The following is a 288,358-nucleotide window of genomic DNA, read 5'->3' as shown; positions in this document are numbered from 1 at the left end:
AATTCAAAGGAGATAGATTATCTGATTTGATAATGTGAACTATATAGCAGTGTAGAAGGGGCCTTAGAAGTCTTCTGTCCTTGGTACTGCTTGGTATTGTGATATGCAATACTAAAACTACACAGCTTTATTCTACACTGACATCTGATGTTCATCTGGTGACCTTCCTCCCTCCTTCCTCTCTTCCTTCGCCTCTTTCCTCCTTCTCTCTCTCTTTCTCTCATTCTTTTTTAAAGCAGATTATAAACACACCAACTTTTATTTCCTGACCTTACTCTGCGTTCAGACTCAAACCAGCAGGCCCTTGGTTTCTTTTTGTACAGCCATCCTCTGCTGCGCAAGAGTTGGGTTGCCACGTGCCAAGGCTTGCTCTCATTACAAGCCTAGGGATCAATACACTAATTAGGAACCAATGCAACCCACCTGTCTGGGATAAACAAGCTCTGGAAGGTGTTCATTGGGGTTTAATTGCAATCGATACATTCCCAATACCCAGAGGTGACGGGTGTGCTTTCGAAGAGATTAACAACATATCAAAACAACGGCCTGAGAGCATGCGGTTCCCCAAAGAGATGCAGAAAAGACACCAAAGCAAACTTGCGAAAAACACCCTGGGCTTTGTACTTTACCAAGGTGTATTCTTTTTTTTCTTTTTGCTTAAATTTAGTTTTAGGCTGCCTCTTAACCAACGGTATTAGTGGAGTGGAGGATGCTGATAAAATGGCAATAAAATAAGGCAATTCTTATGGATGTCTACCTAGGTAAAAATGTATCACTGATTGACTACACTATGTAACAAAGTTTGAAAAAGTTTCTGTTCCTGGTTTGAAAGTGTTATTTCCAATTTGATTGTGCAGTACAGTAGAGTCTCACTTATCCAACATAAACGGGCCGGCAGAATGTTGGATAAGCAAATATGTTGGATAATAAGGAGGGATGAAGGAAAAGCCCATTAAACATCAAATTAGGTTATGATTTTATAAATTAAGCACCAAAACATCATGTTATACAACAAATTTCCACAGAAAAAGTAGTTCAATATGCAGTAATGCTATGTAGTAATTACTGTATTTACGAATTTAGCACCAAAATATCATGATATATTGAAAACATTGACAACAAAAATGCATTGGATAATCCAGAATGTTGTATAAGTGAGACTCTCCTGTAGTAGTAAACCCTATTAAAATGATCCACTTTCAGCAGGAGAATGCATAGAATCGCTAGTATTTCTAGGTCCTCCAGCATGGTCAGCTTCTGGAGGATCTGGAAATAATGAAACCACTGGTCTTCAGCTGCTGTAAGAAAATTGCACAGACAGACTACAAACAGAGACAGTTTTTGCAGTTTTTAATAAACTTTTTCCATATATTTATGATAAAAACAATTAGGAAATGACATTTTTAACCCAGGAACAGAAATCATATAACATACTGTTATTAAATACTATGATGAATAAGGTCATAAGATTAAGCCAATAATTTCCAAATTGGGAGTTCATATCTAAATCCCTGGTGGCAAAGTGTGTTAAAGCACTGAGCTGCTGACCTTGCAGACCGAAAGGTCCCAGGTTCACATCCCAGGAGCGGAGTGAGCACCCGCTGTTAGCTCTAGCTTCTGCCAACCTAGCAGTTCGAAAACATGCCAATGTGAGTAGATCAATAAGTACCGCTCCGGCGGGAAGGTAAGTGAGCTCCATGCAGTCATGCCGGCCACATGACCTTGGAGGTGTCTACGGACAATGCCAGCTCTTCTGCTTAGAAATGGAGATGAGCACCAACCCCCAGAGTCAGACATGACTGGACTTAACGTCAGGGGAAACCTTTACCTTTATCTATCTAAATCCAACAATGAAAACCTCTTGGGAACCCTGACTATTTTCCATAAAGGAGTCTCATTTGCTACATCTTTGGCCCCTTCTGCACTGTCATATAAAATCCAGATTATCTACTTTGAACTAGGTTATGTGGCAGTGGAGAAGGGGCCTCTAAATGGTTTCCACTGTGGAATTAATGTAGTTTGACATCACATTTAAGTGTCATGGCATACTGCTATGGAATCCATTGAGTTATGCCCTGGCAAAGAAAACTAAAGACATAGAAACAGCAGCAAAAAGGACCACTATATGGTTCAGATTTGTGTATGACACCTTGACCATTTGGAGCCATGGAGAAGAATGGAGAAGTTCCTGGACCACCTCAACAGCATCCACCCAAACATCCCATTCACCATGGAAAAAGAAAATGAAGGAAAACTGCCATTTCTAAATGCCTTAGTCATCTGCAAACCCTATCAACAATTGGGCCACACAGTTTACAGAAAACGTACACTCATGGATAGACACCTACGTAAAAATGCCAACCATCACCCAGGTCAAAAAAAGAAGCAATTAAAGCCCTGGCAGGCCATACAAAAATAATCTGCGAACCCCACCTCCTCCAAAGTGAACTGAACCACCTCAACTAAGCTCTACAAGCCAATGGAGACTCCACTACAGACATCAGAAGAGCTGCAAGGCCAAGAACAAGCCTCGAGAGTCAAGACAAAGATCCTCCCAGAGGAAAGGTGTTCTTACCAGACATCAAGGGAACCACTGACCGCATTGGGAAGCTGATGAAGAAACACAACCTACAAAGTATCTACAGACCCACAAAGAAAATCCAACAAATGCTCCATTCAGCAAAGGACAAGCGGGACCCTCTCACCTCTGTGAAAGTCTACCATATACCATGCAGCTGTGGACAAGTCTACAGAGGGACCACCAAACGCAGTAGCATTGCCCAGACACGAATAAGGAACATGAAAAACACTGCAGACTCAACCAGAGAAGTCAGCCATAGCAGAGTTCTTGAGTAACCAACCTGGACACAGAATATTATTTGAGAACACAGAAATGTTGGACCACTCCAACAACCACCATGTCAGACTACACAGAGAGGCCATTGAAATCCACAAGCATGTGAACAATTTCAACAGAAAGGAGGAAACCATGAACATGAACAAAATCTGGCTCTCAGTATTTAAAAACTCTAAAATCAGGACAGTAAATAAAGAGCAAAATTCAATAAACAGGGGAATTCCAGACAGGAAACATTCAGGGCCAGCTAACGCCTCCAAACAAAGGATTTCCCCCAGGCAGGAAGCAGCCAGGCTTTGAATCTGGGGCCGGGCTGTGGCGCAGGCTGTTGAGCAGCTGCAATAAATCACTCTGACCATGAGGTCATGAGTTCGAGGCCAGCCCGTGGCGGGGTGAGCACCCGTCAATTTAAAAAAAAAAATAGCCCCTGCTCGTTGCTGATCTGGCAACCCGAAAGATAGTTGCATCTATCAAGTAGGAAATAAGGTACCACTTATAAAAAAAAGTGGGGAAGCAAGTTTAACTAATTTACGACCTGGAATGAGGAAGTGCCGTCAGAGTGGATGATGAAGCAGCTGCTCCCCCCGGTGGCCAGAATCGAACATCCCCTCAGGAGAAGGTTAAATTGCCTCTGCGTCTGTCTGTCTTGGTCTCTATTTGATGTGTTTATGGGCATTGAATGTTTGCCCTGTATGTGTATAATGTGAGTCCCCTTCGGGGTGAGAAAGAAGGGCGGAATATAAATACTGTAAATAAATAAATAAATATTCAATGCTAATCAAGCAGGCAAACTGCAACATTCACACTTGCCTCAAACAGACAAGAGATCTTTCTCCCACCCTGGACTTTCCACAGATATATAAACCTCACTTGCCTAGTTTTCAACAGACCTCACAACCTCTGAGGATGCCTGCCATAGATGTGGGTGAAACGTCAGCAGAGAATGCTTCCAAAATATGGCCAGACAGCCCAGAGAACTCACAGCAACCCAGTCCTGTTTATGTTTTAAATGCTAATGTTTATGGAGCAACATGTATTAAAAGATTGAGGACACCTTTAGACAACACATAAAACTAGGGGTCCCCAAACTAAGGCCCGGGGGCCACATGCGGCCCATCGAAGCCATTTATCCGGCCCGCACGCGGTGGCGGCTCCCTCCTCCTCCACATGCCTTTCTCACCTCCTCCCTCGTCTGGTGCGTGCCTTCCAAAACTTTGCTTGTTTATAATAGTATTTTAATTATTATTTAATTAATTATTAATTATTAAGGGGTGCTTTACTAGTGCTTTTGCTGCACAAAGGCAGAAGGGGGTTGGACTAAATGGCCCAAGGAGTCTCTTCCAACCCTCTTTATTATTATTATTATTATTATTATTATTATTATTATTATTATTATTATTATTATTGACAGAAGGACACAGTACAACACAGCAAATGAGACGTATTTTTTTTAAAGATATTTTAAAGATGTTTTTAAATTGTTAGATTTTAGCCTTTCTTGTAAGCCGCCCCGAGCCCTAGGGGAGTGGCGGCATATAAGTTTAAATAATAAATAAATAAATAAATAAATATGCTGGATTTCGTATCACAAAATCACAAGTCGAACACTTCCCAAGCATTTAGGCTTGTGTGATTTATTATTATTATTATTGACACAACAACATAGTCTGACACAGCAAACAAGTTAGATATGCTGGATTTCGTACCACAAAATCACAAGTTGAACACTTCTCAAGCGTTTAGGACTGTGTGATGTATTTTCAGATGGTAAACACTTGGGAAGTTATTATTATTATTATTATTATTATTAACAACATTGAGGCTGGGTGGAAATCTGTCAGGGTTGCTTTGCTTGTGCTTTTGGTGCACAAAGGTAGAAGGGGTTGGACTAAATGGCCCAAGGGGTATCTTCCAATTCTCTTTATTATTTTTATTATGATTATTATTATTATTAACACTAGCTGTGCCCGGCCACGCGTTACTGTGGCAAAGTGGTGGTGGTATTGGTTAAAAATTGTTGTGTAATTTTTATTTGACGTTATTTGCATTTTTTATTAATTTTATTGTAAGTTATATTTTTATTATATTTTATTATTTTCTTGTATTATTTTTAGTTATTTTCTGTTATTATAGTATTTTATTGTATTAATGTTTTAGTGTTTTTTATTATTTTTTATTGGGTTGCTAGGAGACCAAGTTAGAGGAGCTTAGCCTTCTAACTGGCAGCAATTGGATAAAAGCAATTATTCCTCTCTCTCTAATTAGGACTTTATTTTTCTTTTCTTTTTGTTGTATCAACCTAGAGGCATGGATGATGGGTTGTGTTGTCAAATTTCGAGGTTGGGGGGCCTGTAGTTTTGTTGTTTTGTGGGTCGCCATGATGCCATCACTCTTTTATATCTATAATAGAAGATTGAGACTGTATTTGTTCCCTTTTCTTTTTTTTACTTCAAAATAAGATATGTGCAGTGTGCATGGGAATTTGTTCATAGTTTTTTTAAAAAACTATAGTCCAGCTCTCCAACGGTCTGAGGGACCGTGAAGTGGCCCTCTGTTTAAAAAGTTTGGGGACCCCTGCATAAAACTATCAATGTTTGTATATACAGTATTGTACTTTTGCTCTATTGCCCAAACAGCTATCCTAACACTACGATTCTGTGATTCTGTTTCTGCATCAGATTGTGGATCCAGGGGGGCAATGCCTCCCTTCTTTTAATCTCTGCCCATGCCTTCCCCCCCTCCTCTGACAACATGGAAGCCATCTCCTTCCTTTCTTCTTCTTTTTAACCCCTATTTTAACACATCTGCAAAACAGTAGCCCCAAGCTGGGCAAAGGCATTCCTCCGCTGCTGTAGCAATAGCAGCAGCAGCCACTGCTTTTCCAATTCCGGCAAGCTCTCTCTGCCCCCATCTCCCAGAGCGGCCTTGATTAATGATCAGAGCTTGGGAGCAGCAGAAAGGAAAGGGGGAGAAGTAGGAGCAGGAAGAAATATAGTGGGTGAGTGGAGAACACTGGGGCGTGAATGGAAGGAAGGCGTTAACCCCTTGCAAGCTATGCCCAAAACCACAAGACCTCGATCCTCTCGGCTGGTGCATGAATGAAGGAGAAGGCAGACCCTTTGGAGACCCCAGGATGTTCACCACAAGCTTCTCCTTGTTCCAGCATGCCTTTATTTGATCATATTTAGAATCATAGAATAGTAGAGTTGGAAGAGACCTCATGGGCCATCCAGTCCAACCCCCCGCTAAGAAGCAGGAAATCGCATTCAAAGCACCCCCGACAGATGGCCATCCAGCCTCTGCTTAAAAGCTTCCAAAGAAGGAGCCTCCTCCACAGTCCGGGGCAGAGAGTTCCACTGCCGAACAGCCCTCACAGTGAGGAAGTTCTTCCTGATGTTCAGGTGTTTCGAAAAATTTCAAAGAAAGATTAGGCTAAATTAGTTTAAATTGAATAAAAAATAGTTTTAGCACATCATCATACGTAAATACTACACAAATACAGCAATGGCCAAATATTAGTAAAGAGTGGCAAATGGACCCAATACCAAAGGCAAACATAAAGTAGTGTAAACACAATCTAGGCATCTAACTTTATTGACTCCAGTACTGAGAATGCATCTTTATATTCGTCAGTTTCTTCCAATTCCTTTTCATTTTCTAATAGTTGAGCAAGATCGGCCCGTGCAGCTTCTAATCTGCATTGGCAATCTGGAATCATCATTCGAGATACCTGCAAGACTTCAATCTGCTTTTTTATTGAATAGTCATCAGGATCTTCAGTTTTCATTTTTTCAATCTTTTCTTCCTGCTGTTTTGCTTCTTTTTCATACATAACCCTTTCCTTTGCCAAACGTTTCACTACGCCCGTTTTGATTTTGATCTGTCTGACGCGAGGGTCTGCCATGGCGCGGGGTTAAGAGGCAGTAACGGAAGATGTTCAGGTGGAATTTCCTGTACCCTGTTTCTCTGAAAATAAGACATCCCCAGAACATAAGACCTAGTAGAGGTTTTGCTGAATTGCTAAATATAAGGCCTCCCCCGAAAGTAAGACCTAGCAAAGTCTTTGTTTGGAAGTATGCAAGATCAGTAAATTGTTTGTTGTACATGGAAATAAAGGTAGTAACAAGAAATAATAATAATAATATTAATAATATAATAACTTTATTCTTGTATCCCACCTCCATCTCCCAGAAGGGACTCAGGGCAGCTTACACAGGGACAAGCCCAACCACAACTTAAATTTACATACGAACAGAAATTTAAAACAGTATAACAATAAAATATAATATAGAAATTCTTGAAAGGATTCAGAGTTTGGTTATGCTGGTTTGTGATGACAACTACTGTACAGTACAGGGGTCCCCAAACTTTTTAAACAGGGGGCCAGTTCACAATCCTTCGGACCATTGGAGGGCCGGACTATAGTTGGCCACCGAGCAATAATAATAATAATAATAATAATAATAATAACAACAACAACAACAACAACAACAGCAATAATAATAAAAAAGAGGGTTGGAAGAGACCCTTTGGGCCATTGAGTCCAATCCTCTTCTGCCTTTGTGCACCGAAAGCACAAGCAAAGCACCCCTGACAGATGGCCACCCAGCCTTAATGTTAATATATAATAATAATAATAATAATAATAATAATAATAATAATAATAATAATGAGGGTTGGAAGAGACCCCTTGGGCCATTTTGTCCAACCCCCTTCTGCCTCTGCGGACCAAAAGCACAAGCAAAGCACCCCTGACAGATGGCCACCCAGCCTTAATGTTAATAATAATAATAATAATAATAATAATAATAATAATAATAATGGTTGTAAGAGAAGAAGAGAACCCACCCTTGGGTCATTTAGCCTAACCCCCTTCAGCCCTTGTGCCGTGGGGGCCGGATAAATGGCTTCGGTGGGCCACATCCGGCCCCTGGGCCTTAGTTTGGGGACCCCTGGTACAGTCAATAATACATTTTCATTTTTTAAACATTCAACCATAAATGTGAATTCTTCTTTATGGGAAAAATAAGACATTCCCTGAAAATAAGACCTAGCGCATCTTTGGGAGCAAAAATTAATATAAGACACTGTCTTATTTTCGGGGAAACAGGGTAGTTTGAAGCCATTGTTCCGCGTCCTAGTCTGCAGGGCAGCAGAAAACAAGCTCCCTCCCTCCTCCCTATGACTTCCCCTCACATATTTGTACATGGCTATCATGTCTCCTCTCAGCCTTCTCTTCTGCAGGCTAAACATGCCCAGTTCTTTAAGCCGCTCCTCATAGGGCTTGTTCTCCAGACCCTTAATCATTTTAGTCGCCCTCCTCTGGACACATTCCAGCTTGTCAACATCTCCCTTCAACTGTGGTGCCCAGAATTGGACACAGTGTGATGCCAGGTGTGGTCTGACCAAGGCAGAATAGAGGGGGAGCATAACTTCCCTGGATCTAGACGCTATACCCCTATTTATGCAGGCCAAAATCCCATTGGCTTTTTTAGCTGATGCATCACATTGTTGGCTCATGTTTAACTTGTTGTCCACGAGGACTCCAAGGTCTTTTTCGCACACACTGCTGTCCCCCATTCTGTATCTTTGCATTCCATTTTTTCTGCCGAAGTGAAGTATTTTTATCCCATTTGGCTCACTCTTCCATCTTTCTGTACACTGGTTCCCAATTCTAGAAGATTATTGACTGAGGATGCATCTACATCAGACACCGGCTGTTGGGAATGGTGAGAGTTGAAGTCCAAAACACCTGGAAGGCCAAAGTTTGCCCATGCCTGATCTACATTGTAGGATGAATACAGTTTGACACCACTTTAATGGCTGTTTCAAAGGCAACAATGGGTATGCTAATGCCTACTGTTGTGAGAAATAAACATTTCCCACCTCAGTTTCCTTGCCCTCTGTTTCGAAACTCACCAAAACTAAAACTGTTCCAAGTCTGACCCTAGACAAGGCTTTGATCCGTCTCCCTTCTCTTGGCCGGAAATGCCTCTGTACTTGTTTTCTCAAGGCAGGCTCTCATTTATTTAGCAAGACACGAGTTGGGTAAATTAAATTTCCCTCAATAAACAAGGGAGGATGGTTGGGTTACATTGCGGCAGAGACCGCCCGCCAAGGAAGCAAGGATGTAAGGCATATGGAGTATCAGACAGGGGTCAGTTGGAATAACAGGGACGTATACAACAAAATCAATGGACCTTCTTTATTGGAAATAACTGCACCCAGTCTCTGGGCACATATCGCTTTGGAAACAAATTGCAATCATAACCCTATTGAAAAGGAAAAATGATGTCATATCCGCTTGGCAACAGTGACTCTCCATGAACATGTGGAGACCACCTTTTGAAAACCACTAGTCAAGAAAAGCATGGCCTTGTTAGAAGCTAACCCTTTAAAGAATAATGATTGATGTAATGGCACACAGATGACTCAGTTGTTAAACTAAAGAACCATGTCTTTGAACTGCCAAAGACAAAGGCATGCCACTACAAAAATAATTTGGTTAGCAGAGGATAGTTGTTTCTTTGAAGTTGTAATTGTAGTTGCAATTGTAACCCAAAAAGATATACACTCCCTTGAAACCTCTTAGTTTAAAATATGAACTCAGAGATAAAAAAACAAAGTCTTCTTTGAAAATAACATAGCTTGTTTACTCACAAACATCTTGTATTAATTCACCATACAGGCACATTTCTTATTAAAGTTCGGACATAGATAGGATGTAGTTCTCTGTGTGTTGAGTACACAGGGTATCATTTTTAATCAATAGTCCATAGTATTTAGGTATAGTTGTACTCACTGAAATCCGTAAGTCATACTTCTCTACTGAAGTTCAAAAAGCAACAGGCACCCACTTCCACTGAGGTGTAAAGCAGACTGAATACAAAATGGAGTCCTGAGTCTAAACATGCTCAGTACGTCACATGTCTATAACTCCTCCCACACCAATGAGGTACAGTTAAACTGGCAAATCAACATACACATAGAATACAGGTTAGCAAATATATACATTAATAAACGAATATTGAAAGGATTGGGAGGTTGCTATTTCCAACAAGCTTGAGGAGTGTTTTCCGAAGGGATGTAAACACAAAATACAAACACTGCCTAAGAACCCAGCTGTGATGACTACAAAACAAATCCACTGACCCCAAACTGAGAAGGTTTCCTCCTTGATCTTTAAATACATGTTGCTCATAAACATTAGCATTTAAAACATATACAGGATTGAGTTGCTGTGAGTTTTCCAGGCTATTTGGCCATGTTCCGAAAGCATTCTCTCCTGACATTTCACTCACATCTATGGCAGGCATCCTCAGAGGTTGTGAGGTCTGTTGGAAACTAGGCAAGTGGGGTTTATATATCTATGGAATGTCCAGGGTGGGAGAAAGAGCTCTTGCCTGTTTGTGTCAAGTGTGAATGTTGCAGTTGGCCACCTTGATTAGCATTGAATGGCCTTGCAGCTTCAAAGCCTGGCTGCTTCCTGCCTGGGGGAATCCAGGATCAAGTTTTTTTTAAGGTGTTTGCAATCCTAGACCTTCATTCTGGGGCCCCTTCTACACTGCTGACATATAAAATGAAGAATATCTGCTTTGAACTGGATTATATGGCAGTGTAGACTCGTATAATCCGGTTCAAAGCAGATAATGTGGTGTGTTTTGCTTTGATAATCCGGATTATATGGCAATGAAGAAGGGGCCTCAGTGGAGCATTTAGAACCTAAACTCTTATTCTAAATGAGTCTACACTGCCATATAATCCAGTTCAAAACATATCTGGATTTTATATGGCAGTGTAGCTGGGGCCATATAAGGGGCCTGAGACATCCTAGAGTGTATAATAATAATAATAATAATAATAATAATAATAATAATAATAATAATAATAATAATTAATTGTTGTTGAATTGAAATCATTTGATATCACTTTGATTTATTTATTTATTGCATTTTATTTTCATAGCTCATTGCTATGGAGTTGTAGGTTTACAGGTCTTTAGTACTTTCTTTTAGGTATGGTAGACTTTCAAATGGACTCCAACACGGAAAAACTTTTCATATATATGGTAACAGCTGCCAGGATATGCAGAGCCAAAGTATGGAAAATGCAAGAAATTCCCACAATAGAAAAATGGATGTTGAAATTAATTGACATTAAAAATATGGATTTATTAACACAAAAGATATCACAGAACATTTCACCAAGACAATGGACCGATTGGAACAAACTGAGACAATATTTGTCAAGAAGGAATATTGAGCTTATATGATTTACGCTCATGGGAATTCCTAGGGTTCAGGTCATATACGGTTGCTTGCTGAGAAATATTGAATGTTTAAAAGAAAGATATATAATGTAACTAGCTGTGCCCGGCCACGCGTTGCTGTGGCGTTGTCTGGTGGTGTTGGTGAGAACTTGTTGAGGTAGTGGTGGTATTGAATGTCTGTTGTATGGTTGTCTTTATGTTTAGTATGCATTTGGTTGTTTGTGTACTGTGAAAGTGGTGAGGGTAGAGGGGGTCTATGTCCCTGTGTAGTATTGTATAGTATTTATACGTTGTCCATATGTTGTGAATGCTTGGATTGTGTCCTGCTGCATAGTAGAAAGGGTTGGGCTGGATGGCCCTTAGGGGTCTCTCCAAACTCTTGTGCCTGTCCCCTGGGCTGAGTAGGTTGCTAGGAGACCAAGTGGGTGGAACTTAGCCTTGTAACTGGCAGCAATTGGATAAAAACAATTATTCCTCTACCTCTAATTAGGACTTTATTTTTCTTTTCTTTTTGTTGTATCAACCTAGAGCCGTGGATGATGGGTTGTGTTGTCAAATTTCGAGGTTGGGGGGCCTGTAGTTTTGTTGTTTTGTCCGCTGCCCTGATGCCATCACTCTTTTATATAGATAGAAGATGCAGAGGATCTGGAAGTGGAAAGATGTTCATGTTGGGTGTGGTTTTTTTCTTCTTCTTCTACTTTTATCGACTCATTCTTTTCTATCCTTCTAAACATGTTTTCCCACTTTTTATGTATACACTAAAACTATAAATAAAATGTAAAAAGGATTGTGGGATTCGTACTTTGGTAGGTACCTGCACAAAGAATGCTAAAGGCTTTACAAAGTTGCAACTCCCAAGATTCCATTCTGCTGTGAAAGCATAGGAATGGTTGTTTTATTTATTTACTAGCTGTGCCCAGCCACGCGTTGCTGTGGTTAGGACTTCATTTTTCTTTTCTTTTTGTTGTATGAACGTAGAGGCATGGATGAGAGGTTGTGCTGTCAATTTTCGAGGTTGTGGGGCATTTAGTTTAGTTGTTTTGTCCGGTGCCGTGATTCCATTACCCTTTTATATATAGAGATTTATTTATTTACAGCATTTATATTCCGCTCTTCTCACTCCGAAGGGGACTCAGGGTGGATCACATTACACATATAGGCAAACATTCAATGCCTTTTAATATAGAACAAAGACAAGACAAACATAGGCTCCGAGCGGGCCTCGAACTCATGACTTCCTGGTCAGAGTGATTCATTGCAGTGATTCATTGCAGCTGCTCTCCCAAAGGACACAATACTACAAATCCCAGGATGCTATAGCACTGAGCCATAGCAGTTCAAGTGGTAAAACAACCATTCCCATGCTTTCACAGCAGAAGAGAATACTGGGAGTTGCAACTGCACAGCCTTTAGCCTTCTCTGTGTGGTACCTACCAAACTACAACTCCCACAATCCCATAGCGTTGAGCCGTAGCACTTCAAGTGGTGTCAAACAGCATTCATTCTAGGTGCCCCCCCCCCATGCCAGGAAAAGAACGGCAGAAGGAGCGCACACAAAAGACAAAAGAGCAATAAGGACAGACCGGTGGGAAGGAGGGAGGCTTGGCCAAAGTTGTGCTCGGTTTGATCCCGGCAAGAAAGGGGTTAAGGTTGGATTTAATCAACAGTCACTAATTAATCCCCTGGATGACATTAGATTGTGGGCTACATTGCCAGGGCAGGGGGGCCATGAAGACGGGAGGGGGGAGTCTAATTCACTCTAGTGATTTCTCCAGGGACACTTGGGTTGTTGTGGCAGGCAACATTCATAAATCACCATTTAAGCTGGGGGAGGGCAAAGGAGAGCCGTCTCTTGTCGGGAGTGCTTGCTGCTTGGTTGCAAACACTGTCGGCGGCGGGTGCAGAGCCATTGATCCCGGCAGAGACTGAGCCCAACTCCTTGGGTTTTCGAAAAAGGACGGCCAGTGGAGATGCCCCATGCACACTGCCATATAATGCATTTTGAAACTGCAGTGTAGACTCATCATGCGTTACAGTGCAGTTAAACTACACTATATGTGTCACCACTGACCATAGAATTATATGACAGTGTAGATGGGCCTTGGTTCGCTTTTTTGTTTAAATTACTAGCTTGGGTACCCTGTGTTGCCTGGGTTATTTGAAAAAAAGTTTTAATTGTACAAAATGCATAAGGTTGTGGATTAACTACAACTGACATCATGCCAGGTTAACCCAAAAAAATTCCATCTGTACTTAAAGCTCATTATGTTAGGCAGATATGCTCTAGATCAGGGGTTCTCAAACTTTTTAAGTGGAGGGCCAATTCACAGTCCCTCAGACTGTTGGGGGGCCGGACTAGGATGAAATAGTCCAAAATCAGGATTGTTGTTGTTGTATGCCTTCAAGTCATTTCAGACTTAGTTCAACCCTAAGTCTAAAGTTTAGGACAGAGGCCAGGTCAATTACCTTGGGGGACCGCATCCGGCCCATAGGCCTTAGTTTGGGACGATCTCATAAGAACATAGGTAAGCAAAGAGACCCCCAAAGACCATCTAGATGGTCTCATAGGACCATAGGTAAGGAAAGTGATCTCCAAAGACCATCAAGATTATCTCATAAAACCATAGGTAAGGAAAGTGGCCCCCAAAGACCATCTAGATGGACTCATAAGACCATAGGTAAGGAAAGTGGCCCCCAAAGACCATCAAGATTATCTCATAAAACCATAGGTAAGTAAAGGCACTCTCAAAGGCCATCTAGATGGTCTCATATGACCATAGGTAATGAAAGTGACCTCCAAAAGCCATCTAGATGGTCTCATACGGCTGTAGCTAAGCAAAGAGATCTCCAAAGACCAACTAGATGATCTCATAAGGCTATAAGTAAGCAAAGAGACCTCCAAAGACCAGGAAGACTTAGGTCAACCCTAAGTCTAAAGTTTAGGACAGGGGCCAGGTAAATGACCTTGGAGGGCCGCATCTGGCCCCCGGGCCTTAGTTTGGGGACCCCTGCTCTAGATGTATCATGGGTGGGGTTCAGTGTGTTCTCTGGCAGTAGGGTGAACTACAACTCCCACTATGGTGAGTCAGTCCCCTCAAACCCCTCAGTAGGTGTAGTCATGGGGTTTTTGTGTGCCAAGTTTGGTCCAGATCCATTGGTGTTTGAGTGCACAGTGCTCTCTGGATGTAGGTGAATTACAACTCCCCCAGATCAAGGTGAATTTCCTCCAAAGACCTCCAGTATTTTTTGCTGGTCATGGGGACTCTTTGTGCCAAGTCTGGTCCAATTGCATTTTTGGTGGAGTTCAGAGTGCTCATTGATTGCAGGTGAACTATAAATCCCTACAACTCCAAAATGTCCTGGCCAATTCCACTCAAAACCCACCAGTATTCAAATGTGGGCATATTGGGTATGCATGCCAAGTTTGGTCCAGATCCATCATTGTTTGGGTTTATAGTGTGCTTTGGGTGTGGGTGAAATACAATTCCTATAAATCCATCCAAAGTCCTTCAGTATTTTTTGTTGGTCATGGGGTTTCTGTGTGCAAGTTAGTTCCAGGTCCATTGTTGGTGGAATTCAGAGTGCTCTTAGATTGCAGGTGAACTATAGACCCAAGGACCTGCAACTCCTATAAATCAAGGTGAATTCTCCTCAAACCTCTTTAGTATGTTCGATTGCTGTTCAATTCCTTGTTTGCTGGGTACCATAGAAAATATTAGGGAAGGGTTCTGGGAGAGGCAGTCGGGGGGATCATGCACATTCCACGCCAATAGAAAGAGTAAGAAACACTGGCATCTCTGTGGGTGAGGAAAAACAGAAAATCTAGGATAAAATTGTCCCAGTAGGAAAGGCTTTATTTGGGTGGTGGGCAGGATGGTGTTTGTGGAGGACATTGGCAGGGGTTGTACATGTTTACAGTGCTCGCTACAACCTGCAATGACACTGGAGAGAGGGCCATTGGTGTCTCCTGAGTAATGGGAGCCATAGCTATTTGTGGCAGTAGGAGCTTGTCTGTGTAAGTGGACCCCAGACACACACATACATACATACTTTCACTTTTATTATGTATATTATTACATTATTATTATTAGTAGTAGTATTATTATTTTATTATGACACAGCAAACAAGATAGATATGCTGGATTTCATATCACAAAATCACAAGTCGAACACTTCCCAAGTGTCTAGGACTGTGTGATGTATTTTCGGATGATGCGCGCAGATCCCAGTAGGGTGGCCTTTTGCAGTTGGCCAATCGTAATTTTGTCAATGTATATTGTTTCCAAATGCCGGCTGAGATCTTTTGGCACAGCACCCAGTGTACCCATCACCACCGGGACCACCTGCACTGGTTTCTGCCAGAGTCTTTGCAGTTCAGTCTTGAGGTCCTAATAGCGGCTGAGTTTTTCCTGTTGTTTTTCGTCAATACGACTGTCACCTGGGATGGCAACATCAATGATCAAAACCTTTTTCCTTTCCACAACTGTGATGTCTGGTGTGTTGTGTTCCAGAACTTTGTCAGTCTGGATTCTGACTCTGGATTCTGATTCTGAGGAGTAGAACTAAGAGCACCTAACTCATTAGCATTATGGAGAATCAAACCCAAACAAAGTCTATACTGGCTCGGTCGTCGCCCAGGATAAAAAGGACCGCGGTGGATGCTGCTGATTCTGGACATCCATCAACAAGTGGGCTACGGAATCAAAATACAAGTGAACAATCACAGAAGTGGCAGAAATATAAAATGCCAGAAAACTGCACAATTATTATTATTATTATTATTATTATTATTATTATTATTATTATTATTTCTCTCTCTTACGACGAGTCTGAAAGCAGCTAACAATCGAAGCTATACAGCAGTGGTTCTCAACCTGTGGATCCCCAGGTGTTTTGGCCTACAGCTTCCAGAAATCCCAGCCAGTTTACTAGCTGTTAGGATTTCTGAGAGTTGAAGACCAAAACCTCTGGAGACCCACAGGTTGAAAACAACTTCTTTACTTATAACTTGTAGTCCAAAAGTGGATGTTACTCAAACCAGCATTATAGTGGATTTCCACTATTCATTAATGCAATTTGACACCACTTTAACTGCCCCAGCTCAATGCTATAGCATCCTGGGATTTGTAGTTTCTTTGGAAGGGGGGCAACATGAGAGTACTTGTACCTTCTAAGATTGCATCTATACTGCAGAATGAATGTGGTTCAATGCCACTTTAATGGCTGTGGCTCAATGCTACAGAATCACAGGAACTGTAGGTTCACGGGATATTTAGCCTTCTCTGCCAAAGAGTGCTGAACTATCAAACTATATATCCCAGGACTCCCTTTTATGTAACTGTGGTAATTGAATTGATGCCCAACTGTGTTCATTTGACAGGATGAACATCAAGTCAACTTCAGCTCTTGGAGACCCCTCTGGATGATGGCCTCCAAGATCCTTTGCTTGACTTGGATCTTCCTGGATTGAATGAATCCACCTGTAATACAGTTTTACTCCTTTCCTGCTGCTTTCCATTTTACCAAGCATTTATTGCCTTTTTTTCCCCCAACAAGTCCTAAGCTCTCATGAGTACAACGTCTTCCATGTAGTCAGTCTTGGCTTCTTGGGAGAGTTCTTGGATTTGCTGGTGGATCTATTTTATTGGTCTTTTTTGGCATCTCTGCCAGCATCACATCTCAAATTTTCTTCACTGTCCAGTTTTTACAACCATACGTAGAAATTGGAAATAGCGTGGACAAGCTTTGTATACTGTGAATTTTTAATACATCCCATTTTAAGTGTTGTAATTTGTCCCAAACTGAGGAAAAGGTGGGAGAGGAAGAGGAGAAGGAAAGGGAATTTGGAACCTGTTATTGCTCATATAGGAGCCCCCGGTGGTGCAGCGGATTAAACTGCTGAGCTGCTGGATTTGCTGACTGAAAGGTTGGTAGTTTGAATCCGGGGAGCAGAGTGAGCTCCCGCTGTCAGCTCCAGCTTCTGCCAACCTATTCTACTCACATTTGCAAATTTTCGAACTGCTAAGTTGGCAGAAGCAGGAGCTAACAGCGGGTGCTCACTCCGCTTCCCAGATTCGAACCTGCGACCTTTCGGTCCACAAGTTCAGCAGGTCAGCGCTTTAATCCGCTGCACCATCAAGGGGTCCCCATAAATATACTAAATATATAATAAATACATATTCTATCATCATTTTTGTTTAATGTTGGGTTTGTGAATCCTAGTAAGAATACTATTCCACATTAGCACCGCGGCCAGATTGACCTTAGCAAGAGTTTGGAAAGGAAAAGAACCCCCAAAATCGGAAGATTGGCTAAATAAAATATCAGATATCATTCAAATGGACATTCTGACACACACAAAAATAAGAGAAGGGGAAAACAAAACTCACTGGACAAATATTATAAAATTTCTGAGAAAAAGAAGAATGGATTTCATGATAGATCTGTCTTATATATAGAATATGAACCAATGGAAAGGAGGCTAGAGAAAATGACAGAAAATCCAAAGGAAAACGAAAGAAGGGTTCAAAGCACAGATGGAAGTCAAACTGCCCTTTTTTTTCTTTTTTTCTTTCCCCCCCTTCTTCTTCTCTTCCTTTCTTCGCTCTTTTTCTGCCTCCTCTGGCAATATTCTTTATTATTCACATTTTGTTCACCTACTTTCGCTGTATCCATACTTAGAAGAAATAAAAATTATTTACCAAAAATAAATAAATAAGTCAGAGACGTAGGTCAATGAAACTGCAGGTATCGGTCCTGCGGTGATGGAGGGAACATAACATATGTGAGCCATCGGAACACAAAGATGCCCACATCTCAGCCACCCATGCGGACTATTTTGGAGCATTTTGGATTTTCATATAAAGGATGTGTTAATGTGGGATTTGTGTATTGATAGTGTTTAAATGCAATTTGTGTCTTGCCTGTATTGCAACTGATTGCATCATCCAGAGTGTACTATAGTCTGGAAAGAGTTAATTACCAAGAAGCTGTGATGAACTTGATGTGTGGCTGGAACTAGGGAATATCCAGACACAAGTGTGTGTGCATATTTTTTGCATTAGTTCAGTTCTGAGTTCAGTTTGGATCTGTCTGCTTAGGAGTTGAGTTCTGTCTGCCTTGAGCAGGGGTCCCCAAACTAAGGCCCGGGGGACGGATGCAGCCCTCCAGGGTCATTTACCTGGCCCCCGCCCTCAATTTTATAATAATATTTTATATCCGTTTTAATAATATAATATATTGTATATACATATAATATTGATAAAAATATTATAATATTATACAATATAATACTAATAATAATACCATATAATAATATTAATTATATATTACGTATAATATTACAGTATAGTGCGGACCAAAAGGTCCCAGGTTCAAATCCCAGGAGCGGAGTGAGCGCCCACTGTTAGCCCCAGTTCCTGCCAACCTAGCAGTTCGAAAACATGCAAATGTGAGTAGACCAATAGGTACTGCTCTGGCGGGAAGGTAACGACGCTCCATGCAGTCATGCCGGCCACATGACCTTGGAGATGTCTATGGACAACGCCGGCTCTTCGGCTTAGAAATGGAGATGAGCACCAACCCCCAGAGTCGGACACGACTGGACTTAACGTCAGGGGAAACCTTTACCTTTACCTTATAGTGGTATAGTTCAATATAGTAATATATAATACTAATATTGTGCTATGCTAATAATATAATATATTGTTTGTACATACAGCTGCTCTGAGTCCCCTTTGGGCTGAGAAGGGTGGGATATAAATATAGTAAATAAAGTTAATAAATAAATAAATAAATAATTTTAGACTTAGGCTCGCCCAAATGACTTGAAGACACACAACAACAACAATCATAATTAACTTGACTATCTCATTGGCCAGTAGCAGGCCCACACTTTCCATTGAAATCCTGATAGGTTTATGTTGGTTAAAATTGTTTTCATTTTTAAATATTGTATTGATATTTAATTGTTATTGTTGTATTGCACTACAAATATGACATATGCAGCGTGCATACCCTGTTTCCCCGAAAATAAGACATCCCCAGAAAATAAGACCTAGTAGAGGTTTTGCTGAATTGCTAAATATAAGGCCTCCCCCGAAAGTAAGACCTAGTAAAGTTTTTGTTTTGAAGCATGCAGGATCGGTAAATGTACATACCATAGATCATTGTACAGGGAAATAAAGGTAGTAACAAGAAATAATAATAATAATAATAATAATAATAATAATAATAATATAACTTTATTCTTGTATCCCACCTCCATCTCCCAGAAGGGACTCAGGGCAGCTTACACAGGAACAAGCCCAACAACAACTTAAATTTACATACAAACAGCAACTTAAAACAGTAATTTAAAAACAGTATAGCAATAAAATATAATATAGAAATTCTTGAAAGGATTCACAGTTTGGTTACGCTGGTTTGTGATGACAACTACTGTACGGTAGATAATAAATTATCATTTTTAAAAAATTCAACCATAAATGTGAATTCATCTTTGTGGAAAAAATAAGACATCCCCTGAAAATAAGACCTAGCGCATCTTTGGGAGCAAAAATTAATATAAGACACTGTCTTATTTTCGGGGAAACAGGGTAGGAATTTGTTCGTATTTTTTTTTCAAATGATAATTTGGCCCCTGAACAGTCTGAAGGATTGTGAACCGGCCCTCTGCTTCAAAAGTTTGAGGATCCCTGGCCTAGATGGTCCTTGGGGTCTCTTCTAAGTCTAGGATTTTATGAGAAGCAAAACAGAAAGGGAGATGGAGAAGATAAGAAACTGGTGTGTGTGTGTGTGTGGAACATGGAATTGTGTGGAAGAGCTTTTCACCATGTACCAACCCGACCATAATGAGGGGCTTGTGCAAATGACAGAGGATGTCTGGGAAAAAGAGGAGGGGGCAATTAAGCCGTCAGCAGAGACATGGGAAGGGTGGGTGGGTGGGTGGGGGGCGGCCCCCCTGTATTTCATGCCTGGCTTCCTCCAGGCGGTTAATTGAGCTGTCTCATTAAGAAAAGGGGGGGGGGCCTTTGACAGCTCTTGAGTGCTAATTCCTTAATGGGTCCCTCCTCCTTTTGCTGTCACAAGCCCCCCACTCTTTTGAAAGAATTTTTGAAAAATAATAATAATAGAAAATCCCTCCTGGTGTGAATTTGCGTCAGTGCCGACTTTACCAGAGGAAGAATCCTCCTCCCAGCACAGACCCTCCGAGGCTTTGGTTTTCAGAAACTCCAGCATCTCGAGCTCAGTACCCCTAGGCATGCGCTGAGTGCAAGCCCTTGGGGCGGCGGAGGAAGCAGTGTGCACCGTGCTCCATAAAGATCCGAACAGCAAAATGCCTTCAAGAGCATGCCGGATGCAAAGGAGCCACCGTCGCTCGGTGGTAAAAGTACACGCTTTGCAAATACAGGTGTGCTTTGTGTTACTTTGTCAGAACATTTGCACCAGGGGGAAGGAAGGATGCCGGAGACAAAACGGGAAAGTAGTTCAACTTTTGGTTCATGACTAAAAATATGTGTGGAATGAAACAACCAGGATATGCACAAGTAGAAAAATATATTTTAGAGCAGGCATGGGCAAACTTGGGCCATGCGGGTGTTTTGGACTTCAACTCCTACAATTCCTGGCCTCAGGCCCTTTCCTTTTCCCCCTCAGCCGCTTAAGCGGCTGAGGGGGAAAAGGAAGGGGCCTGAGGCCAGGAATTGTGGGAGTTGAAGTCCAAAACACACGGAGAGAGGGCCCAAGTTGGCCTAGGTGTCAAAGGGATGACTTCATGGCTTCTTGGTTGGGCTCAAGGGGGGAAAGGAAGGGACCAGAGGCCAGGAATTGTGGGAGTTGAAGTCCAAAACACACGGAGAGAGGGCCCAAGTTGGCCTAGGTGTCAAAGGGATGACTTCATGGCTTCTTGGTTGGGCTCAAGGGGGGAAAGGAAGGGACCAGAGGCCAGGAATTGTGGGAGTTGAAGTCCAAAACACCCGGAGAGAGGGTCCAAGTTGGCCTAGGTGTCAAAGGGATGACTTCATGGCTTCTTGGTTGGGCTCAAGGGGGGAAAGGAAGGGACCAGAGGCCAGGAATTGTGGGAGTTGAAGTCCAAAACACCCGGAGAGAGGGCCCAAGTTGGCCTAGGTGTCAAAGGGATGACTTCATGGCTTCTTGGTTGGGCTCGAGGGGGGAAAGGAAGGGATCAGAGGCCAGGAATTGTGGGAGTTGTAGTCCAAAACACACGGAGAGAGGGCCCAAGTTGGCCTAGGTGTCAAAGGGATGACTTCATGGCTTCTTGGTTGGGCTCAAGGGGGGAAAGGAAGGGACCAGAGGCCAGGAATTGTGGGAGTTGAAGTCCAAAACACCCGGAGAGAGGGTCCAAGTTGGCCTAGGTGTCAAAGGGATGACTTCATGGCTTCTTGGTTGGGCTCAAGGGGGGAAAGGAAGGGACCAGAGGCCAGGAATTGTGGGAGTTGAAGTCCAAAACACCCGGAGAGAGGGTCCAAGTTGGCCTAGGTGTCAAAGGGATGACTTCATGGCTTCTTGGTTGGGCTCAAGGGGGGAAAGGAAGGGACCAGAGGCCAGGAATTGTGGGAGTTGAAGTCCAAAACACCCAGAGAGAGGGCCCAAGTTGGCCTAGGTGTCAAAGGGATGACTTCATGGCTTCTTGGTTGGGCTCGAGGGGGGAAAGGAAGGGATCAGAGGCCAGGAATTGTGGGAGTTGAAGTCCAAAACACCCGGAGAGAGGGTCCAAGTTGGCCTAGGTGTCAAAGGGATGACTTCATGGCTTCTTGGTTGGGCTCAAGGGGGGAAAGGAAGGGACCAGAGGCCAGGAATTGTGGGAGTTGAAGTCCAAAACACCCGGAGAGAGGGCCCAAGTTGGCCTAGGTGTCAAAGGGATGACTTCATGGCTTCTTGGTTGGGCTCGAGGGGAGAAAGGAAGGGATCAGAGGCCAGGAATTGTGGGAGTTGAAGTCCAAAACACACGGAGAGAGGGCCCAAGTTGGCCTAGGTGTCAAAGGGATGACTTCATGGCTTCTTGGTTGGGCTCGAGGGGGGAAAGGAAGGGATCAGAGGCCAGGAATTGTGGGAGTTGAAGTCCAAAACACCCGGAGAGAGGGCCCAAGTTGGCCTAGGTGTCAAAGGGATGACTTCATGGCTTCTTGGTTGGGCTCGAGGGGGGAAAGGAAGGGATCAGAGGCCAGGAATTGTGGGAGTTGAAGTCCAAAACACACGGAGAGAGGGCCCAAGTTGGCCTAGGTGTCAAAGGGATGACTTCATGGCTTCTTGGTTGGGCTCGAGGGGGGAAAGGAAGGGATCAGAGGCCAGGAATTGTGGGAGTTGAAGTCCAAAACACACGGAGAGAGGGCCCAACTTGGCCTAGGTGTCAAAGGGATGACTTCATGGCTTCTTGGTTGGGCTCGAGGGGGGAAAGGAAGGGATCAGAGGCCAGGAATTGTGGGAGTTGAAGTCCAAAACACCCGGAGAGAGGTCCAAGTTGGCCTAGGTGTCAAAGGGATGACTTCATGGCTTCTTGGTTGGGCTCGAGGGGGGAAAGGAAGGAATCAGAGGCCAGGAATTGTGGGAGTTGAAGTCCAAAACACACGGAGAGAGGGCCCAAGTTGGCCTAGGTGTCAAAGGGATGACTTCATGGCTTCTTGGTTGGGCTCGAGGAGGGAAAGGAAGGGACCAGAGGCCAGGAATTGTGGGAGTTGAAGTCCAAAACACCCAGAGAGAGGGCCCAAGTTGGCCTAGGTGTCAAAGGGATGACTTCATGGCTTCTTGGTTGGGCTCGAGGAGGGAAAGGAAGGGACCAGAGGCCAGGAATTGTGGGAGTTGAAGTCCAAAACACCCGGAGAGAGGGTCCAAGTTGGCCTAGGTGTCAAAGGGATGACTTCATGGCTTCTTGGTTGGGCTCGAGGGGGGAAAGGAAGGGATCAGAGGCCAGGAATTGTGGGAGTTGAAGTCCAAAACACCCGGAGAGAGGGTCCAAGTTGGCCTAGGTGTCAAAGGGATGACTTCATGGCTTCTTGGTTGGGCTCAAGGGGGGAAAGGAAGGGACCAGAGGCCAGGAATTGTGGGAGTTGAAGTCCAAAACACCCGGAGAGAGGGCCCAAGTTGGCCTAGGTGTCAAAGGGATGACTTCATGGCTTCTTGGTTGGGCTCGAGGGGGGAAAGGAAGGGATCAGAGGCCAGGAATTGTGGGAGTTGAAGTCCAAAACACACGGAGAGAGGGCCCAAGTTGGCCTAGGTGTCAAAGGGATGACTTCATGGCTTCTTGGTTGGGCTCGAGGGGGGAAAGGAAGGGATCAGAGGCCAGGAATTGTGGGAGTTGAAGTCCAAAACACCCGGAGAGAGGGCCCAAGTTGGCCTAGGTGTCAAAGGGATGACTTCATGGCTTCTTGGTTGGGCTCGAGGGGGGAAAGGAAGGGATCAGAGGCCAGGAATTGTGGGAGTTGAAGTCCAAAACACACGGAGAGAGGGCCCAAGTTGGCCTAGGTGTCAAAGGGATGACTTCATGGCTTCTTGGTTGGGCTCGAGGGGGGAAAGGAAGGGATCAGAGGCCAGGAATTGTGGGAGTTGAAGTCCAAAACACACGGAGAGAGGGCCCAACTTGGCCTAGGTGTCAAAGGGATGACTTCATGGCTTCTTGGTTGGGCTCGAGGGGGGAAAGGAAGGGATCAGAGGCCAGGAATTGTGGGAGTTGAAGTCCAAAACACCCGGAGAGAGGTCCAAGTTGGCCTAGGTGTCAAAGGGATGACTTCATGGCTTCTTGGTTGGGCTCGAGGGGGGAAAGGAAGGAATCAGAGGCCAGGAATTGTGGGAGTTGAAGTCCAAAACACACGGAGAGAGGGCCCAAGTTGGCCTAGGTGTCAAAGGGATGACTTCATGGCTTCTTGGTTGGGCTCGAGGAGGGAAAGGAAGGGACCAGAGGCCAGGAATTGTGGGAGTTGAAGTCCAAAACACCCAGAGAGAGGGTCCAAGTTGGCCTAGGTGTCAAAGGGATGACTTCATGGCTTCTTGGTTGGGCTCGAGGAGGGAAAGGAAGGGACCAGAGGCCAGGAATTGTGGGAGTTGAAGTCCAAAACACCCGGAGAGAGGGCCCAAGTTGGCCTAGGTGTCAAAGGGATGACTTCATGGCTTCTTGGTTGGGCTCGAGGGGGGAAAGGAAGGGATCAGAGGCCAGGAATTGTGGGAGTTGAAGTCCAAAACACCCAGAGAGAGGGCCCAAGTTGGCCTAGGTGTCAAAGGGATGACTTCATGGCTTCTTGGTTGGGCTCAAGGGGGGAAAGGAAGGGACCAGAGGCCAGGAATTGTGGGAGTTGAAGTCCAAAACACCCGGAAAGAGGGTCCAAGTTGGCCTAGGTGTCAAAGGGATGACTTCATGGCTTCTTGGTTGGGCTCGAGCGGGGAAAGGAAGGGGCCTGAGGCCAGGAATTGTGGAAGTCCAAAACACACGGAGAGCGGGCCCAAGTTGGCCTAGGTGTCAAAGGGATGACTTCATGGCTTCTTGGTTGGGCTCGAGGAGGGAAAGGAAAAGGCCTGAGGCCAGGAATTGTGGGAGTTGAAGTCCAAAACACCCAGATAGAGGGCCCAAGTTGGCCTAGGTGTCAAAGGGATGACTTCATGGCTTCTTGGTTGGGCTCGAGGAGGGGAAGGAAGGGGCCTGAGGCCAGGAATTGTGGGAGTTGAAGTCCAAAACACTCGGAAAGAGGGCCCAAGTTGGCCTAGGTGTCAAAGGGATGACTGCATGGCTTCTTGGTTGGGCTCGAGGGGAGAAAGGAAAGGGCCTGAGGCCAGGAATTGTGGGAGTTGAAGTCCAAAAAAACTGAAGGACCCAAATTTGTCCATGCCTTGTTTACACTGCCATATAATCCAATTCAAAGCGGATAATCTGGATTTTTGTTGGCCCAAAAATACAATATTTCCCAGTTCTGATTAGGATCAATGGGGAACGCCTCTTCAAATCTGCCAACTCTGCGCAAGACCACAGAGATGGGTGTGTTTTCTTTCTTTTTTGGACTATAAGGTCCAAAACCCCAGTCTGCCCATTGGCTGAACTGGCTGGAAGGGTCTTGGAGTTGTAATCTCAGTTTCACCAAGAAGTTTTCAAAACTGCAAGGACCGAGAAGTGCCACTTTCCAAGGGCACAACCCGGCAAGGGCATCGCGTGTTGCCGTCACTTGCGTGGGCCTCGGTGTACCGAAATGGGGACAATGTGCTGAGAACTTTCGATGACTCTTCTGCGTAGGGTGGGGAGCAGGCCGCTCCCCTGGCATGCTTTACCACAGTTTTACAGCTAAATGCAGACCCTGGCTGGTTGCCCAGCAAGGAAAGGAGAGGAGGGAATGTTTTATGGCTTAAGCGCAGGGAGGAGAGCAGGTCTGTTCCTCTGGCGGTGCCAATTCTGTCCTGCATGCACATCAAGCTGACCTTCACAGGCCAACCCCTTTGAGGGCCTAAGTGACATGCATCAAACTGAGGGTCCATGGGCTGAATCTGGACCTCTAACTCCTGTATTGCTCATCATTAGACATCAATACTAGAACTGATGGGAGTTGGCATATAGAAGTTGTTCTCAACCTGGTGTCCCCAGATGCATTGGCCTACAATATGGACTCAGATAGGTCAGTTCAAAGCATATATTGTTGATATTCTGGGTTATATGGCTGTGTGGAAGGGCCTTTAGATGCAAGGCTTGTGGATATGACATCTGACTTTGAAATATCCTTTAACCGTTCCCCAATTTTAGAGCCACAAGTGCTGTTGGATTAGGTAAAGGTAAAGGTTTCCCCTGACGTTAACTCCAGTCATGTCTGACTCTGGGGGTTGGTGCTCATCTCCGTTTCTACCGGTAAGCCGAAGAGCTGGCGTTGTCTGTAGACACCTCCAAGGTCATGTGGCCGGCATGACTGCATGGAGCGCCGTTGGGTTGCACTTCCCATTATCCCCAGTCCGCACAGCGGATAATCAAAAGTGATGGGGGGGGTGTTAGAAGAGGGCCATTTCACACAGCCATATAACTCAGAATATTAAGGCAGAAAATCCCGCAGTGTCTGCTTTGAACTGAACTGTTTGAGTCCACACTGCCATATATGTATGTATTTATTTATTTAAAGTATTTATATTCCACCGCGAAGGGGACTCAGGGCAGATCACAGAACACATACACGGCAAACATTCAATGGTTATTATAACAATGACAAGACAGGCAACAGATAGAGGTATATATAGGCTTTCTCATCTTTCGGCATCTTTGAAGGCTGTGCATGGTTCCGGCCACCAGGGGTGCTGTTGCTCCATCTCCCTGTCAAAGAGCATTCTTTGTTCGTAAACTTCCTCCTTTTGCTTATCGAAATGCCGAGCCTAAATATCTCCCCACTTTAATGCAGTTCCTATTTATCTACTCATATTTGTTTTTGAACTGCTAGGTAGGCAGAAGCTGAGCTAAATGTCAGGAGCTTACGTTGACACGGGCTTTGAAATGTCAACCTTCTGGTTGGCAAGATTTATTCATTTATTTATATGGCAGTGTAGGAGAGGCTTTTCTTTCCACTCAACCTGCAGAGTTAAACTTGGGGCCCTTCCAAACAGGCCCTATATATATATCCCAGGATTTGATCCCAGTTTTTCTGCAGTAAACTGGATTATATGAGTCTCCACTGCCAGGTAATCTAGGATAAACAGAAATCCTGGGATCTGATCCTGGGATATAGGGCCTGTCTGAAGGGCCCTAAGTGTAAACTAAATTTCCAGCAGCTGCAGGACGTTAAGTCTAGTCGTGTCCGGGTCTGGGGGTTGGTGCTTATCTCACTTTTTAAGCTGAAGAGCTGTCATTGTCTGTAGACACCTCCAGGGCCATTTGCCAGCGTGACTGCATTGAGCATCGTTACCTTCCCAACGAAGCAGTACCTATTGATCTACTCACATTTCCATGTTTCCGAACTGCTAGGTTGGCAGAAGCTGGAGCTAACAGCAGGAGCTCACCCCATTCCCCAGATTTGAACCACTGACCATTTGATCAGCAAGTTCAGCAGCTCAGTGGTTTAACCCACTGCGCCTCCGGGGTCTTAAGTGTATACGTTGTAAAAGAATTGAGGACACAACAACAATGTGCGAATTAGAACAGCAGGGAAATTTTTATTAGGGGACTAGCTGTGCCCGGCCACGCGTTGCTGTGGCAAAGCATGGTGGTATAGGAAATAAAGTATTGAGGAATTGGTGATAGTTAAGGTAAAGGGTAAAGGTCCAGTCGTGTCTGACTCTGGGGGTTGGTGCTCATCTCCATTTCTAAGCCGAAGAGCCGGCGTTGTCTGTACACACCTCCAAGGTCATGTGGCATAACTGTATGGAGCGCTGGTACCTTCCCGCCGGAGCAGTACCTATTCATGTACTCTCATTTGCATGTTTTTGAACTTTAGGGTTGACAGAAGCTGGGGCTAACCGTGGGGGCTCTCTCCGCTCCCCCAATTCCAGCCTGCGACCTTTCGGTCCAGAAGTTCAGCAGCTCAGCGCTGATTATAATATAAGATTATAAATGAGTTATATAGCTGTGTAGAAGGGCCTTGAGTCTACACTGCCATATAATCCAGTTCAAATCAGATAATCTGTATTTTATAGGCAGTGTGGAAGAGGCCTAGGTGAGGCCTAACTCTGCCTGTCCCCTGGGCTGAGTGGGTTGCTAGGATACCAAGTGGGCGGAGCTTAGCTTTCTAACTGGCAGGAATGGATAAAAACAATTATTTCTCTCCTTCTAATTAGGACTTTATTTTTCTTTTCTTTTTGTTGTATGAATGCATAACTGAGACCTGGTTGGACGAGGCTGGGGGAGTTAACCTTACCCAGCTTTGTCCACCAGGATATACCATGCAGCACCAACCAAGATCTGGAGGGAGGGGAGGAGGGTTTGCAGTGGTCTACAAGGAGTCCATCACTCTGACCTGGTGCCCCATCCCGCAGTCTACCTTGTTTGAGTGTGCTCATCTGAGGGTAGGGAGCCGGGACAGTTTAGGGATTCTGCTAGTGTACCGACCACCCCGCTGCACTACAGTCTCCCTGCCTGAGCTAGCTGGGGTGGTCTCAGGCCTGGCTTTGGAGTCCCAACGGCTCATTGTGCTGGGGGACTTCAATATCCATGCCGAGGCCACTCCCTCCGGTGCGGCTCAGGACTTCATGGCCGCCATGGCAACCATGGGGCTGTCCCAATTAGTATCTGGCCCTACCTACAGAGCGGGGCACACACTTGACTTGGTTTTCTGCCAGGGATGGAAGGAAGGTGGCGGTGTGGAGGAGCTCACCATCGCTCCGTTGCCATGGACCGACCATCACCTGATCAGGTTTAGACTCATTGCACCCCCCAACCTCCGCAGGGGTGGAGGACCTAAAATGGTCCGCCCCAGGAGGCTTATGGATCCGGATGGATTCCTGACGGCTCTTGGGGAATTCCCCGCCACCTCAGCTGGTGATTCTGTCGATGCTCTGGTCACCCTCTGGAACAAGGAGGCGGCTAGGGCAATAGACACAATTGCTCCAGAACGTCCCCTCTCGAGTACCCGAGCTAAACCATCTCCTTGGTTTACTGAGGAGTTGGCAGCGATGAAGCGAAAGAAGAGGGAACTAGAGGGCCGAGTGGGCCAAACCGAACACGGCTGTGTTCCTATCTTAGGGCATATGCCACGGCAATAGATGCTGCAAAGAACGTTTTCTTTGCAGCTAATATTGCGTTGGCAAAGAACCGTCCGGCGGAGCTGTTCTGAGTTGTCAGAGGTTTGTTATATCCCGTCCTTCAAGACGGGATACCTGACAACTCAGCAGCCCGCTGTGAAGCATTTGCTCGGTTCTTTGTGGACAAAGTCGCTTTGATCCGTTCTGGCTTTGACACCATATTAACGGCAGTCTCCGAAGATGTAACACGAGCACCTGCTTGTCCTATTTTGATGGATTCATTTCAATTGGTTCAGCCTGAGGACGTGGACAAATTGCTTGGAGAGGTGAGGGCTACCACATGCATCCTAGACCCCTGCCCATCCTGGCTGGTGAGAGAAGCCAGAGGGGGATTGGCCGAGTGGGTGAAGGTGGTGGTGAATGCCTCCCTGCGGGAAGGCATATTTCCAGCGAGCCTGAAATTAGCTGTGATCAAACCGCTGTTGAAGAAGCCATCACTAGACCCCACTCAATTGGAGAACTTTCAGCCTATTTCCAATCTCCCCTTTTTGGGCAAGGTCATGGGACGTGTGGTGGCTGCACATTCCAGGCATTCTTGGTAGATACCGATTTTCTGGATCCGGCACAGTCTGGCTTCAGGCCGGGGCATGGTACCTAGACAGCCTTGGTCACCTTAGTCGATGATCTACGCCGGGAACTGGATCGGGGGAGTGTGTCCCTGCTGGTTCTGCTGGACCTCTCAGCGGCCTTCGATACCGTCGATCATGGTATCCTTCTGGGACGCCTCGCTGGGATGGGTCTCGGAGGTACTGTTCTGCAGTGGCTCCGGTCCTTCCTGGAGGGTCATTCCCAGATGGTGTCATTGGGGGACGCACGCTCGGCCCCACAACCATTGACTTGTGGGGTCCCGCAGGGTTCAGTACTGTCCCCCATGTTGTTCAACATCTACATGAAGCCACTGGGAGAGATCATCCGGAGTTTCGGGGTGAGGTGTCATCTGTACGCAGATGATGTCCAGCTCTGTCACTCCTTCCCACCTGTCACTAAGGAGGCTGTCCAGGTCCTGAACCGGTGTCTGGCCGCTGTATCGGACTGGATGAGGGTGAACAGATTGAAACTGAATCCAGACAAGACAGAGGTCCTCCTGGTCAGTCGTAGGGCCGAACAGGGAATAGGGTTACAGCCTGTGCTGGACGGGGTCGCACTCCCCCTGAAGACACAGGTTCACAGTCTGGGGCTGATCCTGGACTCATCATGGAGCCTGGAACCCCAAGTCTCAGCGGTGGCCAGGGGAGCCTTCGCACAACTAAGACTTGTGCGCCAGCTGCGTTCCTTGGGAGGTCTGACTTGGCCACGGTGGTCTACGCTCTGGTTACAGCTCGTTTGGACTACTGCAACGCTCTCTACGTGGGGTTGCCTTTGAAGACGGCCCGGAAGCTCCAACTAGTACAACGGGCGGCAGCCAGATTAATAACTGGGGCAGCTTACAGGGAGCATACCACCCCTTTGTTAAGCCAGCTCCACTGGCTGCCGATATGCTACCGAGCCCAATTCAAAGTGCTGGTCTTGACCTATAAAGCCCTAAACGGTTCTGGCCCAATCTACTTGTCCGAACGTATCTCCTCCTATGAGCCAGGAAGATCCCTAAGGTCATCTGGTGAGGCCCTGCTCTCGGTCCCGCCTGCCTCACAGGCACGGCTGGTGGGGACGAGGGACAGGGCCTTCTTGGTGGTGGCTCCCCGGCTGTGGAACACCCTCCCCAGAGAAATATGGCACGCCCCAACCCTTCTGAGTTTTAGAAAACATGGCTATGTGCCCAGGCTTTCAAAGATTAAATGATAAAAGACGACCCCGGACTGATTTACGGCTACAGCACGAGGATTTTGGAGGAATGGATTTTAATCATATGTTTTATATTTTTATATTGTTTTAATTGTTTTATTGGATTTTCATTGCTGTTTTAATTATGTGCAGGCATTGAATTGTTGCCAATTTGTACGCCGCCCTGAGTCCCTTCGGGTGAGAAGGGCGGGATATAAATGTTGTAAATAAATAAATTAAATAAAATGAACGTAGAGGCATGGATGAGGGGTTGTGCTGCCAAATTTAGTGTTTCTGGGATGTGTAGTTTTGTTGTTTTTTCCTAGGCCGAAATTTCATTACCATTTTATATATATACTAGCTGTGCCCGGCCACGTGTTGCTGTGGCGAAGTATGGTGGTATGGGAAATAAAGTACTGAAGTATTGGTGGTAGTTAAGGTAAAGGATAAAGGTTTTCCCCTGACGGAGCTTAGCCTTCTAACTGGCAGCAATTGGATAAAAACAATTATTCATCTCCCTCTAATTAGGATTTTATATTTCTTTTCTTTTTGTTGTATGAACGTAGAGGCATGGATGAGAGATTGTGCTGCCAAGTTTAGTGTTTCTGGGATGTGTAGTTTTGTTGTTTTGTCCTAGGCCGAAATTTCATTACCCTTTTATATATATAGATAGATAGATTTTTATAGCGGTGGGTGGGGGGGGGGGGTGCAATATCTTCATTTTTGTCTCCCTGTCCTATAGCTAAGACATTTTGCATGTTAACAGAAAACAGACAGAAGGGAAGTTAGGACGGGAGAAGAAGCCGTTGCTTCAAAGCCAGGCTAAATGGAAGGCATGAGCTGGAACTGTGCCTTTCTCCTCTTGGAGATTTATATCCCAAGAGACCATGGCTTTGACCATAGAAAAGATGGCGCTTTGGCTCTGGCAGAACAAACTGGGAGGGGAAGGGAGGACGAAACGTGCACGAAACCCCTTTTAAGGCCAGGCAGCGTCTGGGAGAGGCCCCTTCCCCGGTTCACCCAGCTCCCGCTGTGACAGTTCCCCCACCCCATGATGGATGGGAACTCTCTATGCTCTCTCCAGGTGGAACGTGGGCTGCTCATAGATGATAAGAAGCTACCCATAAATCTTAAATAGAAGGGAACCAGAACTCTGGGAGGAGGATGGGGGAGAGAAAGAGGGAGGCAGGGAGGCAGCCAACACAGGAGACAGAGCCTCCAGTCTCTGGCTTTGCTGCCGACCAGCAACTTTCCACACTCTGGGCCCTGAGGGATGTTTTGGACTGCAGTATCCATCACTTCTGACCCTAGGCTGGCTGGAGATGATAGGAAAGCACTAGAATGCCTTCATGTATAGATAGGTTGAGCATCCTGTCAGAGTATTAGCAGCGCAGCCGTAGTTGGATGGAATCAGTGGAGCGCAGAATGAAGAGACACTCAGAGAGGTTGGTAAAACTATTTACAAAGTTTTACTGAAACAACACAAACAGACGAACAGACGACAGATGAACACAGGACTTGACTCAAGGCCGGGGCCCCCAAAGTTTTTAAACAGGGGGCCAGTTCACGATCCTTCGGACCGTTGGGGGGCCGGACTATAGTTGGCCACCGAGCAATAATAACAACAACAACAACAACAACAACAACAACAACAACAACAAAGAGAGTTGAAAGAGACCCTTTGGGCCATTGAGTCCATTCCCCTTCTGTCTTTGTGCACCGAAAGCACAAGCAAAGCACCCCTGACAGATGGTCACCCAGCCTCAATGTCAATAATAATAATAATAATAATAATAATAATAATAATAATAATAATGAGGGTTGGAAGAGACCCCTTGGGCCATTTCTCCCAACCCCCTTCTGCCTTTGTGCACCAAAAGCACAAGCAAAGCACCCCTGACAGATGGCCACCCAGCCTCAATGTCAATAATAATAATAATAATAATAATAATAATAATAATAATAATAATAATAAAGAGGGTTGGAAGAGACCCCTTGGGCCATTTCTCCCAACCCCCTTCTGCCTTTGTGCACCAAAAGCACAAGCAAAGCACCCCTGACAGATGGCCACCCAGCCTCAATGTCAATAATAATAATAATAATAATAATAATAATAATAATAATAATAATAATAAAGAGGGTTGGAAGAGACCCCTTGGACCATTTAGTCCAACCCCCTTCTGCCTTTGTGCACCAAAAGCACAAGCAAAGCACCCCTGACAGATGGTCACCCAGCCTCAAACAAGAAAACTCATGACCATTCATCATTCACTGCACCCTCGCAGTGATGTTGACCGGCTGTATCTGCCTCGAAGATCAGGGGGCAGAGGACTCTTACAAGTAAAACAAGCAGTCAAAGAAGAAGAACATGCCCTGGCAGAATATGTCAAGCAAAGTGAAGAACCTGCTTTGATTGAAGTCAAAAATCAGAAACTCCTCAAAGCACAGCAGACAAAAAACCAGTACAAGAAAACCGCACTACAAACTAGAGCTGACAGCTGGCACAACAAAACACTGCATGGAAAGTTCCTTGACAAAATTGAAGGAAAAGCTGATAAAGAGAAGACCTGGCTCTGGCTCACGAATGGGACCCTGAAGAAGGAGACAGAAGGCCTGATCCTTGCAGCCCAGGAGCAAGCCATCAGAACAAAGGCAATTAAGGCCAAGATTGAAAAATCAGCTGATGACCCAAAGTGCAGACTGTGCAAGGAAACCGATGAAACCATTGATCATATCCTCAGCTGCTGTAAGAAAATTGCACAGACAGACTACAAACAGAGGCACAACTATGTGGCCCAAATGATTCATTGGAACCTATGCCTCAAGTATCACCTCCCTGCAGTTAAGAACTGGTGGGATCACAAACCTGCAAAGGTTGTGGAAAATGAACACGCAAAGATACTGTGGGACTTCCGAATCCAGACTGACAAAGTTCTGGAACACAACACACCAGACATCACAGTTGTGGAAAAGAACAAGGTTTGGATCATTGATGTTGCCATCCCAGGTGACAGTCGCATTGAAGAAAAACAACAGGAAAAACTCAGCCGCTATCAGGACCTCAAGATTGAACTTCAAAGACTCTGGCAGAAACCAGTGCAGGTGGTCCCGGTGGTGATGGGCACACTGGGTGCCGTGCCAAAAGATCTCAGCCGGCATTTGGAAACAATAGACATAGACATTGACAAAATTACGATCTGCCAACTGCAAAAGGCCACCTTACTGGGATCTGCACGCATCATCCGAAAATACATCACACAGTCCTAGACACTTGGGAAGTGTTCGACTTGTGATTTTGTGAAACGAAATCCAGCATATCTATCTTGTTTGCTGTGTCATACAACGTCGTTGTGTCAATAATAATAATAATAATAATAATAATAATGAGGGTTGGAAGAGACCCCTTGGGCCATTTCGCCCAACCCCCTTCTGCCTTTGTGCACCAAAAGCACAAGCAAAGCACCCCTGACAGATGGTCACCCAGCCTCAATGTCAATAATAATAATAATAATAATAATAAGGGTTGTAAGAGAAGAAGAGACCCCTTGGGTCATTTAGCCCAACCCCTTTCTGCCCTTGTGCTGTGGGGGCCGGATAGATGGCTTCGATGGGCCGCATCCGGCCCCCGGGCCTTAGTTTGGTGACCCTGGTCTAGATAGATAGATATTAATATAGATATAGGCCTTTTAAATATGCACACACACACAGATGTCTAGATAGATGTAAAAAAAGATAAATGGGACTTGCACATATTGCAGGAGAGAAACGTACAGAGGATTTGCAAATTTTTCAGGGGGGAAATGCAAATGTGAAATTAGTATATATAATTATAGAGCTATATCTAGCTCTGCACTGATTATATAGGCATTGAATGTTTGCCTGCTACTGTGTTGGAAGCCGGACTGAGTCCCCATGGGGAGACAGATAGAGCAGGATACAAAGGAAGTTGTTGTTGTTATTGTTGTTGATGATGATAATTATGATTATTATAAAGTTATTGTTGATACCATATTGTTTTTGTTGACCCTACTTATGCACTTACAGAGTTAGCTTACTATTTTTCTTTGAAATACAGTAAATACTCAAAAAACATTTATCCCACTTATGCCTCAGTTAATGTAATTTTATTGGTATCTAATATTTTTATTTTGAAATTTACCAGTAGCTGTTGCATTTCCCACCCTCGGCTTATACTCGAGTCAATAAGTTTTCCCAGTTTTTTGTAAAATTAGGTGCCTCGGCTTATATTCGGGTCGGCTTATACTCGAGTATATACGGTATATACATTAACAAATAAGTAGTGAGGTGCATGGGAGGTTGCTATTTCCAACACAGAGAAGGAGACTACTCACAGGCAGTATCTTCCTCCTCTGAACAGCTCTCGCTATCAGGAAATTCTTACTCATTCCCTGCAATTTGAATGCATTTCTCCATGTCCTTGTCTCCAGGACAGCAGAACACAAACTTGCCCCCTCTACAATATGACATCCTTTCAAATATTTAAGTTTGGTGATGATGTCCCCTCTCATCCTTTCTCTCATTTCTCCTTCCATCCTGGGATCGCCACTGGGAAACACATAGTACAAAATTCATAGGTCTTATGTACCTTGGATTTAAAGTTGCAAGCCATGAATGGAAGGGCTCCATACAAATACAACTAAAGAACACTTGCTTTTCCTTCTTTGGAGGCTTTTAAGCAGAGGCTGGATGGCCATCTGTCGGGGGTGCTTTGAATGAGATTTCCTGCTTCTTAGTGGGGGGTTGGACTGGATGGCCCATGAGGTCTCTTCCAACTCTACTATTCTATGATTCTATGATTCTAAAATATTCATATTTTTGTCACTTTATACAAATCACTTGCTTGCAGGACTTTGCTGCATTTGTTGTGAGGCCCAGGATTGAGATCCGCTGCTGAATCCCACCACCGACGCTGGAGTAAGACCTTCCTTAGCCCAACCTAAAAAAGGTATGAAAGCTTTCAAGACCATCAAATCTCTTTGGGTGTATCACAGAATGTAAAGTCTCTTTGGGTGCATCTAGGAAAAATGAATGCAGTTTAATACCACTTTAACTTTTAACTCCCAGAACAGAATTATGGAAGCCTGGAGCCTTGGCTGTGTCCACTTCCAAAATGATATTGACCATCTAGTTCCCAACCAGGGACCACTCTCCAGCATTAGTACCAAAAGGGTTACGAATCAGTTTTTGGTCAACTTTAGATTGAGTTTGGTTATTTGGGGTGCTGATTCAGAAAACTACATTGGATAGACCACATCAGCTCTAGTTTCTGATACAGAACATATGCCTTTCAGTAGTCGCCATCTGCTCGGCCACAAAAAAACCCAAAAAACCAGATTTAATATTCTAGAGCTGACGTGGTCTATCCAATGCAATTTTCTGAATCAGCACCCCAAATAATCCCAGGAACAGGCCTAAAAATTAAGACACCAAGGCGCCTCCACTTCCAGGCGCCACATGGAATGGATCCCGTGGGTAGGAAGCCTCTTCCCTCCCAACATCCCTGTTGCCTTGACACTATAAGAGGGTTTCGCAAGACCAGTCACTCTCATTGCAATAGTGTAGTAACGGTGAGGATGCGGACCATATTTTAGTTCTTGGGGACCACTGGTGGTCCATGGACCACAAGTTGGGAACCACTGATGTAAGACATGTCCAGAGGACAGTGATCAAGATGGCAAAAGTTCTGGAAACCAAGCTTTATGAGGAATAACTTATGGACTTGGGTACATTCGGTTTCGAGAAGAGAAGAATAAGAGGAGACATGACATCCATCTTTAAACATATGAAGGACTATCAGGTAGAAAATGGGTCTAGTGCAATGATGGGCAACCTTTTGCGCTTGGTGTGTCAAAATTCACCAAAAAACCTAGCATGACTTGGGTGGTGTGTCACTTCGAGAAAAAAACCTCATATTTTGCAATATGTATAGTTTAAATAACAAAAAATATATAATTTGTAATATATAACTGTATTTAATAAATCAAAAACTATTTACTACCATTATTTCCATGTACAACAATCTATAGTACCTCTTGCAGTTTCCACGCAGATTTCTCTCTATTCTAGTTTCAATGTAATCATGAAAAATGGATAATATAATAATAATATAATAGTAATAATATTATAATATACCACAATAATGATAGAATAATAATAGAATGATATAATAATTATCTCTCTCTCTCTCTCTCTCTCTCTCTCTCTCTCTCTCTCTATATATATATATATATATATATATATATATATATATATACTAGCTGTGCCCAGCCACGCGTTGCTGTGGCAAAGTATGGTGGTATGGGAAATCAGATAATCTGTATTTTATAGGTAGTGTGGAAGAGGCCTAAGTGAGGCCTAGCTCTGCCTGTTCCCTGGGCTGAGTTGGTTGCTAGGAGACCAAGTGGGCGGAGCTTAGCCTTTTAACTGGCAGCAATTGGATAAAAACAATTATTCCTCTCCCTCTAATTTGGACTTTATTTTAATTTTATTTTTGTTGTATGAACGTAAAGGCATGGATGAGGGGTTGTGCTGCCAAGTTTAGTGTTTCTGGGATGTGTAGTTTTGTTGTTTTGTCATAGGCCAAAATTTCATTACCCTTTTATATATATATAGATATATATAGATATATAAATGTAATGTGCATAATTCCCATGGAGTAAACAACAAAACCACTGGGCCAAATCACACCAATTTTGGCCACAAAAGACATAGTCATCCAATCAATCTGCATGCGGCAGCGTGTCAACAAAAATGGCTAGTCGTGTCAGTGCTGACACACGTCATAGGTTGGCCATCACTGGTCTAGTGGTTGAGAACTTGTCTTACACTCTACAAGCCTTTGGGGCAGTGCAACAAGGCAATGATAGGAAACTACTCCACTGACCGGAGCCAGAATGGTGTCCTGAGTTTGTCTAAATAGCTGATTTTATAGCAGATATAATATAACTGATTTTAATGTTTGTGCAAATTTTAATTATTTTATGTCCCGGCATGGAGTGCTTGCCGTATATTTGTTGTGTCCCCTGAGTCCCCTTCAGGGTGAGAAGGGGGGAATAGAAATGTTTTACATGAATGAATAAATAAATAATCCACCTTAATCGGGAGCTTTCAAGATGTGTTAGGCTAAAGCTCCCCCAAATCCCACAGTTAGCTGGAAGTTGGAGTCCAACACATCTGGAAACAACTCCAAGTTGAGAGTTCTCTGGGGACTCACAGATTCAAACTAGAAGAAAAGCGATGCCACCTTAATATTTGGAAGAATGACTCTTGTGTAAGGGTTCCTGCCTTGGAAAGTGTTGGACTCTCCATCTTTGGAGGTCTTCAAACAGAGGATGGATGAGCTTCATCCAGGAAGGTCTTAATTGTGTCTTACTGTATGGTAGGGGGTTAAACTAAATATTTCTTATGACCCTCAATCAGAGGCGGTTCAACCGCTAGGCGAACCAGGCACTTGCCTGTGGCACCAGTCTGTTGGGGGCGCAGTTGAGGTGTTCTCTGGGTTCACGCACCCCCCGCCTCCTCTTGGCTTCGGTCTCTGGGCTCACTCGGCATCCAAGGCCTGCACCCGGCCTTCGGGGCCAGGCCCACACCTATGGCAGGCATCCCCAGAGGTTGTGAGATCTGTTGGAAGCTAGGTAAGTGGGGTTTATCTATCTGTGGAAAGTCCAGAGTGGGAGAAAGAGCTCTTGTCTGTTTGAGACTAGAGTGAATGTTGCAATTGGCCAGCTTGATTAGCATTCAAAGCCTGGCTGCTTCCTCCCTGGGGGCATCCTTGGTTGGGAGGTATTAGCTGGCCCTGATTGTTTCCTGTCTGGAATTCCCCTGTTTTCAGAGTGTTGTTCTTTATTTAGGCTTTTTCTTAATCCCTCCTTATTATCCAACATTTTCGTTTATTGGTTTGGGGGGGGCAAAATTCTGTTCACCTACACTTGAAAATCGCTTTGGGCCTGCCCTGCCCTCAATCTAAAATTCTATTATGAACCTTCCATCTTTGGACACTGGACAACACACATTTTGGTGCCTCAAATGTTCATCCTGTTTATGGGCATATTTGACCTGCAGATTCCAAAAATAGTACTAGATTTCTCCAATCAGCTCTAGTTTTTGAGATAAAGAACCTATACCATCTACTCGTCGCCATCTGCTCGCCCATAGAAAATCACAATAACCATACTGGAGAAACTAGAGCTGATGCAGTCTATCCAATGTAATTTTCTGAATCAGTGCCCCAAATAACCCCAGGAACAGGCCTAAAAACCAAGACACCAAAGAACATTTTGTTTTTGATCGGGCTGTGTTTGATACTTGGAATGATCGATAGCAATCCATCAGTTATGAGAAAGAATCAGAAAAGCGAGAGAGAGAGAAGTCTTGTGCTTGCTGGAGCCAACCCCCCACTCTTTTCTCTGACTTTTTTTTTTAAACAAAACAAATCTAGTGAAATTTCTACAGGCCATAAATCTGGCTAAGATTGAACTGCACTCGGCACCCATCAGCCGTAGCCATCCATCTTGCCAATGAAGTTTCATTCCGAAGGAAGAATGAATCGCGCGGTGAGGGTACCTAGTAATTAAATTCTGTTCGCCACCCGTTCCAGCCCAGGCTGGTCAATGGAGAAAACATTTGTCTTTGGGAAAAGCTGCCACCCTTTTCCAAACTCCAAATCAAGACTCCAGGACGCTATTTCCCATCGTATGGATTAAAGCCATTGATTACTGTCTGGGCCCATTTATCATGGGAAATAGCTTTATATTGCAAAGTTTAGAGCTCTAATTTGTCATCCACCCATCCCCGGCGCTAATCATATTTTTATTCAGATTTAATTTGTTTTCTCTTTGCTTGCTCTCTCTCAACAATCGCCCCCTCCGACACCCACTCCGCTCAACATCCCCACCCCCACCCCAGCTAAATTTCGGCTTTTGTGCATGCGAATTTCATAAGAAAATCAGGTATTTATGGCCAGATGAAATAGAGAAACGTTATGTGTAGGTGGGAAGGATTTTGGGAAGATGGGAGGTGTAGGAATCAGCAACAGTACCGAGCACATCTACACTGCCGTATAATGCTGTTTAATTGCATTGTAAGAGCCTACATCACCATATAATGTAGTTCAATTCAATTAGACTGCATTATATGGCAATGTAGATAGGGCCTCACTCGACTTATAGGGTTGCCAACTTTTTCTCCCCCACTGTGTTCTGTCTATAATAATATACTTTATTTATATTGCGCTCTATCTCCCTGAGGGGACTCAGGGCAGATTACAGAACACACATACGGCAAGCATTCAATGCTGTTTTAACAATTAACAAGGACAGACAATATACAAACAGAGGTAAAGGCATTTCCCATCTTATTTCTGGCATCTTGGAGGCTGTGCTCAACTTCGGCCATGGGCGGAGGGGATGCTATTGCTCCATCTTCCATGCTGAGGAGCTTTTCTTGTCCTTAGACGTCCTCCTGATCAATGTCCTTAAGGGTGCCTTTTATTACCTCTCTGCTAAAAGCAGTACCTATTTATCTACTCGCATTTCTGCTTTCAATCTGCTAGGTAGGCAGGTAAGCTGGGGCTGATGGCGGGTGCTCACCCTGACCCTGGCTATAATCTACTTGACCTACAGATCTTTTTACTGGCAATGTTGGTTGCTAAATACCATATTTCTTTGGCTGTAAGACGCCTTCCATTGTAACACCTACAGTGATTTTAGATAGCAAAATATAGATAGCTAGCTACCCTGTTTCCCCGAAAATAAGACAGCGTCTTATATTAATTTTTGCTCCCAAAGATGCGCTCGGTCTTATTTTCAGGAGATGTCTTATTCTTCCATTTTATTGTTCAACAAATTTTTTTTAACATTTATTATATACTGTACAGTAGTTGTTATCATAAACCAGCATAACCAAACTATGAATCCTATCAAGAATTTCTTGTTATTACCATTATTTCTATGTACAACAATCTATGGTACATAAATTTAACGATCCTCCATGCTCTGTTCTGTTTGGCGGGCATGCTTCCAAACAAAAACTTTGCTAGGTCTTACTTTTGAGCGAGGCCTTATATTTAGCAATCCAGCAAAACTTCTACTAGGTCTTATTTTCTGGGGATGTCTTATTTTCAGGAAAACAGGGTCGATAGATGAGAGAGAGAGAGAGAGAGAGAGAGAGAGAAAGTGATATGTCTTTTTCCACCCCTGTTGTTAATACTGAAAATACGGTATTGAGAAGTGTTTATTATGGGGAAAAGTGTGTCTCAGAGCCCTTCTACACAGCCCTATATCCCAGAATCTAATCCCAGATTATCTGATTTAAACTGGATTATATGAGTCTTCATTGCTAGATAATCTGGGATAAGAAGATAATCTGGGATCAGATCCTGGGATATAGGGCAGTGTGGCAGGGACCCCAGGCTGGATTTACACTGCCACATAAAATCCAGAATATCTTCTTTGTACTGGATTATATGGTTATGTTGACTCATATAATCCAGTTCAAAGATCGCTTCTTTGAACTGGATTATATGAGTCTACACTACCATATAATCCAGTTCAAAGAAGATATTCTGGATTTTATGTGGCAGTATAGATGAGGCCTTAGAATCTAAGAAATACAGTATCAATGTAAAAAATACAGGCGCAAGCATAGATGACTTTCTCATCCGTTTGAAAAATATACAGGACACGTACATCTCCTCCCACATGGAGATTTTCCTAAGGAATGTCTAAATTCCTGCCCCCTGAGCCAGAACTCCACAAATTATGGCTGGGATTAATAGCAAAACATGAGTTCCAATAGTAAGCAAGAATTTACTACCAGTATAAGTGATCACAAGGAGTGCTTTCCCCTTTTCGCCCAGCCAATGACCTTTCCGTGTATTTTAAGAGAGGATTAATGTCACATATGCTACCCTTTTTCTGAAAATTAAATATTATCACCACTCCTTCCTTGGAAGGCTCCGCGATCTGTTCCTCATGTTGTAGTGACTCCCAACCATAAAATTATTTTTGTTGCTACTTCATAACTGTAAGTTTGCTACTGTTAGGAATCGTAATGTAAATATCTGATTTGCAGGATGTATTTTCATTCACTGGAGCAAATTTGGCACAAATACCAGATATGACCAAATTTGAATATAGGTGGGGCTGGGTGGGATTAATTTTGTCATTTGGCAGTTGTAGTTGCTGGGATTTATAGTTCACTTACAATCAAAGAGCATTTTGAACTCCACCAATGATGGACTTGAACACAGAACTCCCATGACCAACAGGAAATACTGGAAGGGTTTGGTGCAGGGGTCCCCAAACTAAGGCCCAGGGGTCGGATGCAGCCCTCCAAGGTCATTTACCTGGCCCCCGCCCTCAGTTTTATAATATATTTTTATATCATTTTAAATAATATAATATATTATATATACATATAATATTGATAAAATATTATGTTATACAATATAATATTAATAATACCATATAATAATATTAATTATATGATATATATTACATATAATATTATAGTATAGTAGTATAGTTCAATATAGTAATATATAATGCTAATATTGTGCTATGCTACTAATATAATATATTGTATGTACATACAGCTGCTCTGAGTCCCCTTCGGGGACCCGCCCCTTTCAGGAGCGGCTGAAAGAGCTGGGCATGTTTAGCCTGCAGAAGAGGAGGCTGAGAGGAGCTATGATGAGGGCCGTGTGTCAAGATGTGAGGGGAAGTCATAGGGAGGAGGATGCAAGCTTGTTTTCTGCTGCCTTGAAGACTAGGATGCAAAACAATGGCCTCAAACTCACAGGAGATTCCACCTGAACTTTAGGAAGAACTTCTTCATTGTGAGAGCTGTTCAGCAGTGGAACTCTCAGCCCCAGAGTGTGATGGGGATTCCTTCTTTGGAGGCCTTTAAACAGAGGCTGGGTGGCCATCTGTTGGGGGTGCTTTGAATGCGATTTTCCTGCTTCTTGGAAGAATGGGGTTGGATTGGATGGCCCACGAGGTCTCTTCCAACTCTAGGATTTTATGATTCTAATCTCCTTTTTCCAGAGAATGGGAGCAGACATTCAGTGAGAAGGATCTCTCCTCACCAGATGGACCTGGGATGGAGACAGGAGCAAGAGGAAGTCCTATTTTGAGGATGTGAATACTCTGGAACAGGGGTCCCCAAACTAAGGCCGGGGGGCCACATGTGGCCCATTGAAGCCATCTATCCGGCCCCCGTGACAGTGGCTCCCTCCTCCTCTGCCTTTCCTGCCTCCTCCCTTACCTGTTGTGCGCCTTCTAAAGCTTTGCTTGTTCATAATGGTATTTTAATTATTATTTAATTAATAATTTACTAAGCGGTGCTTTGCCAGTCCTTTTCATGCACAAAGGCAAAAGAGGGTTGGACTAAATGGCACAAGGGGTCTTTTCCAATCCTCTTTATTATTATCATTATTATTATTATTATTATTGTCACAAAGACACAGTATATCAGCAAACGAGATACACACACACACACACACACACACACACACACACACACAAGCTGGATTTCGTATCACAAAATCACAAGTTGAACACTTCCCCGGCATTTAGGACTGTGTGATATATGATGATGATGATGATGATGATGATGATGATGATGATGGTGAACAACATTGAGGCTGGGTGGCCATCTGTCAGGAGTGCTTTGCTTGTGCTTTTGGTGCACAAAGGCAGAAGGGGGTTGGTCTAAATGGCCCAAGGGGTCTCTTCCAACCCTATTTATTGATATTGTTGTTATTATTATTATTAACATTGAGGCTGGGTGGCCATCTGTCAGGGGTGCTTTGCTTGTGCTTTTGGTGCACAAAGGTAAAAAGGAGTTGGACAAGATGGCCCAAGGTGTCTCTTCCAACCCTCTTTATTATTTTTATTATGATTATGATTAACATTGAGGCTGTATTTGTTCCAATTTTGTTTTGTTTTTTACTTCAAAATAAGATATGTGAAGTATGCATAGGAATTTGTTTATAGGTTTTTTTTTTTCAACCATAGTCCGGCCCTCCAACGGTCTGAGGGACCGTGAACTGGCCCCCTATTTAAAAAGTATGGGGACCCCTGCTCTGGAAGGTTCCTATAAGAAGATAAAATTGGAAATAGCATTCAGTATGAGAGAACATAGACTTAATGTTCTATCACCTATTTCTTTAACAGCTGGGTTGCCACAATGCAACCTATCTATTTAGGCATTCTTGTGGGCCAAAATGGAAGACTCTGTTAGATTTATCCAAACGGACCCTCATCCAGCTGTGGCTCTGTGTCATTCAGATGCATCAGAGCATGGATGAGCTCCAAATCTCAAGCACTGAGTGGAAAGCAGTCCAATGTGGACAGATGGCGTCTACACTTAGGTGTGCATCCAAATGTTCATCAGGGAGCGAGAGGTCGTCCATCTAATTGTGCCCTTTCCCATTGCAAGCCCTTCTAGTTCCAAATCGCCCTTTACTTTTTTGGGGAGACCTGGGTGCCCGAATCGCATTGAAGAATCGAAACTGGAATCAAGGCGCTCCGACTATGATCTATGGTCCTTCGGCGGAGCCCTGTCATCGTGGCCAAGTTTATTGTGCTCTGCGAGGAGGAGAGGCAGGTGGTGGAAAGGTCCCAAAAATACAGCCTCTCTCTTGGCTGCATATTTGAGGAGAATGATGCCACTTTCCTGGAAACGGAGACGCCTGCTCTGCCGTAATTCTTAATTATGCCGTTTAATGGAACAAAAGGGGAACTCCGATGTGGCTGAAGGTCACTCCTATGCCGTGGCGGAGAGAAATGTGGCTGGGGTCCCATATTGCTTTTGACCTTCAAGTGCTGGGAAGGCAAGAAGGGAGTGGGAAGGGAAGGAGGCAAGTTGGTCATAACAACGCTATGTAACAAAATTTGAAGAAAAAAAATCTGTTCCTGGTTAGAAAGTGTTGTTTCCTATTTAATTGTGTGGTACTTACTTTGAAAGTGGTTGTTATACTGCAGAAACTTTATTTTTGTGGCTTATTCCACAAACTATGTGGAATTGGTTGAGACTCTATTAGATATTCATTGAAATACTAAAATAATAATAATAATAATAATAATAATAATAATAATAATAATAATAATAATAATAATAATAATAACTGCAAAAGGCCACCCTGCTGGGATCTGCACGCATCATCCGAAAATACATCACACAGTCCTAGACACTTGGGAAGTGTTCGACTTGTGATTTTGTGATATGAAATCCAGCATATCTATCTTGTTTGCTGTGTCATAATAAAATATAATAATAATAATTATTTTATTTTTATACCCCGCCAGAGTGCGGATGAGCTCTCTCTATCAGCTCCAGCTCCATGCGGGGACATGAGAGAAGCCGCCCACAAGGATGGTAAAACATCAAAACATCCAGGCGTCCCCTGGGCAACGTCCTTGCAGACGGCCAATTCTCTCACACCAGAAGCAACTCCGGTTGCTCCTGACACGAAAAAAAAAATCTCCCCAGAGGGACTCGGGGCGGCTCACAGATATAAAACAAGCATACAGTAGTATCAAATTACAAAAAACACAAATAAAATTAAAAGGCATAAAATAAAATCACAGTCATTATAAAACACATGATAAAACACAGCAATAAAATCATACAATGGACTGGGCAAAGTGCACTGAGTGAAAGTTGTCATTCACAAACTGGACATACGCAACCAAGGTGGAAATGGAACTGGAAACTAAGCCCAGAGGAACAACTGATGGAATCACATATGGTTTATTTCTTTTGTGTGGCAGGATGTCCTGCAAGAAACAAAGTTTTTTGCAGCTTAATGAACTTTTTCCATATTTTTATGACAGAAATAGTTAGGAAATGACATTTATAACCCAGGAACAAAAATAGTGTTATATAATGTAATGAACGACGATCTATGAATACATGGTGGACTGGTTTGTGGTGCTTCTTCAGGGATGCGCCAAAGAGCCCATGAGCATCAAATACCCGCATTGGAAAACAAGGCAGACACTTAAATTTAAGCATCCTTTGCAGACAGGATCACAACAAAAATGGGTCCATCCTTTGGTGCAATGGCATGGGGACACAATTCATTCCTATAAAGGCCATCATATGGGTGAAATGCTTGATATCAGGATATGGCAATAATTAATCATACAACATTTTTATCCTTTACAATTTTATCTTGTAAATCGCCTAGAGCATCTTGGATGGAGGGCAATTAATAAGTAATTAAATGATGATGATGATGATGATGATATTGCAAAATCCAAGTATAATGTATTATCATTATGATGGCTTGCTTTTTCCTCTTCTTCTCTTCCTCCTCCTCCTTTCTTCTTTACCACCTTTCCCAGTTTATTATATCATAGCATTTATGCCATAGCTTGCATATGCGTGTTCATGTGTGTCATATATACACATATATACACACACATGTGTATATGTATATGTGTGCATGTGTATATATGACACACATGCGTACACACATGCAAGCTATGGCATAAATACTATAATATAATAAACTGGGAAAGGTGTTCTGTCCTCCAGTGTGTTTTTTCGTGAGGTTCCCAAATTTTTCCCAATGTAGAGATTGATACACTGGAGATTTTCCTATTGCTTCTTTAGTCAAGACATAGAGATTCTGAGACTGATTTTTTTTTCTCTAGAAATCTCAATAGGTCAACATGGTCAAAGGAAGTCAACCACAAAGTCACTCAGGAGAGTCTAGCGATTTCAATCAAATCTAAATAATAATTAAATAATTAATAATTAATAATTAATTGAATAATTAAATCTAAAAAATCAGAATGGCCAGAGTGGAGGGATGGCTGCAATAAGAATGGAGGCTCTGTTCTGATATTCCCATCTTAACATCTTCAGCAAGCTTGTTTTCTGCTGCTCTAGAGACTAGGAGACAAGGACCTGAAGCAATAGATTCAAACTGCAAAAGGGAGTCCACTTAAACTTCCTGAAGGCCAGAGCTGTTCGGCCGTGGAATATGCTGCCTGGGAGTTCAGTGGAGCCTCCTTCTCTGGAGATTTTTTAGCAGAGGCTGGATGACCATCTGTCAGGAGTGCTTTGGTTGTGTTTTCCTGCATAGCAGGGGGTTGGACTGGATGGCCTTTGGAGTCTCCTTCAACTCTGGGATTCTGGGATTAGGAAGACATTGCTGTTGGAGCCCATAGTGAAAGCCATCTTGGAAGCCCAACACAATTGTTATGAATAACTTTTCAATAACTTTAAAGCATAGGTTCTTTTTAATCTCTGTGCTCCCCTTTCTGTCTCAGTGTCAGAAAATATCCTGCTCGCAGCGCCAATTTGTCATGAATACCTTTTAAACAAAGCTTATTTTACTTGCAATTTCAGTGTGAGAGGGTATATCAGAGCAACTTTTACACAAAGAACGACATTGGACATATAGATTCTATGTAACTACATTGAATCCACAAACAACGTACTGTTACATTGGCTAACAAACAAAGGGGAATTACATTTTTACTCAGCATTCACATAACACATACACATTCATTCATCATCATCCATACATCTAAATATTACCATTTCCTTTCTTGGTGAAACACCTGCTTCGGCTAAATTTCCCATGTTTTTCCAGCCTGAAATATGTTGATTCCATCTCAGTTCCTGGACAGATGTTGACTCTTCTTAATTGGTGTCGGTAAACATAAGGAACCTTGTGTTGACTTCCTTCTTAACCTAAGGAACCTTGTTAATATTTCCTTAACTTAAAGAACCATTGTTTTTTTCACCAAAAGTTCATCAGGTCAGCAATGGCAACAGTTCTCATCAGCAACTTTTAATTATAGTTCCTGAGTGTCGTTGTTTTCCAGGTCTCAATATTTTAGAATTGTGTCTTCAGCCCAATTCATACACCTTTCATACATTTCCATTCAAACCATCATATTCAGGTAAAGGTAAAGGTTTCCCCTGACATTAAGTCCAGTCGTGTCTGACTCTGGGGGTTGGTGCTCATCTCCATTTCTAAGCCGAAGAGCTGGCGTTGTCCGTAGACACCTCCAAGGTCATGTAGCCGGCATGACTGCATGGAGCGCTGTTGGGTTGCAGTTCCCGTTAGATCAGGGATGTCAAACTCATTTTCATTGAGGGCCCCATCAGCCTTATGGTTGTGTTCAAAGGACTATTGGATAGAGAATCTTGTTGGGATTTCTAGCAATCATGCATGCATTTAAAGTGGGATGGTTTGTGTAGTTAGCTTGTCTGTCCGTTAGTAACCTGAGCCAAAAGGCTGCATTCCAAAGTTTATGGCACATGTCTGGGGTTTGCATGTGGGCTAAGGGGAGCATCTTTTGGGACATGCCCCGAGTCATGTAGGCTTCCAGAATTTGGGTATATAAAGGGAGAATTTCTTGTTGGAATAAAATGTCATCCTGCACTGCTTAAGTCTCTTTGGTTAGATAGGAAGCCTAGAAAAGAGTTAGGGACACCTTCTCCAGTTCCATGCATACTTTGATTAGGCTTTACTATTGCTTCCTTCCTCATGTCCTGTTTAGGTCAACCCACCCCTTTGATGCTTTAGAAATGTGATCTCTCCTAGGGCTTTGACGTAACTTCCCCAATTTGGCCTTTGGAATGTTTATGGCCCCAGAGAAGAAGCGACCCACGAGGTTGGTCGCCATTCCTTCCAGCTTCCAGCTTTGTTCCAGAGAGGACGCACCTCTGTCCACTCTACTAGCAAGATGTAGCTATCTAGAGCTTTGTTATTTTAATCCGTCTATGTGTATTAGAACAGGATAGATTAGCTAGTTAGGTCTGAACCTTTTCTATCCATCAATGGATTTCTTTTTACCTCAATAAATGCTTTTAAACTTTAAAGCTGACTTTGCATCCCTTTCCCTTCCTGATGACAAAGAAGCCTCCCAAAACTCACACTGCGCGTAAGTCTCACGCTGCTGCAATTTTTACTCTGCTATTTTAATGGGAATTTACCTCATAAAGAGCTTAACAGCTCGTCCATTCCCAACAAACTTTGTTCCCATGCTATGCTTTTGCACACTCTTTTGCCTTCCATGATGCTTGGAGAGATGTAGTTTCCTGATGAAGATAGGCCTGCATGATTCCAGCCTTAATATGCTTTGCTGTATCATGAACTATATTTTTGAACTAAGATGTTTTTACCTGTATGACCTATCTCATACTTGTGAGTAAATACTTTTACTATTTTGTTTTTGGCATCTCTGATGTTTATTATATGTGCATGGCTCTTTAAAAGGGAAAGGGAGGCTGGTTGCTTGGTTTACCTCTGCTCAAAACCCAGTCTTTTGTTTTGCTATTCTGCTACAATGTCAGTGGTTCCCAGACTTATTTGCCCTACTGCCCCCTTTCCAGAAAAAAATATTACTCAGTGCTCCCTGAAAGGGGGGCGTGGCTTAGAGGGGTGGGCGTGGCTCCAGCTCAAGAGGGCGGGGCTGAGCCTCTCCCCTAGTCCAAGATGCAGGGCTGAGAGGGGGAGGGGGAGGTGGGCGGGGCCAGGACTGGGATGGGCAGAGTTACGAGCTCTGAGGTAGGGCTGAGCTTCTATCCCTGTCCTGCGGTGCCTGCCAGGACACAGGGGGCGGGGCTAGAGGAGGGGCGGGGCCTCTTCCCAAGTGCCTGGCGGGGCTGAACCTCTATACCCCGTGTTCTAACAAGTGCCTCAGGGGAGGTATAGAGGCTCAGCCCTGTCTCGTGCTCTTGGGAAGAGGCCGCGCCCCTAGCCTCACCCTTTAGTCCTAAAGCCCTCTCAGGAGAGGTATAGAGGCTCAGCCCTGTCTCGGACTCTTGGAAAAAGGCTCCGCCCCCTTCCCTGGCTCCGCCCTCTGTGTCCCAACAAGCGCCTCAGGAGAGGCATCGATTCTCAGCCCTGTCTTGGTGCTTGGGAAGAAGCCACGCCCCTCCTCTGGCCCCTCCCCCATGACCTAATGCAATGTCTTAATTTTCCAGGAATAAGCATGTCCAATACCTAATAGATCAGGGGTCCCCAAACTAACGCCCGGGGGCCGGATGCATCCCATCAAAGCCCATCCGGCCCTCAAGGCACAAGGGCAGAAGGGGGTTGGGCTAAATGACCCAAGGGGTCTCTTCTTCTCTTACAACCCTTATTATTATTATTATTATTATTATTATTATTATTATTATTATTATTAAGGATGGGTGGCCAGCTCTCAGGGGTGCTTTGCTTGTGCTTTTGGTGCCAGAGGCAGAAGGGGGTTGGACTCAATGGCCCAAAGGGTCTCTTATAAACTTCTTTATTATTATTATTATTATTATTATTATTATTATTATTAAACTTTGAGGCTGGGTGGCCATCTGTCAGGGGTGCTTTGTTTTCGGTGCACAAAGGCAGAAGGGGATTGGACTCAATGGCCCAAGGGGTCTCTTCCAACCCTCTTTATTATTGTTGTTGTTGCTGTTGTTGTTGTTGTTGTTGTTATTATTATTATTATTATTGCTTGGTGGCCAACTATAGTCCGGCCCTCCAACGGTCCGAAGGATTGTGAACTGGCCCCCTGTTTAAAAAGTTTGGAGACCCCTGTAATAGATATTGGATTATATCTAATAAATCTGTGGATACAGAGGGCAGCTATCTTTTTTTTTTTACATAGTGGTCAGTACTCATTTGTTTTTATCCAATTTGGGTACCCAAAACGACAATCCCTTTTGATGATCCGCCATGCAGACTGGGGATTATGGGACTTGAGGTTAGGGAAAAGGTTAAAGGACATTTTGAAAGTCAGACATCGTATCCACAAATCTAAAAGCCTGACAATACAGGACAAACTGCAACTTCCAGATGTTACTGCATCACAACTCCCATCCGCTCGAGTCATGATGCCTAATAATGAGGGATTCAGGCATCATCATTAGGTATCATGACTCGAGCTGATGGGAGTTGTGATGCAGTAACATCTGGAAGTCTGCAGTTTGTCCTGTATTGTCAGGACTTGTAGTCCAGCATCTGGAGGGACACATGAAAGGACATGCAGGGCCAGAATCGGCCTGCGGTCCTTGAGTTTGACACCTGCAACTTAGACGTCCCTCCGAACATGAGCATCCCCACCTGGAGATGCTTTGAGACCCAGATTGGGCCTTTCCCTCCCCAATAAAAGACCATTGTCCTTCTTTGGGGCGCTCCCACCAATGTCCCTGGATTTGTCCCTCTGTCCTGCTGTTGTTATTGCCTCCAACCTCTTTGAGCCCCCTCTCTCTTTGCTCCCTCTCCGGCGCTTTTAATTTTCCAGGCTGTGCTCCACTCCTGGGTCAATCGCAACATTTTTCTTCCCTACTGTCAGCCCAACCGTCGTGCCGAGCCAGAGAGAGGCAAAGCCCAATCAACCGCTCTATGGACTGAAATCGTTGTTTACGGCTGGGGACCATTGATCACCTAAATGGCTTTATGTTAATGAAGGCGGTTTTCACTTCCATTTTTCTTAGCCGCCTTCTGAGAACCTTTGACAGGTGCCGCAAAGCTTGGCCCCCCTTCCTTCCTTCCTTCCTTCCTTCCTTCCTTCCTTCCTTCCTTCCTTCCTTCCTTCTTTCCTTCCTTTAAAGTCACAGCATCCCTCTCTTCTTCTCCTTCTTCTCCTTGTGTCCTTTAATCATAATATTTTTTATTTTTTAAAAAAGAAGATAATAATAATAATAAAAAAACTTTATTTATACCCCGCCACCATCTCCCCAATGGAACAATACAATATAACAGCATATAAAAGAACAACACATCACAACACAGTGAACAATACAATAGATAATAATATACATTACAATGCAAAATCAAGGAAACAATAAAAACAAGGGTGGGCCACATGAACATTAAGTTAAAACTCGGGGTGAGAAAGACATAAGAATAAAACCACAAAGAAAAGGGTCATAAGATAGTGGTGATAGTAGTGGATGATTTTGTAACAATAAAAGATGAAACCAACAAGGGAAAGGCGGGGAGAAAGAAGTGGAGGGAAGCTTCCCCAAAGGGCAGCTCTTAAGGAGCTCTGGAGCAGCAATGGAAATAGGTTACATATTAAGTAGGACTAGAAACTAGCTTGGGACGCGATATGAAACTATGCAATGAAAGGCAAGTTCCTGAGACAAACCCATCATAATACCTATTATTTTCTTTGGAGCATCCCAAAAAGTAGTAGAAAACAGTTCTCCATTTTATTAAAAGTAATTTTTATTCATTTTCAACAGGATTTACGAAAACATAAACAAAAACATAATTGCTAATTGCAATTGTGAGGGGAAGGGGAAATAGAATAAAGAGGGTATGGCAAGAAAAGATATAGATACAAAGAAAGATAAGTTAGTGATGAAAAAGGAAAAGTAAGGCAGGGGGGGGGGGAGATAAAAAATAAAAAATTAAGAAGAAGAAAAAATTGAGAAAGAAAAATAATTTGGAAATAACCAGGCAATGGGAAGTGACTTCCATTCGATTCCACAGGGTTTAGAGTTCCTTGAAATTATAGCACATATTTCCTAAGCCCTCTTCCTTGCTTTCCACACTTCTCTGTTTCCTTGCATGACTAATGTCCTTAAAGCAATCTACTCAAAGGTAATGTGGTGTTTTTCTTGTAGGAACTTTTTGACTGGTGTCCAATCTGTCCTTTGTTTTTTTGTACTGTCTTGTAATAAAAAAAGTCATAGTGTCCATGTCCATGTAATCCCTTAATTTGATGATCCAAGAGACTTCAGACGGAATTTCCTTCGTATGCCATTTTTGAGCTATTGAGGCTCTTGCTGCTGCTGTTATATATAAAAAAATATATCTTCATTTGATGTTTAACAAATAATAATCAGGTTTGAAATCAAAGTTCTTTTTAAATATTTTTTTTGAATACTGGTGGATCAATTTCCAAAAGCCCTTAATCTATTTACATTCCCACCATACATGTAAGAAAGTCCCAATTTTCGTGTTACACTTCCAACATTCTTTCTTTTGATTTTTATAGTACTTAGATAGTTTATGGGGAGTTAAGTACAGTAGAGTCTCACTTATCCAACATAAACGGGCTGGCAGAATGTTGGATAAGCGAATATATTGGATAATAAGGAGGCATTAAGGAAAAGCCTATTAAACATCAAATTAGGTTATGATTTTACAAATGAAGCACCAAAACATCATGTTAGACAACAAATTTGGCAGAAAAAGTAGTTCAATGCGCAGTAATGCTATGTGGTAATTACTGTATTTATGAATTTAGCACCAAAATATCACGATATATTGAAAACATTGACTACAAAAATGCGTTGGATAATCCAGAACGTTGGATAAGCGAGTGTTGGATAAGTGAGACTCTACTGTACCATTGAAAAAACATTTTATACCAATTCTCCCTTAATTTAAGCGAACAAGAATACTTTAGTTTAACCTTCCACAGTTTCTCCCACTCTTCAAACAATATTGAGTGTCCTAACAGTTCTCCATTTTCATACCTTTATATCAGGTGGGTCACAGAACTGGAAAACATCTGAATTTCTCCAATGAAGCTGTGCTTGCATGCTTCCATTTCGCAGGGTATTAATCCTCTGCCATCCCACTTTTTCAGTATCTGTTAAGAAGTCCCAGTTTCTCTGTATTCCTCCCACTTTGCCCCCTTATCCTCAGCTTACTTTAATTGCTGCAGGAGAAAAGTAGGTCCTATCTACACTACCATACAAAATTCACATTATCCGCGTTGGTGCAATGGGTTAAACTCTTTGTTGCACTCCTAGACTGCAGAGACACCTCAAAACCACGCTGGACCCCCCAGGCTATAAGCAAAGCAAGTTGTTTATTGAAGAACATATGTAAGCATAAGCAATAGCAAATCAAAGTTCAAATTCAATGAAACAAGGTATAATATACTTGAGAGTCTTGAAGCAAGGGCCCATGAAAATCAAACACAAGAATAAACTCCAACAAAGTATCAAAATTAGTCCAAGGAACAGGATCAAAACTGGAACAAATAACAACATCTTTCACTGGAACAAGGAACCCAAACAGAAAAACTTTCAGGAACAATGACTGGATAAAAATTCCCCAACAGCAAAAACAAGGACTGGAACAAAACTCAAGATACAAGGCTACATGAACTTGGCATGAAAATCCACAGGAACAAGAAACAGGATTCTGTGAGTCCATGAACAGGAACCACACTCAATGAGTAAAGTTACCACCTCTGAAAATGCAGTATGTTCTCAATTCGCTTCTGATGCAATTTTAAAAATCTGTTTTGAACTGGATTATGTGAGTCTACACTGACAGGTAATCCAGTTCAAAGCAGAAATAATGCAGTTTGTCACCACTTTGGCTGCCGAGACTCCATGCTTTAGATACATGGGAGTTGGAGTTTTACAAAGTCTTTAGTCTTCTCTGTTGCCTCTTCAATTTACAGCTCCCAGGATTATGTAACATTGAGCCAGGGCAGATAAAGTTGTGCCAAACTGCATTAATTCAATAGTATAGAGACGAACCCCATGAAAGCATGCTCTCCCCAGGACCATTCTGAAAATGGATTCAGTCTTTGGTCTGAATGAAGGATCTATGTATCTCTGTGACAGTGCACTGAAAATCCATATGTGATGTGCAAATGTCAAGGAAAACAAGGATTAATCCAAGCAAGAACCAAAAGAAGGACATTAAATGGTACCTGAAGATAAAGTGGAATGTTCATATGTGATGGTCAAGAAGAGAGAACATCTTGGCCCTAATCCCATTGTTATGATTCTCAGGTGAGTAGTTAGGTAAAGGTTTTCCCTTGACGTGGAGGGACGTGTCCAACTCTGGGGGTTGGTACTCATCTCCATTCTAAACCAAAGAGCCGGCGTTATCCATAGACCCCTCCAAGCTCATGTGGCCAACATGACTGCATGGAGTGCTGTTACCTTCCTGGCAGAGTGGTACCTATTGATCCCCTCACATCTGCATGTTTTCGAATTGCTAGGTTGGCAGAAGCTGGGGCTAACAGGGGGTGCTCACTCCGCTCCCTGAATTTAAACCTGCAACCTTTTGGTCCGCAAGTTCAGCAGCTCAACGCTTTAATCCACTGCACCACTACAGGCTCCTCAGGTGAGTAAGAATCATATAATCCTAGAGTTGGTAGAGACCCCAAGGGTCATCCAATCTAACCTCCTTCTGTCAGGCAGAAACACACAATCAAAGCCGTCCCAACAGATAGCCATCCAGCCTCTGCTCCAGAGAAGGAGACCCCATCACACTTGAGTCACGCTTGAAAAGCATTTCCAAAGGATGCATGGGCCTCCTTCCTTCCTGGAAGCACCCAGCAGTGAAAGAAAGGCTCCAAACCCTTAAATCCTGCCAAAGACCCAAAGGAGATTGGCAAGAAACCCCGTGTTCCCCGCCTCTCCCAATTGCGAGTTCAAGGATTCCCGCGAGCAAACAATCTCTAAAGAGCTTAGAGGCAGGATTAAGTTTGGGATGTACCAGCCGTGAGATTAAAGCTCCCAGAGGCTGAAAGAGGCTCAATTTCCCCTAAAGCACCAAGAACACCAAGGCAGAGAGGTGAAAATAAGGAGGAGGGGGAGTCCACCAGGTGCGACAACGCACCTGCGGAAGGTATGGATGGCAGGGAAGGAGGACATATCGACCTAACAGAAGCCAAGGCGTGGTTTGGAATTGATATAAAATGATGATGTTTGTGGTCATCATATTGATTGATATCCTGCCCTTTCCCCAGTTTGGAGCATAAGAAGGCTTACAGCGGATTAAAAGTTAGAAAGTGACTTTTAAAAAGGCTAAAACCCAATTAAAAATACAAACTATTTTAAAAGGCACAACAAAAATAATGAGATGGAAGGGGATGTTGCCATGAGTGTTGACATGGGATCATAGGGCTATAATTGTGCGGAGTAGAAAGGTCATTTTTGGGCTCTCTTGTCAATAATTTCCTTATGTGATTTTATTTTGAAGATGTTCAAAGCAGGATTGGGCCAGGGGACACATTTCACACAATGTGTCCCATCATCAGAAGAGCTGCAAGGCCGAGAACACGCCACAAAAGTAGACAAACCTTCAATGCCTTGTTACAATGAGACACATACACAGACAAAGGCAAAGGCTTCTCCTTTCATTTCCGGCTCTGCAGGCGGTGCTCATCTCTGGCTCTGGGGAGGTGCTCTTCTCCATTTCCAAGCCAAGGAGCTTGCGTTGTCACCTCCTGATCACGTGGACAGCATGACAGTTGGAAAATAGGAATGTTCCTTGATTCATGAACCACCTCAACTGGGTTCTCCAGGCCAATGGAGACTATACCATAGAGATCAGAAGAGCTGCAAGACCAAGAATAAGCCGTGAGAGTCAAGACAAAGACCCACCCAGAGGAAAAGTGTTCTTGCCAGACATCAAGGGAACCACTGACAACATAGGGAAGCTGATGGAGAAACACAACCTACAAACTATCTACAGACCCACTAAGAAAATCCAACAAGTGCTATGTTCAGCAAAGGACAAGAGGGATCCTCTCACCTCTGTGAAAGTCTACCGTATACCATGCAGCTGTGGACAAGTCTACAGAGGGACCACCAAACGCAGCAGCATTGCCCAGACACGAATCAAGGAACATGAAAGGCACTGCAGATTAATCCAACCAGAGAAGTCAGCCATAGCATAGCACCTGATGAACCAACCAGGACACATTGTATTATTGGAGAACACAGAAATGTTGGACCACTCTCACAACCACCATGTCAGACTACACAGAGAAACCATTGATATCCACAAGCATGTGGACAATTTCAACAGAAAGGAGAAACCATGAAAATGAAGAAAATTTTGCTACCAATATTTTTAAAAACTCTAAAATCAGGACAGTAAATAAAGAACAACATTTGAAAAACAAGGAAATTCCAGACAGGAAACAATCAGGGCCAGATAACACCTCCCAACAAAGGATTCCCCCCCAGGCAGAAAACAGCCAGTCTTTGAAGTTGCAGGGCCATTCAATGCAAATCAAGGTGCCCAATTGATGCCTCCAATAGACAAGAGTTCTTTCTCCCACCCTGGACATTATTCCACAGATACATAACCCCCACTTGCCTAGTTTCCAACAGACCTCACAAGCTCTGAGGATGTCTGCCATAGATGTGGGTGAAACGTCAGAAGAACGTGGCCTGGAAAACTCACAGCAACCCATTTCACACAATGTTTGTTTGTTTGTTGTCTTTATTTTGTATGTTGTCTTTATTGCCTGTTCCCGGTAACAGGACTCAAGGCAGCTAACAACATATTAAACAATACAAAGTCAACAAAAGTATCAACAGGAGATTTGAAAAATAATTAAATGCATTATAAGCTAAAATAGTCAACAATGAAGATATCAAAAATTATCCCCCCCACAAAAGGGATGTCGTAAGGACGAATCTCCAAAATAAGATGGGAACATCAGGAACCACCTGCAGCCTGAATATTGAGCTCTCCGGAGTTTCAAAGGCGACATTTACTCGCTCCTCCATAATATGCCAAGGACTGAAGTCAGGACCTTTTGTATCCAGAGTATGTGATACACTAAGTGGTACCTATACAGTGCTGCCAAGTTTTCAAAATAGCAACAAGGGACCGTCAAAATTCACGACATGCAGGGTTGGCAATCTGGAAGTGGCTATTAACAACATTGTGCTCGATGTAAATCCCAAGTGAACATATTGATTTCCCTTAACATATTCTCACATTTAAAAATTACGTGTCTCTGTCATCTTGGAGGGCCCGCACCCCAAAAATACTGGAATTTGTGGCTTCTTGTTCGGAATAAATGAAAAGAAAAGCTCTCCAACCTTCAAATGAAAAAAAATCCCTTATAACAAGGCATGTCTATTGCTTCCATAAGGAATTGTTGTTATTATTATTATTATTATTATTATTATTATTATTATTATTTTATTATGACACAGCAAACAAGATAGATATGCTGGATTTCTTATCACAAAATCACAAGTTGAACACTTCCCAAGTGTCTAGGACTGTGTGATGTATTTTCGGATGATGCGTGCAGATCCCAGCAGGGTGGCCTTTTACAGTTGGCAGATCGTGATTTTGTCAATGTCTATTGTTTCCAAATGCCGGCTGAGATCTTTTGGCACGGCACCCAATGTGCCCATCACCACCGGGACCACCTGTACTGGTTTCTGTCAGAGTCTTTGAAGTTCAATCTTGAGGTCCTGATAGTGGCTGAGTTTTTCCTGTTGTTTTTCGACAATGCGACTGTCACCTGGGATGGCAACATCAATGATCCAAACCTTTTTCTTTTCCACAACTGTGATGTCTGGTGTGTTGTGTTCCAGAACTTTGTCAGTCTGGATTCGGAAGTCCCACAGTATCTTTGCGTGCTCATTTTCCAATACTTTTGCAGGTTTGTGATCCCACCAGTTCTTTGCTGCTGGCAGGTGGTACTTGAGACATAAGTTCCAATGAATCATTTGGGCCACGTAGTTGTGCCTCTGTTTGTAGTCAGTCTGTGCAATTTTCTTACAACAGCTGAGGAGATGATCAATGGTTTCGTCGGTTTCGTTGCACAGTCTGCATTTTGGGTCATCAGCTGATTTTTCGATCTTGGCCTCAATTGCCTTTGTTCTGATGGCTTGCTCCTGGGCTGCAAGGATCAGGCCTTCTGTCTCCTTCTTCAGGGTCCCATTCGTGAGCCAGAGCCAGGTCCTCTCCTTATCAGCTTTTCCTTATCATTATCATTATTATTTACTAGCTTGGGTACCTGGCGCTGGCTGGGTTATTTGAAAAAGTCAATTTTTAATTGTACAAAATGCATAGGTTTGTGAATTAACTACAATTGACATCATGCCAGGTTAACACCGAGAAACTCCATCAGTACTTAAAGTTTGGTCCAGATCAAATGTTTGGGCGGTTTGCTCTAGACTAGATACATAATTGATGGGGTTCAGTGTGCTCGTTGGCTGTAGGATAAACTACAACTCCCACTAGGGCGAGTCAGTCCCCTCAGACCCCTCCAGTAGGTTGAGTTAGTCACGGGGGTTCTGTGTGCCAAATTTGGTCCAGGTCCATCATCAGTGAAGGTCACAGTTTTTCTGATTGTGGGTGAACTACAACTCCCAAAACTCAAGGTCAATCCCTCCCAAACCCAACCAGTAAACAAATTTGGGCATATCAGGTAAGCGTGCCAAGTTTGCTCCAGATCCATCAGCTTTTGGGTTCACAATGTTTTCTGGATGTAGGTGAACTACAACAGCATCTATGGCAGACATCCTCAGAGGTTGTGAAATCTGTTGGAAACCAGGCAAGTAGAGTTTACATATCTGTGGAATGTCGAGGGTGGGAGAAAGAACTCTTGTCTGTTTGAGGCAAGTGTGATTGTTACAATGTAAACAGCCAGACCTTGAAGCTGCAAGGCCATTCAGTGCTAATCAAGGTGATCAATTGCAACATTCACACTTGCCTCAAACAGCCAAGAGTTATTTTTCCCACTCTGGACATTATTCCACAGATATATAAACCCCACTTGCGTAGTTTCCAAAAGACTTCACAACATCTGAGGATGCATGCCATAGATGTGGGTGAAACTTCAGGAGAGAATGCTTCTGGAACATGGCCATACAGCCCGGAAAACTCACAGCAACCCGGTGATTCCGGCCATGAAAGCCTTCGATAACATATTTATGAATCAGTTTTCAGTGTACATCAAACTGTTTCCTCGGATGTTCCTCTTCTTTAGCAAGATGGGTTATTATTTTAAATTAGGATAAAAGGATTAACCTGAAGTTATTATTAATATTAATGGAAATCATTACACTCGTGGACACATGTGCATGCATGGCCACATACGGGGAGAGTCATAGAGTGTGCTGAGAAGTGTATGTGTATGCAATGCATGCACACAGACCTTGGCTTGTCATTATTGCCCCCTTGTCCATCCCCCTACTTTCGGCTCTGGCGCCTCGACTGAAACAAAAGCCCTTTTGAACAAGGGCAAGAGGGGCTGCGGAGGGGAGAGGGGCCCGTTTTGCTCTCTCCGGCTAACAGTGCCTCCCCTGCCCTTTGCAAAGTTGGAGCTCAGCCTACTCCTAAATGATGCTATTTGTACTGTTTGGCTTGGCAGTTAATGGAGCCAGCCGGGGCAGAAGCGAATGCCGGAGGGTCACTCCTGGGCTAGTTTTGCAGCCACCTCCCCTTTCCTTGCGGCCTCCTTGGGCCGGCAGTCACCGGGTCTGACCCTCTGCTTCCTGTATTTAGTCTGCTTTGGCAGAAGGAGGAATGGGGTGGGATAAACATGTCCCCACCTCCCCATCCAAAATTGCATCTGTGTCACTTGGCTCAGTGACTAGGCAATGCCAGCCAAGAACACAATGTATGTTAACACCACAACACTGGGGACGAAAGGCCCCAATGGGTTACAAATAGACCACTGTCATTGGACTATAATGGCCCGGGGAAGGCTAGGAAGTGGATCCGAGAGTCTCATTTCAAAACCATGTTCTTTGTGGATGCATCTACACTGTAGAATTTATGCAGTTTGACCCCTCTTTAACTACTATTTTCCATGATCTTTATGGACCACTATCGAAAGTTGATTGGACTAAATGACCTGGAAAGGGCTAGAAACTGGATCCAAGAGTCTCATTTCCAAGCTAGTATCCATCCTCTTTTATGGATCACTACTGAAGTGTCATTGGGTTGCAATGACCTGGGAGGGGGCAGGAACTGAATCCAAAAGTCTCTGTTTGAAACGGGAATCCACGTTCTTCATGCGTGCAGCTACATCAGGCCTATAACACTCCTGAGCGGCACGAACACTGGGAACCAACATAGAAGCCAATAACAATATAATATCTTTATTAAAGCAAATAAAGTTCCAAATGGAAATAAGCAGTAAAGTAGAAGTAGCAATTGACCTTCCAGGAAAGATCAATTTTAGTCCAATAATATAAAGTCTTATGTCCGGTATTAGAGTTCAAAAATCCAGAATCCGAAACACACTCAAACTCCATCTGAGTTTTGAGTGGGGAAAAGAGCAGGGAGCAAGAAGAGTCCTTTAGAAGAAATGTTCCAAACAGGGTTTCAAGGCAAGGCAAACTGGAAGTTCAGGAGCTGAAACGCAGTCCCAACATGGCAAGAAGGTAAACCAACACCTGGTCTGCTCCAGAGTAAGCGCACCGTCAGGCCGCTTGGAAATCAGGAACAAGAGGTGACGATGCTTCTTAGTCAAAAATTAAGTTGACACCGCACAGAAGATTATCAGCGCACAACTTTTAATGAAGTTCATAGCTCCCCGAAACAGGTGTTAAACTTCCCAAAACTTCCCAAGAGAACTGAGCCTCCAAAACATCATGCCAGGTGCCTGCCTCCCTAATTCTTCCCAAGAGAACTGGGTTTAGCCACAATCGCCTCGCTCTGCTAATCTGGCACTTCTTCTTAAACTTTTCCTTTGAAAGCGGTCTGTTTTCAAGAAAACCCTTCTATCAAACAGTAACCACTCCGGAGAGCCGGGAAGAGCCGGCTCCTTCTCAAGGGCATCCTTAATTGGCTCTGGCACGGAAATGTCAACAGGAGGCATCTGGAAAGGAATTGAATCTTGCTCACTTGGGAAAAAACCCAAGTCCTCTTCAGTTTGTTCAGCAATGGCTGCGGGGTCAGGGGCCAAAGGTACCTGAGACATCACAAGGCATGAGCAAACTAAGGCCTGAGGGGCGGATACGGCCCTCTGGGCACTTACCTCAGGCCCTCCTCATTGTCCCTATACTCTTGGCATAAGGAACAGCAGCCCGACACGAAGTTATGCCAAAAAGACAAGGGAGGAAGGCATGCAGCAACTGAGAGCCCTCTGGAGTGCTCTCAGCCACTGCATGCCTTGCCCTCCTCCCAGGATAAAGATTGTGTGAGCGTCCCCATTCCTATACCAGGAGGATGGCTCGGGGTGGCTGAGAGCCCTCCAGAGCAATCAGCCGCCGCCTGGGGACAGCCTGGGGATCGGGGGAGGAGGATCAGAGCAGTCGCCGCGTGCCCAGCCGTCCTCCAGGCATAAGGATGTGGTGAGAAGTCCCATCCTTCTGCTGGGAGGACAACCTGAGGATGACCCGGGCCCTGCTCTGCCCAATCCTGGCCCTGCCCTCTCCTTAGCCCTCTCCTTCTGGGCCTGCTCCACCTAGCATGTGCCGGCCATCCTCCCTCTCAGCCTGGCCCGGTCTTTTTGGCCAGACTCACAATACGACCCCAAAGCAAAAAACTTTTCCCATGCCTGAGCTACACTGTAGAATTAATGCAGTTTGACTCCACTTGAACTGCCATGGCTCAATGCTATCGAATCCTCAGAGTTGTATTTTGGAGAGGCACCAGCACTCTTTGGCAGAGAAGACTAAAGACGTACAAATACAACTCTTTGGATTCCATAGCATTCATCCAGGAAAATTGAAGTGAAGACCAAAGGTATGAATTCTAGATGTAACCTAGGTCTCACCAGAGCTGTTTGAGCTTGACTCAGGGGACCAGGGTTCACATCCTCGCTCAGCCATGGAAACCCACCGTGGGCGAGTCAAACACTCTCAGCCCCAGAAAACTCCATGATAGGGAAACAACTCTATAATCACATGCCTTGCAAGCATGCCTCCAGAAAGCAGGGATCTAGAAAGTTTCCATTCCCAAATGAGAGGTTTGACCTTCTGCATCTGCAAAGCTATGCCTTCTTTCACATTCTGAGTCCGAAAGGCATTCCTCCTCGGCTTCTTCTGTTCTCCAGGATGCCTTTCTCTTCAAAAGCGTGAAGGCCAGCCTAGACTTTTCATGTGCCTGCAGAGCATATGGGAGCCATCAATCCCCCATGACATCCAAGGTGAAGGGTCAACACTCCATCCATTGCCGGTCTGTCCAGGAAATATGACCTTTCCCAATTACACCTAACTGAGCTGACCTCCCTCCACTAGACGGCAGGGCCATTCCTGCCCCGCTTGACCTGCATGAACGGTTTCCACATCCAACCGGGACCATACAACCCAAAGACAATATCTGCCCCGAAGAAGCCAAAAATGGGGAAAGGTTTGGCCCTCCCACTTTGGAGTACGCAGGAACCATCATATTTTTTTCATGATCAGTCAAACCAAAACTACCAAAGTCATAAGTACAGTTCTCGGGCTAGTTGTTAGGATAATAATAATAATAATAATAATAATAATAATAATAATAATAATAATAATAAGAAGAAGAAGAAGAAGAAGAAGAAGAAGATCGCACAGACAGACTACAAACAGAGGCACAACTATGTGGTACAAATGATTCATTGGAACTTATGCCTCAAGTACCACCTCCCTGCAGTAAAGAACTGGTGGGATCACAAACTTGCAAAAGTATTGGAAAATGAGCACGCAAAGATACTGTGGGACTTCCGAATCCAGACTGACAAAGTTCTGGAACACAACACACCAGACATCACAGTTGTGGAAAAGAAAAAGGTTTGGATCATTGATGTTGCCATCCCAGGTGACAGTCGCATTGACGAAAAACAACAGGAAAAACTCAGCCGCTATCAGGACCTCAAGATTGAACTTCAAAGACTCTGGCAGAAACCAGTGCAGGTGGTCCCGGTGGTGATGGGCACATTGGGTGCCGTGCCAAAAGATCTCAGCCGGCATTTGGAAACAATAGACATTGACAAAATTACGATCTGCCAACTGCAAAAGGCCACCCTACTGGGATCTGCACGCATCATCCGAAAATACATCACACAGTCCTAGACACTTGGGAAGTGTTCGACTTGTGATTTTGTGATACGAAATCCAGCATGTCTATCTTGTTTGCTGTGTCATAATAAAATAACAACAACAATAACAACGTGTTTATATTCCTCCCTTCCTCCCAAGGGGACTGAGATCGCATTACAGAAAACAGTAGAGTCTTACTTATCCAACATTCGCTTATCCAACATTCTGGATAATCCAACGCATTTTTGTAGTCAATGTTTTCAATACATCGTAATATTTTGGTGCTAAATTCGGAAATACAGTAATTACTATGCAGCATTACTGCATATTTAACTACTTTATCTGTCAAATTTGTTGTGTAACATGATGTTTTGGTGCTTAATTTGTAAAATCATAACCTAATTTGACGTTTTATAGGCTTCTCCTTAATGTATCCTTATTATCCAACATATTTGCTTATCCAACGTTCTGCCGGCCCGTTTATGTTGGATAAGTGAGACTCTACTGTATATATAAACAGACACAGGCAAACCTTCAATGCCTTGTTACAATGAGACACATACACAGACAAAGGCAAAGGCTTCTCCTTTCATTTCCGGCTCTGCAGGCGGTGCTCATCTCTGGCTCTGGGGAGGTGCTCTTCTCCATTTCCAAGCCAAGGAGCTTGCGTTGTCACCTCCTGATCACGTGGACAGCATGACAGTTGGAAAATAGGAATGTTCCTTGATTCATGAACCACCTCAACTGGGTTCTCCAGGCCAATGGAGACTCCACCACAGAGATCAGAAGAGCTGCAAGACCAAGAACAAGCCGTGAGAGTCAAGACAAAGACCCACCCAGAGGAAAAGTGTTCTTGCCAGACATCAAGGGAACCACTGACAACATAGGGAAGCTGATGGAGAAACACAACCTACAAACTATCTACAGACCCACTAAGAAAATCCAACAAGTGCTATGTTCAGCAAAGGACAAGAGGGATCCTCTCACCTCTGTGAAAGTCTACCGTATACCATGCAGCTGTGGACAAGTCTACAGAGGGACCACCAAACGCAGCAGCATTGCCCAGACACGAATCAAGGAACATGAAAAACACTGCAGACTCAACCAGAGAAGTCAGCCATAGCAAAGCACTTGATGAACCAACCTGGACACGGTGTATTATTTGAGGACACAGAAATGCTGGACCGCTCTAACAACCACCATGTCAGACTACACAGAGAAGCCAATGAAATCCACAATGAATTCCCCCAAGCAGGAAGCAGGATTTGAAGCTGCTAGGCCATTCAATGCTAATTAAGGTGGCCAGCTGCAACATTCACACTTGCCTACAACAGACAAGAATTCTTCCTCCCACCCTGGACATCATTCCATAGATATATAAGCCTTACTTGGTTAGCTTCCAACAGACCTCACAACCTCTGAGGATGCCTGCCATAGATGTGGGTGAAACGTCAGGAGAGAATGCTTCTGGAACATGGCCTTACAGCCCGGAACACTCACAGCAACCCAGTGATTCTGGCCATGAAAGCCTTCAACAACACAAAGTGGTGTCAAAATGCATTGAGTTTCCCAATGCTCCCAAAGACCAGGATATGAACCAATAGATTAAAACAGAGGTTCTCAACTTGTGGGTCCCCAGGTGTTTTGACCTACAACTCCCAGAAATCCCAGCCAGTTTACCAGCTGTTAGGATTTCCGGAAATTGAAGGCCAAAACAACTGGGTACCTACAGGTTGCAAACCACTGTATTAAGTAAAAAAAGGTAAAGGTTTCCCCTGACATTAAGTCCAGTCGTGACCGACTCTGGGGGTTGGTGCTCATCTCCATTTCTAAGCCGAAGAGCCGGCGTTATCCATAGACACCTCCAAGGTCATGTGGCCGGCATGACTGCATGGAGCGCCCTTACCTTCGTGCCGGAGCGGTACCTATTGATCTACTCACATTGGCATGTTTTCGATTTGAACCTGGCACCTTTTGGTCCGCAAGTTCAGCAGCTCAGCACTTTAACACACTGTGCCACCAGGGGCATTAAAGTGATAAGCAAAGCAATTCCACCTAAACATTTTTTAATATATTTTTTATTGAAAATTTTGTATTTGAGGTTAGAAAGAAAAAAAAAGTTAACAAATAATAGAGTTTTCACATCAAAAGTGGGAGAACACTGATTGTTTATCGAAAAGTAGGAAATAAGATATAAGAAGAAAAGGAAAAAAGAAATAATAATAATAATAATAATAACTAGCTGTGCCCGGCCACGCGTTGCTGTGGCGAAGTCTGGTGGTCTGGGAAATAAAGTATTGAGGAATTGGTGGTAGTTAAGGTAAAGGGTAAACGTTTTCCCCTGACGTTAAGTGCAGTCATGTCTGATTCTGGGGGTTGGTGCTCATCTCCATTTCTAAGCCGAAGAGCCGTCGTTGTCCGTAGACTCCTCCAAGGTCATGTGGGATGACTGCATGGAGCAGCGTTACCTTCCCACCGGAGCAGTACCTATTGATGCACTCACATTTACATGTTTTTGAACTTCTGGGTTGGCAGAAGCTGGGGCTAACAGTGGGGGCTCTGTCAGTTCCCCCATTTCAAACCTGTGGCCTTTCGGTCCAGAAGTTCAGCAGCTCAGCGCTTTAACACACTGTGCCATCAGGGGACATTATTTCCTAAAGGTTGTGAATATACAATATTTCTGATTTTTTTTTGTCTGTTGGAGGCAAGTATGAATGCTGCAATTAGGAAAAATGATTAGGATGTAATGGCCTTGCAGATTTAAAGCCTAGCTGTTTCCTCCCTGAGTGATTTTTTTGTTGGGAGGTGTTAGCTGGCTCTGATTGTTTCCTGTCTGGAATTACCTTGTTTTCAGAGTGGTGTTGTTTGCGATATTTTATGTGCTTCTACTGTCTGTGGCCCTGAGAAAACAGAGGATTGGCCAGACTTTGATGATGGGAATCCTTTGTTGGGAGGTGTTAGCTGGCCCTGATTGTTTTCTGTGTGGAATTCCCCTATTTTCAGAGTGTTGTTCTTTATTTAGTGTTCTGATTTTAGAGATTGTATTGTTCTGTTTTATTATACCACATTAATTTTTATATATTCTGATTTTAGTGTTTTTGAATACTTGGAGCCAGATTGTATTCATTTTCACGGTTGACCGCAACACAATAATAATAATAATAATAATAATAATAATAATAATAATAATAATAGTAAGGATAGTAATGATAGTAATAATAATGACTTTGGTAATACATAGTGCTTCACTGCCTTCTCAGCTTCCTTTCTGGAAGAATCCTTTCTTGGGAGGTGTTAGCTGGCCCTGATTGTTTCCTTTGTGGAATTTCCAATTTCCTTGCTTTATTTACTTTCTTTATTTCTTTATTTCTTTATTACTGTCCTGGTTTTAGAGATTATATTGTTCTGCATTATTCTATCCTAGAAATTATTTCATATCAAAGTAGAATCTCACTTATCCAACATTCGATTATACAATGTTCTGGATTATCCAACACAGTCTGCCTTTTCATAATCAATGTTTTTGTAGTCAGTGTTTCAAATTCATTGTGATATTTTACTGGTAAATTTGTAAATACAGTACAGTAGAGTCTCACTTATCCAACATAAGTGGGCTGGCAAAATGTTGGATAACCGAATATGTTGGATAATAAGGAGGCATTAAGGAAAAGCCTATTAAATATCAAATTAGGTTATGATTTTACAAATGAAACACCAAAACATCATGTTAGACAACAAATTTGGCAGAAAAAGTAGTTCAATACGCAGTAATGCTATGTAGTAATTACTGTATTTATGAATTTAGCAATATATCATGATATATTGAAAACATTGACTACAAAAATGCGTTGGATAATCCAGAACATTGGATAAGCGAGTGTTGGATAAGTGAGACTCTACTGTAATTACTACATAGCATTACTGCGCATGGAACTACCTTTTCTGTCAAATTTGTTGTATAATATGATGTTTTGATGATTAATTTGTATAACGATTACCTAATTTGATGTTTAATTGGCTGTTCCTGAATCCCTTCTTATTATCCAACATATTCACTTATCCTGCCGGCCTGTTTACGTTGGATAAGTGAGACTCTACTGTATATTGATCATCTTATATTATCTGCTTAGAACTGGATTATATGAGGCTCCTTCTTCACAGCTGTATAAAATGCACACTGAAGTGGATTATATGGCAGTGTGAGGTCAAGATAATCCAGTGCAAAGCAGATAATATAAGATTATAAATGGGTTATATAGCTGTGTGGAAGGGCCTTGAGTCTACACTGCCATATAATCCAGTTAAAATCTGATAATCTGTGGAAGAAGCCTAAGTGAGGCCTAAATCTGCCTGTCCCCTAACTGAAACCTGGCTGTCCCTTGGTTGCTAGGCAACGAAGTGGGCAGAGATTAGCCCTCTAAACTGGCAGCAATTGGATAAAAACAATTATTGCTCTCCCTCTAATTAGGACTTTATTTTTCTTTTCTTTTTGTTGTATCAACCTTGAGGCGTGGATGATGGGTTGTGTTGTCAAATTTTGAGGTTGGGGGGCCTGTAGTTTTGTTGTTTTGTCCACTGCCCTGATGCCATCACTCTTTTATATATATAGATAGAATTTGTTGACTTCCGTCTAACTTTTACTGGTTCATCATAATTATATATATATATACATATACATACATATATATATATATATATATATATATATATATATAAAATATATATAACTTGATATATTCGTAAAAATTGGTAAGTCACCACATCCCCTTCATCATCAACAGTCTCGAATTCCACCTAAACATTGAGAATAAATTCCAGACTGTTTGACAATGGAATAGACTGTCTCAGGTGATAGTTTTGAAACCAGAGGTTGGATGGGATCTTTTGGGAATCCTTAGTTGAGTATTTCTGTGTGGTAGTGGGTTGGACTAGATGACCTTTGGAGGTTCCTTCCAACTCTAATATTTTATGATCCTATAACTGTTATTTCCCAGTTGCAGTATACAGTTATTTGAATATAAGGATTTTCTTTCATTTTAATAACCATCATGCAATACCAAAATAGAAACGATGAATGAAATAGAATATAAATTTACATCTTAAAGAGCACTTAGGATCCAAGGAAGAAAGAAAAGTTTTCTCTATGACTTTTTTAGTATTATAATTATTTTATTTTATTTTATTTTAAAAAAAACACCGAGAGGACAGAAGCATGTCATTAAGGACAATAGGGAACTTTAATCAGGTTTGCTCGAAATAAAATATATATAGAACCTCGCTAAAAAGATTTGAATGAAGGGTTTTAGGAGCGCTGGCATCAAAGCCTGGTTGCCTTTTGAAGTTGCTAATCCCTTTTGGAAATCATATTTTGGGCATAAAAGCTCACAATGGAAGGAGCTATGGAGGTCAGGCCCTGGATGTCGGCAAAATCATATCCCTCCGAGATGTCTCTATTATATCTCCCGCCTCGTCTTTCATGGCTTCACAATCCCCCTATTGTTGCCCGAGGTCCCCACCGTTATCATGTTATACGAAGCTGGGGTGAGACGGAGCTTGTGGGGGAGGCGGAGGGGAGAAAGGGACCCTGCAGAGGACAAATCAGGTCTAGCAAGGAGGCTGGAGGAGCGGAAGAGCGGGAGGAAAAGCCCCAGTGCTATCAAATCCTGGGAGCCATAGTTTACCAAAGGGTCCATCTACCTTGTATAATTAATGCCATTTGATCCCACTTGTACCGCCATGGCTCAATACTATCGAATCCCGAGAGCCATAGTTTTCCAAGGTGTGCATCTACATTGTATAGTTAATGCCGTTTGATCCCACTTGTACCGCCATGGCTCAATACTATTGAATCCTGAGAGCCATAGGTGTGCATCTACCTTGTATAATTAATGCAGTTTGATCCCACTTGTACCGCCATGGCTCAATGCTATCGAATCCTGAGAGCCATAGTATTCCAAGGTGTGTATCTACCCTGTTTCCCCTAAACTAAGACATCCCCAGAAAATAAGACCTAGTAGAGGTTATGCTGAATTGCTAAATATAAGGCCTACCCCAAAAGTAAGACCTAGCAAAGCTATTGTTTGGAAGCATGCCCGCCAAACAGAACACCAGAGTATGCAGGATCGGTAAATGTACGTACCATAGAGTGTTGTACATGGAAATAATGGGAGTAACAAGAAATTCTTGATAGGATTCACAGTTTGTCTGGTTATGCTGGTTTGTGATGACAACTACTGTACAGTATATAATAAATGTTCATTTTTTGTTCAAAAATAAATGTGAATTCTTTTTCATGGAAAAATAAGACATCCCCTGAAAATAAGACTTAGAGCATCTTTGGGAGCAAAAATTAATATAAGACACTGTCTTATTTTCGGGGAAACACAGTACATTAATGCAGTTTGATCCCACTTGTACCGCCATGGCTCAATGCTATTGAATCCTGAGAGCCATAGTTTCCTAAGGGATGCATCTGCATTGTATAGTTAATGCAGTTTGACCCCACTTGTACCGCCATGGCTCAATGCTATCGAATCCTGGGAGCCACAATTTTCCAAGGTGTGCATCTACATTGTATAATTAATGCAGTTTGATCCCACTTGTAATGCCATGACTCAGTGCTATTGAATCCTGAGAGCCATAGTTTCCCAAAGGGTACATCTACATCATATAATTAATGCAGTTTGATCCCACTTGTAATGCATGGCTCAATGCTATCAAATTATGGGAGCCATAGTTCCCCAAGGGATGCATCTACATTGAATAATTAATGCTGTTTGATTTCACTTGTACTGTCATGGCTCAAATGCTATAGGATCACGGGAGTCTTAGTTCTACAATTTGACTCCACTTGCACTGTTGTGCCTCAATGCAATGGAAGCATGAGAGTTTTACATAGCTTCACGTGAGGTGCATCCACACTGTAGAATTAATGCAGTTGAATCCTACATTAACTGCCATGGCTCAATGCTATAGAATCCTGGGACCTGTAGTTTTCCATGGGGTGCAATGCAGTTGGACCCCACTTGAACTGCCATGCAATGCAATGGAATCATGGGGTCTTCGTCCGGATCTGTACTGTCCTATAATCCAGATCAATGCAGTTAGGCAGTGTAGATCCAACCTTAGTCAAACTGCATTCATTCTACAGTGTAGAAATGCACCTCTTGTATGACTTATGATTCCCATGATTCTATAGCACTGAGCCATAACAGTTCAACTGGGGGTCAAATTGTAAAACTAAGGCTGGATCTACACTGCCTAACTGCATTGATCTGGATTATAGGACAGTGCAGATCCAGACTAAGACCCCATGATTCCATTGCATTGCATGGCAGTTCAAGTGGGGTCCAACTGCATTCATTCTACAGTGTAGATGCATCCTTACTTGGCTGTTGATATGATGACATAAATGAAGGAATATATTTTAGTAATATAGTTAGAGTGGTAAGTACATCATCTACAGCAGGGGTCCTCAAACTTTTTAAGTGGAGGGCCGATTCACAGTCCCTCAGACTGTTGGGGGGCCGGACTATGATGAAATAATCCAAAATTAGGATTGTTGTTGTTGTGTGCCTTCAAGTCATTTCAGACTTAGGTCAACCCTAATCCTAAAGTTTAGGACAGAGGCCAGGTCAATGACCTTGGGGGGGCCTTAGTTTGGGGACCCCTGATCTAGACGATCTCATAAGACCATAGGTAAGCAAAGAGGCCTCCAAAGACCATCTAGATGGTCTCATAAAACCATAGGTAAGGAAAAGGACCCTCAAAGGCCATGTACATGATCTCATAAGGCCATCAGAAGACCATAGGTAAGGAAAGGGACCCTCAAAGGCCATCTAGATGGTTTCATAAGACTATAGAGAAGGAAAGGGCCCCCCAAAGGCCATCTAGACAATCTCATAAAACCATAGGTAAGGAAAGGGACCCTCAAAGACCATCTAGATGGTCTCATAGGACCATAGGTAAGGAAAGTGATCCCCAAAAGCCATCTAGATGGTCTCCTAAGGCCCTAGCTAAGCAAAGAGACCTTCAAAGACCATCTAGACGATCTCATAAGACCATAGGTAAGCAAAATGACCTCCAAAGACCAGACAGACTTAGGTCAACCCTAAGTCTAAAGTTTAGGACAGGGGCCAGATCAATGACCTTGGAGGGCCGCATCCGGCCCCCGGGCCTTAGTTTGGGGACCCCTGATCTACAGTATGTAGAGCCAACTTAGGGGCACAGGACCCATGCAAAAGCAAAATACACAAATAATAAAATGGCTTTTTAAAATCCTGAGACTTTTCTGGGACCCCATCTACATTGCCATATAATACAGTTTGGCACTGCGTAATATGGACAGTATAAAGTCACATAGTGTCCTCTTCACAAGCTGTTTAACCTCAGAAGACTGAAAGCCAAAACCAAGGTCACAACATCTGTTATAGAACTCCAATATGCCAATGATAACGTAGTTGTGCATATTCAGAAGAAGACCTACAAGTCACTCTAAACATGTTTGCAGAAGCATACAGGAAGCTTGGTCTCTCACTGAACATCGAGAAAACCAAAGTGCTCTTCCAGCAGTCACCAGCCAATCCCTCTGCAATGACAAGAATAGAGTTTAACGGTGTAACATTAGAAAATGTTGACCATTTCCGCTACCTTGGCAGCCACCTCTCCACAAAAGTCAACATTGACACTGAAATGCAACACCGCCTGAGCTCTGCGAGCGCAGCATTTTTCCAAAGGAAGCAGAGAGCGTTTGAAGATCGGGACATCTATAGGAATAGCAAGGTGCTTATTTATAAAGCTATTCTCCTCCCAACCCTGTTATGTGCCTGTGAAATGTGGACTGTGTACAGACGTCACACTCAACTCCTAGAATGATTCCATCAGCGCTGCCTCTGAAAAATCCTGCAAATCTCCTGGGAAGACAGGCGGAGAAATGTCAGCGTGCTGGAAGAAGCAAAGACCACCAGCACTCAAGCGATGCTCCTACGCAATGAACTCCGCTGGACTGGCCACGTTGTGCAAATGCCCGATCACTGTTTCCCAAAGCAGTTACTCTACTCCCAACTCAAGAATGGGAAACAGAATAATGGTGGACAGGAAAAGAGATTTAAAGCCAAACTTAAAGCGAACCTTAAAAACTGAGAACTGGAAAGCCCTGGCCCTTGGGTGCTCTAACTGGAGTTCAGCTGTGACCAGCAATGCTGTGGAATTTGAAGAGGCACGAATGAAGGGCGAAAGGGAGAAACGTGCCAAGAGGAAGGCGTGTCAAGCCAACCCTGACCAGGACCTCCTTCCACCTGGAAACCGATGCCCTCACTGCGGAAGAACATGCGGGTCAAGAATAGGTCTCTTCAGCCACCTATGTATCTACCACCAAGACACTACACTTGGAAAGCCATCATACTCAGACAACGAGGGATCACTTAAAGAAAGAAAAGAATGTGTCCTCTAGTGCGATTCAGTGGTTAACCTCTCTCATGAGTTGAGCGTAGAGACACACTGGAATGCCTTGAGAGATAGTATTCCTCTAGACCCGGGGTCCTCAAACTTTTAAAGCAGAGGGCCGGTCCACAATCCTTCAGACTGTTGAGGGGCCGAATTATCATTTGAAAAAAAAATACGAACAAATTCCTATGCACACTGCACATGTCTTATTTGTAGTGCAAAACAACAATAACAATTAAAGAACAATACAATATTTAAAAAAGAAAACAATTTTAACCAACATAAACCTATCAGGATTTCAATGGAAAGTGTGGGCCTGCTACTGGCCAATGAGATAGTCAAGTTAATTATGATTGTTGTTGTTGTTGTGTGACTTCAAGTCATTTCAGACTTTGGGCGAGCCTAAGTCTAAATTTATTTATTTATTTATTTATTTACTACATTTAATTACTACATTTATATCCCACCCTTCTCAGCCCCAAGGGGACTCAGAGCAGCTGTACGTACAAACGATGTATTATATTATTAGCATAGCACAATATTAGCATTATATATTACTATATTGAACTATACCACTATAAGGTATAAGGTAAAGGTAAAGGTTTCCCCTGACGTTAAGTCCAGTCGTGTCCGACTCTGGGGCTTGGTGCTCATCTCCATTTCTAAGCCGAAGAGCCGGCATTGTCCATAGACATCTCCAAGGCCATGTGGCCGGCATGACTGCATGGAGCACCGTTACCTTCCCGCCGGATCAGTACCTATTGATCTACTCACATTTGCATGTTTTCAAACTGCTAGGTTGGCAGGAGCTGGGGCTAAAAGTGGGCGCTCACTCCGCTCCCGGGATTTGAACCTGGGACCTTTTGGTCCGCACTATACTGTACCACTATACTGTAATATTATATGTAATATATAATATAAAATTAATATTATTATATGGCATTATTATTAGTATTATATTGCATAACATTATAATATTTTTATCAATATTATATGTATATACAATACATTATATTATTAAAACTGATATAAAATATTATGTTATAAAACTGAGGGCGGGGGCCAGGTAAATGACCCTGGAGGGCCGCATCCGGCCCCCGGGCCTTAGTTTGGGGACCCCTGCTCTAGACATTTGCAGGTCCTCCAGTGCAATCCATTGTACGCTGATCCATGGAGTCTCTGGTTAAAAAAAAAGTTGGTTTTTAATATTGTGTTTTTCCCACTTTCATGGGAATCCTGTGCCAAACCCAGTGAATATGGAGATATAATTGTGCTTCTAATTCATTTGAGTGTTCCTTTAAAAACAACAGCTACTCTGAATTGTGTGTGTGTGTGTGTGTGTGTGTGTGAGAGAGAGAGAGAGAGAGAGAGAGAGAGAGAACAATGGAGTGGGACGGCAAAATAGAAATACTGCAAAGAAATATATAAATAGATAAAAGATAATTATGCTTTGGGCACGGCACCCTTTTAGAATTTATTTGACAGAGCCTATTAGTCGCTTGCGTGTTACACCCAACAAATAAATAAACAAATGTGGAGTGATGTGCCATTTTCTCCATGTTTGGCGTTATAAATATAATGTCTCAAAGGGAACTGTCTGTGGCTTTAAAAGAATAGGCTTTGCCAGACAACGGAGAGTATGGTCATGCCTTAGGAAAGGATGGCCGGTTCAAGAAAACCAAGAGTAACATGAATATATACCGTGTTTCCCCGAAAATAAGACAGTGTCTTATATTAATTTTTGCTCCCAAAGATGCTCTAGGTCTTATTTTCAGGGGATGTCTTTCTTATTTTTCCATGAAGAAGAATTCACATTTATTGTTGAACAAAAAAAAGAACATTTATTATATACTGTACGGTAGTTGTCATCACAAACCAGCATAACCAAACAAACTGTGAAACTTACCAAGAATTTCTTGTTATTACCATTATTTCCATGTACAACAATCTATGGTACGGATCCTGCATGCTCTGGTGTTCTGTTCATTGGGCATGCTTCCAAACAAAAACTTTGCTAGGTCTTACTTTCGGGGGAGGCCTTATATTTAGCAATTCAGCAAAACTTCTACTGGGTCTTATTTTCTGGGGATGTCTTATTTTAGGGGAAACAGGGTATCTATATCTATATCTACATCTATATCTATCCATATCAGGATGAGAAATTTGCATTTTGAAGTGGCAACTGCAATGATCACCAAGCTTTAGCCCAAAATATTTTTTCCTAAGATCTACATTAGATATAAAGGTCCCTTAGTTTTGGATCTTGGAAGAAAGTCAGCTGTAGGGTTCTGGGATTTGCAGTCCCAAAAAAGCAACATCATTCCACTGATGTGTTTCAGCATTTTGTTTCTCCGCCCAATCCTTTTGGTTGCCCCTATTAAACAGGCCCTGAAAGCAACAAAAGTCCTATCTGTGGCCCCTTCTACACTGCCATATAACCCAGATTATCAAAGTAGATACAGTAGAGTCTCACTTATCCAAGCTAAATGGGCCGGCAGAACCTTGGATAAGCGGATATGTTGGATAATAAGGAGGGATTAAGGAAAAGCCTATTAAACATCAAATTAGGTTATAATTTTACAAATTAAGCACAAAAACTTCATGTTATACAACAAATTTCACAGAAAAAGTAGTTCAATATGTAGTAATGTTATGTTGTGATTACTGTATTTATGAATTTAGCAGCAAAATATTACAATATGTTGAAAACATTGACTACAAAAATGCATTGGATAATCCAGAACCTTGGATAAGCGAGTCTTGGATAAGTGAGACTCTACTGTAATCCAGATTTTATATGGCAGTGTCGGAGGGGCCTAAGATATGGGATTCAGAGGTTGTCTGCTTCAACTTCATAGAGTAGTGGTTTGAAACTGAACTAAGACTAGACCAGGGTTCAGTCCCCCACTTGGCCATGGAAACTTCTGGGTAAGTCACATACTCTCAGCTTCAGAAAAACCCAAAACAGTGTCACCTTTGGTTTTCCATAAGTCAGAAATGACTTGGAGGCACACAACAATGTGTGTAATAATCGCAGAGACATCATCTAGACCTAGAAGAGGCATGTCCATGGCTCACCAATTGGTGTTATTATCGGACTCTTAAGAGCCAGCATTCAGGGATAGTGGAAGATATAGTTGGTCAGCATTTGGATGGCAAATTTTCCAAAATTTCATGTGGCCATGAAACATTAGAGTGTGGTTCTGATGGCTAATATTATTAAGAAGGAGGAACACATAAACTAGGAGCGGCTGCCGCAGTTTGCTTTTGCTTGAACCTACTGGGTGCAAACTACTTCTTAAATCTGAATGCAATTTTGCTGCAAGTGAAGTATGTACAGTATTGCCTCCGTATCCACAGGATTGTTATTTTCAGTTCCACTTATCCATGTCTGAAAAAATAAGTTCTCTCCAAGTGTTTTCTAGGTCTGTCAGAAGTTGACCGTAGAGTCATGCTGGAGAATCTAAAAATACTTTCAGATTATTTCTGGGCATTTTCTAGGTCTTTCAGTACAATTGTATACGTTTACGCCGGAAGTGTTTATTATCCATGTCTGGAAAAAAGTTCTCTTTAGGGATTTTCTGAAGAGCCATAGGGAGAGGAAGGTAATAAATAAAATTATTATTATTATTATTATTATTATTATTATTATTATTATTATTATTATTATTATTATTATGACACAGCAAACAAGATAGATATGCTGGATTTCATATCACAAAATCACAAGTCGAACACTTCCCAAGTGTCTAGGACTGTGTGATGTATTTTCAGATGATGCGTGCAGATCCCAGCAGGGTGGCCTTTTGCAGTTGGCAGATCGTAATTTTGTCAATGTCTATAGTTTCCAAATGCCGCCTGAGATCTTTTGGCATGGCACCCAGTGTGCCCATCACCACCGGGACCACCTGCACTGGTTTCTGCCAGAGTCTTTGAAGTTCAATCTTGAGGTCCTGATAGCGGCTGAGTTTTTCCTGTTGTTTTTCGTCAATGCGACTGTCACCTGGGATGGCAACATCAATGATCCAAACCTTTTTCTTTTCCACAACTGTGATGTCTGGTGTGTTGTGTTCCAGAACTTTGTCAGTCTGGATTCGGAAGTCCCACAGTATCTTTGCATGTTCATTTTCCAATACTTTTGCAGGTTTGTGATCCCACCAGTTCTTTGCTGCTGGAAGGTTGTACTTGAGGCATAAGTTCCAATGAATCATTTGGGCCTCTGTTTGTAGTCTGTCTGTGCAATTTTCTTACAGCAGCTGAGGAGATGATCAATGGTGTCATTATTTCCAGATCCTCCAGAAGCTGACCATGCTGGAGGACCTAGAAATACTAGCGATTCTATGTATGCTCCTGCTAAAAGTGGGTCATTTTAATAGGGTTTACTACTACAGGAGAGTCTCACTTATCCAACGTTCTGGATTATCCAATGCATTTTTGTAGTCAATGTTTTCAATATATCGTGATATTTTGGTGCTAAATTCGTAAATACAGTAATTACTACATAGCATTACTGCATATTGAACTATTTTTCTGTCAAATTTGTTGTATAACATGATGTTTTGGTGCTTAGTTTGTAAAATCATAACCTAATTTGATGTTTAATAGGCTTTTCCTTAATCCCTCCTTATTATCCAACATATTCACTTATCCAACATTCTGCCAGCCCGTTGGATAAGTGAGACTCTACTGTATTTGTAGTCTTGTGTTTCTACGGTAAGGCCAGAAATAGGGAAAGTAGGAGGAGAGAGAAACAGAACCATTATGAAAGCAGCATTCAAAGTGGAGCAACAGAGGACTAACAGGGGCCATGGCTGCCAAGTTTGGGCAGGCGCAGTGTATGGAAGGACAAGTCCCCCATAATCATTATTCCATATAGGTAAAGTCAACCCAAAGCTAGACCGACCATGATATGCCACAACACAGACGTTCGATTTGCTGACTGCACCCTTTGCAATACACGGATGCACAGATCTTTTAAGGTGATTCTCTTTAGCCTCTTCCTTCCTGCAGCCCGGCTCCTCATCCCTGCCAGTCATCCATCCTCTCCAGGGGCTGCCTGCAGCAATGTAAATAAATAGCAAAGCAGCGTGTAGAGGCAGCCTTTTCATTGCTGTTCTCCAGCTGCCCTCGGGCTATTATATTAGGCTTCTTCCTCCCCTTCCATACATACACATACACACACTCCTCTGCTCTTATCTGTGCAAGGAGGCCAGCTTAGTCCCTCGGTTATGAAGGGTTTCCAATGAACTTGGGTGAAGAAGAGGGAATGTGGCAGAACAGGGTAGAGCTGCTATGGATTCAATGTAAATGCATGGCAGGATCAAAAGTGGTATCAGTGGGTTGCTGTGAGTTTTCCGGGCGGTAAGGCCATGTTCCAGAAGCATTCTCTCCTGACTTTTTGCCCACATCTATGGCAGGTATCCTCAAAGATTGTCAGGTCTGTTGCAAACTAGACACGTGGCGTTTATATATCTGTGGAATCAGAAACCGGCCCTAGGTAATTTTCAAGTGTAGGCGAACAGAATTTTGGCGTCCCCTCCCAAAACAATCACTGAAAAATATAATAATAATAATAATAATTATTATTATTATTATTATTTATTTATTTATACCCCGCCACCATCTCCCCGACAGGGACTCGGGGCGGCTTACATGGGGCCATGCCCAAAACAATACAAAATAACAGAATATAAAAGAACAACACATCATAACACATTGAACAATACAATAAATAATAATATACATTACAACACAGAATCAAGGGAACATTAAAACAAGGGCGGGCCACATGAACACTAAGTTAAAACACGGCGTGAGAAAGAAATGAGAATAAAAGCCACAAAGAACAGGGTCATAAGATAGTGGTGTAGTCTAGAGGATAGATATTGGAGGGGAGCAACAGAGAAGAAGTATATAGTAGTTACTCTCCAAAAGCACAACGGAAGAGCGTTGGATAAGCGAATATCTTGGATAATAAGGAGGGATTAAGGAAAAGCCTATTAAACATCAAATTACATTAAGATTTTACAAATTAAGCACCAAAACATCATGTTTTACAACAAATTTGACAGAAAAAGCAGTTCAATACGCTGCAATGTTATGTTGTAATTACTGTATTTAGGAATTTAGCACCAAAATATCACGATATATTGAAAACATCAACTACAAAAATGGCTTGGATAATACAGAAACTTGGATAAGCGAGGCTTGGATAAGTGAGGCTCTACTGTATATTCTTCTATATACTGCAATTAAGTAACTATAACAATAATAACAAAAATTTTAATTAATTTTTTCTAGAATATACACAATTTAGTGTAGGTAATACACATAGCAAAACAGATACTCTAACTTGCAGTCTTAAATCTGTTCTATTTATGTCCCTCTTTTCATATCTATATATTAATCTTTCTTTTTCTCTTTTCTTTTTTCCTTTTCCTTTTTCTTCTTCATTACTATTATATTATTACAGTATTATAAAAGAAATCTTAATAAAAAGTATTTTAAAAAATCAAACATCCAGGCATCCCTTGGACAACGTCCTTGCAGATGTCCAATTCTTTCACACCAGAAGCAACTTGCAGTTTCTCAAGTCGCTCCTGACACGGAAAAAAACTATATTACTTTGCGAACCTGTATCCTCGAATCAGGGCAGTCTGAGATTCTAGCATCAGAGACTGCACGGAATCATTTTTTGCTCCCAAAGATTGTGGCACCAACTAGACTGTGGTCAGCATTTCCATCTTCCAAAGAGCAGCTTGGACAAACAAGGTGTGTATCAAGCCACTGTATGAAGCAGCACCAGAAATTTCCCCCTTCCTTCCCCGATCAGGATGAATCCAAATGCCTGGACTGCTTCCAGTTCAATGGGAAATGAGGAGGTGACATCTCACTCTGAACCTCTTATGGATTTCAGTGTCAGGTGAATTTTGACTCCATTCAGTAAAGTTTTGTATTGTATTTGGTGATTCCAGGCTGAATTTGTGGGTGACTGGAGACCTCCAGTGGCTAAGTGGAAAATTTCTGCCTAGTACTGAGAATCTCTGATCCTCTTAACCAGGGGTCCCCAAACTTTTTAAACAGGGGGCCAGTTCACAATCCTTCGGACGGTTGGGGGGCCGGCCTATAGTTGGCCACCGAGCAATAATAATAATAATAACAACAGCAATAATAATAATAATAATAATAATAATAATAATAATAATAATAATAATAATAAAGAGGGTTGGAAGAGACCCCTTGGGCCATTGAGTCCAATCCCCTTCTGCTTTTGTGTACCGAAAGCACAAGCAAAGCACCCCTGACAGATGGCCTCCCAGCCTCAATGTTAATAATAATGTTAATAATAATAATAATAATAATAATAATAATAATAATAATAAAGAGGGTTGGAAGAGACCTCTTGGGCCATTGAGTACAACCCCCTTCTGCCTCTGTGCACCAAAAGCACACACAAAGCACCCCTGAGAGATGGCCACCCAGCCATAATAATAATAATAATAATAATAATAATAATAATAATAATAATAAAGGTTGTAAGAGAAGACGAGGCCCATTGGATCATTTAGCCCAACCCCCTTATGCCCTTGTGCCTTGGGGGCCGGATAAATGGCTTCAATGGGCCGCATCTGGCCCCCCAGGCCTTAGTTTGGGGACCCCTGCTCTTAACCTTTAGTGTTCCAAAGTGTTACCCCGTCCTTCAAAACCGCCCCAACTTCCATAACCAACCTTCACAGTCCTTTAGCCCCCTATTTCCCCTGGTTCTTTCCAATCAGTTTGTCCAAGACAAATGGATTGTGGCCTCCTTTGGATGAGCGTCTTGCTCCTTGATGTTGTAAGTCGCAGGAAATTCCAGGGCACCGCAGCACCCTTCCTGAACGGAGACCTCTGGTCCGACCAGTAATAGGAGTTGAATAAATAAGAAACATGCACATGCACTGGTAAGAAATGCATTCCATTAATGAGGAATAATACACAAGCTAGGAGAGATTGCAGTGGCTTCCTTTTACTGGAAAGAGCACACCAGGTTGCTGTGCATTTTCCAGGTTGTATGGCCATGTTCCAGAAGCATTCTCTCCTGATGTTTCGCCCACATCTATGACAGGCTTCATCACAGATTGTGAGGTCTGTTGGAAACTAGGCAAGTGTGGAATGTCCTGGGTGGGAGAAAGAACTCTTACCTGTTTGAGGCAAGTGTGAATGTTGCATTTGGCCACCTTGATTAGCATTAACTAGCCCCGCAGCTTCAAAGCCTAGCTTCTTCCTGCCTGAGGGAATCCTTTGTTCCGACATAACTAGCACTTTGGCCCAGGTTTCTCCTGATTTTATCTAAGATTTTACCTTTTGTCCTGATATGTGATTTCTTATGACTTGTTTTTATTGTTTTTAATCTGTTTTATGGTGTTATTTCATTGTTGTTGACTGGGCTTGGCCCCATGTAAGCCGCCCCTTCGGGGAGATGGGGCGGGGTACAAAAATAAAATTATTTATTATTATTATTATTATTATTATTATTATTATTATTATTATTATTATTATTATTTGTTGGAAGGTGTTAAATGTCCTGATTGTTACTTATCTGGAATTCCTATATTCTGGGTGTTGTTCTTTATTTACTATCCTGATTTTAGAGTTTTTAAATACTGGCAGTCAAATTTTGTTCATTTTCATGGTTTCCTCCTTTCTTTTGAAATTGTCCACATGCTTGTGGATTTCAGTGGTCTGACATGGTGGTTGTTAGAGTGACCCAGCATTTCTGTGTTCTCAAATAATATGCTGTGACCTAGTTGGTTCATCAGGTGCTCTGCTATGGCTGACTTCTCTGGTTGAGTTAGTCTGCAGTGCCTTTCATGTGTTTGGGCAACACTGCATGTCGGGGTCCCAATATTAAAATTTAATCTGGCTACCAGTATTTTAAAAAAAACACTCTAAAATCAGGACAGTAAATAAAGAAGAACACTCAGAAAACAAGGGAATTCCAGACATGAAACAATCAGGGCCAGCTAACACCTCCAAAAAAAAGGATTCCTCCAGGCAGGAAGAAGCCAGGCTTTGAAGCTGCAAGGCTAATTGCCACATTCACACTTGCCTCAAGCAGACAAGAGTTCCTTTTCCCACCCTGGTCATTCCACAGATATATAAACTCCACTTGCCTAGTTTCCAACAGACCTCACAACCTCTGAAGATGCCTGCCATAGATGTGGGTGAAACACCAGGAGAGAATGCTTCTGGAACATGGCTATACAGCCCAGAAAACTCACAGCAACCCAGTGATTCCGGCCATGAAAGCCTTCAACAACACTGCACCCTTTCCAATACTGAGTTAATTGAGTGCAAACTATTTTTGTTGCATTTTGAACTCATTTTGCAGCAGTTGAAACAAACTGAAAACAGAGGGAGAAAGCAGAGGGGGAAAGAGAAGCAGGGATATTTTACAAGCAGTCGAAAATGGGATAGCAAGAGATCAGGACAGTTAGAGGATATGGGATAAAAATATAGTCATCACCACCCACAATGGCAGCGATGACAGTGTTTTCTTCTTTTTTCTCCACCATATTTCAGCCTGACTGACTGGTCGCCGGGAGTCGATTACACCATGTTAAGAGGGAGCTAATTTTCAATTTGTTTGGATTAACTGGGATTCTCTTGAGTTTAGGTTATGCCCCAGAGTCTTGATGCTGCATTACTACGAAACACGGAAGCATGTTCACCATGTCTTAGGCATGGGATTAAGACACACAATGACACCATCAAGTTGCAAATATCCATTTTTTAAAAATGCCTTTGGGTTTTTGCTTGGGACTCTTGCACTCAAAGCCTCATTCTGGTACAATTCGAGCCCGCTTCCAATTAGTCCAGGTCCTTCTCCAAGTAACGGCATCTTCCTCACTTTGAATGCCTTCAAAGCTTGAACAGGTCTCCATCGCCGCTAATTCGGTTTGACACCCGTGGCCAAAAACCTACCTCCAAAAGAGACGATTTCTCCTGCTTTAATTGGGGACACTTCTTTCTTAATTCCCTTTAATTAGACAAATTGGCCGCGGCCTCCAGCAATGGCGGAGAGGCCCTAACAGTGGGAGGCGGGAGGTTAATAGCAGCTAAAAATAGCCTGCCGGTAAGGACCTGGAGTAGGCACACCGAGGAGCCAAAGACACTCTTCCTTGATTCATAGAGAGGTTGAGGTGGAAGGCAAAGGGCTTCTGGTGGCCTGGGGGCAATATAAGAGGGCAACGTCTTCTTGAACTTGACACTCCCTCATTTGGTTTACCATCAAGCAAGTGGATTCTTCTTCTTTCTGGAAAATGCTGTCTGCGCCTGAACTTGGGAATGTGATTTGTTTTGTTTACGATTCCTAAAATCGTAAGCAAAACAAGATTCTGGGAGTTGTAGTCTTTGAAAGTAACTGTGCTGGTACAGCTGTACCAGAAACTTCAACTTTATTTTCTTGCTGCAATTGTTTGCAATCATGGGACAGGCCACCTGTCAATCACCATTAAGTTTGGTTCCGCCCCTTGTTCAGGGCTCTGGGAGGGAAGGAGTCATTTTTTAGTTAGTCTCACTTAGGAAGCTCAGCTATAGGATGTAGACCAGCTCGTCCCGTAAAAAGCTTCATATTTCAAGAACACCAGGGATATTGACCGTCCGGGGATACAGAACAACAGCACAGAAACATCTGCAAGCCTTGGCTGGTAGGTCCACTTGACAACCAGACGCACTTGGAGTCAGCAGTGGGTCCCAGAGCAGCTAGGCCCAGATAACAGATAGCCTGGGAGGGGTTATAAGAGGGTTTTCACAGTTATTCAAAGCCAGTTGCCTGTCCTGTGGGGACAAGACTCCTTGAAGATTTATTATTTGTTCGTCAATAAAGACTTTGTTATTTCTTTAAAGACTTCAAGGCCATCTTTTCAGGGAAATTCCTCAACAACCTTTCTTTAGGCACCCTGGCTTCTCGCTGGGCGTAAAGCGTACATCCTATATAGTAGACAATCAGTAACAGGCCCAGCGCGCGACAGAACAGTAACCTTTCCAAGTACTACCCCTGTTTCCCTGAAAATAAGACATCTCCTGAAAATAAGACCTAGTAGAGATTTTGCTGAATTGCTAAATATAAGGCCTCCCCTGAAAGTAAGACCTAGCAAAGTTTTTGTTTGGAAGCATGCTCACCAAATACAACACTAGAGCATGCAGGATTAGTCAATGTTTGTACCATAGATTGTTGTACATGTAAATAATGGTAGTAACAAGAAATTCTTCATAGGATTCAGTTTCTCTGGTTATGCTGGTTTGTGATGACAACTACTGTACAGGATATATAATAAATTTTTTTGTTCAACAATAAATGTGAATTCTTCTTTATGGAAAAACACAACATCCCCTGAAAATAAGATCTAGTGCATCTTTGGGAACAAAAATTAATACAGTAGAGTCTCATTTATCCAACACTCGCTTATCCAACATTCTGGATTATCCAGTGCATTTTTGTAGTCAATGTTTTCAATACATCATGATAGTTTGGTGCTAAATTCATAAATAGAGTAATTACCACATAGTATTACTGCGTACTGAACTACTTTTTCTGTTAAATTTGTTGTATAACATGATGTTTTGGTGCTTAATTTGTAAAATCATAACCTAATTTGATGTTTAATAGGCTTTTCCTTCATCTCTCCTTATTATCCAACTTATTCGCTTATCCAACGTTCTGCCGGCCCGTTTATGTTGGATAAGTGAGACTCTACTGTATAAGACACTGTCTTATTTTCAGGGAAACACAGTAGTATGTGTGCATCTTAAGGGGCTCTATGAACATTTATCTCGAATGCCAGTCACCCAGACGGGACAATTAAGGATTGGGAAATGATAAAAGACATTTGTGGGCAAAGTAACTGGCTCCTTCGGAGTGGACTGAAACAAAGGATTATGAATTGGAAGAAAAAGGCAGTGACAGAGACAGATCTCGACCAAATTTTAAAATGGAAATTAGAAAAGGAAAAGGGCCTGATGGGTTTTATTTATAAGAAATTAATTGAAAAACAATATAAATTGAAACAAACATTGGCCGAGATATGGAAAGAGGATATGAACATTAACGACTCTGATATCGAATACTGGATCAATTCGATTAAAAAAAAATCAAGCAGATAAGAGAAACCCAAAGGAAAATACTGACTAAATGGTATAGAACCCCAATCCAATCTATATATATATATAAAAGAATGATGGCATCAGGGCAGCGGACAAAACAACAAAACTACAGGGTCCCCAACCTCGAAATTTGACAACACAACCCATCATTCACGGCTCTAGGTTGATACAACAAAAAGAAAAGAAAAACAAAGTGCTAATTACAGGGAGAGGAATAATAGTTTTTATCCAATTGCTGCCAGTTTGAATGCTAAGCTCCGCCCACTTAGTCTCCTAGCAACCTTCTCAGCCCAGGGGATAGGCACAGTTAGGCCTCATTTAGGCCTCTTCCACAGATTATCAGATTTTAACTGGATTATATGGCAGTGTAGACTCAAGGCCCTTCCACATCTATATAACCCATTTAGAATCTTATATTATCTGCTTTGAACTGGATTATCTTGACTCCACACTGCCATATAATCCACTTCAGTGTGCATACTAAAAATAAAAACAACCATACAACAGACATTCAATACCACCATTACCTCAACAATTTCTCACCAACACCACCAGACAACGCCACAGCAACGCGTGGCCGGGCACAGCTAGTCTATATATATAAAAGGGTAATGAAATTTCGGCCTAGGACAAAACAACAAAACTACACATCTCAGAAACACTAAACTTGGCAGCACAACCCCTCCTCCATGCCTCTACGTTCATACAACAAAAAGCTCCAGCTACTCCAGAAAACGGCCAGGCTTTGAGACTGAAAGGCTATTCACTGCTATTCCATCTGGCCAACAAAGGATTTCCATAAGCCACAGCAACGCGTGGCCGGGCAAAGCTAGTTAGCTTATATAACTAAAACAACCACAAAACTGTGTTGGCACGGATGTGGGAAAACTGGCTCTTATATTCATATGTGGTGGGAATGTGATAAAGTACAAACATTTTATAACAAAGTAAAGAAGGAAATTGAAGATTTAACAGGACAGAAATTGATTTTGAAAAATAAAGAATTCTTCATCCAGAAATTAGATAAGGACAAAATTACTAAGGACTGGGGGGAAATTATAAAATGCATGATAGTTGCCGCTCAAGCAACAGTTGCCTTGGGTTGGAAAGAGAAAACAAAGTGGGAAGTTAAAAAATGGTATGAATACCTAGCTGATTTTATGCTTCAGGATTATATCCTTGAAAGGAGAACTAAATATATATCAGGACGAATCAAAAAGAATTGGGATCTGAAATGGGGAAGATTGATAGATAAAGTCAAAGGACAAAGAAAATATAAAGAATTGAATCATTCTCTACTTACGATTGATCAATTAAAATAAGATCTGAATGAAAGAAAGTACTGTTCCCAGAGGGAGGGGGAGGGGGGGAGGGGTGAAAAACTACTCGACATAAATGGGAGATAGAAGTGGAATTAGCAAGTGTAATGTTACCAAGAATATGTGATTGGATGTGTATGTTGATGGATTTTGTTGTTGTTCCACTGGTATTTACAATAAAACATATTTTAAAAAATAAATAAATAAATAATAATAATAATAATAATAATAATAATAATAATAATAATAAAAAGAATGCCGGTCACCAATAAGGTATGTGATAAAGCAGCCTTATCTTTGCCAAAATACCTACGACTTTCATGGCTTTGCGGATAGATTTCCTGCATTTCAGTAATAGTTTCACAGGATTATAAACCCTCTTTCATATGCTTTTGCCCCACTAGAATAAACATCTCTTCTCTCTCAAATATACCAGACTCAGAGTTTTGGAAACGTTTAGCATTAACCATAGTTTGCTAGCTGAAACTGTGAGCCATGGTTTATTGGAAACCAGAAAGTCACACAGAACAGGATCGATGCTGGATGCAAGTCCTGATGATCCAGGCTATTTGAAAGTGAAACAGATTCCCTTGAAAATGATTACCTTTTCTTTACTAAAGGTCTTTAAGCAGAGGCTGGATGGTCACCAACTAGAGATGCTGTTGAAGTAGATTTTCATTCATGGCTGGGAGTCAGATGAGATAACCTCTGAGGTCTCTTCCAGGTCTGTCATTCTAAATCCTACTGGATTCAATGTGTTTGGACCCAACTAATTGCCAAGATGATTGTAGTCACCAAAAGCTCTGAATAAAGGGGACTGGGCTGTGGCGCAGCTGGTTGGTAAGGTAAGGTAAACGTTTTCCCCTGACATTAAGTCTAGTCATGTCCAACTCTGGGGGTTGGTGCTCATCTCCATTTCTAAGCCGAAGAGCCGGCATTGTCCGTAGACACCTCCAAGGTCATGTGGCCACAGGCATGACTGCATGGAGCGTTGTTACCTTCCCGCCAGAGAAGTACCTATTGATCTACTTACAGTTTTTGAACTGCTAGGTTGGCAGAAGCTGGAGCTAACAGCAGGCGCTCACTCCGCTCCCCGGATTTAAACCTCAGCTAGTGGAGCCCCTGGTGGCACAGCATGTTAAAGTGCTGAGTTGCAGAACTTGCGGACTGAAAGGTTGCAGGTTCAAATCTGGGGAGCGGAGTGAGCGCCTGCTGTTAGCTCCAGCTTCTGCCAACCTAGCAGTTCATAAACTGTAGAGTAGATCAATTAGTTAGTAACCAGCTGCAATAAATCACTACTGAGCAAGAGGTCATGAGTTTGAAGCCAGCCCGGGTCAGAGTAAACTCCCGACCATTAATACTCTAGCTTGCTGTTCACCTAAGCAGCCAAAAGACAGTTTTATCTGTCGAGTAGGAATTTAGGTACCGCTTATGCAGGGAGGCTAATTTAACTAATTTACGATGCTATAAAATCTCCAGCAGCGTATGGAAGATGAGGAAGCACTCCATCAAGGACTCAGTGTCACAGTGGATGATGAATCAGCAGCTCCCCCTGTGACTGGAATCGAGCATACCCTCATGAAGCCAGAAGCTGGAATGTTAAATTGCCTCTGTCTGTCTATATGTGGTTGTCTATGTATGTCGTTTGTCTAATCGCAGTGAATGATTGCCATGTATATGTGCAATGTGATCTGCCCTGAGTCCCCTTCGGGGTGAGAAGGGCGGAATATAAATACTGTAAATAAATAAATAATTAAATAAGTGTGTGGCTTAAAAGGGAAGGGTGCAGCAAAACTGTTGTTTTTTTCTGTTCTAACCATAACTAGTTTGGGAAACCCAACAAATGGTAAAAACTGGTTTAGTTGAAATATTGTGAACCATCAGAACCGCGGCATCTCTGGGCCCGACCAGGTTAAGTGGAGTCGTAATCCAAAAAGTAACCTTCTCAAACACTCGACCTGTAGTTGTGAATTCTCCAGGTTCCCCACCAACATCAGCAGGACTCAGTCTTAACCTGGATTAAAGCTTCAGTGTCTTAATCTACCAATTAAATTAATGAAAGCTGGCACTCGTAAGCAAAATATCACTGAAATACCGAACACAGTCCGAGCTGTTCTCTTTTCTTTTATCCCGTGCCACTGGATTTCAGCCATCGAAGCGTGAGAAATTATTCACGCACAGAGAGAGAGAGAGAGAGAGACACCCCAAAATAATACCCATTAGAGTTAATGGCCAATTTGGGACATGTGGCAGAACATTTATGGTTCCACGTAGATCCAGAGTGACATTGCAGCTTGCCTGGAGTTATACTTCTCCTGAAGTGATTTATAGGAAGAGTAAGATGGGTTCCTAGACACCCAAAGTTAATACGAGAAGCAGTTGAACTGAGGCTGTTGGATGGGTCAATGGGGCACCCATTCCTACCCACTTAATCATCTGGATTTGCATCCCTCCTTTTCAAGAGCAGACCAGAACATAGACATTAAGATTATTTTCCAGATAGATTACCTGCTCTTTGAACATCAACTGAACTATAATTAAATACGATTTCTCATTATACTTACACCCTCCATATGGGTGCCTCAGTGGGTTGCCAGGTTTAAAACAGAACATGGCTTCTGTTCTGTCATGCGCTGGGCCTGTAACTATTGTCTTTGTATAGGACGTATACTTTATGCCCAGCAGGAAGCCAGGGCGCTTCAAAGAGGTTCTTGAGGATTTCCCTGAAAAGGATGGCCTTTTGAGTCTTTAATGAAATAACAAAGTCTTTATTGATGAACAAATAATAAATCTTCAAGCAGTCAAATAACACTTCAAAGTTTCCTTAATAAACTGTTGGCTTTTCAATCTTGTCCCCAGGGGACGTGCAATTGGCTTTGGATAACTGTACTTTCTCTTTAAGAAGAAAATCCCCTTATAACCTCTCCCAGGCTGTCTATCATATGGGCCTAGCTGATGTGGGACCTACTACCAATTCCAAATGTGTCTGGGCATCGAGTAGACCTACCAACCAAGGCTTGCAGATGTTTCAGCTGGGGTTCCGTGGATCTGTGATGCTGTTCTCTCTCCAAGGTTTCTTTGGAAACTTTAGGGCTGTTTCCCTCAGGAGCTGTGAGGCTGAGAGGCTGTAAACTCACAGCCAGAGCTTTTGGGACCTTTTCCTCTGGAATTTCTGTTTTCTCTGATGTTCTATATCCCCAGATGTTATTGAGATATGAAGCTTTTCTACAGGACTGTGACGCCTCTAAGCTGCGAGAGCACTGGGAACCAGACACGGAGGCCAATAAACAATCTAATATCTTTATTAAAGAAATAAAAGAATCAAACAAAAATAAGCAGAGTATTTAGTCCAGCAATAGTCCTTTTAGGAAAGGTCAAATATAGTCCAGTAATATGAAGTTATATGTCCAGTATTAGAGTTCAAAGTTTTAAATCCAATAACCGAAACACACTCAAACTTCCAAGCAGTTTGAGTGGGGAAATAAGCAAGGTCTTTCAAAGAGTACCAGGTTCAATGTTCGAGGCTAGGATAACAAGGCAAGGCAAAGTTGGTCGTGGTGGAACTGAATTGCAGTCCAGACTTGGCAGGGAGACGAGACGCAACGCCCGGTCTACTCGAGAGTAGCGCGCCACAGGAACTAGAGACGATGTTGGTTTCCCAACTGACACGTTGACACCGCGATGGCCAGCCTGCGCGCAGAACTTTTATGGGACTTCGAATCTCCCCTCAAACCAGGTGCCTGAACACTTTTTCCCAAGGGAAACGGACTGAACAACAACTTGCCAGATGCAAACCTCCCTGGAAACTCTCAAGGGAATCGGTTTAATTAGCATCCTCTCTCTCCGCTAATCTCGCGCTTTTCCTCCTATTCTCCTTCTCAGAGCGGAATGTTTTCAGAAACAATCTCCTATCAAAAGGAGCACTCTCCAGGGAACCAGGCTCTTTTTCAAGGGCTTTTGTAATTAACTTTGGGCTAAAACTGTCAACAGGGAACATCTGGAAGGGAGCAGAATCTTGCTGATTTGGCACAAACCCCATATCCTCTTCAGTCTGATCCATAATGGGTCATGACTCGAGGGTCCCTGAGACATCACAAGGACAAGCTGGTCTATGTCCTATAGCTTAGCTTCCTTAAGTGAGACTGACTTAAAAATGGCTCCTTCCCTCCCAGAGCCCTGAACAAGGGGCAGAACCAAACTTAATGATGATTGACAGGCGGCCTGTCCTATGACTGCAAACATTACCCTGTTTCCCCTAAAATAAGACATCCCCAGAAAATAAGACCTAGTAGAAGTTTTGCTGTATTGCTAAATATAAGGCCTCCACCGAAAGTAAGACCTAGCAAAGTTTTTGTTTGGAAGCATGCCCACCAAACAGAACACCAGAGCATGAAGGATCAGTAAATGTATGTACCATAAAGTGTTGTACATGGAAATATTGCTAGTAACAAGAAATTCTTGATAGGATTCACAGTTTGTCTGGTTATGCTGGTTTATGATGACAACTACTGTACTGTATATAATAAATGTTCATTTTTTTGTTCAACAATAAATGTGAATTCTTCTTCATGGAAAAATAAGACATCCCTTGAAAATAAGATCTAGAGCATCTTTGGGAGCAAAAATTAATATAAGACACTGTCTTATTTTTGGGGAAACACGGAAGCAGCAAGAAAATAAAGTTGGAGCTTCTGGTACAGCCGTACCAGCACAGCTTCCATATGTTCAATCACATGCTAGCCAAAAGTGAAGTGATGCCATTTTGGCATGTTGATTTATAGTTCCACTATGTGGCTTATTTGCCTGGAGCAAGGAGTAGCTGCTGGGCAGAAAAGGAAAGTAACAGGTCCATTTTGGAGGGCACTACAGAAGCCCCTGGTAATCAACCCAACTGTTCCTTCAGCTCCTTTCTAAAGAAATCCAGCAGCAATGACAATGATTAAGGCTTTGTTGTAATCCCAGATTTGGCAGTTACTATCCTTAAACTTAGACGGGGGAAAGAACACAGCTGAGACTTGATGTTCTTTATTTCTGCCAACTTTCATTCCTTCTCCTTCTTTGGGGGCTTCCTTATTTTAGCTGAAAGAAGAAACTGCTGTGGGGTTGGCTGAGAGGTGCTGCCCTGGCCTGTTATCTTTTGAAGAGCTACCATGGCATCCAGCAATGAAAAAGACCTGGCCCTTGAAAGTTTCCTGAATGAAAAGCTTCTCTCTCAGTCTCTCTCTCTTTTCTCTTTCTATCCCTGGAGTCCGCAGTCTCACCGTCTGCCGGTTAAGATGCAACTCTGCTGCCGAAAGATAAAAGGCGGAACTCTGAGAAAACAGAGCAGGTCTTGAGAGATCTTGTCTCCAGCACCCAGGTTACCATTGGAAACATGAAGCAGAAAAACTGCAAGAAGGATGCAAGCAATATTCAAAGGGGACTTTTGGAACAAATGTAAAATAGCCCTACGTTTTGCATAGATCCCCTGTGCCTTTCCAGGTGAGGTTTGTGCAGGGGCTAAGACAAACTTTGGAACAGAATCCTTCCTGGATTACATATGCCTCATGAACCAGTACTTGCGCACCTTAGAATCCACAGCAGAGGGGGATTATAGAGATCTTGATAAAAAGAATTCCTGGCAATCTCAGGTATATCACGTGGGGGAGCCATTGGAGAAAGGTAGGATATAAGGTAAGGTAAAGGTAAAGGTTTTCCCCTGACATTAAGTCCAGTCAGGTCTGATGCTGAGGGTTGCTGCTCATTTCCATTTCTAAGCCGAAGAGCCGGCGTTGTCAGTAGACACCTTCAAGGTCATGTGGCCGGCATTGTCCATAGACACCTCCAAAGTCATGTGGCCTCTAACAGCCCCATTGATTCTACCCAACAGAAATATCAGACTAGTTGCTGAATTAAAGACAGTAATTGAAACACAACATGGAGCCAAAAAAGTATGACAAAACATGGGTCCGTATAATCCAAAAAAGGCACAAGGGATCTATACCAACAATGGTGAGTAAACACCAGAAGGTAGCGTTATTTTAGGCTGTTTGAAAAAAGAAAGCCCTTTGGAATAAAATTTAACCCTTCGTGTTGCTTTTCTGCTTCTTGTTTCTGATGGCAAGCTGGATGCTGGAAGCACAATCTCTCAAACCCTCTCCGTTTTCTTGGAGCTCCATTTTTATCTCTTGGCAGCATCTTAGCCAACAGACAGTGAGACTGCAGACTCAAGGGATAGAGAGAGAAAAAGCAGAGAGAGGCTTTTCATTCAGCAAACTCTTTCAAGGGCCGGTTCCTTTTCACTGCTAGATGCCATTTATTCATCCACGGCACTTCTTTAAAAGATAACAGGGTTGGTCTGCACTACTCATCCAACCCCATAGTTCTTCTTTGACCTGCCTTTTCAGCTGAAATAAGAAGGGAGTGAAAGTCGGCAAAAGTCTATGCCACGTCTTTTCCCCACTTCTAGGTTTAAGGATAGTGGCTGCCAAATCTGGGATTGTAACCAAACCTTAATCGAGGACATTGCTGCTGGGTTTCTTTGGAAAGGAGCCGAAGGAACAGTTGGATGGATCCCCAGAGGTTTCTGGAGTGCTGTCCAAAACTGACTGGGAATTGTAAGCAAAACAAATCATGTTCCCAAGTTCAGGCACATGTAACCTTTTCCAGGAATCCTGCTAAGTGTTCAGGGAAAAGATCCATTCGCTCGATGGTAAACCAAATGAGGGAGTGTCAAATTCAAGAAAAAATGGTCTCCTGTGGTGCTCCATTGGCTGTTATAATTAGAAGGCCCCTTACCTTCAATTCTTGACAATAAGTTAATAATAATAATTTGTTTGACCAGTCATATGACCAATTCAAAGTGCAACATAAATAAAAACAAGGCAAAAAGGATGGGAGGACAGCAGCTGACCTTCTGTTTGCCGTCAAAATCTTATTTTCCTGATTCTTTTTTCAGGAAATGTGCTCTTTTCTTGATAGCTTTCAGGATAAAAAGGCTTACTTTGATTATGGTGGATCTTTCTTGTCCTTGCAAGAGGACTGTCAGAAGATCATTTCTGTTGCGGGACCTAAAATTAGATAGTAATGGATGTAAATATCTGTGTCAAAGTTCAGCATATGCTGGGCAGTCAATCAAAAAATGTTCGATATCTTCCACTATTTGTTCTCCCCAGACACAAAATCTCTCATTTCTTGGGATGTTACAGTAGCGACCAGTTTGCATCATAATACCAAGTTGTTCAAACCTTGTTCTGGCATATATTCTTCTTAAGGGTAACGGAACTGGAATAGTCAAATAGTGTTCTAAATGAATATTCATTTTGTGGGAGGCTAAAAACTTTGTGACAGAAGACCTACCTATACTTGCTAGGTCCAATTGAGCATAGATATCATGAGTGCATTGCATGAGCACTTGTTTTGCCCTAGGTCCTAGATCATTCAAAAATGGTAAAGGAAGGCCAATTTTAGCCATCTCATTGTTTAAGGCCACTACCCATGATGACTTGTGGGCACGCTGGTCTTGATCCTCTAAACATAGGCGAGGAAGTCTACTGGAATTCATCCGATTTACCTTTGACCATTAATTGAATTGTCTCATTCAAATTTGAGCTTTTACTCGGAGCATTCCTAACTCTGCCCTTACTGCAGACATCAGCGTTGTTCTGGAAAGTCCCAGGAGAATGCGAAGCTGCTTAACTTGGAAGGACAATAAGTTGGGAGCAAACCTATTGAATCTAATAGGAGTAAGAATCACAGAGCTGGAAGAGACCTCAGAGGACATCTCATCTGACTCCCAGCCATTACGGCAATCTACTTCAGCACCATCTCTACTTGGTGACCATCCAGCCTCTGCTTTAAAAACCTTTAGTAAAGAAAAGAGCATCATTTTGCAAGGGAATGTTCCACTGTCAAATAGCTTGGATCATCAGGACTTGCATTCAGCATCAGTCCCCTTAAAAATAGTTGCTTCTTGGATTCCAATGAATCAATGCTCAGTTTCAGCTAGGAAGCCATAGTGGGACAATAGTCTATGGAAGAGGGTTCAAAAACCTGTGATGCTATGCAGGAAATCAATCAGCAAAGCCATGAAGGTTGTAGGCACTTTGTTTAAGGTGAGGGTGATTTATTACTTACCTTATTGATGACTGGCATTCAGGATAAATGTTGGTGGAAGCCCTTTATGATGCACTTGGAAAAGTTACTTTCAAAGACTACAACTCCCAGAAACTTGTGAAATGTGTTTGACTCAGGATTTTGGAAAAAGTAACCAAAGCAGATCACACTCCCAAGCTCAGGTGCAGACACTCCCAAATGAGGGAGTGTTAAGTTCAAGAAAATATTGCCCTCTTATATTGCCCCCAGGCCACCAGAAGCCCTTTGCCTTCCACCTCAACCTCTCTATGAATCAAGGAAGAGTGTCTTTGGCTCCTCGGTGTGCCTACTCCAGATCCTTACCGGCAGGCTATTTTTAGCTGCTATTAACCTCCCGCCTCCCACTGTTAGGGCCTCTCCACCATTGCTGGAGGCCGCGGCCAATTTGTCTAATTAAAGGGAATTAAGAAAGAAGTGTCCCCAATTAAAGCAGGAGAAATCGTCTCTTTCGGAGGTAGGTTTTTGGCCACGGGTGTCAAATCGAATTAGCGGCGATGGAGACCTGTTCAAGCTTTGAAGGCATTCAAAGTGAGGAAGATGCCGTTACTTGGAGAAGGACCTGGACTAATTGAAAGTGGGCTCGAATTGTACCGGAATGAGGCTTTGAGTGCAAGAGTCCCAAGCAAAACCCCAAAGGCATTTTTAAATGGCTATTTGCAACTTGATGGGTGTCATTGTGTGTCTTAATCCTGTACCTAAGACATGGTGAACAGCCTTCTGTGTTTTATAGTGATGCAGCATCAAGACACTGTGGCAGGTATGAGCAAACTTTGGCCCTTCTCCAGTTGTTTTGGACTTCAACTCTCACAATTCCTAAAAGCCTACCGGCTGTTAGGAATTATAGGAGTTGAAGTCCAAAACACCTGGAGAAGAGGCCCAAGTTGGCTCATGTAGTAAGTGGTCTGTGGTTTGCTTTTCTCCGCTCTTGCATGGACTTCACTTTGTAGCCCCATTTTTGAGGCTTGGCTCTACATCTTGTGGTCCAGAGAGTAATCTGTTCAGTGCCTTTCAAGTCGCTCAGTCTTCTGTGTGCCCAGGGGGGAAGTTTCTCAACCAGTTTCAGCCACTGATCTAGGTTCCAGGTTTTAACCTGACACTTTTGGACTCTCGCTTGCTCAGGTGTTCCTGCGAGTATCTCTGTAGATCTTAGAAAGCTATTTCTTTTAAATATATATAAATTTTTATTCAAGGTTTTCTTTTTTACTTATAGGTAGAGAAAAAAGGCAGTGTGATAGGGATAGGGTTTGGGTAGGGTGGGTCGGGGGTAAGTGGGATAAGCCATTCTCGGGGAGGTAAAGTGAAGGAAGGGGAGGGTGAGGTGGGGGACGATTTGTCATCTTCTGGTCTTCTTCCTCATGGTTGATTTATAGCTCTAATTTCTTTTTCTGTCAGGACCCAGGCTGCAGAGCACCAATAACCATGCGCAGAGACCAGAATCTATCTAATATCTTTATTAAAGGAATATATAAAGTCAATAAAAACAAGTGAAGAATATAGTTCAGAAGTAGACCTTTCAGGAAAGGTCAAATATAGTCCAAGAAAACAATGTCCAATATGTGATATTAGAGTCCAAAGTTATAATCCAATAACCGAAACACACACTTTGCCAAGCAAAGTGTGGGGAAATGACAGAGTCCTTTAATCCAATGGAGCTTGTCGACAAGGCTGGAAGCAAACTAGATTCTTGGCAACAAGGCTTGATACGTGGCAACAAGAGGCAAGAAACAAGGACAAGGTCCGTGGCGAGGTCCGTGGAAACAAGGAAAGCTGGATGCAAGAACGAGGTCCGTGAAACAAGGCTTGGAACTTGGTCCTGGAGGCAAGGGACTGGAGTAGCGTAGTCCACACACAATCTCACTCCACAAGGTGACGAATTGACTCCGCAAGGATTTCTTTGCGGGTAAACACCTATATAGGATCTTGTTTTCCCGCCAAGGAACACTTTCCCTGGGAAACAAGAAACGAAACCCATACTGTGTCCAGATGCATGACTCCTTAAAATTTCCCAAGGGAAACAGGCTTAATCAGCTAATTGTCTGGCAGCAATCCTGGCGCTTCTGCGAATCGCCTCCTTAGCGCCTCTATCTCGATTATAATAATCCCGGCGAGAAAATGGGGGAGATTTCTGCTCAAGGCTTGTTTGGCTGACTTCTTGTGGGCAAACATCTTGCAGGTGCAAGGGCTCCAATTCTGGCTGAAACGGTGGGAAACCCAAGTTTTCCTCTTCATCTGCCACAATAGTACTAGGAACGGGACTACATGGCCCATGAGTCATCACACTATCCCCCTCCTCAAGGCCCCTCTCCAAAATGGGCCCTCTTCCCGAGGTGCGGGGCCGCGGCTTGGCAGGTTAGGCCTGATGGAAGCGGCGGACTAAATCGGGGGCATGGACTGTGGAAGCGTCTTCCCAAGAGCGTTCTTCGGGGCCAAAACCCACCCAGTCAATGAGATACTGAAGGCGGCGGCGGTGGAAGCGAGAATCCAAAATGTCCTGAACCTCGAATTCCTCCTCCCCGTCCACCAAAACAGGAGTGGGTGCCGGCCGGTCTGCATCGGGGCGGACACCATCCGCCGGAAGGAGCAGGGAGCGATGAAACACTGGATGGATGCGCATAGAGCGCGGAAGTTGGAGTTTGAAAGTCACGGGGTTAAGTTGCGCCACCACTGGGTAGGGACCAATGAAACGGGCATCTAGCTTCCGGCAGGGACGGTGGGAGGGCAAAAAGCGAGTGGACAGCAGAACCCGATCTCCTACCTTGATTTCGGGGCCCGGCTGGCGATGACAGTCAGCGTGGCGTTTATAGTCCTCCTTGGCTTGGTCCAGTTGCTGGAGCAATAGTTGTTGCACCGCTGTGAGTTCCTGCAGCCAGTCCTCCGCTGCAGGGACTTCTGAGGTTTCAATGACAGGAGGAAAGAAACGTGGATGAAAGCCGTAGTTTGCGAAGAACGGGGTTTCCTTGGTTGAAGCCTGGACGCCGTTGTTGTAGGCAAACTCTGACAGAGGTAATAGGGAAGCCCAATTGTCCTGTTGATAGTTTACATAACAGCGAAGATATTGTTCCAAAGTGGCATTGGTGCGCTCCGTTTGCCCATCTGTTTGGGGATGATGAGCTAAGGATAAACGAGAGTCTATGCCCAATAGTTTTTGTAGTGTCTTCCAGAATCGAGAGGTGAATTGAGATCCACGGTCAGTGACTAAACTCTTGGGCAATCCATGTAGTCGGAAAACATGCTGAAGGAATAAATCTGCAGTCTCTTTGGCCGTGGGAAGGCCATCACAAGGAATGAAGTGGGCCAACTTGGTGAAAAGGTCCACCACCACTAGGATCGTGGTATATCCAAGGGAGGGTGGTAGGTCGGTGATAAAATTCACAGAAATTATCTCCCATGGACGAGATGGAGTAGGAAGGGGATGCAGTAGCCCTGAGGGCTTCTCCCTTCTTGTCTTGGAACGCTGGCATACCGGGCAGGTATTGACGTATTTTTCCACATCCTTGCGGATCTTGGGCCACCAAAAATCTCGTAGGATCAAATGCATGGTTTTAAATAGTCCAAAATGCCCTGCTGGCTTGCAGTCATGACATAGGTGAAGTGCCTTTTCTCTGCCAGGTCCTGGAGGGATGTAGACATGATTTCTGTAGCATAGTAACCCATCCTTAAGTGAGAAAGGGAAACGTAGTCCTTGGCGAATTTGGTCTTGAGCCCAGGCATCCGCCTGTTGACTGGCTCTAATTTCTTGAGCACAAAGGGGTCCTGGAGTAGAGGGAGTTGGTTCAACTGCAGTGGATTTGGTGTTTCCCACTGTGAGCGTGGCAAAGTTCTCGGGCTGCAGCAATTGGGATTCGAAGGTCTCTCTGCGCCCTGCAGCATACTCTGGTTTCCGTGATAGAGCATCTGCTTGCTTGGTCTGAGCTGGGGTTACATAATGGATCTGGAAGTCAAAGCGCTCAAAAAATAAAGCCCAGCGCTGCTGCCTCTGATTTAACTTGCGGGCAGTTCTTAGATGTTCCAAATTATGATGGTCAGTATGGACCTCAATGGGAAATTTGGCCCCTTCTAACCAATGTCTCCAATTTTAAAAGGCTGCCTTTATGGCCAAAAGTTCCTTCTCCCAAATAGTGTAATTTCTCTCTGGGGCTGTTAGTTGACGGGAGTAAAAGGCACAAGGATGAAGATGTTCTCCCACTGGTTGCATGAGTACAGCCCCAATTGCCACATCGGAGGCGTCAGCCTGCACAACAAAAGGGGTTTTAGGATCAGGGTGCTGTAGAATTGGCTGGGACGTGAATAACTTCTTTAGTTGCTGGAACCCTTTCTCTGCTTGCTCCGTCCAGCGGAAAGGCTGTTTTCCACGGATGCAGCTGGTGATTGGGTCAGACCAGCGGGCAAAGTCTGGGATGAACTTACGGTAGTAGTTCGCAAACCCCAAGAAACGTTGCACCTCTTTTTTGTTGGTTGGCGCCCGCCATTCCAATACTGCTGAAACCTTTGCTGGGTCCATGGAGAGCCCTAGTGGCGAGACACGGTATCCCAGGAAATCTACCTCTTGTAGATTAAAAGCACATTTTTCCAACTTGGCATATAGTCCATGATCCCGCAATCGTTGTAACACCATTCTGACGTGTTTCTCATGTTCTGATTGTGATCTAGAAAACACCAAAAAATCGTCCAGGTATATGATCAAGAACCGATCTAGATAATCCTGAAAAATATCATTGACAAAGTGCTGGAACGTTGCGGGAGCTCCACATAAACCGAAATTCATGACTAGGGACTCGAATAATCCGAATTTAGTCTGGAAGGCGGTTTTCCACTCGTCCCCCTCCCTGATGCGAACTAGATTGTAAGCCCCCCGAAGATCCAGCTTGGTGTAAACCTTGGCCCCTCGAAGCCGGTCTAATAGGTCCGAGATCAAAGGCAGGGGATAGCGGTCCCGCTTTGTGATATTGTTCAATGCTCTATAGTCCACAACCAAGCGTAGGTCCCCTGACTTCTTTTTCACAAACATCACTGGGGAAGCGGCTGGGGATTGAGAGGGTCTGATGAACCCCTTGCGAAGGTTTGACTCTATGAACTCCCTGAGAGCTTCTTGCTCTGGTTCAGTCAGGGAGTAGAGATGTCCTCGCGGGATCGGGGCCCCCTCCACCAAGTCAATGGCACAATCGTAGGGTCTATGCGGGGGTAGTTTCTCGGCTTCCTTTTCATTGAATACATCCCAAAAGTCTGAGTATTTCTTGGGCAAGGTGATGATGGGTTCAGCGTCTGTGGCATGGCAGACCTTGGCTACAAGACAATGGTTTTGGCAATATTTAGAAGCAAACTGCAGTTCTCTGTTGGTCCAGGAGATGTTTGGGTCGTGGAGTGTCAGCCATGGAATCCCCAAAATCACAGGGAAGTGAGGGACCTCGGTAACAAAGAAGGAAATCTCTTCCATGTGTTCCCTTATCCACATTCTGGTGGGCTCAGTCCATTGGCTTACTGGACCTGTTTTTAGGGGACGGCCATCTATGGCTTGCACTACCCGGGCGTTCTTGAAATCGTGATATTGTAATCCCAGAGAGTCGGCATACTCTCTGTCGATGAAATTGTTTATTGCTCCTGAGTCTATCATGGCATGGATCATGACGGGTCCTTTTTTTCGCTGACCACAACGTGACCACTAGGAGGAATAGGACCCCGGTTTGCGGCTCTTGAGTGGGGTTTTTGACCGGGTTGGCGAGCCTCTCTACGCCCGGTCGCTGGCTCCCCCCGCCGGCTTTGCGCCAGCCGCCTCGGCCGTCTCCGTCTCCGCGGAGGACGCCGCCGCCAAGCGAGCGGCGGGCTTTCTTTTGGCTGGACATTCTCTGGCAAAGTGGCCCCCGTTCCCGCAGTACCAACAGAGGTTTAGACGTTGGCGGCGGGCCTTCTCGGCAACATCTAATCTGGGACGCACATTGCCCAACTGCATCAGCTCCTCCTCGCTTCCTCTGGGGTATGGGGCTGGTGGTGGGGGCTCCACACTGGACGTGGCTGAATGCTGGCGGGAGCGGGAGGTTTTACTCCTGCTCTTCCACTCTGGCCTCGGAGCCACTGTTTTCTGTTGGCAAGCATGACTTCGGCCCGTAAACATTGGTCAATAAGTCTCTCAAGAGAGTTTGGAGGATCCACCTTGGAAATTTCTTCCTGCATCTCGATGTTGAGACCCTCACGAAACTGTCCTCTGAGGGCTACATCATTCCAACCGGTGTTTTGGGCCAGCACTCGGAATTCGGCTATGTACTGGGACAACGGCCTGTCCCCTTGGAAAAGGCACCGGAGTTTATGGCCGGCCGCCTCTAGATTGTCCTCGATCCCCCAAGTCGCCTTAAGGTGATTCAGAAAGTTTTGCGCGGAACTTAGGTGCATGGAGGCTTCATCAAATAGCGCCGTCGCCCAATTGGCCGCTGGCCCTTCTAGGAGACTGTAAATCCATGCCACCTTGACTTCTTCTCGGGGAAACTCGGCGTGGCGGGCTTCCATGTACGCCTGGCATTGGCGACGGAAAACATGAACCTTGGAAGCTTCTCCAGAAAACTTGGTTGGTAGCGCTAGGGCAGGGAGACGGGCTCCACGTTCCTTCAAGCCCCGTATTTCTCCCTCCTGCGTATGGAGTGTATCACGGATTCTGTCTAATTCATCCTTGGAAATGGTGTAGCTGAGCGGTTGGGCTTCCGCCCCGGTTCCTGTAGACATTCTGGTCTAGGTTAATTGGTGCTTAGGGTGGCCGAGTCAAACTGTCAGGACCCAGGCTGCAGAGCACCAATAACCATGCGCAGAGACCAGAATCTATCTAATATCTTTATTAAAGGAATATATAAAGTCAATAAAAACAAGTGAAGAATATAGTTCAGAAGTAGACCTTTCAGGAAAGGTCAAATATAGTCCAAGAAAACAATGTCCAATATGTGATATTAGAGTCCAAAGTTATAATCCAATAACCAAAACACACACTTTGCCAAGCAAAGTGTGGAGAAATGACAGGGTCCTTTAATCCAATGGAGCTTGTCGACAAGGCTGGAAGGCAAGGGACTGGAGTAGCGTAGTCCACACACAATCTCACTCCACAAGGTGACAAATTGACTCCGCAAGGATTTCTTTGCGGGTAAACACCTATGTAGGATCTTGTTTTCCCGCCAAGGAACACTTTCCCTGGGAAACAAGAAACGAAACCCATACTGTGTCCAGATGCATGACTCCTTAAAATTTCCCAAGGGAAACAGGCTTAATCAGCTAATTGTCTGGCAGCAATCCTGGTGCTTCTGCGAATCGCCTCCTTAGCGCCTCTATCTCGATTATAATAATCCCGGCGAGAAAATGGGGGAGATTTCTGCTCAAGGCTTGTTTGGCTGACTTCTTGTGGGCAAACATCTTGCAGGTGCAAGGGCTCCAATTCTGGCTGAAACGGTGGGAAACCCAAGTTTTCCTCTTCATCTGCCACAATAGTACTAGGAACGGGACTACATGGCCCATGAGTCATCACATTTTCTTTCAAAAATTTGCTTCTTTTCTTTCCTCTTTGTTGGGTCCATTTTCTTTGTAATTGTCTAACTGAGTTATACTATCTTCCTTTTCTCTACATTCATACAGTCTTTAAATAGCTGCCAATCCGTTGAGTTAATTTATCAATGTCCATAATTTTCATAATTTTGATTAATCATTGGTTTTTTGTAGGTATTACTTTTATTCTCCAATTTCATGCATACAGTGTTCCCTCAATACTTCGAGGTTCGCTTTTCGTGGATTTGCTGTTTCACAGTTTTTCAATAAACTGTAAAAGACTATTATAAATCATAAAAAATTACAATTTACAGCCTAAGGAAGGGAGGAAGGAGAAGCTGAAGGAAGAGAAAAGGAGCCCAAGCGGCAACGGGAGGAGGAGGAGATTTATCAACACACAATTGGTTGATAAAGACTTAAAATAGTATAAAACTACTAAAATAATGTATAAATATTAAAATAAATATAGTATCCCTACTTCACGGATTTTCACTTATTGTTGGTGGTCCTGGAACATAACCTCAGCGATAAATGAGGGAACACTGTATATCATTCTTGCCACTATTGTTAAATAATTAAAAAGAATATATTTGTATCCATGTCCATATCCATATCTATTAATCCTAGTAAAAAGTATTCTGGTTTTATTTGAATTTTGAGTATCTTCTGGGATGTTTCTTGAATCTCTTTCCAATAGTTTTTATCTTTTCCACGGGTCCACCACATATGATAGAATGTTCCTTCTTGAGTTCCACATTTCCAGCATTTATTCTGCATATTGTTTAGCAATGTTATTTATTTATTTATTTACAGTATTTATATTCCACCCTTCTCACCCCGAAGGGGACTCAGGGCGGATTACAATGAACACATATATGGCAAACATTCAATGCCAACAAACAACATTCAGTTTTAGACAGACACAGAGGCATTTTTAACATCTTTCCAGCTTCACGGTTCCGGCCACAGGGGGAGCTTTTGCTTCACCGTCCATTGGTGGCTGTTCTTCCTCTTCTTTTCCTCGTGAGCAGTTTTATGGTGTTGTAGATTAGTTAAATTAGCCTCCCGCATAAAGCGTACCTTAAATTTTCCCTACTTGACAGATGCAACTGTCTTTCGGGGCTGCTAGGTCAACAGCAAGCCGGGCCTATTTTTTTATTTTTTTTATGGTCGGAAGCTTAACCCGACCCGGCCTTCGAACTCACGACCTCTCGGTCAGTAGTGATTTATAGCAGCTGGTTACTAGCCAGCTGCGCCACAGCCCGGCACGGCTTCACAGCACGGCTTGAAGTGTTGTGAACCACTTCAAGCCGTGAGGAGAGGCAGGCAATAAATAAGCAATAGATACCAATAATAGATTCATATGATCCCTTTCAAAGCAGACAATGTGGATTATCTGCTTTGATAATCTGGATTAAATGGCAACATAGATGGGGCTTTACACGGTATATTATCCATCTCAATCTGGGTCCTTCCAGATGTGTTGAGCTAAAACTTCCCCAAATCCCACAGTTGGCTGGAAGTTGGGAATCCAACTGTGGAATTTGGGGTAGTTTTAGCTTAACACATCTGGAAAGCCTCAGATTGAGGTGGATAATGTAGCGTGTAAAATAATCCAGATTATCAAAGCAGATAATCCACACTGTCTGCTTTGAAAGGGATTATATGAGTCCATTATTAGTATCTATTATTATTATATTATTATTTGAAACACAAGATGAGTCCACAGCAGACATTCTGCTGGCTGTTGAATTTGACCACACGTCGGACACTTCCCAAGTGTCTAAGACTGTGTGATGTATCAGCGAATAATGCATGCAGATCCCAGTAAGGTGGTCTTCTGCAGCTGGCAGATGGTAATTTTGTTAGTGTCAATTGTGTTTAAGTGCAGGCCAAGGCTTTTAGGCACTGCACCCAGTGTGCCAATCACCACTGGGACCACCTTGACTGGCTTGTGCCAGAGTCTTTACAGTTTGATCTTTTTATATATATATATAAAATAATCTTTATTAGTTTTAACAGAATAATAAAAAGCAAAATCCCAAATTGGGAGAAAAAGAAAAGGAGTGAAAAAGTTAAGAGAAGAAAGGAAGGAAATGTAAAAAAAAAGAGAGAGAATTTTTTTTAAAAAAAGTGAATATAAAAAGAACTTCTCGGCAGTTTCTTTAAAGTAATTTGCCTTTTCTGTCTTCCTTAATTTCTCCTTGAATTCTAACTCCTTTTCTTCTTATTTCCTTCTCCTTTCTGTTGAGGTTACCTTTCTTTCTCTTTATATTTTATTTATTTATTTATTTATTTACAGTATTTATATTCCGCCCTTCTCACCCCGAAGGGGAATCAGGGCGGATTACAATGAACACATATATGGCAAACATTCAATGCCAAGAGACAAACAACATACATTAGACAGACTCAGAGGCATTTTTAACATTTTTCCAGCTTCACGATTCCGGCCACAGGGGGAGCTGTTGCTTCACCGTCCAGTAGTGGCTGTACTTCCTCATTCCTTTCCTCGTGTTTTGCTGGCAGTTTTATGGTGTTGTAAATTAGCCTCCCGCATAAAGCGTCCCTAAATTTCCCTAATTGACAGGTGCAACTGTCTTTCGGGGCTGCATAGGTCAACAGCAAGCCGGGGCTATTAATGGTCGGAGGCTTAACCCGACCCGGGCTTCGAACTCATGACCTCTCGGTCAGTAGTGATTTATAGCAGCTGGTTACTAGCATTTTTCCTTTTCCTTTGTCATCTATTTTTGCTTCCTTCTCTCATCTATCCGTTTTAGGTTTTCCATCGTTCTGTCCCAATTTGTTTCTTTGATTTGTTCTCCTTTATTTTTTGCTAGTAAGAAAGTCAGCCTGTCTATGTTACGTATGTCAAGCACCTTTATCAACCAATCGTCTTCCTCTGCAGTTCGATCTTTAAATCCTCATATCGTGTCAGCTTTTCCAGTTGTTTCTCCTCAATCCTGCTGTCACCTGGGATTGCAACATCAGCAATCCATACACGATCATGAGGTCAGGACTATTGTGCTCCAAAACTCTGTCTGAATTCGGAAGTCCCAGAGTAGCTTGACATGCTCATTCTCTGTAACATTTTCCGGCTTGTGATCCCACCAATTCTTTGTCGCAGGCAGATGGTATTTGTGGCACAAGTTCCAATGAATCATCTGAGCAACGGTGCTATGTCTCTGCTTGTAGTCTGTCTGTGCGATTTTTCTGCAGCAGCTGAGGATGTGATCTATTGTTTCATCTGCTTCCTTGCAGAGTCTACATTTGGGAACTGCCGTCGACTTTTCCATTTTGACTTTGGTGGCATTGGTTCTAATGGCTTGTTCTTGGGCTGCCAGAATCAGGCCCTCCATCTCCTTTTTCAAAGTTCCATTTGTGAGCCACAGCCATGTTTTTTCTTTGTCAATTTGGCTCTTGATTTCTCCTAGGAACTGTCCATGGAGAGCTTTCTTTCACCAATTTTCTCTTCTGCTCTGGATTGTGTTTTTACGGTATTCACTCTTTTATATTATTATTATTAGTAGTAGTATCGATTTCTTATTTTTTGCCTGCTTCTCCTCACAGCTCCAATTGCTGCCAGTTAGAAGGCTAAGCTCCACCCACTTGGTCTCCTAGCAACCGACTCAGCCCATAGGACAGGCAGAGTTAGGCTTCACTTAGGCCTCTTCCACAGATTATCTAATTTGCACTGGATTATATGGCAGTGTAGACTCCACTTCCCTCCAACAGACAAAAAAAACAATCAGAAATATTGTATATCCACAAGCTTTACAAAATAATATCCCCTGAAGGTATACGGGAAGGTAACGGCGCTCCATGCAGTCATGCCAATGGCCACATGACCTTGGAGGAGTCTATGGACAATGCCGACTCTTCGGCTTAGAAATGGAGATGAGCACCAACCCCCAGAGTCAGACACGACTGGACTTCATGTCAGAGGAAAACTTTTACCCTTTACCTTAACTACCACCAATTCCTCAATACTTTATTTCCCATACCACCAGACTTCGCCACAGCAACGCGTGGCCGGGCACAGCTAGTGAAACATAAAATGCAAAGTTTAAAATTCATCATACCCTCCAACTGTCCTGATCTGGCAGGCACAGCCCCAAAATAATACTTTTCCATCCTTTTTATTTTTTTTAAAAAACCGCTTTTAAAATGTCCCAGTTTCCCGCTCCTCCTTCCACTTCCCTCCTTTGGTCCTCAGCTGGATTCAATGACTGCATTCGCCGTTTACAACACCAAGCGCGACAGTCCTTGCTTGGCGGCAGCCCTCCGCTCGGCCTGTCTCCAGGGAAACCGCTCCTCGCTCGCTCATTGGCTCTCGCGTCACGGCAGTCCCGCCCCCTTCCTGAGCATGCGCAGAAAGGGAGCAACGGCTGCGAGAGACGGAGCGGCGCCCGAGGCCTCCTTGGCGGGGTGGGCGCCAGAAGCCATGAGGGAGAGGGAGAGAGAGAGCGGGCGGAGGCGGGCTGCCGGGCTCAGGAGGCGGAGGCTGCGAGGCGGGAAGTGCGCCCTGTGAACGGGGCTGGCAAGGTCGCCAATGATACGCAGGAGGGTGACCATGACGTCACGCGCAGGGGGCGTGGCCTCGCCTCAGCCGGGCGTAGCGTCAGACCGGAAGTGGCTCTACATGAGCTTGGTTCCCAGAGATGGAATCAGCTTTGAGGGTGCTCTCGTTTTAAAAAAAAATCCTCCTTACACACAAACCGCAACAACTTGGTCAGAAATCAAAACAAGAGAGCAACTGTCGAAGGCTTTCAAGGCCGGAATTACTGGGTTGCAGTGTGAGTTTTCCGGGCTGTGTGAAGCATACTCTCGACATTTCACACACGACCATGGCAGGCATCCTCAGAGGTTGTGAGGTCTGTTGGAAACGAAGCACGGGAGGTTTATATATCTCTGGAAGGTCCAGGGTGGGAGAAAGAAGGTTGCAATTGGCCACCTTGATTAGCATTGAATGGCCTTGCAGCTTCAAAGCCTGGCTGCTTCCTGCCTGAGGGAATCCTTTGTTGGGAGTTGTTAGCTAGCCCTGGGTGGAATTCCCCTGTTTTCCTGAATTCCTGTATGGAATTCCCCTGTTTTCAGAGTGTTCTTTATTTACTATCCTGATTTTAGAGTTTTTTTTAATAGTGGGAGACAGATTAAATTTTAATATTGGGATCACCAAATGTAGCGTTGCCCAAACATGAATCAAGGAACATAAAAGGCACTGCAGACTAACTCAACCAGAGAAGTCAGCCATAGCAGAGCACGTGATGAACTAACCTGGATGCAGCATAATATTTAAGAACACGGAAATGCTTGGACCACCATTTCAGACTACACAGAGAAGCCTTTGAAATCCACAAATACTGTCCTGATTTTAAAGTTTTTTAGCCAGAGGTGTCAGCTGTAGCAGAGCACTTGATGAACCAACCTGAAAACAGCATATTATTTGAGAACACAGAAATGCTGGACCACTCTCACAACCACCATGTCAGTCTATACAGAGAAGCCATTGACATCCACAAGCATATGGACAATTTCAACAGAAAGGAGGAAACCATGAAAATTAACAAAATCTGGCTGCCAGTATTAAAAAGCTCAGGACAGTAAATAACGAACACTCTGAAAACGGGAATTCCAGACAGGAAACACCCAGGGGCAGCTAACACATCCCAACAAAGGATTCCCCCAGCCAGGAATCAGCTAGGCCTTGAAGCTGCAAGACCATCAAATGCTAATCAAGGTGATTAATTGCAACATTCACACTAGCCTCCAACAGACAAGAGTTCTTTCTCTCACCCTGGACCTTCCACAGTTTTATAAACCTCCCTTGCCTAGTTTCCAACAGACCTCACAATCTCTGAATATGCCTGCCATAGATGTGGACAAAATGTCAGGAGAGAATTCTTCTGGAACATGGCCATACAGCCCAGAAAACTCACAGCACCCAATCATATTCTATTTGTTGCCCACCTCTCGTCATAGTTAAAGCACATAGATAAAAGAAAGAGTCATAAAAATGTATATATTGATGCAATATACAGGCAATCTCCAAGTTAAGAACAGGGTAAATTCTATAGTTTCACAATAATAATACAGTAGAGTCTCACTTATCCAATGTTCTGGATTATCCAATGCATTTTTGTAGTCAATTTTTTCAATACATCGTGATATTTTGGTGCTAAATTTGTAAATACAGTAATTACTGCATAGCATTACTGCATATTGAATTACTTTTTCTGTCAAATTTGTTGTATAACATGTTTTGGTGCTTAATTTGTAAAACCATAACCTAATTTGATGTTTAATAGGCTTTTCCTTAATCCCTCCTTATTATCCAACATATTCGCTTATCCAACATTCTGCCAGCCAGTTTATGTTGGTTAAGTGAGACTCTACTGTAATAATAATAAAGCTTTAATTGTACCCTGCCACCATCTCCCCAAAGGGACACAGGGTGGCTTACAGCACTCAGTAGTGCAACAATATACAAATTACAGAACAGTATACATTAATGACATTAAAATTGGCCCAATTATACTTAAAACAACGATATGACCCCAATTAATTTAAAAATACTATAAAACCCAGCAAGCTATGGGAATAGCGGCTATATACATTATCAACTCCCTTAACGTGCAGAAGTGAAATCATTAAATCCTCGAATGTAGTAATTAAGGCCACAATCACTAAACCTGGTCAAAGGCTTGTTGAAAAAGCCATGTTTTCAGGTGTGTCCAGAAAACTTGGATAGTGGTGGCTTGCCTAATCTCCCTATTGAGGGCATTCCAAAGCCGGGGAGCCACCACCAAGAAGACCCTCTCGTTCCCACCAACCACGGCTGAGATGGAGGTGGGATAGAGAGGAGGGCCTCCCCAGCCAATCTTAGGGCCTGTTCTACTTCATAGAAGGAGATGTGGTCTTGAAGATAGGTTGTACCTGAACTATATAGGTCTTTATAGGTAACTAGCTGTGCCCGGCCACGCGTTGCTGTGGCAAAGTATGGCGGAAGGGCCTTGAGTCTACATTGCCATATAATCCAGTGCAAATTAGATAATTTGTGGAAGAAGCCTAAGTGAGGCCTAAATCTGCCTGCCCCCTAACTGAACCCTGGCTGTCCCTTGGCTGAGTTGGTTACTAGGAGACCAAGTGGGCAGAGATTAGCCCTCTAAACTGGCAGCAATTGGATAAAAACAATTATTGCTCTCCCACTAATTAGGACTTTATTTTTCTTTTCTTTTTGTTGTATCAACCTAGAGGCGTGGATGATGGGTTGTGTTGTCAAATTTCGAGGTTGGGGGGCCTGTAGTTTTGTTGTTTTGTGCGTCGCCGTGATGCCATCACTCATTTATATATATATAGGCTAGCTTTGCCTGACCACGCGTTGCTGTGGCGAAGTATGGTGGTATGGGAAATAAAGTATTGAGGAATTGGTGGTAGTTAAGGTAAAGGGTCAAGGTTTTCCCCTGATATTAAGTCAGTTATAAATGGGTTATATAGCTGTGTGGAAAGGCCTTGAGTCTACACTGCCATATAATCCAGTTCAAATCAGATAATCTGTATTTTATAGGTAGTGTGGAAGAGGCCTAAGTGAGGCCTAACTCTGCCTGTCCCCCGGGCTGAGTGGGTTGCTAGGAGAACCAGTGGGCGGAGCTTAGCCTTCTAACTGGCAGCAATTGGATAAAAACAATTATTCCTCTCCCTCTAATTAGGACTTTATTTTTCTTTTCTTTTTGTTGTATGAATGTAGAGGCATGGATGAGGGGTTGTGCTGCCAAGTTTAGTGTTTCTGGGATGTGTAGTTTTGTTGTTTTGTCCTAGGGCGAAATTTCATTACCCTTTTATATATATAGATAACCTGCACTTTCAATTGGATCTGGAAACTCAGCAGCCAGTGTAGCTTCTTTGATAGGAGCATGTTATGCTCCCTTTAACCAGTGCCTGTTAGTCATCTGGCTGCCGATCTTTGTAATTTCTGGGCCATCTTCAAAGGCAGCCCCACGTAGAGTGCATTGCAGTAATGCATTCTAGATGTAACTAAGGCGTGGACCCCCATGGCCAAGTCAGTCTTTCCAAGGTTCAGTCGCAGCTGGCGCACAAGTTTTAAATGCCAACACCTGAGCTTCTAGTGTCAGCACTGGGTCCAGGAGGACCCCCAGACTATGGACCTGTGTCCTCAGGAGGAGTGTAACCCCATCGAGCACAGGTTGCCATCCTATATTTTGATTGGCCTCGCAACTGACCAGGAGAACCTCTGTCTTGTCAGGATTGAGCCTTCTTAGATTGAATTTCAATGTATGTCAGAACAGGTACATTTTTAAAGTGTAGCTCCAGCCAAAAAGATACATATTTTAGTTTGGGATCCCAAAAAGGAGCTTTAACCCCTTTGTGGAGTTTCCTTTGCTGTCTGTGCCCCTGTTCGGAAGATTTCAGTTCACTTTCTGTCCCTCAAAATTGTATTTTGAAAAAAAATGGCTTGTTGAGAAAACAATAATTGGAGTGAAAGCTTTGGAGGAGACCCCTTTTCCCCCTGATAATAACTCTTCCAGGAGTGAATTTCCGTTCCGAAGGGCAGATTTCTCTCATGTCCTGTTGTCTCATCCCTGTTCTTAACCAGGAGTTGTTTGTAAGTTGGATGTTTGTAACTGCATGTATTCTTCAAACACTGATTATCTGCTCCGGCTTTCTTTCAGGTATTTCACAACCAGTTGCCTCTCTTGCTTAAGCTTCCTTGTTGGATTAAAATGGTCAAGTCTGCCCACTTCAGCTAAAGGTTCATCTACACATAGAATCATAGAATAATAGAGTTGGAAGAGACCACATGGGCCATCTAGTCCAATATATGTTAACAGCAGCAACAGTTGTGTATGTGCTACTGTGGAAATCAAGGCTATCTTGTCAACCGAATATTAGATTGTTAAAGATGTATGTTTTTGACTCCTGCCTACACTGCAGAATTAATATCATTTGTCAGCCCTTTAACAGTCATGGCTCAGTGCTATGGAGTCCTGGGAGGTGTAGTTTGACAAGATCTTTAGCCTTCTCCCAAATGGTACTGATGCTTCACCAAACCAACTCCTAGGATTCCATAGCATTGAGCCATGGCTGCTAAAGGGGTGCCAAAAGCATTAATTCAACAGTGTAGATGGAGTCAGAAGCATCTTCAACAATCTAATATTTGGTGGACAAGATAGGCATGATTTCTCACTGTAGTGCGAACACAATTGTTACTGCCGTTAACATATATTGTTCTGTAGAATTCTTCTGCATCTCTTTTCATATTGATCCTTTAATAGTCCCGATTCAATCATGCAATGTATTCCCATTCAGAAGGTTTTGGCTTTACTGCATATGGGGAAAAAGGTGTCCACTTTCTTTAGACAGTTCCAACAAATATTAGATCCTTGTTGATATCGTTTTAAACACAGTTTCTCAGGTATGCAATACACAGCCTTTATTGGCATACAACAGCAAAATCACAACACAGGCATATACAACAGGAAGTCACAGATAGAAAGGAAAACGATAAGAGTTACCGTACTAATCTCAAGACTAAAATTTGCAACAGTCTCACAAAAGAATGCATCAAGTGTTGTTTGGAAGATAACAAATTTTATGACACCCCTGCTGTCGAGAACACTTAAAAATGGAATTCATATATTTTATCCATATAATTTCATATTTAGGGCATACAAACAGAATGGTGAAGTGTGTCAACAGAAACTAAGTCACAAGAACAAACTTTTGGAACGTTCTACGTTCTGTCTCCCATCCGAAAGAGCTAACAGCAAGCAAAGCCAAAGCTTTGCTCTGGGTGGGATTAATTGAAATTAAAAGATGTCATGATTTCATGCTCACATGGAATTAATGATGTGGTAGGGGAACAAGTTGTCTTTGCTGCAAGAGTCAGATTATGAAAGTCAAAATCCAATGTTAATACAAAGATAAAAGGACATATAATGCCTTCTAAGGCCCCATCTATACTGCCATATAAAATCCAGATTGTCTTTGAACGGTACAAAAATAAAAATTGCCTTCTAAAAACATTCAAAACCAATTTAGGAACAGGTCTGAAGTCTAATTTGGAAGCATAACAGAGTATCTTTGTACTCCATATGTGAGATTAAAATGCTCTCTGAAACGCAATCCTAAAGCAGTCCTAAAATCCAGTCTGGAAACAACTAAGGTTGAGCAGTTCCAATTCTAATAGTACATTTATACTATAGACTGCTGAGATTCCTTCCCAGCTCCATAGAATCTCGCTATTGTATATCAAACCTCCCTTCTTTTTGAACACATTGAAGTGTGATCAAACATTGGGCAAAAGGGCTACAATGTCAGGCAATAGGTATGTACACATGAAGCTCAGAGAGTGACTTAAATAAGAATCTGCATTCTGTGTTTATTTGTCCATTTGGTAGGTTACCCTCTGAGAAGATCTGTCATGTGGAGATTTCTTCTGGCCAGGCTGCTCCTCTTTCTCCTGCAGCCAATATATACACTCTCGGACTCAGATTGTAAGTGGATGGCTGTAGTCAACAGATTTGATAACCTCGGAGGTGACCGGAGCGTCTTCTTTCGGCAGCATGAAATTCCTTCAGTAGCGGAAATCTTCAAAGAGCTGGTGGATTCAGCCATAGACCCTGATGACAAAAATGCAGTGAGTACTAGCAGCCGTGTTTAGAAGTGGGAGATGAGAAGGGTTATTGCGTTACATAGGTCTTCAACGGAAGCTGTTTTCACACTGCATCACATAAAGCTCTTCAGGGCTCCATTTACACTGACATATAATGCCATTTGAAATGGTCAGTGTAGACTTGTATAATGCATGTTATTATATAGTCAGTGTAGACTTGTATAATGAATGTTATTATATGATCAGTGTAGACTCGTATAATGCAGTTAAATTGCATTATACGAATCTGCGCTGACCATCCAATACAGTTGCAAACTGCATTATATATGACAGTGTAGATTGGGCCCCGGAGTGGGGATGGAAGTGAGATACAGGAGTCATATGAAACCTGTCCCCGCTGGTTTTGCTTTTAATTACTCTGATTTTATCTGCTTGTATTTTAATGTATTGTCCATTATTTTATTTTGTGTATCGTTGGAATGTTTTAAGTTTTTGTCAAATATGTTGTGTTGTTGTTTCGGGCTTGTCCCTGTTGTGAGCCGCCCCGAGTCCCTTCGGGGAGATGGGGCGGGATATAAAAATAAAGTTTATTATTTTTTATTATTATTATAAGAACGTTAAAACTACTGGTTCAGACTGTGTGCTCCAACATTCTGTTTTCAGATGTCCCTATGGAAAGCATACAAGCAAGACATGATCCCAGAGAATTTTTCAATTTGTTTTCACTAGCAAACTCTTTTTGTCTGACACTGGACATAATCCACTCCAGCCCTGACATACTTTTATTTCTGGACACCGGGAAAAGAATATTATCTCAAACCAAGGATTTAAATAGTTTTGTTGTGTTTTTCTCTCCCGTTGCCTCCTTGTGGAAACATCGAGAGGAAAAAGTTATAATCATCTGCTGAACCTTAAATGTAAATTCTGTGAAAGCACTAGGTCGCAGCAACCAGGGCAGACTCATGCCTTAGTTATTACCTGGGAGGAAGAGTATCAGGTGCTGTTGGCCAATGGTTTCATATCCTATAATAGGAAGAGACCACATGAGCCCTGTAGTTCACTCCCCTGCCGCATAGGAAAAGCGCCCCCAACAGATGGCCATCCAGCCTCTGCTAAAAAACCTCCAAGAAAGGAGCTTCCACCACACTTTGAGGCAGAGAGTTCCACTGTTAAACAGCTGTCACCATCAGGAAGTTCTTCTTCGTGTTCAGTGGAATCTCCTTTTCTGTCATTTGAACCCATGGTTCCATTCAGGGCAGCAGAAAACATCCTCTTTCTTATGATATCCTTTCAAGTATTGATACACAACAATCATGTCTCCTCAACCTTCTCAGATCTTAGGTTTCTCAGATATTTTGAACCTCATCTCCCAGAACTCCAGATTATTGGCCAAACTGACTCCTGGAAGTTGGAGTCAAAGGCAGATAATCCTTGAGTCTTCCTTCCTATAAAGACACTGTAGTTGAAAGAGTTGTCATAGATTGACAGGGGATTTCAAAGCATATTGTTTCCATTTAAAGACATTAAAATAATGAAAGGAAACAGTTCACTGAACTGAGAGCACTGCACACAACTGACCAACATCTACCACCCACCCAGCTCTAGCTGTATCCCTAAGGAAACTGTTCCTACTTACAAAGGAAAAATAATCCAACTGCCATTGAAGCTTGTCTCTTAAAAGAGAAAGTTCACACCAAACTATCTGAAATAGGCTTTTGTCTCAAGCAGGCCGGACAAGAAACCAGAGAAAGGGAAGAGGGTGATTCTAGGTAGCATGGGTCCTGCTTACTGATTGATGAGAGAGAATTCTTCAGGTTAGGATATCCTGCATCTCCAGTAGGAAAGGGTTATTTGTGACAAGAACTAATATTGGATTTATTCAGGGTTGCGGTCATTTAGAATTTTAAATGATGGCTCTGCAAGACTTTGTGGTGATGGGTTGCTGTGAGTTTTTCGGGCTTTGTGACAATGTTTCTCAACATTGTGATCTTCAAATGGAATCTGCTGTTGAAATAACCCCCTTTTTTACAGAAATACCTGGGCTTTCCATACTACTTGAAAATTAACCTGACCTGCAAAACACTGGTAAGGGCATGGCTGCAAGGTTGGCAAAGGTGAGGTGAGACGTGAATTCAAATTTAAAAGGTGCTTCCTGAAGCCAGGGCCGGCCAGAGATAATTTTAAATATTAAGCGGGGGGGGGGGGAGCGCCCCCCTGCCGGCGCCGTGGGAGGCGTGTTCATGTGCCGCGGGAGGCACATGGCCACGCCTCCTGCGGTGCCGGCGGACCCCACCTCCTGTGTCCTGGCCCCGCCTCCCACGCTGCTCGCCCTGACCCCGCCTCTCACGCAGCCAGGGTTGGCCCCACCTCCCGCGCTACTCGCCCTCGCCCATCTGGCCTTTTCCAGCTGGCCAGACTGCAGCGGAGGTCCCTCCAGGCCCACGCTGCGTGAGAGGCGGGGCCAGGGCACGCTGGGCGGGAGGCGGGGCACCGCCCTGATGGTGCCCCGCCCCCCACCCAGTGCACCCTTGCCTGGCTGGCCTTTCCCAGCCGGCAGCGGCCATGTGGAGCTCGCTTGTCGCCGAACAGGCCTTCCTGTTCACCGGCGGGGGAAGCCTGACGGCGCCCCCCGGGGACCTGCACCCAAGGTGGCCGCCTCACATGGCCTCCATGGTGGGGCCGGCCCTGCCTGAAGCCCATCCACTGTTCCAACAGTGTGGAGATCTGTAAATCTGCAACACTTTCAAGCCATTGCTTTTAATTATTAATAGGAGTTTGTGGTTTTACTGTTGCTGAACAACTGTACTCATTTGATTAGTTGAGTTTTCAGAACACTTAGTGGGAAGTTTTATTGTGATTTAAAAGGCATTTTAGGGGAAAGAAAATTGAAATATTTTCTAAATTGGGTGGGAGTTTTTTTTTCTTCCTAGAGGGCTATTGAGGGGAGGAGGATCCAAATATGGTGGAAATGCTTTCAACAACCCTCTACTGGCTGTGAAAACAGCCTTGGGGAACTGCATGCTGCCCATGAGTCATGCCTTGGCCACATCCGCTCTAGAGTTACCACTCTGTAAAGGTTGTTTGTACTTCTCTCCCGTTCCAGGACTCTGCAATGGCACTTCGGACAGCTCACTACACTGGATTGAAACCGGTTGTGACTGTCACTTTTGAAGAACCCACCCACGCTGTGCGTCAGAAACAAGAACAATTGCAGATCAAAATGACGGCAGCTCCGTACAGGATAAAAGGTATTTTGATACCATTGGGGGTCACATCATCCTAAGGGCCAATGGGACCAAGGAAGCAGGTGGTATAGCAGGAAGTGCCTAATTACATCTGGTTTTCTGCAGAGTTCAGAAAATAGGTTTTCCAGTATGGAATTTTTAATTCATTATTTTGATTGCTGAAACACCAAAGAGTGCTATTTCTCATCATTTCCATATCCACACAGTAGAATTGTAGCAGCTTGATATCGTTAGAAATGTGGGAGAGAATTTTAGCTGCTGTTAATGGCCATGTAGTAACAATCAGGCTATATCTGATTGAGTTTGACCCAACTCTCCAGGAAGTTTTGCTGTCCAAGTTTGCATCCAAGAACTTCTTGGTTGGCATCATGCTATTTATTGTTTTTCTTCAATTCTAAGACACACTTTTTTCACAGGTGCTTTTAAAATAAATCTAAATCAAGCTTTTTTTTTTCTTTTGGTGGTATTGAAATTAGTGTGCGTCTTAGAATAGAAGAAATATGGTATTTATTTATTCTTCTGTGGCTCAGTGTTGCAAAGATTAGGTAAATCTGCATTCGACTCTCATTAGAACTCAGCCAGACTGTGAATGTGAAAATAAAAATGGCTAATAATCATTATACTTTTTGAGCTCTTTGGATAATAGGAGGGGCATACATTTCAATTCATTTGTAGTTACAGTAGAGTCTCACTTATCCAACATAAACAGGCCGACAGAACGTTAGATAAGCAAAATTGTTGGATAATAAGGAGGGTTTAAGGAAAAGCCTCCTACTGAGGAGTCTGTGTGTGATCATGGTGAATTCCAGGGCTTATGTAATAATAATAATAATAATAATTATTATTATTATTATTATTATTATTATTATTATTATTATTATTATTCTTTATTTGTAGATCACCCTATCTCCCTGAAGGGACATAGAAATGCAGGCAGTTCAAGATGAGATAGAGGTTGTTTTGAATTCCAATGTTCATTCCTTAGCAATAGGGGGAAAGTCCATTTATCTCGGAACTGGCCTTCAGTTGATAGGGAGTTTTCCCATGATATCAGATTAGGTCTCCGCATGGAGTGAAGGATAAATTAATTAGGTGTTTAGAAAGACTCAGTGAAAAATCCTTGAAACCCAGGCGTGTGAGGCATGATCTCATGGCTTCTTGATCGGGCTTGGGCTTAAATTAAGTGATGTTTACTTGGTGTCTCTCAGAGCAGACAACACTGCCAAAAGGTTCAGGTTTGTTGCACCCCAAGGCAGCGCGAGCACTCGAAAACCAGACTGGAGCCAATATATCACACAAGCCGTTTATTGAAGCAGAATATATACATATATCTATATGCATTTAAGGTGGACAGTCAGAGTAAGAAATAGTCCTTAATATATATTCAATAGCAACCCAGAAAGAGTTCAGCAATGTCCAAATTGTAATCCACAAGTGAAGCTCGATAGCTTCCTTTTCAGAAATCAAAGTCTGTCCATGAAACAATAGCAGGAACAAATCGTTGCAAATCCACTTGAAAAGTCCCATATCAGGATCAAGGAAGCTAGGTAAACAAAGCAGAGTCAAACTCGATTCAGGAACAAGGAAGACGTGGTAGCAAGGCAAGGTCTACTTGGTAGTTGTGGCTCGGCTCGGCTCACCTGGAACTGGGAACTCATGTCAGGCAAGGAGCTGGAAACTGGAACCTCTTCTGAGAAAAGGTGTTGCAGCCCAGGCAGTGAGAGCACTGAAAACCAACACAGAGACCAATAATCTTTTAATATCTTTATTAAAGCAAATAATAATCCCAAAATGAAATGGTGGAAAAGTTGAGCAAGCAATAGCCCTTTAAGAAAAGTTATAAGATAGTCCAGAAATGTCAAGGAATATGTCCACTATTAGAGTCCAAAGTCCGGAAACCGAAACACACTCAAAACTGATGATAGCCTTTGAGTGGGGAATAAAGTCAGCAAGCTAGGCAGATGAGCAAGGCAGGATAGTGGGTGAGTGGAGAACACTGGGGCATGAATGGAAGAAAGGTGTTAACCCCTTGCAAGCTATGCCCAAAACCACAAGACCTCGATCCTCTCGGCTGGTGCATGAATGAAGGAGAAGGCAGACCCTTTGGAGACCCCAGGATGTTCACCACAAGCTTCTCCTTGTTCCAGCATGCCTTTATTTGATCATATTTAGAATCATAGAATAGTAGAATTGGAAGAGACCTCATGGGCCATTCAGTCCAACCCCCCGCTAAGAAGCAGGAAATCGCATTCAAAGCACCCCCGACAGATGGCCATCCAGCCTCTGCTTAAAAGCCTCCACCACAGCCCGGGGGAGAGAGTTCCACTGTCGAACAGCTCTCACAGTGAGGAAGTTCTTCCTGATGTTCAGGTGGAATCTCCTTTCCTTTTATCCACTCTTTCAGGAATTCCTTCATCCTTTCTGCCATTATACCTGTAAAAATTTTATAATCTTGGTTCAGTACAGATATGGGTCTGTAGTTTTTCATTTTAAGGGGGTCTTGGCCTTCTTTGTATATCATTGTTATCATTGCTGATCTCCATGTAGCTGGGATTTCTTGGTTCTCTGTAGTTTGAAGCCATTGTTCCGTGTCCTAGTCTGCAGGGCAGCAGAAAACAAGCTTGCTCCCTCCTCCCTATGACTTCCCTTCACGTATTTGTACATGGCTATCATGTCTCCTCTCAGCCTTCTCTTCTGCAGGCTAAACATGCCCAGCTCTTTAAACCGCTCCTCATAGGGCTTGTTCTCCAGACCCTTAATCATTTTAGTCGCCCTCCTCTGGACGCTTTCCAGCTTGTCAACATCTCCCTTCAACTGCGGTGCCCAGAATTGGACACAATATTCCAGGTGTGGTCTGACCAAGGCAGAATAGAGGGAGAGCATGACTTCCCTGGATCTAGACCCGGGGTCCTCAAACTTTTAAAGCAGAGGGGACGGTTCACAATCCTTCAGCCTGTTGAGGGGCCGAATTATCATTTGGGAAAAAAACCCAAACAAATTCCTATGCACACTGCACATATCTTATTTGTAGTGCAAAACAACAACAATAACAATGAAAGAAAAATACAATATTTTAAAATGAAAACAATTTTGACCAAAATAAACCTATCAGGCTTTCAATAGGAAGTGTGGGCCTTCTTCTGGCCAATGAGATAGTCAGGTTAATTAGGATTGTTGTTGTTGTCTGTCTTCAAGTCATTTCAGACTCTGGGTGAGTCTAAGTCTAAAATTATTTATTTATTCATTTACTATGTTTATTTACTACATTTATATCCCACACTTCTCACCCCGAAGGGAACTCAGAGCAGCTGTATGTACATACAATATATTATATTGTCAGCTCACTACAGCCGCTCCTGAATGAACACACGAGACTCTCTGGGATATCACCAGAAACTTTACTGCAGGAAACATAAACATCAGAAAAGCCAAGAATGGGAGGCTCCGGCCAACCATCCTTTATATACCCTCCCCCTCATTTGAAAAGTCTCTTCCCGCTCAGCAAAACCTCGCGCAGATTCCCCGCCAAGTCCAGCAGCCGTTTCTTCTCCGAGTCCTGAGACTCAGGTGTCTTATCAATGTCAGTGACCCTGAAACTCAGAGCCACATCCAGGCTCTAGTAGCAGGGTTCTGACATGGCGTCCTCCTCCCCTTCGTCCTGGAAGGAAAAGATTTAACACAACTATTGTTCTCCGCTGTCCAGAGTTCCTTTATACTTTTTTAACAGGCTGCAATGGAATACCGGGTGTACCTTTCCTAGGTCCTTGGGTAGCCTCAGCTGATAGGTCACTTCGTTTATTCTTTTCGCCACCCTGAACGGCCCTATATAGCGTGGAGCCAATTTCTTAGATGGGAACCCCAATTTCAGGTTTTTTGTGCTCAGCCAAACCAGATCTCCTTCGCCCAATTTGTCCCCCTCTCGGCGCCTACGATCTGCAAAGAGCTTGTACTTCTTTTGCGTTTCCCGCAATGCCTCCACCACGTTCTGCCACCCTTGCTTAATTTTAGCCGGCCATTCCTTGTCGGTCTGGCCCTCTCCTTCCTTCCACTCGGGTAGCCTGGGGAAAGGTGCCACCTCCTGTCCGTATACTATTTCGAATGGGGCACGACCTGTGGCCGAATGTACGGCCCCGTTAAATGCCATCTCAGCAAACGGCAGAAGGTCTGACCAATCGTCCTGTCTATAATTGGTGTACATCCTCAAGAATTGGCACAGTGTTTGTTGGGTACGTTCGACCCCCCCCCCCCCCCCCCGTTGGTCGCGGGATGAAAGGCCGAGCTCAGGTTCCTTTCTGCTCCTAACAGCTGTAAGAATTTCCCCCAAAATTTTGCAGTGAATTGGACTCCCCGGTCGCTAATTATTTTGTCGGGGCACCCATGTAGGTGATATACATGCTTTACATACAAATCCGCAAGCTTTTCAGCCGAGGGGAGTTTTGGCAGGGCCACAAAGTGCGCCTGTTTTGAGAATAGGTCCAATATTGTCCAAATGTGTCTGTGGCCTCTGCTGGGGGGTAGTTCGCCTACAAAATCCATTGCCACGCATTCCCATGGCCTCATGGGCTCCACCACCTTCTGCAATAGCCCCTGGGGCTTCCCAGGTGGTGTTTTGCCCTCTGCACATAATTCACACTGCGTGACGTACCCCCTGGCGTCTTTCCTCATTCTGGGCCACCAGCATTGTTTGGCCAACAGTTTAATAGTCCTGGTAGGGCCTAGATGACCTGCACCCTTGTTATCGTGGCATTTCCTTAACATTTCTTGTCTCAAACATTCAGGAATATACAATTTCTTATTAACAAACACCAAATCCCCACACAGTTCTCCCTGTTCTTTGTTTGTTTGTAACCATTCGTCCATTCCATATGCTCGCTTCAACTCTTCCTCCCATATTTCTCCTCCCCCCGTGGAAATGGCAGTACGTTTGTTTTCTTTGGCCGCTTGTGCTCGAGTCAGTACTGCCAGGCCCCATTGCTTATCTAGGAAAAGGCTCCCCTCAGATTCCTGAATTCCTCCCCCGTGCTGAGGCATCCGAGAGAGAGCGTCAGCGAGTATGTTGTGTTTCCCCTGGAAGAACTTGAGTCTGAAATCAAAACGGCTGAAATATTGGGCCCATCTAATCTGCTTCGCTGATAGTTTGCAAGGGGATCTCAGATATTGTAAATTTTTATGATCAGACCACACCTCAAACGGTATTCCACTCCCTTCCAGAAAGTGTCTCCAGCACTCTAGTGCTTTCAGAATCGCTAAGGCTTCCCTCTCCCAAATCGGCCAGTTTTTTTCTGTATCGCTAAACTTTTTCGACAGATAGCCACATGGCTTCAGGTTCCCCCCCTCGTCTTTCTGCAGCAGGACTGCCCCATATGCCCGGTCTGACGCATCGCAATGTATTACAAAGATCTTAGACATATCAGGGTGCTGTAGGACAGGCTCCTCAGTAAAACGTTTTTTTAGGGCTTCGAAAGCTTCCTGGCATTCTATTGTCCAGGTCAGTTTGGCCCCAGGGGCCTTCACTTTGGCTGTTTCTCCCCTGCCTTTAGTCTTTAACAAATCAGGTAATGGCAAAGTGAGGCGCGCAAAGTCCTTGATAAATGTTCTATAGAAGTTTGCGAACCCCAGGAAGGATTGCAGCTGCTTCCGTGTTCTGGGGGCTTCCCACCCCCTTACGTCTTCCACCTTGGCAGGGTCCATCGCCACTCCCTGGGAGGAAATCCTATACCCCAGAAAGTCTATCTGGTCTTTATTGAACTCGCACTTGGCAAGTTTCGCATACAGTTTCGCTTCCCTCAACTTTTGTAGGACTTCCCTGACTAGTTCTACGTGTTGCTCCTTGGTCCGAGACATTATCAATATATCATCTAAAAAAATAAAAACTCCCTTGTACAATAATGGATGCAACACTTCGTTGATTAATTGAATGAATGCGGCCCCTCCCCCGCATAAACCGAATGGGAGCACACAATAATTGAATAATCCGAAGGCGCAGGAGAAGGCCGTCTTCCACCTGTCCTCTGGGTTGATCTGCAATTTATGGTAAGCCTCAATTAAATCCAATTTAGTGAATATCTGTCCCTCCGATAACTGGGCGATCAAGTCCTTCACTAAGGGTAGAGGGTATTTATTTACAGTACTGATTGCATTCAGGCCTCTGTAGTCAATGCAGAGCCTCAGCGTTTGGTCCTTTTTCCGCCTAAACAACACAGGTGCCCCTAAAGGGGAATTCGAAGGTTCTATGAAACCCCTCGCTAGGTTTTTATCAATGTACTTTCTCAGTTCCTCCTTTTCCCTAGCCGACATCGGGTATATCTTTGCCTTGGGAAGCGCTGCTCCTGGGACTAGCTCTATTTTCACTTCAACCCTCCGCTTCGGTGGGAAATTGTCTGCTTCCTTCTCGTCAAACACGTCCACAAAATCACGATACTCTGGGGGTAATATATCTGCCAGTTCTGCTATTCTGATAGAGTCTTCCTCCCCCCTTTTTCCCAGCTCCCTCTCGACTTCCTGGCTCCCTTCTTCCAAACTCATCCCGAAAATCATGCTCTTATCCTCCCAGTTGATTTGCGGGTTGGCCTGCCCCAGCCACGGCATGCGTAGTATAACATTATAGTTGGCTATTTGTGATATCACAAATGACACCTTTCCTTCCCAACTCCCTATCTTACACTTTACATCTTCGGCACTGTGCCTAGCTAACGATCCTGATGCTGTGGATCCGTCCAACTGCGAAAATGCTATTGGGGATTCTAGGCTCGTTCTTTCGCATCCCAATCCCCCGGCTAATTCAGGGGAAATGATGTTCCTGGAACATCCACAATCCACAAACGCTTTGCATGTTGCTTGTTTGCTGCCATTTTCAAGCTGAATGGGGACCACTATCATAGCTTTGTCCTGACTTACCAACCCCCCCGAATGGTGCCTCATCGGTGGTTCTTCCTCGGCGCGTTTTCCTGCCACGGCTCTTGGTTTGGGCGGGCCTCCGCCTTCCCCTTTTCTCTGCCAGCACTCGGCAGCCCTGTGGCCCAACCGGCCGCACACGAAGCAGCCACTCCTGCTGGCGCTCACGTTCCCTCTCGGCTCCGCTCTCCTCCCGATTGGGGTTGATCCCTCCTTCCGGCTCCCCTCTTTCATCTGCGGCCGTTGCTGTAGCCCTCCTCGGTGCCTCCTCGCCTGGGCCAGCGATGTCTCGACGCGCCCCGCCAGCTGAATCCATCCGTGCAGTGTGTCAGGCTCATCAGGATGCACAGCCCAGGAGAGGATCTCCCGCCTGAGCCCCTCTTTGAAGAGTTCCATCTTTGTCACTGCAGACCATACCGACCTCTGCCCCTGGGAGACGGTCTTCAACTTCTCCCTCACCCGGATCTGCTCCAATGGATCTCGGAAACGGGTCTCCAGGGCCCCCATAAAGCGTCGGACTGACCCCAGACATGGGTCGCGCGGCGCGTGCAGCTGAACGTACCAGCTAGCCGCTCCCCTCTTCAACACTGCACCAATGGCCCGGATCCGGCTGGATTCCGTTCTAAAAGTGTGAGCATTGTCCTCCATATAGCCCCTCACCGTGGTAAGGAAAAAATCCAGTTCAGAGGACTCTCCCCCAAACTCGATCCTTAGTTCCTCTCGTCTCGGTAGGAGTCCCTGTGGTGGCAATCCCCAATCCTCCGCCCGTCGCAAGCCCCCTTGCGGACCAGTGGGCCCCGCTGCTGTTTCTCTTGGCCCTGTGCCACGCCCGGCATTCGCCAGGGGCACTAGGGTCTCAGCTGGGAGCGTAGCCGGGATTCTCGGAGGCTTTTCCCCTTCGTCGTCACTCTCCTCCACCCGCGTCAGGCTTGTTTGGGTCTTGGGTCGGGCGCCGGGCTCCTTTCGCATTCCCCTTCCCTTCGGTTCTGGGAGGTCTGCAAAGCCCTGGCTGCTTCCCACGCTCATGTCCCACATTGAGCCAGCCCGAAGTTCCCTTCCTCTCTCTGGCTCCGCCAAAAACGCCAGGCGCTCCATCGCCCTCGACATTACTGCCAGGGTGGTCTCCATCGCCGACATCCTCTCCTCCAGAAACACCATCCTTTGTGGGGCTGGGGAAGGTAAATCTTCCTCTCCTCCGGTGCTGTCTCCCTGCACCACTCCACGCCTCTGGGTTACCCCATTCGGCTGGGCATAAGCGGTGGATGACACCAGGGCTGCCAGCTGGTGGAACTCAGCGTCCGGCTCGGGAGTGGCCCTTCCCGACCTTCCTCCTCCTGCGCCCAAGAGCTCTTCATCCTCCACTTGCATGTTGCACCTCACCGCTACAGCGGGATGGTGTCCGTAATTCTTGGCTTAGTGTCAGCTCACTACAGCCGCTCCTGAATGAACACACGAGACTCTCTGGGATATCACCAGAAACTTTACTGCAGGAAACATAAACATCAGAAAAGCCAAGAATGGGAGGCTCCGGCCAACCATCCTTTATATACCCTCCCCCTCATTTGAAAAGTCTCTTCCCGCTCAGCAAAAGAGACTCCCCGCCAAGTCCAGCAGCCGTTTCTTCTCCGAGTCCTGAGACGCAGGTGTCTTATCAATGTCAGTGACCCTGAAACTCAGAGCCACATCCAGGCTCTAGTAGCAGGGTTCTGACATTATATTATTAGCATAACACAATATTAGCATTATATATTACTATATTGAACTATACCACTATACTGTAATATTATATGTAATATATAACATATAAGAAATATTATTATATGGTATTATAATTAGTATTATATTGTATAAAATGATAATATTATTATCAATATCATAAGTATATACAATATATTATATTATTAAAACTGATATAAAAAATTTATATTATAAATAAGGGTGGGGACCAGGTAAATGACCTTGGAGGGCCGCATCCGGCCCCCGGGTCTTAGTTTGGGGACCCCTGATCTAGACGCTATACCCCTATTGATGCAGGCCAGAATCCCATTGGCTCTTTTAGCTGCCGCATCACATTGTTGGCTCATGTTTAACTTGTTGTCCACGACGACTCCAAGGTCTTTTTCGCACACACTGCTGTCAAGCCAGGCGTCCCCCATTCTGTATCTTTGATTTCCATTTTTTCTGCCGAAGTGAAGTATCTTGCATTTGTCCCTGTTGAACTTCATTTTGTTAGTTTCGGCCCATCTCTCTAGTCTGTCAAGATCATTTTGAATTCTGCTCCTTTCTTCTGGAGTGTTAGCTATCCCTCCCAGGTTTCAATTTTGAATTTATATACATTATTACACCTTTTTTTCCATAACCAAGGAGAAAAAGACTTCACCAATACATTTGTTAGTTAAATGCATTGTATGTCTTTGTGCAATATATGACTCTTGAAGGGCCACAACATCAAATTTGCACTTCTTTAAATAGTTAAATAGTCTTTTCCTTTTATTAGGGGAATTTAGTCCATTAATATTATTTGAATAACATTTCAGTTCCATAGTTTAGCTCTGGTTTTCATATTCTTCATCCATTGTCCCCATTTCTGGGGGTGGTAATTTGGTCATAATTTCTGCTTTTTCAGGAGATTTTGTTCTTGCCCTTTTTTTCCTCTCTCTTTTGATCTCTTGCTCTGTCTGTACCAGTACCTCACCCTCTCTCATTAGTTTTTTGTAGAATTCTTTTGCCTTTTCTTCGGAAGTGATCTAGTATCTTTCTTGTTTATAAGTCATCATGAAACCTTCTTTTCTTTCCCACCTAAAGCGAATCTGTCTTTTTAACTCTTCAGTGAGGAATTGGTATTTTTTCCTTTTCTGTAAGGTACTCATTGGGAACTCTTTCAATATTACTATTTTTTCCCTTTGTATCTGATAGTGTTTTTACTGCTACTTCTCTTCTCATCTCTACATTTTCTTTTAGAAAATTGGACTATAGTGTCTCTTGCTACATGATTTTTTTGAGAAGTTAGTTGTAATTCTAAAGGTTTTGTCAATATTCTCCTCCATCTCTTCATTTGTCGTCTGAATTAAGTCTGCTAAGATTTGGGTTTCAATCATTTTTAAATTTTCTTTGGGTTCTTCTGGTATATTCCTTATTCTTATTTGGAGTTCTAATTCTTTGTGTTCAATTTTCTCCTGTCTTGCTTCTAATCTTGCATTTCTCATTTCTAATAATTCCAGTTTTCTTTCAAATTTATCTTGATTCTTTTCCATTTTTTGTTTATCTTCTTTGATCTCCTTGATGCTCATCTGAAGTTCGTTCATTTCTTTTTCCATATCAGTAAGGTCTTCTGAGAGGTCCTTTTTCATGCTTGCCATCTGTTATTGTAGTATCTTCTGATTTTCAGCTATTTTCTGCAGTTCCCGCATAATATCTTTTTAGTTGGGTTCATTTCTTTTTCCATATCAGTAAGGTCTTCTGAGAGGTCCTTTTTCATGCTTGCCATCTGTTATTGTAGTATCTTCTGATTTTCAGCTATTTTCTGCAGTTCCCGCATAATATCTTTTTAGTTGGGTTCCTCTGTTAAGGAGTTTTTCCTCCCGAGTGGTTTTTTGTCTTCTTTCTCCATTCTTGTTTTTGATGAATGCATTTCCAGTTTTTCCTTGCCCTTATAATGCCTTGTGATTATTTATTTGACTCCAATATAATAGTTGGGGTTGATCAAGAAAGGTCGGAGTTGATTAGTTGCTTGATCACTTAAATAAGGGTTAGTTGATTAATGTTCCACTAATAGGTTATATATATCAAGTCTATTACTTAATTAATAATTCTTAACTTATCAATGGGTCTTTAGTTGATTATGCAGTCATACAGTTCAAGTAGTTAATCAAATAAACAATTCAGTAGAAGGCCATATACTAGACATAAAAACGTAAAAGCAATTCAGTATTTAAGTTGCTCCTCTGAATCAGTTTGTCCCCACCAGTTAATTTCTCAGTTAATCAACAGACAGGTATTTAATCATCAGACGGATATTTCATCCCCCTTTGTTTGTTCTACTATCAATATGCTATAGAATATTGCTCTGTCTTTAATTTATTCCAGCCCTCAATATCCAGTAGACTTTAATTAATAGATGAACCTTTCTTTTTATATCAATATCTATTGGGGACCTAAGAGGTTTTATAAGCTCTCTAGCCGGTGTGGGGGTGGGGGGGTGTTCTTTCTTACTCTTCCCTTCTTCTGTTCCTTATTCAAGCCTTTCTTTATGGTCTCTTTGTGTCCTTATACCTTGTAAACTGAGTCCATCTTCTTTCTGCTTTCTCGACCCTCGTATGCTTCTCGTTCTGGTCCGTCATTTCGTCTGCTTCTCGTCCTTGTCTTATTATTTGGGGGCGTCTTCTTGTCGTCCTTGTGTTACCTTATTCATCCTCAGCTCGGTGATTTCCCCTCTCGGCCTTGACCCTTGTGTTTATTTGCGGGCGTTTTGTTGCATTACAGTCAATACTGTCACGAAGTACCATCTCCTCTCCCTCTTCTACCCAGGCCGGCTGATTTCTCCCGTCTGTTTTGGTCCTCTTTCTCCCTGTTTTCTGTCTCTTTCAGTTCTCTAGGCTGCTCTTAAGTGTCTATAGTTGGTGTTCTTTCTTTCTATTCCTGCCCGGGGTGTTTGCTTTATTCCCTCCAACTCACTTCCGGTCAAGCCCAACCAGGCACTTCCCTGGAGTCACGTGGTACTTAGCTAGACAAAACAAATTCCTCTTCAAGATCGATGTACAATTTTCTTATCTTTGAGGGCTTCAGTTTTCTATACCGCTTCTGCCTAGTTCCAGTTTTTCCAATTTTCAGCTCCAATTTCTCTCAATACTGTCCTGATTAATTAGTTTCAGATCCCAAATCTTGACTGACTTAACAATCAGTCTTTAATTCTTTAAAAGCCAGAGAGTGTTAGGATAGGCAGCGAGAAGCACTCTCTCCCACCACCACCCTCTTATATTGAGAATGCCTCCGTTTCTTCCAGTACCTTTCCTTTCCCCTTAAATCCATGCACCTTACAACAATTTCTTTCGTAAGTACTTACATTTCTCTTATTTTAGTTTCTTCATCTCTTGGAAAAGAGCGGCTAGGCTGCTGTAATCAGGAAAGGGGTCGATTCATTGCCCGAGCTTGCCTCCTCGCATCCCGCAGCCCGTTGCCCCTCGTCCGGCTCCCTTGACCAGCCTCCTTGAGGGAGATCTGGTTCTTGGGGAGTTTTATTAGGGGTCCTAACGGGTTTGACAGACTTTCGAGCCTCAATCTGCTCTAGGGAGGTGAGCTTGCACGCTCAACCAGGACGTTTTTGGGAGGCTTGTGTCTGAGCGCTCTCGAGACACTCAACCAGCCGCCATGCTGCCGCTCTCGGAAGTCGGTGCTACGGATTTTTAAGAGGCCTGAATAGAGGGTGAAAGGGAGAAACCAGCCAAGAGGAAGACACATCAAGCAAACCCTTGCTGTGATCACCTTCCATCTGGAAATCTATGTCCTTACTGTAGATCCAGAATAGACTTCCACAGTCACTTACGGAATCACTGCCAAGACTCTGCTCTTGGAAGACAATCATACTCGACCACAAGTGATTGCTTGTGAAATGTGTTTTCCCCCTAAATACTCAATGAAATGTATGCCAGTTCCAGATAGTGAATGCCCTTGGCATGTGGCAATGGCTTTGCAAATAAATCCGCAAAGTTACCCACCCACCCGAATTATTAATACTAATTAATATTATTTGATCAGTTGTAATGCACTTGTGTTTTTGTTTTCTGAATATGCCGTGTCTCCAAAAGGTTGCAGAAGTGAAGAGGTTTGCAGGATGTGCTGGTGCACGCCGATGCCCTTCATGAATGGCAGTGTAGTCATGGATGTGATGGTGGGAAGCAATCACCTTGGCTTCCCTGTGGACGATAAGAGGTGAGAGAAATGCTTTGGTTTGTGATGAAACATTGAACATATAGCTTGATTGAACACAATTTTGGGTGTTCTAATCTCTTGGAAAACATGATTCCCAAGCTTGGGCACAACGGGTATGTGTGCCAGGTTGGTCCACATCCATCTTTGGTGGCTTCACAGTGCTTGCAGGATGTGTGTTAACTACATCTCCCATCATACTCTGTCATTGACGGGAGTCACAGGGTTCTGTAGATAGGGCCATCTTGGAAAATACAAACATAGGTTGATACATACCTACATATATACTACATACATGCCTACATGTATATATTGACATTATTATACACATAGATATGAACATGATTAAATTAGCTGGTTTCTCTCTTCCTTTTGAATCATGTCTCTTAGAATGGAGACTTCTTTTACAATGGGTTAGAATCGTGCTGTTGTTCACATGTTGTTAGACTTCAGACTTAACCTGCGCAGCCTACAGTGAGCAGTATTGTGAATTACAATCCAACAACACTTGAAGGATTGGTGGTTTTTTCTAACATAACAGCATAAAAGGTTCTGATTCCTGTGATTTTTAAAATTCATAATATTTTCTTATTTCTAGGTTTTCTATCAATGTAAATGGATATATGAGAGCAAGTAGAAAAAGAATTAGGTTCAGGATTGGGAGAAAGGTAAATCCCTTTGGTTGATGAGGGTTCAGCATTCACAGAGGCATCTGAGTTGTTATTGTTTCTGTTATCATCATTACTAAAATCACCCTCATTGGTATTTTCCCCAATATTGCCCTTTCCCTTACAGCTCAACATACAAAAACGGTAATTAAATATGTTTTAAAAATATTTTGAAAAATAAATATGTGGAATGAAAAATATTTAAACATTTATTAAAAGATAGGTTAAAAATGGTAAAGGGCATACAGTGCTTCTTTGTTTTGGCATGGAAGCCATGATCAGCAGCCTCAAGTACTTCAGTCCAGGGAAAACTTTGCCGTATGGTTGTGCCACACGTATAAAAAGGGCTTACAGGGGCAAACATGGTATGGAGACAGCACAGAGAAAAATTCAGTATAAGTTTGGGACTGCCTGCCTGCCTGCCTGCCTCCCTCCCTTCGTGGAGCAGCATTACAATATATCACCATAGTCTGCAGCCAAATGGGGCACAGACGATGCAAAATTTTACCATAGATCCTGTAGAATGTATTATTTGGGTCTCTGTAGCTTCATTATGCAAGAGAAATGTTAATTGTGTCCTGATGTTCTCTTCTCTGGCCTCTTTGCGTCCAAATAGCTGAATGTTTTGAGGAACTTCATGTCCCTGTCACATCCGTCGCGTCCCTTGTGGTACACTCACGAACGAGCCCCTGTGCTCATCCTTGGTGACATCTCCAGAAACAAGGTTGTCCTCTTCTCAGACACAGGGTTTGAAGATTACTTTCTAATAGAGGTGAGAGATGATGGGGGTGAGTTGGGTGGGATGCAGGACTCAGGAAAATCATGGCGGCCAGCCTCCCCGGTTTCCTTCTCATTCAAATCTGATGGTAGTGGCAGTAGCAATCAAAAATTCAACCCATTGGTTTGGCCACAGCTGACTATGCAAAACATACCTTCCAGGTTTGGAGGTAGAGAGGCCCCTTGGCAAATCTCTAGAGCTCTAAGGTCTCTGTATGGAAGGAAATCTGAGGGGCAAACCTTGTTGGAACTCAACCACATCCTGCACAAGCTTTTAGTCTTGATCAAGGATATAGATAAGTGGATGAGTTAGTTGGCAGAGAAAAGCTTTCCCACATTGGCCTCTCTGTCTGCCTGTCACTCTGTTCTCTCCTCCTATCACCTTGCTTGTTAGACTGATACATCTCGGGGACAAGGGACAAGTCTCTGATCCATTTTGTTCTTCTTTTGTTCTTCTCCTGGGAACATGAAAAGATACAAGATCTGTGCCTAGATAGATAGATAGATAGATAGATAGATAGATAGATAGATAGATAGATAGATGGGCCTTATTAGCTTTCCCCTTTAGGTATTTAGGTATGTAGTTTATAACTTTTTAGTTCGACTCTGCTGCTGAATTGCTTAAGCTCATTCGCTCTGCTGCTAGCATTAGACTGGTCTTATCCGCTTAACTGCTGCTCCTGCTATTGTTACTGCTTTATATATTTTAAATGTGTTTTAATTTTTGAAAATTACCCCCAACACCTCTGCTGCCCAGAACTGCTGCCACCGCCAGTGCCTGACCCCTGTAATAGTACAAGCCCTGAAACCCCAGGTTTTGCCCCTCAAATCTTAGGGCCTGAGATAGTTATCATGACACACAGTTGATGGTGGTTGACGTAATGTTTTGGGAATTACTCTGGGGCAATAACCTTTTGGAAATAAATGGCAATCATAACCTTATTGAAAAGGAAAAAATGATGTCATAGCCATTTTGCAAATATGAATCTCTATGAACAAGTGGAGATCACCTTTTGAAAACCATTAGTGAATAAAAGTATGACCTTGTTAGATTTCAACTCTTTGAACAAATGATATTCACAAGCATTGATGTAATGGCACACAGGTAACTCAGCTATTAAACTGAAGAACCATGTCTTTGAACAGCCAAGGACAAAGACATGCCACAATAAAAATATATTTGGTTAGCAAAGGATGGTTGTTTCTTTATAAATTGCAGTTGTGGTTACCCAAAACATATACACTCCCTTAAATAATAATAATAATAATAATAATAATAATAATAATAATAATAATTTTATTTTTGTACCCCGCCACCATCTCCCCAGAGGGACTCGGGGCGGCTTACAGATATAAAACCAACATACAATAATATCAAATACAAAAGCACACAAATAAATTTAAAAGGCATTAAAAATCACAATCATAATAAAACACTTGAGAAACACAGCAAAAAAAACATAAAATGAGCTGGGCAAAGTGCACTGAGTGGAACTTGTAAACAAGAAGGAAGTTAAGGTGCTACAAGGTCATGGGAAGAGCCTTAGACCTCTTAGTTCAAAAACCTCTTAAAACCTCTTAGTTCAAAATATGCACTCAGAGATCAAATTAAGCACCAAAACATCATGTTTTACAACAAATTAACAGAAAAAGCAGTTCAATACACAGTAACATTATGTAGTAATTACTGTATTTACGAATTTAGCACCAAAACATTGCAATGTATTGAAAACATTGACTACAAAACACTGACTACTAAAAGGCAGATTGCGTTGGATAATACAGAATGTTGGATAAGTGAAGGTTGGATAAGTGAGACTCTACTGTATATACATTAATAAACAAATAGTGCAAGGCTTGGGAGGCTGCTATTTCCAACAAGCTTGGGGAATGGTTGATGTGTTGATGAACTTCATTGCTATTGTATCCTGTAGTGAACCTTGGTGAACTGTGAATCCCTGGACTGACTCTTGACTATGGCTTTTGGATTACCCTTGTACTTTGGCTTCTGTGACTTGACTGTGGAACTATGACTATTTATATATTTATTTTATTTACAGTATTTATATTCCGCCCTTCTCACCCCGAAGGGGACTCAGGGCGGATCACATTATATACATATAGGGCAAATATTCAATGCCCATATACACATAGAACAGAGACAGACGCAGAGGCAATTTAACCTTCTCTTGAGGGGATGTTCAATTCTGTCCACAGGGGGGAGCAGCTGCTTCATCATCCACTGTGACGGCACTTCCTCATTCCAACATCGTAAATTAGTTAAATTTGCCTCCCCACTTTATAAGTGGTACCTTATTTCCTACTTGATAGATGCATCTATCTTTCGGGTTTTATTTATTTATTTATTTATTTATTTACTTTTCAAACTTATATGCCACCACTCCCCTAGGGCTCAGGGCGGCTTACAAGAACCAGCTAAAATCCTCTTGGTTGGTGAAGAGCTGCCTGGAAGGTCTACTCGATCCCTTGAGTAATATAATCAATGGCTCTCTTGAACAGGGGGTCTTCCCAGACAACCTAAAAGGCAAGGGTTCGTCCCTTGCTAAAGAAGCCTAGCTTGGATCCCATGACCCTTGCCAACTATCGTCCTGTCTCCAACCTTCCACTCTTAGGTAAGATGATAGAGCGGGCTGTGCTGGGACAATTGCAACAATTTTTGGATGATACAGCCGGCCTGGACCCTTTCCAGTCAGGCTTCCGCCCTGGCCATGGGACGGAGACAGTCCTGGTTGCCATCACAGATGAACTTCATCGCCAGTCTGATAGCAGCGGATCAGCGCTACTGGTACTTCTCGACCTTACCGCAGCGTTTGACACCGTTGACTACAATCGAATGATTCACCGTCTCGCCATGTCCGGAGTTCGCGGTCAGGCCCTCAATTGGTTCAACTCATTTCTGCGAAACCGGAGCCAATGCATGGAGTATATGGATCAAGTCTCTGACAGATCTTCCCTCCTATGTGGGGTACCCCAAGGTGCAATTCTCTCCCCTCTTCTCTTCAACATCTACGTTAGACCCCTTGCTAGTTTGGTTCGGAGTTTCGGCCTAGACTGCTATCAATATGCGGACGACACCCAACTCCTTCTGCGCTTGGAGCCTGGAGCAACGTCAATACCAGACCATTTCACCTTATGTCTGGAGGCTCTGTCGAACTGGCTACGTGCTAGTAGACTGAAGCTGAACCCGGCGAAGACTGAGATTCTCTGGCATGGCCGCTCGACTGGTCTGACCCATCTGTTACCCACCTTCGATGGTGCTGCCCTATCTCCTTCGCCTACCATTAAGAGCCTGGGTGTCGTTTTGGATTCGCAGCTGACAATGGAAGCTCAGGTCGCTGCTGCCAGCAAACAGGCCTTTTTCCACCTACGACAAGCGAGGCAGCTGGCACCCTATCTATCTGATGAGGCTCTGGCAACAGTCATCCATGCCACGGTCACGTCTAGGCTGGACTATTGCAACGCCCTGTATGTTGGCCTTCCGATGTCCACGACCCGAAAGCTCCGTATTGTTCAGAATGCGGCAGCCAGGCTACTCACAAGAACACCCATGAAATGCCATATAACACCAGTGCTGCAGCATCTGCATTGGCTTCCAACTGATTACCGTGGTCTATATAAGATGCTAGTTCTGACTTTTAAAATTCTTTACGGCCAGGGCCCACTTTACCTTAGGGACCGTCTCTCCTTCTCCCATCATCGGAGGTCGCAACGACCATCCCAATGCAACTTACTTTACATACTGGGTCCTAGAAAAGTGCACTTGGAAAGGACCAGACGCAGAGCTTTTTCTATTTCTTCCCCTGCCTTATGGAATGCCTTGCCGCCCTATATGAGAGCCATGCGTGAGTTAGGACCTTTTACCCTAGCACTTAAGACCTGGCTCTTTACTAGAGCTTTTAATCTATGTTAATTTTATCAATATTTGTATGTTTGTATTTTTATCCTTTACTATTTTATCTTGTAAATCGCCTAGAGCATCCTGGATGGAGGGCGATTAATAAGTAATTAAATGATGATGATGATGATGATGATGAAAACCAACAATTTAAAAACATCTTAAAACATATTTAAAAATATCTTAAAAACATCCTAAAAGCACCTTTTAAAACATCTAACAGGGTTGCTAGGTCAGCAACAAGCAGGGGCTTTTTTTTTTTAATTGGCCACGGGCTGGCCTCGAACTCATGACCTCATGGTCAGAGTGATTTATTGCAGCAGGCTGCTCACCAGCCTGTGCCACAGCCCAGCTCTTGCTCCTTGGAACATTCATCTGTGAAACCTTGTCATTTGACCCTTGGACTGAACCTTTTGATTTCTGTATACTGCTGAATACTGACCCAGCATTGTAGTACGCTCCTAGTTCACGAAACTTTGCTTTATATCTTGTAGCGGTAAGCTGTTGGAACTCAGACCTTGAAAGCAGTTTAGAAATTATGTATGTGTTTAAAGTAAAATAGTTTGGTATTGTTCTTGTTTCATCTCTGCCTGCATACCGGCAGAGCTGTGGATCATGACAATAGCCCTGAAATGAAGCGATCTAAGTTTAGACCCAACAAGAAAAATGGCAAACCCTTACATGGGAATTTCCCTTTTGCTTTCAGCCCACTAGGAGTTGCCTCCGTCTCCTCATATAAGATGTGTCTTGCCTCCTTTTCTACTCCAGGTGGCCATCGACAGCTGCAGGATTGACTCCATCACCTGCAAGAAGACGGCTTTCTCGCCTTCCATTGTTGACACTATTGCGACAGAAAGCACCCTCTTCATCCGGCAGAACCAACTGGTCTATTACTTTGTGGGGCATTACCCCATTCTACACATGAAAAGCCCAGGTTCAGGTAAGTGAACCTGAAAAAAGCAACAACAACACAGGCCATAACAACCCGTGTTTGACCAATATGCAGGGTTTTTTTGGTTGTATTTTGTCTTTTCCTACCTGAAAGAATAATGTTATAATTTTAAAGGATTCTCTTCCTTTGACTCTTCATATTTTGCACTCATCAACCGTTATTAGAGATAACACAAACTGAAACTTTTGCCTGGCACTGATTTGCTTAATTCGGACTGCAAAGGAGAAATAGTTAATTTTTAGACAATAATTGTCATGAGTAATTGCAGCCTGAATCAATTGCATTCTGTCGTGTTTCTCCATACTGCTTTTAGCTATTGCATTGTGTTTTCTTCTTTTTCCGCTTTTCCTTTAGCGATGTGGACACGTATATTGAACGAAGTCTGTGTGAAGAAATTAAACCCTGTGTTTTTTGCGAAGAATAACACTGAATACGTGATTGCTCTTGCTGGCGGCAGGCAAGAAGGGAACTTCTATCTTATTTCTGTGCAAGGTATTTCTTTTGGGCTGCCAGAATTCAGGGTAATATGAAGGGAGTATATCTTAGTAGGCCAGTTCTGCTCTCTTTTTGTCCTGTGTAAGGAAGTGGGCCAAGATGGCTTGAATGGGGTCAGTTGAGTGTAGAATTTCTTGGTGATGGGCAAATGATTGGATTCCAGAAAAGTAGATCCAAAAAGCAAGGAAAATGTATTTTCTGTAGGATATGGGGAATTTCCATGATTTATCTGTATGACAGTGATGTTAAACTGCTTTTTTAGGGTTGCTAGATGTGTGGGAGGATGGATAAGGTGAAAAAAGAGATGAGCAGATAACATCCCCCAGACAGCAGGGGAAAAGGTAAATCTGAGAACAAATTCAGTATGGAGAACTGCAAAAAATAAACACTTAGACTCATAAAAGTCACTTCTAATCAGTTAATAACAGATCTATAATACAGTGGAATCTTGACTTAAGAGCATCCAGCTTTAGAGTGTCACTGGCCTGCATTTCACTTTGAGTTAAGAGCTAGCACCAGAGGGAGCGTTAGTTCTTAACTCAATGGAGCACCCTCCGTGCTTCATGCCTCTATGCCCTGTGCTTTTATCCGCTTTGGAAAATTGCTGTCTGCTTTGCTTTTGTCCGCTTTGAGGAACTTTGGGCTAGTTGATTTTGTGTGGTTTTTTATTCCTGATATGTTTGGATTCATGAAGAAAGAGAGGGAGAGAGAGCAAGAGAAGGAGGGAGGCAGGAATGAGTACAGGATAAAGAAAATGATGCTTCTGCCTCTTCACTTTCTGCTTTTTGCTTCCTTACCACAACTTTGAACTTTTCCCATTTAAAATTTGATCTTTCTTTTTTATTGTTCCATGTGAATGTGCATTTATATATTATTTGTTATTTATAAAGTACATTTTCTTATTTAAAAACATGTAATAAAAATGGGGGGGGGGGGTTGGGCCCCCGGAATAGATTAACAGAATTTCAATGGGAAATTTGCTTTGAGACAAGAACAATTTGAGTTAAGAGTTCAATCACAGAACCAATTAAACTCTGAACTGAAGGTATCACTGTATAATATAATATATTTATTTATCGTATCAGAAGCGAACCGAGGGTACAGTTGTAATGTATTTAAAAACACAAAGTTTAAAAACTTGGCATTATACTAAATGTCCTTTAACCAGTAGCTGAACCCTTGGAGTGCCTCTGGTGTTGCTATAAGAAGGTCCTCCCTTGTGCATGTGGCAGGGCTCAGGCTGCATTGTAATAGGTGTTCTGTGGTTTGCTCTTCTCCACACTCATATGTCATGGACTCCACATTGTGGCCCCATTTCTTAAGGTTGGCTCTGCATCTTGTGGTGCCAGATTGCAGTCTGTTCAGTGCCTTCCAGGTCTCCCAGTCTTCTGTATTTTGGAGTGCTGCAATGCTCCAGTGGGATTCCTTCCAAAGGTGATCCTCAGAACTTGAGATGCTTGTCTGTCCTTAAGGTGAAAAGCACACATCTGTGTTTTAGACGGATTAGGAATCAGCTGGTTTTCCCTGTAATAGGCAGTAAGAGCACCTAAAACTTGGAGAGCTTCTGTTCAACCAGTTCAAAGCTCCCTGCTTGGGCAATGATGGCACAATAGTCAGCATAGATTAAACTCTTTGTCCCTTCTGGCAGTGGCTGATTACTTATGCAAATGTTAAACATTGACGGAGCAAGCACGCTTCCCTGAGGCAGGCCGTTCTTCTGTTTCTGCCATCTGCTTCTCTGGCCCTGGAATTCAACAAAAAAAGCTCCTGTTTTGTAGTAGATTTCCTATGAAGCGGGTGAGGTGATAGTCCTTTGATAATATAATATAAAGCAACAGACAGTAACATAGTTTTAGGTACTGTTACTGAAGAATTTGACTAGTACTTCATAATTTGCTTATTATATTTTGAAATTGACGTTTTCCTTTATTGGTCAAGAAGAGAATATTCGCCGATGTGTGAGTGATGGAACACATGTACATAAACCACTGGGTAAGATGAATGAAGCTTATGGAAACAAAGAAGACCATAAGCATCTTGCAAATCTGTTGGCATTGGGTTGTCTGTATGTTAAGAGGGCAGAAATAGCCCCGACAAGTTTAACGTTGTGTCCCCCACTTTTTTTTACAGATGGGATTGTGAATAACTCTGGCCCCTTGCTGGCTCATCAGCAGACAGTGTGCCAATTTTTGAAAAGTAGGTTTCTCTACATTTCTGCTGTCTGCCCCACAGCTCCTGTCCTGAGGGTGTTTGTGGGGGGGGGGGGGGGGGGCGAGGGGCAGGCAAAGCCCAGCTGGGCTACTTATGTCTTCCCGTGCTCCTTTTAACAAAACATGTTCTGCACTCATTACTATGGAGAGAAGAATGTAATGGGAGAATGCTGTTCTGGCACTAAAGACTATTCCAAATGAACTTAGCATTGTTGAGTCAAATGTAAACTCATTTTATAGATCTTCCTTATACCCAGATATAATATAAAAATGGCATTACAAACAAAATAAGCAAGCATTCATTAAATTACGTACCAGAAACATTTATTGGTTTTTCTCCATCAAGTGAAATAGTCCTACCCAGCTATTTCTAGTCATTACAGCCAAGAAGAAATGCTTAAAATGTGTGTGAGTTGGTTATCTGTAGGTATTGAATCATAGAATCATAGAATAGTAGAGTTGGAAGAGACCTCATGGGCCATCCAGTCCAACCCCCTGCCTTCTTGAGGTCCAAGAAGGGCTGGAGGGCTGACTGGATAGGATTTCTGGTTGCCTGGGGTTGTTCTCTATCACCCCCTGCCCCCAAATCTCCCAAGACATGTTAGCCCAGAATAAAGATAATCAGTTTTCATATTTTAAATGATTAAGAATACAATCTAGATCAGGGTTCTATAAACCGTGGGTCTCAACCCTAAATGGAGGTCCCTTTAGCTCATTGCTAGGGTCATAGAATCATAGAATCATAGAATAGTAGAGTTGGAAGAGACCACATGAGCCATCCAGTCCAACCCCCTGCTAAGAAGCAGGAAATCGCATTCAAAGCACCCCCGACAGATGGCCATCCAGCCTCTGCTTAAAAGCCTCCAAAGAAGGAGCCTCCACCACGGCCCCGGGGAGAGAGTTCCACTGTCGAACAGCTCTCACAGTGAGGAAGTTCTTCCTGATGTTCAAGTGGAATCTCCTTTCCTGTAGTTTGAAGCCATTGTTCCCTGTCCTAGTCTGCAGGGCAGCAGAAAACAAGCTTGCTCCCTCCTCCCTATGACTTCCCTTCACGTATTTGTACATGGCTATCATGTCTCCTCTCAGCCTTCTCTTCTGCAGGCTAAACATGCCCAGCTCTTTAAGCCGCTCCTCATAGGGCTTGTTCTCCAGACCCTTAATCATTTTAGTCGCCCTCTTCTGGACGCTTTCCAGCTTGTCAACATCTCCCTTCAACTGTGGTGCCCAAAATTGGACACAGTATTCCAGGTGTGGTCTGACCAAGGCAGAATAGAGGGGGAGCATAACTTCCCTGGATCTAGACGCTATTCCCCTATTGATGCAGGCCAGAATCCCATTGGCTTTTTTAGCAGCCGCATCACATTGTTGGCTCATGTTTAACTTGTTGTCCACGAGGACTCCAAGGTCTTTTTCGCACACACTGCTGTTAAGCCAGGCGTCCCCCATTCTGTATCTTTGATTTCCATTTTTTCTGCCGAAGTGAAGTATCTTGCATTTGTCCCTGTTGAACTTCATTTTGTTAGTTTCGGCCCATCTCTCTAGTCTGTCAAGATCGTTTTGAATTCTGCTCCTGTCTTCTGGAGTGTTAGCTATCCCTCCCAGTTTTGTGTCGTCTGCAAACTTGATGATCGTGCCTTCTAACCCTTTGTCTAAGTCGTTAATAAAGATGTTGAACAGAACCGGGCCCAGGACGGAGCCCTGCGGCACTCCACTTGTCACTTCTTTCCATGATGAAGACGACGCATTGGTGAGCACCCTTTGGGTTCGTTCGCTTAGCCAATTACAGATCCACCTAACCGTAGTTTTGTCTAGCCCACATTTTACTAGTTTGTTTGCCAGAAGGTGGGGGACTTTGTCGAAGGCCTTACTGAAATCCAGGTACGCTACATCCACGGCATTCCCTGTATCGACCCAACTCGTAACTCTATCGAAAAAAGAGATCAGATTAGTCTGGCATGACTTGTTTTTGGTAAATCCGTGTTGACTATTAGCAATGACCGCATTTGTTTCTAAGTGTTCGCAGACCACTTCCTTAATGATCTTTTCCAGAATTTTGCCTGGTATTGATGTGAGGCTGACCGGACGGTAATTGTTTGGGTCGTTCTTTTTTCCCTTCTTGAAGATAGGGACCACATTCGCCCTCCTCCAATCTGCTGGGACTTCTCCCGTTCTCCAAGAACTCTCGAAGATAATTGCCAGTGGTTCTGAAATAACTTCCGCTAGTTCCTTCAGTACTCTTGGATGTAGCTGGTCTGGCCCTGGGGACTTGAATTCGTTTAGAGTGGCCAGGTGTTCCTGGACAACTTGTTTCCCTATTTGGGGTTGGATTTCCCCCAATCCTTCGTCCATTCCATGTTGCTGAGGTTGAAGATGGCTTTCTTTTTGTGAGAAGACCGAGGCAAAGAAGGCATTAAGTAGTTCTGCCTTTTCCCTGTCCCCTGTCGCCATCACCCCATCTTCTCCTTGCAATGGCCCTATCGCCTCCTTTTTCTTCCTTTTTCTACCAACGTAAGCAAAAAAGCCTTTTTTGTTGTTTTTTATGTCCCTGGCAAGCCTGAGCTCATTTTGCGCTTTAGCCTTGCGAACCTTTTCCCTACAGGTGTTGGCTATACGTTTGAATTCTTCTTTGGTGATTTCTCCCCTTTTCCACTTCTTGTGCATGTCACTTTTGAGCTGCACAAGAAGTGGAAAAGGGTCACAAAATATTTGGCAACAGTAAATGTTGTTTGGATGCCACCCATTTACACAAATCTGTTTGCAACAGAGTGCAATATTTACAGTGGACTCAACAGATAATGCTTCAGCTGAACTTGATAAAAAAAGAACATCAACCTGTCTAGCAAGCCTTGAAAATGCTGATTTGTTATCAGTAAATGTTTGATTTTTCATACCTGTCTTATATACATAAAATTGGGGTCACATAAAAAAGCTGGGGTTACATAAAAATTTCTTGAGCAGAAGCGAGTTGTGAGTGGAAAAAGTTTAAGAAGCCCTGATCTAGCTAATGACAACAACAACAACAACAATAATAATAATAATAATAATAATAATTTTTATTTATTACTCACCTCTCCTTACAGCTCGAGGGAGGGCATGACCTAATTAAAATAAATAAATGCACATGTTTTTAAAAGTTTTTTTATTTATTGTAAACACAGTTAGAATAATATAAATATCAGTAATCATTTCACAGTACAGTAAAGTCTCACTTATCCAACATAAACGGGCTGGCAGAATGTTGGATAAGCTAATACGTTGGATAATAAGGAGGGGTTAAGGGACAGCCTATTAAACGTCAAATTAGGTTATGATTTTACAAATTAAGCACCAAAACATCATGTTATACAACAAATTTGACAGAAAAAGTAGTTCAATACGCAGTAATGCTATGTAGTAAATACTGTATTTACATATTTACCACCAAAATATCACGATGTATTGAAAACATTGACTACATAAATGCGTTGGATAATCCAGAACATTGGATAAGCGAATGTTGGATAAGGGAGATTCTACTGTACAAGCAGAATGTTATTCACTTAATTTTCTTAACATTGTCGATCCGCATTTATTTCCCACTTGTGTCTAACAATATTACTCCCCTTCTTCCCTCCCTCCTCTCCTCCCACCTTCTTGGAATAGTTCTTTCCTTTGTACAAATATTATTTTAATTGATCAATCATGGAGAAAGTATAGTTAGTTCTTTGTATTTTCCTTTTATTCTATCTTCCCCATTTCAGATCCCACTTCTTCTTGATTCGACCTGATGGTATATTTGGTTCTCCTTTTGAGGATGTAGTCCTGGAGCATAAAATCCGCTAAATATTCAAACAATTTTTTAACTTTCTGTGCTCTTTCCAGCCCAACATCACAGTTGCTTGAGCAGCAACTGTCATATCTCTAAATATATAGAAATGTAATGTATGTTTTTCCCATGGAGTAAACAACAAAACCACTGAACCAAAACACACTAAAGTTGGCCACAAAAGACATAGTCATCCAATCTATGTCTTTCAATAAAAAACCTAGAAAATTAAAGTCCAAATTACAGAGGACGAGGAAGAGCCATTCTCCCTCTGGCTGCCAGTTAGAAGGATAGGCCCTGCCCCCTTCATGTCATAGCAACCCCCTCAGCCACAATGGTGCCTGGGGGACAGGCAGGGTTCACTTAGGCCTCTTCCACACTGCCTATAAAATACAGATTATCTTATTTGAAATGGATTATATGGCAATGTAAATTCAAGGCCCTTCCACACAGCTATATAACCAAGAATGCCAAGGCAGATAATCCACAGTATCTGCTTTGAACTGGATTATCTTGAATCCACACTGCCATATAATCCAGTTTAGTGTGGATTTTATACAGTTGTGTAGAAAGGGCCTCATATAATCCAATTCAAAGCAAATAATAAACAATTATAAATATATAAAATTATTGTGGGATAATAAAACAGGACAAGGAGAGTAAATAAAGAACAACAGTCAGAAAACAAGGGAATTCCAGATATGAAACAATTAGGGCCAGCTAACACCTCTCAACAAAGGATTCCCCCAGGCAAAAAGCTGAGGAGGGAGAGAAGTAGTGTGTATTATCAGAGTTGTTATTACTATTATTATTTACATTATTATTAATGTATTGCTGTGAACCATGAAAATGAACACAATCTGGCTCCAAGTATTAAAAAAAAACTCTAAAATTAGAACAGTAAATAAAGAGCAAGGCACTGCAGACTCACTCAACCAGAGAAGTCAGCCATAGCAGAGCACTTGATGAACCAACCTGGATACAGCATATTATTTGAGAACACAGAAATGCTGGACCACTCTCACAACCACCATGTCAGACTACACAGAGAAGCCACTGAAATACACGAACATGTGGACAATTTCATCAGAATGGAGGAAATCATGAAAATGAACAAAATCTGGCTACCAGTATTTTAAAAACTCTAAAATCAGGACAGCATATAAAGAGCAACACTCTGACAACGGGAATTCCAGACAGGAAACAATCATGGCCAGCGAACACCTCCCAACAAAGGATTCCCCCAGGGAGGAAATAACCAGGCTTTGATACTGAAAGGCCATTAAATGCTAATCATTCTGGCTAATTGCAGCATTCATACTTGCCTCCAACTGACAAGATTTTTTTCTCCCACCCTGGGTAAAGAATTTTTTTTTGTTCCACTCCAATTTATGTCCTATTAATTCTTCCAGCTCCTTCTTTACCTTGTTATAGAATTTTTGTACTTTGCAGGCCCACCACGTATGCATATAGGAGCCAATTTCTCCACATCTGTGTCAACATAATTCCGAGGCAAGGTATAACCTAATTAAAATAAATAAAGGCACATATTAAAATAAACACATATTTAAATACATGGAACAAAAATTTAAACACAATAAACATAGAACATGATTTTAAAATTCATAGTTGGGTCTATACTAGCCACACAAGCCAAAATTTCTTTTACGTTTGGCTTAGCATGGAATATATTTAAATTGAGAGCTCTGTTCTGGGTTGCAATAGCATCATATCCAGATGTAAACGTGTGTGTGTGTGCGAGCACACACAGTTTCCCACTTCCAAGGTATCAACAAACTGTGAGTGACTTTTTTTTCCATTTTACAGTTCCCTGCCGAATCGAATGGGCTGTGTTCTCTACAAATGACAACAAGTTCTTTTTGTTGGTGAATTATTACGGAACACCACGGAACTACATTGTGGAATACAAGAGAGGTTAGACTGACTCTTTTAAGCATCATCTTTCAAGCTGCCTGCCAACACATGGTGGCCCCATGCATTTCATAGAATTTTCAAAGGCAAAAAATACTCTTATCATCATCCTTTACAATTCAGGTGGACAGGGCACTGCCCAACAAATAATTGCTTCTTTTAGTATTATGTATATATATTTGCATCAGAGAACGACAATAAAAATCTATACACGTAATACTAATAAAAAAATCTTTATATCCCGCTGGGATGGGACTAGGAGGCACTGTCTTACTGTGGTTCCAGTCTTTCCTGGAGGGCCGTTCCCAGAAGGTGGTGCTGGGGGAGTCCTGTTGACTTGTTGACCTTTCTCAAGGTTCCATTTTGTCCCCCATGCTGTTTAACTTATACATGAAACCGCTGGGAGAGGTCATCTGGAGTTTTGGAGTATGGTGCCACCTATATACGAATGACATCCAGCTCTACTACTCCTTTTTACCTAATGCCAAAGAAGCTGTCCTGACCCTAATAATAATAATAATAATAATAATAATAATAATAATAATAATACAGTAGAGTCTCACTTATCCAACATAAATGGGCCAGCAGAATGTTGGATAAGCAAAAATGTTGGATAAGCGAAAATGTTGGATAATAAGGAGGGATTAAGGAAAAGAGCCCCGGTGGCGAAGTGGGTTAAAGCACTGAACTGCTGAACTTGCAGACTGAAAGGTCCCAGGTTCAAACCCCGGGAGTGGCGTGAGTGGCCGCTGTTAGTTCCAGCTTCTGCCAACCTAGCAGTTCGAAAACTTGCCAATGTGAGTAGATCAATCGGTACCGCTCCAGCGGGAAGGTAACAGCGCTCCATGCAGTCATGCCAGCCACATGATCTTGGAGGGGTCTATGGACAATGCCGGCTCTTCGGCTTAGAAATGGAGATGAGCACCAACCCCCAGAGTCAGACATGACTGGACTTAACATCAGGGGAAACCTTTACCTTTACTAAGGAAAAGCCTTAGTATGTCGAATTACGTTATGATTTTACAAATTAAGCACCAAAACATCATGTATTCAAGATTATTAGATCGCTGACAACAGTTCCTTTTGTCCAAAACAATAATGAGCTGGCCCCTTCTGCTGAGGTTTTCCAGAGCTATTTCGCAGACAAGATCTCGCTGCTCCGCCGGGAACTCCCTGCCACGATTGATACAGTAATTGAACTTGAGACCCCGTGGCCACTCGCTGGGCCCATCCTGAACCGGTTTACCCCGCTGGATGCGGAGGCTGTTGATAGGATCATGACTGAAGCTAGGCCGACCACCTGCTCCCTCGATCCGTGTCCCTCCTGGCTAGTAAAATCTTGCCTGGAGGGATTACGTGGACCTCTGTTGAATATAATAAATAGCTCCTTTGAGCAAGGAGTTTTTCCAGAGGGCTTAAAAGAGGCGATGGTATCTCTGCTGCTGAAGAAACCAGACTTAGATCGTTCGGTTCCCGCTAGCTACCGCCCAGTCTCGAATCTTCCGTTTCTGGGCAAGGTGGTTGAGAGGGCAGCAGCGGAACAGTTGCAGCAGTTCCTCAACGACACAGCCGGTCTTGATCCCTTCCAGTCCGGCTTCCGTAGGGGGCACGGGACGGAGACTGTGCTAGTTGCCATCACAGACCAACTTCGCTGCCAAAGGGATCAAGGCGGATCAGCGCTGCTCATGTTATTGGATCTCACAGCAGCATTTGATACGGTCGATCACAATCTATTGACTAGCCTAGCCATGACGGGGTTTAGGGGGATACCCCTTAAATGGGTGTCCTCCTTCCTCCAAAATCGGGGACAGCGGGTGGTGAGGGGAGGGATGGTTTCTGAGTGGTCTCCGCTAACTTGTGGGGTCCCGCAGGGAGTTATTCTCTCTCCTCTATTATTTAACATCTATATGCGACCGCTTGCCCGACTGGTGCGGAGCTTTGGGCTTGAGTGCCACCAGTACGCTGATGACACTCAGCTCATTCTGAGGATGGAGGGCCGGCCGGACTCCGTACCCGATAGTTTCCATCAGTGCCTTGAGGCCGTTACTGGATGGTTGCGTGCCAGCAGGTTAAGGGTGAATCCAGCGAAGACGGAGATCCTTTGGCTGGGCCGTCCGGGGGGGAGGGAGATCCAGCTGACTACCCTGGATGGCGAGACACTACGTCCGTCATCTTCGGTAAAAAGTCTTGGTGTCTTATTGGACCCTCTGCTCACAATGGAGGCCCAGGTCTCTGCTGTGAGCGGATCTGCGTTTTTCCATCTACGTCAGGCTAGGCGAATGGCTCCCTACCTATCTAGGAACGACCTGGCAATGGTGATCCAGGCGACGGTCATCTCGAGGCTCGACTACTGTAACGCCCTCTACATTGGCCTTCCTCTGTCAGTGATCCGGAAACTGAAGCTGGTGCAAAATGCGGCGGCTCGTCTTCTCGCCGGGGTGCCGGCGAGGTGGCATATCACCCCAATTCTTCAACAGCTGCACTGGCTACCGATTGAGTACCGGATTACTTTCAAGATACTGGTACTAACTTTCAAGGCCTTACATGGTTTGGGGCCAGCGTACTTGAGGGCCCGCTTATCCCCCTACCAACCCCAGAGATTACTTCGGTCCGAAGACCAAAATTTGCTTGAAGTCCCTAACATACGGATCTATCATTTGTCTTCCACTAGGCAAAGAGCCTTCTCGATTGTAGCCCCTCATTTATGGAATGCCTTGCCAGTTGAAACTTGAACTATCCAAGACCTACTTGCCTTTCGGAAAGCCTGCAAAACCTTGCTCTTCCGACAAGCTTTCGATGGGTGAAAAACTCGGTGCTATGTCTGTTTTTATAGTTGTTTTTATAGTTGTTTTTATTATTATTGTTATTTTAAAGCTAAGTGTATTGTTTTAATCTATTTCTGTAAACCGCTCCGAGCCAAAAAAAAAAAATGTTTTACAACAAACTGACAGAAAAAGCAGTTCAATACACGGTAACATTATGTAGTAATTATTGTATTTGGGAATTTAGCACCAAAATATTGCAATGTTTTGAAAACATTGACTACAAAAACACTGACTACTAAAAGGCAAACTGCGTTGGATAATCCAGAAGGTTGGATAAGTGAGACTCTACTGTAATAATAAATCCTTATTTATATCCCGCTTTTATCCTAAACGGGACCCAAAGCTGTTTACAACATTATATAAAAGACAATACAAAACAATATACATATGTAAAACAATAACATGTAAAAACAAATTTACAATAAGAAATAAACATATTTTAAAAGATTTATAGCAGGCAACTCAACAAGACAGATGGTAAACACTGAGTTTGAATTTGTTTTAATAGTTTTTAACTGGGACTTTTTTAAAATACTGTTTATAATTAATCCTGTTTTGTTGAAGGCTTTCATGGCCAGAGTCACTGGGTTGCTGTGAGTTTTCTGGGCTGTATGGCCATGTTCCAGAAGCATTCTCTCATGACATTTCGCCCACATCTATGGCAGGCATCCTCAGAGGTTGTGAGGTTTGTTGGAAACTAGGCAAGTGGGGTTTATATGTCTGTGGAATGTACAGAGCAGGAGAAAGAACTCTTGTCTCATAGAGGTAAGTATGAATGTTGCAATTGGACAGCTTGATTGGCATTTAATCAAAATGCAAGGCCATTAAATGCTAATCAAGCTGGCCATGGACCTTAGGCTGACAAACAGATGGGTCTATTTAGTTAGTAGAACTTGGAGAGATACAGAAAGGTACAGATGTTAAGAGTGGGTATTTCGGGCTGGATGGACCAGTGGTTTGAGCTGGTGTTCACAACTTCATGGCATTTCTTTTACCCTGTAAATTGATTGCCTTGCATCCTTCAAAGATGGGAAACGGGAACAATTCTTAGAATCATAGAATCAATTCTCCAGCACCTGTAAGGGAGCAAAGGTGTATGTGTACATTGAGCAAGAAGTGGTGAAACACGAGGGTAGGAAGGATCCAAAGATCACAGAAGCAGCTGGTGACTGAAGTACAGGCTACAAATTTGAGTGTTTATTGCACATCTTATTGTGCTTTTCTGTATTCAATTTTCAGATGGTTATTTTAAGATGATTTATGAAATTCCTCGACTTATACCGAAAGGTAAGAACCTCAGCATCTCGTGACAGGTTAGAGTCTATGGTTACACTTAAAAGACTCTATGTTAATTGACACCCTCCTGCAAATCATATAGATATCCAAAGTTGTTGCAATCACTTGTTTGTATTTGGGGTGGGGTGACTGTAGTTCAGATCACGAACTTCTTATTGCACAATTTAGAATCAGACTAAAGAGAATAGGGGAAATACACAGACCAATTAGATATGATCTCACAAATATTCCTAGTGAATATGCAGTGGAGGTGAAGAATAGATTTCAGGGACTAGATTTAATAAATAGAGTCCCAGAAGAACTATGGACAGAAGTCCACAACATTGTTCAGGAGGCAACAACAAAGTACGTCCCAAAGAATAAGAAAACCAAGAAGGCAAGATGGTTGAGATACTGGAAGTAGCCCAAGAAAGAAGGAAGGCGAAAGGAAACAGCGATAGGGGGAGATACGCCCAATTAAATGCACAATTCCAGAGGCTAGCCAGAAGAGACAAGGAACTATTTTTGAACAAGCAATGCATGGAAGTGGAAGAAGACAACAGAATAGGAAGGACCAGAGACTTCTTCCAGAAAATCAGAAACATTGGAGGCAAATTTCAGGAAAATGGGCATGATCAAAAACAAAGATGGCAGGGACCTAACAGAAGCTGAAGAGATCAAGAAAAGGTGGCAAGAATATACAGAAGATCTGTATGGTAAGGATAATAATATAGAGGATAGCTTTGACGGTGTGGTGAGTGAATTAGAACCAGACATCCTGAGGAGTGAGGTTGAATGGGCCTTAAGAAGCATTGCTAATAAAAAGGCAGCAGGAGACGACGGGATCCCAGCTGAACTGTTTAAAATCTTGGAAGGTGATGCTGTCAAGGTGATGCATGCCATATGCCAGCAAATATGAAAAACACAAGATTGGCCATCAGATTGGAAAAAATCAATTTATATCCCCATACCAAAAAAGGGAAACGCTAAAGAATGCTCAAACTTCCGTACAGTGGCACTTATTTCCCATGCCAGTAAGGTAATGCTCAAGATCCTGCAAGGCAGACTCCAGCAATACATGGAGAGAGAGTTGCCAGATGTCCAAGCTGGGTTCAGAAAAGGCAGAGGAACAAGAGACCAAATTGCCAATATCCGCTGGATAATGGAGGAAGCCAGGGAGTTTCAGAAAAACATCTACTTCTGCTTTATTGACTACTCTAAAGCCTTTGACTGTGTGGACCATAATACATTGTGGCAAGTCCTTGGTGGTATCGGGATACCAAGTCACCTTGTCTGTCTCCTGAGAAATCTGTATAAAGACCAAGTAGCCACAGTAAGAACAGATCACAGAAGAACAGACTGGTTCAAGATTGGGAAAGGCGTGCGATAGGGCTGCATACTCTCACCCGACCTATTCAACTTGTACGCAGAACATATCATGCGACATGTGGGGCTTGACAATTCCAAGGCCAGAGTTAAAATTGCTGGAAGAAACATTAACAACCTTAGGTATGCAGATGATACCACTCTGATGGCTGAAAGTGAGGAAGAGCTGAGGAGCCTTATCACCAAGGTGAACGAAGAAAGTGCAAAAGCTGGGTTGCAGTTAAACGTCAAGAAAACCAAGATCATGGCAACTACACCTATTGATAACGGGCAAATAGAGGCAGAAAATGTGGAGGCAGTGACAGACTTTATATTTCTAGGCACAAAGACTGCAGCCAGGAAATCAGAAGACGTTTCCTTCTTGAGAGGAGAGCAATGGCCAACCTTGATAAAATAGTGAAGAGCAGAGACATCACACTGGCAACGAAGGTCCGCATAGTCAAAGCAATGGTAACCTATGGTAACCTATGGATGCAAGAGCTGGACCATAAGGAAGGCTGAGTGAAGGAAGATAGACACTTTTGAACTCTGGTGCTGGAGGAAAATCCTGAGAGTGCCTTGGACCGCAAGAAGATCCATCCAGTCCATCCTCCAGGAAATAATGCCCAGCTGCTCACTGGAGGGAAGGATATTAGAGGCAAAGCTGAAGTATTTTGGCCACATCATGAGAAGACAGGAAAGCTTGGAGAAGATCATGATGCTGGGGAAAATGGAAGGAAAAAGGAAGAGAGGCCAACCAAGGGCAAGATGGATGGATGGTACTCTTGAAGTGAGTGACCTGACCTTGAAGGAACTGGGGGCAGTGACGGCCGACAGGGAGCTCTGGCATGGATTGGTCCATGCGGTCACGAAGAGTCGGAAACGACTAAACAACTGAGCAGCAGCAGGAGTGGTAGGGGAGATATGAACATTGCATGCCCGATAACACTCTTGTTTCAAAAAATGTCTGACGTATGAAGACTGTTGGAACGCAACCACATCCTGCACAAGTTTATGGTCCTCATCAAGGAGATAGATAGGCAGGTGGGTTGGCAGGGAAAGCCCTTCCCCACTGGCCTCTCTCTGTGTTTTCTCCTTTTATCCCCTGACTGTTAGACTGATACTTCTCCTCTTTTTCCTGAACACATGGCAAGCCCCTGAGTCCTCCATTTAGTTCTTCTCCTGTGAGCATGGAGAGAGACAAGATGTTTGCTGTGATTTAGATGGTTAGATAGCCAGGCCTCTTGCTTTCCTATCCAGAAATGTAATTCTTTGAATAAAATGTTTTACAATGTTTAAGCTTGCTGGCACAAGAAGTTTCTGATCTGCTAAACTACTGCTGCTGCTGTTGTTTCTGCTTTCCTTTGGACATGTTATTTCCTTTTTGACATGACCCAACACTGGGGGAGAAGACAGTGTCCCCTCCACTACACCTTTTCCACTCCCTTGCTGTCCTCTGAAGCTCATTGCACTGCAAAACTTTTGTGTTTCTTTGTCTTTTTTCTTTTGTATTTCCCCCTTAGCTGTCTCAGACAGAGGATATGTGGTGTTGCTGGGGACAGAGCAATATACTACTCAACTCCTCTTCCCCAGAGGTTTGGCTTTCAACCCCTTCAGTAAGATATTCTACATCTGGGGGAATGCTATCTTGCAAAGGTAAGGCCTGCTGCCCAAAACATGCTGATTTGAATATGGTTTCCTAGATGGCTTCCCATTTCCATATTTACTTTGATCCTTTTCTGAGTCGCAGGAGTAATATTCTCAAAGGGAGGCAGCAGTCATAGTGGGGAGCCCATCCATGTGGCTGCGGCTTCACACTCCTGTCCTGCAGACCCCAACATGTTTGCCTAGAGCCAGTCCCAGGCCCTGTTCTAGGCTCACGGCTGGTCTTTGGTTCAATAAGAGGTAGAATTATGGGAGAAGGAAAGTCTGCTGTATTTTCCCCCCTTAGAGTCAGCTTGGCTTAATGGTTTTGGACTATGACTTGAAACTAGGGTTCAGATCTCTGCTTGGCCATAGAAACCCACTGGATGACTTTAGGCAAGTCACTCTATCTCAACCTCAGAGGGTGGCAGGTGCAGCACTTCCCTCCCTCTGAACAAATTTTGCCAAGAAAGCCCTGTGATAGCTTAGCCTAAGAATCATAGAATAATAAGAGTTGGAAGACACTTCAGGGGCCATCCAGTCCAACCCCATTCTACAATCAAATAACCCCGATAGATGGCAATCCAGACTCTGTTTAAAAGTCTCCAAAGAAGGAATCTCCACCACACTCCACTGTTGAACAGCTCTTCTTACGGTCAGGAAGTTCTTCCCAATGTTCAGGAGGAATCTCCTTTCCTGTAGTTTAAAGCCATTGTTCCAAAGTCTCCAGGGCAGCAGAAAACAAGCTTGCTCCCTCCTCCTTATGGCTTCCCCTCACATACTCCTCTGTGTCATGTTGTTGTTGTTGTTGTTGTTGTTGTTGTTGTTGTTGTTGTTGTTGTTGTTATTTTATTGACACAAAGACATAGTATGACACAGCAAATGAGATATATATTGTGGATTTTGTTATTTATTATTATTATTATTATTATTATTATTATTATTATTATTATTATGTATACCTCGCTTTTTCTCTGCACCAGGAGACTCAAAGTGGGTTACATTAAAAGCATTTCCATACAATTTAAAATCTAGAAACATTAAAACAGAATGAAACATCATTGGTATTTTTTTTAAAATCAGTTAAAATCTATAAAAACATATTCAAAATTTAAAACCACTGCAGCCCCTGACTAGTCTTCAGGACAGCAGAAAATCACCGTAAATCAGAAATGACTTGAAGGCACATAACAACAATGCTTTACTTGAGCCATTTTAATTTTTTTAAAGACAATAACTTGAACTTTCTTGCCTTGACTTTTCTTAACAGCAATGACATGGTGAGCTACATATATTTGTCTAACTTTCCGGGCGATTCTTCCATCAGATATTTTGTTATGTCCTTTAATGGCCACATTGCTTTTGTGACGGATGCAGATGAGGTACATACATCTATTTTCCTTTCTGCAGAAGTGATTTGGCTTTGAACTATTTCTTGAGTGTAGTCTGTTGTTCGCAAGTGATACTGTTCGAGTGATCTCTGAAAATATAGTGGACCAGGACCATGCGTTTCTTCTCAGCCTAATTAGCTCTGAATACATTTTAAATCATTTTTAAGGATTGCAACTGTTTATTTTTAATATCATTGATATTTAATTATATATATATATATATATATATATATATATATATATATATATATATAAAGAGTGATGGAATCCCGGCGACCGACAAAACAACAAAACTACAGCCCCCCCAACCACGAAATTTGGCAACACAACCCATCATACACGCCTCTAGGTTGATACAACAAAAAGAAAAGAAAAATAAAGTCCTAATTAGAGGGAGAGGAATAATTGTTTTTATCCAATTGCTGCCAGTTAGAAGCTAAGCTCCGCCCAGTTGGGCTCCTAACAACCCACTCAACCCAGGGAACAGGCAGAGTTAGGCCTCACTTAGGCCTTTTCCACACATTATCTAATTTGCACTGGATTATATGGCAGTGTAGACTCAAGGCCCTTCCACACAGCTATATAACCCATTTATAATCTTATATTATCTGCTTTGCACTGGATTATCTTGACTCCACACTGCCATATAATCCACTTCAGTGTGTATTTTATACAGCTGTGAAGAGGGGGCCTCACATAATCCAGTTCTAAGCAGATAATATAAGATTATCAATATACAGTAGAGTCTCACTTATCCAACATAAACAGGCCGGCAGAACGTTGGATAAGTGAATATGTTGGATAATAAGAAGGGATTCAGGAAAAGCCAGTAAAACATCAAATTAGGTAATCATTATACAAATTAAGCACCAAAACATCATGTTATACAACAAATTTGACAGAAAAAGTAATTCCATGTGCAGTAATGCTATGTAGTAAATACTGTATTTACATATTTACCACCAAAATATCACAATGAATTTAAAACACTAACAACAAAAACATTGATTACTAAAAGGCAGACTGCGGTGGATAATCCCGAACATTGGATAAGCGAATGTTAGATAAGTGAGATTCTACTTTAATATGAAATAATTATTGTGACAGAATAATACAGAACAATATAATCTCTAAAACCAGGACAGTAAATAAAGAGCAACACTCTGAAAGCAGGGAAACTGGAAATTCCACAAAGGAAACAATCTGGGCCAGCTAACATAGACAAAAAAATTAAATATATTGTATATTCACAACCTTTAGGAAATAATATCCCCTGATGGCGCAGCGTGTTAAAGCGCTAAGCTGCTGAACTTCTGGACCAAAAGGTCGCAGGTTTGAATTGGGGAGCGGAGAGAGCCCCCACTGTTAGTCCCAGCTTCTGCCAACCCTAAAGTTCAAAAACATGCAAATGAGAGTACATTAATAGGTACTACTCCGGCGGGAAGGTAACTGCGCTCCATGCAGTCATCCCACATGACCTTGGAGGACTCTACGGACAACGCCGGTTTTTCGGCTTAGAAATGGAGATGAGCACCAACCCCCAGAGTCAGACCCGACTGGACTTAATGTCGGGGGAAACCTTTACCCTTTACCTTAACTACCACCAATTCCTCAAAACTTTATTTCCCATACCACCATACTTTGCCACAGCTGTGTGTGTGTGTGTGTGTGTGTGTGTGTGTGTGTGTGTGTATCTTTAGGTTTTCAATTGTATTGCATTGGTTGTGTTGTGTTTCTTTTTTCTATCAGTGATTATGGCAAAAAGAATTGAGGGGATGTGGGAAATGTCTCAGTGATCTGGGTATAAAAAAGTGATTTTAGTTGCACATTTCTCCCCCCCCCCCCTTCCTCAATTCAAGGTCTGGGTTATGAAAGAAGGTAGCACAGAGATCAAAAGAGCGTATCCATCAGAAGCCTGGTCCGTGTACAATACCCTGCAAGTGATGGAAGGCTCACCGGATCATGACCTGAATGCCACTCAGGCTATAGTCACGGTTTTCTTTGACAAGGATGGGATGCAAGAGGTGGGTGTCTTTGCTATGGTTGTGATAGTTGGAAATTCAAGGGGAGCAACGGTAGTAAGAAACAGCATGAGAGTCCTCATAGCAATAGCAGCAAGACTCTTGAAGATGAGGATTTCAGACCTTGGCTCACCTATGGAAACCCACTGAGAGACCTTAGTCAACTGGCACTCTTTCAACTCCAGAGGAAGGCAATGGTGATATATACTTGGATTGTTTCGTAGGACTATTAGTTTAAATTAGACAAATAGTTTTTAAACCGTTACTTATTAATATATATGGTATTTTAAATTGCATTAAATGATAATTTGGTTAGATGTGGGCGAAACGTCAGGAGAGAATACTTCTGGAACATGGCCATACAGTCCAAAACACACAACAACCCCAGTTTGGTTATTGTTATTGTTTATCATGTATGCTCATAATTTTGTAGTATTACTTGTTGTAAAATGAATCCCTTCAGGGAGAGGGGGCAGGGTATACATAAATATTATTATTATTGACACAACGACGTTGTATGACACAGCAAACAAGATAGTTATGCTGGATTTTGTTTCACAAAACCACAAGTCGAACACTTTCCAAGTGTCTAGGACTGTGTGATGTATTTTCGGATGATGCGTGCAGATCCCAGTAGGGTGGCCTTTTGCAGTTGGCAGATGGTGATTTTGTCAATGTCTATTGTTTCCAAATGCCGGCTGAGATCTTTTGGCACGGCACCCAGTGTGCCCATCACCACCGGGACCACCTGCACTGGTTTCTGCCAGAGTCTTTGAAGTTCAATCTTGAGGTCCTGATAGCGGCTGAGTTTTTCCTGTTGTTTTTCATCTATGCGACTGTCACCTGGGATGGCAACATCAATGATCCAAACCTTGTTCTTTTCCACAACTGTGATGTCTGGTGTGTTGTGTTCCAGAACTTTGTCAGTCTGGATTATTATTATTATTATTATTATTATTATTATTATTATTATTATTATTATTATTATTGAGAAACATCTCTCCGAAAACCATTCTTGCAGCCCTTCTTTCTCACACAGCATTCCTTTTATTGGTAACTAAGTGATGCATCTTTGACACCTCCTTCTCATTATGATCACAACTTGATGTCTATGAACCTAAATACAGTAGTCTCTCACTCATCCAACATAAACAGGCCAGCAGAACGTTGGATAAGCGAATATGTTGAATAATAAGGAGGGATTAAAGAAAAGCCTATTAAACATCAAATTAGGTTATGATTTTACAAATTAAGCACCAAAACATCATGTTATACAACAAATTTGACAGAAAAAGTAGTTCAATACGCAGTAATGCTATGTAGTAATTACTGTATTTACGAATTTAGCACCAGAATATCATGATGTATTGAAAACATTGACTACAAAAATGCGTTGGATAATCCAGAACTTTGGATAAGTGAGTGTTGGATAAGCGAGACTCTACTGTACTGAGAATCTGACAATGAAGAGAGACATTATTGATGGAATACTGTGACTCCTGTTCATGGCTTCATCTGCCTCTTTCTCTTATTGCTGGGATATGTACAAGCTATTTATTTATTTATTTATTTGCGGCATTTATATCCCGCCCTTCTCACCCCGAAGGGGACTCAGGGCAGCTTACAAGTTATAGGCACATACAATATATTATATTATTGGTATAGCACAATATAAGCATTGTATATTACTATATTGTACTTTGCTGCAGTACTATTAGTAATATTACATGTAATATATAATATACAATTATAATAGTGTATTATTATATTGTATTACATTATAATACTATCAATATTATATGTATATACAATATATTATATTATTATTAGTATAGCATAATATTAGTATAATAGCATTGTTTTACAGTTAAGCACCAAACCACAAATGCTGAGCTCATGTCTCTCAATTCTCCTTTACCCTCAGTACACATTTCCCCATTAAAGCTCATTAAACAACAAGTGCTGCATCCACACAACTTGTGTTAACAGGGATTGTGAGAAGGGCCAAGAAATGGCCAGGTCATGTGTTGCTCTCCTCAGGAATAGTGCAATCTTGTTCTTTCTTCTGCTGTCCCTGGACAAATAAAAAGAGTTGGAGTTTTGGATTATATTGTATTGTTTAAAATGTTGTGAACCCTTAGATTCTCTTTATGATAAGCCCTTTGGACCTCCAACTCCCAGAATTCCTGACCATTGTGTTGGGAATTGATGAGCCGTTAAGCTCAAATCACCCGCTTTATGAGGTAAATTCCCATTAAAATAGCAGAGTAAATGCAGCAGTGAGACTTACGTGGTGAGTTTAGGAAAACCTCTGTGTATTCAGGATGGCAAAGGACCGCAAAGTTAGCTTTAAAGTTTAAAAGCATTTATTGAGGTAAAAAGAAATCAATTGATGGGTAGAAAAGGTTTGGAGCTAACTAATTTATCTAATCTGATATAATACACATAGACTGATTAAAATAATAAAGATCTAGATAGCTACATCTTGACTACAAGAGCGGACAAAGTGCGTCCTCTCTCTGGAACAAAGCAGGAAGATGGAATGGCGACCAACCTCATAGGTCTCTTTCATCTCTAGGGCCATAAACATTCCAAAGGCCAAATTGGGGAAGTTACGTCAAAGTCCTAGAAGAGATCACATTTCTAAAGCATCAAAGGGTGGAGTTGACCTAAACAGGACAGGGAAGAGGAAACAATAGTAAAGCCTATCTAGGCATGCTTTGGAAATGGGGAAAGGATTCCCTCAATCTAACTCTATCATCTATCTGACTACATTTAGATTTGAGTAGTCCAGGGTGATTCCCAACACATTGAACATTGAAGGGCTTCTGGGAGTTGATGGCCCAAACAGTGGGAGGGTTGAAGAGGCTTGAATCAATTGCTCTTAATCCCTTCTCTTTCAGTTGGTTTATAGGGAGGATCCTGGAACCACTGGAAAGTTAATCAAGAGGAAATTCCCTCTAGATCATATCCTGACCTATGACCAGATGATCAGCACTCCTCACAAAGGGATGACGCACAAGTGAGTGATGGCGCATAAGGTGCAGCTTCATTATTTCTGAACTTGTCCGCTAGTGCAGCAATAGTTCTACTGGCAACTGACTATATAGATTGTTGTCGTCCAGAGAATGGCTTCCCAGATCTAGCATGTGCTTCCCTTTTATTTGAAAGTTTCTTTGGAATCCCACCTTTAGCCTTTCTGGACAAGAGAGCATTGTTTGCTCAGACACAGACCGTGGTCTTCATGACTACCCAGAAATCCCACTCTCAGTCTGTTGTTCCACAATGGTTCTCAGCACTTTCTTGTACGGAGTTGAAATCTAAAACCAGGCTATGGGAGGTTACTCCGTTGTGTTGAAGGACACTAGTCATGGATTGAGTCAGAGATGAGGAATTTGTGGCCCATCATGTGTTATTGGTTTCAAACCCCATCAGCTTCATCCAGCGTTTCCAGGTTGATTAATAATGGGAGTTGCAGTCCATGTATTTCTGGAGGGCCACATGCTCTTCCTCCACATTTGAGAAATAATTCTCTTTGGGCAGGGACCACCGCGTTTGTGGGATTGTAATGGTTTATAGTCATATGTAAATATTTATATATTTATAGAATTTGTACAATGTTTATGTGTTTTAATTATGCTGTAACCCGCCACGAGGAGAGGTGAGTAAGAAATAAAATTATTATTATTATCATTATCTATATATATATATAAAAGAGTAATGGCATCATGGCGACCCACAAAACTACAGGCCCCCCAACCTCGAAATTTGACAACACAACCCATCATCCACGCCTCTAGGTTGATACAACAAAAAGAAAAGAAAAATAAAGTCCTAATTAGAGGGAGAGCAATAATTGTTTTTATCCAATTGCTGCCAGTTAGAGGACTAATCTCTGCCCACTTGGTCTCCTAGCAACCAACTCAGCCCAGGGGACAGGCAGATTTAGGCCTCACTTAGGCCTCTTCCCCAGATTATCTAATTTGCACTGGATTATATGGCAATGTAGACTCAAGGCCCTTCCACACAGCTATATAACCCATTTATAATCTTGTATTATCTGCTTTGCACTGGATTATCTTGACTCCACACTACCATATAATCCACTTCAGTGTGCATTTTATACAGCTGTGAAGAAGGGGCCTCATATAATCCAGTTCTAAGCAGATAATATAAGATTATCAATATACAGTAGAGTCTCACTTATCCAACATAAACAGGGATTCAGGAAAAGCTGATTAAACATCAAATTAGGTAATCATTATACAAATTAAGCACCAAAACATCATGTTATACAACCAATTTGACATAAACTACCACCAATTCCTCAATACTTTATTTCCCATACCAGCATACTTTGCCACAGCAACGCGTGGCCGGGCATAGCTAGTATACCATATGATGGATTGGCTTCTTTGTTCCCAGTGGCATAGACTACATCAGGTTCACCCACCGTTGCCCATTTGCCGTGGTTCGCTTCGTGGACTTGCCATTCCCACAGCGCTTTACTCGGATGGAGCATTACCGTGTCAAGCCTCCAGAAATCATGGAAAAGACAGGCTTCTATGACCAGAAGTCGCTGATTGTGTACCAGGGACTCGTCTACCAACTGCTACAGCTGCATTCAGCTTACCATAGAGTGAGAATAGTTTTTTGATGTCTACTTCAGAAAGTGGTTTTCCTGCACAGAGACTTGTGCTCACTTACATTGGGCTTTTTTCCTGTCCACTGCTGACATGGGGCCTCAGTGCAGGAAGAGCTCCACCAATCAGGATGAAAATACCGCTCTTCTGCCACTTTCCAAACCCTAATTTATTTTGCCCTTGTTCTGGGTCATTCTTGGACAGAAAGCTTGCAGACGTGAGCAGCCTCTAGTTTCTAACCTGGAATCTGGAACATCCATTTGAAGCTTGGAAAACTCTTGTTTTCAGTTTGAAAAGAGAAGATGCTCCGTGGCCTTGTTGTTCTAGTCTAATATTTACTTATTTATAGATTTATTTACAGGTCCCTCCCACTGAAAGTACCAAGATGCCCACTTTGAATGTCAACCCTTCTCCTCCTGTTTTGGATTAAAACAACCCAAGGGTGGCATTTGTACTTTCTGGAGGTCTTTCTGGAGTTTTAAGAGGGAAGATCTTCCAGCAGCAGTGGGGCTCTTGTGCGTGCCTCCATTTGGGCATTTTGCCTTAAGGGCAGCATCCCACCAGCCATATCCACAGCAGAACACCCAGGACCACTGACTTCTTAGGCACCATCTACGCTGACCATTTAATCCAGATTCAAGCCAGTATTGAAGAAAGTGTTTTTCAGTGTGCAGATGATTACATAGCAAATGCTGGAACTACTTTGAGGCCCAGATAGTGATGGCATGAGTCACAGAGCACTTTCTTTCGCAGGCTTTTTGGGGTGTTTTTGTTGTCTGGCTGCCACAGTTTGAATTAACATTGAACTGCATTAAGCAGTCAGTGTGGATGAGCCTCAGTGTCTTGCTCCTTATCAGCCACCAGAGGCCACCATAAGCCCACAAGAACCTTCTGTCTCTAGTGCTTTCTCTGGAAGGCCCACTTTACACTCAAAATCTAAGGTGGGATGTGGATTTTATGTCTGGCACAGTGCTGCTACTGTCACAGCTGATGCTGGGTTGCTTCTGGCTGAGGCTGTTCTTGTGGCTGAGAGGGTGTTTTTCTCTTTCAGATGCACTTTACCTGGTTTTCTTTTTTGTTATCTTGCTAGGCTTATGCTGACCCAGTCCATGACCCCACTTGGCGTTGGTGGAAGAACAAGAAACAAGATGCAGTAAGAAAAAACAATATTGGGGAATTGATATGGAATTTACTTACTTACTTATTAACTTAGCTGATCCCTTGTTGTCTGAGTTTGCTTGATGCGTCTTCCTCTTGGCACGCTTCTCCCTTTCATCTTTCATTTGTGTCTCTTCGAATTCCACAGCAGTGCTGGTCACAGCTGACCTCCAGTTAAAGCACTCAGGAGCCAGGTCTTCCCAGTTCTCAGTGTCGCTCCTTCTCCTTCTCTCCCGTAGACCTTCCCACCCTCCATGGACACTCCCCGAAACCTGCTGCCACCGCCAGCGACCTCAATACCCCCAAACCAGACCGCCAAAGGAAACAAACCGCTCCTTCGTTCCTTCTCTCAAACCGCTTCCTCGCAAAGGGGAGTGGGGGAAGGGCTGGGTTACGGGTAGGATTAGGGCCTGGCCTGTGAAGAATTCTGGAACTAGGAGTCCAAAACACCTCAAGAGAGAGGGACCAAGTTGGCCCAGGGCTCATCTACACTATGGGATTAATCCGGTTTGATACCACTTTACAGACTCAATGCTAATTGAATCCAGGGAGTTGTAATATCTCAAGGTTTCCAGCCTTCTCTATCTGCATCTACACTATAACATTAACCCACTTTGAAACCATTTTTAACTGCCCTGGCTCAATGCTAATGGGACCCTGTGAGTTTTAGTTCTACAAGGTCAGATAGCCAGGGTTCAGTTAAGCCTCTTCCACACTGCCTAGAAAATACAGATAATCTGATTTGAACTGGATTATATGGTATTGTAGACTCAAGGCCCTTCCACACACCTATATAACCCAGAATCCCAAGGCACGATAATCCACACTATCTCATTTGAACTGGATTATCTTAAATTCACAATCACATACAATTCAGTTCAGGGTGGATTTTATACAGCTGTGTAGAAGGAGCCTCATAGTATAATCAAGTTCTAAGCAGATAATATAGGATTATAAATACAATATATAATAATTGCTGTGGGATAATAATAAAGAACAATATCATCTCTAAAATCAGGACAGTAAATAAAGAGCAACACTCTGAAAACAGGGACATCCCACACAGGAAAAACCAGGGCCAGCTAACACCTCCCAACAAAGGATTCCTCCAGGCAGGAAGCAGCCAGACTTTGAAGCTGCAAGGCCTTCAAATGTTAATCAAGGTGGCTAATTGCAGCATTCATACTTGCCCCCAACAGACAAAAAAACCCCCCAGAAATATTGTATATTCACAAGCTTTAGGAAATAATATCCCCTGATGGCGCAGCGTGTTAAAGCGCTGAGCTGCTGAATTTGTGGACCGAAAGGTTGCAGGTTCGAATTGGGGGAGCAGAGTGAGCTCTCACTGTTAGCCCCAGTTTCTGCCAACCCAGAAGTTCAAAAACATGCAAATGTGAGTAGATCAATAGGTACTGCTCCAGCGGGAAGGTAATGGCGCTCCATCCAGTCATGCCACATGACCTTGGAGGAGTCTATGGACAACGCCAGCTCTTCGGCTTAGAAATGGAGATGAGCACGAACCCTCAGAGTCAGACATGACTAGACTTAATGTCAGGGGAAAATCTTTACCCTTTACCTTAAATACCAACAATTCCTCAATACTTTATTTCCCATACCACCATACTTCGCCACAGCAACGCGTGGCTAGGCACAGCTAGTAGCTTTAAAAATAAGCACCTTGGTATCCCTACTGATGTCCCGACTCTCAAACACTCGCTGCTTCATTTGGAAGAATTCTGCACTCACAGAGCTCAGACGGTGTTGTATTTCAGTGTCAATGTTGACTTTTGTGGAGAGGTGGCTGTCAAGGGAGAGGAAATGGTCAACATTTTCTAATGTTACACCATTAATCTGTATTTCTGGCATTGCAGAGGGATTGGCTGGTGCCTGCTGGAAGAGCACTTTAGTGTTCTCAATGTTCAATGAGAGGCCAAGTGTCTTGTATGCTTCTGCAAAGGTGTTTAGAGTGGCTTGTAGGTCTTCTTCTGAATGCGCACAGACTATGTTATCATTGACATATTGGAGTTCTATTAACATGTTGTTGTGACCTTGGTTTTGGCTTTCAATTTGCTGAGGTTAAATAGCTTGCCGTCTGTCCAATAGATAATTTCTACTCTGGTGAGAAGTTTCTCATCAACAAGATGAAGAATCATAGCAATGAAGATGGGAAATAAGGTTGGGACAATAACACACCCCTGTTTGACATCTGATTCCTCCTTAAATGGGTCGCTCTGCTGTCCAAGACTGTTGCCATCAGGTCATTGTGGCTCGCAATGTTCACAAATTTGTCAGGGTATCTGATCTTTTGGAGGATGGTCCAGGGAGCACTGCGATTCATTGTATCAAATGCCTTTGCAAGGTCAATGAGTGCCATGTACAGGGGTTGATTTTGTTCCCTGCATTTTTCTTGGAGCTGTCGAGCAGTGAAGATCATGTCCACTGTTCCTCTGGAGGGGCGGAAGCCATTCTGGGATTCTGGGAGGGTGTCTTCTGAGACAGGGAGAAGGCGGTTTGCAAGGATTCTTGCGAGGATTTTCCCAGCGGAGGTTAGAAGGGAGATACCGCGATAGTTCCCGCAGTCTGTTCTATCCCCTTTCTTGAAAAGGGTGACGATGGTGGCATCCTTGAAGTCTGCTGGGATTTTCTCGGCCACCCACATTTTTTCAGTGAGCTGGTGAAGTTTTGTGTCAGCTTAGGTCCACCCTTTTTAAAGATTTCAGCAGGGATCCCATCAGGTTCACTGGCTTTATTATTTTTTTGTTGGCTGATGGCATTGCTGACTTCCTCCAGACTAGGCAGCACTACTAGCTCATCCCTGATTTGTTGTTGCGGGATTTGTGAGATAACCTCTTCGGCCACATTGGAGCTGTGATTCAGAAGGTTGTGGTAGTGCTATTTCCAACTTAGTGCAATTGGTTTTTTGTCCTTCAGAAGTTTGGTTTTGTCTGATAAGCGTAGAGGGTATATGCCATGATAAGCGTAGAGGGTATATGCATCATGGATATCTGCCAAGTGTTGGATTTCTTCAGCCTTTTTTGTCCACCAGAGGTTCTATGGTACTTCTTTGGACCTCAGCTTTTGCACTAGTGTAGATCTTTTTCTTAGCAGCACAGTTGGTATCTTTCTGCCATGTTTGGAAGGCTTTCCTTTTCTTATCAATTAACTACTGGATCTCTTTGTCATTTTTGTCAAATCAGTCTTAATGTTTCTTAGTTTGGTATCCAAAGCTTTCCTCACAGTCTGTGATGATGAAGGTCTTCTGTTTGTTCCAATGATCCTCAATATTTTCAGGGTATTCTATGGTTAATGTTTTTTTTTTGTCCCAGAAGTAAAATACAACCTGGGTTGCTGTGAGTCTCCAGGCTCTATGGCCATATTCCAGAAGCATTCTGTCCTGACGTTTCACCCACATTGGCAGGCATCCCCAGAGGTTGTGAGGTCTGTTGGAAACGGGACAAGTGGGGTTTATCTATCTGTGGAAGGTCCAGGGTGGGAGACAGAACTCATGTCTGAGGCAAGTGTGAATGTTGCCATTGGCCACCTTGATTAGCATTGAATGGCCTTGCAGCTTAAAAGCCTGGCTGCTTCCAATCAGGGCCAGCTAACACCTCCCAACAAAGGATTCCTCCAGGCAGGAAGGAGCCAAACCTTGAAACTGAAAGGTTAATTAATGCTAATCAAAGCGATTAATTGCAACATTCACACTTGCATTCAACAGATAAGAGTTATTTCTCTCACTCTGGACATTCTACAGATATGTATATAAGCCTCCCTTGCCTAGTTTCCAGTATATCTCACAACCTCTGAGGATGCCTGCCATAGATGTGGGCAAAACCTCAGGAGAAAATGCTTATGGAACATGGCCATACAGCCCGGAAAACTCTCAGTAAACAATTTTTTTCCTGTGTTAGGAGCGATTTGGGAAACTTCAAGTCGCTTCTGGTGTGAAAGCCATGAAAAGCTTTCTGGCCATGAAAGCCTTTGACAACAAATTTCAGAGCCTGCTTCTGATCTCTACCCTTATTGAGTTAAATGGGAAAATTGCAAAAGAGCAGGTTCATTGTGGCAGATTTGAAATGGTTAAACCTCTGAGCAGGTCTGTATATATGTTAGAATTCTGTGAGTATTTACATACATGAAAGCACAGAGATTAAAATTTCACTCATCATGACATGTTTTGCCTACCTCTTCATATGGATCAAAGCAAGGAGCAGAAGATTAAATACATATCATGAAACACATAAGGAAAAGGTGTGTACTAGTACTCCAACAGCTATGAGCATGCAAAGTATCAGATGATTTATATGACTCCTTATATACAGTCACATACCACTCTTTCCAGGAATACTACTACTACATGGCTAGCAACTGGAAATCTTCTGGAGGCATCTATGTTGATATGGCCAACTATGTGAAGATCTACAACATTAGGCCCAATAATTTGTTGGCGAAAACCATCTACTTGGACAAGAAGCAGACCTTCTTATTCTCTGTGTACTTGAGCCTCCGGACGACCAAACAGAGCAGTAAGATGTGGGAGATTAGAGATGTGAGGCTCACTCAGCCCCTTATACACTACCTTATAATCCAGTTTCTGAATCCACATTATCTGTTTTGAACTGGATAATATGAGTCTGCATGGCTATGTAATCCAGTTCAAAGTAGATAATCTGGACTTTATATGGCAGTGTAGAAGGGGCCTCAGAAAGCCAATGAAGAGTGGGTGGAGCCAGAGGGAGACTGGGTAGATTTGTTAGACCAGATTGTGGCTATAGGGAGCAGACATAAGGGCATTACCCCCCACAATAAAAATGCCCCCTCCCCATGATGTTTTCTTCAAATTCATAGTATTGGAATAGCTTAAAGTTTCACTTGAATTTTTAGTAATACAATCTAAGCAGTCAGAGAAAAGGAGCTGACAGATTTGACCCAGGGAATTTGGAGAATTTTGAAAAATTGCATGTATAACTTTTTGGAAAACCCCTTTTTGGAGATCATAACTTTTTAGAAAAGCTTGACCTTTCAGAGAAGAGCCAAAAATCCTTTAGAGTAGAATCTTCTCTTGTATATATAATTATGCATAATTACCAGATATAATTATGCAAGGCAGTGGTTTCAGTTGTTAGACTGAATGACCTGTTATCTCTGATCTGTTAGAAAAAGAGATGTTGCCAATGCATAAAGACAGCAGAACTTTAGAAGTGTTTTTCAGTGCCCAAAAATATATACTCACCCATAAAACAACTTATTTTATATCATGTACTCAAGAGACAAAAAAGAAGTAGACTGTGATGGAGATAGCATATTTGGTTTCCTCACAACCTTCATGTGTTTAGCATACACAGGTACAAAAACTTATTAGTCCAGTTTCAGATACATTTGAGATAATTCTCTGAGCCATCCGGCCAGGGCATCTCTCTTATAGCAAAACAGCTATCAACATGCCAAAAGGGGAGAGAGAGGAGAGAGAGCATGTGGTCTGCAGCCCCTTTTATGACTTCTCAGGAACCATAGAATAAAGGAAGCTGCATACCAAAACATACATGCAGAAAACAGTAAACAATAGGATCATAGATAAACATTACTAGAGAAAACTTGAAGAAGGTTGTCATTTCCAACAAAGAACTCTAGACGTGAATGGTTTTCAGGGTTGGGACATATAGAAAATGTCATTTTTTGGGCAAGAATTCTTATTTGTAGGGCAGTGCCCCAATTTTGGTTTCCAGCATAGCTAATCGCTGACCATGTCTCTCTTCTTGCAAATTGAAGACAAGTAGGACCAGACTGTTGATTCAAGAACCATTTTAGATGTAAGTAGCAATGCTGACTTACATATGTGAAACTTTAAAAAATAGCCATTAAAATCCCCAAGCAAAGGATTTGAGATGAGGCTGCATGTCACACGCAGGGAAGTTCCCATTTCAAACACTGCCTCCATGGCAAACTCATTAGCTGGCCTCCCTCGGCCAAGGAGAGTGTGCTTAGGCTTGTGTGTGAGAAAGAGAAAGAGCCAAAGTGCTCTTCAGCTGCACTCCTCCCTTCCACCGCATTGCAAAGCTTTGCCTCCAGGACTCCAGTTTGGCTTTTGGAGCAAGGGGTACGCTTTAGTGTTAAAAACCAATACTTTGATCAAAAGTGTCTAGAAACCCTTTTCCTGCCTTACTTTTTAAAACTCGGAAGTAAAGGAACTATTGTTATACATAGTGTTACAAATACATCCAAGGGGTTTGAGTGGAGTAATGGGCCTTCTTTTGCCTTTAGTGGGGGAAACGGCGGAAGAGAATTCTCTCAACTACATGTGGCTCACCATACTTTTAGCCCATCCGGATTATATTCGTGCGGATCTAGAGAGGCACGAACTCATCAGCAGAGGCTCCGTCCTCTATAAGGTAAGAGCCCCTCTATTCCCAACTGATGGACTGTGTGAATGGGGCCAAGAGGAGAAGGCTGTGGTCTGAGCAGTAAACTTCTGGTCGATTTATTTGAAGTTCATTTGAGTGGTGCAAGCAGGGTCAACAGTGAGAAACAAATCAGGAGGAATCAGCTGCAGAATTGTGGGGTTAATTCTGTGCGTGGAAAAAGTGAGAATACAAATACCTTGATTCTGCAACTTGAAGGGCTAGCAATAAAGGAAGCCAACACGGAAAATGGGGAAGCCTGATAGTGAAATAGCCTTTCTTTTAACATCTTTTTGCCTTGCCTCACTGCTTCATCCTTTCCTTATAACAACAACAACAACAACAACAACAAAACCCACAGGTGGCAATCTCAGACATTGGCAAGTACCCTTGGCAAAAGCTCAGTGGGAAGGACCTGTTGAAGAGCTCTGCTAATTTAAAGGTAAGAGAGCAATCTTTATCAATCTCAGATCTTTAATTTCAATTGCTTTCTTTCTGATTGTAAAAGTGGAGCTCTTCAGTTAAGATACCATTTGGTATGCCAGACTAGCAATTCCCAGGAAATGTGTTCAGTTTGTTTTGCTTTTCCCAGGTTGCACACTCAGGGATGAATTGCTACCATTACATGGATGACGGACCACGGATAAAGGTTAGTGTGGCTGCTTTCCTGATGGCAAGGAAATGATCCCTATTCTGTCCTTCTGCAAGAAGCCTCAAGAAGCATAGAGGTAGTATTTGATCTTAGCAGCCCTGAAACAATTTGACCATTTGTCTCCCTCTCTGCTATTCTGCAAACCATTATTTCCTTCATTCCTTTACCATGGCACCCTTCCATCCGCCATCTATTTTTGCCCTCATGCATTAATGTGTCCAAGAAGGAAAGTTCCTTGCATATCACTCCAAGCCTGCCTCCTCTCAAAATTACAAACGCTTCTATTCTTACTCTCTGCCTACCTTGCAGGGCAGTGATACAATCATCATCAATATTGGATGTCCTCCAGGCAGAAGGCTGGCTTTTGACATCACTTACACCAAGAATTTCACTAGCGAGAAGAACAAGCGCTACTTTGATTGTGTGAAGCCGGACCCTGAGATGCCCTGCTTTTACTTCAGTGATGGTAAGGACAGCGGGAGGAATACCTGGACGCACTGGTTTTCTGCTCTGAATTGAGCTGGAAAGTCAGATGAGTGGACCGCACACGGATAAAGGTCTATTTGTTATTGCAGAAATGATGCATAAATCCAATGGTTCCTCAACTAGGATCAGTAAGAATTTATGTTTGGTTCTGTTCAATTTCAAGAGGGGTTGTTCAGTTCAACCTGCGTCACCTGGAACCATTCCAAGTGTTCAGCATATTTGATACATTTTCTTCCTTCCATTCTTTCTTGGCAGTATTTTACCCATTCTTCTTGATCCAAGATATGGTGACAGGGCACTCGGGGCGTTTCAATGGAAGGTGAGGTCTGAGCATAGTTTTGTGGAACAACAACAATAACAATTTTATTTCTTACTCACCTCTCCTTGTGGTTTGAGAATTACAGAATAATTAAAACACAAAAATATTGTAAAAATATCACAAATACATTAGAAATATTAAAAATTAACTAGGTATTTTTAATTACAAAAATGTGAGTCAAGCACTGAAAGTTTTAAATGGATGCAATGACTCAGCAAAAATGACATAAAGCAAGACATTTTTAAAGTTGCTAAAAATATGGCGCAACAGAGGGTGAATTGGGGATGTCCCTGTTCAAGTGCATTGGGTTTGGGCCCAGGTACCTCCATCTTGTTCCAAAGACCTTGAACAAAGGGCTTAGGAACCTATTCATCCCAACTCAAGGCACACAATTCTGTTTTGTGTATTTTAATATGTATTTTATAGAATTATACTTTAATATGTGTATTTTGTTGGGCGAGTGGGCTTATTAACAAAAGACCCTCCCCCCATAAATGTACAGTAGAGTAAATCATTAGCAGCAGTGTGAACCAGCACCAGTAGCCAAAAGTGATAAAAAGAACAAAAAACACAGACCAATGTTATCGCTTCCTTAGGAGGCTTTTCTTTGTAGCAAAATAATATGGTTACAAAAATAAGGTTTCCATAACACAAATAAAGTTCTTCATACTTCCTTCTTTGTTTCTTTGCTCACTGGGCTTCTTTCTCATGTAGATAAAACAGGTTCCAGCTTCGCTCTCACAGAGCCTCCTCTCATACTGAACTTACATAGGAGCTTCACACAGTAGCTTTACACACAGAAGCCTTCACAATGGAACTTCACACATGAGGCCTCCAACCTGGGGCTTCTCTCACCAAAGCTTCTTACACCAGGCCTTCTCACACTGGGGCTGACTAAGCTACAGGAACACCTGCTTATATTGAACTACAGCTTCCTCACAGGTCCTCCCTTAACTTCAATTGCTGCAGATTGAGCAAAATGAAAAGTTGTTTGTATTGAGTTAACTCAGCATTCCATCTTAGTCCTGAGAGAAAAGAAAGTACAAATTATCACCATCATCTTCCTACTCCTTCATAACCTTCTCTGTGGCAAATTCATTCTCTTTCACTCAGCAACACCCAATTGTTCCTATCCTTGCAATAAAGTGCAGGCTAAGTAACTCCAGAAAAAAGGAGTGAAAATTTTGTCCCAGATTCTCGAAACTTTGTGCAAAAGCAAGGCTTTGGAATGGTTAAAGCCTTTGTCTGCAAACTCATTTTCTTTTGCGTCCCATTTTTTCATGACAGCTATATTTTCACCATTATTGGTGGGGGACCTTTTTCAGTAGATAACATCGAATACTTCACTCCGAAGGAACTTGTGCTCTACAACACCATGGTCGGCAGGTGCGTACAATGCGTACAATCTTCTGTCATTTCTGCAGTAGTTGATTCCCACGCAGCATTTGGGGGGCCTTGTTGTCATTCAGATCATTGTTGGATTCAGGCTCTCACCAGCCCAAATCAGCTTGGCCAAAGATAGGGAATGCTGAGAGTTATACATATCATGATTTGTAAATTACCTGACAGTTATTAAGTGATGACAGGGTTAATACCTCTTGCCTAACCACATATAAAAATGCTGTGTCCCTGTAATTTGGATGTGGAAGCTGATGTAATGGGAAAGGTATAAAAGTAGTGTTCTCCCTGATGAGGGTCCTTTTGTAAAGTATGATCTTCCTGAGAAGAGTTAAAACTCACTTGAGTCAACCTTCTCCTTAGTGGTGAAGATCCACTAATATTCATGCAAGGCAATTCGGTTTTTGAGCTGTTAGACTGAATTCCCTAGATATCTCTTTGAACTGTTAGGGACAAAGGTATATTAATGCACAAAAAACATATATAGCAGAATTTCAGAAGTGTTCTTTTGAGTTGCCAACATACATCCACTCTCCCTTAAAACATCTTGCTTTAAATTATGCTCTCAAGAGACCTTTATTCAGCATTTAGGTATTTTTCTTAATCCAGTTACAGATAGGATTTGAAGTAGTTTCTCTGTGCAAATAACACAGGGCATCAATATTCCAAAGTCTAATTGTTTGTTACTGATTGTTATGTTTAAATTTATTGGTCTTTCTAGTCTGGAAATTTTTATTATAATAATTATGTTGTTGTTATTTTATACTTTTTAATATTAAGTGATTTAGTGGTGGGATTGAATGTTTGCCGTTTTATGTGTATGTAAATTGTCCTAAGTCCCTTTGAGGAGAGAGGGCGGTCTAAAAATAAAAATAAAAATGCTGATGATAATGATGATGATGATGATGAGTGTTATTAAAGCATCTCTGTTCTGAGAGTCGAATAGAGTCTCTAAAGCAGGGGTCCCCAAACTAAGGCCCGGGGGCCGGATGCGGCCCTCCAAGGTCATTTACCTGGCCCCCGCCCTCATTTATAATATAATATTTTTATATCAGTTTTAATAATATAATATATTGTATATACATATGATATTGATAATATTATCATTTTATACAATACAAAACTAACAATAATATAATATAATAATATTAATTATATGTTATATATTACATATAATATTACAGTAAAGTGGTATAGTTCAATATAGTAATATATAATGCTAATATTGTGCTATGCTAATAATATAATATATTGTATGTACATACAGCTGCTCTGAGTTCCCTTCGGGGTGAGAAGGGTGGGATATAAATGTAGTAAATAAATGCAGTAAATGAATAAATAAATAAATTTGGACTTAGGCTCGCCCAAAGTCTGACATGACTTGAAGACACACAACAACAATAACAATCCTAATTAACCTGACTATCTCATTGGCCAGAAGCAGGCCCACACTTCCTATTGAAATCCTGATAGGTTTATGTTGGTTAGAATTATTTTCATTTTTAAATATTGTATTGGTCTTTCATTGTTATTGTTGTTGTTTTGCACTACAAATAAGATATGTGCATAGGAATTCATTCGTTTTTTTTTCCAAATGATAATTCGGCCCCTCAACAGTCTGAAGGATTGTGGACCGGCCCTCGGCTTAAAAAGTTCGAGGACCCCTGATCTAGATGGTCTTTGGAGGTCTCTTTGCTTACATATGGTCTTATGAGATCATCTAGATCAGGGGTCCCCAAACTAAGGCCCATGGGCCGAATGCAGCCCTCCAAGGTCATTTACCTGGCCTTTTAGGTTGACCTAAGTCTGAAATGACTTGAAGGCACACAAAAACAATCCTAATTTTTGATTATTTCCTCATAGTCCGGCCCCCCAACAGTCTGAGGGACCGTGATCCGGCCCTCCACTTAAAAAGTTTGAGGACCCCTGCTCTAAAGCATTCTGTTTCTACTGACATCTAAAAGCATACTGTTTCTAAAATGGAGTCTAAGTCCTGAAGCAGTCCCAGATCTGATCACATGGTCTGCAGTCCCTCCCCCAACATAGAGTTAAGGAAAACTGCATACCAATACACACATGTATCTGAATTGTATACAAAAAATTACCAGTGGAGGCTTTAAGAATGTTGCTATTTCCAACAGATGAGATCGGTGGTGGTTGTTGGGAGAGAGTTGGAGAGTTGCTGTAGAATTAGAGAGAGAGAGAGAGAGAGAGAGAGAGAGAGAGAGAGAGAGAGAGGGGAAATTGTCAAGTTTGTATATATCGTATACATGTTATATTTTGCTGCAACTAAGAGGAGAAAAGCCTTCCAGCATATTTTGGAAAGAACTGTGTCTGTGTGTTCTTGCAGAAGTCCATTACAGATATTTGTGGGTATCTGGTTCCGTAATGATTTTTTTATTGTATAAAACCTCTGACAGTACACCAAATGCTTGTAAGGCCACAAGTTTCCTTCTCCTGGTTTAAAAGCATGTCTTGGGACACCTGTTACCTATGCTGGAGGACTAACCTGAAGTGAGACCATTTAACGTATTAATGAGAGGTGCTAATCAAAGTCTCAAAAGTATCTTGGAAAGGAGAACAGTTTGACATGAACTGCTTTTGGAGGTTTAACTCCAGTGCAGCTTCAGGCCTGGTTTGCCTCTGACATAAACTTGTTTCCTTAATGCATGGACAGCGACTTGTTGACACTCTTTGGTTTCTTAGGCCCTTTCTACACTGCAATATAAAATCCAGATTATATGCTTTGAACTGGATTATATGGCAGTATAGACTCATATAATCCAGTTCAAAACTTTGATAATCTGGATTATATAGTAGTGTAGAAGGGGCCTTAGTGGTGGTTCATATCATCACTCGAGGTATCTCACTGGATTGGGCATTAGACACAGCAATATGGTGGTTCCGCCTCGATCTATAATGTTAATTTCAGAAATTGAGGGGTTTCTGACACACACACCCCCTCCTTTGAAAGTATTGGACTTTAGCGCCTGGCATTCTTCTCTGTGGATTAGGCTGTTGCTATAGTCGAGCAACATCTGGAGGGCTGCGTGATTCCCAACTACGCCCAACCTGGGTTGTTTTCATTTTCTTTTCCTAGTGAAACAAACAGTCTCATCTGGCTTAGGTCTGATGGTGATGATAACAATACCGATGCTGACGGTTTCAATGTCTTCTCTCAAAACAACTCCGGGATAATGTAAGGCTCACAGAGTGTATTTATTCCGATTCTGCCTCTGATTTTCATCCTGAATAAAAAAAACCATCATAGCTGTATTTGTTTATTAAATCTCCCTTGATTACAATTTTTACCTTTCCTCCCTGTTCAGCCTTCTTTCCTACGAGATATTATCTAAAAGCTCTCCTGGACTCAATTCTGAAATGCAAATTAAACTCTTTCTTTCTCTCAAAGGTGGGTCTGCCAGCAGAATTCTCCCTGTCACGACATTGTTCCCACTGGTGCCTCTGCTCCGGATTACTTTTTTGTGATGAAGGTATCAAACAGGTAACTGTTTGCTTTCTGGTTTATATTAGTTTTAAACTCCGTGCCATTTATAACGTAATGTATTATGCTTATAGGCCATTTTTCAGAGAATGCAACTCCTAAATCATTTTACAATTATTATAAGTGGAAGCAATTCACAGTCAAGGCAATTCAGTGGAATGGGAGCACTAAATAATTTAAAGTAATTGACTAAAATTGTTATAATCAACCGAAAGGTATTTCTGACTGAAGGCATGGCTGCTCCTCCCTTCAGAGTTTATTTTTATTTCTCTAAGAATGTATGAAAAATATAATCGGTATCTTCACTAGTAATAGGATAATAAATTAAAAATCTCTGTTTATGTGTTCATGTGTATGAGGGAGAAAAGGATAGAAGGGTAAGTATAGTGGTTTATATCCATTTTTGTTCCAATTTATGGCAACCCTATAAAATGAGATTTTTTTGACAAGATTTGTTCAGGGGATTTGCCATTGCCATCCTTGGAGGCCAAGAGAATGTGACTTGCCCAGGATCACTCAGTGTGATTCTGTGGCTGAATGGGGATTTGAACCTTCATTTTGGTAATGTGAGGAGGGCCAATGAAAGAGACAAAAGAGTTTCTCCTTTCCCCGCAGTCAGCCTCCTTTTCCCCTTTTTGCTTTCGCAGGGGAGTGGACCAAACCACCTATTGTGACTATGCCTTGGAGTTCATCGTCCACATCCACGGCCTGCGTCTTAGCTATATCAGGGCTCTCTATCTATTGGAGGTAACAATAGAAGGGCCTACCTGCTTCTTGGGATTTATTCTCTAGAGTTTGATGTGCTTGGTCTGCCTCCACTGGTAGTTTATTCCCACTAGTTTACTTGCTCTATAGTCCAAAAATGTAATGCATACAGACCCTGCCTTCTCATTCGTGGTGTTAATATGCTTTCAGAACATCTCTGAGAGTTGTTATTCCCCAAAAGGTATTGCGAAGACAGAAGGTGGATAAGTCTGATTAGAGCCAGCTAATCCCAGTTCAGTGAATGCAGTAAAGTGAGGGCTAATTTTATCCATTCCCCATTCTAACTATGTCCTTTCTTCTCATCCTTCTCCTTCTTCATGTTGCTTTACAGGTAAAAGATCACTAAAGCAGTCCCAGTTTCCTTTCTCATAGTGTTTGTACTGTCTGCTCACATGTGGCAGCAACAAATCAAACATCACCCCTTTACAAATGTCTTCTTTTGCACCCAGGTATCAATGGCTGTAATCATAGGTGTGCTCACCCTATACATATCAATCCTTTCCATGGCTCCCACATGCAAGCTCCACATTGGCAGAATTATGAAGAGGATGGAAGAAACATTAGCCTATCGGACAGGTGAGTTATCAAAACAGTACATTGAGTGTGCATTGAATAGTGCAAAGCGAAGAAGAAAATGCATTGAATGGTATTAAAAAGGAGAAACACACATTCTTTTTAGTCTTCCTGCCACTTCTGTTACCTTGAAGGTTTTTTGAAGTTGCTTTTCCCATTTATGTGCTCATTTCAATAACTCTTATTTGTTTGCCCACCTACAGCTTACTCTCCTTTCCCTGTATTGTAGGATTGATCCATTTTTTCACCATCATTGGTCAATTTTTTTTTCATAATTGTGGTCTCTTGCATTGCTAAAGTACAGAAAGGATGAGGAACTAGGTCCCCTTCAATGCATCACAGATGAGAACCAGAGCACAGGGAGTCAAGCAATATCAGAGTTCGTTCAAGATGGCAAAAAGTTATTAATTTGGAAGAACCTCGAAGCCAGAAGCAGCTGTTTGATTTTGCCTACTGAAAAAGATCCAACTTGCCCCATTTCTCCAATTAATTGAATGAAATTTGAAGGATGTGGGACTTACATTTCTTTTTCCTGCATTGCAAGCAGGAGAGATCCATGTCAGGAAAGTTTTAGGGAACAAGCCTGTTATCAGCACCAGCTGTGCTAGTATGTCCACCCATATTCTGACTCTGTCCCAAGGAATGCATGCAGACGTAGATGCCATATCTGATTCTCCTTTTCTACACTGTCAGTCCCATTCTCCACTGTGACACTATATGAACCAACACCTTGAACCTCTCCTTTTTCTTTGTGTTAGCAATTTCCGGAATGTGTTTCAAAATACTTTCTTTCCCCATCTCCTTTTACCGCCAGCATCCAGCATCTCAATCACCTCATCGATCACCAGCCAATCGTCACTGCAACGTATGGCTCCTGAAGGGATCCGAGGCAGTTTGGCCCAACCATCCTCCAAAGCAAATGCACCGAAAGCCTCAGTGACGCACCCAGGGACTCAGTAATACCAGCCAGTTAATTTCCTGCACTCTTCTGCATGTGATGCAGAGGATTTCTGGAATGAACCAAGTGACTGTCAGCATTGTGCAATTTGGTGACTGTTGGATCCATTGGGGAAACATAGGGTACTTTGGGAAATGCCACAGCCTCCTTGAAAGTAATCCCCAAGAGTTTGCCTATGGATTCTTGTGCTGCTTAAAACCATCTTTGAGCAGGTCACAGGAGGCATGCAGAGGAGTCATAGGAAGTGTTCCAGAAGCCATTGGTTCCCTGTAAAATTATTGACTATCTAGGGCAGGCATGGGCAAACCCTGGTCCTCCAGGTGTTTTGGACTTCCACTCCCACAATTCCTAATAGCCAAAACACCTAGAGGCCCAAGTTTGCCCATGCCTGATCTAGGAGGTAACCTATAAAATCCACTGTTTTTAAACCACAGTCAGAAATGAAAACTGCATCTTTCTCTTTCTGTTCCATTTACTGGTCCACTCACACTTGTGTGACTCATCGATAGTAAAGTAGTACATGCATTTCCTTTTCTTGCCTTGATATTTTTACACACTATGTCCTGACACAGAATTATTCCAGACAGGACTGAATGGGTAAGGTTAATTTTTTAAAAAAAAAATGTTACATATACCTCATTATGTGTCTGGTCCTGCATATCCTATTACTGAGCTGGTTTGAGGTTTCAAACATGCCTTTGTGTACACTGTTTATGGCCAAAAAGAAGAAGAAAAAACTTTATATCTTCTTCCCAGCAAGTTTGCAAAGGTTTCTTGTTAAGAATGCATTTTTCTTTTTAATTATATTCTTTTTAACCATATATGTTCCTTTAATTTTGTTTCTAAGTTTTATTTATTTATTTATTTATTTATTTATTTATTTTGCCTAGTATTTGAGTCTAATTCAATAAAGCCTTCAGTTATTGTGGAATTCGTTTTGGGAAAGAGTATCTCTAGTAACAGACTGGTTCAAAATTGGAAAAGGAGTATGGCAGGATTGTATACTCTCACCCTACCTATTCAACTTGTATGCAGAACACATGATGAATCCAAAGCTGGAGTTAAAATTGCTGGAAGAAACATCAACAACCTTGGATATGCAAATGATACCACTTTATTGATTTATTTATTTACTATACTTTTACCCCACCCTTCTCACCCCGGAGGGGACTCAGGGCAGCTTACAACATGTAGTCCGAGTTAAACGGGCGGACCTCAGCTCGGTCAACCCGGATCACTCGGATTACCAGGTTTCCTCTCCCTTTGGCGGCCGCTTGGACCCAGGAAAGAGCGAAGTGTGCCGCTTCCCTGGGTCCAAGCGGCTGCCTAAGGGATATCAGAAGACATTTACTTCTTGGAAGGAGAGCAATGGCCAACCTCGATAAAAGAGTGAGGAGTAGGGACATCACACTGAAGGTCCACATAGTTAAAGCAATGGTATTCCCCGAAGTAACCTATGGATGCAAGAGCTGGAGCATAAGGAAGACTGAGCAGAGAGTGCCTTGGACAAGAAGATCCAACCAGTCCATAATCCAGGAAATAATGCCCAACTGCTCATTGGAGGGAAGGATATTAGAGGCAAAGATGAAGTACTTTGGCTATATAATGAGAAGACAGAAAAGCTTGGAGAAGGCAATGATGCTGGAGAAAATAGAAGGAAAAAGGAAGAGGGGCCGACCAAGGGCAAGATGGATGGATGGTATCCTTGAAGTGACTGGCTTGACCTTGAAGGAGCTGGGGGTGGTGATGGCCAACAGGGAGCTCTGGCATGGCCTGGTCCATAAGGTCCGGAAGAGTCGGAAGCAACTGAACAAATAAACAAAAAGTAATAACAACTATAGAACATAGAGCTGGGAAATCCTAACAAGATATATCTAGTTGAGGTATAGGCAAACTTGGGTCCTCCAGGTGTTTTGGACTTCAACTCCCACAATCCCTACCAGCCTCAGATCCTTTCCTTTTTCCCCTCAGCCACTTAAGCGAGAGTTGAAGTTAAAAATACCTGAAGGGCCCAAGTTTGCCCATGCCTGCAAACTCTGGGGCATAACGCAAATTCTTCTACACTGCTATATAATTCAGATTATCAAAGAAGATAATCCACATTATCTGATGTAAACTGGATTATGAGTCCACACTGCCGCACAATCCAGGTCAAAGCAGATAAGCTTTGAATTACAAGGGGCCTCAGTCGGCCTGAAGTAATGAAAGACCAAGAAGGAGATGATAATAATGATGGTGGTGATTTTTTAAAATTATCTCATACCTTCCAACTGTCATGATTTGGCAGGAACAACCCCAAATAATACTCTTACATCTTTTTTTTTAAGTGTCTGCTTTTAAAATGCCTCCTTCTCCTCCTCTCCCCCCCCCCCTTTTTTTGGTCCTCAGCTGGCTTCAGTGGCTGCCCACTGCATTTGCCGTTCACAACACCAAGCGCGACAAGCCTCGCTTTACGGCGGCCGCAGCCGGCCTCCATGGCAACCGCTTCCCCGACAGAGGCCTCTCGCGCGCCTCGGGAGACTCGTCGTAACGGTTCTGCCCATGGATTGGTCCGCGCCTTCTTTGCGCATGCGCAGAGGCGGGAGAAGCCGCTGTGAGGCGAGAAACGGGCGCCTGGATGGCTGCTTTGCGGGATGGGGGTTGGAGGCTGTGAGGGCCGAGTCTGAATGTAGGTTGTGGCTACCTAGGTTCAGGGCATACCGGCGAGGAGATTGTGTTTAGGGGCGCCCAGGTAGCCTCCGAGGACGAGTTTGCTTGGGGTCGCCATAGGAACGCGGCGGGTGGGTGGAGCTCCGTGACGTCACGGGGCCAGGCGGCGTGGCATGCCATTTGGGAATGGAATGGGGGCGGAGTCCCTTGTTAGACGCGCCTGAAACCGGAAGTGCTTGGATTTTGTCATATTTGCCTTGAGCTACCCTGTTTCCCTGAAAATAAGACATCCTCGAAAAATAAGACCTAGTAGAAGTTTTGCTGAATTGATAAATATAAGGCCTCCCCCGAAAGTAAGACCTAGCAAAGTTTTTGTTTGGAAGCATACAGGATTGGTGAATGTACATACCATAGATTGTTGTACATGGAAAGAAAGGTAGTAACAAGAAATAATAATAATATAATAATAACTTTATTCTTGTATCCCACCTCCATCTCCCAGAAGGGACTCAGGGCAGCTTACACAGAGACAAGCCCAACAACAACATAAATTTACATACAAACAGTAATTTAAAAACAGTATAGCAATTAAATATAGAAATTCTTGAAAGGATTCACAGTTTGGTTATGCTGGTCTGTGATGACAACTACTGTACAGTAGATAATAAATTTTCATTTTTAAAAAATTCAACCATAAATGTGAATTCTTCTTTGTGGAAAAATAAGACATCCCCTGAAAATAAGACCTAGTGCATCTTTGGGAGCAAAAATTAATATAAGACACTGTCTTATTTTCGGGGAAACAGGGTATATACAGTAGAGTCTCACTTATCCAACATAAACGGGCCAGCAAAATGTTGGATAAGTGAATATGTTGGATAATAAGGAGGGATTAAGGAAAAGCCTATTAAACATCAAATTAGGTTATGATTTTACAAATTAAGCACCAAAACATCATGTTATACAAAAAAATTGTCAGAAAAAGTAGTTCAATACTCCGTAATGCTATGTAGTAATTACTGTATTTACGAATTTAGCACCAAAATATCATGATGTATTGAAAACATTGACTACAAAAATGCGTTGGATAATCCAGAACGTTGGATAAGCAAATGTTGGATAAGTGAGACTCTACTGTATGTATATGCGTTGATGAGAGGACCCAAGTCTAAACATTAAAAAACAAAGGCAGATATAACAGTATAAAAAGATTCCTTTAAAACAGATGCCTATTCACAGCCCCCATTAACCCTGATCCCAGTCCAAGCAGCAAGACACATAATGCAAATCTTTAAAGCCACCTGATTGTATGTATATAAAACACGAACATTTTAAACTGATGTGGCTGTGAGTTTTCCGGCCTGTGTGGCCATGTTACAGGAGCATTCTGTCCTGACGTTTAACCTACATCTATGGCAGGCTTCCTCAGAGGTTGTGAGGTCTGTTGGAGACTAGGCAAGTGAGGTTCATATATCTGTGGAAGGTCCAGGGTGAGATAAAGGACTGTTTGAGGCAAGTGTGAATGTCGCAATTGGCCACCTTGATTAGCATTGAAAAGCCTTGCAGCTTCAAAGCCTGGCTGCTTCCTGCCTGGGGGAATCCTTTGTTGGAAGGTGTTAGCTAGCCCGATTATTTCATGCCTGGAATTCCCCTATTTTCTGAGTGTTGCTCTTTATTTACTGTCCTGATTCTAGAGTTTTTTAAATACTGGTAGCCAGATTTTGTTCGTTTTCATGGTTTTAAATACTGGCTATCTATATTTAAAAAGTCTAAAATCAGGACTGCAGCTTAGCTAACTTTGGCCTCACAGTATTCTCTCACCAAAAAAAAATTGTTCCTTGAGTCCCTATGGAGAGAAAGGTGGGATACAAATAAAGTTTTAAAAATGACATTTCCTGCTTTGTGTTGTTGAAGGCTTTCATGGCCGGAATCACAGGGTTGTTGTATGTTTTCCAGGCTGTATGGCCATGTTTCAGAAGTATTCTCTCCTGACATTTCACCCACATCTATGGCAGGCATCCTCAGAGGTTGTGAGGTATGGAGAAAATAAGCAAGGAAGGTTTATATATCTGTGGAAGTTCCTGGGTGGGGGAAAGAACTCTTGTCTGTTGGAGGCCAGTGTAAATGTTGTAATTAATCACTTTTGTTAGCATTAAATGGCCTTCCCAGCCTCGCATCCTGGCCTGGGGGAATCCTTTGTTCGGTGTCATTAGCTGCCCCTGATTGATTCCTGTTAGGAATTCTTCTGTTTTCAGAGTGCTGCTCCTTATTTACTGTTCTGATTTTGGAATTTTTTTAATACTGGTAGTTATATTTTGTTCATTTTCGTGGTTTCCTCCTTTCTGATGAAATTGTCCACATGCTTGTGGATTTCAATGATGTCTTTGTGTAGTCTGACATGATGGTTGTGAGAGTGGTCCACCATATCTGTGTTCTCAAATAATATGTTGTGTGCAGGATGGTTCATCAAGTGTTCTGCTATGGCTGACTTCTCTGGTTGGCTTAGTCTGCAGTGCCTTTCATGTTCCTTGATTTGTATTTGGACAAGGCTGCATTTGGGGGTCCCTATGTAGACTTGTCCACAGCGGCATGGTATACGGTAGACTTTCACAGAAGTGAGAGGATCCCTCTTGCCATTTGCTGAACGTAGCACTTGTTGGATTTTCTTAGTGGGTCTGTAGATAGTGTGTAGGTTGTGTTTCTTCATCAGTTTGCCTATGTTGTCAGTGGTTCCCTTGATGTATGGTAAGAACACTTTTCCTCTGGGTGGATCTTTGTCTTTGCTCTCATGGCTTGTTCCTGGCCTTACAGCTCTTCTGATGTCCATGTGGAGTATCTATTGGCCCAGTTTAGATGGTTTAGTTCACCTTGGAGGAGGTGAGGTTTGCTGATTTTTTGTGCACGGTCTGTTAGGGCTTTGATTGTACTTCTTTTTTAACTTGGGTGATGGTTGGAGTTTTTATGAAGGTATCTACCTGTGTGTGTAGGTTTTCTGTAAACTGTGTGGCCCAATTGTTGATTGGGTTTGCGGATGACTATAACATATAGGTAATGGTGCTCCATGCAGTCATGCCGGCCATATGACCATGGAGGTGTCTACGGACAACGCCGGCTCTTCGGCTTAGAAATGGAGAAGGACACCAACCCCTAGAGTCGGTCACGACTGGACTTAACGTCAGGGGAAAACCTTTACCTAGAACAAATAGAAATGGTAGTTTTTCTTCCTTTTCTTTTTCCATAGTGAATTGGATATTTGGGTGGATGTTGTTGAGGTGGTCAATGGATACTCCACCATAGACATCAGAAGAGCTGTAAGGCCATGAGAGGAAAGATAAAGATCCAACCAGAGGAAAGGTGTTACCAGTATTTTTAAAAAAACTCCAAAATCAGAACAGTAAATAAGGAGCAGCACTCTGAAAACAGAAGAATTCCAGACAGGAATCTATCAGGGGCAGCTAACGACACGGAACAAAGGATTCCCCCAGGCCAGGATGCGAGGCTGGGAAGGCCATTTAATGCTAACAAAGGTGGTTAATTACAACATTCACACTGACCTCCAACAGACAAGAGTTCTTTCCCCCACCCAGGAACTTCCACAGATATATAAACCTTCCTTGCTTAGTTTCTCCATACCTCACAGCCTCTGAAGATGCCTGCCATAGATATGGGTGAAACGTCAGGAGAGAATACTTCTGGAACATGGCCATACAGCCTGGAAAACATGCAACAACCCTATTTCCTGCTTTCTTCGACTGTCATTCCTCAAATTTCACATTTCCTGGTTTCCAGAACACACCTAGGTTGGAGACACACTTGTCCCCCCTACGCCCCTAAATTACAAATCACATCATTCCAGTGGATGGAACCATGGCACTTAAAGTGGAGTTATAACACAATAGTTATGTAGTGTGATAAGGCCTTCAGTATTTCATTTATGAAGAGTTGAAGGGTCTTCCCTTCAATTAGAACAGGAGATATAATTGTTGTTCTTGTTGTTTACTTATATCCTGCTCTTTCTTAAAAGAGTCTCAAAATGGCAAACAATACAAAAGAAAAATAATATATCCAAGCATATAAACATTGAAATAGAATTAAAGAGGGGACTTAAAAAGTAAAGTTAGAACCATTAATAGCCACGTAATCTTCACATCACCAAAGGTTTTTTCTCAGATTGCATATAGCTTCAGCTCAGTTGACATCCATGTTTCAATCTGTATTGCCGGACTTGCTTTATGACTGAAAGGAAGTAAGCCCAAAACAGTCAGCAATTGCAATAATACGAAGATAAAAACAGTTTACAAAAATATTAAAATGCTCTCCAGTCCTAAACCCAGTCCTAAAATTTAATCTGGAAACAGTTAAGGCAGAGCAATTGCAAGTGTAATAATATATTTGTACTGCTTAAATTCCTTCCCAACTTCATTGAACATCACAGTTGTGTATCAAAATGGGGCAACTTTAAAAACTGCTCTCTTGTTTCTTGGACATATTAAAGTGTGGTCAGGCATTGGGCAGAAGGCCATAATACTGGGCAATTCCTTGTGAATGTGTTTATACAAATATACCTATTTAGACACATGCATTTACATATATAAATATACAAATATACACTTCTAGACATACACATGAAGCTCAAAGGGTTACTTAAATAAAAGTCTGAGCTCCATGCTAATTTATTCATTCATCTCTTAGGTTCCCTTCTGAAAAGTATCTGTCATGTGGAGAATTCTTGTGGCCAACGTGCTCCTCTTCCTCCGGCATCCAGTGTTTGTGGTCTTGGCCTCAGATTGCCAGTGGATGGCTGTAGTCAACAGGTTTAATAACCTCGGAGGCGACCGGAACATATTTTCTTATCAGCATGAATTTAAGAAAGTAAACGACGTCTTCAAGGAATTGGTGGATTCCGCCATAGATGCCGATGATAAACATGCAGTGAGTAGGACCAGAGTCCCCCAGATATTTTGGGCCCCACTTCTTAGAATTCCTGATCATCAGCCAAACTGGCTGAGGTTTCTGGAAGTTGAGGTTTCAGATATATGAAAGACCAAAATTTGAGAAACACTATATTCATAAGACGTCAGTAACAAACCACTTGCCTGAAAATACTCTGAAATTCACAGAGTTGCAGTAGATCTACAGGTGACATAAAGATACGTTATTTACATCTAGAAACATCTAAAGAGCTGACCCAACTTCTGCCATCCAGGTCTGGCTGCATCTCTGAGGAAACCTTCCTAAAGATATGGAATTTCTATTACCTTCTCCTTAAAAGAAACAGTTCACACCAAGTGATTTGAGGTCATCAAAATAGCTCTCCGTCTCAAGCAGACAGGAAAAGAAACCAAACCAAGAGAAGAGTGTGGTTCTAGGTAGTGTGGAACCTGATTCCTGATGAGGGAATAGCTCAGGTCAAGATACTCTGCATCTCCATTAGAAAAATAATCTTCATGACAAGAACTACCATTGCATTGATTCAGGCCAGTGGTTACCTAAACTGGTACATCGGTTAACTAGAGATTAAGATTAAGATTAGCATCAGTTAATCCAGAGATTGACAGCAATTTATCCACATCTCGCAATACTTTGTGGTGATGTTGTTTAGTGTTGTGTATTTGGAATGAAAAGTAATAACTCTTTTTATTTTTATAGAAATACCTGGGCTTTCCATATTACTTGAAAATTAATCTGACCTGCAGTACATTGGTAAGGACAAGAATGCTAACATGTCAAAGGTCTATGAGATCTTGGTGGGAAATGAGTTCTAATTTAAAGGGTGCTTCCTGAAGCTTGTCTACTCTTTTGGCGACACGCTGGGCTTTAAACTCATGTTAATGTCAAGCCATTGCTTGATAGTAGTTGAGTTGATTGGTTTAGTTTCTTTCCTGTTTTCAAATAAAAATAGCCAACATTTTGATTTTTCAACTGTCCAAAACATTGTATGAAATGTATGGAAAATGTTATTATTGAATCCTTCAGAAAGCAATTTGGGGCAAAGAAAATTGAAAAATTTAGCAAACTGATTTTGTGTCATTTTTGTACTGCAGGGCACATGATGGAAATGCCCTCCACATGCCCCAGAGGGCATTTTGATGCAAAACAAATGTTTGTTGGCTATAAAAAGAGCTCTAGGAAACCACATATGGCCCATAGGTTATGCTTTGTCCACCTCTTCTCTAGTGTAAGCACTCTGTAAAGATTTGTACGGCTCTCCCCTTCCAGGACTCTGAAATGGCACTTCGAACAGCTCACTACACTGGACTGAGACCAGTTGTGACTGTCACTTTTGAAGAACCTGTCCACTCTGTGCGTCGGAAACAAGAACAATTGCAGATTAAAATGACGGCAGCTCCATTCAGGATGAGAGGTATGTTGGTACACACGTCTTCTTGAGATCCAGTGGGACCAAGTATCCTAATCATGATTAAATCTGGTTTGCAGATCTTGAAATCATAATTTTCTCCCTGACTCTTTACTTGGATATTTCAGTGGTTCTAGGAATAGTAAAAAAAATTGTGAGGCAGATAGGGTGACAGAAGCACCCTATGTTCAGGGCCTATTAACACTTTTGCCTTGGCTCTGGGCACAAAGAAATGATCAGTAAGCTCCTTCTGGGAGGATGGGGCTGCACAGCAAAATAAAAAAAAACATTATTCTAATTTAGAGGTGGAGATTCTGCTTAAATTTTAATTGGGACCATTTTATTTATTTGTTCATGGGTAGTGGTTCATGTGTTGGACAAGGATTAGGGATATATGCATTTGGATTCAGACGTGCCCGTTAAAGTCAACTATTTCTGAGACTAAGGCTGAATCTACACCGCAGTTTCAAAATGCAATTTAACTGCATTGAACTGGATTACGTGAGTCTACACTGCTATATAATCCAATTCAGTGCAGTTAATCTGCATTCTGAAACCACATTATATGGCAGTGTAGATGGGGCTTCACCTGACAATCTCACCTCATCTCGCGGAGTTGAACCGCCAACCATTAGGTCACCAGTTTAGCTGGCACAAGGGTTTAACCCCAAGCAGCAGTGGTGTCATCTGCGTTTTCTCTAAAAACTGAATTAAAGTCTGCCATTGCCAGGAACCGTGGTGGCGTAGTGGGTTAAATCCTTGTGCCAGCTGAACTGCTGACCTGAAGATTGTCTTTTTGAATCCATGAAATGGGGTGAGCTCCCGTCTGTCAGCTCTAGCTTGTGGAGACATGAGATAAGCTTCCCAGCTAACACATCTGGGTGTCCCCATGCCAACGTCTCTGTAGACAGCCAATTCTCTCACACCAGAAGCGACTTGCATAATGTTCTCAAGTTGCTTCTGACACAATTTTAAAATATTCCAGAGAAAGCACAGGTAGTATAAGCAGTAGGAGAGTATTCTTGGCACAAACCTCACAAACAAACCCCAGAGTTATCACCATACTTAATAATCTATTTTCTGCCATATACATGTGTTAGTTTTTCTGGTACATTAGTGGCCTTCAAAGTAAAATAATCCATGTGTTGTCGAAGGCTTTCATGGCCGGAATCACAGGGTTGTTGTATGTTTTCCGGGCTGTATGGCCATGTTCTAGAAGTATTCTCTCCTGACATTTCGCCCACATCTATGGCTGGCATCCTCAGAGGTTGTGAGGTATGGAGAAACTAAGCTGATATGTTTGGAGGAAGCAGTAAGGCTTCTGTCCTTTTGCCTTCTGAAGACACTGTATGATTTGACTTGGTTTCTGTGCTTCTTCCATTCCCACAAGGTTGTGACAGCGAAGAGGTTTGCAGGATGTGTTGGTTCACACCGATGCCCTTCATGAATGGCAGTGTAGTCATGGATGTGATTGTGGCCAGCAATCACCTTGGAATCCCTGTCGACGATAAGAGGTGAGAGAAATGCTTGAGGTTGGGATGCAACATTCATTAACTTACAAACGGAATGAAAACAACTTAAGCTGCACTAACCTTTTGGAAAGGCTTGGTGCAAGAAAAGAAAAACTCATACCATCAGAATGGCTGAGATCACTTGCCCTTTGTTTCCCCCTCAAACCTGTTTCCTATAAAGCCCATTCCAGCAGTCCTTGCTGTTGTCGAGCAAATTCAGGGTTTGTCCCTGGAGCAGGGACGAACCGATGCCCTCTGACCGCAGGATTCGATCCTGGCCAGCGGGGGCACTGCGAATTAAAACCCTATTTCCCACAATAATCTCAGCCAAATTCTTGAAGAGAGAGAGAGAACTGAGTTGTCTTTATTTCGAGTCAGCTGACGCGGATGTCAAGACGCAATCGCTCGCCGTGATGACATGTCACATAATACATTGCAGCAATTTTTATAAGCAAAAAGACAGGCGGAGCAATTCAAATCTCCCTCCCCGCCTTTCCCCGCCCAGTTCCACTCTGATTGGCTCTTTGACTGGGTGGCTCGAAATCCCCCCCAATCAGATGGCTTCCTACAGTCCACCAATCAGGGACAAGGGGCGGGCTGAGCAGCGATTAATGGACAGCCAAGCAGATTATGAAAAGGATGGATGAGTCAATATGTCCAATCTACATATGTGTCTGACACGCTGATATTGACAAAGGGAGAGCTGTTTCCTGAATAATTGTGTGGATGAAGGGTGAGCTATTCTTCCTTCTGATGGCCTGCTCTGAACTCAGAAGGAGGAACAGCCCGAATAATTGTCCATGCAAGAGTAGGTGATAATCTCCTCTGGGCAGGGTACTCCAGCCCATGGGGGGGGGGGGGGCTGTCTGCACGTAGCTGAGTCAAACCTCAGTCACTCTATTTTTTCATATATGAGGCATTTTGGGAAGGGAGACATATAGGAATACATTCATAGAGTCAGAAATCATATTGCCCACTCCCAGCCACCCAAAGGTCTAGAGTTCATAAAGTTTCATACGAAATCCAGAATCCAAAGGAAAGATTGTAAAGCATGTGGTTTAAAACTGGCTTTTTTCCTTTGCTAACTCCTTTGTCTGGGTAAACAAAAGGAAGTGCTTCTGTCACTGGTTAAAGAAAAGATTAAGGAAGTTGTTATCTCTTGCCTCAGGCTAAAAGGTCAAACACCTTTTGTGCAGAGAGTTTTAGTAAACCACAGTAAACTCCAGTAAAAAGTCTCAATCGCCTTCTACTATAAATTATGAAATATAGAACATAAAGTCTTGATTTTTGAACTATCTTTTACAAAGTCCTGGGGGGGGGGGGGTCACCTCGATCACATTGCCACTTCGATGTCACCAAATGATAGTGATTAAATTGTCCAGTTTGCCTCTCTCCTCTGCATTCATATTTCATGATGTCTTAAAATCAAAACTACTATTTCAACATTAATGGGAATCATGTGGTCTTAGATTTCAAGTCCCGGTGTTGGAACTCAGCCACACCATGCACAAGTTTATAGTCCTCATCAAGCAAAGAGATAAAGTTAGGTGACAGGGAAAGCCTTCCCCATTGCCCTCTTTGTCTGCCTGTTTCTGTATTATCTCTTCTCCTGTTTGTTAGACTAATACTTCTCAGGGAAACACTGCTTTAAGCTTCAGCCACATGGCAAGCCACCGAGTCCTCCATTGTATTATTCTTCTGTGAGCATGAAGAGAGGCAAGATGTCTCCAGAGAGCTAGTTAGATAGCTAGGCCCTAACTTTCCTATATAGAAATGTAGTTCTTTTAACCAAGCCCTTTGTAACTTTTTAAGTTTGGCTCTGTCTCCTGTATTGCTGAAGCTTATTTACTCCACTGCCATGCTCAAGAAGCTTCTGATCTGCTAAACTGTTGCTGCTGCTGCTGTTGCTGATTTACATTTTAAATACTTCTTCCTTTTCGAAATTCCCCAACACCTGGCACCTCTGGCAATCCCATATTACACAGAAGGCTGCTTGATACCTATGATGCTTCAGAAAATATTTTAAAATATGCTGATTCCCATAATATTTTATCATAGGACGTTTTTCCATAATCTCTTTTCTTAATACTAGGTTCTCTATCAATATCAATGGATACATGAAAAAAAACAGAGTTAGCTTCAAGATTGGACTAAAGGTAAATGGTTGGGGTTGGTAAGAAATCTTTTTTCAAGCAAACACTGATAACTGTGGTAGCAAGATTCTAGGAGGAGGACTAGGACACTTTAACCCATTGAAACACTGGCTAATCCACTTGTATTTTATGGCTGCCATTTTAATGTAATTGTATCCTAATTGCTTTTAGGGTATATGTTGTAATGTTTTACTCATGTTTTAGTTTACTTTGTCTTATTGGATTGTTTTTTATTATTTTCATATCGATGCTTAATTTTTGTTGTACGTTTACTGTTGTTACTGTGCATTATCTTGTATTATTTTGATGTATTAGCAGTCATTTGAGGCATTGAATATTTGCCTTTTTGTTTTGTGTCTATAAACCACCCTGAGTCCCTTCGGGAGAGAGGATGGTCTAGAAATAAAGTTTTATTATATTGATAATAAATATTATAATAATAAATACCTTAAAAGGGGAAGATGGGCAGGGTGCATCATCTTCTTTTATTTCACACCTTCTTCCTAATATTGGGACTCAAGGTGGATTACAGAATGTTAACATGAAAACATAACAGTGAAATGCTGCTTCAAATACCATGGCTCTATCCTCCAAAAGCAAGGTACCTATGTATATTAAATCCCAAGAGGACATAGCCGCGCCTAACTAAAAATCCCACTAGTTCCATGCCATTGATTAATTCATCTGTGTTGGTTAGGATCAAATCCCAAATACCTAATCTTCTTGCTTTAACATAGATTTCAGTTTCCCATGGTTTTCTTCCTTCCTTTGTGCATGGAGATTTGTCATGGAGCAGAATTACAATTTATCACTCCAGTCTGCGGCCAAAAGTGGCACAGGCCATGCAAATTTTTACCATAGATTGTATAGATTGTAGTATTTGGGCCACCGTAGCTTCAATATGCAGGATAAATGTTAATTGTGTCCTGATGCACTCTACTCTGGCCTCTTTGCATCCAAATAGCTGACTGCTTTGAATGCCTTCATGTCTCTGAAACATCGGTCGCGTCCCTTGTGGCACACGCACATACAAGCTCCTGTGCTCATCCTTGGTGACATCCCCAGGAGCAAGGTCGTCCTCCTTTCAGACACGGGGTATGACGATTACTTTCCAATAGAGGTGAGAGATGATGGAGGTGAGTTGGGTGGGATGTCGGACTCAAGATAATCATGGTGGCCAGCCTCCCCTGGTTTCCTTCTCTTGCAAATCTGATGGTAGTGGCAGTAGCAATCAAAAATTCAACCCATTGGTTTGACCACAGCTGACTACGCAGAACATACCTCCTGGTTTGCTGGTAGAGAGCCCCTCGGCAAGTCTCTAGAGCTCCAAGGTCTCTGTCTGGAAGGAAATCTGAAGGCAGACCTAGGAAATACACTTTTTGTTGGAACTCAGTCATATCCTACATAAGCTTGTAGTCCTGATGAAGAACTTAGATAGGCAGATGAGTTAGTTGACAGAGAAAAGCTTTCCTCCATTGGCTTCTCTGCATGCCTGTCACTCTGTTCTCTCCTCTTATCACCTTGCTGGTTAGACTGATACATCTCAGGGACATGTGACAAGCCCCTTAGTCTTCCTTTCTGTTCTTTTGTTCTTCTCCTGGTGGTGTATTCCAGAGCAGGAGCACCTCTGTACTTAACCACCACACTCCAGTCCAAGACAAATCATCAAAGCAGTTTATGAATACTATATAAAGCAGTTCAGCAAAAATAGTAAAAACATCAAAGCCCAAATATATGAAATAGTCCACAAGATTCAAGGCACAAGTGTAGATTCAAAAACACAGGGCTGCAAAAGAACCAGGATGCACAAGTCATCATAAAATCCAATACAAAAATCCAGGAACAATCCTTCAAAACATGGAAGCATGAAACATAAACAAACAAAGACATGGAACTAGAATTCCCTTAGCAGGTTTGACTTGGCAAGAGATATAGCCTCAATAATCAATGTTGACCAGACTGCTGGAAAATCCCCTGGCTTCTCTAATATAGACATGAAATCATGATAACGGCTTCTTCGCTGACAAGCCCTGTGACTTTTGAAGATTCTGTTGAGCAGCCCAGAATTTACAAAAACTAAGCCTCCTATCTATCAGCTCATTAACTTCTTCACCTGGGATTTTGTCCTCTGTACTCATTTCATCCTCTGACCATGCTTCCCTAGAGAAAGACTTCTCAGCAGCATCTGGACCCCTCTCTGGAATGTGGCCTTCACTAGGTGCTGGAGACACAGACTGCTCAGTTTCAGGATTTAAAATCTCATGCTGGCTTGCAGGCCCAGCAGGCCCAGAAATCCCATGATCCACTTCCTCATTGACATTAGGAGCAGGTACAATTATGGGCTGAACTGCAACACCTGGGAACATGAGGAGAAACAAGATGTGCGCTGATAGATAAATAGATAGATAGATAGATAGATAGATAGATAGATAGATAGATAGATAGATAGGCCTTGTTAAGTTTTCTATCTAGATATGTAGTTCTTTGAATAAAGTATTTGACTCTGTTGCTGAATTGCTTAAGCCCAGTCGCTCTACTGCTGATACTAGATGTTTCTGATCTGCCGAACTGCTGCTACTGCTGTTGTTGCTGCCTTATATATTTTAATGCTTTATATGTTTTAAATGCTTTTTTCCTATTTGAAAATTGCCTCCCAACAGCTCTGTCGCACAGAACTGCTGCCACCACCAGGGCTCTGTGATGTCACAAGTCCCGAAACCCCAAGTTTTGCCCCTCAAATCTCAGGGCCTGGGATAGTCCTGGAATGAAGGGGCCCAGGTTCAGACCCAACAGGAAAAAAGACAGGCTCCTTTCCTGACCCTATCATGGGAATGTCCCTGATTCTTTCAGCTCAATAGGATTTGATCCTGTCTCTACATATAAGACACGGCTTGCCTCTTTTTTCTCTTTTTCTACCGCAGGTGGGCATTGACAGTTGCTGGATTGGCACCATGTCATGCCGATATTCGGGTTTCTCCAGTACTGTTCGTGATAGCATTTCAACAGAAAGCACTCTTTTCATCCGGCAGAACCAGCTGGTCTATTACTTTGTGGGGCATTACCCCATTTTGCACATGAGAGGCCCAGGTTCAAGTAAGTGAGCCTGAAAAATAAATAACATGGGTATTAACTACACTACTTTAGGCCAGCTTCCCTGCAGAAATATTGGCAAGTCAATGTCGGTGAGCATTCTCCCAAACCTGCAGGGAATGCCAGCACTCCTTTAACAGAATTTACCTCCCAAGATTTCCCTGTGGAGAAGGAGTGGTCATTAAGATGTGGTGCCTGGAATCCAGTCCTTAACAGACATTGTAAATCTGACTTGTATTTCGAAGAACGTCCTAGTACACTGAACACTGGGTGCATCTATATGTAGAATTAATGGAGGGTTACTGTGAGTTATCCGGGCTGAATGGCCATGTTCCAGAAGCATTCTTTCCTGATGTTTCACGTGCATCTATGGCAGGCATCATCAGAGGTTGGGAGGTCTGGTAAAAAATAGGCAAGTGTTGTTTATATATCTGTGGAATCTCCAGGGTGGGATAAAGAACTCTTGTCATAAATATGGTGAGCCTGTGGTGTTCTGAAAGTCCTTTTGGCTGTGAGAAATTGTGGGATAGTATCTGTGTCACTGCAGCATAGAAGGAAGGTTAGGGAGCACAGTAGATGTGTGTTCCTAGTCTGTAGTTTTTCCAATCTCCATGTGTCTTTTAACAGTTTCTCCCTGTGGAGACTTTCAATGTGTTGTTGAAGGCTTTCATGGCTGGAATCACTGGGTTGCTTTGAGTTTTCTGGGCTATCTGGCCATGTTCCAGAAGAACTCTGTCCTGATGTTTCTCCCACATCTATGTCAGGCATCCTCAGAGGTCTGTTGGAACAGTGGGGTTTATATATCTGTGGAATGTTCTGGGTAGGAGAAAGAACTCTTATAAATATGGTGAGAAATTGTGGGATAGTATTTACAACAAGAGGAGCCCGTGGTGGCGCCGTGTATTAAAGTGCTGAGCTGCTGAACTTGCGGACCGAAAGGTTGCAGGTTCAAATTCGGGGAGAGGAGTGCGCACCTGCTGTTAGCCCCAGCTTCTGCTAACCTAGCAGTTCGAAAACATGCAAATGTGAGTAGATCAATAGGTACTGCTCTGGTGGGAAGGTAGCAGTGCTCCATGCAGTCATGCCGGCCACATGATCTTGGAGGTGTCTACAGACAACGGCAGCTCTTCGGCTGAAAAATGAAGATGAGCACCTACCCCTAGAGTCGGACACAACTAGACTTGATGTCAGGGGAAAGCCTTTTAACCTATTTATTAATTTATTTATTTATTTATTTTATATACCGCTCTTCTCCCCCAGGGGGACCCAGAGCAGTCTTACATAATGGCAAGATTAATGCCACATATAATACAAAATACAGTAAAACAAATGATCGTAAAAACACACTTAAAAACCAATATCATACCCCATTTAAAACAGTAAAACACTGTGTGACCATTACAACAGGGCCAGTAGCATTGGGCCAAAAGTCAGAGCCAGTCTGTATTCAATTTCACATTAATCCAACGAATACATAGGATTATATCAACCGTATCTTAGGATGGGCCAAAAGCTTGGTCCCACATCCAGGTCTTCAGCTGCTTCCTAAAAGACATGAGTGAAGGGGCTTCCCTAATCTCCCTTGGCAAGGAGTTCCACAGCCGCGGAGCCACCACCGAAAAAGCCCTGTCTCTCGTCCCAGCCAAATGCACCTGTGACGGCGGCGGGACTGAGAGCAGGGCCCCACTGGAAGATCTTAATCTGCGGGGCGGCTCATGGGGGGAGATATGTTCGGAGAGGTAAGTTGGACCAGAGCCGTTTAAGGTTTTGTAGGCCAAAGCCAGCACTTTAAATTGTGCCCGGAAGCTAACAGGCAGCCAGTGGAGCTGCTTCAACAGAGGAGTTGTATGCTCCCTGTACGGCGCTCCAGTTAATAGCCTGGCTGCGGAACGTTAGACTAGTTCCAGCTTCCGAACAGTCTTTGAAGGCACCCCCACGTAGAGCGCATTGCAATAGTCCAAACGAAATGTAACCAGAGCGTGGACCACCGTGGCCATGTCAGGCTTCCCAAGGTACAGGCACAGTTGGCGCACAAGTTTGAGTTGTGCGAAGGCCCCGCTGGACACCGCCAAAACCTGGGGTTCCAGGCTCAGCGATGAGTCCAGGAGGACACCCAAACTGTGAACCTGCACCTTCAGGGGGAGTGTGACCCCATCCAGCACAGGCTGTAACCCTATACCTTGTTCGGCCTTACGACTGACCAGGAGGACCTCTGTCTTGTCTGGATTCAACTTCAATTTGTTCACCCTCATCCAGTCCGACACAGCAGCCAGGCACCGGTTCAGGATCTGGACGCCCTCCTTGGAAGCTGGAGAAAAGGAGTGATAGAGTTGGACATCATCTGCGTACAGATGACACCGAACTCCAAAACTCCAGATGATCTCACCCAGCGGCTTCATGTAGATGTTAAACAACAAAGGGGACAGTACTGAACCCTGTGGGACTCCACAAGACAATGGTTGTGGGGCCGAACAGCTGTCCCCTATCAACACCTTCTGGGTACGGTCCTCAAGGAAGGACTGGAGCCACTGCAATGCAGTACCCCCAAGGCCCATTCCCACGAGGCGACCCAGAAGGATACCGTGGTGTACGGTATCGAAGGCCGCTGAGAGATCCAGGAGAACCAGCAGGGACACACTCCCCCTGTCGAGCTCTCTGCGGAGATCATCCACCAAGGAGACCAAGGCCGTCTCAGTTCCATGCCCCGGTCTGAAGCCAGACTGTGCCGGATCGAGATAATCAGTTGCTTCCAAGAATCCCTGGAGTTGTGAGGCAACCATGCGTTCCACGACCTTGCCCAAAAAGGGAAGATTGGAAACAGGCCGAAAGTTATTCCAATTAGTGGGGTCAAGTGATGGCTTCTTCAACAGTGGTTTTATTACGGCTTGTTTGAGGCCGGCTGGAAGTCTGCCTTCCCGGAGGGAGGGGTTCACCACCACTCTTACCCACTCGACCAACCCCCCTCTGGCTTCTTTAACTAGCCAGGATGGGCAGGGGTCTAGGATGCATCTCCACGTCCTCGGGTTGCACAGATTGAAATGAATCCATCAAAATAGGACAAGCAGTTGCTCTCTCTACATCTTCGGAGACTGCATCAACCGCGGTGTCAAGCTTGGAACGAATCAAAGCGATTTTCTTTGAAAAGAACTAGGAAAAAGCTTCACATGTGGGCGCAGTTTGAGGGGTGTTGTTAAGCAGCCCTCTGACAGTTCTAAAAAGCTCGGCAGGATGGTTTTTGGCTGCCTCAATTCTAGAACTATAATAGGTTTTTTTTTTTTACAGCAGCCATTGCTTTGCAATATGTTTTCCTTTGGGCTTTAACCCGTTCTAAATTTGATTCGCTCCGTCGCTTTCGCCACACACGCTCTAGATGCCTTGTCTCGCGCTTCATTGCTGCCAACTCCCCGGAGAACCAGGGCGCTAGTTTAGCTCTGCGCATTGCGAGGGGCCGCTCTGGAGCGATTGTGTCTATTGCCCTGGCCATCTCCCCATTGTAGAGAGTGACCAGAGCATCAACAGAATCACCTACCGAGGAGGCGGGAACATCCCCAAGAGCCATCACGAATCCATTTGGATCCATAAGCCTCCTGGGGCGGACCATCTTAATGGGTCCACCACCCCCGCGGAGGTTAGGGGTTGCAGTAATTCTAAACTTGACCAAGTGATGGTCGGTCCATGACAGTGGACTAACGAGAGCTCTTCCACACCACCACCATTCTCCCATCCCTGGCAAAATACCAAGTCCAATGTATGTCCAGCACAGTGGGTAGGGCCAGAAATCACTTGGGACAGTCCCATGGTTGCCATGGTATCCATGAAAACCTGAGCTGCTCCCGACAGGGTGGTCTCTGCGTGTATGTTGAAGTCTCCCAGCACAAGAAGCCGCTGAGACTCCCAACACCAAGCTCGAGATCACCCTGGCTAGCTCAGTCAGGGAGTTTGTAGTGTTGCGGGGTGGACGGTACACTACAAATATCCCTATACTGTCCCGGTCTCCTACCCGCAGGTGGACGCTTTCAAATGAGGTAGATTGCGGGATGAGGCATCTGGTCACGGGGATAGAATTCCTATAGATTATTGCAACCCCGCCTCCCCGCCCTCCGGATCTTGGCTGGTGCTGAACAGAGTAACCTACAGGACTGAGCTGAGTGAGGTTAGGCCCACCTGACTCGTCCAACCAGGTTTCTGTTATACATGCCATGTCTGCTTGCTCTTCTAATATCAGATCACTTATAGTGGTCGTTTTCCCATTAACTGATCTGGCATTCAACAGCACCAGCTTTATTCCATCAGGTCCGCCATCCTGGATACCCAGACTCACCTTGTCAGGAGACCCTTTTGGAATACATTTTGGAACTAATAATGATCTCTAGGCCCAATTAAGTCCCTAGGCCCAATTAACACATTTGGTCTCCTTTTCCCGTACCTCCCTTTTCCTATAACCGTCCCAATGGTGACTCCATGGCTGGCAGAACTCCCCCCATCCTCTGCACATCCCCCACTCACCTCCCCTGACCATTGTTTAGCTGGGTCAACCTGACTGGGCCAATTGAACAAGCCAGATGGTGGCACTTCCCACCCCCCTTACATAGTCTCCAAAACCCTCCAACACTCCCCCTCCCCTTTTACATTCACATCAACGTTCCAGTTACTGATAGTGACCTGTGCAGAGGAATGGGAGATATTGGAAAAGCAGAATCCTAGTAACAGTTGGAGGCTATAAAGTGCACAGTACATAAGTAACAATAAAACTAAGGGGCTGGAGGGGCCAATCCTATATCTAAAGTGCCTATCTGTTAAATACATTGAATGAATTTCTATCGCCAAAAAACCAATCTGGTTCCGGCGGGCAGTCCCTATCAGTGATTACAACACCACCACATTTTAACATTAGGTTAGCAGCCACACAGGATTTTTAGCAGCTATACAGTACTGCTCTCAACTTCCCAGTCATAAGAGGATTGATGGCTCAGTTTAACAAAAACAAATTAACAAAAACAAATTGGACCTCTTCCCGGGTCCAACCAAATTTAGATTAAATTCCGGCAATGGGTCCAACCCCAGAAGCCAGCCAGTGGTGGTAATAGCTATGGTATGGGCCCAGCCCAGAAATTCCCACAGTCTCAACCCCTTGACAAGCTGCCAGATGCAAAAAGATGTGATAAGATGTGAACAGCCGAAGACGAGCCCAAGGACAAACCAATAGGCCACGCTTCGTAGCAGCCGTGGGGCAGAGGGAACGGTAGGACTGAGAACGGGAATGTTTTAAAGCCAGCTGCTCTGCCTTCTTCTCCAGAATGTTTTTGGAGTTTTCAAAGTCTTCCCCTCTCCCTTTCCTCCTTACACGAGCAGAAGCAAGGCTGGGGGTGTGGCAGCAGGACTCACTTCTTGTGTGCTGGTAGAGTTCTTTCTCCCACTCTGAACATTCCACAGATATATAAACTCCACTTGCCTAGATTCTAACAGACCTCTGAGGATGCCTGCGATAGATGTGGATGAAACATCAGGAGATAATGCTTCTGGAACATGGCCAGACAGCCTGGAAAACTCATAGCAACCCAGTGATTCTGGCCATGAAAGCCTTCAACAATACATAGAACTAATGCAGTTTGGCACCACTAACTTCCATAATTCAGTGCTATGGAATCATGGGAGTTGTAGTTTGATAAGGTCTTTAGTCCTCTCTGCCTATCCAGAAGTTGAAAGCATAAACTCAAGTCCTGTGTTTTGGTCTCTCTCCTGTGTGATTAATGTGTAATTTATGGAAATGCTTTGATATGTATCTTTTATAGAACTGCATTTTGATATGTGTGTTTGTAGAATTTTTATAGTATTTGTATGTTTTCGACTGTACTGTGACCTAGGATAAAGGTACTGTCTGGACGGGCCCTGAGTAAGCCTGCCAGAAGAGATAGGTCTTCAGTTATGTTTTAAATAGTGCTACTGGCTCAATAAAATACACCTCCCATTATTTAATCACTATTAAAGTTAGAACATTTTGAAAACATTTTCTTGGAGCAGATTTACTCAATTCAGAATGGTTGATTGTTAACTAGGAATTGAACTAAGCATCAAATCTTTTTGTAGTGGCTAGAAGAAAATTGCAAAATTATTAGAAGGCACATCTTTTCTTCGAGAAAAAATCCCCATAGACTAGAACAGTTCCACAGTAAGTTAACTGTTATCTTCTTTCTCTTTTTTCTGATTTTCCTTCAGAACTGTGGACACGTATAATGAACGATGTCTGCGTGAAGAGATTAAACCCCGTGTTTTTCTCTGGCAATAACAGTGAATACGTGATTGTTCTTGGCGAGGGCGCGAACATGGGAGATTTCTTTCTGATCACGATACAAGGTATTTTTCTTGTGCTACTCAGAATAAGTTCATTCTGCACTATACAATGCAGGTGGATGGGGCTAGCTTGATCAATCAGGCCTGTTTGCTTTCTGCCCTGTGCAAGGACGTGGGCAAAGATGGCTTGAATAGGGTGTTGGATGGGGTCAATTTGGTGTAGAATTTGCTGGGGTGGGTCAGCACATGTGGACAAAATAGCAAGTTCCAGAAAAATAGATCTAAATAGCATGGGAATGTGGTTTCTGTAGAATATTGTAAGTTCCCCACATTCTACAGAAGCCACGTTTCCCTGCTATTTATCTATATGGCAGTGATGTAAAGCTGCTTTTTGAGGGTTGCTAGATGAGTGGAAGGATGGGGTAAAATGATGTGTGGAAAACATCCCTCAGACAACAGGAAAAGGGTAAATCTGAGAACAAAGTCAGTGTGATAGACTGCAAAAGACAAAGTCATTCCTAATTTTCCTGTGTGGCAGGGAGTTGGACTGGATGGCCCATGTGGTCTCTTCCAACTCTATAATTCTTCAAGTTGGTTGAGAACAGATCTATATAATAATTTAATTATAATAAAATGCAGCAGCAGACAGTAACAGAAATGCTTTATAATGGCAAAACGTATTGTACATTATTTTAGGCACTGCTAGTAAAGAATTTGACTAATCACTTCATAAATCCACAGGATTGCATGAAATGGAAATTAAAGGAAACTAATGAGACTAAGCATACAAGTCTGCTGGCATTGGGTTTATCTATATGTTAAAAGGGGAAAGAATAGCTTTAACACTTTAACGTTATCACTTTTTCCCCTTTTTACAGATGGGATTGTGAATTCCAGTGGCTCTATGAGGGTTGGTGAGCAGACAGTGTGCCAATTTCTGCAATGTATGTCTTTCTACATTTTTGTCATCTACCTCTCTGTCCTGCTCACTTCAAAGGATCAGTCTGAACGCAGATTAAAGATAACTGCTCTCAAATCCAATCTTTATTGAAGAACACATGACTTTGGAAAAGTCAAGAATGACTCAATGTTTACATACAACTATTTTTATAACTTTTGATGCTACGTAACACCACACGTAAATATCATCATCAAGTCCCACCTCCAATATCACATTACTACCATTTTCACACACTAAACTAATTATAATTGTTTATACTTTCGGTCCCAAGTTCCCAGGCGTATTCTATCTTCTTCTGCCAGGTGCTTCTGGGATTGTTTATGTTATGACTCCCAGTTACAGGGCTGAATTACCAAAGCCCTGTAACTGGGTTCCATGACATGGTGCCCTCCTTTTCTTCGTCCTCCTCTTCGGTTCTTCCTTCATCACAAACCTGAAACAAAACAATAATTCTATGTGTCCATTTTGTCCAAAGTACCCATATATTTTTTCAGTAAGCTACGATGGAATACAGGGTGTATTTTCCCTAAACTTTTTGGCAATGCCAACTGGAAAGTCACTTCGTTGATAACACCCTGTATTCTAAATGGTCCAATATATTTAGGGCCTAATTTTTTCGAAGGTAGCCCCAGTTTGATGTTTTGGGTACTTAACCACACTAAATCTCCTTTCTCCAATTTATCACCTTCCACCCTCTTTCTATCTGCGAACACTTTATACTTTTTGTGTGCTTCCTTTAATGATGCAGTCACTTGACTCCAGCATTCCATCATTTGTGTTTTCCATTTCCCCGCCTCTGTTCCCTCATTCTCTGTCCATCTTGGCAGCTGGGGCAGAGGCTGTATTTCATACCCGTAAACTACTTCAAAGGGGGTTTTATTTGTTGCTGAATGTATAGTCGAATTAAAAGCTAGTTCTGCAAAAGCCAACCACCGAGACCAGTCATTTTGTCTCATGTTAGAGTACATTCGAAGGAACTGCCCAAGTGTCTGCTGAGTACGTTCTACCGCCCCATTTGTCATGGGGTGAAAAGCAGAACTTAAACTCCTTTCTGCTCCTAGCATTTCCAAGAATTTTTCCCAAAATTTTGCTGTGAATTGTACTCCTCTGTCACTGACTACTCTACTGGGACATCCATGCAGTTTGTAAATGTGGTTTATGTACAATTCAGCTAGTTTCTCGGCTGATGGTAGTTTTGGCAGTGCTATAAAGTGGGCCTGTTTAGAAAACAGGTCCAATACTGTCCAAATATAACGATGTCCTTTGCTAACCGGTAGTTCCCCCACAAAGTCCATAGCTACACATTCCCAAGGTCTGGTAGGTTCTGCTACTGTTTGTAATAATCCCATTGGTTTCCCTCCTCTCGATTTATTTCTGGCACAATCATCACATTGAACCACATGGTTCTTTATGTCCTTCCTCATCCCTGGCCACCAGCAATGTTTTGCTATTGCTTTTGTTGTTTTTGTAATTCCTGTATGACCAGCGCTCTGGTTATTGTGAAAACGATGCAAAATCTTGATCCTTAATGTTGCTGGGATATACAGTTTCTTGTTCACAAACCAAAATCCCCCCTTCTGCTCCCCCTGTTCCGCATTGGATGCGATCCATTGGTCTCCTTCATAAGACTGTTTCAGTTCGTTTCCCCAATTATCTTCCCCGCCGAGTTCAACCATAGCAGTGTTCTCCTTTTGGGTTTGTGCTCTTGTCCTGACAGCTAAGCCCCATTGTTTATCAGAGAATATTGTTCCCTCTTTTGCTGTGGTTATTCCTTCGTGTTGAGGCATGCGTGAAAGGGCATCTGCCAAGACATTCTGCTTCCCTTGAAAGAACTTTAATTGGAAATCGAACCTGCTGAAGTATTGTGCCCATCTAATCTGTTTGGGGGACAGTTTTCGAGGAGACTTTAAATACTGGAGGTTCTTATGGTCAGACCAAATTTCAAATGGGATTCCGCTTCCTTCGAGAAAGTGCCGCCAGCATTCTAAGGCCTTTAATATGGCTAGTGCCTCTTTTTCCCATATCGGCCAACATTTTTCAGTTTCGCTGAACTTCCGGGACAAATATCCACAGGGTTTTAAGTTCCCATTTTGATCTTTTTGCAATAGTACTGCTCCGTATGCACAGTCTGAGGCATCGCAATGGATTATGAAAGGACTCCTGATATCGGGGTGTTTTAGGATGGGTCCTTCTGTGAAGCATTCTTTTAGGGTTTCGAATGCCTTTTGGCATTCTGGCGTCCAACTTAGTCTGGCGCCAGGAGCTTTTACTTTTGCTGTCTCCCCTTTCCCTTTTGTTTTTAAAAGTTCAGTAAGGGGTGCGGTTATTTGCGCGAAGCCTTTTATGAAGGGTCTGTAAAAATTTGCAAACCCCAGGAATGATTGCAATTGCCTCCTTGTTTGAGGCACTCCCCATTCTTTCACATCTGATACTTTAGCTGGATCCATAGCTAGCCCTTCTGGAGATATCCGATACCCCAGAAAGTCAATTTGAGTTTTATTAAATTCACATTTGGACAGTTTTGCGTACAGCTTTGCTTCCCTTAGTCTCTGCAAAACTTCCCGGACCAATTTTACGTGTTTTTCCTTATCTTCACTCACGATCAAGATATCATCAAGGAATATGAATACCCCTCTGTACAACAATGGGTGTAGTATTTCATTTATAAGCTGCATAAAGCAACCGCCTCCGTTTTTTAAACCGAAAGGCAAAATTTTATATTCAAAATGGCCGAATGCGCAGGAAAATGCAGTTTTCCAAGTATCCTCCGGTTTTATTCTTAATTTATGATACGCTTCAATTAAATCAAGTTTAGTAAATATGCTCCCTTTCTTCAATACGGTAATTAAATCCTTTACTAAGGGCATAGGGTATTTATTGTCCTTAGTAATTGCGTTTAAATTTCGATAATCAATGCACAATCGTAGGGAGTTGTCTTTCTTTCTCCTAAATAACACTGGGGCCCCGAGAGGAGAGTTGGATGGCTTAATGAAGCCTCGCGCCAGGTTTTTATCAATATATTTCCTCAATTCCTCCTTCTCCTGCACAGACATGGGATACACTTTTGGTTTTGGTAAGTCTGCTCCTGGGGTTATTTCAATTTCTACTTCTATATTCCTTTTGGGAGGCAATTTACTGGCCTCTTTCTGATTGAAAACATCCACAAAGTCTCTGTATTCAGGCGGCAATAGCTGTGGGTTTATCTCACCTGCTTCATCTTCCTCGTCCTCCTCTTCTGCAATTTTGCTTATCTCCCATTGCGTCTGCTGTTCTTTGAATGCTAAGCTCTTTCCTCTCCAATCTACTTCAGGATTTGCCTGTTCGAGCCATGGTATCCCTAATATTACGTGGTATGTGGCAATAGGGGCTATTACAAAGGATATTCTTCCTTCCCATTTGCCTATTTTACATGGGACCTCCCGTATTTCCTTTGTAGATACTTCCCCAGCAGCGACTGATCCATCTAGCTGCGAAAATGCAATTGGGGAGTCAAGCGCCATCTGCTGGCATTTCAGCGCTCCTGCTAATTCCGGAGTTACAATATTTCTAGAACAACCACAATCCACAAATGCCTTGCAGGTGGCCTGATTCTCTAGTCCCGAGAGGCAGATTGGCACTACTATCATGCGTTTGTCCCGACTCACCAATTTTTCTGAAGATTCTGGGGCCTGCACCTCCTCTTCCGCGCGCCTCCCGGTTGCTGGCTTGGGCTTTGGGGGTTTTGGCGGCTCCCCCTTCCGGGCCCAGCATTCCGCTGCTCGATGGCCCGTCTTCCCACATACAAAGCATTCCGGTTTAGGTTTGTTGTAGTCTCCTCTGGAGGGAATCCCCGGCCTCCCTCCGGGTCTTTCCTGCTTCCTCGTTTCTCCTCGACCTCTCGCCACCGGTCTTTGCTGGCCGCTGCTGCTTCTGAAGCGCTTTACTTGGGCCAGGGTGGATTCGACGCGCCCCGCTAGTTGAATCCATCCCTGGAGCGTTTCGGGGTCATCTCTGTGCGCTGCCCAGCTGAAAATCTCGGGGCGTAGTCCCTCTTTAAATAACTCCACTTTGGTCACTTCAGACCACTCTGGTACCCTTTCCGCGAGGTGGAGGAATTCCTCTGCGTACTCGGGCACTGTTTTGTCCCTCTGCTTTATTCCTTTCAGCTGGTCTCGAGCCCTCAATTGCTCTAGCCGGTCTCTGAACCGGTTTTCCAGCGCGGCGAGGAAGCGGGGCACTGACCTCAGACATGGGTCGTGTCTGGCATGGAGTTGCACGTACCAGCTGGCTGCTCCTCGCTTTAGTGTGTTGCCGATGGCTCGAACCCTGCTTGCTTCGGAGGGGAATGTGTGTGCGTTGTCTTCCATGTATCCTCTGATGCTAATTAGAAAAAAGTTCAGTTCATCTGATTCCCCTCCGTATTCCAGTTTGAGATCTTCCCTTCTCGGCATCCATTCTGCGGCCCGTTGATGCTGTCTGGGAGGCATGGGGAAGGGTTGCATCAGGTTTCCTCGGGCGGCTCCTTGGAACACGCCGCGCCCCACTCCGGTGGTCATTCTGCGTGGCTCCCGAAAGTCTGCCGCCGCTGTCGGCCCTTCCGCCCATCCGCATACTGGCCTCGCTGTAGCTCCCTCATCTCGCCTTTCCTCGTCGTACGGCACATCCTCCTCCTCTTCCTGGATCCCCCGCTCCTCTCCGCCTTCGTCTGCAAATCCACTGGACCCGATTCCTGGCCCCAGTGGCCTTTCCACCCCGACGCCCATTCGGGGGGTTGGGAGCTCTGTTGGAGATGGCAGCCTCAGAGTTCCCAGAGCTCGCTGGCGCTCCACTTCGCGCGCCATTCTGTCTCGGAACTCCAGTTCCTGCCAGTATTCCTCATCCCCCTCGTCCCTTGCCGCCACGGGACTCTGCGTTGACGCTCGCTGGCCCCTCTGGCTCCAATCTCCTTCTTTACTTGGCTCTCTCTCGGCGCCATATCGGATGGGCTCCTTTTGGAGATTCTCTTCTAATAGTGGCACCAACCTCCCCACGGTTTCCGACAGCCTGGATAAATTTGTTTCCAGGATGGATAACCGCAGGGCCACGGTCTCCGGCATGCTTCCTCCAGATCCCCAACTGGTTTCTGCCGCCGCCGGACCGCCTCTTCCCCCTCTGGGAATCCTCTGAGTCACGCCGTCCGGCTTGGGGTACCCCGTAGAGGAAGCTATGGCTTGCAATGTCTCTTCCGCCAACGGCCGAGCTCCCAGCGAAGGCCCCTTTGCTCCGTCATGGCTTTGATCTCCTTCCCTGCTCATTATCACTTCACTGCAAATTTGCAGGAGGGTGAGAACTGGATTCTTGACTTAATTGTCCTGCTCACTTCAAAGGATCAGTCTGAACGCAGATTAAAGATAACTGCTCTCAAATCCAATCTTTATTGAAGAACACATGACTTTGGAAAAGTCAAGAATGACTCAATGTTTACATACAACTATTTTTATAACTTTTGATGCTACGTAACACCACACGTAAATATCATCATCAAGTCCCACCTCCAATATCACATTACTACCATTTTCACACACTAAACTAATTATAATTGTTTATACTTTCGGTCCCAAGTTCCCAGGCGTATTCTATCTTCTTCTGCCAGGTGCTTCTGGGATTGTTTATGTTATGACTCCCAGTTACAGGGCTGAATTACCAAAGCCCTGTAACTGGGTTCCATGACACCTCTCCACCCATGAACATGGACAGAAAGAGGCATGGGGAATGCTCTTTTGACACCATTGAAATACCGTATTTCATTGCCACCTCATAATAGTTACACCCCCCTTTTATCGGGCGGCAAAATTGGTAGTATATTTCTCCATCGTGGTCAACTGTGAAAATCGCACATATGGTATCCCCTCAGTTATGCTGACAGCTTACGGAACCTTCTAGAGCTTTCTAGATCATATCTGGCCAAGGCCCCGCCCACTTCCCTATATATAGCCCGTGCAATGGGCAACCGCCTCAGTTCCCCTTTTTCCGCTTGACAGCGATAGTGAATTCTTCTACCTGCTAACACTGAAGCATCTACCCTGTCAAATGGCATCGACTACAGCTTTTAAAAGATGCTCCTCTTGCGGAGGAAAATTGCCTGAATCCGATGGCCACTCAAAGTGCCTATTGTGTCTGGGGGAAGGACACAAAATACAGTCATGTACCGTTTGCCAGGGCTTTACCCCTCAGGCAAGGAAAAATAGGGAGACAAGACTTAAAGCAATGCTTTATGAGTAAGCTCTACTTCCCTCATCTATTTTAGAAAGCCAAAATTCATCACCGATGCATATCCAAAACCCTCAAATAAGACAGGGGTTTGAGAAAAAGAAATTTTAAAAGCCAAAAACTGCAACCGCCAAAACGGCTCGCCAAGATGGCGGCAACGATCAGGAAGCTCTCTCCTCACCAAAACTGAACATACAAGATCAAGGTACTTACCCACAATTAACAGATCAACCTACCTCAGCACCGCCACCAGGGCAGGCTGCTAATGAGGCACAAGAAAATCAAAAGCGATTCTCCCCTCAAGTTACGGGGCTGGAACAACCAAAAGAAACTTCCCCAGAAGTAATGGCTGAACAACAAAGACCACAAATTGTAACGGGCTCGACACCCACAATGCCTGTTTTGGACGGTCCCGAGGCTTCAAACTCAAGCCGGGACGGAGCTCTGCTTCCCTCTCATAGAACTCGGAGGAGGCGCATAAGCCCATCCCGACGCTCTCGCCGCTCCCGAAGCTCCTCCCAATACTCCAGACGCTCGCGTCGAAGCCAGAGCACCTCAAACCGCTCCAAACGCAAGCATAGGGACCGAAGCCCTCCTAGTCGATCCCGTCAACATCGAGGAGCGCGTTACAGAGCCGCCGCCTCTGACAGCTGCAGCTCGAATTCGAGCACAGACTCCACCCCTTCCAGCTCAAGCCAGCAAACAAACAAACCAGGAAGGAGGAGAGAAAGGAGGAAACAATCAGCATCCAGACAGTGGGAGCAAATGCCCTTAAATTATTATAGCCACCCTGGGAGCATGTGGCATATAGCTCCAAATGGACAATATTATTATTTTGGTCCACCTGGATCCAACATGCAATTTCCACAAGAAATGAGTATAGCACACCATAATGAAACACCGTATCCACAGAAGACCTTTTCCTCACAAACAAGAGGAAAGGATAAGGATATTCCCCAACAAACATTACAGACAGGGGAATTTCAAACTAACAAGAGACCACAGAAAGAGTCTATTAAAGAGCAACACACAACTACTTCTGAAGAAATTAATATAAATTATATGCCCGCTAATAACATGAATGGTGCCATGTCAACAGCTATGGCAGGATTGGGAGAACCACAGCCTCCCTTACAACACCTACCTGAAGCATTACACTCAAAACATATTGAAGTCCTGGACTCTGACTCTAGTGACAACACTGATTCAAATATTGTTCAAAATCCTAATCCTGAGACAGAAATGTCATTAACAACTTCTGAGGAATTACATAGTTTTTCAGCCTTAATGATTAGGATGTCTAAAGTTTAGCATTACCAACTCCTAAAACACCCACTGCTGTGGATGATCCCTTATTCCCAGCAAACCAACAAAGACCACCAGCTCCCACAGTATTGCCGGTTTTACCATTTTTCCTCAAATTGGCAGGTGCAAGTTCCCTCGCACCAGCGGCTATACCACCTGTGCCCAGATACGTCGAGAATATGTATAAACTGGACACTTCTTCAGCGGAATGGCTTGCACGCCCCCCAAAACCCAACTCAGTGGTGGCAGACGCAACACACGCAAAACGCTTAAGGAGACAAATACCTACAACACCGGATAAAGAAGAACGCAAAATAGATGCACTAGGAAGGAGAGTACATACTTCTGCTGCCCTATTTACAAAATTGGCTCATTATGGGGCTTATATGGGAACATATCAATCCTTTCTGTGGTCTAAAATAGAGCCATTAATTGACTATTTACCTCCTGAGGAACAGAGAATGGCCAGAGCATTTCATCTAGAAGCAACATCCCTTGCAAAATTACAAAAAGATTTAGGTAAACATACGGCAGACACTGCTGGTAAATTATTTGCAACGGCAACCTCAATAAGACGACATGGCTGGCTGCGTGCGTCAGCACTCTCAGAAGAAGGTCGTGCTGTTGCAGAGGACCTCCCAATGGACAATTTGGGTCTTTTTAATGCCACCACTGATGACAATCTCAAACATGGCCACGAAATGAGGCAAACAATGTTTAAGTACGGCAATCAACCAAATTATACTTACCAGCAGCGACAACGTTGGCAACCACCACAAGCACCCTATTTCAGGAGATTTGATAGGTCACAGGGAGGAAACTATAGTAAGTTTAGAAAGACACCACAATTTCGATACCAATCACAAAGAAAACCTTACCTGCAAAGGGGTCAAACCACCGGCAAAACAAGAAACCAAAGTGGCCCCAAGCGTCGGCTTTAGCGAAATATCAAGAACAACAACTATGACTAAAACATTCTTTTATTGCCCGTTGGCAAGTTATAACCACTCATCAATAAGAACTTTAGAAACAAACTCGAGTTCACCTGTTTTTGGATTTAGATTAGCCCCTTTTATTTCAACATGGCGTCATATCACATCAGACACATGGGTACTTAGAATTATAGAGTACGGTTACTTTATTGAATTCTTCAATAATTCCCCAGTTGGGATAATTCGCACTACAGATCCTTCCCCGGCACTATGGGAAGAGATACAAACTCTGCTAGATAAGGGAGCAATACGACGCCTTAGCCAAGACGAGTTACCTAGATGTTTTTTCTCAAGATATTTCTTAGTACCGAAGCGGGGAGGGGGCCGTAGACCCATTTTGGATTTAAGGGGGATAAATGCATATATTAATCCCAGAAAGTTTAGGATGGTTACGTTATCAAATATTTTGCCTTTACTAAATAAAGGAATGTGGTTTGCAACAATTGACTTGAAAGATGCTTATTTCCATATTTCTATGCATCCAGAGCATTCCAGGTTCTTGTCATTTATGATTGAAAGCCAAGCTTTTTGCTTTAATGTTCTCCCCTTTGGTCTGACAACAGCCCCAAGGGTGTTTACGAAATGCATGGCTGTTGTCGCCCTCCGACTACGAGGTGTCACAGTTTACCCTTATATTGATGACTGGTTAATAACATCTGATTCTCGTAATCAATTGTTAATCGACATTGACATCACATTATTTCTTCTCCAGTCTTTAGGTCTCATTGTGAACAAAGAGAAATCCCAATTGGAACCAACCCAATCAATCCAGTTTATTGGAGCCATTATAGATTCGGTATCACAGAAAGCATTTCTTCCAGAGGAACGTTTCCGAACTTTAAAAGACAATATTCAGAAAGCAATACTACAAAAACATATAACAGCCAGACAAATTCAAGTAATTCTAGGTCATATGGCTTCGACAACAAGTGTAACACCACATGCCCGTTTACACATGAGAATCCTGCAGGCGTGGTTCCTCAGTACTTACAACCCCTTGGTTCACAACCACAATATAAGATTATCTTTCCCACTGGAGGTCCGCCAATCCCTATTCTGGTGGACCAATTCCAACAATGTTTGTGCGGGACTCCCTTTCAAACCATCAGACCCCACGATAACTCTAACTACAGATTCTTCCACACAAGGACGGGGTGCCCACACAGGAAACTTGACTGTACATGGAATTTGGACAAAAGAAGAAGCCAAAGAACACATAAAGTATCTAGAACTACTTGCGGTCGAAAAAGCGTTAAAAGCATTCGAACCAGCACTCGCAGGGCATGTAGTCCAGGTCATTACCGACAATACAACAACAAAGTGTTACTTAAACAAACAAGGCGGAACACACTCACCTCAGCTTCTCCAGCTCTCAGTCCGTCTCTGGAATTGGTGTATCGAAAGGAATGTGGATTTGAAGGCAATTCATCTACCAGGAGAGCAAAACATTCTTGCGGACCAACTCAGCAGGACACCATTCGCGGACCACGAGTGGTCCCTACACGAGAATGCAGTGAGGCAAATATTCAACTATTGGGGAGTCCCGACAGTGGACCTCTTCGCGACACCGGAGAATACGAAATGCCCTCTGTACTATGCTCGCCAACCGGTGAATTGGAGGCTGGGTTGTCTGGGAGACGCATTTCTACAACCATGGAACGAAGGTTTCCTGTATGCCTTTCCACCGATTCCCCTCCTCATGAGGGTAATATCCAAGTTGCAGAAGGACAATTCCAACTGTATCCTAATAACCCCTTGGTGGCCACGTCAACCTTGGTTTTCAACTCTCCTAAATCTGTCCAGAGGGGAGTACTTTCGGATACCGAACCGCCCGGATCTTCTAACGAAGCAGGAAGGAATGGTTCAACACCCAGACGCGTACCTTCTAAAATCGACAGCTTGGCGACTACGTCCAAGACTGTAACCACGACAGTATCATCTTCAGTACAAAAGATTTTAATTGCTGCTCACAGATCATCGACAAAAAAATCATATACATATAAAAGGAAACGTTTTACAATATTCGCAGAGCAAAGAGGTGAACAACCTGAAACAGCACCATCCAATATTATTTTAGACTTCTTAGGCTCTCTAGCAGATGCAGGATTATCACTATCGTCGTTGAAATGTTACCTTGCGGCAAAGTCCTGGTACAGGAGGAAAGCCGGTCTCCCATCGTGTTTTGCCGACCCATTAGTAGCTCTTTTTCTTCGAGGCTTCAGGAATCTAAGACCATCAGTAACTCCTGTAGTACCATCTTGGAGTTTAGAACTAGTACTATCTTCTCTAACAAAACCCCCATTTGAACCGCTGGCGACAGCGGAGCTAACTTACCTGACTTGGAAAACAGCATTTCTAGTAGCAATAACTTCTGCAAGAAGAGCAAGCGAATTGTGTGCTCTACGTTCAGATGCACCGTACATCCGTTTTCATAAGGACAAAGTAGTCTTACGCACCGACATCACGTTTCTTCCTAAGGTAGCGTTTAGATTTCATACATCACAAGAGATAGTGCTCCCAGCATTTTTTAAAAATCCAACATCAGACTTAGAGAAAACTCTCCATAGGTTGGACGTTCGAAGAGCACTTGCTTTTTACATTAATAGAACATCTGAAATTCGAAAGTCCCCAAGACTCTTTTTAAAATATCGGAAAGATGCTAGGGGTACTCCAGTTTCGACTCAACGATTGTCAGCATGGATAGTTGCCACGATTCACCAAGCATATAAGTCAACAGGTCGCGAGTTGCCAGAACATGTGAAGGGTCACTCCACAAGGTCTATGTCAACGTCCACAGCGTTCATGAGAGGTGTTCCTTTGGACGTGGTTTGTCGAGCAGCTGCCTGGGCTACCCCGTCGACATTCATCAGACATTATAAAGTTGATGCAGTGTCTCGGAAGGATGCAGAATTTGGAAGGGCAATACTTTTTTCTTCGGTGACATGACTCCCACCATCCAAGGTTAGTAGCTCGCTAATCTACTATATGTGCGATTTTCACAGTTGACCACGATGGAGAAAGAGAAGGTTGCTTACCTGTAACCATGTTTCTCCGAGTGGTCACCTGTGAAATTTGCACATCCCCGCCCATCCTCCCCGCTAATGTCATGCCTCTAACCTTACTGCTGTCACGGCAGGGGAACTGAGGCGGTTGCCCATTGCACGGGCTATATATAGGGAAGTGGGCGGGGCCTCGGCCAGATATGATCTAGAAAGCTCTAGAAGGTTCCATAAGCTGTCAGCATAGCTGAGGGGATACCATATGTGCGAATTTCACAGGTGACCACTCGGAGAAACATGGTTACAGGTAAGCAACCTTCTCTGTTCCTCACATAATAGTTGCAGAACTGTTTTGGGACTCATTCCCGCTTCCTTCCTTCTTTCTCTAAAGGCAGGGCAGTTTAAAAACCTGAAATGGAGGTTTCTGGAACTTATATCTTCCTTCCTTTCTCCTTTCTCCAAAGAACTCCATTTCAGATTTGTAAACTGCCTTGCTTTCGGAGAAAGAACAAAGGAAGGGGAATGGAATCTTATCCTTTGTCTGAGTTCGGGGCGATTCCTTCTCTTCTTGAGTCAGAAGGAAGGCGGGTAATTTTTCTTTAAAAAAACATAAACCATAGAATCAAAGGCAGATTTCTTTTCATTGTGTAATAGTCACACCCCTTTTTTGGTCAAAAGGGATAAAAGTGCGACTGGGTTGCTGTGAGTTTTCCGGGTTGTATGACTATATTCCAGAAGCATTCTCTCCTGATGTTTCACCCACATCTATTGCAGACATCCTCAGAGGTTGTGAGGTCTGTTGGAAACTAGACAATGGGGTTTATATATCTGTGACATGTCCAAGGTGGGAAAAAGAACTCTTGTCTGTTTGAGTTAAGTGTGAATGTTGCAATTGGCCACCTTGATTAACATTGAATGGCCTTGCAGCTTCAAACCCTGGCTGCTTCCTGCCTGGGGGAATCCTTTGTTGGGAGGTGATTAGCTGGTCCTGATGGTTTCTTGCCTGGAATCCCCCCCCCCTTTTTTTTCTGTTGCTCTTTATTTACTGTCCTGATTTTGGTAGCCAGATGTTATTCATTTTTTCCTCCTTTCTGTTGAAATTGTCCACATTTCACTGGCATCTCTATGTAGTTTGACATGGTGGTTGTTAGCATGGTCCCGCATTTCTGTGTTCTCAAATAATATTGTGTCCAGGTTGGTTCATCAGAAGCTCTGCTATGACTGACTTCTCTGGTTGATATAGTCTGCAGTGCCTTTCCACGTTCCTTGATTCGTATTTGTCAAGCAGACAAGAGTTCTTTCTTCCACCCTGGACCTTCCACAGATATATAAATCCCACTTGCCTAGTTTCCAGCAGACCTCACAATCTCTGAGGATGCCTGCCATAGATTTGGGTTAAACATCAGGAGAGAATGCTTCTGGAACATGTCCAGACAGCCCGGAAAACTCACAATAACCCAGTGATTCTGTACATGAAAGCCTTCAACAACACAAAAGTGTGACTGTTATGTGATGAAATGTGGTACTTATTCAGCCCATCCTGGCATGGCTGCACTGAATTTAAACTAATTTTACAGAACTTCCTTCGATTGAGAGCATAATATTAAAAAGCTGAAAATATCTTTACAGATTGTGGTCTCTTTAGTTCTATGATTCTATAGGTGAAATTAAGCACCCATTCATTACATTATCAGAAGTGTTTATTGTTTTTTTTCTCCCCTAGGCAATGTAGTTCTTTCATAGGCTGGTAATCTCAAAGGCCATTCCATCCCACCCCCTTACGATTTCCCACTCCCAGTGTATCAATTAGCTTGAGAGATATTTTCTCCTTTCCAGATACTTGTGACATTACTTGGGTTATCTTCTCTACAAGTGAAAACAAGTTCTTTCTGCTAGTGAAAGAAGATGGAACAAATTACCACAGTCTTTTGGAATTCCAGAAAGGTTAACCTGACTCTCTTAAGTATTGTTATTGTTATCATCATCATCATCATCATCATCATCCCACCATTACTATCATTTCTGCTTCCACTATAATCACTTAAAATTCAGATGGGCACTGCAAACTAATAATCTAACAATCAAGAGTATTTTACAATTTAATAGGCATGAAACAAAAGTAGAAAAAAGACAGGAGAAAATAAAAAGGCAATTTCAGATGCATAAGAATTGCATGATTATGAAGTGAGATGGAACTTGATAAGATATGGGGAGAACACCCCTGCTGTACCTTTAGGTCGGCCAAGAAACAAATTACAGTAAATGAGAACAAAGGCAGCTTATTTCCAGTGAATTAACAGAAGTAGAAAAACAAAACAAAACAGAAAGACTGCAATTAGTTGGAAAAGGTCATTCTGGGCAAGGTGCACTGATGGTGTGATTTGGTGTTTGCCACTTCACATGAAGGGATTGATTGGCGTGCCATTTGTTTTACCATATTAAGCTGCATACTTCAAATATGGGGAACTAGAACTATTCCCCAGTATTTATAAGGGAGCCAGTGCGTGTTATGTGTGTGTATGAATGAATGAAATCCTAGGACTGAGCAGGAGCCAAAGATCACAGAAGCAGCAGGTGACTGAAATGAGTGATAAATGAGCATTTTTGTTTCACATCTTCATGTGGTGTTTTCTCTATTCAATTTTCAGATACGTATTATAAGCTTATTTATGACATCCCCAGACAAGTACCCAGAGGTAAGAACCACAAGATCTGTAACAGAGCAGATTCCGGTGTTCCATTTAAAAGACCGCACCTAGGCACTCTATATTCATTGATAGTGCCAGCCCACCCTCTGAAATTATGTAGGAATCCAAAGTTGTGGGAGTCCTGTTTGTTTGCTTTGACAGGAGAAGATATGAACCCATATGATGCAAAGAGGAATCCCACAGATAGGGTTGCCCTGCTGAAAAAACAAGAAGGCTCTTGTGCTTTTGATGGCTGTGCAAAAGAGGGCATTTCAACAAGTGTTGCTTGGCATGTAACCAGATAGCAAGCAATGCTTGCTAAAATTCCCACTTTAAGGTAAAAGAGCCTTTTCCAATTTTACTCTGGGAACCCTTCCTGTAGCTGTTTCATAGCTGCAGAAATTTGACATGAATAAGAGTTAGGTTGCTAGGAGTTTTCCAGACTGTATGGCCATGTTCCAGAAGCATTCTCTTCTGATGTTTACCCACATCTATGGCAGGCATCATCAGAGGTTGTGAGGTCTTTTGGAAAACTATGCAAGTGGGGCTTATATCCATAGAGGGTCCAGGATTGGAGAAAGAACTTTTGTCTGCTTGAGGCAAGTGTGAATGGTGCAGTTGGCCAGTGTGATTAGCATTGAATGGTATTGTAGCTTTGAAGCCTGGCTTCTTCCTTTGTTGGGAGGTGTTAGCCGGCCCTGATAGTTTCATGCCTGGAATTCCCTTGTTTTCTGAGTGTTGCTGTTTACTTACTGTCCTGATTTTAGAGGTTTTTTTTAATACTGGAAGCCAGATTTTGTTCATTTCCATGGTTTTCTCCTTTCTGTTGAAATTGTCCACATGATTGTGAATTTCAGTGGTGTCTCTGTGTAGTCTGACATGGTGGTTGTGAGAGTGATCCAGCATTTCTGTATTCTCAAATAATATGCTGTGTCCAGGTTGGTTCATCAAGTGCTCTGCTATGGCTGACTTCTCTGGTTGGCTTAGTCTGCCGTGCCTTTCATGTTCCTTGATTTGTATTTGGGCAATGCTGCATTTGGTGGTCCCTATGTAGGCTTGTCCACAGTGGCATGGTATACGGTAGACTTTCACAGAGGTGAGAGGATCCCTCTTGTCCTTTGCTAAACGTAGCATTTGTTGGATTTTCTTGGTGGGTCTGAAGATAGTTTGTAGGTTGTGTTTCTTCATCAGCTTCCCTATATGTTCAGTGGTTCCCTTGATGTATGGTAAGAACACTTTTTCCAACAAAGGATTCCCCCATGCAGGAATCCGAGCTTCTTCAAGTTGGTTCACGAGAAGGAACCTTTGGAAATGGAAGTGGGGTTCATGTCTGCTGTCTGCTTTCATGGGAGATCATGGTTCTGCGAACTTGGTGTACGCTGAGGGGGCTCGTCATATGGTATATCATCAAAACAAGATGACAAAGATTTGCATAATACTTGCACAGGGTTATTTGCATAACTACCAATTTGGAGACTATTGAATAGAAACGCAGTCCATTTTGCACTGTAGTAAGGAAGATTTTGTGTCTGCTTTCTGGGATTGTTTTGTTGCTAGACAGCTGTAAGGTCTTTCCTCTGGGTTTTTTTATTTTTCAACTAGATCATGCATTGTTCTTGAAATAAAAAGATGCCTTTTCTTTGTAAGATGGGAGGCATGGCTGCCTATTATGCTTATGGGGGCATAAAAGAATGTTCCTTCCACTGCATCTTTTCCCCAGGTTACTATCTAGCTGTTATTCCATCCCAACCCCTTTTGCTTGCCTTTCTTTCTTTTTTCTCCTTAGCTGCCTCCGATGGAGGTTTCGTGCTGTTACTAGGGAACGAGAATTATACAAATCGAACCCTCATCTCAAGAGGTTTGGCTTTAAACCCCTTCAGTAAGATATTCTACATCTGGGGGAATGTTATCTTGCAAAGGTAAGAGTTGATGCCCCAAATATATAATAATAATAATAATAATAATAATAATAATAATAATAATAATAATAATAACAAAATTGAAGGAAAAGCTAATAAGGAGAAGACCTGGCTCTGCCTCACGAATGGGACCCTGAAGAAGGAGACAGAAGGCCTGATCTTTGCAGCCCAGGAGCAAGCCATCAGAACAAATGCAATTAAGGCCAAGATCGAAAAATCAGCTGATGACCCAAAATGCAGACTGTGCAAGGAAACCGATGAAACCATTGATCATCTCCTCAGCTGCTGTAAGAAAATTGCACAGACAGACTACAAACAGAGACACAACTATGTGGCCCAAATGATTCATTGGAACCTATGCCTCAAGTACCACCTCCCAGCAGTAAAGAACTGGTGGGATCACAAACCTGCAAAAGTATTGGAAAATGAACATGCAAAGATACTGTGGGACTTCTGGATCCAGACTGACAAAGTTCTGGAACACAACACACATGACATCACAGTTGTGGAAAAGAAAAAGCTTTGGATCATTGATGTCGCCATTCCAGGTGACAGTCGCATTGACGAAAAACAACAGGAAAAACTCAGCCGCTATCAGGACCTCAAGATTGAACTGCAAAGACTCTGGCAGAAACCAGTGCAGGTGGTCCCGGTGGTGATCAGCACACTGGGTGCTGTGCCAAAAGATCTCAGCCGGCATTTGGAAACAATAGACATTGACAAAATTAAGATCTGCCAACTGCAAAAGGCCACCCTGCTGGGATCTGCACGCATCATCCGAAAATACATCACACAGCCCTAGACACTTGGGAAGTGTTCGACTTGTGATTTTGTGATACGAATTCCAGCATATCTATCTTGTTTGCTGTGTCATAATAAAATAATAATAATAACAACAACAACACTTTATTTATTTTTCCTGCTTCTTGCAGGGGGTTGGACTGGATGGCCCTTGAGGTCTCTTCCAACTCTACGATTCTATGATTCTATGATTTTTTATATACCGCCCTATCTCCTCAGGGGACTCAGGGCGGTTTCCAACATGATAAAAACAATACAATACAATACACATAATAAAAACAGAACCAAAGAACAATTTAAAAATGATACAAGTAATAAACATAAATACACAACATACAATCCAACAATGAAAAATAAAACTAGTAATAATACTCAATTTATGGGCCAGTTATAGTGACCCAGAGTTCAATGTTGGAATGGCCAACTATAAAGTGTTATTCAAGTCTTGTGCAACAGGAGGGCTTGGGGCCAGTAGCGGATGAAGTGCTGAGCTGGATCAAAAGGGAGGGCCAAGGACTAATCCTGTTCAAGATCTGCAGGAACCACCAAGTTTTTCATTCCTTGTGGATGGCCCCCAGATGGCATAGTGGACTAAGTGACTTGAAGGTTGGGTTGCTGACTTTAAGGCTGCCAGGTTCGAATCCCACCCGGGGAGAGCGTGGATGAGCTCCCTCTGTCAGCTCCAGCTCCATGCGGGGACATGAGAGAAGCCTCCCACAAGGATGGTAAAAACATCAAAACATCCGGGCGTCCCCTGGCTATCGTCCTTGCAGACGGCCAATTCTCTCACTCCAGAAGCGACTCAGGTTGCTCCTGAAAAAAAACTTCCTTGCGGAAGGAAGACGGGAAGGGGCTTGTCTGATTTCTTTGGGAAGGGCGTTCCAGAGCCGGGGAGCCACCACTGAGAAGGCCCTCTACCTTGTCCCCACCAACCGTGCTTGTGACGGTGGTGGGAGCGAGAGGAGGGCCTCCCTGGCAGATCTTAATGCCCGCGCTGGTTCGTAGAGGGAGATGCAACCACGGAGATAGGCAGGGCTTGAGCCGTGTAGGGCTTTATAGGTCATCACCTGCACCTTGAATAGGGACTAGCAGCTTATTGGCAGCCAGTGGAACTGCTTTAGCAGAGGTGTTGTATGCTCTCTATAATTAGCCCTGGTTAGGAGCCTGGCTGTCGATGTTTGAACCAGCTGAAGTTTCCAGGCCATCTTCAAGGGCAGCCCCATGTAGAGAGCATTGCAGTAATCAAACCTGCTGATCTGAATATGGCCCAACATTCCCTCTTGCATTAGTCCTGGTCTTCCTCATCCCCTTTTCCCCACAACTCCTAGCTAAACATCCTCTCTTTCTACACTCTTTTGTTACACTTTGGTCCTTTTTCCCTTTTTTTCCTCTCTCTTCCACAACTACTGGCGAAATGTCTTCTCCTCTTCCATCTAGTTCTACTAATCTTCTCACTCATTTTTTAATCTTGTTACTTCTTTGTCCTTCTTCTCCTTCCCAATTCTGGATACATTTTTCCTTGCCCATTCTTCTCATTATTCCTACTTCTACTACTAGTTCATCTGGCTACATTTATCATTTATGTTCACATTCCCAAACCTACCCACTTTCTGGGAGCAAAAGAACCTGCTTATTTTTAAATATTGCCAGTGCTTTGATCTGTAACATTTGTACAAAATGATTTTCTTCCCTTGACTTTTCTTGACAGCAATGACATGGCAAGTTACATTTATTTGTCCAACTTTCCGGGAGACTCCGCCATCAAATATTTTGTTATGTCCTTTACTGGGCACATTGCTTTTGTTACGGATACAGATGAGGTACGTGTGTTTATCTTCCTTGTGGACCCAGTAGCTAATTGTTATGGGAAATGGGGGCATTGTTGTTTATTTATTTCAGTATGTGAGACATCACCTTAAATATAGCAAAATCAGTAGCAGCATGTTGGAAGGAGACTAAGAGTTTATTGTTTTCAGCACTGAAATCCATGACGGAAACAAGAAAATCATTCATTGGATTGATTACTTACTAATGGATCATTCACTGTGTTATTGAAGGCTTTCATGGCCAGAATCACTGGATTTTTATACATACAGATAGATAGCAACATAAAAACTCCACCCATCACCCAGATAAAAAAGAAGCACAATTAAAGCCCTAGCAGACTGTGCAAAAAGAATCTGCAAACCCCACCTTCTCCAAGGTAAAGTGAACCACCTAAACTGGGCTCTACAGGCCAATGGAGACTCCAGCTCAGACATCAGAAGAGCTGCAAGGCCAAGAACAAGCCACGAGAGTCAAGAAAAAGACCCACCCAGAGGATAAGTGTTCTTACCATACATCAAGGAAATCTCTGACTGCATAGGGAAGCTAATGAAGAAACACAACCTACAAACCATCTACAGACCCACTAAGAAAATCCAACAAATGCTACGTTCCACAAAGTAGCTGAGCAAGACTAACCTGCTTCTGTTTGTTTGTAGACAGATATGAGGTCTCTTCTTCTTTGTGGACATAATTTGGCCAGATCTTGAATTTAATCTGTTGGCTACAACATTTGAATGGTTTCTGAAAATGTCATGGACCATGCTTTTCTCTCTGCCTAGTTGTGCGGAGGCTGGGTGAGCTAAGCCTAGATCATAGAAGGTTGTTTTTCAAAGTAATTAATTGCTAATGTTTTATGACCTCTGTTTTTAGTACTACCTTTCAGGAAAAAATAATTTGTTCTGTTACTTATTATATTGTTTGTTGTTTTCTTTTTCTATCAGTAATTACAGTAGAGTCTCACTTATCCAACATAAACAGGCCAGCAGAACGTTGGATAAGTGAATATAATATAATATTCACTTATGGATAATAAGGAGGGATTGAGGAAAAGCCTATTAAACATCAAATTAGGTTATGATTTTACAAATTAAGCACCAAAACATCATGATATACAACAAATTTGACAGAAAAAGTAGTTCAATATGCAGTAATGTTATGTTGTAATTACTGTATTTACGAATTTAGCACCAAAATATCACGATGTTTTGAAATTATTGACTACAAAAATGCGTTGGATAATCCAGAAAGTTGGATAAGTGAGTGTTGGATAAATGAGACTCTACTGTACTGCAAAAAGGAATGGGGGAATGGGGAATGATTCAGTGACACCCCAGTGATCTGTGTGTGTGTGGAAAGAGAAATTGTAATTGAGCATTTCTCTCCCTCCAATTCAAGGTCTGGGTTATGAAAGAGGGCAGCACAGAGATCAAAAAAGCGTATCCGTCAAAAGCCTGGTCCATGTACAATACCCTGCAAGTGATGGAAGGCTCACCAGATTATGAATTGAAAGCCAATCATTCTCTAGTCAGTGTTTTCTTTGACAAGGATGGGATGCAAGAGGTGGGTTTCCTTTGCTGTGATTTTGACATTTGGAAAGGAGTAGTGGTAGGGTCAGGGGTTTCATGTTCAGATCTTGGTCAACTGACCCTCTCTCAGCCTCAGAGCAAGGTGACGGAGAAACCCCTCAAAACAAATCATGCCAATAAATCCCTGTGATAGCTTTTCCTTGACTTGAAGTCTGTGGCAGTATAGTGTAACTAAATATTACAGAGTGTTGCATAATTCTATATTACAGAGGAAATGTGGAAATAGTCATTTGTGTGCTGGGTATATGGTTATCTAGGATAAAATAACTGTTCTTGTCCCCCCCCCCCCTCTTTTTTTTTTTTTAGTTGATTTATAGAGAGGATCCTGGAACCACTGGAAGGATAATCAAGAGAAAATTCCCTTTGGATCATATCCTGACCTATGATCAGATGATCAGCACTCCTCACAAAGGGATGACACACAAGTGAGTTGTGAACACACAAGGTGTAGTTTCATTGATTCTGAACTTGCCAGGACAATAGATTTGTATAGTTTCCTGCATCAGTACTCCAGAAAATGGTTTTCCAGATCGTAGCATAGACACAAATGGCTAGCAAATCACAGCTATGAGATCATTTTATTTCAGAATGGTATTCTTTGATTCTCAGAGAGATCGAAGCAATTGGTCTGTCTTTGGAAGCACTCGTAAGGCTTACAAATGTGGAAGCCTGCAAGTCAGTCAAGAGCAGATGTTTGCATATTCACTTTCATAATCTGACTCTTGGAACAAAGACAACTTGTTCCTCTACCACATCCTTAATTCCATGCGAGCGTGGAATCATGGCAACTTATCTTCTCATTTTGATTAATCCCACCCAGAGGAGAGCTTTGGCATCTGCAAGATGTAATATGTTACAATAAAATCTTTTGAATGGGAGATATATGTGGAAAATTCCAAAAGAATATGTTCTTGTGACTTCACCATTCTTTGTTTGTATGCCCTAAATATGCTAATATGCAAATGAAATACAGGAATTCAATTTTTTCACAATGTTCTCAATGGCGTTACAAAATTCATTATCTTCTAAACAACTTTGATGCATTCTTTTGTGAGATATTATTCTGGAGATTAGTGACTCTTTAATTCTGCTTTCCTTTTTGTCTGTGACTTCCTCTTGTTTTATATGCCTGCGTTGTGATTTTGTTGTTGTATGCCAATAAAGGCTGTGTGTGTTGAGGTAAGCAACATGCACTTCCAGAGGGTTTCATGTGGAATTATCCTAGTTCTAAGCAGCATTCTCAATGGGCAGGAACCACAGAACCTTGTATGATGTGTCTGCTTCTTTCTTCCTAGTGGCATAGACTACATCAGATTCACCCACCGTTGCCCATTTGCCGTGCTCCGCTTTGTGGACTTGCCATTCCCACAGCGCTTTACTCGGATGGAGCACTATCGTGCCAATCCACCGGAAGTCATGGAAAAAACAAACTTCCATGACGTGAAGGCACTGATTGTGTACCAAGGTCTGGTCTACCAGCTGCTCCATCTGCACTCAGCTTACCACAGAGTGAGGACTGTTTTTCTTGCCCAGATGGATTCTCTGTCTTTCTCTCCCTCTATCTTAAAGCTGTTCCTTACCAAGTTTTCTTTTTTTTTTTATCTTGCTAGTCTTATGCTGACCCAGTCCATGACCCCACGTGGCGCTGGTGGAAGAACAAGAAGCAAGACGCAGTAAGAAAAAAAACAATCTTAGGAATGTGTCAGTTGTCGAGGGCTTTCATGGCTGGAATCACTGGGTTGTGGTGAGTTTTCTGGGCTGCATGGCCATGTTCCAGAAGCATTCTCTCCAACAAATGCTACGTTCGGCAAAAGGCAAGAAGGATCCTTCCACCTCTGCAGGAGTCTACCGTATACCATGCAGGTGTGGACAAGTCTACAAAGGGATCCACAAACGCAGCAGAATTGCCTGGACACGAATCAAGGAACATGGAAGGTACTGCAGACTAACTCAACCAGAGAAGTCAGCCATAGCAGAGCACTTGATGAACCAACCTGGACACAGCATATTATTTGAGAACACAGAAATGCTGGACCACTCTCACAACCACCATGTCAGACTACACAGAGAAGCCACTGAAATCCACAAACATGTGGACAATTTCAACAGAAAGGAGGAAACCATGAAAATGAACAAAATATGGCTACCAGTATTTAAAAAACTCTAAAATCAGGACAGCATATAAAGAGCAACACTCAGAAAACAGGGGAATTCCAGGTAGGAAACAATCGGGGCCAGCTAACACCTCTCAACAAAGGATTCCACCAGGCAAGAAGCAGCCAGGCTTTGAAGCTGAAAAGCCATTCAGTGCTAAACAAGGTGGCCAGTTGAAACATTCCCACTTGCCTCAAACAGACAAGAGTTATTTCTCCCACCCTGGACATTCCACAGATATATAAACCCCACTTGCTTAGTTTCCAGCAGACCTCACAACCTCTGAGGATGCCTGCCATAGCTGTGGGCAAAACGTCAAGAGAGAATGCTTCTGCAACATTGCCATACAGTCTGGAAAATTCACAGCAAGAGGATCTTGTCCTTTGCTGAATGTAGCATTTGTTGGAGAGAATGCTTCTGAAACGTGGCCAGACAGCCCGGAAAACTCACTGCAACCCAGTGATTCCAGCCATGAAAGCCCTCGACAATATTAAGAATGATTCCCCATAAAGATCCCCCCTCCCTGAAGATTAATTTCAGGCATATCTTAGACTTAGCCCCCCCTTTAAAAAAATACTGATTTGGAGGCACTTTGCTAAAATAGCAAGTTAGGCATGTGTATGCAGTTCCAAAGACTGCTTCTAATTTCTGATCTCAAGAAATATGGAGAAAATAAAAAGATACTAAGTCCACTATTGGGGGAATTGCCTGGTGGCGCAGTGTGATAAAGTGCTGAGCTGCTGAACTTATGGACCAAAAGGTCATGAGTTTGAATCCAGAGAGCGGAATGAACGCCCGCTGTTAGCCCCAGCTTCTGCCAACCTAGCAGTTCGAAAACATGCAAATGTGAGTAGATCAATAGGTAACACTCCTGCGGGAAGGTAACGGCACTCCATGCAGTCATGCTGGCCACATGACCTTGTAGGGGTCTTTGGACAATGCCGGCTCTTCAGCTTAGAAAAGGAGATGAGCACCAACCCCCAGAGTCAGAGATGACGGGACTTAATGTCAGGGGAAACCTTTACCTAAGTCCATTATTGCAGATCAGAAATGGTCAAAACACTCAGGTCTTTGTAGATTTATTTATTTATTTATTTACAGTATTTATATTCCGCCCTTCTCACACCAAAGGGGACTCAGGGCGGATCACATTACACATATAAGACAAACATTCAATGCCTTGACATAGAACAAAGACAAAGACAAACGCAGGCTCCGAGCTGGCCTCTAACTCATGACCTCTTGGTCAGAGTGATTGGTCTCAGCTGGCTGCAGCTGGCTGCTCACCAGCTTGCGCCACAGCCCATGCTAGATGCTGGAGGTATAGATGTAGATTTGTAGGTATTTACTGATATGAAAGTACATATTGTTGTATAGGCCATAAAATTAGATTTTCTGAAAATTGGACTCATAATATTTTTATAACAGCAATTTTAAGTTTCTAATTCTTGTGGTCACCCAGACTTGAACTGGAGGCAAACCTCAGTGCCTGGCTTCGGGCCTTTTCCATATGACTTGCAAAACTGTCATTATACAAAATAGGAACAAAATTGAAACACCCAGTAAAGGGAACTAATAGCTAAGGCTATGTGACGTATTTATATAGTTGGCATAGAGCTCTGATTTCAGTTACTCATCTTGCAGGATTTTCATTGTCTGAACGGAGTGATTGCTTTTATTTTGAACAGTTCTGCTGCAGACACACCTTTTCTGCAAACGGCCTAGATTTCTTACCTATCTCTCCCATTTGAATCAAAGCAGATAGCAGCAGCTGATTCAATACATAATAAGAAACACATAATAAGAAAAAGGGGAGTGTAGACCAATCTATTAATAATAGTAGCACTCCTATGACCATATGTAGGACTGGATTGTTTATATGCCTGAGTTGCATTCAACTCTTTCCAGGAATACTACTACTACTTGGCCAGCAACGGGAGATCTTCTGGAGGCATGTATGTTGACATGGCCAACTATGTGAAGATATACAATCTCAGACCCAATAATGTATTGCCGAAAACCATCTACTTGGACAAGAAGCAGACCTTCTTCTTCTCTGTGTACTTGAGCATCCGGACGACCAAACAGAGCAGTAAGATGTGGGAGATAATGGCATTGTCCCCCAATAAAATCCTCCCTCCCCATGGCATTTTCCTCAAATTCCTCATATTGCAGTAGCTTAAAGGTTCATTTGACTTTTTAAAAACACCATCCAGAGAAAAGGAACTGGCGGATTTGACCAAGGGCATTTGAAAACCAATTCTAGAAGTGAATGGTTTTCATGGTTTCACTCTCTGCATTGCTGGAAATATGGGGACTGAAGCAGAAGTTGATTTGTAGGGATAGGTTCTATATTTTAGGGGCAGTGTCCTCATTGCCTCTCCCAACCACCAATCCTTGATAACAACAACAACAACAACAACAACAACAACTTTATTTCTAGACCACCCTCTCTCCCCAGAGGGACTCAGGGCAGTTAACATACATATAAACAGCAAACATGAGTCCCTTCTTCTTGAAAATTGGAAATAGGGAGGGCCTGTCTGTTCTTTGGCTGATATTTTTCTTGACAACCAGTTTTGCTTTTGGCAGCAATGTGGAACGACATATTCCACATGGAAGGAAAGAGATTGAAGTGGTGTACTTCATAAGGATGCATATCGCAGACAGGAAAGGAGGTTCCCCTTTCAAATATTGCCTCCATTACATCTATACACATAATAAAAGTGAAAATATGTATGTGTGTATGTGGCCCAGGTGCCCACTTCCACAGACAGGCTTCCACAAACTGCCATAACCCACAGTGCTGAGGAGCCACCAAAAGCCCTCCCTCCAATGACATTGCAGGTTATAGTGAGTGCCATGAACATGTCCAAGAGACCTGCCAATGTCTTCCCCAAACCCCATACTGCCCATCACCCAAGGAATGCTTTCACTCGGGGACAGTTTCATCCTATAATTTATGTTTTTCCTCCACCAAACATCCCAGTGTTTCTTACTCTCTCCATTCATGTGGAATTTGCATGATCCTGCCCACTGCCTCTCCCTTAACCCTTTCTTACTCTTTTCAACTCTGTCTGCATAATAAACAGAACAGAAGTGAGTAGCAACTAAACATACTGGAGGAGTTTGGGGGATTGACTCCACATGATGGAAGTTGTAGTTCACCCTGCATCAAGTCAGAATACTGTGACCCCCACTGATAATGGACCTGGGCCACATTTGGCTCACAAAATCCCCATGACCAAAGAAAAATACTGGAGAGGTTTGGGGGGAATTCACCTTGATTTATAGCCACTACACATACTGGGATTTATAGTTCACCTGCAGTCAAAGAGCGCTCTGGACCCCACCAACGATGGCCTTGGACCTAACTCAGCACACAGAACCCCCATGACCAACAAAAAATGCAGGAGATTCACCTTGATTTATAGGAATTATACATCCAGAGAGCACTGTGAGTGCAAACAACAATGGATCTGCACCAAATTTAGCACGTACACCCAATATGCACAAATTTGAATACTGGTGTATTTGGGTAGGAATTGTCCTTGACATTTATTAGTTGTAGGTACTGAGCTTTATAGTTCACCTGAAATCAAAGAGCACTCCGAACCCCACCAATGATGGACCTGGACCTAACTGAACGTACTGGAGGGATTTGATGGGACCGACCTACCCTGGTGGGAGTTGTAATTCATCCCGCAGCCAGAGAGCACACTGAACCCCACCAATGATGTATCTAGAGCACATTTGCCCAACATGACAAATTTTAAATATTGATAGTATTTCAGGGGGTTAATCTGGCATGATGTGAGTTGTAGTACACTCACAACATTATGCATTTTATAAAATAAAAAACGACTTCTAATAACCTAGGCAACACCGTCCAGTCCAGCCCCTTTCTGCCATGCAGGAGAAAAGCATCATCAAACCAACCACCGAGAGATGGCTATCCAGCCTCTGTTTAAAAGCCTCCAAAGAAGGGGCCTCCACCAGACTCCAAGGCAGAGAGTTTCACCGTTGAACAGCTCTTCTTATGATCAGGAAATTACTCTTAATGTTCAGGTGGAATCTCCTTTCCTGTAATTTGAACAAAATCATTAGTTGGCCCTCCCTTATTCTATTCTTGTGTGTGAGCGGCCAGAAGAACCACAGAGCTCTCCAGATGTGCCTCTCTCTGCCTCTGCACCCCAAAATTTTGCCTCCAGGACACCAATGTGGCTTATGAAACAAACTGCACATGTTATTAAAACCAAGGCCTTGATTCCTTTTTGAATATAGCATCACAAATTGCTATCTGCTTTAAATTTATGGGTTTTGATTTTTTATGTTGTGAAGGAACTGTTTCTATACAAGTGTAAATGCATCATAAAAGTTTAAGTGAAGCATATGATAAGCACAGTAAGAATTGTAATAGCGAAATTGTGGAAGACATCGGAAATACCGTCAATAGAACAATGGACACTGAAATTGATGGACATAAAAAATATGGACATATTAACGCAGATAATCTCACAACAACTGCAGACAAGGGTAAAAACGGACTGGAGCAATTTCAGTAAATATCTAAGGGAAAGGAGGAATTTGGAACCATAGAAGGAATTGATGGGTAAGAATAGAAACTCTCAGGTACCAAGATAATAGGTTCGGGGGAAAAATTGAAATGTAAAGAAGCAAAACGCTATGCAGTGGAGCTGGAAGGCAATATAGAAAGAGGGGAGGGTCAGGGGGAACTGGGCTTAGCTTTTGGTTGGTTTATGTCTTCCTTTTGTTTTTGTTTTTGTTTTTTATGTTTTGTGTTTTGCTTTGATTTGTTTGCGTTTTCATTTTTCTTAGGTTTTTTTTAATGTATTGCAATAACTATAAATAAAATGTTAAAAAAAACAAAAGTTTAAGTGAAGCAATGGACCTTCTTCTCTTTTGCCTTTAGTGGGGGAAACGGCGGAAGAGAATTCTCTCAACTACATGTGGCTCACCATACTTTTAGCCCATCCGGAATATATTCGTGCGGATCTAGAGAGACACGAACTCATCAGCAGGGGCTCCGTCCTCTATAAGGTCAGATAAACTGGACTCGGGCCATGCATGTCAGAAATGCAGCAGTTAGCATTCTGGGAAACAATGTATCTCTGAGCATGTACATAGCCTCATCGTTACTACTAGGGATAATAATACAGCCCAACCCCAAAAATTTTTTTAATGGTGTCTTTGTTTTTAGGCTTGTTCCTGGGGTTATTTGGAGTGCTGATTCAGAAAATTGCATTGGATAGACCACATAAGCTCTAGATTATTAAATATGGTTTTCTGTGGGTGATCGGATGGGGACTACTGGATGGCATGTGTTCTGTGTCAGAAACTAGAGCTGATGTGATCTATCCAATGCAATTTTCTGAATCAACACCCCAAATAACCAAAGGAAATCTAAAGTTGACCAAAAACTGATTGGGAGAGTGGTCCCTGGTCAGGAAAAAAAAAAGTTGGGAACCACTGTTCTAGGTAATGCTATTTTGCCAGGTTGTCTTTTGATTTGCCAACTCCACTTCTGAGTCTGTTCATGGACTTCCAAATTGCCCATTCTTGGTTTGTCCATGGAGGAAGAGCCTCGTGGGGGGCCATCCAGTTAGAATTGCCTGATTTTGCTGTCCACAGGGATATTCTTGTTGTTGCTGGAGGAGCATTTAGAGGAGTGGTGGTTCTCATGAAACTTTTCGTTGATTTAAGTCTACTGGGAGGAGGCTGATAGCCATAAAGCAATATCCAAAAGTATTGCCTTACAACCTACAGGTGATAATCACAGACAGTGGCAAGTATCCTAGGCAGCAGCTCAGTGGGAAAGAGTTGTTGAAGAGCTCTGCTAACTTAAAGGTAAGGTAACAGTCTTTGTCAGTGCCAAATATTTAATTCCACTATCCTGTTTCTTTGGATAATAATAAATAATAATAAAACATCATGTGGCCAGCATGACTGCATGGATGTGCCGTTACCTTCCCACCAGAGTGGTACCAAATGATCTACTCACATTTGCATGTTTTCGAACTGCTAGGTTGGCAGAAGCTGGGGCTGACAGCAGCAGCTTACCCTGCTCCCCAGATTCGAACTGCCTACCTTTTGGTCTGCAAGTTAGACAGCTCAGCGATTTAACCCGCTGCACCATCAGGGCTCCAATAATAGATATAAACATAATGAAATCAGCCAATTTAAAAAACAACTACAATGTACATTCATGCTCCAGTCCATAATGTATGATGTTTTCTGTCACTCCAAATTAATTTCCTTTACTAAAGGCCTGTCTAAACAGGAAAGCTCTTAGGCTAGGGCTAGCTAGGTCATCAGATACTATTTGGTGTGCCAGAATAGCTGATCCTTTGAAATGTGTTCTGTTTGTCCTGCTTTTTCCAGGTTGCACACTCAGGGATGAACTGCTATGATTACACAGATGAAGGACCACACACAAAGGTAATTGTGGTTTTGACTTCTTGATGGTGATTTTCATAAATATATGAAGCATAGTAATTGAGACCAGTTTGAAATTAATAACTATAAAGCAAAAGGCCTTTACCCTTACTCTCTACCTATCTTGCAGGGCAGTGATACAATCGGCATCAATATTGGATGTCCTCCAGGCAGAAGGTTGGCTTTTGACATCACTTACACCAAGAATTACACTGGCGAAAAGAACAAGCGCTACTTCGACTGCGTGGAACCGGACCCCGAGATGCCCTGCTTCTACTACAATGATGGTAAGGACAGCAGGAAGAATACCCAGAGGTATTGGATTCTGCCATGAAGTGAGCTGAGAAGTTGGATGACTGGACCAAACACAGATAAAGGTCTATTTGTTACAACAGAAAAGATGCGTAAATCCAGTAATTCCTCAGCCAGGACCAGCAAGAATTGATGTTTGATTCTGGTCAGTAAGACGATTAGAAGAGGGGTTGTCCAGTTTAGCCTGCTCCACTTGGAACCATTCCAAGCATTCAGCATATTTGATGCTCTTTCTTTCTTTCTTTGCAGTGTTTTACCCTTTCTTCTTGATCCAAGACATGGTGACAGGGCACTCGGGGCGTTTCAATGGAAGGTGAGGCCTGAGCACAGCTTTGTGGAAATGTTGAGTTGGGATGAATAGATTCTCAAGCCCTTTATTCAATGTCTTTGGAACAAGGTGGAGGTACCTGGGCCCAAACCCAATGCACATGGACAGGGACATCCCTGGTGAATCTTCTGTTGCTCCATATTTCCAGTTACAGTACTTTAAAATGTCCTGGTTTTTCTCATCTCCTCACAGATTCTCCCTTAACTTCAGTTGCTGCAGATTGAGTTCAAAATGCAAAAGTTAGCAGGAGGAGGGAAAGGGACAGAATTATTATCTTTATGATTATGATTATGATTATTATGTCTATTTATATCTTTCTCCTTCTCTCCACAAAAGACACTGCTGTTTTTCCTAGTAGGTATTGAGATTTGAAATTCATTTCTGCCACCTGCCTTAAGTTTCTTAGTTAGTCATACTCTTCTCTTTGTCACAACTTTGGACTGGGACTGTGGCCTTTTTGTGTCATATGCATTCTGTTGTGCTCCTTGTTTCTAACGTCCTCGTCTCCCTGCTAGCTCTGCAATAATAAGCCTCCTCAATATGTGCAGTATTCCATCTTAATCCCGAGAGAAAAGAAAGTACAAATAATTATTATCATCATCTTCCTCCTCCATAGCCCTCTCTATAACAAATTCATTTTTCTCCACTCAGCAACACCCAATTGTTCCTCTGACGTAAACACTGTCCTTGCAATAAAGTGCAGGCTGGGTAACACCATAAAAAGGGGTGAAGATTTTGTCCCAGATGTTTGAAACTTTGTGAAAAAGCAAAACTTTACAATAGTTAATAATAACAATAACAAATAATAAACTTTATTTATAGATCGCCCTATCTCCCCGAAGGAACTCAGGGCGGTTTCCAAACATATGGCAACCATTTCATGCCCAAAGAAAACTTTACAAAATAGTTTACATCAAGATGAAGCAGATTAGACAATAAAAACAACCTAACTGTAACTTAATAACAAAACAATGACCAACAAAATAAGAATAACAATGAAAAAGAAATGAAAACACAATAAAATACAAATAGTTATGGCTTTTGCCTGCAAACTCACCTACTTTTTCTTCTCTTTTTTTACTGGCAGCTATATCTTCAGCATCATTGGTGGGGGAGCTTTTTCAGTAGATAACATCAGATACTTCAACACAGAGGAGATTTTGCAATACAACACTATGAACGGCAGGTGCGTACAATATGCAGTAGCCCACTGAGAGGAAAATGGCATAATAAACTTGCTAATTTCTAAAAAGCAATTTCTCAGTTGCTTTTCATAATACTATGTAATACAAATTTTGTTCCTGACTTATAATGTCATTTCCTATTTGCTTCTATCACAAAAACATGGAAAGCATTTATTCAGCTATAGAAAACTTGGTTTTGTGGGAGGGACATCCTGCAGCACATTCTGCTATACCTTTTCAATTAATATCTCATAGAGTTTCAACCAATTCAACGTAGTTTGTGGCAGCCACAATGACGAAGTTTCTGGAGTATAACAACTACTTTCAAAGTAAGGACAGCACAATTAAACAGGAAATAACACTTTCAAACCAGGAACAAATTGTTTTCAAACTTTGTTACATAGCTTAATAAGTCAACAATTAACAACAATCAACAACATGTATTGACTTGTTGTGGAGCCCTCAGTTTGAGGATGCACAGCCTCTCAGAATTTAGACTGGAGCTCCCATCCTTTCACATGCTGACAAAGTTGCTATTGATATAGTCCAGCAACATCTGTAGGGCTGCATGATTCCCAACTATGCCCAACTTGGGTTGTTTTCATTTTCTTTTCCTAGAGAAACATACAGTCTCATCTGGCTTAGGGCCGATGGTGAAGAAAACATGACCAGTGCTGAAGGTTTCCATGTCCTCTCTCAAGCCAGCTCTGGGATACTGTAAGCTTCACAGTATAGAGTACATTTATTCTGCTTTTGGTCTCTGATCTTCCTCCGAAATAAATGAGGCAATGATAGGTGTATTTGTTATTAAGCTTCCTTCGAGTCCAGTTTTTCCCCTCCCTCATTGTTATTGGACATAACCTATTGGAAATAACTGCATCTAATCTCTGGGCAGATAGCTCTGTGGAAATAAATGGCAATCATAACCTTGTTGAAAAGGGAAAATTATGTCATATCCGTTTGGCAAATGTGAATCTCCATGAACATGTGCAGACCACCTTCTGAAAACCTCTAGTCAAGAAAAGCATGACTTTGTTTATTTACAGTATTTATATTCCGCCCTTCTCACCCCGAAGGGGACTCAGGGCGGATAACATTATAACACACATAGGGCAAACATTCAATGCCCATAAACACATCAAACAGAGACTGAGAGACACACGCAGAGGCAAGTTAACGTTCTTCTGAGGGGATGTTCGATTCTGGCCACAGGGGGGAGCAGCTGCTTCATCATCCACACTGACGGCACTTCCTCATTCCAGGTCGTAAATTAGTTAAACTTGCCTCCCCACTTTATAAGTGGTACCTTATCTCCTACTTGATAGATGCAACTATCTTTCGGGTTGCTAGGTCAGCAACGAGCAGGGGCTATTTTTTATTTTTAATTGACGGGTGCTCACCCCGCCACGGGCTGGCCTCGAACTCATGACCTTTGTTAGAAGTCGACCCTTTGAACAAGTGATGTTCATAAGCATTTATGTAATGGTACACAGGTAACTCAGCTGTTAAACTGAAGAACCATGTATTTGAACTGCCAAGGACAAAGACATGCCCCTACAAAAATATATTTGGCTAGCAGAGGATGGTTGTTTCTTTAAAGTTGAAATCGCAGTTGTAATTATAATTGTATAATTTTATACACACCCCTTTAAAAACCTTTTAGTTTAAAATATGCACTCAGAGATTTAAAAAAACCCAAAGTCTTCTTTGAAAAATAGCATATATTGTTTACTCATAAACATTTGTATTAATTCACCATACAGGCACATTTCTTATTAAAGTTCAGTTACAGATAGGATGTAGCTTCTCTATGTTGATTACACACATAATCAACAGTCCACAGTCTTTAAGTATACTTGAACTCACTGAAGTCCATATGCATACTTCTTTATTGAAATCCAAACAGCAACATACATGCATCCACCTCCATTGAGGTCTGATGCAAAAGAGTGAATACAAAATGGAGTCCTGAGTCTGAACATGCTCAGTGCAATCACTTGTCTGTAGTCCCTCCCACACCAAAGAGGTACAGTCAAACTGCAAATCAACATACACATAGAATACAGGTTAGCAAATATATACATTAACAAATAAATAGTGAGAGGCTTGGGAAGTTTCTCTTTCCAACAATTGTTCAGCCCTCTCTCCTAAGCCCTCGACCCAAAGCTCTTATCGCACTCATCTCAGGCACATGACACAAACTCCTTGCGTGATCTGTCATAAGACACTGTTCTCTCTCTCATAGGTGGGTTTGCCAGCAAAACTCTCCCTGTTATGACATTATTCCCACTAGTACCTTTACTCCGGATTTCTTTTTTGTGCTGAAGGTATCAAACAGGTAACTGTGCTTTTCGGTTTTATTTCATTTACAACTTGCTATACTTATAGACCGCCTTTTGGAGGTAACAACTTCTAAAGCCTTTTCCAACTGTTATATTTAATCAAGTCACAGTTGATTAAACAGTTTAATGACGTGGGAGCAATAAATCAGTTGAAGTATATTTGGCCAGAGTCTGTGTTGCCTGGCTTGAGCCCAATTATTTAAGCTCTGAATGCTATCCATGGAGCTGAATCCAGCGTGAGGGATATCTGTTTTTCGGAGCATTTTTAAAAATTAAACCATAATTTGCGCACTCTGATAAATGTTTACAACCCATCACAATGAAACCTAGTCCCAAAACACAGGTGGATATATTAACAACGTGCTTTGTTTTTGTAAAACCAAGCCATAACAGTATTAAATTGAATATTGAACCGGCAACCTCTTCTTATTCAGTTGTTGTTGTTGTTGTTGTTGTTGTTCTTCTTCTTCTTCTTCTTCTTCTTCTTCTTCATCATCATCATCATCATTTAATTAATTATTAATCGCCCTCCATCCACGATGCTCTAGGCGATTTACTACTACTACTACTGCTGGGAGACTTGGGTGTGATAGACAATGAAAGTATTGCCAAACTAATGGGACAAAATAAAGTGCAACAGATACAATGAATTATTAGATGTGATGCCTTATGTGACATATTGCATGGAAGTCCAAGCCTCTGACTAGATACCCATAGCACTAAGAATGGGACCAAGATTCATCATATTGTGAGAGAGAAAAGAAAGAGAAAGTGGAAGACTTAATCCCAAAATCCTCTTTCCCAGTAGCCAACCCCCTTCTCCCCTTTTTGCTTCCGCAGGGGAGTGGACCAAACCACTTACTGCGACTACGCCTTGGAGTTCATTGTCCACATCCACGGCCTGCCCCTTAGCCATACCAGGGCTCTCTATCTATTGAAGGTAACAGCAGCTGGGCCTACATGCTTCTTGGCATTTCTTCTCTAGAGTTTGGTGTGCTTGGCATGCAGAGCCGGCCCTAGGTATTTTTCAAGTGTAGGCAAACAGAATTTTGGCGCCCCCCCCCCCCCCAACCAATCACTGAAAAATAAAAGCATTGGATAAGCGAAAATGTTTGATAATAAGGAGGGATTAAGGAAAAGCCTATTAAACATCAAATTACATTAAGATTTTACAAATTAAGCACTAAAACATCATATTTTACAACAAATCAACATAAAATGCAGTTCGATACCTTGCGGAGGCAGGCCGCAGGAGACAGGAGTTGCCTCGATGGCGCCCCCAACAAGATGGCGCCACAGGCAACTGCCTAGTTGGCCTGGTGGTTGAACCGCCTCTGTTGGCATGGCTCCACCAGCAGCAGTTTACTCTCTCCAGAGTTTTCTAGATCTGCAGGAGCAGGGATTTAAGATGTATACACCTTGCCTTCTGCTTTGTGGTGTTTGCATGCTTTTGAGACAACTTTGTTCCTTGGAATTGCAAGAGTGAACTGGCTTGGAAGTTTGGTGTGAGGCTTCAGAGCTGCTTTTTGTCGACTCTGCTTTGAGAGTTGTAAAAATTCATACCAATGAAAAATAGTAACAATTGGGAGTGAATCAACCATCCAAGACTCTGAACCTTCCTTTTTTGTATTGTCAAAGGCTTTCATGGCCAGAATCACTGGGTCTGTGAGTTTTCCAGACTGTATGGCCATATTCCAGAAGCATTCTCTTTTTACGATTCGCCAACATTGATGGCAGGCATCCTCAGAGGTTGTGAGGTCTGTTGGAAACTAGGCAAGTGGGGTGTATGTATCTGTAGAATAATGTCCAGGGTGGAAGAAAGAACTGTCTGTTTGAGGCAAGTGTGAATGTTGCCATTGACCACCTTGATGATTTATTTATTCATTTATTTTCCATATTTATACCTCGCCCTTCTCAATCCCGAAGGGGACTCAAGGCAGCTTTACACATAGGCAGCTATTTGCATTGAATAGCCTTTCAGCTTCCAAGCCTGGCTGCTTCCTGCCTGGGGGAATCATTTCCTACTAGTCACCTCCCAACAAAGGATTCCCCCAGACAGGAAGCAGCCAGGCTTTGAAGCTGCAAGGCTATTCAGTGCTAATCAAGGTGCTCAATTGAATGAAGAAGGCGGGGCCGGGAAGACATCTTTCCACCATGTCTCCTGTATCAATTTAATGATATAATGATATATAATAATATTATACTATACTAATATTATAATACATTGTATATACATGTAATATTAATAATAATATTATGATGTAATACAATGTAATAATAATTATAATTGACTATTATACAGTAGAGTCTTACTTATCCAAGCCTCGCTTATCCAAGCCTCTGGATAATCCAAGCCATTTTTATAGTCAATGTTTTCAATATATCGTGATATTTTGGTGCTAAATTCGTAAATATAGTAATTACAACATAACATTACTGCGTATTGAACTACTTTATCTGTCAAATTTGTTGTATAACATGATGTTTTGGTGCTTAATTTGTAAAATCATAACCTAATTTGATGTTTAATAGGCCTTTCCTTAATCCCTTCTTATTATCCAAGTTATTCGCTTATTCAAGCTTCTGCCGGCCCGTTTAGCTTGGATAAGTGAGACTCTACTGTAATTGTATATTTATATTACATGCAATATTACTAATAATATTGCGATATAGTTGTATAATATAATATATTGTATGTATATATACTTGTAAACCGCCCTGAGTCCCCTTCGGGGTGAGAAGGGCGGTATATAAATGTCGCAAATAAATAAATAAATAAATAAAATTGCAGCATTCACACTTGCCTCCAATAGACAAGAGTTCTTTTCCCCACCTTGGACATTATTCCACAGATATATATGCCTCACTTGCCCAGTTTTCAACAGACCTCACAACCTCTGAGGTTGCCTGTCATACATGTGGGCAAAACATCAGGAAAGAATGCTTCTGGAATATGGCCAGACATCCCGGAAAACTCACATCAACCCATTTGATCTCTCTGCTTGCATGTCGCTATAGCTAACTGATCAGCAATGACTCTAACACACCTCCCCTTTCAAAAATGTCTTTTCCCCTGCTCCTAGATGTCGATGGCTGCCATCCTTTCTCTCCTTGTGCTATACGTAGTGACACTTTCCGTGGGTCCCAAGGCCAAGGTCATAATTGGCAGATTCTTCCGGACGCTGGAACAAGCTATTGTTTTCCGGGCAGGTGAGCTGGCAACTGATCTACTAAGAGCCATTAGAAAAAGAAAACATGTTCTGAGAGCCTTCCAAATTTATTTTCAGCTTCTTTCTGACACTTCTGCTGAAGAAAAGGTGGTCTGTGAGCTTGGAGGCATTTTGAGCAAAATTGCACCTGGAAATGGTGGCAAAACTATAGGAATAATATTATAATCATCATCATACTTGCTTGTTCACGTACAGCTTAAACCTCTTCCCCTGAGTTGCAGGATTGATCCAGGTTTTCATTAACGGGGTCCCTTGCCTTACTAAAGTGCTGAAAGGATGAGGACCAACATCCCCTGCAATATTTCACAGGTGAAACCCAGGTCACAAGGAGCAAGAGACACCAGAGCTGTTCTAGATGGCAAAAAGTTATTCAAGAGGCTGCAGCGGTTTGCTTTTGCCTGAGTCTGTTGGGAAAGGAAAATCCCATCCCTTCCTGTCCTCTACCTCTTCTCCAGGGCAGTGAAGTGAAACACTGAAATCACTTTGATGCAACTAATTTAAGTTGAGAGGAAAGTGAGGAGGAGAGAGAGGAGAGTCTATCCCAAAGTATGCATTGACAATCCCATACTTTGACAGTGTATAAGCCAACACAGCAATATAACGTGTGTCTTTTTCTCACGCTGCAAGCAGGAGATATGCACATGTCAGGAAGGTTTTAAGTTAGGGGTCCTCAAACTTTTGAAGCAGAGGGCCGGTCCACAATCCTTCAGACTGTTGAGGGGCTGAATTATCATTTGAAAAAAAAAACGAACAAATCCCTATGCACACTGCACATATTTTATTTGTAGTGCAAAATAGCAACAACAACAACAACAATGAAAGAACAATACAGTATTTAAAAATGAAAACAATTTTAACCTACATAATCCTATCAGGATTTCAATGGAAAGTGTGGGCCTGCTTCTAGCCAATGAGATAGTTAAGTTAATTAGGATTGTTGTTGTTGTTGTGTGCCTTCAAGTCACTTCAGACTTTGGCCGAGCCCAAGTCTAAAATTAATTAATTATTTACTGCATTTATTTACTACATTTATATCCCACCCTTCTCACTCCAAAGGGGACTCAGAGCAGCTGTATGTACATACAATATGTATATGTATGTACATACAATATGTATATGTACATACAATATACCATGTCTCCTGTATCAATTTAATGATATAATGATATATAATAATATTATACTATACTAATATTATAATACATTGTATATACATGTAATATTAATAATAATATTATGATGTAATACAATGTAATAATAATTATAATTCACTATTATAATTGTATATTTATATTACATGCAATATTACTAATAATATTGCGATATAGTTGTATAATATAATATATTGTATGTATATATACTTGCAAACCGCCCTGAGTCCCCTTCGGGGTGAGAAGGGCGGTATATAAATGTCGCAAATAAATAAATAAATAAATAAATAAAAAGAAAAAAGGGAGAGTTCAAGAACCCGAAGAATCAAATGAAGTTTATAAGAGAAGATAGAAGAAAAGAAAATTACCCCCTTTTCGACAGGACTTAGAAGTCAATTTTATTTTCCCCCCCCAAACTTCCCCCCCCCCCACCCTGCACCTTTCTCCCTTCCCCCCTCTTCTACAACCCAACCCTCCCCTTTATCCTGGATAACCGTCACACTTACCGATCCCACCCCCCATCCACCACCTCTTTTTTATGATAAAAAATGCCTTCTATGTTTTAAAGACTTCAATAAAGATCATATTTAAAAATAAATAAATAAATAAATAAATAAATATATTATATTATTAGCATAGCACAATATTAGCATTATATATTACTATATTTACTGTAAAATGGTTACTGTGATAATTCAGTATAGTGTAATAATATTACACTAAATATTACAGTAATATTATATGTAATATATAACATATAATTAATATTATTACAGTATATGGTATTATTATTAGTATTATATTGTGTAACACAATATATTATATTATTAAAACTGATATAAAAATATTATACTATAAAACTGAGGGCGGGGGCCAGGTAAATGACCCTGGAGGGCCGCATCCGGCCCCCGGGCCTTAGTTTGGGGATCCCTGTTTTAAGTCATAGGCACCAGCTATGATAGTATGTCCAACATTTACCATTGTCTAATAGTCTGACTCTGTCCCAAGGTACGCATGCAGGCATAGATGCTACCGTGTTTCCCCGAAAATAAGACAGTGTCTTATATTAATTTTTGCTCCCAAAGATGCTCTAGGTCTTATTTTCAGGGGATGTCTTATTTTTCCATGAATAAGAATTCACATTTATTGTTGAACAAAAAAATGAACATTTATTATATACTGTACAGTAGTTGTCATCACAAACCAGCATAACCAGACCAACTGTGAATCCTATCAAGAATTTCTTGTTACTACCATTATTTCCATGTATAACAATCTATGGTACGTACATTTACCGATCCTGCATGCTCTGGTGTTCTGTTTGGCGGGCATGCTTCCAAACAAAAAGTTTGCTAGGTCTTACTTTCGGAGGGAGGCCTTATATTTAGAAATTCAGCAAAACCTCTACTAGCTCTTATTTTCTGGGGATGTCTTATTTTAGGGGCAACAGGGTATATCCAGCTCACCTTTTTTGCATTGTCAGTCCCATTCTCCACAGTGACAGTGTATGAACCAACACCTTGAACCTCTCCTTTGTTTTAGCGATTTCCAGAATATGTTTTTCAAAATACCTTCTTTCCCCTTCTCCTTTTGCTGCCAGCATCCAGCCTCACCTTCAATTCATCGTTCACCAGCCAGACATCCCTGCAACATGCTACTTCTGAAATCACGCGAAGCCATTTGGCACACAAATCGGATGTGCCGGGAATCTTGGATACGCAGTAATGCCCACCAGTTTGCTTCCTCCCTTCCCCTGACTATGATGCGAAGGGCTCCTCTTTGCCTTTCCTGATGCGGAGTATGATCCAGAATGAACTCAGCAGCTGCCGGTGTCAACATAGCAAGTTGTGGCGACTCAGTGACTTGGGCCAAAAGGAATTGGAAGCACATGTGTATCTTTGTTTTTTTATTATTAATTTCCTGTTTCTCTTACATTTGTTGGGCCCATGGGCACTGTCTAATTGCATGGGCCTTTTATTTTTTTTGCCTTCTGTTTTCTCTTACCTGACACAGAATTATCCAGGATGGTTTGAATGAAATTTTTTTAAAGGAGTCTGTTATGTCCACCTCAGAAAGTGGGATCAGTGAGTTTCTACTCCTGAACTAGTTTCATTTTAAAAAACTGTATAGGCTGTGACTGAAAGGCGAGTATTCACACCTTTCCCCGGCTGCAGGTTTGCAGGTTTGTTTTTGCCAGTATTCTTTTAAACTATACGTTCCTCTCCATTTGTTATTAGTTTTTTGCCCGTCATTTCAGAAAGATGTCTAATTTAATAAAAACATAAGTTATTGTGGAATTGCCTTGAGAAAGAGTGTCTCTTGCTTTCCTGTAACCATAGGGCATAGGACTAGAAATCATCTTATCCCCTAAAATAAAGGTGATCCCATTGCCAGAACTACTAAATTGCAGTGGTGCAATGGGTTAAACCCTTGTGCTGGCTGGACTGCTGACCTGAAGGTTGAGTTGCTGACCTGAAGGTTGCCGGTTTGAATCTGCGAGACAGGGTGAGCTCACATCTGTTAGCTCCAGCTTGTGGGGACATGAGAGAAACCTTCCAGCAGGATGGTAAGACATCCAGGCATTCCCTGGGTAATGTCTCTGTAGAACAGGGGTCCCCAAACTAAAGCCCATGGGGCCCTCCACGGTCATTTATCTGCCCCCCGCCCTCAATTTTAGACTTAGGCTCGCTCAAAGTCTGAAATGACTTGAAGACACACAACAACAACAATCCTAATTAACTTGGCTATCTCATTGGCCAAAAGCAGGCCCACACCTCCCATTGAAATCCTGATAGGTTTCTGTTGGTTAAAATTGTTCTTATTTTTAAATATTGTATCATTCTTTCATGGTTGTTGGGGTTTTTTTTCCACTACAAATAAGACATGTGCAGTGTGCATAGGATTTGTTCATATTTTTTTCAAATTATAATTCAGCCCCTCAACAGTCTGAAGGATTGTGGACTGGCCCTCTGCTTAAAAAGTTTTGAGGACCCCTGCTGTATTATTATTATTTTATTATGACACAGCAAACAAGATAGATATGCTGGATTTCGTATCACAAAATCACATGTCGAACACTTCCCAAGTGTCTAGGACTGTGTGATGTATTTTCGGATGATGCGTGCAGATCCCAGTAGGGTGGCCTTTTGCAGTTGGCAGATCGTGATTTTGTCAATGTCTATTGTTTCCAAATGCCGGCTGAGATCTTTTGGCACGGCACCCAATGCGCCGATCACCACCGGGACCACCTGCACTGGTTTCTGCTAGAGTCTTTGAAGTTCAATCTTGAGGTCCTGATAGCGGCTGAGTTTGAAGGATTGTGGACTGGCCCTATGCTTAAAAAGTTTTGAGGACCCCTGCTGTATTATTATTATTATTAATTATTAATTATTATTATTATTTGATTGCTTTGGGGTCTCCAAATTTTTGAAGACCTGATCAGCCCACCCACCATCCTCCAAATAAAGTTTTCCCGGTGTTTAGGTGGAATCTCTTTTCTTGCAATTTTAATCCATTGCTCCATGTCCTAGTCTCCAGAGCTGCAGAAAACATGCTTTCCCCCTCCTCAATGAGTCATCCTTTCAGATATTTCACCATAGCTATCAAGTCTCCTCTCTGCCTTCTTTTCTCCAAGCTAAGCAGACCCAGCTCCTTCAGCTGCTCCTCAGAGGGAGACTTGGCCTCCACCCTTTTCTGGACACCTTCCAGTTGGTCCCTATCCTTCTTGAATTGTGGTGCTCGGAACAATGTAAATCAATCCCACAAAATAATGTAGGAGTGACACAGCAGGTAAGAGCCAAACTGTGGTCACTGCAACCAAAGGGATTGCACGAGGAGCCCCAATGAACCCAGTGTTGGAATCGGCTGGCCCTCCAAGGAAAGGACATCCCACATCTGAAGTGCTCCCATAGAAGACAACGATAGAGTACGTATACCCATACAATGCTTGAGTGTAACATGGCCAGAGAGTGTGTGGTGAGGTGCCTCCTCTAAGCTCTTGGTTAACGTCATGCTCAGCTTTTGAATTCAAAACCAAATTAGCATTGAATTCCTCACATTTCCTTCAGCATATTGTGGGCCTGCAGATCATGCCCAGGTGTACATGTTATCGAACCACGATAACTCCCCCCACCCCGATAAATATATAGTTTACCAAGGGCTTTAATAATAAATATATTAATTTGTTTGAAACTTTTCCAACTTTTGCTATTCTGGAGCATCAGAGGTTGTGAATCAACTACTGTCCTAGCGTCTGCTTTCCCACAAAGACTATTGTTTCAACCCTTTGATAAAATGTATCTTTTCATTCTAACTTCCTTCCTACTTTGTATCTTTATATATATTATATCTGTCTCTTTATATAAAATGTATATGTTTTTGTCAAAATGGAGCCAGGCAGAGCCCAGAGTGCCTCACCTCTTGTAACCCTGCTGAGACATTTCCTGGACAGGAAAGGTTGGGAAAATCCCCCTGGCTACTACCATCCAGGACAATCATCATAATCCATTGTATGTATATGCAGGGAGATGGACAGTTTCAGTGTTATACCACATAAGTCTGCAAATATTTGTTTAACCAATTGACTCACTGGGGCTGAGTGATTGCTGACCATGGAAACAGAGGCTCAGAAAATATACATTTGGGTTGTTGTATGTTTTCCAGGCTGTATGGCCATGTTCTAGAAGTATTCTCTCCTGACGTTTCACCCACATCTATGACAGGCATCCTCAGAGGTTGTGCGGTATGGAAAGACTAAGCAAGGAATGTTTATATATATCTGTGGGAAGTCCAGGGTGAGGGAAGAACTCTTGTCAGCGTGAATGTTGCATTTAATCACCCTAATTTGCATTGAATGGCTTAATCTACTGGCTACTTTCTGCCTGGGGCATCTTTTGTTAACTGCCTCTAGTTCCCATGTATCAGAGTGTTGCTTCTTATTTACTGTCCTGATTTTAGAGTTTTTTAAATACTGGTAGCCATATTTTGTTCATTTTCATGGTTTCCTCCTTTCTGTTGAAGTTGTCCACATGCTTGTGGATTTCAATGGCTTCTCTGTGTAGTCTGACATGATAGTTGTTGGAGTGGTCAAGCATTTCTGTGTTCTCAAATAATATCCTGTGTCCACGTTGGTTCATCAAATGCTCTGCTATGGCTGATTTCTCTGGTTGAATTAGTCTGCAATGCCCTTCATGTTCTTTGACTTGTGTTTGGGCAATGCTGCTGCGTTTGGTGGTCCCTATGTAGACTTGTCCACAGCTGCATGGTATCCAGTAGACTCCTGCAGATGAGAGAGGATCCCTCTTGTCCTTCGCTGACCGTAGCATTTGTTGGATTTTCTTTGTGGGTCTGTAGATGGTTTGTATGTTGTGCTTCTTCATCAGTTTGCCTATGGGGTCAGTGGTTCCCTTGATGTATGGTAAGAACACCTTCCTCTGGGTGGATCTTTGTCTTGACTCTAATGGCTTGTTCTTGGCCTTGCAGCTCTTCTGATGTCTGTGGTGGAGTCTCCATTGGCCTGTAGAGCCCAGTTTAGGTGGTTTAGTTCACCTTGGAGGAGGTGAGGTTCACAGATTCTTTGTGCATAGTCTGTCATTTGTTTAACCTTTTTATTCCGAGCCCAACCCTTGATTGCCGGAATCACCACCTTTTGTTTCCTGAAACTCACACCTTTGTTAAAGCTTAGAAAGGGACTGTTGAGTCAATCAAAGGCTCATTACCATCTCTTTGATCATTGTATCCATGAAGGATGCCCCTCTCAGGGTATGTCACAACAGCTGATCGAACTCCAGAGCCAGCAAATCCCAGACTGCCATTTTCCCGCAAAAGGGAATCCCCACCTGGAGGCGGTGACATCAGTAGCACCCTCCGCCAATCACGGTGCAGATCCAGACCAGCCCCTCTCTCAGTCAATTAGGGAGGGAAGAAATACTTTTGAATAGTTGTCATGTACGAGGGCTATCCAGAAAGTAGGTTACGTTTTGGATTTTAAAAAGGACAAAGTATAGGATAAATCATTTACCATATGCAGCTGAAAGACACATCCCAAAACTACAATCTCATGTAATCTCCATTGAAATTTAGCCACATTTCATATAGATAAATGAATTTGAAAAGTACTGCCCCAGTAAATTTGCCGCCTCTCTCCTCCGTTTCCAACAATGGGGGCGTGGCTGGCAGCGCAGCGTTTTGGCTACGCTGCAGGATGGGAGAAGGGGGAAGAGCTGAGGACACAAGCAGGGAATTTACTGGAGCAGTACTTTTCAAACTCTATCTATATGAAACGTGGCTGAATTTCAATGGGGATTACATGAGATTGTAGTTTTGGGATGTGTCTTTCAACTGCATATGGTAAATGATTTCTCCTATACTTTGTCCTTTTTAAAATCCAAAACATAACATACTTTCTGGATAGCCCTCGTATATAAAAATAACAACGCTCCAGACTTCCGGTGAGGCGTGCATGGTGGCTGGTTGGGCGGCGAGAGGGCTCTCTCAATGCCAGTCCCTATAGGCGATTTAGAAGAGCTATAGCTCTCACTTTTGGGTGGATTGATGCCCGAAGGACAGCCAAACCCATAAGGCACCATCCTAGGGTCAAGTGTCCGGCTACCCCTCAAGGGTGGTGGGTCCACGATCCGACAGGGGTGACCCCCAGGGCAGCGCTGGTCGCCATAGGAGAACCAAGACAAGAAACTTAGGATAACAGCCAACCTACGCTCATTTTAAATACAAGAAAATGAAGACTACAGAAAAGTATAGGTTGCTTACCTGTAACCGTATTTCTTCGAGTGTTGATCTGTGAAATTCGCACATAGGGGTTTCTACTGCGCCTGCGCAAGACTTCGGAACATTCTAGAGCCTGAAATAGCAACAAATTGGCGGCAGCCCCGCCCCTTCTCCCCATACACAATATAAACTTATCAGGATTTCAGTGGGAAGTGTGAGCCTGCTTCTGGCCAATGAGATAATTAAGTAGGATTGTTGTTGTGCCTTCAAGTCATTTCAGACTTTGGGCGAGCCTAAGTCTAAAACTGAGGGCGGGGGCCAGGTAAATGGCCTTGGAGGGCCGCATCCGGCCCCCGGGCCTTAGTTTGGGGACCCCTGCTCTAAAGCATCTGTTTGTCCTTGCATCTCTTTGGGCTACATTGAATAAACTCTGTGGCTTGTTTCTCAGTCCTGGCCCATTTGATTTGCTTGCACTCACAGGGCACGGATCCTCTTTATCCGCAGACCTAATTATCCACAACATACAGAGTGGAGCCTTAACTTGACTTTCTTGACTGATTGGATCTTTCACCTCCCTTTCTAGATTCACACATGTGACTTCACACATCAGGGCACCCCAGAAACAGTGGGACTTGATCAGAAAGATCCTTTGTCTTGTAGCGCTTGCAAAGCTTGCTCTGATTTTAGTCTGGTCTCTCAGTGTCAGAACAAGGCTCAGACACAAACACTCCTTCCAAAATATACATCTCCATGAAATTGCCTACTTCCTTATGCTGCGCATGTCCCAACACTGGCCTTCTGGGCTGTTTTGTAGGCCTTATTTTAACAATAGCCCATCCCTTCTATCTATATCATTGGTTCCCAACCTGTTGTCCATGGACCACCAGTGGTCCCCAAGAACTAAAATATGGTCTGCGGCCTCACCGTGACACCATTGCAATGAGAGCGACTGCTCTCGCACACCCCTCTTATAGGCCGAGGCAACAGAGGGGAGAGGCTGACTACCCATGAAAGGCATGGCAACAAGCCTCCTGACTGCTTCTTCTCCTCTTCGTCCCTCCCCGAGCTCTAGATTATTATATACTAGCTTGGGGACCCGGCGATGCCCGGGTCATTTGAGAATGGTATTATTTGTCTTTTAATGTTATGTATTCTGTTTGGAGTGGGTGAACTACAATTCCCAGAATCGTGGCTGAATCCTCCCCAAACCCTGCCAATATTATAAGTTGGCCATTTTGGGCGTGTGTACCTGGTGTGCTGCAGTACTCTCTGGATGGTGTAGATTCGTTATTGGCTGGATTCAGTGGTCTTTGGATGGAGGAGAACTACAGCTCCCAAAATCAAGGCCCCTTCCCACAAATACCTGCAGTATGTTCAGAAGGTCATGAGGCTTCTCTGTGTGAAGTGTGGTCCTAGTGCATTGTTGGTGGGGGTCAGTGTTTATCTGGCTGTAGGTGAACTATAACTCCCTTTTCCCCAAACTTGTCCAATATGTTGTATTGGTTATGGGGGCTCTGTGTGCCAAGTGTGATGCTCATTCATTGCAGGTGAACTATAAATCCCAGTTCACCTACTACTCCTCAACTTCCAGTCCAGTTCCCCTCCAAACCCATTAGTAGTCAATTCTGGGCATATGGGGTCTGCATGGCAAGTTTGGCTGAGGGCCATCATTATTTGGATTCATAGCATTCTGGGTGTAGGTGAACTACAACTCCTCTATATTCCCCAGTAGGAGTGACAGTGCTCTGACTTGATGCGGGGTGAACTACAACTTCCACCATGTGCAGTCAATCCCCAAACTCCTCCAGTAAGTTTAGTTGCAGCTCAGTTCTGCTCTGTTTGTTGTGCAGAGAGATTGGAAAGGAAAGGGCAGTGGGCGGGGCCATGCAAATTCCGCAGCAATGGAGAACCCTGGGATGCCTGCCTGTGGTGGAAGAAAAAGCAAAATCTAGGATGAAATGGTCCCCAAACGAAAGCCTTCCTTGGGTGGTGGGCTGTAGTGTTTGGGAAGGACATTGGCAGGGGCTGGGCTGCATGTTCATGGCGCTCGCTGTCACCGCAATGTCAGTGGAAAAGGGTGACTTGCTAGATTCTTAACCCTGGGAACTATAGCTGTTTGGGGAGGCCAGAGGCTGTCTGTGTGAGCAGACATCTGTGCCACATACACACATACAGGTTTTCGCTTTTATTATGGACTAGCTTGGGGATCCGGCGGTGCCCAGGTCTTTTGAGAAATCTGTGTGGCAAGTTTGGTCCAGATCTGAAGTCGGCTGGGTTCAGTGCTGTCTATATAAGGGTGAACTACAACTCCCAGAGGCAAAGGATAATCACCCTGAAACCCTGTCTGTATGCTCAGTTGGGCATGATGAGGCAGTGTACCAAGTTTGGTCCAGATCCGAAGTCGGCTGGGTTCAGTGCTGTCTGTTTAAGGGTGAACTACAACTCTCAGAGGAAGAGGTGAGTGAAGCTACTTGGTCCATCCTCCCCCAATCTACCCCCTGACGGAAAGAGGTTCATGGAGATTCTGTGGGCCAAATTTGGTCCAGTTCCATCACTGCTGGGCATCGCAGTGGCCTGTGGGAGTCGTAGCGATTGAAAGTACTACAAATCCCATCACCAATGGGCCATCGTCCCGCCAACGGCACCAGGCCGTAAAGTGCATCATGGGGGTTAAGCGTGCCAAGTTTGGTCCATGTCAGTGATTCCTGGCGGTCACAGTGGCCTGTGAAAGTGGCGGCCAATCAGAAAGCTGCCACATACAAACATACAAACATTCACTTATATAGATAGATAGATAGATAGATAGATAGATAGATAGATAGATAGATAGATAGATAGATAGATAGAAGATATATAGATTTAGATGGTTTTCCATGGGTGAGCAGAACATATTACATGGATGGCATATGTTCTGTATCAGAAACTAGAGTTGATGTGGTCTATCCACTGCAATTTTCTGAATCAGCACTCCAAATAGCCAAAATTACTCTAAAGTTGACCAGAAACTGATTGGTAAATTCTTTTTATACTAATGTTGGAGAGTGGTCCCTGGTCAAAGTGGTCCCTCATAATAAAAAAAAGGTTGGGAACCATTGATCTATATAGTGCCCTCTTGTGCTGAGTGCTGTATGCATATATACCTGCATTTTAAAAAAATATTTTGGGGCTAACTTTGTAGTTAAAAGGTCACAATTATTTTAAGTTGGGTAATGAAGGGTATGTGTATTCTCGATTAATATCAAATTCATAGAGAACATGGGACAAGTTGGAAGCTCCTTGGAGTAGGGAAGACTCTCTTGTCAAAGGGATGTATTAGTTGTTGCCAAAGGGATCACCTCTGTTATGATTTGCTCTACATTCTACAGTTATTGGAGATGTTTTTTTCTCAAAACAAATTCCACAGTAATTTAAGTCTTTATTGAATTAGACAGTTTTCTCAAATTCCAAGCAAGATAAATAAATATATAAAACTTAGAAACAAAAGTTAGAGGAACATAGAGTTAAAAAGAATACAATTCAAAAGAAATCTGCATTCTTAGCAAGAAACCTTTGGAGCTGGGAAGAAGGTGTAGGGTTTTTTTGTGGGGGTGGTGGCCATAAACAGTGTACAACAAAGCACTTTTGAAATCTCAAACTAGCTCAAGAATAGGATATGCAGGACCAGAGACTTCATCAGGTGGATGTTACAGAACTTGTTTTTTATTTATTTATAATCTTACCTATTCAATCCTGTCGGGAATAATTCTATGCCAGGCCATAGTGTGTAAGAAAATACCAAGGCAAGAAAATGAAATGTATGTACGGTTATACTATCAATGAGTAGACCAGTAAATAGAACAGAAAGGGAAAGATACAATTTTCCTTTCTGGCTGTGGTTTTAAAAGAGTGGATTTTATAGGTTACCTCTTAGATCAGGCATAGGGAAACTTTAGCCCTCCAGATGTTTTGGGCTTCGACTCTGAATTGTGGCAGTTGAAGTCCACAACACCTGGAGGGACGCAGTTTGTCTATGCCTGTCCTAAACAGTCGTAATAATTTTAAAGGGAACCAATGGCATCTGGAACACTTCCTATGACTCCTTTGAATGCCTCCTGTGACCTGCTCCAAGACGGTTTTATGTAGCACAAAGATCCATAACTGAACTTTTGGGGATTACTTTCAAGGAGGCTGTGGCCATCTCCCAAGTCTCCCACATTTCCCCAAAGACTCCAATAGTCACCAAATTGCCACAATGCTGACAGTCACTTGCTCATCCCAGAAATCCTCTGCTTCCAGAAAGAAAAAGAAGAGCCCTTCACATCATAGGCAGAGGAGCGCAGGAAATTAGCTGGCTGGCCTTATTGTGTCCCTGAGGCTTCCGGTACATTTGATTTGGACGGTTTGGCGAAGCTGCCTCGGACCCCTTCGGAGGCAATACGGTGCAGCGACGATTGGCTAGTGAATGAGGAGGTGAAGGTGAGGCTGGATGCTGGCAATAAAAAGAGACAGGGGGAAAAGGCATTTTGAAATACATTCCAGAAATCGCTGTCACGGTGGAGAATAGGACTGACAGTGTAGAAAAGGAGAGCTAGATATGCCATCAACATCTGCATGCATACCTTGGGACAGACTCAGACTATTAGATAATGGTAAATGGTGAACATACTAGCACAGTTGGTGCTGATAACAGGTTTGTTATCTGGATCTCTCCTGCTTGCAATGCAAGAGAAATGGCCATAAGTCCCACATCCTTCAAATGTCTCATTTTGGCAGAGACAGTCCCAATTCAGGAAACTTATGGTTCCAGATGGATTCCTATCGTCTCTTAGGGAGTTTGCTATCAGGCCGGCAAATGATCCTGTCAAAGCTCTGGTCGACCTCTGGAACATGGAGATGGCCAGGGTGATGGATACAATCACCCCCAAATGTCTTCTCTCGCTTAGCAGAGTCAACTCAGCTCCTTGGTTTACTGGGGAGCTAGTAGTGATGAAGCGAGCAAAGTGGAGACTGGCGGAAGCCTCGGAGCGAATCCAACCAAACACAGGCTAGAGCCTAACTTAGGGCCTACGTCATGGCAATAAGGACACCAGGAAGGCTTTCTCGGCTGGACCAGCTGAGTTGTTCCGAGTGGTCAGGGGACTCCTTCACCCAGGGGGAGGCTCCTGGTCACTCGGCGACTGAATGTGGCAAGTTCACCCATCATTTTGCAGACAAAATCGCTCGGACACATTCCGAATTTGACACTTGCTTTATGGTAGTTCCAATAGATGTACCAGAGACATCTCTCTGTCCTATTTTGTTGGATTCGTTTCAGCTACTTCGGCCTGATGACATGGACAAGATCCTTGGAACTGTGAGAGTGGCCACATGTCCTCCAGACCCTTGCCCCTCCTGGCTTATCAAACTTGCCAAGTGGGGGATTGCCCGAGTGGTTTACGAGGATTATTAGTGCCTCACTGGAACAGGGACAGTTACCAACTAGCCTGAAAAGAGCAATTGTAAGACCAATTCTTAAGAAATCATCCCTAGATTCCTCAATATTCAATAACTACTGGCCTATTTTGAATCTCCCTTTTCTGGGCAAGGTTCTGGAGCATGTGGTGGCTTCCCGACTCCAAGGCTTCTTGGAAGACACTGACTATCTTGATCCTTTGCAGTCTGGTTTCAGGCCTGGGCACAGAACAGAGACCGCTTTAGTCGCCTTGGTGGATGACCTCAGCTGAGGACTAGACGGGGAATGTGTCCCCGCTAGTTCTCTTGGATCTCTTGGCAGCTTTTGATACCATCGACCATGGTATCTTTCTGGGTTGGCTCTCCAGAATGGGTCTTGGGAGCACCCCTCTGCAGAGCTCTGCTCCTTCCTGGATGACCATATCCAGTGGGTGATGCTGGGGGACATGCTTGGACCCCTGGTCACTGACCTGTGGGGTCCCACAAGGTTCTATTGTTTCTCTCATGCTTTTTAACATCTACATGAAACCACTGGGTGAGGTCATCTAGTTTTGGAGTTGGGTGCCATCTCTATGCAGATGACACTCAACTCTACTATTCTTTTCCACATTCCAAGGAAGCTTCCTGGATCACAGACCAGTGTCTGACAGCTGTGATGGACTGGATGAGGGCCAACAAGCTGAAGTTTAATCCAGACAAGACAGAGGTCCTCCTGGTCAGTCGTGGGGCCGATCAGAGTATAGGATGGCAACCTGCGCTCGACGGGGTCATACTCCCTCTGAAGGCACAGGTCTGCAGTCTGGAGGTCTTCCTGGACTCAGAGCTGAAGCTAGAAGCTCAGATGTTGGTGGTGGCCGGGAGGGCCTTTGCACAATTAAAACGTGTGCGCCAGCTGTGACCGTACCTCGAAAAGCCTGACTTGGCCAAAGTGGTCCATGCTTTAGTTACCTCTAGAATGACTACTGCAATGCACTCTACGTGGGGCTGCCTTTGAAGATGGCTCGGAAACTGCAGTTAGTGCAAAGGTCGGTGGCCAGATTACTAACTGAAGCTGGTTAGAGGAAGCACACCATGCCCCTATTAAAGCAGCTCCACTGACTGCTGATGAGTTTCCAGACCCAATTCAAAGTGCAGGTTATTACCTATAAACCCCTATATGCTTCGGGTCCAACCTATCTTCGAGACCACATCTCTTTCTATGAACCAGCATGGGCTTTGAGATCTACCGGGGAGGCCCTCCTCTCGGTCCCACTTCTGTCTCAAGTATGGTTGGTGGGGTTGAGAGAGAGGGCCTTCTTGGGCCTCCCCCTGGCTTTGGCATGCCCTCCCGAGGGAGATCAGGTTAGCCCCCAGCCTTCAAACCTGCCACACACAATTAAAGACCTGGCTTTTCCGACAAGCCTTCGATCATGTTTAGACTCTTTAATAATACATATGAGGACCTTTAGATTCTTTATTTGCACTTTACAATTTTGAGATCGACTACTGCTGTTTTATCTACAGCAATTGCTGTATTTTATTGTTTCTACCAAGGGGGACTGTGAATTTGTGATGTTGTGTTGACTGTTTATTATCTATATTTTGTTGTGCACTTGTTGTATTTTGTATGTCACATTTTGAGTGTTCTGTTCGACGCCCCAAGTTCCTTTGGGAGATGGTGGCGGGATATAAATAAATTATTATTATTATTATTAATTCTCTGCCATTCCACATTTTCAGCTGTTTTTACAATGTTCCCGTTCCTCTCTTTCTCCCTTTGCCTTCAATGTACTTCAATTATACTGCAACCTGAATCCCAAAGGCAAATGGGGTTTACACTCAATTCACTGGAGGAATGGGGCAAGATGGATCTTTCTTAGTAGGCAGACTCTTCACTTTGGGGTTCTTCCGCATTCATAACTTTTGGCCATGTTGAACACACTCTGGTACTGCTTAGATACTTGTGCTCTGGTTCTCAACTGTGGTGCCTTGGAAGAAACCTAGTTCCCTATTCTTTCAGCACTTTAGCAAGATAAGAGACCACAATTATGAAAGAATGGATCAATTATGGGGGAAAAATTGAACTATTGCGAAAAAAATGATCAATCCTACAATCCAGGGAGAGGACAGTAAGCTGTAGGTGGGCAAACCAATAACTGAAGAGTTGCTGACATGAGCATATCAATGGGAAAACAAATTCAAAAAGCCTTCAAGGTAACAGAAGTATCAGGAAGACTCTAAAAAGAAGGCATGTTTCTCCTTTTTCATACCATTCAATGCATTGTTTTGACAACTCACCTGTCCGAAAGGCCAATGCTTCTTCCATCCTCTTCATGAGTCTGCTGAAGTAGTTCTTGCATGTGGGAGCCATGGTAAGGATCGCTATGTATAGGATGAGCACACCTATGATGACAGCCATCGATACCTGGGAGAAGGAGAAGACATAAAGCAACATGAAGAAGGAAGAGAAGATGAGAAGAGAGGAAATATTCAGGATGGGGGAATGGATAATGTGGTGGAATCCCTCTCCAGGTTGGCCCACAGCTCTTGTCATTCACCTTCCCCTATGCCCTATTAGTCTCCTCACGCCACCCTGGAAATGAATACTTGGCCTGTGTGTGTTTGTGTGTGATGTGTGTGTATATAAATAATAATAATAATAATAATAATAAATAATTACTGGGATCTGCGCGCATCATCCGAAAATACATCACACAGCCCTAAACGCTTGGAAAGTGTTCAACTTGTGATTTTGTGATACGAAATTCAGCATATCTATCTTGTTTTCTGTGTCATACTATGTTGTTGTGTCAATAATAATAATAATAATAATCTTTATTTATATCCTATCCCCTTTCCCAGAAGGAACTCGGAACGGCTTACAATAAAAAACAAATACCATAAATAATATAACATTGACAATAATCACATATCAGTTAATAAAACAATATAATACAATCCTGCAAAACATAAATAAATAGGCAATATAAAATGCAAGGCCCTCTAAAACCAGTGTGTAAATGCCATTTAAAATCAGCCATTCCTATGATCAAAGTATCAAGGCTATAAATTATGTCCTAATGCCCATCAAAAATCCTGTCCCATGGAGTGGTTGATACTTTTAGCCACTGTTTTAAAAAGCCTGTTTAAACAGTGAAGTTCTCAATTGCTTCCTGAATGTTATAAGGGTGGGTGCTTGTCTCATTTCCCTGGAGAGGGCATTCCAAAGTCACAGGGACAAAGTGAGATGAAATCTTCCATTCTGACTTACAAATTCCTCTTAAGAGCAAACCTACAGAATCTATCTTGTTCGCAACTTGAGGACTGCCTATACATGGTATACTTTTTATGATTTCCTTGAGAGTCTGCCTGGAAAATGAGAGTACAGATCCCCACCTAGTCATGGAGAGTCCAGGGCAAACCTCCTCTGAAGAAAACCCTTGGAGAAGGTAGGTATTCTGTCACGCGCTGGGCCTGTTACTGATTGTCTATTATATAGGACGTACACTTTACGCCCAGCAGGAAGCCAGGGTGCCTAAAGAAAGGTTGTTGAGGAATTTCCCTGAAAAGATGGCCTTGAAGTCTTTAAAGAAATAACAAAGTCTTTATTGACGAACAAATAATAAATCTTCAAGGAGTCTTGTCCCCAAGGGACAGGCGATTGGCTTTGAATAACTGTGAAAACCCTCTTATAACCTCTCCCAGGCTATCTATTATCTGGGCCGAACTGGTCTGGGACCCACTGCTGACTCAAAGTGCGTCTGGTTGTCGAGTGGACCTACCAGCCAAGGCTTGCAGATGTTTCTGTGCTGTTGTTCTGTATCCCCGGACGGTCAATATCCCTGGTGTTCTTGAAATATGAAGTTTTTTACGGGACGAGCTGGTCTACATCCTATAGCTGAGCTTTCTAAGTGAGACTACCTAAAAAATGGCTCCTTCCCTCCCAGAGCCCTGAACAAGGGGCGGAACCAAACTTAATGGTGATTGACAGGTGGCCTGTCCTATGATTGCAAACATTTGCAGCAAGAAAATTAAGTTGAAGTTTCTGGTACAGCTGTACCAGCACAGTAGGAGTTGTTTTGAAAGCATGTTAACACCACAAGTGAGAAGGCAGGGTCTATATGCATTACATTTTTGGACAGCAGAGCAAGTAAACTCTAAAGAGAATAAACTACTACTGGTGGAGGCATACCACGCACATCAAACTCTAGAGAATAAATGCCAAGAAGCATGTAGGCCCAGCTGTTGTTACCTCCAATAGATAGAGAGCCCTAGTATAGCTAAGGCGCAGGCCGTGGATGTGGACGATGAACTCCAAGGCATAGTCACAATAGGTGGTTTGGTCCACTCCCCTGCAGAAGCAAAAAGGGGAAAAGGAGGCTGAATGCAGGAAAGAAGATCCTCTTTTTTCTCTTTCATTTCCCCTCCTCACATTACCAAAATGAGGGTTCAAATCCCCATTCAGCCACAGAATCACACTGGGTGATCCTGGGCAAGTCACATTCTCTCGGCCTCCAAGGATGGCAATGGCAAATCCCCTGAACAAATCTTGTCAAGAAAATCTCATTTTATAGGGTTGCCATAAATTGGAACAAAAATGGATATAAAACCACTATACTTACCCTTCTATCCTTTTCTCCCTCATACACATGAACACATAAACAGAGATTTTTAATTTATTATCCTATTACTAGTGAAGATACTGGTTATATTTTTCATACATTCTTAGAGAAATAAAAATAAACTCTGAAGGGAGGAGCAGCCATGCCTTCAGTCTGAAATACCTTTTGGTTGATTATAACAATTTTAGTCAATTACTTTAAATTATTTAGTGCTCCCATTCCACTGAATTGCCTTGACTGTGAATTGCTTCCACTTATAATAATTGTAAAATGATTTAGGAGTTGCATTCTCTGAAAAATGGCCTATAAGCATAATACATTACGTTATAAATGGCACGGAGTTTAAAACTAATATAAACCAGAAAGCAAACAGTTACCTGTTTGATACCTTCATCACAAAAAAGTAATCCGGAGCAGAGGCACCAGTGGGAACAATGTCGTGACAGGGAGAATTCTGCTGGCAGACCCACCTTTGAGAGAAAGAAAGAGTTTAATTTGCATTTCAGAATTGAGTCCAGGAGAGCTTTTAGATAATATCTCGTAGGAAAGAAGGCTGAACAGGGAGGAAAGGTAAAAATTGTAATCAAGGGAGATTTAATAAACAAATACAGCTATGATGGTTCTTTTATTCAGGATGAAAATCAGAGGCAGAATCAGAATAAATACACTCTGTGAGCCTTACAGTATCCCGGAGTTGTTTTGAGAGAAGACATTGAAACCGTCAGCATCAGTCTTGTTATCTTCACCATCAGACCTAAGCCAGATGAGACTGTTTGTTTCACTAGGAAAAGAAAATGAAAACAACCCAAGTTGGGCGTAGTTGGGAATCATGCAGCCCTCCAGATGTTGCTCGACTATAGCAACAGGCTAATCCACAGGGAAGAATGCCAGGCGCTAAAGTCCAATACTTTCAAAGGGGTGGTGGTGTCAGAAACCCCTCCATTTCTGAAATTAATATTATACATCGGGGCAGAACCACCATATCAATGTGTCTAATTTCTGATCTGCAGCTGACCCACTCGGATACCTCAACTGGTGATATGAACCACCACTAAGAAACCAAAGAGTATCTATAGGTACAGGTCCATGAATTGAGGAAACAAGTTTATGTTGGCAGCAAAATCAAGCCTAAAGCTGGATTGAATTGGAGTTAGAAAACCTCCAAGAGCAATTCAAGTTAAACTGTTCCTCTTCTGAAGATACTTTCGAGACTTTGATTAGAACCTATCATCAATATATTAAATGGTCTCACTTCAGGTTAGTCTTCTAGGATAGGCTACTGGTGTCACAAGACATGCTTTTAAACAAGTAGTAGGAAATGTTGAGCAAGTGGGCTTATTAACAAAAGACCCTCCCCATAAATGCACAGCAGAGTAACTTATTAGCAGAGGTGTGATCGAGCACCAGTAGCCAAAAGTGATAAAAAGAACAAAAACACACCGCCCAATGTTATCTCTTCCTTAGAAGGCTTTTCTTTGTAGCAAAAATAATATGGTTACACTATTTACAAAAACAAGCTTTCCACAATATAAAAAAAATCCTATATACTTTCTTCTTTGCTTCCAAACTAGGCTTCTTTCTCATGCAGATAAACAGCCTCGGTCTCACAGAGGTTCGTCTCACACCAAACTTATACAGGATCTTCACGCAGTAGCTTTACACACAGCAGCCTTCACACATGAAACTTCTCACACTGAGGCCTTCTCACACTGGGGCTGCTCTCAAACTGGGGCCCCTCTCACACTACTAACACTGAAGCCTACTAAGCTACAGACACACCTGCTTATATTGAACTTGTTGTGAATGCGCCTTCGGGGACTGTGGATGATAGTGGTGGGATCAGGAGAGGAAGGAAAAACCCTCGCGAGGAGGGCTCGTTGGAGGATTTGTTTAGGAAGAGGGTCAGGGAGACTGATGGGGAGTCTTCTGAGGAGGATTCAGATGGGGATCTGGAAGAGGAAATGGATGCTGGGGAACAAGTATTAACGGAGGAACCGGGCACGGACTGGGCACGGGCACCGGAGATGCTTGGGGAATAATTGGGGCCCATGGATGCTGCTGATGCTGGGGAAGCTTGGGTGTCTTCAGAAACAGATCCCATTTGGTCTGCTTGGAGGAGTGAGAGGGGGTCCACAGGTGTGGATAGAGTTGGGCATGGGCAGGATGATTGGGACTCTGATGAGGAATTCGGAACACCTGACCCAAGGGCATTGGCTGTGTGGGGTTCTGATTCAGATTGAGAAGTTGAGACACCTGCTCTTTGGGCATGGATAATTTGGAAGCCCAGGGAGACCTGGATATATTGGGGTTGTTTGGCCATTATATCTTGCGTGTGGCAAGGTGTTGCTGGGCGCCATTGGGTTTCCTGTGTGTGTTACTGAAGACTGGACTGGGACTTTGCAACGGATGTAAGTTTAATCTGGGTTATTCTGCAACGGAGGGCTAGAATTATGTGGGTTTTCCTGGACTGCACTTGTCAAAACCCAGGCTGCAGAGCACCAATAACCATGCGCAGAGACCAGAATCTATCTAATATCTTTATTAAAGGAATATATAAAGTCAATAAAAACAGGTGAAGAATAAAGTTCAGAAGGAGACCTTTCAAGAAAGGTCAAATATAGTCCAGGAAATTAATGTCCAATATGAGATATTAGAGTCCAAAGTTATAATCCAATAACCGAAACACACACTTTGCCGAGCAAAGTGTGGGGAAATGACAGGGTCCTTTAGTCCAATGGAGCTTGACAACAAGGCTGGAGAGCAAAATAGATTCTTGGCAAACAAGGCTGGATTTGAGGCAACAAGAAGCAAGAGACGAGAACAGGGTCCGTGGCGAGGTCCGTGGCAAGGTCCGTGGAACAAGGCAGGGTTGGAACAAGAACAAGGTCCTGGAAACAAGGAACAGGAGTAGCGTAGTCCACACACGATCTCACTCCCGAAGCTGACGAATTGACTCCGCAAGGATTCCCTTGCGGTTAAACACCTATATAGGATCTTGTTTTCCCACCAAGGAACACTTTCCCTGGGGAACAAGAAATGAAACCCATACTGTGTCCAGATGCATGACTCCTTAAGATTTCCCAAGGGAAACAGGCTTAATCAGCTAATTGTCTGGCAGCAATTCTGGCGCTTCTGCGATTCGCCTCCCTAGCGCCTCTATCTCGATTATAATTATCCCGGCGAGAAAACGGGGGAGATTTCTGCTCAAGGCTTGTTTGGCTGACTTCTTGTGGGCAAACATCTTGCAGGCGCAAGGGCTCCAATTCTGGCTGAAACGGTGGGAAACCCAAGTTGTCCGCTTCATCTACCACAATAGTACTAGGAACGGTACTACATGGCCCATGAGTCATCACAGCACTGTTATTACTATTTTGTATTAGCTGCTGTTCGCCCTCGTTGCTTTGGCTCTCTGTGCCATTTCGTGTTGTGACCTTCTTGGATGACTTCAACCTCTTGGACCTTGGACTGGAACTTGACTCGGCTTTGCTCTTCACTCTCAAATCGTGGTTTGGCATCATTCTCTACTCGGTGGCTGCCTGACTGCTCATCCCGACTCCAGACCGGCTTGACAACGCTTTCTCGCTCTGCCCCTTTAATTCCTGGCTTGGCGTTTGCTTCTACAACAGCTTGGTGCTGCTGGCTTATCCCGACTCCGGACCGGCTCAACAACGCTTTCCTGCTCCGCTCCTTTAACTCCTGGTTTGGCGTGTGTTTCTGCAGCGGTTGCTGCGGGCTTGCCAGCGTCTTGCTGTTCCGCTGGCTTGTTTGCTCTTAACTGAGAGTCCTTGAGCCCAGTTTGGGCGTTTGTTTGATTTTGAACTCCTTTTGAACGTTTAAGTTTTGGGAAGGGTTTGTGGGCTTCAATACTGCTTGTCTTCGTTTTTGCCCTAGTTTTTCGGCCCATTGTGAACTCTTGAGTCAAGTTCTAGGACTCTAAATTTAATCCGGATTATATCTCTAGTTAATCCAGATTATTTGCCAGTCTTTGTTTTGGGGGTTTTTTCTCGCTCAATCTGCTTAATAACACTGAAAGTTAAGTGTTTTAAGCCTTTTTGTGTTTGTTGAGCTATTTTTGGACATTTGCTTTAATAAACTCTGTTTTGCTCTCTTATTGGCGTCTGAGTTTTGACAGAACTGCTGCTTTTGCTGAGCCATTGCACTCATTTTAACCCATTCAGTGCTTGACTCACATTTTTATAATTAAAAATATCTATTAATATTTCTGACAGGAAACTTGTGGCATTTCAAGCATTTGGTGTACTGTCAGAGATTTTATACAATATTAAAACAACTGTTATGGAACCAAATACCCACAGATAGCTGTAGTGGACTTCTTCCAGAACAAGAACATACAAACACAGTTGTTCTTTCCAAAAAATATGCAGGAAGGTTTTTCCCTTCTTCGTTGTAGCAGTATATACAGTGCATGCAATATATACAAACTTTACAATTTCTCTCTCTCCCCCCCCCCCCCACCCCAATTCTATAGCAACATTCGAACTCTCTCCAACAACCACTATCCATCCCTCATCAACCCTCATCGGGGAGAACACAACTTTAATATGTCTGCCATTACATCAGCTGCCACACTCTGATTTCAGGGACACAGCACTTTTACATGTAGTTAAGAAATGCCAGGTATTTTACAAATCCTGACACGTACAACTTCCAGCCTCCCCTATCTTTGGCCAAGCTGGTTTGGGCTGGTGAGAGCCTGAATCCAACAGTGTCCTGTATGACCACAAGGTCCCCCAAATGCTGCAGGGGAATCACCTACTACAGAAATGACAGGAAAGTGTGACTGTGCTTTGTACGCACCTGCCGACCATGGTGTTGTAAAGCAGAAGCTGCTCCTCGGTGAAGTATTCGATGTTATCTACTGAAAAAGCTCCCCCACCAATAATGCTGAAGATATAGCTGTCAGTAAAAAAGGGGAAGAAAAAGAAGATGAGTTTGCAAGTCTTGTTTTTGCGCAAAGTTTTGAACATCTGGGACAAAATTTTCACTCCTTTTTTCTGGAGTTACATCCCTAGCCTGCACTTTATTGCAAGGATAGTGGTATAGGTTAGAGCAGGGGTCCCCAAACTAAGGCCCGGGGGCCAGATGCGGCCCTCCAAGGTCATTTACCTGGCCCCCGCCCTCAGTTTTATAATATAATATTTTTATATAAGTTTTAACAATATAATATATTGTATATACATATAATAGTGATAAAATATTATAATGTTATACAATATAATACTAATACCATATAATAATATTATGTTATATATTACATATAATATTACAGTATAGTGGTATAGTTCAATATAGTAATATATAATGCTAATATTATGCTATGCTAATAATATAATATATTGTATGTACATACAGCTGCTATGAGTCCCCTTCGGGGTGAGAAGGGTGGGATATAAATGTAGTAAATAAATAAATAAATAATTTTAGACTTAGGCTCAGCCATAGTCTGAAATGATTTGAAGGCACACAACAACAATCCTAATTAACTTGACTATCTCATTGGCCAGTAGCAAGCCTACACTTTCCATTGAAATCCTGATAGGTTTATGTTGGTTAAAATTGTTTTCATTTTTAAATATTGTACTGTTCTTTCATTGTTGTTGTTGTTTTGCACTACAAATAAGACATATGCAGTGTGCATAGGAATTTGTTCATTTTTTTTTTTCAAATGATAATTCGGCCCCTCAACAGTCTGAAGGATTGTGGACTGGCCCTCTGCTTTAAAAGTTTGAAGACCCCTGGGTTAGAGGAACAACTGTGTGTTGCTCAGTGAAGGAGAATGAATTTGACAGAGAGGGCTATGAAGGAAGAGGAAGATAATGATAATAATTTGTACTTTCTTTTCTCTCAGAACTAAGATAGAGTGCTGCACATATTAGGGAGGCTTATTATTACACAGCTAGCATGGAGAAGCTTATGCTAGATGCAAGGAGCACAACAGAACACATACACCACAAAAAGGCCACAGCCCCACAGGGCTTGAGAATCTATTCATCCCAACTCAACATTTCCACAACGCTGTGCTCAGGCCTCACCTTCCATTGAAACGCCCCGAGTGCCCTGTCACCATGTCTTGGATCAAGAAGAAAGGGTAAAACACTGCAAAGAAAGAAAGAAAGAGCGTCAAATATGCTGAATGCTTGGAATGGTTCCAAGTGGAGCAGGCTGAACTGATCCTCTATTGAAATCGTCTTTCTGACCAGAATCAAGCATCAATTCTTGCTTGTCCTAGCTGAGGAATCACTGGATTTATGCATCTTTTCTGCCATAACAAATAGACCTCTACCCATGTCCGTTCACTCATCCGACTTCCCAGCTCGCTTCATGGCATCCAGGTATTCCTCCCGCTGTCCTTACCATCATTGTAGTAGAAGCAGGGCATCTCAGGGTCCGGCTTCACACAGTCAAAGTAGCGCTTGTTCTTCTCGCTAGTGTAATTCTTGGTGTAAGTGATGTCAAAAGCCAGCCTTCTGCCTGGAGGACATCCAATATTGATGATGATTGTATCACTGCCCTAAAACGTAGGCAGAAAGTAAGAATATAAGCTTTTTGTATTTTTGGGTGGAATCGGGAGAAAATCTTGAGAAAGGGGAGGGGAGGCTGGCTTGGAGTGATATGCAAGGAATCTTCCTTCTTGGACACAGAATGTCCCACCGAACGTGACTGGCATTAATGGATAAGGGCAGGAATAGATGGCAGACAGAAGGGTGCCATGGCAAAGGGATGAAGGGAAGAAAGGTTTGCAGAACAGCAGAGAGAGAGAGATGAGCAGTGAAATTGTTTCAGGGCTGCTAAGAAGAATGAAATACACGGCATGCCAGAACCTGAAGGAAAATATCTACAAAATGCATCTATCTTTAACAAAGATGTGTAACTGCACTGACAAATGTTAGAAATGTGGAAAAGAACACATTTTACCACATGTGGTGGACATGCAACAAAGTAAAAAAAAAAACTACTGGAAACAGATTCATGTATATAATAAATGACACCATAATTGTACCTTTTGAACATGCCAGATAAAGAATTAGAAAGGAAATTCAGAAATATTTTGATTTATATGACAATGTCAGCTCAAATAGTATATGCCAGATATGGGAAAACCTAGTTGCCATTCATTAACACATTCTCTAATAATTCTCCTTTCAAGAGTACAGTTATTTCATCTACTGTTAGCAAATCAGTAATATATTTTTCCCATTTTTCTAAGGGAGGTATCTCTTGCAGAAAAAGCACAATCAGAGCAACCCTAAGAGATGTCCATCCAGCAACAAGAACATCTACAACAGCAACAGAGATGGAAAATATTGCACTGTACGAAACAAAGAGTATGACTATTTGAATAAATAAATAAATATCAAAGTTTTTTTTTAAAAAAAACATTGTTTCAGGGCTGCTAAAGATCAAATACTACTTCTACACTTCTCGAGGCTTCTTGCAGAAAGACAGAATAGGGATCATTTCCTTGCCATCAGGAAGGCAGCCACACTTACCTTTATCTGTGGTCCCTCATCCATGTAATGGTAGCAGTTCATTCCTGAGTGTGCAACCTGGGAAAAGCAAAACAAACTGAACACATTTCTCGAGAATGGCTAGTCTGGCACACCAAATGGTATCTGATGGGCCATGCTAGCCTTAACCGAAGAGCTCCACTTTTACAATCAAAAGGAAAGAAACTGAGATTAAAGATCTGGGGTTGATAAAGATTGCTCTCTTACCTTTAAATTAGCAGAGCTCTTCAACAGGTCCTTCCCACTGAGCTTTTGCCAAGGGTACTTGCCACTGTCTGTGATTGCCACCTGTGGGTTTTGTTGTTGTTGTTATAAGGAAAGGATGAAGCAGTGAGGCAAGGCAAAAAGATGGTTTGGGACCCACCTACCTTAGGGACCGTATCTCCTACCATAAACCTGCTCGTTCCCTCCGCTCATCCGGGGAGGCCCTTCTTTCGCCACTGCCTCTGTCCCAGGCCCGTCTTGTGGGAACGAGGGAGAGGGCTTTTTCTGCTGTGGCCCCCCGACTGTGGAATTCATTGCCCACTGAGATTAGGCATGCCCCCACCTTGTTAGCCTTTAAGAAAGATCTAAAAACATGGCTTTTCCGATGTGCCTTTGGGGAGTAAATGTAATATATTGCTCTGGCCATTCCCCTTGGTTTTTATCCTTTAGACTGCTCCACCATTTTATTTCCCTGTTTCCCCCTATTCCTATGTCTCTCTCTCCCGAGTTTTTAATTAAGTGTTCATGTGGCCCGCCCTGTTTTTTACTGTTTTCTCTGATTTGTGCTGTAATGTATATGATTATTTTTGCACTGTTATATTGTGTTATGATATGTTGTTTTATTTTGTTATATTGTATGGTGTCTGGGCATGGCCCCATGTAAGCCGCCCCGAGTCCCCGTTGGGGAGATGGTGGCGGGGTATAAATAAAGTTTTATTATTATTATTATTATAGATGTTAAAAGAAAGGCTATTTCACTATCAGGCTTCCTCATTTTCCTTGTTGGCTTCCTTTTATTGCTAGCCCTTCAAGTTGCAGAATCAAGGTATTTGTATTCTCACTTTTTCCACGCACAGAATTAACCCCACAATTCTGCAGCTGATTCCTCCTGATTTGTTTCTCACTGTTGACCCTGCTTGCACCACTCAAATGAACTTCAAATAAATCGACCAGAAGTTTACTGCTCAGACCACAGCCTTCTCCTCTTGGCCCCATTCACACAGTCCATCAGTTGGGAATAGAGGGGCTCTTACCTTATAGAGGACGGAGCCTCTGCTGATGAGTTCGTGCCTCTCTAGATCCGCACGAATATATTCCGGATGGGCTAAAAGTATGGTGAGCCACATGTAGTTGAGAGAATTCTCTTCCGCCGTTTCCCCCACTAAAGGCAAAAGAAGGCCCATTACTCCACTCAAACCCCTTGGATGTATCTGCATTTGTAACACTATGTATAACAATAGTTCCTTTACTTCCGAGTTTTAAAAAGTAAGGCAGGAGAAGGGTTTCTAGACACTTTCGATTCAGACCGGAATCAAAGTATTGGTTTTAAACACTAAAGCGTGCCCCTTGCTCCAAAAGCCAAACTGGAGTCCTAGAGGCAAAGTTTTGCGATGCGGTGGAAGGGAGGAGTGCAGCTGAAGAGCACTTTGGCTCTTTCTCTTTCTCACACACAAGCCTAAGCACACTCTCCTTGGCCGAGGGAGGCCAGCTAATGTGTTTGAAATGGGAACTTCCCTGCGTGTGACATGCAGCCTCATTTCAAACCCTTTGCTTGAGGATTTTAGTGGCTATTTTTTAAAAAAAGTTTCACATATGTCATTCCACATTGCTAGTAAAGGTAAAGGTTTTCCCTTGACATTAAGTCTAGCCGTGTCTAACTCTGGGGGTTGGTGCTCATCTCCATTTCTAAGCCAAAGAGCCAGCGTTGTCCGTAGACACCTTTAAGGTCATATGGCAAGCATGACTGCATGGAACATTGCTATCTACATCTAAACAGTTCTTGAAATAACAGCCTGGTCCTACTTGTCTTTTCAGCAATTAGTTATTCTGAAAACCAAAATGGGAGCACTGCCTCAAAAATAAGAATTTTTGCCTTAAAAATGATATTTTCTATACATCCCAAAATGTCTCGATTCCCAGAGAGTGAATCTTTGTTGGAAATCATAATCTTCTTCAAGCCTGTTTATCTATGATCCTGTTGCATACTATTTGTATGTATGTTCTGGTATGCAGTTTCCTTTACTCTATGGTTTCTGAAAAGTTATAAAAGGGGCTGCAGACCACATGCTCTCTCTCCCATCTCTCCTTTTGACTATATGACCTGTTGATAGCTGTTTTGTTACAAGAGAGATGCCCTGGCCGGATGGCATTGAGAATTATCTCAACTATATCTGAAATTGGACTAATAAGGTTTCGTACCTGTGTATGCTGAACACATGAAGACTGTGAGTAAACCAAGTATGTTATTTCCATCAAAGTCTACTTCATTTTGTCTCTTGAGTGCATAATATAAAACAAGTTGTTTTATCGATGATTTAGGTGTTTTTCAATGTATTAATAATTAATTGTGATCAACAACTTAAATAACAATGTCTGTATAAATACAAAGTCTGTACAAAGCATAAGGTGTGAAAAGCTACTTTGTATCAGCTGCAGAGCTGAAGCCTCTCACCCTTTTACAGTTGGGAATAGTAAATTATGAACTCGAAACCCTGTTGGTCTGCTGGTGTTCTTCCTTACCACTTGCGTCTGAACGGACTGACCACAACAAGTATATATTTTTGGGCACTGAAAAACACTTCTAAAGCTCTGCTGTTTTTATGCACTGGCAAAATCTCAATTTTCCTAATAGATCAAAGATAACAGGTTGTTCAGTCTAACGACTGAAACCATTGCCTTCCATAAGTATACATATTTTACTTTAAATATATTTTGGCTCTTATGATCTCTAAGTGTTTTTCCAAAAGGTTATACATGCCATTTTACAAAATTCTTCAAATTCCCTTGGTCAAATCTGCCAGCTCCTTTTCTCTGAATGTTTAGATTGTATTTCTAAAAATTCAAGGTAACCTTTAAGCTACTGCAATGCTATGAATTTGAAGAAAACATCATGGGGAGAGGGGATTTTTATTGGGGGGCGTAATGCCATTATGTCCCCTCCCTATAGCCACAATCTGGTCTCCTCCTGCTCTTCCCACTCTGCACTGTCTCTCTTCACTGGACTATCATATAAAGTCCAGATTATTTGCTTTGAATTGGATTATATAGCCGTGTAGACTCATATTATCCAGTTCAAAGCAAATAATGTGGATTCAGAAACTGGATTATATGGCAGTGTATAAGGGGCTGAGTGAGCCTCACATCTCTAATCTCCCACAATCTTACTGCTCTGTTTGGTCGTCCGGAGGCTCAAGTACACAGAGAATAAGAAGGTCTGCTTCTTGTCCAAGTAGATGATTTCCGGCAATAAATTATTGGGCCTGATGTTATAGACCTTCACATAGTTGGCCATGTCAACGTAGATGCCTCCAGAAGATTTCCAGTTGCTGGCCATGTAGTAGTAGTATTCCTGGAAAGAGTGGTATGTGACTGAAGGAGGCATATAAACCATCTGATATTGCATGTTCATAGCTGTAGTACTACTACAAGTAGTGTGTGTTCGCACACCTTTTCCTTATTATGTGTTTGATAATAAGTATTTAATCTACTGCTCCCTGCTTTGATCCAGATGGAGAGGTAGGCAAAACATGCAGTGATGAGTGAAATTTTAATCTCTGTGCTTTCATGTATGCAAATACTCAAATAATTCCAACATATATACAGACCTGCTCAGAGGTTTAACCATTTCAGATCTGCCACAATGGACCAACTCCTTTGCTATTTTCTCTAGTTTAACTAGATGAGAGCAGAGATCAGAAAAAGGCTCTGGAATTGACTTTTTCATACCTACTCTGAACTTGCTACTTTAGGGCATAAAGTGCCCTCTAACCTGGAGATTTTAACCCTCCAAAAGGGAACTAAGTCTAAGATAAGGCTCAATGTAATCTTCCTGGTGGGGAGGGTATTTCTGAGGAATTATTCCCCGAGATTGTTTTTTCTTACTGCATCTTGTTTCTTGTTCTTCCACCAGCGCCAAGTGGGGTCATGGACTGGGTCAGCATAAGCCTAGCAAGATAACAAAAAATAAAACCAGGTAAAGTACAGTTGAGAGAAAGAGAAAAGACCCCATCCAGCCACAAGAGTAGCCTCTACCAGAAGGGACTCAACATCAGCTGTGACAGTAGCGCAGAAAACATGTCAGAGACATAAAATCCACATCCCGCCTTAGCTTTTGAGTGTAAAGTGGGCCTTCCAGAGAAAGCACTAGAGACAGAAGGTTCTTGTGGGCTTATGGTGGCCTCTGTTGGCTGATAAGGAGCAAGACACTGAGGCTCATCCACACTGACTGCTTAATGCAGTTCAATGTTAATTCAAACTGTGGCAGCCAGACAACAAAAACACCCCAAAAAGCCTGCAAAAGAAAGTGCTCTGTGACTCATGCCATCACTATCTGGGCCTCAAAGTAGTTCCAGCATTTGCTATGTAATCATCTGCACACTGAAAAACACTTTCTTCAATACTGGCTTGAATCTGGATTAAATGGTCAGCGTAGATGGTGCCTAAGAAGTCAGTGGTCCTGGGTGTTCTGCTGTGGATATGGCTGGTGGGATGCTGCCCTTAAGGCAAAATGCCCAAATGGAGGCACGCACAAGAGCCCCACTGCTGCTGGAAGATCTTCCCTCTTAAAACTCCAGAAAGACCTCCAGAAAGTACAAATGCCACCCTTGGGTTGTTTTAATCCAAAACAGGAGAAGGGTTGACATTCAAAGTGGGCATCTTGGTACTTTCAGTGGGAGGGACCTGTAAAGAAATCTATAAATAAGTAAATATTAGACTAGAACAACAAGGCCACGGAGCATCTTCTGTTTTCAAACTGAAAACAAGAGTTTCCCAAGCTTCAAATGGATGTCCCAGATTCCAGGTTAGAAACTAGAGGCTGCTCACGTCTGCAAGCTTTCTGTCCAAGAATGACCCAGAACAAGGGCAAAATAAATTAGGGTTTGGAAAGTGGCAGAAGAGCGGTATTTTCATCCTGATTGGTGGAGCTCTTCCTGCACTGAGGCCCCATGTCAGCAGTGGACAGGAAAAAAGCCCAATGTAAGTGAGCACAAGTCTCTGTGCAGGAAAACCACTTTCTGAAGTAGACATCAAAAAACTATTCTCACTCTATGGTAAGCTGAATGCAGCTGTAGCAGTTGGTAGACGAGTCCCTGGTACACAATCAGCGACTTCTGGTCATAGAAGCCTGTCTTTTCCATGATTTCCGGAGGCTTGACACGGTAATGCTCCATCCGAGTATAGCGCTGTGGGAATGGCAAGTCCACGAAGCGAACCACGGCAAATGGGCAACGGTGGGTGAACCTGATGTAGTCTATGCCACTGGGAACAAAGAAGCCAATCCATCATTTATGGTACATTATTATTATATTATTTATTTTTTACCCATAAAAAATAAATAAGTGGGCTTAAATAGGTGGGCTACAACATAATTAAAACACATAAACATCGTAAAAATTCTATAAATATACATTTTTACATATGACTATACATCATTAAAATCTCACAAACTCAACAAGAATTCTACCTCAAATGTGGAGGAAGGGAATGTAGCCCTCCTGAAGAACATGGATTGCAACTTCCATCATCCCTCAACCTGGATGTGTTGGATGGGGTCGAAGGGGTTTGAAACCAATAACATTTGATGGGCCACACATTCCTAAACTTTGGCCCAATCCTTAACTAGCATCCTTTAATACAACGAAGTACCCTCCCATAGCCTGGTTTTAGATTTCAACTCCGTACAAGAAAGTGCTGAGAACCATTGTGGAACAACAGACTGAGAGTGGGATTTCTGGGTAGTCATGAAGACACGGTCTGTGTCTGAGCAAACAACGCTCTCTCGCCCAGAAGGGTAAAGGTGGGATTCCAAAGAAATTTTCAAATAAAAGGGAAGTACATGCTAGATCTGGGAAGCCATTCTCTGGACAACAACAATCTATATAGTCAGTTGCCAGTAGAACTATCGCTGCACTAGCGAACAAGTTCAGAAACAACGAAGCTGCACCTTATGCGCCATCACTCACTTGTGCGTCATCCCTTTGTGAGGAGTGCTGATCATCTGGTCATAGGTCAGGATATGATCTAGAGGGAATTTCCTTTTGATTAACTTTCCAGTGGTTCCAGGATCCTCCCTATAAACCAACTGAAAGAGAAGGGATTAAGAGCAATTGATTCGGGCCTCTTCAACCCTCCCACTGTTTGGGCCATCAACTCCCAGAAGCCCTTCAATGTTCAATGGTCAGGAATTCTGGGAGTTGAAGGCCCAAAGGGCTTATCATAAAGAGAATCTAAGGGTTCCCGACATTTTAAACAATGCAATATACCGTACATACTCGAGTATATGCCGACCCAAATATAAGCCGAGGCACCTAATTTTACCACAAAAAACCTGAGAAAACTGGTCAGGGCGGTTGCAAATACAGCGCATTTACAACCATATTTGCCTGGAACGCAACCTCTTAAGAGAGAGAATTAACACCATCCACAAAGAACTTGCAAACACAGATAAAGAATTGCTGCACCTCCATATCAACATCAGCCAAAAGATGAACACCCAGGACTGGGGTAAAATAGACAACCTTACCTACAGAAAAATGGAGAAAGACATGGCTCTCCAAACCAAAAGACAAAAAAATTCGGCAAATACCAAAAGCAACAGCCAATACCAAAACTGGATACATCACAGACCTTCATCAACCTGACTGACAGACAACTCACCAAAAACCAAGTATCCATACTAAAAAAGGAGGAAATGTTGCTGTTACCACCACCACCAGGGTCCTAGTAGAAAACATCATTGCTAATGTTGAATCAGCAATTTACTGCCTCCCCAAGGAAGAAGCGGAGAAAGTAAGGATGGATACAGCAAGGATCCTGAGGAAGACAAAACCTCCCCCCAGCAACATAACAAGGAAAGAAAGACAAGCAATCAAAGACCTCAACTCAGATCCAGAAATCATCATTCTCCCAGCTGACAAGGGAAATGCCACAGTAATCATGGAAACAGAACAGTACAAAGGAAAAATCAGACAACTTCTGGATACCACAATATACAAAAAACTAAAACAAGACCCAACTAACAAAATCACCAGAAAAATTAACACTCTGATCAAGAACTCCTCCATTAACCTTGACATACGACAACAACTATGCAGATTGGAAGCCCTCCCACCTAGGCTTTATGGACTCCCAAAAATCCTCAAGGACTACACCCCACTCAGACCCATTGTGAGTGCCACTGGATCTCCGACATACAACCTGGCAAAATTTCTGGCTACACAGCTACAAACCCATATTGGGCTCACCACGCACTACATCAAGAACTCAACACACTTCATAGAAAAAATCAGCAACCTCAAGCTAAGTGCCAAGGACATTCTGATCAGCTACTGAGAAAACTTATTGACTCAATGGGTTTCCGTAGGCAAGCCAGAGTCTGAAATCCTCATCTTCAAGAATCCTGCTGCTATTGATATTAGGACTCTCATGCTGTTTCTTTCTACCATCACTCCCCTTGAATGTCTAACTGTCACAACCAACTATCACAACCAGAAACAGCAAGGACACCCACCTCTTGCATCCCATCCTTGTCAAAGAAAACCGTGACTATAGCTTGAGTGGCATTCAAGTCATGATCTGGTGAGCCTTCCATCACTTGCAGGGTATTGTACAGGGACCAGGCTTCTGATGGATACGCTCTTTTGATCTCTGTGCTACCTTCTTTCATAACCCAGACCTTGAATTGAAGGGGGGAGAGAGAGAAATACCCAACTAAAATCTCTTTTTTATACCCAGATCACTGAGACATTTCTTTGAATCCTCTTTTTGCCATAGTCACTGATAGAAAAAAAAAACACAATAAATGATATCATGAGTGACAGGGCAAAGGTAAAACTACAAAATAGAAGCCTGAAATACATTAGTAATGAACTACTTTGTAAAAAAAAAATTGTGTCCTTGTCTTGCCTCACCCAACTTCCAACTTCCAACTTACATCATCGTCATCATCACCATTATTTATACCCCATTTTTATCTCTACAAAAGAGATTCAAAATGGCTTACAGAAAAAAATAAAATACAATTTAAAACCTAAAAAGTTAATATAAAATTAACTATTAATGGTATTAAAATAAACAGTTGCAATCCTTAAAAATGATTAAAAACGTATTCAGAGCTAATTAAGCTGAGAAGAAACACATGGTCCTGGTCTACCATATTTTCAGAGATTCTCAAATAGTATCATTTGTTAACAAAAGACTACACTCAAGATATAATTCAAAGCCAAATCACTTCTGTAGAAGGAAAAATAGATGCACATACCTCATCTGCTTCTGTCACAAAAGCAATGTGGCCATTAAAGGACATAACAAAATATTTGATGTCAGAGTCACCCGGAAAGTTAGACAAATATATGAAGCTCACCATGTCATTACTGTCAAGAAAAGGCAAGAACATTCAGGTTATTGTGTTTTGTTTGTTTGTTTGTTTGTTTTTTTACAAAAAATGAAATGGCTCAAGTAAAGCATTGTTATGTTCCTTCAAGTCATTTCTGATTTATGGAGATTTTCTGCTGCCCTGGAGACTAGTCAAGGGCTGCAGTGGTTTTTAGTTTTGAATATTTTTAATGGATTTTAACTGATTTTTTAAAAAATAACAATGATATTTCAATTTGTTTTAATGATTGTAGATTTGTAGATTTTAAATTGTATGGAAATGCTTTTAATGTAAGCTGTTTTGAGTCTCCTGGTGCAGAGAAAAAGTGGGGTATAAATAATAATTATGATGATGATAGTGATGATGATGATGATGATGATGATGGTTATTATTATAAAAATAGGACCCAGAGCAATGGGTTCAAGTTACAGGAAAGTTCCACCTGAACATTGGGAAGAACTTCCTGATCGTAAAAAGAGTTCAACAGTGGAACTCCAAGTGAGCTTTGGAGTGTAGTGGAGGCTCCTTCTTTGGGGACTTTTAAACAGTCTGGATGGCCATCTGTCAGAGGTGATTTGATTGTGCTTTTCCTGCATGGTAAAATTGTGTTGGAGTGGCTGGCCCCTGGAGTCTCTTCCAACTCTATTATTAATATTATAATAAAACTTTATTTATATTCCACCCTAACTACCCGGAGGGACTCAGGGCAGATTCCAAACATAAAAGGCAAACATTCAATGACCAAACACAACAACAATGCACCCATAATAATGAAAATTGACAACTCAACAAATAAAAAATGACTTAACAATTAAAATTAAATTAAAAATGCAACCTGTCATATCAGACATAAAACAAAACATCTCAGTAAACATCTATTATACTATGATTCTAAAGGACAGGCTGCTTACCTGTAACCGTGTTTCTTCGAGTGTACTCTGTGAATTCACACTAATGGAGAATGCTGCGCCTGCGCAGGCTCCAACGGATACTCTTCCAAGCTAAAGTTTGAAATTTGGCGGTAACCCCACCCCTCTTCCCGGAGGGTATAAAGGGCGCCCTCCGCGCCCGCTCTCCAGTTCCTACGCCGCAAAGGCAGCGAGAAAGGGAGAGGTTTGCATGTGGGGAAGGAAGGGCGGGATTGTGTGAATTCACAGAGTACACTCGAAGAAACACGGTTACAGGTAAGCAACCTGTCCTTTTTCTTCGTGTACTCTGTGAATGCACACTAATGGAGACTAGCAAGCTGAGGTGTAGGTAGGTGGGATAGCAAACCCGATAACCAGTCTAGTGTCCAAACAACACATTTATTGAGCACAAGGTGCAAAAACAAGCAAGTGCAACGGTCAAAGAAACGATGCAATAGCATATAGTGCAAAAAAACCGATCCTTGTTGTTAGGATCCAGAACACAATCACAACATTGTATGTGAGCAATAGTCCGTAAGAAAATACAGAGGTAGGCATAAACTCATTCCCTGAAAACAGAGGGAGAAGTATTCATGAAATACATTTCAGTGCAGTGGGTAAGTATAGTACACAAGCACTACGTTAATGAACCCCTGAGCACATTGATTACAAACGGGGTGGATGACAACGGTCAGCTTGTAAGAAGGATAAATCCAAATAACTGGTTTTGAGTAAGGCAACAACATTAGGTAAGGCAGGAGGAAAGGACAGACCTGGCAAAAGCTGAGTCCTTGAGGTTCTTTGAGTCCATTCTGTAGTGTGAAACAAAGGTGGATGGAGTGGACCAGATAGCCGCTCGACAGATGGAGTCGAGAGGGACGCCCCTCAGGAAGGCCGTAGAGGTGGAAAGGCCCCTCGTCGATCTAGGGCGGATCGAAGAAGGGGGTTGGCGTTTGGCCAGCTGATAAGCGAGCTCGATAGTCTGAGCAATCCAGACTATCGAGAGTCTTTGAGAAGAAAGTGAGAGTCTTTGAGAAGAAAGTGGTTCGCCCAGTTTATGGGTAGCGTAAGCCACAAACAGTCTAGGTGACTTACGTATGTCCTTAGTCCTGGCCTTGTAGAAAAGGAGGGCTCTCCTGACATCGAGGAGATGGAGTTTCCGTTCTAGAGAAGAAGAAGGATTAGGGAAGAAAGCAGGAAGTATTATGTCCTGGTTCAGGTGAAAAGCAGAGACCACCTTAGGTAGGAAGGTGATGTCCGGGCGAAGGACAGCCCTGTCGTGGTGGAAACGGAGATAGGGTTCGTCCACCCGGAGAGCAGCCAGTTCCGAAGGCCTGCGCGCAGAGGTGATAGCGATAAGGAAGGCAGTCTTCCAAGAGAGAAGGTGAAGGTCTGCAGAGGCCATAGGTTCAAAGGGAGCTGAAGCTAGTTGAGAAAGGACGAGTTCGAGGCTCCATCCAGGAGTCGGAGGTTGAACTGGAGGGTGCAAGTTGTTGTAACCTCGAAGAAAGGTCTTAATGAGGTTGTTAGAAAAGAGAGAGGGTTGTCCCTGACGTTGGAAATGCCAGGAGAGAGCAGCGAGATAGGATTTTATCGAGGCCAGAGAAAGTTGACGATCCGCAAGGGAAAGTAGGAAGTCCATAACCAGCGGGATCGAAGTAGAGGCGGGATCGACGCGTCGGTCCCGAAGGAAAGTTTGGAATTTTGCCAGCTTGTAAGCATAGGCCTTCGATGTGGCCGGTTTGTGAGCGGCGCGAAGGATCGCCTGCAGGTCTGGGTGGAGAGAACTTAAGGAAGTATCCTCCAGGCAGTTAAGTGTAGGGACGGGACGTCGGGGTGGAGGACCTGTCCCTTCTGCGAAGATAGTAGATGAGGGAGAGTTGGGAGAGTGCGGGGAGGATGCGCACACATCCGGAGTAGCGTAGGATACCACGGCTGGCGTGGCCATGCAGGGGCGATCAGGATGGCCGATGTCGGTGTTAGATAGAGTCTCTCTATTACTCTCGAGATGAGAGGGAAGGGAGGAAAAAGATAGACGGGTTCGAGAGTCCAGTCGAGGAGAAACGCGTCTCCGAGACAGCCCGGAGTCGATTTTGGAGGTAGTCTCGCTCCGAAGCGAGGAAGTTGAGCGTTCGAGGGGGAGGCAAAAAGGTCCAGAGCTGGCCAGCCCCAATCGTCGAAGACGGATTTCAGGATCTCGGGATCGAGACGCCACTCGTGGGGGGAGGTTGTTATTCTGCTTAGAGAGTCTGCTAGAGTGTTTTGAGCCCCCGGAAGGTGAACTGCCGACAGAGTTATGTGTCTCGCTATGCACCATAGCCAGATGTCCATCGAGAGAGCCATGAGTTTTCTCGAGCCCGTACCCCCTTGTTTGTTGATGTAGTACATAGCTACTACGTTGTCCGTTTGGATCAGAACAGACTTGTGGGGAAGAAAGCGAGCAAACGCCCGGAGGGCTTTGAAGATTGATAACAGTTCTAGAAAGTTTATGTGGTGAGACCTTTCTTGGGTGGACCACAGGTCCCTGACGGTGAGGTTCGACATGTGGGTTCCCCACGCAAAATTGGAGGCGTCGGTCGTGATGGTGACTGACGGGAGGGAGGGATGGAAGGGAAGTCCCACACAAACGTTCGCTGGGTCCTGCCACCAACGAAGGGAGAGGCGAACGTGGTTCGGTACCGTGAGAAAAATTGAGCTCGGATGCCGATGGGGTTTGAAAGAGTCTATAAACCATCTTTGGAGAGGTCTGAGACGTAATCTGGCGAAAGGGGTAACCATGACCGTGGAGGCCATGTGACCCAGAAGAACTTGGACCGCGTGGGCTCGGATCCTGCGGTTGCGGAGGAGGAGAGAAAGGTGCTGTTGAAGGGCTAGGAACCTGTCCTTCGGTAGGGAGGCGGTTTCCGTGATGGAGTTGAAGAGAGCTCCGATGAAGCGGATCTCTGTGGTTGGGAGGAGTTGAGACTTTGAGACATTCAACTGAAGGCCCAGCCGTTGCAGGAGAGAAAGAGTCTGAGAGACGTGGTTTTGAAGGGATGAAGGGTCGGACGCGACAATCATCCAATCGTCCAGATAAGGAAAGACCATAATGCCCTGTTTCCTGAGGTGCGCTGCCACCACGGCGACCACCTTTGTAAAGACCCTTGGGGCCGTGACGAGGCCGAAAGGGAGAACTGTGAACTGGTAAGAGTGTCCCAGGAGCTTGAAGGAAAGGAAGCGTCTGTGGGATCGACGCACCGAGACGTGGAAATACGCGTCGCGTAAGTCTATAGAGGCGAAGTAGTCTCCGTGTCGGAGCATCGGGAGGATGGAGGCCACTGAAACCATTCGAAATTTTGAAGGCAGAATGAAGAGGTTTAGGGCCCGTAGGTCGAGGATAGGCCGAAGACCTCCGCCCCGCTTGGGAACCGTAAAGTATCTCGAGAAGAAACCTCGAGTGTCCTGCTCGGAAGGAGAAGGCTGGATTGCGCCCTTCGCCAGAAGGGAGTCGACCTCGGCGCATATTTCCGGTGAAGGGTCGGTGTGGAGGATGTGACCCGTGGGTGGCAAAGTTTCGAATTCCAAGGCATAGCCGTCTCTGACAATGCGAAGAACCCAGGCATCTGAGGTGATAGACTCCCATTCGCGGTAGAAAGGAGCTAGGCGGTCGAGAAAAGAACAGAGAGGAAGGATCTGGTCGGGGCCTAGGAACGGCATGGTAGTGGCAGTAGTAGTGGAGATAGAAAGATCCCCGAGAGAGTGGGCGTCAGGCCCGTCGTTGGGGTTGTGGCATAGCTGCAGGACCTTTGCCCCGACCTTTCGGGACCTGGTGCTGGCGGCGAGGTTGTTGCTGATGACTGTGGTGACTCGAGATCGACGAGCGTCGAAATGGCTGGTGACGAAAAGGCTGAGGGTAGCGACGGTACCGTTGCGGGAACCATCGGGTCCGCTGAGCCTGAGGTTGATCGGTCCCGCACTTTGCTGCGAGAATCTTGAAGTCGTGATTGGACTTAAGTTTGTCATCAGTACCAGAATTGAAAAGGCCCTGGGTGTCGAAAGGAAGGTCTTCGATCACTTGTCAAGAGGAAGAAGAGAGTCCTGAGGACCGAAGCCATGCATGCCGTCTGATTGCGACCGCGTGGGCAATCATTTTTCCGGCAGTATCACCGGTATGCTTAGCCATTCGAATTTGGTGGTGTGCGAGAGAGTCCGCCTCCTGTTGGAGGGTCGAAAGGACTGACCGGTCTTCGTCAGAAAGCTTGGCGAAGAAGGGTTGGGCTTTCTCCCAGAGGATCTGTTGATAAGCGCCCATGCAGGCCCCGTAGTTTGCCATACGGCAAAGGAGGAGAGCACCGGAGTACAGCTTGCGGCCTACCGCATCGAAACGTTTGCCCTCTCTGTCGGCAGGGGAGTTGGAGTGTCGACCCGACGATTGGGAGGCCTTTACCACCATGGAGTTTGGGTCAGGGTGATGCTTGAGCCATTCCAAGGCTTCGTCATCTGTTCGGTACCAGGCCTCTATTTTCTTAGAGGTTGGAGGTATCGAAGATGGAGTCATCCAAGATGCCTGGATTACGTCCAGGAGGTATGGAAGAAAAGGCAGCAAGGTGGCTGGCGGGGCTTGGGCTTGAACCCTCTTGAAAACGGGGTTGGTAACGGCCTTTGAAGTTTGTTTAATTTCCATCCCCAGAGCGTCTGCCATTCTGACCATCTGGTCGGAGAAAGCCCGAATATTATCCGTCGGGAAAGGTGGGTCGACCTCGTAGGCGTCGTGAGGCGTGGAGAGGTCGAGACCGAGAGAGACAACGGAGGCGGAGAGTATCGACTCGGGGCGTTCGATATCGGGGTCATCCTCCTCGGGCCCTTGAGGGGACCGGGGAGGAGAAACAAGCACAGAGTCCTGATGAGGTATTACCTCAGGAGCAGCGAGAGCCGGCTGTGGAGGAACGCCCTTGGACGCGGAGGCCTGGGCGGCGCGGGCTAAGCGCGTCATCTGTCTACCCCTCTCAGGTGTTTGAGCCGGGGGAAAGAGTTCTTGTCGAGCCGGAAGACGAGATGGTGCCGGCTGGGGAGCCTTAATAACCGTCCTGACCGACCGGTCGGGGGAGGCTTGAGCGTCCGCATCCGAGGACTGACCATGAGGAGAGGAAGAGGAGCGGAGGCGTTGTGCCGGTTGGATAGGAGAGGATCTCCTAGAGGAAGGCCCAGAGGAGGGGACGTCCTTCTTCGAAGACGCTGAGGAGGACGACCTCTGGATCATTCGTTTCTTTGCTGGGGGTTGCTTCGACGCGACCCTCAGCGATTTTCCCGGGGTCGGGGGAATCGGGCACACAGCTGCCGAGTCAGATTGAGCCCGTCTGGATTCCTCCTGAGCCCTCTTGAAGGCAATCTTCATGGCGGAAGAAGATGGCGGCGAAGCCAGGCGGGATCGAGTGGAAATGGCCGAAGCCACCGAACTCGAAGTTGATGAAGGGCCCATCTTGCCCGACCGGGTGGATACCGTAGCGGTGGTCACCGTGCAGGGTGGTTTGGTCGGTCGCGGTCTCGAAGTTTTCGAGGTTTTAGATGATACCGACGGAGTAGGCCTGGACGCCATCGAGGCCGAGGTGGAAGTGGAAGCCTCAGGAGCAAGAGTTTTTTCGTAAAGAGCTGCGCGGAGTCTCGCAGCTCTATTTCTTCGGGCCTGAGCTGTAAAGGCCAGGCAAAAACGGCAGGTACCGACGACGTGGCTTTCGCCAAGGCAGAAAAGGCACTTAGCGTGGCCGTCGGAATCTGGAATCTTAGCGGCACACTGAGTGCACCGTTTAAAACGCCTGGTTGACATAAGAACGAAGAGTCCGAAGTGAGCTTTGCGGCGGGAAAAAAAGGAACTGGAGAGCGGGCGCGGAGGGAGCCCTTTATACCCTCCGGGAAGAGGGGTGGGGTTACCGCCAAATTTCAAACTTTAGCTTGGAAGAGTATCCGTTGGAGCCTGCGTAGGCGCAGCATTCTCCATTAGTGTGCATTCACAGAGTACACGAAGAAAAAGCTAAGCTATCACAGGGCTTTCTTGGCAAGATTTGTTCGGAGGGAGGGAAGTGCTGCACTTGCCGCCCTTTGAGGTTGAGAGAGAGTGACTTGCCTAAAGTCATCCAGTGGGTTTCCATGGCCAAGCAGAGATCTGAACCCTAGTTTCAAGTCATAGTCCAAAACCATTAAGCCAAGCTGACTCTAAGGGGGAAAAATACAGCAGACTCTCCTTCTCCCATAATTCTACCTCTTATTGAACCAAAGGCCAGCCGTGAGCCTAGAACAGGGCCTGGGACTGGCTCTAGGCAAACATGTTGGGGTCTGCAGGACAGGAGTGTGAAGCCGCAGCCACATGGATGGGCTTCCCTCTATCACTGCTGCCTCCCTTTGAGAATATTACTCCTGCGACTCAGAAAAGGATCAAAGTAAATATGGAAATGGGAAGCCATCTGAGAAGCCACATTCAAGTCAGCATGTTTTGGGCAGCAGGCCTTACCTTTGCAAGATAGCATTCCCCCAGACATAGAATATCTTACTGAAAGGGTTGAAAGCCAAACCTCTGGCGGAGAAGACTCGAGTACTATACTGCTCAGTTCCCAGCATCACCACATATCCTCTGTCTGAGACAGCTATGGGGGAAATACATGAACAAAAAAGACAAAGAAACACAAAAGTCTTGCAGTGCAATGGGCTTCAGAGGACAGCAAGGGAGTGGAAACGATGTAGTGGAGGGGACACTGTCTTCTCCCTCAGTGTTGGGTCATGTCAAAAAGGAAATAACATGTCCAAAGGAAACCAGAAACAACAGCAGCAGCAGTAGTTTAGCAGAACATAAGCTTCTTGTGCCATCAAGCTTTAAAAATTGTAAAACACTTTATTCAAAGAACTACATTTCTAGATAGGAAAGCAAGAGGCCTGGCTATCTAACCATCTAAATCACAGCAAGCATCTTGTCTCTTGTCTTGCAGAAGAGAAGGCTAAGAGGAGACATGATAGCCATGTACAAATACGTGAGGGGAAGTCATAGGGAGGAGGGAGCAAGCTTGTTTTCTGCTGCCCTGGAGACTAGGACGCGGAAAAATGGCTTCAAACTACAGGAAAGGAGACTCCACCTGAACATCAGGAAGAACTTCCTCACTGTGAGGGCTGTTCAGCAGTGGAGCTCTCTCCCCCGGACTGTGGTGGAGGCTCCTTCTTTGGAAGCTTTTAAACAGAGGCTGGATGGCCATCTGTCAGGGGTGCTTTGAATGCGATTTCCTGCTTCTTGGCAGGGGGTTGGGCTGGATGACCCATGAGGTCTCTTCCAACTCTACTATTCTATGATTCTATGATTCTCCATGCTCACAGGAGAAGAACTAAAAGGAGGTCTCAGGGGCTTGCCATGTGTTCAGGAAAAAGAGGCATGTCCCTGAAAAGTATCAGTCTAACAGTCAGGGGATAAAAGAAGAAAACAGACAGAGAGGCCAGTGGGGAAAGGCTTTCCCTACCAACTAACCCACCTGCCTATCTATCTCCTTGATGAGGACCATAAACGTGTGCAGGATGTGGTTGCGTTCCAAAACTCTTCATATGTCAGACATTTTTTGAAACAAGAGTGTTATCGGGCATGCAATGTTCATATCTCCCCCACCCCACCCCAAATACAAACAAGTGATTGCAACAACTTTAGATACCTATATGATTTACAGGAGGGTGTCAATTAACATAGAGTCTTTTAAATGTAACAATAAACTCTAGCCTGTCACGAGATGCTGAGGTTCTTACCTTTTGGTACAAGTTGAGGGATATTAAAAATCCTCTTATAATAACCACCTGAAAATTGAATACAGAAAAGCACAATAAGATGTGCAATAAACACTCAAATTTATAGCCTGTACTTCAGTCACCAGCTGCTTCTGTGATCTTTGGGTCCTTCCTACAAACGTGCTTCACCACTTCTTGCTCAACGTACACATACACTTTTGCTCCCTTACAGGTGCTGGAGAATTGATTCTATGATTCTAAGAATTGTTCCCGTTTCCCATCTTTGAAGGATGCAAGGCAGTCAATTTACAGGGTAAAAGAAATGCCATACTAATGCTATGAAGTTGTGAACACCAGCTCAAACCACTGGTCCATCCAGTCCAGAATTACCACTGATGAATGTCTGCCTTTCTGTACCTCTCCAAGTTCTTCTAACTAAATGGATCTATCTTTTGATCATCCCAAGATCCAGCAGAGATGTTCTCCACATTCCTAATCAGTTCCATCTCAATGTGTTGTTGAAGGCTTTCATGGTCAGAATCACTGGGTTGCTGTGAGTTTTTGGGGTTATATAGCCATGTTCCAGTAGCATTCTCTCTTGACATTTAACCTGCAATCTTGATGGCATCTTCAGAGGTTCTGTTGGCAGCGAGGCAAGTGGAATGTATCTATATATCTGTGGAATGTCCAGGGTGGGAGAAAGAACACTTGTCTGTGTGAAGCAAGTGTGGATGTTGCAAATAGCAAGCCTGATTAGCACTGAGTAGTCTTGCAAAATCAATCAGTGAGGGTATTTGCATAGAGGCCATTGTGCCTGGAGGCATCCTTTGTTTGGGAGGTGTTAACTGGCATTTGATAGTTTGCTGTCTGGAGTTCTCCTGTTTCCGAGTGGTGTTCTTTATTTACAGTCTTTTTTTCTGGTGTTTTTTAATACTGGCAACCAGAGTTTGTTCATTTTCATGGTTTCTTCCTTTCTGATGAAATTGTCCATAGCTTGTAGATTTCAATGGCTTCTCTGTGTAATGTGAAATGATGGTTGCCTGAGTGATCCAGCATTTCTGAGTTCTCAAATAATATTTTGTGTCCAGGTTGGTTAATCAAGTGCTCTGCTATAGCTGACTTCTCTGGTTGAACTAGTCTGCAGTGCCTTTCATATTATTTGATTGGTGTTTGAGCACTGCGTTTGCTGGCCCCTATGTAGACGTGACCACAGCTGCATGGTCTATGGTAGACTCCTGCAGTGATTAGAGGATCCCTCTGTTCCTTTGCTGAAGGTAGAATTTATTTAATTTTCTTGGTGCGTCTGTAGATTGTTTGTAGGTTGTGTTTCCTCATCAGCAGTCAGGGTTTTCCCTGATGTATGGAAAAACATTTTCCTCTAGGTGGATCATTGTCTTTACCTTTGTGGCTTGTTCTTAGTCTTGCAGCTCTTCTGATGTGTGTCTTAATTGAATTGAATTATTTATTGTACTAGCCATAGGCCATGACATCAGCAATATACAACCTTTATAAACACTTTCCAATATAAACATTAAAACTTATTCAAAAATTAAAGCTCTTTAAAATTATGATAGCAGCAACATAACAATGACAGTGTCTGATTTGTATCATCCCAAATCATCACCATTTCCATTTCTGACCTCAAGTATAGATTTTGCTACTTTAGCTCTGATCCTTTGGGCTGCAATTGCAAATGTGGCAACCTTTAGTGTTATATTTTTTGGAATAATCTGCTAACAAGTCACAGATCACAGCAGATTGTTGCCATGCTGCCCTTTCTTCCAAGAGTGTTCCCAGGAGATTGTTCCTAGGATCATTACACAAGGGGCAATGTAGCAGATAGTGTGTTAGATCTTCTTTTTCCCCCGTGCCACAAATACAAAGTCGTTGGACATGGGGGATCCCTCTGTATCTGATGTGTGTCATAGAATACACATTAGCCTGTAGAACCTAATTTAGGTGGTTCAGTTCATGGTGGGGTTCGCAGATCTAGTTTGCGCAGTCTACCACAGCTTTCATTGTGCTTCTTTTTTATTTTTTGCAATGGTGTGCGTAGGTTTTCTGTAAACTGTCTGGCCCAATTGTTTATTTGTTTTGCAGATGATTCTACAGGACAATGGGCCTCTGAGGATGTTTGCCACAGATGCAAGTGAAACTTCAGGAGAGAATGCTACTAGAGCATGGGCATACAGCCTAAAAAACTCACAGAAACCCAGTGATTCCAGCCATGAAAGTCTTTGACAACACATTGAGATTGAACTTAGTAGGAATGTGGAGAACATATATATATTCCTAATGGAAAAATTAAAGAGACATCAAATTAGATTCTGATGGGAAAGAGTGGAGGGGATAATGGTAACATATAAAGATCAGAAATATTGGCTTACATCCGAAGACAAAGCCAGAATTTTACAGGAAATTTAAAATAGAAATGGAGAATAAGAAGGAAACAGAACAAAAAGAAACCAGCAAGAAGAAGAAAAGACAACGTATTGAATCACCAAAAAAAGACGATATGGATATAGAAACATCAAAGATAGATTTGGACAAAGGAACAGGATAGGCCAACTTAGATGATGTGGAAATAGAAGAAAAAGCAGAAATGGAAGAAGAAAACCAGTGAGAATGGGAAGAGAAATAAAATGTTATTCCAATAGCGTAAATGGTTTAAGCTCAGCCAACAAATGAGGCTTAAAAAGGAAAATATGGCATAATTGGATTACAGATCTATATATATAAAAGGGTGATGGAATTGCGGCACCGAGCAAAGCAACAACAGTAAAGGCCCCCCAACCTCGAAATTTGACAACACAACCCATCATCCACGCCTCTAGGTTGATACAACAAAAAATCCCGTCAAGAACCTCCATGGGGCCTTAAAACCCAGGCATCAGCCTGGCTGGAAGGCCCCATGGTGGTTGGAGGAGGGGCCTCCACGCAGCTGGGCCTGTGACGCCCGCCGAAGAGGAGGGCCACGAGGCCCCAAGGTTTTTTTTCCCCTGCGTTCAGGCCTGCAGAGCCAATTGTGTGTGTGTGGGGGGGCTTCCAGAAAGACAGGCCCGTCCCCCCCCCCCCCCCCGCGGCCTCCTCCATGCCTCACAGGCCGGAGGGAGGCCGCCCCCGCCCCCCAAAAAAGCCGCCTCAGCCTCCCGCCAGCCGGAGGGAGGCCACGAGGCTCCAAAGGTTTTTTTTTTTTTGGGCCTTCAGCCCTGCAAAGCCAAAGGTCGGGGGGGCCTTCCACAAAGTCGAGCCCGGCCCTCCCTTCCCCCGCGAAGACCCACCGCGGCCTCCCGCTAGCTGGATGCAGGCTGCCAGGCCCCAAGGTTTGGGTTTTTTTTTTTTTTGGTTTGAGATGGAAGCCTGCAGAGGCAGAGGCAGGGGTGGCTGCAAGGCCAGGAAGAGCCCCCCCCCCCCCCGGTGTCCTGAGGGCCCTAAACAGCCGGCGAGGGCCCAGGCCTGCCACACGGGCCAGGCCTGGAGAGGCAAACGGCGGCCTAAGGCCGCGAAGGCCTAGGCAGGGCCACCGGGGAGCAGGGCCTTGGCTCCTTGCACCCCCCTCCCTCCGCCTTTCCCCTCTTCAGAGGAGGGCCCTCCCTTCCCAGCCTCAGCTGCCTGGGCCTCTGTCTCTCCCCCAGGGATTGAAAAGAGGGGCCGCCTGCCTGTACACCTAACATTACTGTGGTGTAATAATACAGAACAATATAATCTCTAAAATCAGGACATTAAATAAAGAACAACACTCTGAAAATGGGAATACTAAGGCAGGAATGAAGGGGTAGGAGGAAATGGCCATATAAGGAGGTACGAGCAGGCCAGGTACACAGCCGATGGGTTATCACATGATTTCCCCGAAATCATGTGTTTTGAGAGAAACGAAAGTAATGATGAAATGTAATACTGCAACACAAATATGCACCAATGGTTTGATATGTGGGCGGTCGTAAACCGAACCCATTGAATTGTATAAATAGACACTTGACTCTGTCGGCGGGGTTCTCCCTTTTCAGCACCTAGTTGTGCGTGGGATGAACCTCTGCAGCTGCATGAACTTTAGTAAAGTGCTTTCTTTGGAAAAAACTCCAGTTGTCTGTCTCCTACTTCCACTGCGTCCGCACAGACACACGAGAAGCCGAGAAGAGGGGAAGTCTGGCTTCCGCTACATTTTCTGGTGACCCCGACGTGATTCCACAATAAGATGGGCCAGGAGGTCGGAGACGGATCCTGTTGGCGGGACGGTCCCAACTCAGCAGTGGGGGCCGGAGGCAACTACCGTGAGACGAGAAGGGGCCCCTGAATATTGCAAGACCGGCTGCGGTACTTGCCTCTGATGCCAACGCCGAGTGACGGTGGGAGCTGCAACACCAGCGAGGTTCCATAGAAACCAGCCAGGAGGAAAAGGATCCAGGAAAAGTCCAGGGGCGAAGGTTGGTCCGACGTCTATAGAAATCTGGCAAGTATAGTGGTTAAATGAGACACTAAGGGAACACCGGCGCCGGGAGGGACACACAAAGGTTCCCAGGGAGGTATAAAGGGGTTCTGTCTTGTGATTCCTGACGCATACCGTTGAGTGTCCGGGTGCCCAGGCCAAGGCAGTCCCCTCTATTAGGCAGGATGGGAGGCAGTGGGTTCAAATCCACCACCCCATTACAGTGTATGTTAGACAATTTCGGCTCAGTTGCAAGTAGAGCCGTAGAAGGAATTCCCCAGAGAACAAGACTTGTGAGGGTGCCCCAAGACCAAGTCGTGCATGAGGATGAAAATCCAAGACTGAGTCGCAACTCCGGGGAAAGGAAAAAAAAATGAAAAAAAAAGGGGAAGGTGACATACCCTTTTGAAAACAAAAAGGAAAAAAAACTGTTTGATTTCTTTGTCATGTGTGGGGAATAATGAGTTTCAAGTTCTGCATGTTTCGTGGTAATATTGAAGTGAAAATAAAAAAAAATGAGTCTATAGATTTATACAAAAAATGTTGAGCACAAATATCTAGAAATGTTTTATTACTTTTGCTGACAAGCTGCAGGGAGGCCAGAGAAAGGGAGGGAGGCTGTTAAAATTGTGTTGAGGTTCAGAGACTGCCTTTCAAAAGAGAGCCTTTGATGAGGACTTTGTGTGTGCAAGAAAACTGGAATTATTTTGAGTTACTTGGCATAAATGGAAACTAAGCATATAATTTCTATGAGAAATGTTTAAAAGGTTAAATTGTGTTTCAAAAGAGTTTTCCTTGTTATTTCTGAGAAACAAAGGCTGTTTTCTTAAAAAGTTTTCTTTGCATCTAGGCCTCATGCCAAAAAAGATAGTGGGAAAATCTTGGCAGACAGTCCAAGGTAAAAACGATAAGTTATGAACTTGTTAACTGTGTCTTAAAAAAAAAAACTGATCCAAGTTTGTTAGAATGTTTCTTCCCTGTCATTCTTGTTAAACTCAGGCGAAATGCCCAGAGAAAGATAATGGAATTCCAGTGGACAGCCAAGGTCAATGAAAGCCGCTGTGAACTAGTGAAGTTTTAAAAATGTAATGTGAATTTAATATGAAAAAAAAGAAAGAAAAATGATGATAAATGAGTGATGATGTAAATGTGTGTGTATATATATATATATATATATATATATATATATATATATTGGGGTTCTGTCTTTCACCTGGATCTTAAATCCTTGCTTTGGACTTGTTTTGGGACAACTGGGTGAGAATGTTTCATGAGCTGAGAGAGAGTGTGTGACTAAACAACTAACCACTAATCAGAATTCCTGTTGACCTTGTGTGAATGAGATGTACGTGTTGAATTCAAAATGCATAAAGAGTTATAAACAATGTTAGTAGATTTTAAAATGTATGTTGGACATGTGAATTTAATGAAAAAAGATGACAATTGAGTGATGTGATTCTAAATAAGAGATGTAGAGTGATTTTGGTTAAATCATTCCGTGTGTAAATATCTGCTATTTCCTGAAATGAGAAAAAAATCCTGGTTTCTGTGTGCTGTGCATTCTGACCTGGGAAAATGTCTTGAGAAAAAGCCAACATGTTTGTTCAGAAGCAATTCGGAAACTGTAGATATCTTTTTTTTTGAAAAAAAAATGGTCTTAGGCTTGAAAAAAAAATCCTTGTTTTGAAAGAACAATGCTTCAGTGTTTTTGGAGAACATGGTGATACAACAGATAAGAGCTGGACATCTGCCCAGAAATTGAATCTCAAGGGAAAAAAAATGAGCCTGAACAAGTGTACTTTTGAAAACTCAAGCCTCTGTGGGCTACTTCCCCCTTTTTCTGTTCTACAGACTGTTTAAACCCCTTACAGGTTATAGGGAAATGTTGGAGGTTCTTTTTGCAGCACTTTGGAATACAGGTGGTCTTGGTGAGTCAAGAAGAAGGAGAAGGAATGTGAATGAATGTTTTGGAGAGGAGATGGATGCTGAGGGGAGAGGACAAGGAGAGGAGTTATTGGTTGTGGAGACTTTGTATGGAAAACTGTCACAAGTTGGCAGTGCAAAAAAAATATATATTTATTTTTGGAAAAAAATTGATCCCATATTCCTGACACAGAAGGATTAAGAACTGACATTGATTTTTAAATTTTTGATTGACATTTTATTCAAAAAGGGAGCTAGTGCCCAAGTGATAAAAAGTTATCCTTTTGAGAACCAAAGGCATGATATAATTGGCTACGTCTCATGTTGCTTCATAATAATTTTGTGAGATTTGGATTCTGGACTTTGTGATTTTGGCCCAACTCTTTCTAAAGGTTACGGAAAGGGAGGACTAGGACTTTTGTAAACGGGACATTAGATCATGCAAATAGGGGCATTTTTTCCATCGCCCCCAGCCTGGATTTTGCCAGATTTGAGAAGCGACAGGAGGCTTTTCAACGTGTGTTACTAACAAATTTTGATCTGTTAAAGCTGAAGAAAAAGAATGTAGCAACGAGTCGGTGTAAAAGGGGAATTGAGTAAGTTTAACACTGCAGCAGGACTGGAGTGGAAGATTGCATTGCAGCAAGTGGATAGACGATTGTTAAATCGTTTGCGGAAAAGAAAAGAAAAAGATGCGGAGAAGAAAGATTTTGTTGGGTTTCAAGACAGATGAGTGTGTTGTCGAAGGCACAACCTCTGAGGAGGCCTGCCGTGGATGTGAGCGAAACGACTAGAGAGAGTGCTTCAAGAGCCATACAGCCTGGAAGGATGAGTATTTCCCTCCCCTTCTTTTCCCTCTCATTGTTTTTTTTGCTACAGGTCCTGAACTCCTGTATGGGATAAAACCAGAAGTCTATGAGACATGTTTATTGAGAGGCCTGGGAAGGCCTATAGGTGTTGCTGAGTGCTAAGGCTGTGATGGAGTGTGGCTGGAGGCTGTAAGGGCTGACCAACTCAACAACATACAATTTTCTATTTTGACCCAACTCTCCTGGTTAGGACCTTTTGTAACGGGACATTGCAAATAATTCGGATTTTTGCCGGATTTGAGAGACAATGAGGGACTTTTTCATATGCCATCTAACAACCTTGCTTTTTAAGCCAAAAGGAGGATATAGCACGGAGACAATGTGACAAAGAATAAAATAAGTTAACCATTGCAGCAGGACCAGAGTAAAAAGGATTGCTGCAGATCGCGAAAGAAGGCCCATGGAGGAATCGTTTCTCAAGAGGCCATGGAGGGGTCGTTTGGGAGCTGAATAGTGGCCTACCTGCCCCACCCGTGGAGAGACAAGGGATTTCAACAAGATTGGCTGAGACAAAAGTGATGCCAAACAGGATGATCGACAGATGGGTAATCCGTTCCCCCCCCTTCTCTCTCACTATCTTCCTGCTTTCTTTTTCAGTTTTTTTTTTTAGACTCCTGTTCCTAAATTGGAGATCTATAAGGCATTGTTACTGAGAGGCCTGTTTTCCAAAATGGAGATCCATAAGGCATTATTACTGGAAGGCCTGTTTTGGAATCCAAAACCCGCAGGGGTTAAGTCTACCCCACACCACACGCTGGGTATACTGGGTATGACAGCTAAAGCCCTGTGAGAGATGGAGATTTTCTTTACAGACTTTTCTTTACACAGAGACAATTCTTAGAGACTAGAGACTTGATTGGACGAAAAGAGACTTTCTTCAAATTAACTGAACATTATTCCTTTGATCAAGGAAGAGGAAACACACCCCCAGTTTGACTTTATGCCAAAGACTGAAAAGACCTGAAAGTTGGACATGTATGTGAATGGCCACCTCTGGCCATAGCAACAAATCCATCATCGGAAGAAGCCAAATGACTGGGCTAGATCAGAATTCTACTGTGGACTATATCCTTTCTAAAACCTGATTAATATTTTTAATCCTCATGTGTTGTTTACCTCTGGTGATGAAACTATGTACAAATGCTATTCTGCGCTCATTTTCCACTGAAAAGATAGCTCGGCTGCAAGCTAGAAGGGATTGGAGGGACCCATAAGTCTGCTCATTTGGTTTGCTTCAGCTTTTGTATACACGCTTCGCAAAAAAATAAAAATAAAAATGGGGGAATAAGGCAGGAATGAAAGGGTAGGAGGAAATGGCCATATAAGGAGGTACGAGCAGGCCAGGTACACAGCCGATGGGTTATCACATGATTTCCCCGAAATCATGTGTTTTGAGAGAAACGAAAGTAATGATGAAATGTAATACTGCACCACAAATATGCACCAATGGTTTGATATGTGGGCGGTCATAAACCGAACCCATTGAATTGTATAAATAGACACTTGACTCTGTCGGCGGGGTTCTCCCTTTTCAGCACCTAGTTGTGCGTGGGATGAACCTCTGCAGCTGCATGAACTTTAGTAAAGTGCTTTCTTTGGAAAAAACTCCAGTTGTCTGTCTCCTACTTCCACTGCGTCCGCACAGACACATGAGAAGCCAAGAAGAGGGGAAGTCTGGCTTCCGCTACAATACCAGACAGGAAACAACCAGGGCCAGCTAACATCTCCCAACAAAGGATTCCCCCAGGCAGGAAGCAACAATATAATCTCTAAAATCAGGACATTACATAAAGAAAACACTCTGAAAATGGGAATTCCACAAAGGAAACAACCAGGGCCAGCCAACACCTCCCAACAAAGGATTCCCCCAGGCAGGAAGCAACCAGGCTTCCAAACAGCAAGGCTATTCAGTGCTGTTCAACCTAACCATGCAAGATTTCCCCTTCATAGTACACCCTCAGGGTTTCAAGCCATGAGGCTACTCTGTCTCATTCAGCCTGCCCAAGAAAGGATGCCCCTATGTAGAAAGCAGTCAGTCTTTGAAACAGAGAGCCTATTCAGTGCAATTCAAATTGGCTAAAAAACCATTTTCCTACAATGCAAGTACCCAGCCTTCCAAGCAGAAAACCTATTCCATTGTATTCCAGCTCACCAAACAAGGATTCACGTAAGCAGAAAACACCCAGACTTTAAGGCTACAAGGCTATTCACTGCTATTCCACCTGGTCAACAAATGATAGGCAGGACCAGAACCGTTTAGGGCTTTGTAGGTCAAAACCAGCACTTTGAATTGGGCTCGGTAGCATATCGGCAGCCAGTGGAGCTGGCTTAGCAGGGGGGTTGTACGCTCCCTGTAAGCCGCTCCCGTTATTAACCTGGCTGCCGCCCGCTGCACCAGCTGGAGCTTCCGGGCCGTCTTCAGAGGCAGCCCCACATAGAGTGTGTTGCAGTAATCCAGCCGGGATGTGACCAGAGCGTGGACCACCGTGGCCAAGTCAGACCTCCCAAGGAACGGGCGCAGCTGGCGCACGAGGCGGAGTTGTGCGAAGGCTCTCCCGGCCACCGCTGAAACCTGAGGCTCCGGGCTCAGCGATGAGTCCAGGATCACCCCCAGACTGCGAACCTGCGTCTTTAGGGGGAGTTCGACCCCGTCCAACACAGGCTGTAACCCTATTCCCTGTTCAGCCTTGCGACTAACCAGGAGGACCTCCGTCTTGTCTGGATTCAGTTTCAATTTATTGGCCCCCATCCAGTCCGACACAGCGGCCAGACACCGGTTCAGGACCTGGACAGCCTCCTTAGTGACAGGTGGGAAGGAGTGACAGAGCTGGACATCATCTGCGTACAGATGACACCTCACCCCGAAACTCCGGATGATCTCTCCCAGCGGCTTCATGTAGATGTTAAACAACATGGGGACAATATCGACCCCTGCAGGACCCCACAGGACAATGGCTGTGGAGCCGAGCAGGTGTCCCCCAGTGACACCATCTGGGATCGTCCCTCCAGGAAGAAGCACAATATGTAAACCAAATTAAAGCAAAGGGGAAAATGTATACAAAAGACCATGAAATTATGCACTAAACAACAAATAAAGAAGGAATAGTGGAAAAGGGAAAAAATCAAGGGGAAAAATTACAAAAAAATCACAAAGGAAGAAATATTAAAAAGGAAATTATGGAAAAGGAGATCCAAAAAGCAATTTAAAACGGATTTAAGCAAAGCACCAGGACTGGACGGTATATCGGCAATATATTACAAAGTATTCAAAGGTTATATTCCAATGTTAGAGAAAGAACAAAAAAGATGCTAACCACAGATGAAGGCCAAATGTCAGAAGAAAATGCTGCTAGAACATGGCCATACAGCCTGGAAACCACACAACACCCCAATATTGCATTTGTTTAAGTACACACTAAGATTTTTATTGTCGTTCTTCTCTGATGCATATATATATATACATACACATACATATATACACACATACACACACACACACATGTGTGTGTGTGTATACAATTATTTGATGGGTAGTGCCCACCTTAATTTTAAAAGATGATGATATTCAGAGCATTCCTTGCCTTTGAAAACCCTATAAAATGCATGGGGCCACTATGTGTTGGCAGGCAGCTTGAAGGATGATTCTTAAAAGAGTCAATCTAACCTCTCTGGTATTCCACAACGTAGAACAGTGGTGCTCCGTAATCATTCAGCAGCAAAAAGAACTTGTTGTCATTTGTAGAGAAGACAACCCATACGAGGTAGCAGCTATCTGGAAGAGGAAAACAAAATGTCACTCAGAGTTTGTTGATACTTTGGAAGTGGGAAACTGTGTTTACATCTGGATAGAACGCTATTGCAACCTAGAACAGAGCTCTCCATTTAAAAACATTTCATGCAAAGCCAAATGTAAAAAAAAAAATTGGTTTGTGTGGTGCATATAGGCTCAAGGATGAATTTCACATTCTAAATTTATTGTGTTTTAAATTTTGTTCCACGTTTTTTAAAATATGTGCCTTTATTTATTAATTAGGCTATACCCTGCCTTCAGCCGTAAGGAGAGGTGAGCAACAGGGCCAGGCTGTGGCACATCTGGTTAGTAGCCAGCTGCCATAAATCACTTCTGGCCAAGAGGTCATGAGTTAAAAGCCAGACGAGGTCGGAGTGAGCTCCCAACCATTAATAGTCTAGCTCGCTCTTGACCTATGCAGCTTGAAATTTAGGTACTGCTTTATGCGGGGAGGCTAATTTAACTAATTTACGACACCATAAAACCTTCCAGCAGATGCGGAAAAAATGAAAAAGAAAGACTCAGTGTCACAAGTGGATGGTGAAGTGGTAGCTCCCCCTGTGGCCAGAATCGAGCATACCTCATGAAGCTGGAAGCTGGAAAATGTTGAATTGCCTCTGTGTCTGTCTATATATGTTGTATGTCTAATGGCATAGAAAGTTTGCCATGTATATG

The 288,358-nt window shown here is 43.1% G+C and overlaps 4 protein-coding genes and 2 long non-coding RNA genes across 29 annotated transcripts in view; 3 read left to right on the top strand and 3 right to left on the bottom strand.

Moving 5' to 3' along the window:
- Positions 1 to 6,250: 6,250 nt before the first annotated feature.
- LOC100558822 (tubulin-specific chaperone A-like) lies at positions 6,251 to 6,810 on the bottom strand. The gene has a single exon (XM_062962590.1). It carries the CDS (start codon positions 6,759 to 6,761, stop codon positions 6,435 to 6,437), a length of 327 nt encoding a protein of 108 aa, XP_062818660.1. The 5' UTR covers positions 6,762 to 6,810; the 3' UTR covers positions 6,251 to 6,434.
- A 104,445-nt stretch (positions 6,811 to 111,255) lies between these two features.
- Positions 111,256 to 142,955, bottom strand: LOC134293857 (uncharacterized). 2 transcript variants are annotated; one of them, XR_010000833.1, is made up of 5 exons: positions 142,775 to 142,949; positions 140,614 to 140,643; positions 129,704 to 130,430; positions 126,875 to 128,514; positions 111,256 to 112,470 (listed from the first exon to the last, which is right to left on the bottom strand). It is a non-coding gene; the product is annotated as an uncharacterized LOC134293857 (long non-coding RNA). The 2 variants fall into 2 exon arrangements; XR_010000832.1 differs by having other exon boundaries at positions 126,875 to 130,430; positions 142,775 to 142,955.
- Positions 112,272 to 175,589, top strand: LOC100557052 (cation channel sperm-associated auxiliary subunit gamma). Of its 10 annotated transcripts, XM_016997117.2 has the most exons (29): positions 112,272 to 112,487; positions 114,495 to 114,548; positions 115,567 to 115,711; positions 128,407 to 128,530; positions 129,126 to 129,195; positions 129,812 to 129,967; positions 134,657 to 134,828; positions 135,195 to 135,332; positions 137,466 to 137,531; positions 143,178 to 143,285; positions 147,347 to 147,394; positions 150,271 to 150,403; positions 151,662 to 151,773; positions 153,642 to 153,806; positions 156,707 to 156,825; positions 158,229 to 158,442; positions 159,537 to 159,599; positions 163,947 to 164,130; positions 165,866 to 165,993; positions 166,364 to 166,444; positions 166,595 to 166,651; positions 166,964 to 167,120; positions 167,396 to 167,459; positions 168,747 to 168,845; positions 171,958 to 172,056; positions 172,270 to 172,362; positions 173,010 to 173,109; positions 173,577 to 173,703; positions 174,515 to 175,589. In XM_016997117.2, the coding sequence occupies exons 1-29, from the start codon at positions 112,272 to 112,274 to the stop codon at positions 174,658 to 174,660; spliced, it is 3,438 nt and encodes a 1,145-aa protein (XP_016852606.2). In that variant the 3' UTR covers positions 174,661 to 175,589. The 10 variants fall into 10 exon arrangements, 4 of the variants coding, with proteins under 4 accessions (XP_016852606.2, XP_062818855.1, XP_062818857.1 ...); XR_010000824.1 differs by lacking the exon at positions 173,010 to 173,109 and having other exon boundaries at positions 174,515 to 174,653; XM_062962785.1 differs by lacking the exon at positions 171,958 to 172,056.
- Positions 175,590 to 177,222: 1,633 nt separating this feature from the next.
- LOC103280541 (cation channel sperm-associated auxiliary subunit gamma) lies at positions 177,223 to 237,469 on the top strand. 11 transcript variants are annotated; one of them, XM_008119923.3, is made up of 30 exons: positions 177,223 to 177,326; positions 182,000 to 182,239; positions 182,957 to 183,010; positions 183,527 to 183,671; positions 185,056 to 185,179; positions 187,269 to 187,332; positions 188,294 to 188,449; positions 190,251 to 190,422; positions 196,636 to 196,773; positions 197,589 to 197,654; positions 211,032 to 211,139; positions 211,844 to 211,891; positions 213,669 to 213,801; positions 216,311 to 216,422; positions 217,825 to 217,989; positions 218,322 to 218,440; positions 219,311 to 219,524; positions 219,626 to 219,688; positions 222,078 to 222,261; positions 225,103 to 225,230; positions 225,957 to 226,037; positions 226,572 to 226,628; positions 226,756 to 226,912; positions 227,187 to 227,250; positions 228,353 to 228,451; positions 229,068 to 229,166; positions 230,695 to 230,787; positions 231,632 to 231,731; positions 233,875 to 234,001; positions 236,773 to 237,469. In XM_008119923.3, the coding sequence occupies exons 2-30, from the start codon at positions 182,024 to 182,026 to the stop codon at positions 236,895 to 236,897; spliced, it is 3,411 nt and encodes a 1,136-aa protein (XP_008118130.1). In that variant the 5' UTR covers positions 177,223 to 177,326; positions 182,000 to 182,023; the 3' UTR covers positions 236,898 to 237,469. The 11 variants fall into 11 exon arrangements, 9 of the variants coding, with proteins under 9 accessions (XP_008118130.1, XP_062818858.1, XP_008118132.1 ...); XM_062962788.1 differs by having other exon boundaries at positions 177,242 to 177,389; positions 197,589 to 197,624; XM_008119925.3 differs by having other exon boundaries at positions 177,242 to 177,389.
- A 7,831-nt stretch (positions 237,470 to 245,300) lies between these two features.
- The window catches only part of LOC100557448 (cation channel sperm-associated auxiliary subunit gamma), a 64,570-nt gene continuing 21,512 nt past the window's right edge, over positions 245,301 to 288,358 (bottom strand). For 2 of the 3 annotated variants that reach the window (XM_062962381.1, XM_062962383.1), the window contains 20 exons: positions 287,558 to 287,665; positions 276,697 to 276,744; positions 275,429 to 275,561; positions 267,923 to 268,034; positions 267,173 to 267,337; positions 265,626 to 265,744; positions 264,708 to 264,921; positions 263,545 to 263,607; positions 262,828 to 263,011; positions 260,697 to 260,824; positions 259,666 to 259,746; positions 259,441 to 259,497; positions 258,305 to 258,461; positions 257,983 to 258,046; positions 256,748 to 256,846; positions 252,612 to 252,710; positions 252,307 to 252,399; positions 251,560 to 251,659; positions 249,606 to 249,732; positions 245,301 to 246,366 (listed from right to left, as the gene is read on the bottom strand). In XM_062962381.1, the coding sequence (XP_062818451.1) occupies positions 246,236 to 246,366; positions 249,606 to 249,732; positions 251,560 to 251,659; positions 252,307 to 252,399; positions 252,612 to 252,710; positions 256,748 to 256,846; positions 257,983 to 258,046; positions 258,305 to 258,461; positions 259,441 to 259,497; positions 259,666 to 259,746; positions 260,697 to 260,824; positions 262,828 to 263,011; positions 263,545 to 263,607; positions 264,708 to 264,921; positions 265,626 to 265,744; positions 267,173 to 267,337; positions 267,923 to 268,034; positions 275,429 to 275,561; positions 276,697 to 276,744; positions 287,558 to 287,665 (2,282 nt within the window). In that variant the 3' untranslated portion in view covers positions 245,301 to 246,235. The remainder of the gene's footprint in view (positions 246,367 to 249,605; positions 249,733 to 251,559; positions 251,660 to 252,306; positions 252,400 to 252,611; positions 252,711 to 256,747; positions 256,847 to 257,982; positions 258,047 to 258,304; positions 258,462 to 259,440; positions 259,498 to 259,665; positions 259,747 to 260,696; positions 260,825 to 262,827; positions 263,012 to 263,544; positions 263,608 to 264,707; positions 264,922 to 265,625; positions 265,745 to 267,172; positions 267,338 to 267,922; positions 268,035 to 275,428; positions 275,562 to 276,696; positions 276,745 to 287,557; positions 287,666 to 288,358) is intronic. The other variant, XM_062962382.1, reaches the window with a different exon arrangement.
- Positions 249,730 to 259,809, top strand: LOC134293772 (uncharacterized). Of its 2 annotated transcripts, none has more exons than XR_010000730.1 (2): positions 249,730 to 250,756; positions 259,158 to 259,809. It is a non-coding gene; the product is annotated as an uncharacterized LOC134293772 (long non-coding RNA). The 2 variants fall into 2 exon arrangements; XR_010000729.1 differs by lacking the exon at positions 259,158 to 259,809 and adding an exon at positions 255,310 to 256,040.

Source organism: Anolis carolinensis, unplaced genomic scaffold, assembly GCF_035594765.1.
Source record: "Anolis carolinensis isolate JA03-04 unplaced genomic scaffold, rAnoCar3.1.pri scaffold_10, whole genome shotgun sequence".
In the NCBI taxonomy this organism is placed as follows: domain Eukaryota; kingdom Metazoa; phylum Chordata; class Lepidosauria; order Squamata; family Dactyloidae; genus Anolis; species Anolis carolinensis.
This window is presented reverse-complemented; position numbering and strand designations above follow the sequence as displayed.

What these genes read in the sequence shown, in the direction of transcription:
- LOC103280541 (XM_008119923.3), top strand. Translation starts at nt 182,024, where the DNA reads ATGTGGAGAATTCTTGTGGCCAACGTGCTCCTCTTCCTCCGGCATCCA. An exon ending in TTGTTACGGATACAGATGAG is followed by an intron (nt 216,423 to 217,824) that starts GTACGTGTGTTT and finishes CTCCAATTCAAG; the next exon opens with GTCTGGGTTATGAAAGAGGG. An exon ending in GGGGCTCCGTCCTCTATAAG is followed by an intron (nt 225,231 to 225,956) that starts GTCAGATAAACT and finishes TACAACCTACAG; the next exon opens with GTGATAATCACAGACAGTGG.
- LOC100557052 (XM_016997117.2), top strand. Translation starts at nt 112,272, where the DNA reads ATGTGGAGATTTCTTCTGGCCAGGCTGCTCCTCTTTCTCCTGCAGCCA. An exon ending in CACAAAGGGATGACGCACAA is followed by an intron (nt 156,826 to 158,228) that starts GTGAGTGATGGC and finishes CTTTGTTCCCAG; the next exon opens with TGGCATAGACTACATCAGGT. An exon ending in AACATTAGCCTATCGGACAG is followed by an intron (nt 173,704 to 174,514) that starts GTGAGTTATCAA and finishes TTTTACCGCCAG; the next exon opens with CATCCAGCATCTCAATCACC.
- LOC100558822 (XM_062962590.1), bottom strand. Translation starts at nt 6,761, where the DNA reads ATGGCAGACCCTCGCGTCAGACAGATCAAAATCAAAACGGGCGTAGTG.